Raw genomic sequence first — 224,709 nt, forward strand, 5'->3', positions numbered from 1 at the left:
GAATCCACCATGACTCTTGGTAAACTGTTATAGGGGTTAATTTACATAGCATTGGTGAATTGGTTCTGAACCAGCCTGCTCACAGATGTCGAAAAACCTTCCAAGAAATAAGGTCCAAATCTGGCTTGGCACAACCACCATATATGGCTCTATGAACAATTAAGAAGTCACCAGAGAGCCATCCAGAGATTAAAGGAGAGAGCACTCCGTGATGCACACTGGAATTTCTTGCTGTTCAGAATCATTTCCCACCACTATGCCACAAGTATCTATAAATAGCTAAACCAAAGGCTAGCACCACAGCTGTAGCTCAAGAGAAAATCCAGGAGGCCAAGCTGCAAAAAGTTTATTCAGCAGTGGGAAAGGTCTGTCAGCTGCCAGAATAGTTCACAATTTCTGATGGATGAGCTCCAGGTCCAACCAATTGCTGTTCTTCCCCCCCCCCCCCCCATAGTATATAGTGGACGTCAACCCATTTAGATCACCAGAAATATTGTCCTTCTGACACCTGCTGGAAATGCTCTTCTGAAAAAGGGACCTGGATACAGATACACTGGGAGTACCCCAACTTTAGGACCTGTTAATTAAATATTGTGCAGAGACTAAACCTTATAGGCATACTGTTTCCACCAAAAAACGGATGGACTAGAAAATTATTGAGCAAAAGTAAATGCAGCCTGCCAGGCACAGTTAAAACCATAGGAAAATGCCAGACTAATTAAATTCCAAAACTACTGCAGTGCAATGATCAAACATGGTAAGTGCTCAGCTACATAAACATGGTGGGAGAACTCAGGACATGGGGGTAGGACAGGGGCATGAGGAAGGCTGTCTGGCTGTGCAACCAATCTAGATGCAGAGTGGCTGTTAACCCTGGTATCCTGGTCAAATTTTAGCTTAGATCATTACATTCTGCTTACTAACACTATCCCCGCAATTTCAAATGAAAAGTATTCTTTCCTTCCTTTCAAACTGTTGTATAGCATTACTACTCCATGCTGTTAGATAAGTGCTGTGTTTTACTCTAGAGCAGGGGCGGGCAAACTTTTTGGCCCTAGGGCCACATCTGGGTATGGAAATTGTATGGTGGACCATGAATGCTCTCAAAATTGGGGGTTGGGGTGTGGGAGGGGTTGAGGGCTCCAGCTGGGGGTGCAGGCTCTGGGGTGGGGCCAGAAATGAGGCATTTGGGGTGCAGGAGGGAACTCTGGGCTGGGGCAGCAGGTTGGGTTGTGGGGGAAGCTCCAGCTGGGCATGCAGACTCTGGGATGGGGTTGGGGATACAGGAGGGTACTCTGGGCTGGGACAGAGGGGTTCAGAGCGTGGGAGGGGAATCAGGGCTGGGAGTTAGGGCACAGGACGGGGTCAGGGATGCAGGCTCCGGGTCACGCTTACCTCAAGCAGCTCCCGGGAGCAGTGGCATGTTCCCCCTCTGGCTCCTACGCAGAGGTGTGGCCAGACAGCGCTGCATGCTGCCCCATCCACAGGCGCTGCTCCTGCAGCTACCATTGGCTGCGGTTCCTTGCCAATGGGAGCTGCAGGGGCGGCACTTGGGGCAGAGGCAACATGCGGAGCTCCCTGGCTGTCCCTACACATAGGAGCTGGAGCAGGGACATGCCTCTGCTTCCGGGAGCCATGCAGAACCACGGCACACATGGAGTGGGGCAAGCCCCAGACCCCGCTCCCCAGCGGGAGTTCAAGAGCTGGATTAAAACATCTGAAGGGTTGGATGTGGCCCCCGGGCCATAGTTTGTGCAACCCTGCTCTAGAGGTAGCTACAGTGGATGCAATAATCCAGGCATGTAACATATGGTTGTAAAAAAAAATTTGAGGTTGTCTCGGACTATAGACATTTGGGGCTCAAACTTATTATTGATAATAAAATATTCAAGAGGGACCATAAAAAAACACTGAGGTGGTAAGTACATAGAGAGGGGCGTTGTAGCAATTGTTTAGGGGTTGATTAAACCTTATTGGCTGGGCATAACCACTGCCTTTCATTCAGGATAAATGTAAACAAGCATCATTTTAGCCCCTAAAGAAAATAACCATAGCACCCAAAACACATACACGTGGAAAAGCTCAAGCAGAAAATGAATCATGCAGTCTAGGGGGTTTCCCAGAGTTCTGATAGCAAATACAGGGGGTAGGGCTTTGGCTGATGGAACTGTGTGTGTGGCTGGAGGGCAGAGAAAGACAGAAGTGGTGGTAATGTGGCCTGAGAAAAAGCTAAGAGACATTGCTTTTTGGGCAGTGTGCTGGCCAGAAAGGCAGGCTCTGAACTTTGAGCAAAGGAATTGTCCCCTGCTGTTGGATTCCTATGATGTTCAGGGACACAGGACTTAGTGTATAATCTTTGTAAATAAACACAATTGCATCAAACATCTGGCTCTATCATCAGTGTCTCCTCCTAACTGCATAATCCACAACACCCTGAATTTGGCTAACCACTCGGGTCAAGAGGGGTAACACAATGTATCTGGCTAGGTTCAATCCTCATCAGTTTGCACTGTTTCTCTTATTAGGGGTGAATTAAAAGTTCATTTAGATTTAAATTTTTATTAGAGAATATTTAAAAATAAACGGTACAAACGATTTGAAAAGTCAGTTGTTGATCATTGGGGGGAACATACAGAGTATGGGGGGGGATGTTATGATGTTGGGGCTGGCAGCACACATAATACATACAGACTGTAATGTCTCCAATGGGGGGGTAAGCGGTGGGTGAGATCAAGACACAGTTGAAAAGCGGTGAGGGTCAATCATCCACACAGGGGGTACAAATAGCCATAGGTACAAGTAGGTGGGTTGGGTAATGGTGATGGGGCGACCCTCACGAGGTGGCATTCAGTTAGGTTGGGTAGGTTCGGGATTCAGGGGAAAAAAGCCCAGCGGTGGGGGGGAGGGGTTTAATGGGTCCCTTCCCCCTTGCGGGTGGGCGAGGTCTCCCCGGCTCACTCTTTGGCTTTGGCATTGGCAGTGGCCAGTGAGGTTGGGTGGGTTCAGGGCTCTACACCTGCTCCAAAGTCCCCTGTCAATTTTTGTGATTTAATAATAGTATTTTCTGGATTTTGCAAATGATCTGTCTCTGGTCATGTGAAAGACTCTCTCAAACAAAAAGGGAAACTGGCTATTCAGGTGCAAACAATGAAAGATAATACACAAAGTGTGCTCAAATGCCCAGAGTAAAGAAACTAAGAACAAAACCAATTCTCTCTATTCTTTCAGTCACAGTGATCTTAGAGGTTACTTGTAACAATATCAGCTTAAAAAAAAAAAGTGAGGCAGCAGTGTGTGGTTTTTTTTTTTTTAATTGATGGTGCCTTTTACGAAGTTCTCATAGCTGTCTTCTCAAGAGCTATTAGACAAGCATCAGTGTTGATTTTTGTATCTGCCCTCATACATAATTTCTGTTTCCCGTGGCTTCTGCTTAAATGGGTCAATTGCCTGTATGTGGCAATTTTGACCTATGTGAAGACAATGAACAGATTAGTGAAACTAGGGTATGGTACTTACAGGTGCTGTGGCTGCTCATAAACATGTTAATTTTTGAATCCTCAATAGCTCCAAAGTTACTTCACCTTTGTGGGGTTGTCCTTAAATGATAGCATGTACTGTGCCTGAGACTGAAAGAGAAACAGGTATTAAGGTTGGAAAGGCCTTACTAATTCTGACTTTCCCATATAGATACCTAAAGTATTTACAAATAATAATATCTAGCTCTTCTATAGTGCTTTTCATCTTTAGATCTCAAAGCACTTTTCAATACTATGTCTTATACTACCAGGCTAAGGTATTGTAGCGCAGTAATGGATAAGAGAGAGAACTTCACTCTCCACTGAAATTAGCCACACTTGGGATGAAACATTGTAACTGTTTAGCAGCATACAACAATTCTGTGTTAAACTTCAAACAGGGAAAAAAATAATATGTTGAAGCTGCAGATGGAATTTAGGGAGGCAGAATGCAACCACCTAAGCTGGAACTTGCCTGGAACAGCTTGCCAAATATCCCTTCTACCATGAAATATGCCATGGGCTCTTAACCTGAAAGGCATAATCTCCACCACTAGTGCTTCCTACTATTATGCTAGATCCCCTCATTCAGCAGCGATTCAGAAGGAAGAATGCCCCAAACCTCATTTCCTGAAGCACATAGGATTTTCATGGCGGTCTCTCATCCAAGCACTAGTCACTCCAACCCAGCTTAGTTTGTGAAATGTAAGAGGACCTCAGCCCAAGGTGATCACTACTACAAGACAAAATATACCCGGTGACTGCAGACTTCATAATGTGTCAGCTAGTCTTATGAGGTCACAAGTGTTGCCATCAGATGAGTTCTATTAGTACCTTAGGATACCAGGCGTACCAGGACACGCGCACACTCCCCCAACTCTCTTTTGCTGTCTCTTCTGTTTATTATATTGGGTGGGTGATGGCGGGGGAGGGGAAACAATGTGCTTGATAATCATATTAGAAGGCAAGCCAATTTTCTTGTCTAGAATATGTTTTATAAACTTCTTTGTTCAATTTTAAAAAAAAGGAGGATGCAGGGGGACCTGAATTTCCAGAAGTCTGATCTGATGCAAAGCAAATGAGTGCCTGCTATTGGGCTATGCACATGGGCACCACCAAGTCTGTACTAGCAAGTGCAATGAGGCATTTTCCATAGGCCTTGTCCTTCTGGGAATCTTCATATTTTGGCACACCTCCTTTCAGTCATGTGTAATGGGCTCCTCATATAGTGGTTCGCTCATTGTACTGAACAATTGTGTGAAGTAAATAATAGTATTGCCTATTAGAAATATCAACCAGCATTGATAGATGGTAACCAGAGATGTACCTGCCCACCATGTTTGTATCCATATCCAAATTTTCCTCCGATCTAGAGATGTTTCAAGTCTAAGATTCCAGCTAGAACTCTCTCTATGGGTAATGCAAGGTATATGTGTGACGTTGCATTCCATATGCTTTATGAAAATATGCTTATGAATGTGAATATGATGTAACTGGAATATGCTTTATGCAAAAGGTCTCTTGTAAGGTATCATTACAAAGCTTATAATCTACTGAGTGTTCATCCTCTTTGTATGCATGTATCATTCTTGTATCTGAAGCTAGAAATATGAAGTATAATTCTGAGGTCCTGTTGTAATTATGCAAAGTGTGGGCAATTAATGATGGTTTAGAATCTTGATGGCTCCCATTGACTAGGACAATTGGTTGTAAATGGTTTATTTATCTGCAAACCTTCCTGTGTACTGTGTGGGCCAGCCTCTAGGTAATGAAGAATGAGGTCTCACAGGGACATGTGACCATGTCACCTGATAATGAAATCCATCTTAAATCTGGTACTTTTCCATTTAGAAGGAGGGGCGGGGACCCAGAGAAACAAGATTCCCATCTTGTGCCAAAGCTATAAAAGGAGGTGGAGCAGGACAGAGAAGGCTGCCAGTCATGAGAGCCCCTGCTTTCCACCTAAGATGTCTTGAACTAACAAGGACTGTACTGGGGAAAGGATTGGGTCCAGAGTAGGAAGGAGTGTAGTCTGTAAAAGAAGCTTATTGGAACATCTCTGAGGGTGAAAGATTACCTGTAATCAGTTTCTTAATGTATTAGGCTTAGACATGAATGTTTTTGTTTTATTTTGCTTGGTGACTTACTTTGTTCTGTCTGTGATTACTTGGAACCACTTAAATCCTACTTAATAAAATCACTTTTGGTTATTAGTAAACCCAGAGTAAGTGATTAATAGCTGGGGAAGCAAACAGCTGTGCATATCTCTATCAGTGAGTGTTATAGAGGGCGGACAATTTATGAGTTTACCTGCATAAGCTTTATACAGAGTAAAATGGATTTTATTTGGGGTTTGGATCCCATTGGGAGCTGGGTGTCTGGCTGCTGGAGTTGGATAACCTGCAGAGCTATTTCCATTTAAAGCCTGCAGCTCTGGGGGCATAGCCTGGACCCTGGGTCTGTGTTGCAGCAGGTTAGTGTGTCTGGTTCAACAAGGCAGGGTTCTGGAAGTCCCAAGCTGGCAGGGAAGATGGGCTCAGTGATAATTTCAGCACGTCAGGTGACAGTCCCAAGGGGATCTCTGTCACCAAACCCGTCACAATATGTTTTGGGGAAAGCTCAAATATCTGGCATATATAAATGCTTGCTTTCAGTTTACTGGCTTTCAAATTGCTCCCAGGACAGAGAGTACACACCCTATGAATACATATCGGGTCCAGTGTGAACATGCTGGATATTGTTTAGACACCCAAATTGTGACATTTGAATTCACATCTTCCTTGTATTCCTACAGGATAGAATGATGGCTAAATCCTGACATTTTGTCTCTATGGGCTCACTCTATAGATCCTAGAATGCAGAGAAAATGATCTCTTTATATGAAATGCATGGAGAGTTTACAATAGAAACTATATACCAAAAAGCCAATAGCTGAAATGTCTGGTTCTCTTAGACAGAGAAGGCAATATGCATCTGTATGACTGAACACCTATAACTGGATGCAAAAGAGATCTGAAAGACCCTTGCTTCATCTTTGTCGTCTTGACCTCAGGATCCTGACTTGGGAGTTTTGCTTGTGTGCTATGCCTGGGATTCAGAAGGAATTTCTTAGAGTTCTGTCTTATGGCCAGTCAGATTTTTAGTAAATTAACATAGCTTCTGTAAAGGAACCTAGGGAATACACATTTGCTCTGGATAGGAGGAACAAATGCCACATCAGTATAGTTTTACATTGAATATAATCCTACTATTTGATTTTTGTCTGTTTATAATACACTGAAATCTCTGCATTCCAAATTGTGTTAAGTGCCTTCAAATGTATTCACTTTAACTTATGTTCTGTCCTCTAACATTATAAGCTTTTGTAATGTGCCCATTCTTGTAGCATCTGGGCACATTTTTTCTTTTACTAATATTTACATGATTTGTTGAGTGTTTCCATGTGGTATTTTGGACGTCACTTTTCGTGAATTATATTTGCAAGGCAAAATTCAGTTCTGATAACCAGGTTTGACTCTTGGCTGTAGTCTGGATCTATTTATTGCTATATGCTGGTTAAATACTGTAAAATACAACCAGTTATTTATAAAACAAATGTTTCTATTATTGACCCTTCCATAAAAAGAACTAGTATTTTAGACTACTGACTTCTGGATCTTACCACTGCGTGAAGGGGCTAATGTGCTCCCTTGTGATGGTAGGAGTCTCTCTCGTTGTTTCATATGACTTTTCTCTGCTTCAATCCCCTGTGTCTGGCAAAGATCCACCCTCATCGGAAGTACCACTGTTATCATCACTGAGCCCCCATTGTGATGTCACAAGATGGGACATGATTTTTCCCTATATTTTTTTTTCTTTAACATTCATGTGTTGTTGTTGTTGTTGTTGTTTGCTTTTAATACGAGAATTTAACAGTGAATTTTCATGCAATCTGGGAGCAAAAGCCTGTGTCTTTGTCTAACTGCTGTAGACGAGGTTAAACAGGTGAGGTGGGGGAGGAATGAAGTTTCTGTATGACTCATGGGCTCTTTGGACTCATGTTTGCAGAGCAAGGGTGGCCAACCTGAGCCTGAGAAGGAGCCAGAATTTAACAATGTATATTGCCAAAGAGCCACAGTAATACGTCAGCAGTCCCCCATCAGCTCACCCACCCACTGGCAGCCCCACTGATCAGCACTTCCCCCTCCCGATCAGCTGTTTCATGGCATACAGGAGGCTGGGGGGGTAGAGGGTAGGGCAGGGAGCGAGGGCATGGCAGGCTCAGGGGCAGGGCCGGCTCCAGGCACCAGCCTTCCAAGCAGGTGCTTGGGGAGGCAATCTGCAAGGGGCGGCAGTCTGTGTTTTTCCCCCCCTCCCCCCCCAAGCAGCGTGCCGAATTGCCACTGTGGATGGTGGGGGCAGTCTGTGCACAGTTAGGGCAGCACACGCGTTTCCGCGGCGGTGGCAATTCGGCAGCAGCTTCTATGTTCAGCTTCTGAACGGAAACGCGCGTGCCGCCCTAATGGTGCACGGACTGCTCCCGCCGTCTGCGGCGGCAATTCAGCACGCTGCTTGGGGCAGCAAAAACAGTAGAGCCGGCCCTGCTCAGGGGAAGAGGCAGGAAGGGGTGGAGTGGGGCAGGGCCTGTGGCAGAGCCAGGGGTTGAGCAGTGAGCACTCCCCGGCACACTGGAAAGTTGGCACCTGTAGCTCCAGGCCCAGAGTCGCTGTTTATACAAGGAGCTGCATATTAACTTCTGAAGACCCGCACGTGGCTCTGGAGCCACAGGTTGGCCACCCCTGTTGTAGAGGATTTAGCAATCTGGCTGCTACAAAGGCCATGACCCAGGGAGGGAAGTGGGGGAGGCACATCCTCATCCTTGGCTATTTCTATGCTCTTCGCAGACGATGCTGCTACTGGCAATGCTTCCATGATACACATATTCAGATCACGGTGCATCTAATAGGAAATGGGGTTTATTTTGGCTTGTCTTTGGATTTTAGGGGTGAAAGCCTGATCTCACTGAAGTCATTGGGAGTTTACAATTGACTTCAGTAGAGCCAGGGTTTGTCCCCTGGACTCTTGAAATTGACTGCCACTTATCAGTTAATGCCATGTCGGCCTCTAACAATTTTCTGATCTGGATCTATTCCCAGCCAATCTCTCAGCAGACTTGCACTTCCCTTCCCGGCTGACAAATTCACACCATTTTATCTTGGTATCCACTCTACTGCTGTCTAGTGTTAACTTACACCTCGTATTTTCCCCTAATACCACATGAAATCCCCCCCAAGTCGTGTGGGTTGCGGGCAGCAGCCAAAGGATGAGCTTAGCGGAAAAGAGTTCCAGCAGGGGCTGCTGCAAAGAAATGTGTCCTGGATAATATGGTTCACAAAAGAAACTTATAAGTTACAAATCAGATCTGGCTACAACCAATACAAGATAGTATTTGTATTACTGCAGCACGTAAAGGTCCCAACTGAAATCAGGGCCCCATTGTACCTGGTACTGTACACACCTAGTTATACAGCCTCTGCCCCAAAAATCTTGCATTCTAAATGGATATAGCCTGAGGTAGGGAAACTGGCACCAAGAGGTGATGTGACTTTCCCGAGGTCACACAACAAGTCAGTGGTAGAGTTAGAATTAGAACCCAAGTCTCCTGAGTACTAGTCTAGTACCCTACCCACTAGGAACAAATCACAGCTCAAATGGTAGAAGGCTGCTGAAATTTAGGCCCATGTCCTCAAACATATCTGAAATCAATGGAAGTTAGGAGCCTAAACACCTTTGAGGATCTGGGCCTTAGCTTTCCTGATCTCAGCATACAAGATAATAGTAATTCAAATCATACTATATTGCTGCCAGAAAAGATGTCAGTCTTATATATCAGTATCTATACAAAATTATTCTGACTACCTAACTCCAAACAGTTTATATGCTGCTATTTTGTGCATCTACTGCCTCAACATATCTATTCTACAGTGAGCAATTGTGCATACTCCTCTACATCTTTGTTGCATCAGCTGTGTATATATAATAAACTGTATATACTAACACTGGATCCAAAGGGTGTATTTACTCATGTATTTTCCTGCATGTTTTCGTCTGTATATATTTGTATACTGGCTTCCATGCTCCATTGTAAATTCACCTGTGTAACTACCGCTAAATGCTTTTCAAAATACATATAGATAATTGTACATAAACTAAACAAGCCACTGTATCCTTCAGTTCCAGTTCTTTCCAGCTGTCTCAACTAGTTTCCCCCTTGCCTGGAAGTAATTAGCAAATCTGTTCCAGTCGCTTACTGTTAGCGTCACTCACATTAAAGAAGAAAAACTTTGCAAAAAGGGGAAAGGGATGATGGTGCTTCAAGTTCAGCATGTACAAAGTGAGGATCATAAGACAATATACCGCCGGTGTATTGTAGAGACTCAATATTATCCTCTGCTCTTAGCTTTGCCTCTGAAGATTTTTGCCAACTACTGTACTGCTGACCTTCCCCTGCTTTCTCATTAGACTCCTGTGTAATTAGCCAATCATTAAGAGCTTTGATAGTTTGGACAAAAGAATGATCATTATTGGTTAAACTCATTTTGCTTTTCCCAGCAAAGCAGATATATTCAGACAAGTAAGCATTCTCTGTTCACTCATGTGTCATTAGCATTTTGTAAAGCTGATTTTTCAATTTAAATAACCTAAATTCACACTTGAACCTTGATGGACTGGATGTTATCAGGGAATGGAAACATAATGATGAGTTATTGCCTTTTGCTTGCTGTTTGGTGTCTCTGCCATGTGAAATGAGTTGGAGAAGTAGTACCTACATCACAGAAACCACCTTGACAATCAGCACTAATTGATCTCCTTGTTTTCAGTCTCAGGAGAGTGGGCAAGAAATGGAACAGCCAAGGAGAATAAAGTACCTTCCCATTCCCAGAAATGGTTTGACCAAGTCAGAGCTGAACCACATTAGGTCTGATTCTCCAATGCCTTGCTATTTATACCTGTGCAAAGGGTCTAAAACACTACCAGCCTCTTTAAATTAAGCAATTCTTCAGTCCTTGCTGAAGAAACCGTCTTTGGACATTGATAATCTTGCCAATTATTACCCAGCTTTTTGCCTTACCAAAGATGCTTTGGAAGTAAATCCGTCAATTCCTCAGAGTTCTTTGATCCCGGCCTTGAGCTGGGTATTGTATGGAAACAGCATTGGTTTTGCTGGTTAATGATCTCCTAATGGTGATGGATAAAAATTAGATACTGTATTCATACAGATTTTAGATCATAGAATCATAGGACTGGAAGGGACCTTGAGAGGTCATCTAGTCCAGTCCCCTGCCCTCATGGCAGGACTAAGTATTATCTAGACCAGTGGTCTCCAACCTTTTAAGCCCACAATCACCTTTTGAATTTAGGGGCACCCAAGATCTACTCCGTCTCTTCCCCAAAGCCCCGCCCTGTCGCTCGCTCTCCTCCACCCTCACTCACTTTCACTAGGGAGTTGGGAGGGGGTGTGGGCTCTGGGCTGGGGATAAGGGGTTCACAGTGTGAGGGGGGGTGCAGGATGGGGCTTTGGGCTGAGGTGAGTTTTGGGGTGCAGGAGGAGGTGTAGGCTCTGGGAGGGAGTTTGGGTGCAGGAGGGGGCTCTGGGTTGGAGCAGCGTGTTAGGGTGCAGGAGGGGGTATAGGGTACTGGCTCTGGGAGGGGGTCAGAGCTGGGGCAGGGGTTTGGGGTTCAGGAGAGGGTTTGGGGTGTAGGAGGGGGTATGGGGTGCTGGCTCCAGGAGGGGACTTAGGCTGGGGGTTGGGGTGCGGCCTCCTGCCGAGCAGCACTTACCTTGGACAGCTCTTGATCAGCAGCACAGAAAGGCTAAGACAGACTCCCTGCCTGCCCCTGTCTCACGCAGCTCCCAGAGGGGGCCAACACAGACAGGTGTCTGTCTAATCTGCTTTTAAAAATCTCCAATGATGGAGATTCCACAACTTCCCTAGGTAATTTATTCTAGTGCTTAACCACCCTGATAGTTAGGAAGTTTTTCGTGATGTCAAACCTAAACCTCCCTTGCTGCAATTAAAGCCTATTGCTTCTTGTCCTATCCTCAGAAGTTAAGAAGAACAATTTTTCTCCCTCCTCCTTGTAACAACCTTTTATGTACTTGAAAACTGTTATCATGTCCCCTCTCAGTCTTCTCTTTTCCAGACTAAACAAACCCAGTTTTTTCAATCTTCCCTCATAGGTCATGTTTTCTAGACTTTTAATCATTTTTGTTGGTCTTCTCTGGACTTTCTCCAATTTGTCCACATCTTTCCTGAAATATGACACCCAGAACTGGACATAATACTCCAAGTGAGGCCTAATCAGCTCGGTGTAGAGCGGAAGGATTACTTCTCGTGTCTTGCTTACAACACTCCTGCTAATACATCCCAGAATGATGTTCACTTTTTTTGCAACAGTGTTACAGTTTCTATTGTTGGCATCCTTTCATCTGCGAGAGATGGTGGGAATTGCAGCCTATGATGTAGATGGTTTACAATGTCTCATGTGACTGAATAGTCCAATCCGAGATTTGCATGATCTTTAGCAGTTATTGCAAATGTATGTATCTTTGTTGGGAGCAGGGCTGGTGCAACCCATTAGGCAACCTAGGCGGTCGCCTACGGCGCTAGCATTTGGAGGGGCGGCATTTCGGGTCCTTCGGGTCCCCTGTTCCCCCCCCCCCCCCCAAAAAGTAAACCAACCAAAAATCTGAAAAAAATTCAGATTGAGCCAGTCAAAATGCTTCATTTTTATAATTTCAAAAATCTTTGTTTCGATTTCAACTTTTTTCTTTTTTAATTTTTAAATTATAAGTTAACTTTCATTTAGAAACAAAATCATTTTGAACCAAAAAAACTTCATTTTGAAAACATTAAAACAGGATATTTCAACAGCTTTGAAACTTTTTTCTAATCAGATAATTCATTGAAACTGACCCTTTCCTACAAACAGTTTTGGTTTTGATGAATTGGCATTTTCCAACAAATATTTCTTCAAAAAGCCACTACCAGCTCTATCCTCCTCAGCACTGGCCTAGCTTTGCTCCCTTTGGAGCAAATGGGCAATGGGCAAAAGTGTTCAGCACTGGCTTAACTCTGTTCTCTCTGAAAATCCTGCCCTAAATGTCTAATCACATTCTATGCTCTTAGTAAAGAAGCTATGACATGATTTCTCCAAGAAAGGTTCATGGATTCTTAGTATTTGTGCATTTCCTTCTGCACACTCAATTGACTACCATTCCATAGCCTCAAGCTGAGCGAACGGGAATGATGTGACTGTTTCATTCTTGAATTCCAGTTTCATTAGTATCTGAATAGTTTACAACAGTTGGTTTGTAGGGTTGACTATATCAATAATATCATGTTTAGGGTCCTGTTTACACTGCCAAAACTGCCATGTTTGACACCATTTCAACCGCAGCTCAGATCAGCAGCAAAGGGGGGGTTTCATGTTTGACACCTGGTGCCTATTACAGTCAATGGCAAAGCTCCCATTGACCTTCACTGATTTTAGTGGTGCAGGACTAGGGCCCTGATGTCAGTAGTACTCAGTTTCTGTAATATAACCAACACCCACACTGTGAGGTAAATCATGAAAGTTTTAAAAAAAGAATCTAAAACCTGACTATACTTTCCTTAGGAAACAGCTGATGCAGTGAGTGCCTACAAACTAAAAGGTGCTGTAAAAGTAGATTTGCGGTGAAGGTGTGTTCAGGTCTAGTTGTTCTTAGGAATCCCCAATGAATGTGAAACTTAAACATGAATGTGAAAATATCGTGAATGCTGCAAATGAGACTCAAAATCCCTAATGTGAATGTGACAGTGACAGTTTGATTAAGAATGAAGAAAAGCTAAACTTGCTCATGGCATCTCAATACCTACCATGGGCACTGAATGACTTCAAAAAGTAGTCAGTGATGTTTCAACTTAAAATACACTGCTAATGGGACAAATTTCCTATTACTTTCATGAACAGACCATTTGCAGCATTGATGCAGCCCTGTTGGTCCCAGGATATTAGAGAGACAAGGTAGATGAGGTAAAATCTTTTCTTGGACCAACTTCTGTTGGTGAATAAGACAAGCTTGTGTGCTTACATAGAGCTCTTCCTCAGGGCTGGGAGTGGTACCTGAGAAAAGTACCTTTTCCAGACCTGAAGACTACAAGCTTGGTGTATGTAGCTCGAAAGCTTGTCTCTTATTGGACCAACTTCTGTTGGTGAAAAAGCTTTTACCGCACCCACCTTGTCTCAGGGAAAAAACTGTCATTTGTGCAAACCTAGAGGGCCTTTCCCATAAGGCAAAGGTTAGACTGGGCTACAGTAAGTCTGGGTTCAATTTACAGCTCTACTACAGGCTTCTTAGGTGACCTTGGGTGTGTCAATCAATCTCCCTCAATTCCATGTCTGGATCACCCTTGTCCACATGTTTGTTGACCACCTCAAAGAATTCTTATAGATGGTGTTGAGACATGGTTTCCCTTTACCAAAGCTGTGTTGACTCTTCCCCAACAAATCATGTTAATCTGTGTCTGGTAATCCTGTTCATTCCTATAGTTTCAACCAATTTGCCTGGTACTAAAGCTGGGCTTACCAGCCTGTAATTGTCAGGATTGCCTCTGGAGCCCTTTTTAAAAATCAGAGGCTTGTTTCAGCGATAGGTTACATACCACACTTAAAAACAATGAGATAAATGTAGCGCAAGTAGACTAGGGGTGCTAGGGGATGCCATAATGTGCCAGCAGTGCCCCTCTGCCATGTACATTGGCCAAACTGTACAGTCTCTATGAAAAAGAATTAATGGACACAAATCAGACATCAAGAATTGTAACATTCAAAAACCAGTAGGAGAGCACTTCAATCTCTCTGGACACTCAATAACAGACTTAAAAGTTGCCATTCTTCAACAAAAAAACTTCAAAAACAGATTTCAATGAGAAACTGCAGAATTAATTTGCAAACTTGACACCATCAAATTAGGCCTGAATAAAAACTGAGTGCTGGGTTACTATAAAAAATAATTTCCCCTCTGTTGATATTCACCCCTTCTTGTCAACTGTTGGGAATTGGCCACTTCCACCCTAATTGAATTGGCCTTGTTAGCACTGACGCCTCACCTGGTAAGGCAACTCCCATCTTTTCAGAGCTGTATATTTATACCTGCTTACTGTATTTTCCACTCCATGCATCTGATGAAGTGGATTATATCCCACGAGGACTCCTCATTCTTTTTACTGATACAGATTAACATGGCTACCCCTCTGAAACCTGTCACCATACCACTCTTAGTAGTTCTGCAGTTTCATCTTTAAATTCCTTCAGAATTCTTGGGAGAACACCATCTGGGCCAGGTGAGTTGTTATAGTTTAATTTATCAACTTGTTTGAAAACCTTGTCTGTTGTCTCATCAGTGTGGGACAGTACTTCAGATTTGTCATCCACATCAGAGCTATCCATTTTGGCCATCTCCCTCACATTCTCTGCAGTGATGACTAATGCAAAGAATTCATTTAGCTTCTCTGCAATGGCCTTGTCTTCCTGGAGTGCTCCTTTAACTCCTTTGTCTAGTGGCCTCACTGACTGGCAGACTTCTTGCTTCTGATCTACATACAAAATTTTTTACTATTGTTTTTTTGTCTTTAGCAAGTTGCTCCTCAAAGTCATGTTTAGTCTGCCTTATTATACTTTTTACACTTAACCTGCCAGAGTTCTTACACCTTCTTATTATCCTCATTAGGATATGACTTCCAAATTTTAAAGGATGCCTTTTTGCCTCTAATGACCTCCATAACTCTGCTGTGTAGCCATGGTAGAGAGACAAGGTGGGTGTGGTAATATGTCTTATGTCTTATTGGATCAACATCTGGTGGTGAAAGAGAATAGCTTTCAAGCTACAGAGCTTTTTCTTCAGGTCACAGTGGCATTTTTTTGGTCCTCTTCTTGTCTGTTCTGATTTGGGGGTATATATTTAGTCTGAGCCTCTAGTGTGCTGTTTTTAAATAGTCCCCATACTGCTTTCAGGCATTTAACCCTTGTGACAGCTCCTTTTAATTTCCATCTAACAAGTGACCTTATTCTTGTGTAGTTCTTTTAAAAATTAAATGTTAACGTAGTGCAGTTTTTTGGTATTATCCCCCCTACAAAGATGTTCAATATAATTATGTTATGGTCACTATTACCAAGTGGTTCAGCTATAGTTACATCTTGGACCAGATCCTGGGTTCCATTTAGGACTAAATCAAGAATTACCTCTCCCCTTATCTGACTCATTGTTTCTAATCCCATGTGACTGCAGTCTCTGTCATTTTGTGCCCTGTTCTTTCATCTTTCCTGTTTTCCTTTAATTTCCCTTCATACTTTGCATAATTCTTGTTGCTATGCAACGTTTCCAAGCTGAGCCATCTGTAACAATCCCCCATGATGGGTGTTTGCTGCTTGGCTGCATAGTGGACCCTTTGCTTAATTTACTTTCTCTTTTTGTATAAGGATTTTGAGGGCTTAGAAAGCAATTCAGAGCAAAATTACAACCCCCCCCCCCACACACACACTCCAGTGAACCAAAATTAGCCTCAGTAAATTAAACCATTGATAAACTGTCTCTAATGTGGCCTGGAATAGTGTGCACATGGCAAAGCAACCCAAAAATTAAAACGTAGAGCCTGACTCATCTTTCACTCCTGTTATCACTGGTGTGAACTGTATGAGCAGGGCCGTCTTCAGGCACCAGCCGAGCAAGCTCATGCTTGGGGCAGCAGATTCTACGGGGCGGCACGGCCGCTTTTTTTTTGTTTTTTGTTTTGTTCGCCAATCCGGCCGCCCTGTAGGGGGTGACGGTGCGGAGGAGGGCTGCACCCTGCTGGGAGTGGGCTGCACGCTCTGTCTGCCCCAGCGGGTGCCAGGTCTGTAGCAAGTCCAGCAGGGTAGCCTGCGTCCGTCCTTCCTTCCCCAGCGACCGGAGTGGTGCGGAGCCCACCCTGGCTTCGGCCGCCCCGCAGGTTGTGGTTTTTTTTTTTTTTTTTTTTTGCTTGGGGCAGCAAAAAAGCCAGAACTGGCCCTGTGTATGAGTCAATGCAGAGGGGGGAATGGGAAGAAACAAAGGGGAGAAACTGGATGTTGAAGAGACTGCACTTGAAGGTTTTAAACTTGAGCACAGTAGCCATTCATCCCACAGAGGGAGGGAGTGATGGAGGGGTATCTCTGAACCTGCCTTAAGCAGAGAGGAGCAGGAGAAGCTGCGTGGGGAGGGCAGAGGAGCCCCTAGCCCTCTCTCCCAGCCAGGAGGCTGATGTCTCATAGTGCAGGAGCTTCCCTATATTGCCAGCTATTTGGGTGCATGGCCTGGCAGCACAGGGAAACCTTACCATGGAAGGTAAGGTCTCTAGGAAGTATGCGGGTGGCACTGGATGGGGTGTCTGGAGAAAGGGGTGTTTTGGTGCCAAGTGTAGCAGCGGGGGTGGATGTTGTAACCGTTCGGGGGATATGTCAGTGCCAGCTTCGGAATTCCATTTTGTTTTGGAAATGCTCTTGTCTACTGTAACTCTTACTGTGGATTAGAGCATCCATTTTGAAGCAGGAACCTGACACAGTTAAGGCTCATCAACAATGAATTGCTCTACCCTGGTGGGACAATGAGGTTTCTGCCAGTAGGGCCTTTGACTCTGAATGGTCTCTTGAAACAGAGCCCTGTCTGTGGGGAGGGGGTTGGATCTCTCCCCCATGCCCAGATCTAAACAGGCTGGGAGATCTGCTAGTCTCACCACCAGACTAAAGGGGGTCAGAGGCTGATTTAAAAGAGCTGTGCTCCCTAAGCAAAAAAAGTCATCTCATCACCAGAATCTGAAGACTCCGTTCAGGAGGCAGTTTAACCTCTGCTCAGGACGCTGACCAAACCCAAGTCTCCCGGGGTGGTGAGGACACCAATGGGGACAGAGTGTATGAGTGTGGTATTTTTCACAGATCTGTAACTCTCCTGAGCTCTCTAAGAGTAAAGTGTGTGTGTTCAGGAAATTCCTTTGCTAAGCCTGTGTTTCCTTGCTTTACTGCCACATTATCCCTGAAGGGGTTAATTGAGAAAAATAGAGCTTGCACAGCCAGATGGACACTGCGGGGAAAATATCTAAGCAACTGGGGTGCTCAGAAGGGCTGAGACACCGGTTCCAGGGTGTCACATTAGCGTTCCTCCAGTCATCTGGTACAGAAGATGATTTAAATGATAGGTTATATGCCATAGTTAGTAGTTCTGCAACTTCATATCTGAGGTCCTTCAGAACTCTTGGGTGAATACCATCTGGTCCTGGTGACTTATTACTGTTTAATTTATCAATTGGTTCCAAAACGTCTCTTATTGACACTTCAATCTGGGACAGTTCCTCAGATTTGTCACCTAAAAAGAGAGGCTCAGGTGTGGGAATCTCCCTCAAATCCTCTGCAGTGAAGGTTGATGCAAAATATTCATTTAGCTTCTTTCCAATGGCCATGTCTTGCTTGAGTGCTCCTTCAGCACCTTGCTCATCCAGTCGCCTCACTGATTGTTTGGCAGGCTTCCTGCTTCTGATGTATTTTTAAAAAAATTGCTGTTAGTTTTTGAGTCTATCTAGTTGCGCTTCAGATTCTTTTTTTGACCTGCCTAATTATATTGACTTGCCAGAGTTTATGCTCCCTTCTACTTTCCTCAGTAGGATTTAACTTCCAATTTTTAAAGAATGCCTTTTTGCCTCTAACTACTTCTACTTTCCTAACTGGTCTTTCCATGGGACCTTGCCTACTATTTCTCTGAGTTGGCTGAAATCTGTCTTTCTGAAGTTGTGTCCTTGTTTTGTTCTTCTTCTTCCTCCTTTCCTTAGGATCTTAAATTCTATCAGATCATGATCACTTCCTTCCAAATTCCCAACCACCTTTGCATTTGCAACTAATTCATCCCTGTTGGACAACACCTGATCCAAAACAGACGATCCCTTAGTTATTTCCTCAACTTTCAGAATCAGAAAGTGATCCCCTACATATGCTAAAAAACTAACTAATAACTAACAAATCCTTCTCCACTTAGATCTAACCTGGGGAGCAGTGAACAGCGAGGGAGATGGGCTGCCTGTTCAACAAGTCTCTATAGACATAGCAGCCTGAGGCAGGAGGAAAAAATGCAAGTAACTGCCTGAACTTCCCTGCAGCCAAACCAGCAGTGTGACAGAATAGCACAACTGCAGGAAAGCATAGTGGGGGCTGCTGGCATGGGTGTCACATAAGATGCCTGATAGCCCAGCTAGGAGTGGGGGCTATACACACAGGTGCACACCAAAATCCTCCCCTCTGTTGTGCAGTATGTTGGCTTCAGTGTGGCAGCCAGCTGGTGCATGGGGGTGTCTGCATTTCAGTGATGCTGTGTGTATACTTAAAGGCTTTTGAGATGAAAGGATCTATGTAAGTAATTAATATCACCTGCACTGGTGGGCCCATCAATAATAGCACCTACATGGAGGGCTATTATAATTCAAAGTTAACACCCATCCCCCCCCATAATACTGTTATGGCAGGAGTTAACAGATAGTGCCATAATGATAGTCTTACAATTTTCTTTAGGGCATGAGCAAGTTTTTAGGCTTGGAAGAAAATGCTGTGGCAATAGTAGTTTTGTGATACAAGGTATTTTGGGGGGAACTTTGGCAAGCCTCAAAGGAGTTGCTCTCTCCCTCAATCTAACTAGTCAATTCTTGAATCAGAGATGCTTCTTGGGAACTGGGTATCTGCTACTGCTTGGGAGAGGAGCGATACTTTTCACCAGCTATAAGTCCTAGACACAGAGGAGGGGGACGGCTTTAATGCTGATGCCTTGAATACTAAAAATTGAATTAGAGAACTTTTATCCTGTAAAAGGTTTACCTACCTCAAGAAGTCTAAAGAAACTACATGTTCACTTACTTAGCAATAATAGAGAACAAAGAGAATAGATTTAGATTCTACATTGTGCTCAAAGAACTTGGACAAGAACATTAAAAGTGCTTTCCCATTTGATCACCACAAATGAAATGTTTGCTGAGATAGCAGGAGCTAAATTCTTCAGTCATTTAGATTAATGGGCAGGTTCCCATGGACACAGACAACTCCAATATTTGCTCTTTTAATGCAACAGTAGGAAGATACTGCTTCTTGTGACTGCCTTTCGGAGTATGCCGAGCCCCAGAAGTATTTAATCAAACAACAAACGTCTTGCAGGAGTGAAAATGTACCTTAAGAACATAATAGCCTACAGCAGCACCCTACTGAACATCAGGAATGATTATGGAGAACACTGGAAATTGCAGAAAAAACCAACCTTATACCAACCAAAACCAAATGTCAGTTTCAAACAACTGAAATTGCTTACTTTGGAGCACACATAGGAATAGAGTCAAGTTGTTCCAAAAGTCAAATGACAGTGACTGTGGTGGGACTCAGAGATTTGCAAAGAACGTTGAATTATGGCAGTAAGTTCATACCTACTTTGAAAAATTTACCTGTGAAAACTCCTTTAGAAAGACAGTATCCCAGGATGTCAGAAGATGAGAGAGAGGTCAAGGATTTGAAGAGAATACTGACTTCTACATGAGAATTGAAGATCTTTGGTACTGCTGAAAGAAATCCATCTCTGCACAGATGATTCAGAAGGAGGGCTTGGAGTTGTTGTGCTACAGAGACGAGGGACTTTATTCATTACAAGTAGACATTATGGGAGTGAGAGCTTTGAGAGTGGCAGAGAAAATATAAGTGCAAATCACAGAAGGGATGCTAGGTCACAGAATCATAGACTCTCAGGACCAATCCCCAACTAAATCATCCCAGCCAGGGCTTTGTCAAGCCTGACCTTAAAAACCTCCAAGGAAGGAGATTCCACCACCTCCCTAGGTAACCCATCCCAGTGCTTCACCACCCTCCTAGTGAAAAAGTTTTCCCTAATATCCAACCTAAACCTCCCCCACTACAACTTGAGACCATTACTCCTTGTTCTGTCATCTGGTACCACTGAACTGTCTAGATCCATCCTCTTTGGAACCCCCTTTCAGGTAGTTGAAAGCAGCTATCAAATCCCCCCTCATTCTTCTCTTCTGCAGACTAAACAATCCCAGTTCCCTTAGCCTCTCCTCATAAGTTATGTGCTCCAGCCCCCTAATCATTTTTGTTGCCCTCCGCTGGACTCTTTCCAAGTTTTCCACATCCTTCTTGTAGTGTGGGGCCCAAAACTGGACACAGTACTCCAGATGAGGCCTCACCAATGCTGAATAGAGGGGAATGATCATGTCCCTCGATCTGCTGGCAATGCTCCTGCTTATACAGCCCAAAATGCTGTTAGCCTTCTTGGCAACAAGGGCATACTATTGACTCATATCCATCTTCTTGTCCACTGTAACCCCTGCTGCCTAGCCACTCGGTCCCTAGTCTGTAGCAGTGCATGGGATTCTTCCATCCTAAGTGCAGGACTCTGCACTTGTCCTTGTTGAACCTCATCAGATTTCTTTTGGCTCAATCCTCTAACTTGTCTAGGTCCCTTTGTATCCTATCCCTACCACTCCTCCCAGTTTAGTGTCATCTGCAAACTTGCTGAGGGTGCAATCCATGTCATCCTCCAGATTATTAATGAAGTATTGAACAAAACCGACCCAAGGGCCGACTCTTGGGGCACTCTGCTTGATACCGGCTGTCAACTAGACATGGAGCCATTTTGAGCCCGATGATCTAGCCAGCTTTCTATCCACCTTATAGTCCATTCATCCAGCCCATACTTCTTTAACTTGCTGGCAAGAATGCTGTGGGAGACTGTATCAAAAGCTTTGCTAAAGTCAAGGAATAACGCTTCCACTGCTTTCCCCTCATCCACAGAGACCGTTATCTCATTAGAGAAGGCAATTAGGTTAGTCAGGCATGACTTGCCCTTGGTGAATCCATGCTAACTGTTCCTGATCACGTTCCTCTCCTCTAAGTGCTTCAGAATTGATTCCTTGAGGACCTGCTCCATGACTTTTCCAGGGACTGAGGTGAGGCTGTGGTTCCCCGGATCCTCCTCCTTCCCTTTTTTAAAGATATGCACTACATTAGCCTTTTTCGAGTCATCTGGGACCTCCCCCAATCGCCATGAGTTTTCAAAGATAATGGCCAATGGCTCTGCAATCACATCTGCCAACTCCTTTAGCACCCTCGGATGCAGAGCATCTGCCCCCATGGACTTGTGCTTGTCCAGCTTTTTTAAATAGTCCTGAACCACTTCTTTCACCACAGAGGGCTGGTCACCTCCTCCTCATACTGTGCTTCCCAGTGCAGTAGTCTGGGAGCTGACCTTGTTCATGAAGACAGAGGCAAAAAAAGCATTGAGTACATTAGCTTTTTCCACATCCTCTGTCACTAGGTTGCCTCCTCGTTCAGTAAGGGGCCCACACTTTCCTTGACTTTTTTCTTGTTGCTAACATACTTGAAGAAACCCTTCTTGTTACTCTTAACATCCCTTGCTAGCTGCAACTCCAAGTGTGATTTGGCCTTCCTGAGTTCAAGACCTTTTGGAAAGGTCTTGCATGTGGCTGTACAGTCATAGCTTAAAAGCTGAAACAGATCATAAATCACTGATTGCAATATACAAAGAACTTAGAAATGCCACCAAGGGTACAGCATTTACTTCTGAAGGTTTAAAAAAAAGTATGACACAACTGCAGCATGCCAACCAGAATGTTACCTAAGTGATTACAGAGGTGCTGTCAATAAAGTATGGTATGATATGATATGATACCGTGTTGTCCATTCCACAAAAATCTGCAAACATTTCACCGTTTTTTCATTTCACCGAGGGCTTGTTTCCTCATAATTACTTCCCTACCAATGTTGTTGCTCCCTACTTTAGCATTCATACCTTTAGGCATCCTCACTAGTATAATTTAGTATAGTCTAAATTAAAACTAAGGTACAGGTCTCCAAATGAACAAAGTAATTCAGTGCCACAGTTCTGGCTGAGTTCCCAACGTGGATGGTCACCAGTCTGTTTATAATTGGATCCAACCATTGAATCCCATGTTTGTCTAAGCCCAAGGGGTCTAGGCAGAGTCCATCACTGTTTCCAACTGCAGGGCTCCAAAAGCATTATTACTTCTATTTTGTGTGACCCTCTTCCTAGGATGCAGGACTCTGTAGTTGAACTGCTGTAGGCCCCAAAGCTCCCAAATCTTTCCAGTTCTGTGCACATTCTCCCAGAGTCCCATCTAGCTGTGGTCACCTAATCCATTGAGGACCATGTGGCAGTTAAAGCAAGGAATGCAAACTTTGTAAAGGAACTTCTTAAACATATATATTTAATTCTTAGACAGCACAGGAGAGTTACGGATCTAGGCAAAACAATAAATACCATCCCCCTTTGGAGTTCTCACCACTGCCGAGAGTCTTCGGGTTTGGTCATGTCTTTGGGAAAGGCAAAAGTCCTTTCTGCTCTCCCTCCTCCAGCTGTATCTTCTGTTTGTAGTGATGGAATAGCACCCTTTGTTTAGACAGCTTGCTTGACTCTTCTGAACATAGTCTGACATTTTCTCTTTCTGTTCTTCCACTGGGGATTTTCCATGCTCACCACTGGAGGGAGGCAAGGAGGTAGACTTGTGTTGCTTTCTGTTTCCTTAACTTGAAGGTACAGGAAGAACCCAGCATGGGAGAAGAATGGCATGTTGCCAACACCACCGCTAGCTCTTCCTCTGCCTCCCCCTGTCAGACAGGCAAACTGCCCTTGGAGGCCAGCAAAAGCCAGGCAGGGGGAACCACTAGGTGTGAGAGGTGTCTGTTGGTGGAGTCTCTCAGGAAGCTGGTAAGAGAGCTGCAAGAGGTGGTGGCTTATTTGTGTAGCAAACAGAAGTGTGAGGACTTCGACAGGATGCACACAGAGACATCAGAAAGGGCCACAGTACTTGTAACGACAGAAGAGATAGCAACTGCCAAACAGAGCTTCTTTGCCTTGCTGGAGCTGCTGACCTCCACAATCCCCAACCTTGCATGACAGAACATTGTCTCCACTCAGAAGCAGCAGCAACTATGATCTCCCTTCTGCTTCCTGTAGTCACATGGATAAGGTAGCTAACTCATTATCCTATTCATCTCATGCTGCAACAGTGCCCTGGCCTAGAGATGACACTCCCAGAATGCTCTCTGGGATGGAGCGAGAGCTGCTTTAAGGGATATTGCTGCTACTACTAGAGAGGGAAGTTTTGCAAGTGCATTGTACAGTTTCAGTTCCCAACATATGGAACAATGTATCTCTGTATGGATCCACTGCACAACAGTGAGTAGTTGGAACATGAGACTGCCAGAGAAGAATCTACTGCTACACAAATCTTTTGGACCTCTCCTCTCATATGTGCATGGGCTGCGTGTGCTAGGGCCACAGAGTCTACTTCAGCACTTAGGCTGGAGTAGCAGCTGCATGGTAGTTCTACAGCCTTACAAAGGGGAATTTCTCCACACCTTTCCTACTTGCAGTTCCCCAGTAGCCAGCTAAGTCATTGCCTACAATTTAGGTGACTGATTAGCTCAGTGCAAAGTAAAGCCAGCTGCACATGCATATGTAGTGCATCCTTCCCAAGGTGAAGGTCATGAGCAAGCAAAAACAGGAGCTTAGAATGGAAAATGGTACATAACCTTATAGTAGTCACTGCCAGGTCCCTGCTATAATACAGGTCCAGGTTTTGTTCCTTATATTTTTGCCTGTAAAGGCTGAATAACAACTAGCAAATAAGCAGTGATTCCTTCTCTTAAACCCACACTTTGTTTCTGGAAGATCTTTCCCAACTATTGCTGTCATCAGACTATGATGAAGCACTCTGAAAGATATTGCTTCGGCAGCTGTGAGTAGGGAGAAAGCCTGATGGGGCAGTTGCTTTCCACCTTTTTGTATTTTGAGAGAGTAATGAATGATATAGCCTTGCACTGTTGCCTGCAGTCTCTAGGTGGCTTTATATAGAAATCAGTGTCTGTATCTCTGTATGCTTTACAAGAATAGCCCCCTGAAAAAGCCAACCCTCCACTGGGCCATACTTCATAATACAGTAATCTGCCAATGTAGGAACAAATGTATAAAATGTGATATTGTTTTTCCCCTGTGAATGTAATAGCTCCTCACCATCCTTTCTGTTTGGGGCTTTCCTGTCTCATTTAACTTATTTGCTCCACTCTGCATCTCATTGTGCAGGGGGGGAGGGGCCATTATTCTTCTTTGTGTTGGGTTTATCTTATTTCTGTAAAATGGGAGATAAATCCTTTACAGGTCTGTTTCTGATTTGTGTATGTTTAGTGGGGAAGAGAGTAAAGCCTCTTTGTAATGCTTCTCATTTATTCTTTTGAAGAACCTCCTGGGACACACCATTTACGTTATGAGGCACTCTTGTGTCTGCCCTTCTGTGGTCTGAGGCTCTTTGTTCTCAGGCTGCTTTTCCTCCTTCCTTGGCTCCTCCATCTCTGGAATGTATCTGACCTCTGTAAAGGAAGAAGAGGTTGAGCTACCTTGATATTGGAGAGGCCGCCAACTTGATTTCCAGAACAAGCAGTTCATTTTGTCATTTTTTTCCCTTTTAGTGGAAGCCTAGCTTAGTACTGTACAAGATACAAACTAGACAGTCCCATGGCATAGTTTATACAATATGGCCCATAGTAAACCTAGTGGGCTTACTCTTGCTTACTTGGTCTTCCAGCTTGGGCCCAGTTTATATGTTACAGGGACAAGCACATAGGTGTTCATTAAATAATAGCAGTACCTAGCTGTTTGCTACAATAGTATCAGGGGGTAGCCGTGTTAGTCTGTGTCTACAAAAACAACAAAGAGTCTGGTGGCACCTTAAAGACTAACAGATTTATTTGGGCATAAGCTTTCGTGAGTAAAAACCTCACTTCCAAGGTGCCACCAGACTCTTTGTTGTTTTTGTTTGCTACAATCACACTCCAAAGCAGCACAATAAAGTCTTATCAATGGTTCAATGCAAATGCAATACTTACTTCCTAGAGAACATCATTTGGATGACAATTCTGGGATGCACCATCAACTGGACTCTGTACTTCAGCGAAGTGAAGACACCTAAGCCACAGTAGTTCACGGGAGCCATGTAAGGCAACATTGGTAATGCTAGAAATAAGCAGTCTGCCATTACCAGATCCAGCCCCTAGGTGGAATTAAAGTGTTGTAATTCACAGTTTCCTGCTCTCAGTCCTGCACTTAATGGACATTGGTTCTGAATAGTGGCAGCACGTTTCCTTTCTGTCTTGCCTCTCAGCAATTGTAGGGGTTGACTTGACCCCACCACTCAGCTATCATTAGGCATCAAGTGCATCTTTGGGGCTGTGGAGCCAGAGCTAATGTGAGGGGGTGAATTGTTTTTACAGAGCAGGGATATTCAAAATGCAATGCTCCCAGGGCCCATGAGGTCTGTTGAATTGTCACATGCAGCCAGTTGCTGTCTCAGAACCTGCAGTGTGAGGCCAGATCTGAGCAATAGGCACTTGCAGTCCAACGTGAACTCAAGCAGCCAGCACTTCCTAATAAACAACCAGGAGAGATTTAAGTGTTTGGCCTGTGTGGGTCCAAGATAAGGGACGGATGTTTATCTGCATGGTAGGTGATGCCTTCTGGTTCCAGGCCTGATTGCCACCCAGCCCTTAGAATCATAGAATATCAGGGTGGGAAGGGACCTCAGGAGGTCATCTAGTCCAACCCCCTGCTCAAAGCAGGACCAATCCCCAGACAGATTTTTGCTCCAGATCCTTAAATGGCCCCCTCAAGGATTGAATTTATAACCCTGGGTTTAGCAGGCCAATGCTCAAACTACTGAGCTAAGTCTCCCCCTTCTGTGGCAAAGTTTGGGTGTGGCCACGTGGAGGGCTGTGGAGGGGGGGCAGGAGTCTCAGCCGGCTCCCGCTGGGACACTAGGCCCAGCAGGAATTCTTCCCTCAGAACACCAGGCGCCTCCCTCCAGGGGGCTCCTGCTGCCTCCCGCGGCCCTGTTGCTCTCCCGCCCCCTGGGAGGTGGGAACCTTTCTCCTCCCCGCGGAACCTTTGCTGCGGAGGCGCCTGTTGCCGCCCGGGGATCCTCTCGCTGCGCTGGCCGGGGGGACACTTACTGAGGCGGACCCCGAGCAGAGCCTGAGCGCGGAGCCGAGGCAGGAGCGAGGAGGCGCGGGCGGAGCCGAGCCGCTCCGGGGGCCGGCACGCTACCTGCAGCGGGAGGAGTCGCCGAGCCCCGCGGCCTGGCCCGCAGCCCCGCCGGGGAGGTGAGCGCTGCGCTGCCACTGAAGGCACGGGGCGGGGGACGTGCCACAATGGAGGCGCCGGGGCTGGCGGCAGGGGAACAGGGCCCTCGGGGAGAGGCCCCCGGAGAGGCCCAGGCCGCGCCCACCCTGGGGAAGAGGGGGCCAAGCCTTATGCGGTACATCAGTAATGGGGCAGGCTGGGGACTAACAAATACCTGGAGACACTGGATCCCGTTGTGTGTCACTGTCCGAGGAGGAGGGGGGCGGGGCACGGCACAAGTATGGGCAGTCTGGTCCTGGACAACGTGAATTATGCCCCGTGGGATTATACTGGAGGAGGGGAGAAACCGGCTTCCCGGGGAGTGAAGAGCCGTGCGCCGGGCTGGAACCTCCGCAGGAAAAGGGTCTGGTAGCCCAGCAGTGGGTTGAAGCCCCGCTGAGTTAGGCAGAAGCTGCGGACGATCAGAATGAAGTGGAAGCAGAGGAAATAGAACTCTTAATTTGGACCTGTAGTCTGGACACGGGGCGAGGTGCGTACTGGAGGCAGGGAAAGTAACAGCTTGGAAATCAGGCTCCTGCTCCTAAATGAACAGGGACAGCCCCAAGGAGATTATATAAGGGTGAACAGATAGTAATGTAACAGAATACACTTTCTTACTCTTCAGACAGAAAACCGATCTGCATGTAAGAAATTAATTGTGCTTCCTTGTTCTCCTTGCCTCATAACACAGGAACAAGGGGCATTCAATGAAATTAAAAGGTGGCAAATTCAAAACTGAAAAAAGGAAATACTCTTACACAGAACATGTAATTAGACTGTGGAACTCATTGCCACAAGGAGTTAAGACCAAAAACTCACTAAGATTAAAAAAGTGCTAGGATGGATAACAAGGCTATCCAGAGTTATAATTAATAATAATTATGGAAGGGATTTTAAACCTCATGCTTCAAGGTTTATGCTAATCTCTAACTATTAGTGATCAAAATGAAATCGAAGGTGTGTGTGTGTGGGGAGCAGTGTATCCCATATTTGCCTATTGTTTGGTTCTTACATTTTCCTTTGAAGCATCTGGTACTGATTGCTGTCAGAGTTTGGATACCTGTCTAGATGGATCTTGGGTCTGATCCAGTCTATCAATTTCTATATGTAAAACATTTTTATAATTTAAATATTGTTGTTTTAGTCACATTCAGTGGTATTAGTAAACAGATATTTAAAACAACAGCTTGGGTTTCCAGTATTTTGGTGTGATATTGTTGGATGGACTGTGAGGACCTTTTGTGATATTTGTGAATGGGTTTTGGAGGCTGTTCATTATTAAATATATGGAGGTATGCCTATCTCATAGAACTGGAAGGGACCCCAAAAGGTCATCGAGTCCAGCCCCCTGCCTTCACTAGCAGGACCAAGTACTGATTTTGCCCCAGATCCCTAAGTGGCCCCCTTAAGAATTGAACTCACAACCCTGGGTTTAGCAGGCCACTGCTCAAACCACTGAGCTATCCCCCCCCCCCCCCCCCTTCTGTGGTGCTGAAACTTTTTCATTTGATTTTTCCTCTTCACCAAGGCATAATTTTGTATTTATGTTGAGTAATGTACAGTTGATTTTCACTGATGCCTCTTATTTGTGACGTAAGACAATAGAAGCTCACATCGGTGAGACACTTACACATTTCATTAATATGTCTTCCCATAGATTTATAAAGCATTTATTAGAATAGAAGTTTTTGTTTTAAAAAAAGTTTACATCTCCCTTGGTGCTGTTGTATTTTAACAATCTTGACTGCAGACTCACCAAGCCAGCAGGGGTTTACGTTGTCAAGACTCTTCAGTGAAGAGGGCGAGAATGTCACTTCCCCCCCCTTCATCTTAAGTGGTTAATAGTTATTTCACAGGTGTAAAGCTATAATTTTTGAAAACAGTAGAATCATAGAATATCAGGGTTGGAAGGGACCTCAGGAGGTCATCTAGTCCACCCCCCTGCTCAAAGCAGGACCAATTCCCAACTAAATCATCCCAGCCAGGGATTTGTCAAGCCTGACCTTAAAAACCTCTAAGGAAGGAGATTCTACCACCTCCCTAGGTAACCCATTCCAGTGCTTCACCACCCTCCTAGTGAAAAAGTTTTTCCTAATATCCAACCTAAACCTCCCCAACTGCAACTTGAGACCATTACTCCTTATTCTTTCATCGGGTACCACTGAGAACAGTCTAGATCCATCCTCTTTGGAACCCCCTTTCAGGTAGTTGAAAGCAGCTATCAAATCCGCCCTCGTTCTTCTCTTCTGCAGACTAAACAATCCCAGTTCCCTCAGCCGCTCCTCAGAAGTCATGTGCTCCAGCCCCCTAATCATTTTTGTTGCTCTCTGCTGGACTCTTTCCAATTTTTCCACATCCTTTTTGTAGTGTGGGGCCCAAAACTGGACACAGTACTCCAGATGAGGCCTCACCAATGTCTAATAGAGGGGAATTATCACGTCCCTCGATCTGCTGGCAATGCCCCTACTTATACAGCCCAAAATGCTGTTAGCCTTCTTGGCAACAAGGGCACACTGTTGACTCATATCCAGCTTCTCGTCCACTGTAACTCCTAAGTCCTTTTCTGCAGGACTGCTTCCTAGCCATTCGGTCCCTAGTCTGTAACAGTTCGTGGGATTCTTCCGCCCTAAGTGCAGGACTCTGCACTTGTCCTTGTTGAACCTCATCAGGTTTCTTTTGGCCCGATCCTCTAATTTGTCTAGGTCCCTCTGTATCCTATCCCTACCCTCCAGCGTATCTACCACTCCTCCCAGTTTAGTGTCATCTGCAAACTTGCTGAGAGTGCAGTCCACGCCATCCTCCAGATCATTAATGAGTATATTGAACAACAAGTAGGATGAAGAGCTACAGTACTGACCCTATTGGCCCCTGCGATTTGAATGGGAGGTCTCCAGGAAGAACCCGGGTGCTCCTATAAGAAGAGGTGTTGGTGATTCAGTATGTGGTGTGAGTCAGTACTGAACCAATATCCCAGTCCTGTTGGTTGGGGTGCCACCAGTAATCACTGAGCCACATTCCTGAGCCACTTATCTTTAAAGATCCAACAGCCTTTTTAATGAAGAATATGAGTATTTAGCTATTGTGTATTGGCCAGACTCCAGCCTGAGTTACTGTGTAACTTCTGCCTCCCTAAATTCCCCTTGAAATTTCACTTGGATGTAATATGCTACTACATTTTATACTGAACTATAGCATAATGTAGGTGGTATGCTTTTAAAAAAATGGCTCTGTTCCATCCCAGATGTGGCTGCATTTTTGTGGTGAGATTGAAAGCACTGTAAGGTCCTTTGGGATTCTATATACATATAAAATATATAATTTATTATGGTGAGTGGGTGAGTGTATTGTGTTTCATCAATATTTCCTACAAATGACTGTCTGCCCCTTCCCCATTGCTATGCCATAATTTCACCTTTATTCTCATTGCTTAGGTGCCGTATCCTGCAAGTCTGTCTTTCTTGCTCTATCTTGTTTTGAGTGCCCCAAAATACTCTTTGTTTCCAATACCTACTATTCTAAATATGGCCGGGTCATTAGGGTAAGGGGGGAGTGGTGTTGAAATAAGTATTCCTTCAGGATTTGAGCTGAAATTTAAAAACAGAAAGTTTGTTGACCACAGATGTTGTGTTGCCAGGAACCAAATTTAGCAAAACTTTATAAATCCAGAAGTTAAACATATAAATATTTTTAAATAACATTTATAGGTGGCAGATCAACGACATTATAAGGCAGTTCTTTCTAATCATACAGTTAAGTTATGCTGTAGTTTTAACTTTGCTACTTTCAGGAGTTTATAACTTTTTGGGAAATAATTCTGCAGGGAAACTTTCTATGCTCATTCTAAACGTGAATTCTGTGTAGAAAACTTAGTGAAACTACTTTTTTTTTTTTGAGTTAAGAAATGTTTCAGATTCTCTATTTTGTACTCAACAAAAAAGGGTTTAATTTTTAAAAACTTGAAGCTTGCCATGGATTTAATACTCAAAGAGGGGAAACACCTTCAATATCTTGAAACTTGGTTTAGAAATAAGTTTGCATATTTTGTGCATGTAACATATTTTCTAAAAAATACTTAATAAGGTACTGAGGTAGGGAGTATATTGAAATAATTCCATCTTTTTCTCATCCTAACTAGTGAGTACAAAAGCTGTTGATCAGTACTGTGTACAGGCAGTTAGCATTTACTGATTACTAAACATTGTTGAATGAATCTATTTGATTCAGTAAGTTGAAGGAAGTGTCAGGAAATACGCAGTTGAATGCACTGAAATAATGAAAACCGAGACATTTTCTAAAGTGAAATGTAAACATTTTCAAGGATTATTAGGCAGAAAATTAGAACGGATTTGTGCTCATCTCAAAAAGTGCAGAAATTGGTTTCTTTAAACTTTTCCAGATCAAATGTGCCATTGAATGCAATTTTGTCTATTGAAGTGGAAGAGCAGAACATTGAGTTTAAAACTGCAAGTGAGACATATTCAGTGCCTTTGGTGTCATTGCAATGTTGCTGTGATAATTCAAATCCTGTTTAGGATCTTCTAGCAACTACAGCGTATCAACTTCAGGATAGTCTTTGTGTGACTCTGATGCCTCAAAATGTCAAAGATTAGTTGGCAGTAATGCCATTAAAATAACTTGAACTTGACAAGAAAGTTTCATCTTTTTATATTAATAATGTCACCTTCATTGTTTTCCAAAATGAGCAATACATAGAAGTGATTGAAGTATTTTGTCTTGGATATGTATTTTTGTCCTAGACGTAAACCTGCACATCCACCACTATGTGCTGCAATTGAAGAAATAGAGGAAAAGGTAAAGGAAGAACCAGAAGAATCAACATTGACATTAATGGAAGATGGTTGGTCAAACATGAGAGAGGATTCTTTAATGGTGGCAAGCATCCATGGATGGAATGTGTGTTCTACTTAAACTGCTGAATAATTGTATGCAAATGGTAGAAGATTCCCTCAAGAATGTAGAGAAAATTGTAACAAAAAGGTCTTTGCCAGTTGCTCAGATATGAAGCTAAGGGAGTATTTCTTAGGAGTAGTCATTCAAAATTTTGTGTGTTCAGTACAGTATTTAAAATTTGAGGGGGAAAAAAAGGGAACATCTACTGCAGCCCTAAAACATGTGATGGAAGTTCAAAATTTCTTCGACAGTTAGCATCAACCTCTTGATTGGTTGAAAATAGGAGAAGATGCCCATAGTTCACAACAACGGTTAATGGAACTAACAGGAAGATTGTGGCCTGGTCTACATGTAAAAAGTTTTAATGGCATAACTGTCAGTAAGGGATGTGATTCTTTTTTTTGCTCACATGACTTTGCTGGTAAAAGCCCTAGTGTAGACACAATTATGGCTTATTTCATTTCCTAAATGGAAATAAGATACAATGACCAGTATAATTGCATCTACTCTGTGATTTTGTTGTTGTTGTTGCTTTAATTATACAGAGTTAAAGCAGTAAAGTGTAGAAAAACCCCAAATCTCTACAACTGCATCCAAATACCATAAGTATATTGAAACTTGCACTGAATATGAGGAGAACTTTGATCAGGACATAAGACACAAAACATAATACACGCTTTACATAACAAAGGAATCTAAAAGGAGGTACTAAACTTATAAAAAAAATTGAACGAGGTTTTGTAATAATTTGACAGATTACAGGCAAATATTGCTACAGTTGCAATCTCCGTGGAAATCTTGCTTGATCTCATAAAGAACTGGAACTACACAAGAAGAGAATAAATTCATATAATCTACAGAACCCTTCCATTTCTTAGTCAGTATGACTGATTCCAAATACATAGAAAGGTCAAGTTTAAGTCCAGTACAGAAGAGGTGAAATGTGGCTGATGTAACATTATCCTGAGTTTGTTCCTTTTTCTTCTGGTATTTAAAATCAAAGATCCAGGTTTCTACCCAAAATCTCAGTTTGTGAAGATTGGCACAGTCCATCAAAATAGTGAGAAATGGTGGAAGTGATGTGACAGAAGATAGGACAGTTAAATTCAAAATATCCATTTTTTTTTTAGAAAGACCTGTAATCCAGACCAGCATTTTGGCCTCAAGTAAGCATGTTGCTAGTGCATTTGCACTGGTTTAGTATACACTGAAATAGACTACCTCTTGAAAATGTGATTAAGTTGGTAAAAATGGGTTGGTATATCAGGGTCTTATCCAGCTTTCCACAGCCATGAGTTGGAGCTGGATCAGCCCATATGGGCTATCTAACAAGGGCCAGGAGTGATGACTAGTGTCGGTCTGTTACAAATATATAGAAAGGTCATAGTTTTAAAAAAAAGTTTTAAAAAAATTATAGATTTTCTGACGCACAAGGTATTGCACCCAACATACAGTAACTCTATTTTGGACCGCTTTCTGATGAATAAAAATGAATTAATCACTGGACTGGATGTTGGTGGTTACCTAGGGACCAGTGATCATGACCTGATTACATTCAGTATGCGCAAACATAAGATAGTTCCAACAAGTAATGTGTGTATATACAGTATCCTCCTGATTATCTGAATAGCATGGGGGACACAGATTTTATTCTGATAACCAGGAGTTCATTTAATTGAGAGGCTCAGAGCTATTCACCAGCTGGGTGGGGACTCGTTCTCCTCCTCCTCCTCAGTCATGGCCAGGAGTCTTTTCTTTGCCCCACTCACAGCCATGACAGGGGCTGCAGAGGGGACCCTGTGCTGCTGCAGGGCCAGTGACACCCAGTCCCTGCAGGCGCAAGGTGCGGCAGGAGGAGGCTGCAGTCAGAGCAGACACACCTGGCCAGGATTCTGTTCTACCCTGCCAGGACTGCAGCCTTCCATCCATCTTCCACCTGCAGGGATCGTGTGTCTGTGACCCTGTGGCAATGCAGGAGCCCTCTGTATCTCCCTCCCTGCCTCCTGTGACAACAGAGCTGCAGAGGACTCCCTGTGCTGCCACAGGAGACATTCAGCAGCAGGGTGGCCTCCCCCATGGCCAGGGGCTTGTCCTCCTCCTCACAGTCCTGGCTGGGAGGGTCTCTGCTCTACTTGCTGTACCTCCTTATTATCCAAATCCCTTCCTTGCCCTCTGCAACATGTATCTCATGTTGGGGGACAAGGAAGGAATTCAGATATTGTGTTGGCGTTTCGATAATAGGGTTTCAGATAAATGGGAGTATTCTATACTTGGTGCTTCAAAAGGCTAATTTACCAAAGCAGAGGAAAACTATGAGTGAAATGATTGGCGGGAGGGGAGGAAATTAGGCAGAAAAATTAGCTAGCCACAATTACACAATCAAGAAAGGATACTTTTGGCAAAAAACCCATTCTGGTTCAGAGGTGAAGTGAAGGCAGCAATTAGAAATAAAAAGCAGTGTCTATCAAGTGGGAAAAAATGAGGCAGTAGATAGCAATCAATATCAATTAGAAGTTATGAAGTGTAGAAAATTTATAAGGGAAGCTAAAGACATCAGGAAAAAATCCATGACAGGCAGGGCGAAGGGCAATAAGGAGGAGTTTCAGTATATTAGAAACCAGAGCAGTCCTAGCATTGGTAATACTAGATGGAAATAATCTAATTGTTATAATGCTGCATAAAAATTGTGTTGAATACATATTTCTCTTCTGTATTTGAAAAGAAGCAGGATATGTCATCAGCCGCATGTGATATGGCACATTTTCCAGTCCATTAATAACTACGGAGGGTTTTAAACAACATCTACTAGACAAAAACATTTTAAAATCAGGAGGCCCAGATAACTTGCACCTAAGAGTCCTAAAATAGTTGGCTGAAGAGCTCTGTAGCCACTGATGTTAATTTTTAATATATCTTGGAATATTGTGGAAATTTCAGAAAACTGGGAGAGTAATATTGTGAAAATATTCCAAAAGGGTAAGCCAGGTGACCCAGCTATCTGAAGGCTGGTTAGCCTGACATCAGTCTCAGGCAAAATAATGGAATGGTTGATATGAGATTCAATTGTTAAAGAATTAAAGGATAGAAATATAATTAATGCCAGTCAACATGGTTTATGGAAAGTAAGTTTTGTCAAACTTGACTTCATTCAATGAGATTATAGATTTGGTTGCTAAAGGTAACTGTGTAAATCTAATAGACTTTGTACTGCACAACATTTTGATTAAAAAAATTAGCACTATACAGTATCAATAAAGCACTCATTAAATGGATTAAGAGCTGATTAACTGACAGGTCTCAAAAAGTAGTTGTCAATGAGGAATTGTCAATGAATGGGGATGTGTCTTATGGGGTTCCACAAGGATTGATACTAGGTCTGATGCTATTCAACATTTTGATCAATGATCTGGAAATAAATGTAAAATCACTGCTGATAAAATTTGTGGATGACACAAATGTTAGTGGAGTGATGAACAGTGAAGGTAGGGCAGTCATCTGGGTTGCTTGGTAAATGAGGAACATTCAAACAAAATATGTTTTAATACAGCCAAATGCAAAGTTATACATCTGGGAACAAGGAGTGCAGGCCATACCTACAGACTGGGGGACTGGATCCTGGAAAGCAGCATCTTTGAAAAGGATTTAGGAATCTTGGTGGACAAGCAACTGAACGTGAGCTCCTAGTGCTGATATTGTGGCAAAAAGAGCTAATGTAATCCTTGAATGTAGAAACGGGAGTGGTGAATAGAAATGGGGAAATGTAATTGGTGAGACAGTTCTGGTGCTGACATTTTTAAAAGGGTGTTGAAAAACTGGAAAGGGTATAGAAGAGAGACAGAAAAATGATTAAAGGGCTGAAGAAAAATGCCTTACAGTGAGAGACTAAAAGAGCTCAATTTGTTTAACTTATCAAAAAGAAAATTGAGAGGTTACTTGATTATAGTTTATAAGTACTTTCGTGGGGAGAATATACTGGGTACATATGTGCTCTTTATTCTAACAGAGAAAGACATGACATAAGAACCAAAGACTGGAAGTTAAAGCCAGACAATTTCAAATTGGAAATTAGGCACAATTTTTAACAGTGAGGGTGATTAATCACTGGAACAAATTACTAAGTGAAGTAAGTGGTGGATTCTTCATCTCTTAATGTCTTCAGATCAAGACTTAATGCATTTCTGGAACACATGATTTAGGCAAACCCTAGTTGTTGGGCTCAATACATGGGTAACTAAGTAAAATTTAGTGGCTGTGGTATACAAGAGTTCAGACTAAATAATCTAATGGTCTCTTCTGTCCTTAAACTCTAGTTAGTAGACTGGGGACTTGATTATTGTGGTGGTGTTTTACTTACAGTATTGGAAACTTTTCTTCAAATGCATGTACCTTTTTCTACCCGAGGAATACTTATGCTTATGAAGTGAACTGTTTAGTTTGGGTTTCATAAACCTTTGTGACTCCCCTTCTCTTCTCCCCCCCCCCCCCCCGGTGTGGTTTGTGGGGTTGGGCTTTTGGGAAGAAATGGGAGAAAATCACAACCACCTTGACTCACTTCTTTAACAAGCTGCAATGCCCACCCTCCCTCTCTTCCTCAGGAATCGTGTGTACGTTGACAAAGGCCACTCACCGGTAGTCGGTGGGAAGGCTTATGTTGAAAGTGTGGGGGCCTAAGCCAATTCATTTCTGCAGAATTTAATCTTTCACTGAAAAATTGTTGCAAGCCCCTATGCTGTTGAGTAGTCTTGTGAATGTGAATCAAATGTAGAACGAGGCAATGTTGTCTTTGTGTCAGCTCATAGCTTTATTAAGCAGCATCAGAGTGAAATTAACAGATTTCTGGGCAACTGCAAGAAATTAGCTGAGGTCTGTTGCCATTGTGTCCTGTCTACGACATTGAGGGCAAGGTTAAAAGCCTCTCCCTCTGTAAGGAACCAGCTAAAGGTTGCTTCCATCAATACTCTATCCACCTGAGGTCTGGAGCTACCCTTTTGCCCTTTGTCTCTTAGATATTATTTCATGGGGGATAGGTCCATCAATAGCTATTAGCCCCAATGGGCAGGGATGTCCCTAGCCTCTGGGAATGGGCAACGGGGATGGAACACTTGATGATTATCTGTTCTGTTCATTCCCTCTGGGGCACCTGAAGACAGGATACTGGGCTAGATGGACCTTTGGTCTGACCCTTTATGGACGTTCTTATGTTCATAAAGTGGAGGAAAATATTTTATTTTCTCTATACCCAGGTATTTTCTACAGGTTTCCCCTGCCGACAGGCTCACCAAAGAGAGATTTGCAGGAAGATATTTATCATTTCACCTCCTAATTTTCTTTTTTAAAGGGACCCTCTCTTTTGTTTTTATCTCCCTCTCTACCATTTTGCCACCAAAGAAGAGGCCACAAGGGAAAGAAGGGAGGGAGGTATTGTAAACACATTTTTCACCGTGTCCTTACTGTCACTGCAAGTCGGGCAAATAATGGAGGAAGTAAATGTGTTCTTTCCCTCAGCCCCCTCTGTGATCACCTTTAGCTGAATCTGTTTTAAGAGTACTTAAATTAGAAGAACACAAATTTGGGGATGGATTTGCTCCTTCTCTGTGACCCTAGTATGCTGCATTGGCATCAGAAAAGGACTGGCAGAGCCCAGGATCAGGGTCTGGAGAGAATTCACCCTGACACAATCTTTGTGAAAGGCAGCAAAAGGTCCTGCAGTAGGGGTTGGCTTAATTGTTGGAGGAGGTGGGTCTGCAAGGACAGATTGCCATAATTTAGGCAGCCCTTTAAGGCTGTCTGTTATGCCAGGGGCATCGCTGGCCTCTGCATTAGTCAAGAATTGGGAGGGCATGAGGTGACTTATAGCCAGATCAAGCCCTTTCCTCTTCCCTTGGGCTTTGAGTTTTTTGTTGTGCTTAACTGTGATGTAGAACACATGAAACTCTATTAAATCTGCAAATAATTCATATTTTCTGTATTCCTAAATCTGCTATTGTGGATTTTTCTGTTAGAGTTTAAATTTTTTAGTCTTATTGGCTGCAGTCCTCCTTTAAATATATTGAAAGTGCACCACATTCCATTAAATAAATCCTGCCTGGAATAACATAAGCAAAGTCAGGCACTAGAGTTATTTATGAATGGAAAGAACACAAAAAAAGAGGATGGGAGAGGGATAGAGTAGGCCTCTTCTCCCTTCCTTCATGGTGCTAAGCATAAGTCCCTAGTTTCAGGGGATGGTAACTAAAGCAAGTTCCTCTTGACCACGTTAAAAGGAAATGCCTTGCCACTCTGACCGTTGGCTTCATGTCAGTGTGGATTAAGGTTTTTCTTCACCACTGGAATCAGCCCAGTTTAAACTTATCTTCTCCTTTATGTCTGCTGTTTAATGAGGTCCGATTGAAGAGCCCTCTCTCTAGACCTGGCACATATTGGTTTCTCCAGGGCTGGGCAGATTTTCTTCTCTCCTGCCTGAAGCAGATTTTTAAATCCCTTCTTTGCCCTTCCGAGTGTGAGGACCAGCATCACAAGGACTTTTCTCCAGCAGCTGTAATTAAAATATTAGAGAGGTCAAATGTTCTGTCTTCTGTTGTCAAGACCGTGTTTGGGGAAATCTCTCAGGTTTCTTTGCTACATTAAGCCCTGGGCAGTTTAAAAATATTACTTGTGCTCATGTAGGTGGTACTACTATATTGTGTCACCTACATTGTACACAGAGAGAATATTATGTAACAAAATATCAGTTTCAGGGTGGGAATTGAGTTGATCTTCAATAAAATACTGAAGGATTCTAGAATATCATTCTTCTTTCTAACAGAAGGAAAACACTAGCTACAGATTTAATTCATATTCCTTCCCCCTTAGCCTCAAGAACTGATCCTATTTATGCTTAATTTGTTTTTTCTTCATATAAGCTTTTGGCTATCTGGAAGTGCATAGAAATATACTAACATCAGGAGGGTGTTGGCTCTCCCCAAATCTGAAACCGCAAACTAAGATTCTCCAGGCAAGACTCACTAGGAGGCCATAAGATGATGTCTTATCTTTCTTTAAAGTAAAAATAGCTAGTTTAATTGTGAGATTTTCCTTGTCTTTCCTCAGTAACAAATACAATCCATACTGTGCTCCTGAAGAAGATATGTAACCTTTGGGTCAGGACAGCCATCTCATTTTCTTGAAAAATAAATAAAGGGTGACTCTCTAAATCTCTGAAAATGTAGCACTGTTCTCTTTCCTAAGATAGCTCAGGTCAATTTAATGAAAATGATCAACCTTTGAATCAAAGCCAAACGTCTGTTGCACTTTTGATATCTATACATCTGAAAGCTGTCTGTCTTTGTTAGTATCAAGCCATATTACTGTTTTTGTTTCTTTAATTGATGGAATTAGCATCACTTTATTGGTTGTGGTTTTCCGTTTAGTATTTCTTCTGTCCCATCAGTTTGAGAAATAGTCATCGTATCTTCTATTTAGATGACTGGCTGGTAAATGGAAAATGTCAAAGTAGAAGCATCTGTTCATCTACTAACGAAAACCGTCCACAGACATAGATTGCTTTTCAAACTCTCCACTCCATCACAACGTTATGTGTAATACCTAGAATGCTTCTTGGCCTCCTCAGGACCAACATGAAAGTGGTATGCTTCACACAAGTATACATTGGTACCTCTGTAAACAACACCTTCCAAGGAGCTGTCAACCATGTAGAGCAGGGGTGTCAAACATATGGCCTGCGGGCTGGATCTGGCCCACGGAACAGTTTCATCTGGATCATGGACTTCTCGGGAATCTTCTGGCTTGCCTACATGACCCCTGAGATTACACTATGAGGGCATGATTTGTAGAACTCCGCACTGTAGAGCCTTCTAATGTGCACTGATGTAGTCCTTTAGTGCATGCGGGGGAGTTAGAAGGCAACACACTGGTGCGTTCTACAGATTACACCCTGGTAATCCAGACTCTGGGGCTGTGTAGACAAGCCCTTCATTTCTTTATTAGGATGACTGCGGTTGACTCATTATGGTCCCCTCCTGTCTGCATGAGGGTGGGTTTGAATCACAATGAAAATTAGTTTGTACTCAAAGACCAACCAGGACTGCTGAGCAGCAATCCAGAAAAACAGGTATAGAAACTCTTGGTCACAATTAAGTGCTTCCAGAGAAGCATAAGTCTGGTGGAAGCTGGTATGTGTCTGGGAGAGGGGAAATGACACTGAAGAGCACTTACCTGCTGACTGGAGAATAGATACCCCAACCTGGAAAGTCAAAGAAAAGGAAACTGCAAACAACTCAAAGGGTAAATGCCTTTTGCAGCTGAAAGACCAGCAGACTCCCTTTCTTTCTTCTCTTCCTTCCTTCCTTTCTTTCTTTAGCTTGTGACAAGTGGCGATCCTGTCTTTATTGAAGGGCTTGTCTACACTGGCACTTTACAACACTGCAACTTTCTCGCTCAGGAGTATGAAAAAACACCCTCCTGAGCACTGCAAGTTTCAGCGCTGTAATGTGCCAATGTAGATAGTGCCCCAGTGCTGGGAGCCACACCACTCATGGAGGTGGTTTTTTAAGAGCGCTGGGAAAGCGGTGCCACAACTACACAAGCCACATTGCCAGTGTAGACAAGCAATAAGAAGAGAAAGGTAGATCAAGAGTGTTGTGAATTTCAAGAGAAATGCAGAATTTTCTATTTATTGTGGACTTTTATGGAAAGTCCATGTACTGATTTGTAAACAACAGTTAGCTGTGGTAAAATAATACAACATTCAAAGATACTATCAAGCAAACCATGGCGAGAAATATGATAACACAGGAAAGTTACACAAAGATAAATACTCTGAATTAGCACAATTATTGAAAAGGCAGCAATCAATGTTTACTAATGTTAATCATATAAATTATGCTGCGGTTAAAGTGAGTGATTTCTATTTTAATAACTTTTGCTGAATGTGCCCCATGCCAAGTGGCAGGGTATCAGATCAGGCCTCTTATATGAAATGAGTTTGATGCCCCTGCTGTAGAGGATTGTGAGTGCTTATGTATTCTGTATTATGTGATGGAATACACCTCACCACAGGAGGCAAGCTTCCTGCAATACAAAACGTGGGTCCAAATATATCTTTCTCCTCCCATCCCTTCCCCTCTGCAAAACCAGCTTCCTTGGTGCTGGGGAAAAGGAACAATGACGACCACATCTGTCTTCGACAGGAAGCCTATTATAACTTTTATATGGTCCTGCCAGATAAGCTTTAGGTTTCTTCCTTAGGGATATTGAGAATTCCAGGCAACAGGACTGAAAATGACACTATGGACTCATTCAGTTTGAAGGTTTTTAGACTTCAGTATGCTTCAGATACTATTAACAGAGGAAAATAATTTAAAGGAAGATCTGATGACAAGATGGCAGTAGCCTACAATAAAGATTGATTGGGCCCCCTTACACCATGTATTCATAGGGCAATTCAACATACCAGAGGAGAATCTGGTCTGTATTGTGAAATTCCAAATACCTCATGTGGGCCTGTTATGCTTGCAGAAGAATTCCCCGGAGAAATTGACCTTCAGTTTGGAAGTCTTCAGTTACATTCCGGCGCTCATGGGACAATAGTCAATACAATTTTCCTTTGCCAGCAACTGTAAGCTTCCGTGTTACTGAAACAGTACATTCTGTTCTTCAAGGAAAGCAGTGGCAATTGAGGCCCTTTATATATTGTGGTTTGTTTTATGCATTTCACTACCATAATCTAGATAGTAAAATTGTCTGTCTGTTTCCCCTATTAACTCTTCTAACACCACAACAGGAAGAAGCTCTCTTTGGCATTGCCCCTTTTTGTCATGCTTAGTGATTTGCCTGGAGCAACATCACGTATGACTCATTTTGATTAGTGAGGTCAAGTCACTATTAATCAAATTTCTTCCCCCACTAATTGTACTACTTGGGCATATAGACTTAGCACTGATAACATCTCCCAAAGGTTTCCCATCAGAGTTATTTAGTGAGCCACAGGCTGTGAACTAGTATCTGAGTTCTTGGTCCCAGTAAATGTTCATTTTATTTCCAAATGTCTGAGAAGTGATTTGACTTAACTATTTTTTGGATAGAAGAGGCAAACTGGCACTGTATATTAACAAAATAAAATAAAAATTATTTACCAAAACAAAAAAAGCCACTGGCAGCTTTTCATACCTTGTAATACTAACTCAGGCCTTCCACTCTGTTGGACCATGATGTGTAACCCAAAGGGTTCTAGCAAAGTAAATATCTACTTTAGAAGAAATGGGACCTAGATAACTGTTGCATCAAATTGTTCACATTCTTAGCCCTGGTCTATGCTATAGTTTAGATCGAATTTAGCTGTGTTAGATCGATTTAACCCTGGACCTGTCCATACGACGAAGCCATTTTTGTCGACTTAAAGGGCTCTTAAAATCGATTTCTGTACTCCTCCTCGAGGGGATTAGCGCTGAAATCGATATCGCCGGGTCGAATTTGGGGTAGTATGGACGCAATTCGACAGTATTGGCCTCTGGGAGCTATCCCAGAGTGCTCCATTGTGACCGCTCTGGACAGCACTCTCAACTCAGATGCACTGGCCAGGCAGACAGGAAAAAGCCTTGGGAACTTTTGAATTTCATTTCCTGTTTGACCAACATGGCGAGCTGATCAGCACGGATGACCATGCAGTCCCTGAATTGCAAAAGAGCTCCAGCGTGGACAGAACAGAAGGTACTGGATCTGATCGCTGTTTGGGGAAGACGAATCCATGCTATCAGAACTCTGTTCCAAAAGATGAAATGCCAAAATATTTGAAAAAATCTCTAAGGGCATAATGGACAGAAGCTACAACAGGGACCTGCAGGAGTGCCGCATGAAAATTAAGGAGCTCAGGCAAGCCTGCCAAAGAGGCAAACGGCCGCTCCGGATCAGAGCCCCGACATCCCGCTTCTACGATGAGCTGCATGCAGTTCTGGGGGGGGCCCACCACTACCCCACCACTGTCCGAGGACACCTGCAAGGGGGAGTCTCACGCAACAGGTATGAGGATTTAGGGGATGAGGAAGATGAGGAGATGGAGGAGGATAGCACACAGCACGCAAGCGGAGAAACCATACTCTGTGACAGCCAGAGACTGTTTATCACCCTGGAGCCAATACCCTCCCAATCTGGGCTCACGGACCATGAAGCCAGAGAAGGCACCTCTGGTGAATGTACCTTTGTAAATATAATGCATGGTTTAAAAGCAAGCGTGTTTAATGATTAATTTGCCCTGAAGACTTGGGATGCATTCGCAGCCAGTACAGCCCCTCCTTTTAAATTGCCAACCCAACGGGTGCTTAGTATGGGAAAGGAGGGCGCTGCTGTTTGAAACCATTCCCACATTGTATGAAAGTTGAAGAAGCCGAAAGACTGTGGCTTACCATCGCTGCCTGCAAGCCGAACTTTGTTGCCCGGCCCTGTGTGTGTGATCTCTCACACCGAACCGGCAGGCTCTCAATATAAGAGGCAAAATGCGATCTTGTACCGAAAGCATATGTGCTATATAATGTTAACAGCTTGGTTCGCTATGGAAGAGTCTACCCATTGTTCTCTAAAATGTGTCTTTTTAAATACTACTCTTTTTTTCCTCCCGCAGCTGCAAATGTTTCAACGCTCCCCCATCATCTCTGTCCCAGAAGCTAGTGCAGATAAGAAGGCAAAAAAAATGCACTTGCGATGAAATGTTCTCTGAGCTCATGAAGTCCTCCCGCACTGAAAGAGCTCAGCAGAATGCGTGGAGGCAAACAATGTCAGAGTCCAGGAAAGCAGAAAATGAACGTGAGGACAGAAGGGACGAGCGAGCTGAGAGGTGGTGTCAGCGTGATGAGAGGAGACAGGATGCAATGCTGAGGCTGGGGGATCAAACCAATGTGCTCCGGGGTCTGGTGGAGCTGCAGGAAATGCAGCAGGAGCACAGACCGCCGCTGCAGCCCCTGTGTAACTGCCTGCCCTCCTCACCCAGGTGCCCAAGAACGTTGGGGAGGGGGGTGAGGGCTCCGGGCACCCAATCACTCCACCCCAGAAGACTGCCCAAGCAACAGAAGGCTGGCATTCAATAAGTTTTGAAGTGCAGTGTGGCCTTGTCCTTTCCTCCTCACCTCCTCCACCACCTCACCCGGTGCTTCCCTCCTCCCCCACCCCTCCCAGGCTACCTTGGCAATTATCCCCTATTTTGTGTGATGAATTAATAAAGAATGCATGATTTTGAAACAATAATGACTTTATTGGTTTTGCAAGAGGTGATTGAAGGGGGGAGGGCAGTTGGCTTACAGGGAAGTAGAGTGAACCAAGGAGGCGGGTTTTCATCAAGGAGAAACAAACAGAACGGTCACAACGTAGCCTGGCCAGTCATGAAACTGGTTTTCAAAGCTTCTCTGATGCTCAGCGCACCCCTGCTGCACTCTTCTAATCGCCCTGGTGTCTCGCTACGCGTAATCAACGGCCAGGCGATTTGCCTCAACCTCCCACCCCACCATCAAACGTCTCCCCCTTACTCTCACAGATATTGTGGAGCACACAGCAAGCGGCAATAACAGTTGGAATATTGCTTTCGCTGAGGTCTAACCAAGTCAGTAAACTGTGCCAGCATGCTTTTAAACGTCCAAATGCACATTCTACCACCATTCGGCACTTCCTAAACCTATAGTTGAACAGCTCCTGACTACTGTTCAGGGTGCCTGTGTATGGCTTCTTGAGCCATGGCATTAAGGGGTAGGCTGGGTCCCCAAGGATAACTATAGGCATTTCAATGTCCCCAACAGTTATTTTGTGGTCTGGGAAGTAAGTCCTTTCCTGCAGCTGTTCAAACAGACCAGAGTTCCTGAAGATGCAAGTGTCATGTACCTTTTTCGGCCATCCCATGTTGATGTCGGTGAAACGTCCCTTGTGATCCACCACTGCTTGCAGCACCATTGAAAAGTACCCCTTGCAGGTTATGTACTGACTGCCAAGGTGGTCCGATCCCAAGATAGGGATATGCATTCAGTCTATCGCCCCACTACAGTTAGGAAATCCCATTGCAGCAAAGCCATCCACTATGAGCTGCACATTTCCCAGAGTCACTACCTTTGATAGCAGCAGCTCAGTGACTGCATTGGCTACTTGGATCACAGCAGCCCTCACAATTGAGAAGCGAGTGGTGATAGCCCTCTGGAAATTTGCAACGGCAGACAGCTACCAGTCACTAATCAATTTGGAGTGGGTAAATCTACTGTGGGGGCTGCTCTCATCTTGGTATTCTTGCGCTTCAGGGCAGGGGAAAGCAAGTCACAAAGTTCTATGAAAGTGCTCTTATGCATGCAAAAGTTTCACAGCCACTGGGAATCATCCCAGACCCGCAACACTATGCGGTCCCATAGTCTGTGCTTGTTTCCCGGGCCCGGAATTGGCGTTCCACGGCATGAACCTGCCCCATTACCACCATGATGTCCAAATTGCCAGGGCCCGTGCTTTGAGAGAAGTCTGTGTCCATGTCCTCATCACTATCATGATCGCGCTGTCATCACCTCCTTGCCTGCTTTTGCAGGTTCTGGTCCTGCACATAGTGCAGGATAACGCATGAGGTGTTTACAATGCTCACAACAGCAGCAGTGAGCTGAGCGGGCTCCATGTTCGCCGCTGAATGGTGTCTGAAGGAGAGCAGGAAAGCAGAGTTGCAGCGGAATTGGTGGATGACGACGGATGTCACGAGACTAGATATTTACACCGAACAACGAGAGTACCTGTGAGGTGGATTTATGGCACCAGGAGAGCAGAGTTGCAGTGGAAGTGGTGGAGGATGATGGTTAGCACCGTGCATATTTCCTGAGGACCTGGGAGCCCATGATAGACAACATGGAGAAATTCGCTGTCGAGGCAATATCAGCAGAGCAGAGTTGCAGCAGAAGCGGTGTATGACGATGGTTTGCAGTCCTACTGCACCATCTGCTGCAAACAGCACCCAGGACACAACAGCGGTGGTGTCGGTGAGCTGAGCGGGCTGCACGCTTGCTGTGGTATGGCGTCTGAAGGAGAGCAGGAAAGCAGAGTTGCAGCGGAAGCGATGTATGACGATGACGATAGTTTGCTGTCCTATTGCACCGTCTGCTGCCAGCAGCACCCAGGAAGCACCCAGGACACAACAGCAGTGGTGTCGGTGAGCTGAGCTGTACGCTTGCCGTGGTATGGCGTCTGCGCGGGGAAAAAAGGCGCAAAACGATTGTCTGCCGTTGCTTTCATGGAGGGAGGGGCGACTGACGACATGTACCCAAAACCACCTGCAACAATGTTTTTGCCCCATCAGGCACTGGGAGCTTAACCCAGAATTGCAGTGGGCGGTGGAGACTGCGGAAACTGTGGGATAGCTACCCACAGTGTACCGCTCCGTAAGTCGATGCTAGCCCTGGTAGTGAGGACGCACTCCGCCAACTTATTGCGCTTAGTGTGGACATACGCAGTCAACTGTATAAAATAGATTTCTAAAGATCGACTTCTATAAAATCAACCTAATTTCGTAGACTATATAGAATAGTGCTGTGGTTTTTTTTTTTTTTTTTTCTTTAAATATTTGGCCCTTCTCCTTATCCCAGAACTAACCCCTCCTCTTCCTTTCAGTAGCCACAGTGACCATCTTTTCAAGTGTGGATAAGGACTTTCTTTGTAAGCCATCAGTTTCACTCCTTAACTATCCAAGGAAGCACTTGTAGAACAGCATGAGAAACCCCCTCTTCTCCCAACGCCTGAGCAAGCTACCTTTGCTGGCGAAGGTAAGGAGAGACCAGAACTAGAGTTCCAAACTGGGTTCCCTGCATGGCAAGGCACAACACTATTGTGACTGGTTGGATCACAGAAACCCCCTTGGGAGCTGCCACCCGATGTGCAAAGACTACCCCCGCTTCTGTTTTCCCTGCCAGCTCAGGACTCCAGCACCCTGTCTTGCTGAGCCAGACACTCCCGTCTGCTCCAGCACAGACCCATGGTCTGAATCACTTGCCCCAAAGCTGCAAGTTTACCTGAAAACAGCTCACAGAAGTGTGCTTGTCTTTAGCACTCAGATGCCCAACTCCCAATGGGGTCTAAACCCAAATAAATCCGTTTTACCCTGCATAAAGCTTATGCAGGGCAAACTCATAAATTGTTCACCCTCTATAACACTGATAGAGAGATATGCACAGTTGTTTGCTCCCCCAGGTATTAATACATATTCTGAGTAAATTACTAAATAAAAAGTGATTTTTATTAAATACAGAAAATAGGATTTAAGTGGTAACAGACAGACCAAAGTAAGTCACCAAGCAAAATAAAATAAAATGTGCAAATCTATGTCTAATCAAACTAAATACAGATAAGTTCCTCACTAGTTCCAGAATGGTCCCTTTTACAGGCTAATCTCCTTTTAGCCTGGGTTCAGCAATCAGTCACACCCCCTGTAGTTACTGTCCTTTTTTCCAGTTTCTTTCAAGTATCCTGGGGGGAGGGTGGAGAGGCTCCTTCTTTAGCCAGCTGAAGACAAAATTGAGGGGTCTCCCACGGGTTTAAATAGACTTTCTCTTGTGGAGACCCCCCTCCTCACTCCTATGCAAAGTCCAGCTCCAAGATGGAGTTCTGGAGTCACCTGGGCAAGTCACATGTCCCTGCATGATTCAGTCTTTACAGTCGAAGCCATTGTCCACATGGTATCTTGTATGTCTCCAGGAAGACTTCTTATGTGGATTGGAGCATTCCAAGATGCATTGTTCCCCAAGTGCTTCCTGATCAGGTACTTAACCTTGCAAATTCCTTCCTAAAGAAACTGATCAAATGCCTCCCAAAGCTTACTTAGAAACCAAGCCCTATTCTTAACCTCAAGTCGAAAATGATGTATGTGTACAGATAGGATGAATAGATATAGTAGACCACAACCTTTACGGAGATGTATTACATGGCACAGGCAGCACAAAACATATTCCAGTTATGTCGTACATACATTTATAAGCACCCCCCATAAAGCCTTATGGGGTACTTTGTCATAACTATAACTTGGCAAGTGGCTGCTGTAGAACCATTCTGGCTCATTGTTAGAATAATTTTATTACTACTAAAATATTAGCGGACTATTTAGGTAGGAAACTCTTTGTGGTAGAGGCTATCTCTTACTCCTGTGTGTGGACAACATCAAGCACAATAGAAACTCCCTCTCAGTTGGGGTTTTTAGGTGTGACTGTAAATAATAGCATAAATCCTAATCATATCTATTTTGTGAAACTTATACAGGATATATTCTCTGCCTTTTAGATTTCTATTTCCTGTTGATATTTTAGCCCTACTTGTTGTGCTGTTTTGTTTATTACTTACTTAGATTATTTCTTCTTAAAAGCAATACAAGTGGTATGAGTTTTATTTCTGTATAGTAACCAGATTTAATAAGTCTGTGAAGAATGCTTAGTTTGAAAATTATGCCCAAGAAAGGGTGGGCAGGGAACTGCTCATTTTAGTAGAATGAGATATGGAGACATTTGTCTCTGCTATTTGTATGAAATATTATTTTTAAATCTGCTTTTATGATGTGAGAAAGACACAGAAAATATCGATTAGGAAATCTTGATATATTTTTTTCTTCAGAAAACTGTGGATGAAATAGAATGTGGTGTTACTTATAGAGAAGAGTGCTGTTAAGCATACCTGAGCTCCCATGAAAAGAAAAGCTATGGTTATTATTAAAATCTCTGAATTCAGTCCAGGTGAACAATGACCAAAAATTCTTAGTTAGATGAATGTTAGGTGGACTGGGTGAATAACGTGGCAACTTCAATCCAGTTATTAATAATTTATGGAAGAGGAAAGAAGAGGGGGATAGGCCCAGGAAATTCCACCCCGACCTTTGTTTTAGCAGATGTCAGAGGCTGAGTGTTGGGATACTACTCTTGCTATTTGTGATCTCTCTAATTTAGGATTATGGCACATAGATGAGGTATTGTGGGAACGTTTGCATAGCTACTGCTCATTTTATACTTTGTGGATAAAGAGAACTCTCTAAGGCTGTCAGCACCTTTCAAAAATACTAAATGGACTTAAAAAAAAGTTGTCCCTTGAAAGCTGTTGAATGAAGATCACTTATAACCTACTCTTCCACACTACTGCATAGTTCTTCTTCCATCTGTCCTTCCTGTACCCAGGGTAGTGGCTTGGGAAGAGCATAGTCCGGTGGTCTTCTAAGGCCTTGGCTACACTTGCGAGTTGCAGCGCTGTAACTCACTCCCCGTCCACACTGGCAAGGCATTTGCAGCGCTGTATCTCCTTGGTTGCAGCGCTGCATGTACTCCACCTCTCCGAGAGGAATAGTGAGTGCAGCGCTGCGGCGCCAGTGTGGCCGCCCAATGCGCTGTGAATGGCCTCCAGAATTATTCGGCAGTATCCCACAATACCTGTTCTAGCCACTCTGGTCATCAGTTCAAACTCTACTGCCCTGGCCTCAGGTAACCAACCATGTGACCGACACTTTACATTCCCCGGGAATTTTAAAAATCCCCTTCCTGTTTGCTCAGCCGGGCGTGGTGTGGGGTGCTATCAGCGAATCTTTCCAGGTGACCATGCCTCCACGTGCCAAGCGAGCCCCAGCATGGAGCAATGGCGAGTTGCTGGACCTCATCAGTATTTGCGGGGGAGGAAGCTGTCCAGTCCCAGCTGCGCTCCAGCCATAGGAATTACGATACCTTCGGGAAGGTATCAAAGGACATGATGGAAAGGGGCCATGACCGGGACGCCCTGCAGTGCAGGATTAAAGTCAAGGAGCTGCGGAGTGCCTACCGCAAAGCCCGCGACGCCAACGGCCGCTCGGGTGCTCCCCCCGCGACCTGCAGATTCTACAAGGAGCTGGATGCGATACTTTGGGTTAACCCCACTTCCACTCTGAGCTCCACCACGGACACTTCAGAGCCGGTGTGGGGGAGGGAGCAGGAGGAGGAGGAAAACGGGAGTGATGGTGGTGGGCCGGATGGAGACACCCCGGAATCCCTGGAGCCATGCAGCCAGGAGCTCTTCTCGAGCCAGGAGGAAGGTAGCCAGACGCAGCGGCTGGTACTTGGTGGAGGACAACAGAAGAGCAGGTTCCCGGTAAGCGTTTTTTTTTTCCGGAAGGAATTTTTTCGGTGCTGGCTCTTTGGGAGAGGAGGGTTAGGCATGCATGCCTAGATGCGGAATAGTGCATTGATGTGGTTTATCACATCATGGTAATCGGCCTCGGAAAACTCCTCGAATGTCTCATCCAGAACGTGTGCAGTGCGCTTGCGCAGGTTTATAGGAAGAGCCACCGTGGTCCTTGTCCCAGCCAGGCTAACGTGTCCACGCCACTGTGCCGCAAGGGGCGGGGGGACCATTGCTGCACACAGGCAAGCTGCATATGGGCCAGGGCGGAAGCCGCATTGCAGTAGAAGACCCTCCCTTGCTTCCCAGGTCACCCTCAGTAGCGAGATATCGTCCAGGATGAACTCCTGTGGAAAATGTTGGGACAGTGTTCAGTGTAGGTGCCCCCTGAAGCTGTTGGCTCTCCTCAAAGCACAGAAACCCAGAGGACAGTGCAGCCCTGAAACAATCAGCCCCCATTACTCACCATTTTGAGGCTCCCGTGGGATATGTGTGCTCCATTTCGGACGGGAAAATTATGCTATTGTGTAGACCCTGTGTGTTTTCTACTCCTTAAGTGCGGGGGGAATCATTACTCTGGTATAAACAATGCTGCCTCTGTTAAATGTTGAATTTTGCCTATACAGCTGCATCAACCTTGAGACCTCAGCAGTCCCTCTTATCACCTGCTCAGAGACTGCAAAGACTCAGGAAGAGACCGCGAAAAAGCAAAGAAGACATGCTGCAAGAAGTGATGCGGCAATCTATTAAAGAGAACGAGAAGGCACAGGACTGGAGGGAGAGAGAAAGCAGGATCCGCCAGGAAAACGCAGTGCACCGGTGGCAAAGCACCGCGCAGCGGCAGCAAGGCACCGATAGGCTCATCAGCATCCTGGAGCGCCAAGCAGATGCTATCCAGGAGCTGGTAGCCATGCAGAAAGAGGAGCAGTAACGCAAACGCCACCCCTCCCCACAGCCCTTGTCCCAAAACTCTTTCCGTTGTGCCCCACTGTCACTTCCAACCCACTTTCCCCAACTTCCATGTTCTTCACGCCACCTGCTGCCTCCAACACCAGTATCTTCACCACCTAACCCTGAAAACCACGACCCTTACCCTCCGCACTCAACCCCCATCACCATGCAGTATAGCTGCCCTGAAGTGCAGCACTCACTGCACAGCACACCAGACAGGATATACACAAATCTGTGATTGCATTGTTCCTCACTCCACCCCCTTGTTTCTTTTCAATAAATATTTTTTTTTTCTTTTCAATAAATGGATTTTGACTTTGAAAACATTATTATTGCATAAAGTAAAAGACTCCTTAGCCCAGGAAATAAACAGGTACTGCAAGTCTGCTTGTCTGCTAAGCAGACACTGATTCCTAAAGATTGGAACTACTGCACTTCACTCCCGTGCAGGGCACCAGATATCACTGCTGGTTTTCAGCCTCAAATTGCTCCCTCAAGGCATCCCTAATCCTTGCAGTCCCACGCTGGGCCCCTGTAATAGCCCTGCTCTCTTGCTGTGCAAATTCAGCCTCCAGGTGTTGAACCTTGGAGGTCCATGCCTGAGTGAAGCTTTCACCCCTCCCTTCACAAATATTATGGAGGGCACAGCATGCGGATATAACCGCAGGGATGCTGCTTTCGGCCAAGTCCAGCTTCCCATACAGAGATCGCCCGCGGACCTTTAAATGGCCAAAGGCACACTCCACAGTCATTCGGCACCGGCTCAGCCTGTAGTTGAACCACTCCTTGCTGCTGTCAAGGCTCCCTGTGTAGGGTTTCATGAGCCACGGCATTATCGGGTAAGCGGGATCTCCAAGGATCACAATGGGCATTTCAACTTCCTCTACTGTGATCTTCCGCTCTGGGGAAAATGTCCCGGCCTGCATCTTCCTGAACAGCCAGGTGTTCCGAAAGATGCGTGCGTCATGCACCTTTCTGGGCCAGCCTGTGTTAATGTAAATGAAATGCCCACGGTGATCCACAAGCGCCTGGAGAACCATAGAGAAATAACCCTTCCGATTAACGTACTCGGATCCTAGGTGAGGTGGTGCCAGGATAGGAATGTGCGTCCCATCTATCGCCCCTCCACAGTTAGGGAACCCCATTTGTGCAAAGCCATCCACTATTTCCTGCACGTTACCCAGAGTCACGGTTCTTCTAAGTAGGATGCGATTAGTGGCCTTGCAAACTTGCATGAACACGATTCCAACGGTCAACTTTCCCACTCTAAACTGGTTTGCGACCGACCGGTAGCAGTCTGGAGTTGCCAGCTTCCAGATTGCAATAGCCACCCGCTTCTCCACTGGCAGGGTGGGGGCGAGCTCCTCACACAGTCCCACGAAAGTGGCTTTTCTCATCCGAAAGTTCTGCAGCCACTGCTCGTCATCCCAGACTTCCATGACGATGTGATCACACCACTCGGTGCTTGTTTCCCAAGCCCAAAACCGGCGTTCCACAGTGCTGAGCATGTTCGTGAATGCCACAAGCAATTTCGTGTCGTACGCGTTATGCGGCTCGATAGCATCGTCGGACTCCACACCCTCACTCTCACTGTCACTTTGGATCTTAAGGAATAGTTTGATAGCCAAACGTGACGTGCTGGCGAGACTCATCAGCATACGCCTCAGCAGTTCGGACTCCATTTCCCGCAGACAGATCGCGCTGCACAGAAACCGTTGAAAGATGGCGCCAAAGGTGGACGGAAACAAAGGGATTTCTGGGATGCGAAGCGATGCATCACGGGGCATTGGGACAGCACCCAGAATCCCCCGAACCCACGCCCCCTTCCCACAACCCACGGCGCCAGAATGGGAAAAGGTGCTCTGTGGGATAGCTGCCCATAATGCACCGCTCCCAATAGCGCTGCAATTGCCACAAATGTGGCCACGACAGTGCGCTGGCAGCTGTCAGTGTGGACAGACTGCAGCGCTTTCCCTACTCATCTGCACGAAGTCAGGTTTAACTCACAGTGCTGTACATCTGCAAGTGTAGCCAAGGCCTCTGATGAGATTTTCTGCTTCTGAATTTTAGGAGTTAAAATTTTGATTGTCTTATATTAACTCATTATGATCTGGTGCAATAACATATAAAATCCTTAAAGCAGGGTGGATAAAAAATCAATGATTTAAAAAAAAATTATTAAAAATTGGATTTTTTTATTTAAATCGGATTTTTTTGATAAAATGCTTTTTGAGGAAAAAACCTATCTAAAGACAGTTTTAATTAAGATACATTATAGGTCAAACATCTCTCATCATGGAATAGGGATTATACATTCTAATTCTATAGTATGAGACAATATATTTATGTAATGTTTAAAAAAGTTTTGTAAATGAGTTCCAATAGTTCATGGATTAGGGATCCAATTTTATGGGGTTCCACAGGCTTCTGTATAGATTATTTGGGTTAATCTTTCTATCTACCCCATGGGATTCAGTGCTCAGTCTAGAAGATACCATCAGAGATGCTTAGTTTTGCAGTTTTCAAACTGTAGACTTGTGTCTCCAGAGGTAACATGCTTGTTAACAGCAAAAACGTTTTTAAATAAATAATATATAGAGGTGAGAAATAGCAGACATCAGCTCTATTGTCCCTCTGCAAATTTGTGTACACAGAGTCCCATTGGGTAGATAGAAAGTCCATAGTTTCAAAAAGTTCAATGAATAGAAGATTGTTTGGGGTGGAATAGATCTGGACAAGTAGAAGTCTGGAGATAAATGTGAGAAGCGAGGGACATATGCTTGTTTTGTTAAAATATTATGTTTGCTGTTGAAGAATAAAATCCAGAATACTTAACGTTGTTGTTTTCGTTAAATAAAACTATTTAAATGTCTGTCTGGTGATGGTCTCCTCCTAATACAGCATGGCAAGAAATTCCTCCAAATATTAATAATTAACCTGTTGAATTGGAGATGGTTCACCTCCCAATGACTTCATAAATATCTGCTTCAGTTACCTTTGGTAAATGAAATAGCCAAACAATCATTCATTTTCTGATATAGCTGTAACACTAATCTGAAAAGTTTTCAAAATAAATATCTGTTTAAAAATGTATAGTGTGTACCTTCTAAAAATGAAACCTACATCTGTCTCTGAATTGTGAAGAATATGTATAAGGTTATAACAACCAACAAGAATGCACTTTTATGTCGAAAACCATGATTAAATCGAGTCTTCCTAACTAGCGATTTAAATAATGATTTAAATCCACCCTGCCCTAAAGTGTATGGAAGTCAGCATATACTGATATTTTCTCTGTTAAAGATTTTAACCAGCTATCTGCAGATGGACCTGATGATGCTCCTATAGATAATGGCCCCAGATATGCTCTAGGAATTATTTTGGGGGAAGTTCTATGGCCTTTATTATATAGGAATTGAGACTAATTGATCATAGTGGTCCCTTTTGGCCATGGAATCGATGAAAATTCTGTGGTGCCCCCTAAAATAGTTTCATTATATTAATATATGTCAGTGTACTGATCAACTTGCATTGTACTGTTTTTAAAACTCTGCCTGAAAGTAGAACTCAAGTGTGCAGAGCCAATATTGACATTTTTAAAGGGACATTGTGAAAGGTACTATAACTTAGCTTCTGTTATGTATTTTCTCTGATTAGAGCATTTCTGTGGTATGCATGTGATTCTCTAAAGAAATGTTTTTGATCTGGTACATAGTGTAGGATAAGCAGAAGTGAGCTGGATCTTTCATTTGTAAGCTTGACAAAAAAAATGTAAGTGTGTTTCTTGAGTCAGGAAGATTTGGCGGTTGGGAAAAGGAAGCCTCACCTTGGTATATGGCACTTCCATTTTTAAGGATCGAAAAATGTTGTAAGCTACGTCAGTCCCATCGCTTTACATGTGAGCAAAGGTTCAGCAAAGACATGGATGTTAACAGAACAGATGTGTGTTTAGTCTTTGTGTGTATGCTTGGTTGTGGAGAATCCATATTTTCTCTTACTTCATCTTTTAAAGGTGGGGAAAAAAGTCAGGGACCGGCCATCAGGCTTTAACTACATGTGTTGGGAGCCAGCTGAACTAACCTGCCTGAGAGGCATGTGCTATCATGGAAAGGTCACAGGAAGCAGAATTCCTTAGGGAGTGAATGATTCTGCATGAAGTCCATGTTTTTAAAGGTTTTAAATCCTTAAATGGCTTTTTAACTTAGTGTGAAACTTAGTCAAAATCATTTTTAATCATTGGGGAATTCTTGTGTGTCTGATCATTGGGCACAACTGAACCAGTTTGGAGGTGCCATACAGTAAATGAAAGCTCATAATATGAAGATGACAGATTTTTTTTTTCTTTCAAAACTGGTCAGATGGTGACCAACTACCCAAGGTTGTGTGTTTCTTATCAAGAAGTCTATTTCTTGCCTGTGCAGAAGTTTCTTTTGCCAAGTCATAGGTAGTGGCAGGGGGAGTTTTTTGTTAATTCCCTCATTTCATTATTTCCTTTAGCCAGAAACTGATGGAATTTTGATTTTTTTTCAAAATTTCAGAGCCAAGAAGAACTAGTTTTCAGTCAATGCTGAGGAGGTGGAACGGTGCAGTATCAAAAACAAAACCCCCCTTAACATTCTGGATAGTGAAATGCATAAATATGACCCAAAGGACAGAATAACCACAACTTGGTCATGATTTATCGATAACTCTGTGCCATATGCCTGGCCCTTGTTAGGCACAAAAATGGGTGAAAGGAAGTGACAGTCAGTCACCACTAATCAGGTCTGTCTAGCTGAGTGGTAAAAAGAGAGGGGTGTGTGAATGGTGAATGCTCTGGACGAATTAACCAGGTATTCCAAGGTTAAGAAAAAATGCATTTTCCCCATTACAAATGGGGAAAACGTTGGCTATGGGCAGCACTTGTCTCTTTGTGAGACACTTGTGCCGAAGAGATGAGCAACAGTGCCAGCAAATCCCAACTGTTGGTGCCACAGATTAATTTTGTAGTTCTTTACTGATCAACGGTGACTTTCTCCTGAGACTACCTCATGCCTTTAGGGCTCATGGGGAGTGTGCTTCTACCACTGGCTCTGTTTTACATAGCTTGCAATTAATCAATTCCAAGCCATCCTTCCATGCATACAACCTAAACTCCCAGGAGAATCTTTTAAAATTCTGTAGTCCTCCACTATTGGTTAGAATTAGGCCACCTATTGCCAGTGGTGGGTGAGGTTGGTACTCACAAAGAAAAGGGTTAACACATGTTTCCTATGAACTGTATTTAAAAGGACAAAATTTCAAGAGTCAAAAATATACATGGCAATTCTAAAAAGTAAATAAGGCAAGGGATCAGATTTTGTTGAGTTGCAGTGATGTCAGTGCAGAAAAACGTCAGTGGAATTACTCTGGATTGATAGTGTGGCCCCATGGTTTCTGGTCCAAAGAGTTCAGTCTGATGCACTACAAAATGACACACTAGCCACAGTTTAGGTTCGGGAGCATGTAGAGATGGCCCTGGTGAGAATAGCAGGGTAGGAAAGACTTTCAGAAGAATTTCATACAAATAAGTTCATACATTGTAAATGATCCTAGTGTCCAATTTAACATGCCTAAAAATCAAATCATATTTAAAAATACACAATGTTGTTTAGAGCAAAAATATATCAGCACCTTTCGGTTGGTTCCACTCACAAATAAACATCATTTCAGTACTTATAATACTGTATGAAGAAGAGGATTTTCTCTTTAAATGTTACAAAATATCAACATTGCTTGTAGTAGTGTGCCTCTGTCCCTTATGAAATGGGGGGCCATAGGGGGAAAGTACACACCCTGCCACCAGAAGTTTCTGTGTGGCATGCAGCAGTTGATTGATTAGCAGGCTGTGCTGCTGCCTCTGTTGTGTAATGATCTGCAGATGCTGCCGTTGACTTGCCTTAGCTCTTTTTGTTCAGAATCACAGTGGGAACTGGGCCTTATGTAATGCTGGTTATCAAACTCTCCGTTCCAGCACTGTCACATTAGCACGGAAGGGTTAGCTGTCCTTTTCTTTCCCCCACCCCCTCTTACACATTCTTATTGTTTTCACCAGTCCAGGCAAGAGCCTGTTTTAGGCTGCTTTGATGTCATGCTGTCTTTTTGAATGGTCCATGTACCTAAAGATAATAAGGGCTGGGTCCTGAATTTCTTCAAAAAATGGCATGTGGAAGTGGGTTTCTGAAGCACCCCTTTGTTGTTTTTTCTCTAGCCTTTGATCCGTACAAATCATGTTGGCCAACAGCAATGAGAACCCTTGCAATTTATAACTGATTGGGGATGAGACCAGATTCTTTTCAACAGTGTCTGGTGGGAGTTTGCCTTCCTTCCTCAGAATAGTGGGTGAGTGTGAGCACAGGTTCCATTCCCAATCTCAAATGCAGTTTACTATATAAAGCCTCAAATCATTACATCCCTGTGGCTTCCTTTTCTATAGTCAGAACTTTACAATAAAGCCAACATAAGGTTCAACTCAAAACTTCTCCCTTGGCTTAGCTGCTCCAATGGCACCTATCTCAGGACTGCTCAACAACACCCTGGATTCTTGTAGCAAGCCATTCCCACTTTGCATGGGATAGTGAGCCACCTGCCTTTGTGAGTAACATAAACCACGTAACCATTTCCCAGAAGAATAAACACCTGCTTCCGGAGTGGGGTGTTCCACATACACACAGTCAGCCTATTACAGTCAGTTTCTTCAACCAGCAATGTACCATTTTGGTGTGGACTGTACAGATGCCCTTTTAACATAGAGCTTGTTTCCGATTGTGAATGTGGTGGCAGATGGGTCTCACCTAAGGACTGTCAATGCCAATGCTAAAGATAGGGGCTGTCCAACTTCTTCATAGTATGGACCACATTTTCAGAGAGACTGTTGTGGAAACCTCCCCTCCCATTTGTTATTATGCAGACCACTTCTTTTCTCATTCTGCTGTATTAGTAAGTATATCAGTTACTTCCAGAGAAAGTTAATAGTGATTAATATGATGGGTTAGGTTTTAATGTATACTTAGCTGCTTCTGATGTGATTAAACAGGTGGAAATAAGAAGAGCCAGCATCATATGAGCAGCCATCTCTTCACAGATCACCAGCATGTGCTCTGTGCACTACCAGTTATCCATAAGGCACAGGTGAAGAAGTGCTGCTTTAGGTTCATAGTAGTCTGCTACAGCAAATTGAGTCAATCCCATTTGTGAGTACAGCAGAAGGATCTGATTTAAATCAGGATTTTTGTATATAATTTTACAACTTTAATTTTCCTAAAGAAAAGTTTCATCTCATTGATTTGTGAAAGAGCCAAAGCATTTTGACTCATGTATTTGCTTTATTTAGAAATACAGACTACCTGTTAGGTGAATGCTGTTTGAAAACATTCTTGTGCCTTTTTTGAACAAATTATTTTACACAACAGCATATGATGACTGACTAAATATAATTTGTGGCGATGTTAATATATTGTGTAAGGTAAAATGTTAGAATTAAATTAAACAAAACCATTAGTCCTGACATTTTGTACTTTCTTTCATATTGCATTTTTAAATTCAACAGCAAAATATTCATTCATTGCATTGTCGCTTTGAAATTACACAAACATTACCAATATATTTTTTTCCCCATGAGCAACTTTAATGAATGATTTCTTCTCTCATAATGATCTATTTGTATGTTTTGCACTTGCGCATGCCATTAGGTACTGGATGTTATTTATTCATATAGTGCCAAATGTAAGTCTTTTTACCGCCTGAAGGCCAAAAGTGGAATATTCGTTCCCCAAATAATCCCCTCACACCCCACCTCAACCGATTACAATAACTGACTAGTGATATAGTAAAGATGAAACTTAACAATTTCTGCAGAATTGGCATGGAATTAGAGCTGAGTGAAATTTTTTTGCTCACCCAAAAATTCAGTTTCAGGATGCCTGAAACTATTCATGAATTTGGATTGAATTTGGAAAATAGTTTTAAATGAATAAAAAAGAAGATAATTTTTTTTTTAAATGAACTGTTTCATTTAGAAAACATAAACTCAGATTGACCTGAATTCAAAAAAAAATTTTTTTAACAAGAAATTGAAAAAATAAATCAGTTTGGGTTAAAAATGAAACACTTTTTCCAGATTTTTTGGTTCAGCCATTGAACCAAAAAAATATTTGTTCAGTTTTAATTGGAATTATCTGTTTCACCCTAATTTCTGTTTACACAAATGTCTTTGCTCCAAAATTGCATCATACCAGTCTATAATTTGCTCTCCCAGTATGCACTGGTAGTCTGGAATATTTTGGGTTCTAGGATTCCCTAGGGTTCTTGACACTTTATTTATAGCCAGACATTACAACAACCAAGGTAAAATCTCTTACGAAAGAGACATTAAGGGACAAGTCTTCCATAAATTCAAATAATGGGCTTGGCTCAAGCGAGATCAGGGAATGGAATCTTCTTCCCCCATTGTACATCGCAACTGCTAGTGCTGCCTCAGGGCTGCAGGGTTGAACCTACATCCTCTGCAAGTATTTAGATGGTAGATGTACGCAGTTGTGGATCCACAGGCTCCACACTCAAATCCCGCCTGCATGATGGGGTAGGGAGAGTCCCGGTGAAGCACAGATGCTTAAGTATTCTGGCTATCCCTTGTGGCGTAAAGTTCTTCCCACCTCTGAATGGGTGCATGGGATTTGATCCTGCCCTAAAAAGAGTGAGTTTTAGAGAAAACCAGGGTTCCTTCTACAATCCAGGCTGTAACCTTTCTTTATCCATGTTTCATTAAATAAGTTGTTTGGACATGGACCACATGTGGGTGGGTCCTGTGATGGAAATTGCAGAGATGGTGTGTACAGCATACAGTTTCAGCGACTGTCACAGTATTTGTTGCTTCACTTAAAGGCCCAGCTCCTGAGGACAAGTGATGAGTTAAGAATCCCTACTCTCATTTAAAAAAAGAAAAAAGTGAGTTTCTCACTCTTAGGAGTGTGGAGGAAAGCTTGGAAAAGACAGTGAATTATGGATCTTAACTCTTTGTACACTGAGATTTAAAAAAAAAAAATCTAATCTTTAAACCCGTATTCATGCTGTGGAAGCACCTAAATCCCTAATCCAGGATTGGGCCTCTCTTGTGCTAACACACAGTAAGAGACACTCATTACCTTAAGAAGATTACATTTTAAAATATTCTACTTTAAAAAACAACAGCAACCCCACAACAGATCACCTCTACCACAAAACTACTTTTATCTTCCTTGAAGGGCGGGTATAGTGCCTGATAGGGGCAGTCTTGGATATTATTTTGATGTTCAGCTGATGCAGGCTTTGACTCCCTGAACAGTGGTAAACACGAAAGCATCTCTCTCTTTATTGTGTAAGCAAATGGAATGCTTTAGGGTTTCCTCACTTAATAGCTCCTCCTGCCCCCTTTACTCGGCAGCCTCCCAATTTCTTGAAATTTGTCAAGGATCACAGGCTTTTTATATAATCCTGTGATGTAGAGGACTTTGTTTATATATCTTGGTGCTGTCTGCCCTCTTCCGGTTCTCCCTGCCTATAGCCCAGGATGCCGTCTCTCCTTGTTTTTTCTTTCCATTCTAGGGCTAGGAGGTTCGCAGATTGATTGATTTAATGTGGGAGAGCTGGAAAGTCCAGATGAATAGTAACTTTGGTCAGTTGAAGATAATCTGTTTATCTCTTGCAAAGTGCCCTGCCAGCAGTGATTAAATGTGTGTGAGAGGTTGGAATAACCCTGCTGTAAAACAATAGAGGCAGATGCAATCTGGATATGTTATGTAATTCCCCTTCGAGAAGGCTCTGAACTGGGTCATATCTGTGTGAGAAATAAGGGCAGGCTGGTGTCTGTGTAGTTCGTACCTGCCTGTTCAATGTTCAGGTTGTGTATCCCAGTTTTATCAGTCAAGCTGGGAGCTCTCCAGAGAAGCAGAGCTTATGCAATTGAAAATTGTTAGGGGAGCTGCCAGGATCTTGGGTGGAGGTGGGGCAAGAGGGATATCTACATGACAACATGAACAGAAGAGTTTATCATCTTTATTACACTGGAATCCTTTAGAAAGCTTCTGTTTTACCCCTGCATATCACGCAGACTGCGGAATAGTTTAGATTGTTAAGATGCACTTGCTACTGATTTCCAAGTACCTTAATAAGTTGTGCATCAAAAAAAAGCTTGGAATCTACTCTTTTTAAAAGGTACTTTTTGTGATTAACTGATGGCTTCTGAGCTTTGTATTTTATTCATAGAAATACAGGCACTATGAAGACCCATTCCCTATCTCTTAACCACTTCCAAATATATTTTTTGGAAAATTGTTACAAACATTGAGATGTGAAAGATGAATCAGGAAAATACCAGTGTTGAGACTAGATGATTTACTCTCTTGTACTTTGAAAGTCTTGTAGATCTCAGTTAGTATAATCAGAACACTTCAGATTCCTCCCCCCCCCCCTTGTTTATGTAAGAATAAGATCATAATTAGCACACTAGGAACACTCAGCAATTATCACATTCTCCCTTTTTTTTGGTCAGTGTGCTGTCTTTTTAGATAGCAGGGTGGGGTGGGGCGGGGGGGTTTGCTTTTGTGTTTCTGGCAGAAGTCTGTGCTTTGACTGTAAAGTGCCTAGCACTTTTGGTAATATATAAATGAAATACACCCTTGGATTTCAGTAGGGTTTATCTACTCATGGAGGGTTGGTAAATTCCCAAAGGACTGTTGAAAGGCAAATATGATACCTCTTTTTAAAAAGGGGAGCAACAAGAACCCAGGGAATTATAGTCCAGTCAGCCTAATTTTGATACCTGGAATGATACTGGAACAAATTGATTAATAATTCGTAAGCACCAAAGAAAAATAAAGTTTTTAGTAACAGCCAACGTGGATTACTCAAGAACAAAACCTGTCAAACCAATTTAATTTCCTTATTTGACCTGGTTACTGGCCTAGTGGATACAGGGGAAACAGTAGATGTGCTATATCTTTATTTTAGTAAGGCTTTGGACACCGGCCCACATGACATTCTCATAAGCGAACTAGGGAATATGGTCTAAATGAAATTACTATAAGGTAGGTGCCCATTTTTTGAAAGATTCTATTCAGAGTGGTTATCAATGGTTTGCTGTCAAACTGGGAGGCTATATCCAGTGGGAGTCACAGGAATCTGTCCAGGGTCAGATACTATTCAATATTTTTATTAATATCTTGAATAACAGAGTGGAGTGTTTCAGAGTAGCAGCCGTGTTAGTCTGTATCCGCAAAAAGAAGAACAGGAGTACTTGTGGCACCTTAGAGACTAACAAATTTATTAGAGCATAAGCTTTAGTCCACGAAAGCTTATGCTCTAATAAATTTGTTAGTCTCTAGAGTGGAGTGTATGCTTATAAAATTTGCAGGACACCAAACTTGGTGGGGTTGAAAGCACTTGAGAGGACAGGATTACAATTCAAAATGACCATCACAAATTGGAGAATTGGGCTGAAATCAACAAGATGAAATTCAATCAAGAAAGTGCAAAGCCCTACACTTAAGGAAAAATCAAATGCACAATTTCAAAATAGTGACTAACTGCTAGCCTGTAGGGAGTAGTACTGCAGAAAAGGTTGTGGGGGCTTTAGTGGATCACAAATTGAACGTGAGTCAACAATGTGATGCAGTTGTGAAAAAGACTAATATTTTGGGGTGTATTAACAGGAGTCTTTATGTAAGATGAAGGAGGTAATTGTCCTGCTCAGTTCGGGGATGGTGAGGTCTCAGCTGGAGTACTGTATCCAATTCTGGGCACCACACTTTAGGGAAGATGTGGACAAATTAGAGCAAGTCCAGAGGAGAGCAACAAAAATGATAAAAGGTTTGGAAAACCTGACTTATGAGAAAAGGTTTAAAAAAAATGGGCATATTTAATCTTGACAAAAGAAGACTGGGTGGGAACCTGATAAGTCTTTACATATGTAAAGCGCCTTTATAAAGAGGATGTGATCAATTGTTCTGCATGTTTACTAAAGGTAGGACAGAGATCTAATAGGCTTAATCTGCAGGAAGGGAAATCTAGGTTATATATTAGGAAAATCTTTCTAGCTATAAGGGTGGTTAAGCTCTGGAATAGGCTTCCAAGGGAGATTGTGGAATCTGCAGCATTAGAGGTTTTCAAGAACAGGTTGGACAAAGATGTCAGGGATGGTCTAGGTTTACTTGACCCTGCCTCAGCACACGTGGATGGACTAGGTGACCTCTTGAGATCCCTTTCTTCCCAGCATTTCTATGATGCACTGCAAATGAAGGTGTGACCATAGCATGGGTAGGCATACCCATGCTAGGTATAATCTAGCTAGCATGAGTAACAATAGCAGTGTAGATGTGGCGGCACGCACTTTAACATAGGCTAGCAAAGTACAAGTCCAGTACGCAAACTCTGGTTGATAGCCTGTTCTGAAATCCATGCCATCATGTCTACACTGCTGCTGTGACCCAGGCAAGCTAGATTAAAGTTATTACAGGTATGCGTACCCATGATACAATTACATCTTCGCTTGCAATGTAGACATACACTAAGTGATCAAAAAAAAAAAAAATCCAGTGAGGCTGCAGCACTAATCTTTCTCGGAATTATACAGGAATCACCAGCAGCTTCACAATTACAGGTCTGAAAGCAACCTGACTATTTAAGCTAAAACAAAATAGAAACATTTTTAGATCTGTGCATCATTGGAAGGTATGTTTTTTGCTGCTTACGGGTGCACATAAATTGCTGCTTTGAAATAAACATCAGAATTTAGCACAGCACTTATTGTCAAGAAAAACTTTTTATAGTAGAGTGGCTTATGCTTCCTCCCTTGCTCCCTCCTTTTTTCTCAGTAGCTGCTGTGATCATTTATGGGTGATCTAGGGCAATGTTTCTCAACGTTTTTGATACCAGGGACTGGCTAGATGCCTTCCTAGACTGTGCTAGGGAGATTTCAAGGACCAGCGTCGGTCTACGGACTGGTCGTAGAGAAGCATGGAGCAAATGGCAGTGAGTCTGGGGATCTGTGGACAGATCCTTAGCTGGAGTGAATTGCCCTGGGTCCATTTAAGTCAGTTGAGATTTGTGTTGTATCTGCCTTCTGCTGGACTCCAACAACCAACCTATCCTGTTTAGTCCACTAAGCAGCTGTTGAACTGTAAGAACTTTTGGTTGCTTCCATCAAAGACTAGAATTGAACCTAGTGGTGAAAGGCTCTGTATCACAAGAGCTGAGCCATCCTCTTACCTTGATTTCATTTTCTTTTGTTCTCTTGCTTTCCCTTCATGTCTTGCCGACACATTCTCACTGTTACTCTTGCCTCTGTCAGCTTCCCAGTGTCTGGTTACTGTAACTGGAGTAATTTTAACAGACTTAGCTGTTAGATTTGTAATTTTTCAGGCCTTATTTTACAGGGTTGTGTGGTGTTTCTTAACTTCCAGGATGTCCAGCCTATAGTGCTTAGCAAGTCCATGACTAGGACACTGTGTTAATACAAATAATTAATAATATATCAGAAAATGAAAGTTCTGCATATTTTATGAAAAGTTTACGTAGATGTTGAAAGCTTGCATACAGGCTTATTTTAACTGCTTGGAAAAGAGTTTGAGACTCATGTCTTTTTAAAATGTATATTTCAATTCCCAAATACATTGCTGCTTAAATCTTAAGTGGCATCGGTGCTAGGGGCAAAAGCAGATGATTGACAATCCATGAAGAACACGGAAAATGTTTGATAAGGCACATGTAGGGCCATGCTGGTTATGTTGAATAGTGACCTTTCAGAGGGTCAAGTTTGAACACCTCTTTAGCTTTTTTCCAAGGATGGATTGGTTATCTGCCATTATCTTCATTTTCTCTCCTTTGACACTTTGCTTTCCACCCACCCTATCCAATACTAAGATTCCCTAACCCTATACAGCTGTCATATGACACTGTTCTCCCTGAAACACACCTGAGGCACTTCCAAACAGAAAGATCTGTAATGAAATCCACGCTGGGGCAATAGGTGGTCTCAGCTGACAAACCTGTGCCTTCGTAATCACCTTGGCCTTTTCTTCCAGTTTACTTTGTCATTCTATACAGAGACTCCGACTGTGACAAACTGAGATGGGACTAGGTGAGAGTTTCTCCACAGCCTAGCATTCCTGTCCCATTCCCTACAGGAAGTAGCTGTAACCTGTCTTTTTTGGGTTAATGTATTGTTATCCTCTCCCAAGGTTTTATTCGTCTCTTTTCCTTCCTTTAAAAGGGATGGTGCAACCAATGGATCCTGGACCCTTGTCACAGTGTTTCTTCATGTTGTACTAAGGGAAGGTTGTCTTTGCTTATAAGATACACAGACCACTGTGAAAAGTAAAGGTACTCAGATACTAGAGTAATAGGCTGCAGTATAAAATCCTGAGGTACATAAAGTCTGTATGTGAAACTGAATTGCTGGACCATGAAGAGGTGTCAAATGATCTACTCAATCCGCTTTCTGTTCTCTGGAAGTAGGGTGACCAGACAGCAAGTAGGAAAAATTGGGATGAGGGTGGTGGGTAATAGTCACCTATATAACACACAGTCCCAAATATCGGGACTGTCCTTATAAAATTGAGACATCTGGTCACCCTACCTGGAAGTGAATTTTCAGCTAGCATTTTGACCCTATGCTTTAGAGAGACAGCAACATCTGAAATCAAATTGAAAGGTCACCTTTGTCTCTAATAGTTGTATATTTGGATAGTAATATCTTGGAATTTTTTTAGGTGTTTGCATCATTTTTTATATAAAATATGAATATTTTAGCAGCAGTTTGTTATGCCAGTATTCACAAGAGGCTTCTCCTGGCCTGCGTGTACTAAGAATAACAATCAAGATGTTCTGGCTTGAGTGATTAGTTGTTGCGTGTCACTTGAGCCTCTGATACTGTTCCAGAGCTCTGAGCCTCAATCATTTTGGTACATTGCTGTTGAGCATAGTGACTCTGCTATCTACAGATGACTTTGCCTGTGTTGTGAGGACTTTCCTTTTAGAAGTTGAGAGCTAATTTTGTTTCATATTTATTCACTTTGGGTCATGGGAGCAAGCACATGTGAAAAGTTCATTGGGGGTAGATCAGGGGCACAGTGTGGAGGTAGCCCATCTTTCATATCATACTTTGGCTAATACGTTTAATTCCCTGGGCATTTAGTTAGGTTTCCAAACCTTATGTGTAAGTGGATGGGTATAATTTGGGTGTGTGGCAGGGAGAGGGTGAAATTGATTATATAAATTAGAAAAGAGACGTATGGTATAGAGGAGGTAGCAAACATTGTAGGAAGAGAAAAAAGGATGGGGAAAAGGAAACCTACTCAGAAGAGGAATCCACAGAGAAAGTGACAGCATTACCACTGCTGTAGGAAAGAATAGGTGGAGTGAAGCCAGCAAGGGGAAGAAAGCTTACTAAAGTAAGGGAGATTATTATTACACAATAAACAGTGTACGCATGTTTTCTTTGCATTCTGCAGGTTTTAGCCTTGGTGCGTGGGTTCTGTCATGGAAGCACAGACATCTTTCACCATGGCTTCTTTGCTTAATTTTTGAATATTGGCTAAATTTTTAAAGCCCTGGCAATAACTCAAGCAAGATCTGTGAATAGATTGGGTGTGGGTTACTGCCTTCCTCTTTAACGATTGTGTCCATGATTCTCTCTTCTGTGAGGATTCTGATGTCCAGGATAAATATTAACTGCAGTTATGGAACCACACAAACTTGTCATGAGCTGCACTTGGGTGGCTTTTGTATCTGAAATTCTGCATCACTGAGTTTTTCTTGAATGGATTTTTTCTTCCTACTCCTGCAGGGCTGCCTTGCAATAGGCCATGAGCAGGTAATGCACAAGGAGCACCACTGGGAATCATGTCAGACGAGTCAATCTCAGGGAGTGATCCAGACCTGGACCCGGACTTGGAGCAGGAGGATATGGAAGAGGAGGAGGAGGAAGATGATGAGGCAATGGAGGAGGACAATGACGGGGATGACGAGGAAGACTTACTTGATGAGAATGGTGAGTGATTGTGGTTGTGAACACACACACACGCGCACACACACACACACTTTACCATGCATAATCACTGGAACTGCTAATTCTCAATGTATGGCTTGGGGGAGCCCCATGGAAATAAAATCTAAATAGAGAGGGAAGAAAACAAACCTCTGTTATGGGTTTTGCTGAGCGTTTCAAGTGTAGAGATTGCTCATGCATCAAACGTTTCCCGAGGAAAAATGTTGGCTGTTTGAACTATTGCATGAATCCCTCTGTGGTGTTCTGTCTTCACTCTTTCTGGATGTCTGGGATTATTTCTGATTGCTGTGGCTGGAATTCAGATTCATTTGTTTGTGGGTGGTACTGTCCTATTATTAATATTGACAGAGAGTCACTTGTTTTCTGCCTCTGAGAAATGATATGGATTAATCACATTTCAAAAATTTGCTGTTCAGGGTGAATGACTGATACACTACTCTAGATTTCATTTTTTAACAGATGCAGTTGTGAGTATTGGCATTCAGATGCCATTCTCCAAGGCTTCTGGTTATGTTTGTATTTAAACCTGGATTTGGAAAACCTTCATTTAGTACTGGTGGAATGAGATAATGGAACAGCCATGCTGTCCATCTAGTGGTTCTGGCTGTGATCTAATTTAGTTCTGTATTTTTAAGTCTCTAACAGAAACTGTCATAGGACTCCTGCTTTAGTTTCGAAGAAGTCTAACTTACAGCAGTGGGGCCTGTGGTTAGAGCAGGGGACTGAAAATAACAACTTCAGAAGTATATTCCTGGATGTGTCACTATGGCTGATTCTGTATGATCTTGAGCTGTCTTTAATCTTTCCAGGTCTCAGTTTTCTAATCTGTAAAATTATGATACTTTGCTGCACAGATTTGTAGTCTTAATTCAGGTTTGTAAAGAACTTTGATATTCTTGAATCCTTATTAAAGAAATGCCTAACACTATTAAAAGGACACAGTTAGGTCAACTTTGCCCCATAACTTAAGTTTTTTAAAAATAAACCTCAGACCAATATATTTTAAAATGTATTTATTAAAATTCCAATGGAAAGTGTTTTTTTCTTTAAATAAAAATTCCTCTGCATCTATTTTGCAACCCATAAATTGCAGCATTGTGAAGATGGTGCATGAAATTGAAAGTGAAATTGACTTGAAACTGACTAGCCTATTTTCATTGTCTAGTTTGATGGAAATGGAAGAAGTATATAACATAAATAGTGAAAAACTAAGTAGACTTCCAAAATAATTTGTTTTGCTAACCTCATGTACAATCTGTAAAGCAAATAAGGAGACCAAAAATGTGAACTTGTGTTCCTCTCTGCTTCTGTGATCATAGGGGTGCTTGTGCCAAAACCCACAGAACCCAGCTTTTGGCAAGTGGGGAGGGGGCAGCGCAGTATTATCTTGAGAGAGTTCCCTCTCTTTGTTGTGAATGCACTGTGTTCTTACTTGAAGCAGGCTCCATCAACAGTGGCCTGCTAGGGGACAGCTCCTTCAGTGGGGATCAGTGGGTTCTGTAAGCTGAACACCCTGTTACATATGTGGGGTTGGGAGATGAAGATGAGTGAAAATTTGCTGAGTCTAGTTCTCTATGTGACAGTTACTCAGGTTGGTGGGCATGGGGCCCTGACTTAATCTGATAGCATCCTATAAATTGGGCCTGTTACTGTCTGTGTACAATCCTAAATGAGGGATAGAGAAGGAATGCAATAGCCTCTGTGATTGTTATATGAAGTGTAGGTGTAGCCATGTCAATCCCAGGATATTAGAGAGACCCGGTAGGTGAGTTAATATCTTTATTGGACCAACTTCTGCTGGTGAGAGAGACAAGCTTTCAATCTTACACAGAAGAGCTCTGTGTAAGATCAAAAGCTTGTCTCTGTCACCAACAAAAATTCGTCCAATAAAAGATATTACCTCACCCACCTTGTGTCTGTAATTGTTAGCCCATCAAATGTTATCCCATTTAATCAGGGAGTATTTGTGTCTAAGGCAAGGAAGGGCCTTATTGTGGGAAAAAAGGTGCTGTAGGTGAGGGGAAAAATATAATTTTACTTACACTTTTTCTGCAATGTTGGAAGATAGATGTTAGTCTGTTGCCTTCTACTTTTGACCCATGCTGAACTCCTTTCAGTTCTGGAAGGACTGTCTTTAAAATGCCACTGTGATTCCAAGGAGGGAAGATGGGTGACTTCCAATCTCTTCAACTGCTGATAGAGAACCCCTGTTCTAGTGGGGATGGTTGTTTCAAGAGGAAAGGGGGTAAACGTATCATTTTTGCTGCTTCCCAGAAGATTTAAGAATAATGATTTAACAGCATTTCATGTGTGTGGGTGAATGTTGAGGGGAAAAGAGATCCCAAAGTCAATGAATTTTTTTCTTCTTCCTCTTTCTGGGCAGCATAAGACACTGCAGCTGCTCCTTGGGGAACACTATATTTTTATTAGATGATTCCATCTGCTATGGTACAGGAGCATAACAAACTTTATTGCTCTTTGCATTCTGCCTCAGATCTGTGATACAAGCAGTCTGAATAGTTCGGCACTTCTTGGTGTGTGACTGGAAACTGGGGGAGGAGGCAGGGAAAAAGTGGAGCCTGCCATAATAAAACTGGCATGGAAAGGAGGCTCTTCTGTTTTTGGAGGTGGGGATGAAACAAAAGGAAGGACTTGCCTCTAGCCCAGGCGGGTTTTGAAATTAATCAGGAGGATTTGTATTTTTAAGTCCTGCTCTGTCTCTGTGCAAATGTCATAATGATCCATGCTAGTAAATAATAAAGTTATAAATAAATATAAAAGCATTATCAATAGCCTATAACTCACCCAGCAAAATACTATTTGTAGAGCAGGAGGATTTATTTTGGTGGGAGGCTAGGTATGTAATCTCCCCCTTTTCTCCTTATTTTCTCTGCCAAAGGACTCTGCATTGCTCCTTTTTATTTTGGCTGATTAGAACTGGATGCAGCTCCCTTTGGAGCCGATCAGCATTACTTCTAAGTCAGCTGGTGGGGAACTCTGAGTGAGGCAAGGTGTATATCCAGCTTGGGCATACAGGTAATCTCCTCTCCATGCCAGATGATTTACTTGCTAGTTAACATCCTGTGTATTGGCATGTATTTAAAAAAGAGATAACGGACAAGGTAGCCCGGGTGGGGTGGGGGAGGAGGGAAGGACAAGGCCACATTGCTTATTGTAGCCACGCTAAAAATCAAACTGTTTGAATGAAAGCCTTCTGTTGCTTGGGCCATCCTCTGCAGTGGAGTGACAGGGTGCCCGGAGGGCGCCTCTCCCCCCCCGGTGTTCTTGGGCGTCTGGGTGAGAAGGCTATGGAACATGGGGAGAAGGGTAGGCGGTTATACAGTGGATGTAGCGGGGGTCTGTGCTCTTGTTGGCTTTCCTGCAGCTCCAACAGATGCTTCATCATGTCCGTTTGTTCCCCCATTAACCTCAGCATCGTGTCCTGCCTCCACTCTTCGCGCTCACTTAATTCTTTCCTGGCCTCTGCCACTGAATGCCTCAATGCATAAGCTGTGCCCTATCAGTGTGGGAGGACTGCATGAGCTCGGAAAATGTGTCATCGCGAGTGCGTTTTTTTCGCCTTCTAATCTGCAATAACCTCAGGGACAGAGATGATAGGGGGAGCATAGAAACATTCTGTGCTCTACGATTCTAGGGGGAATGCCTGGTCACCTGTGCTGCTGAGTTCGCCATGCTGACCAAATAGGAAATGAAATTCAAAAGTTCCCGGGGCTTTTCCTGTGTACCTGGCTAGTGCATCAGAGTTCAAAGTGCTGTCCAGAGCAGTCACAATGGAGCACTCTGGTCTAGCTCCCGGAGGCCAATACCATTGATTTGCGTCCGCACTACCCCAAATTCAACCCAGCAAAGTTGATTTTAGCGCTACTCCCCTTGGATTACAGAAGTCGATTTTAAGAGCCCTTTAGGTCGACGGAACGGGGTTGGTTGTGTGAACGCATTCATTTTTAAATCGACCTAACACGGCTAATTTCAACCTAACCCTGTAGTGTAGACTTGGCCTCAGCAAAATGTCTGTGTACAGGACATGTCCTGTAGAACCTTACCAGCTCCTGTAAGAATAAGTCCTGTATATAGACATTTTGCTAAGTCTGCAGTGGTGCCACTGAAAATCCCTTCTATGTTTTGAGAAGAACACTCTGTACTTCATTTTGATTTCTGTTTTTCTTTTCTAGTAAATCTGGCATGGGCCAGTTGACTATATTACTAGTTTTCTCTGTGAACTTGTGTCTTGTGTTCTATTTGTGTAGAGCATATTCTGCCAGGGGTGTAAAGGAGGGAGGGAGGTGGCGTTTTAGTATATACAGGATATACCTTAGTAAGGCTTGGAGGAACATGAGAAGATACTATGGGTTTAAGTAAAGACAAGGGGGTGCCTTTCTGGCTGACTCCAGTATTTTAACTAACCCCATGAACTGGGTTATCTAGTATTACCTAAAAGATTTCCACTGGAGTGGGCGTGGCCTGAATGGTGATGTGGGAAGGAAGGACAAGGCCCTCCCTAACCCCCCCCCCATCCCCTTTTCAGGGTATTACAGACTAACAATGCTTCAGGCCAGTCTGTCCGTCTCTCTCACTGTGTTAAGCCTTTCGAAATGCACAAATTCTGGTTCCTAGTCTTCAGTGACTTTTATAAAGGAAAGTTCCAAACAAAAGTGATGTTCTTGCCTCCCACACTGCATCTCTCCCCCTATCTGCCCCAGCTTTCTGACAACAGCTTACTTTCTGAGAGAGTGGCACAAAGTCTGGTGTAGTCAAAATGTTATTAATCTGGAGTAATGACTTGCTTTACTTCTTTAAAAGGAGGTGATGTCACCAGAGTTCTCCTTCCCTTGAACCCACTGATTGGGGTGTTGGGTCTCGCTGATCTAGTAAAACAAGGTGGAATTATTACTACTACTTGGCCAAGGTCACCTAGTCAGTCAGCGGTGGAGCCGGGAACAGAATTCATGAATCTTAACTCTCAGTCCTCTGCTCTGTCTTTTAGACAACACCCCCAACAGTGTTACCTGAAGCGTATAATGAACATAGTTAAACGCTTCCTTTTGGGGGGTGGGCTTAAACTAAATATCAGCTCCTGGTTTAATTTTTCTTTAATTTCAGCAGGCATTTTACTAGCATATGCTGGTTTCACCAAAACATGGTAGCTCAGGATAAATCAAAGATGTACTTATTTTACTATATATTACATGTTGCAGGGGTGCAAGAGCAGGTTTGGAGGAAGATATTTTTAGTTAAATGCCAAGGTATCCTTCATTATTCTAAAAATAAGTTGTTTTTCTCAATATAGTTTAAAAATCCTCCTTCAGAAGCATGAGGCTGAAATCTGAAACTGTATGTAGTTTGTAGTTGTGATAGTGCTTTCTGGCTTGCAAATGGCATTGTAGGTATGGATAAATGTGTTCCATTACTGCATTTTTGCTTCCTATTATGTACTCTCTGGTTTATAATTGTTGGATTGCTCATGGATACTGTAATTGAGTGTCTAAGTGAATTAATGTGGGAAAGAAAACACACCAAAATTACATGAACAAAGATATAAAGGGGAAAAAGTTGATCAAATTTGTACCTATGGCCTGATCCAAAGACCATTAAAGTCGGTAGAAAGACTCCCAGAGGGCTTTGGATGAAATTCTGTTTAAAAACAAAACCAAAAAAAAACAACCCCAAACCAAAGTACATATAATTGCTGCTGAAGCATATTTTGTAGGTAGAATTTGATGTAGTTCAGTGGTTATAGATTGATTAGCAGCATCTAAACCATCCCTCCCCCCCATCTTGTCCATGTGGGAGCATGGGACACTCCCATGTTCTCGTGGTTTTTTTCCATGATGGTGATGAAGTTACGGAGAGGATGTGATGTCGTGCGGACCACCCAGACCAGTAAGGGGTTCTGTCACTAACTGCTCTGTGACCTTGGGGCCCTTCATGGTGGTTCAGATCCCTGACACCAGTAGCCAGCCCACAAGCATAAGGTCTCACCCTGGCTTTTATCAGGCCAGTTACTCCTTGCAAAGCGACACCAGGAAACCGCCCCCCCCTCGCCCAGTCCTGAATCTGTCCAAATTCATCCTCCCTGAGTTCTAATTACCAGTACTTTTGACTGTTCCCCACTGGTTTGTCACCCCCAAAGACATGAAACCAATCCCCCAGTTACCAACTTTCTTTGGGATACACACTCCACACACACACACACACCAGAGACCTGCTTGGGGTAAAAATAAACCAAAAGGTTCTTTAATTGAAAAACCACCGATTCAAAGATGAAATAGAAAGAGAAAGGAAACATATACAAGTAACACGAAAATAGACATAAAAGTGCAACTTCAGGCTTTGTACTTCCATATTAGATAAAATCCCTTTTTTAATACAAGTTACTTAGTGCCTTTGAACAGGGGAATGCAAGGAGGACATACCAATTATCATATAGTACTAGCACATAGAATATTGTTTGTGCTAGTACTAGATGCTAATAGGTATGTCCTCCTTCCATTCTTTTCAGTAACTTACAAGCAGTCCAGATTTGTAGACCGCCTCAACTTGTTGATAAGCAATGGGGTGTGTAGAGAGCTGCTGTTAGAAATTTAGCACATGCGAGACAGCTGTAGTACAGATGGCACGGAGTAGTTAAGATGGGAAAGAGAAGGAATGGTCTGGCTTGTAGAGAGTAGCTGTTGTTCTTCTGTAGCTCTTGTGGTCTGTCAGAAGACAGGATACTGGGCTAGATGGATCATTAGCCTTACCCAGTATGACCGTTTGTATGTTCTTATTGGAAGGTGAACAGCATGTAAGAAGTGGTAGGAAAGAAAAGGAGGGAACCATCACAGTTGGCAGAGACTATGTAACATGGCCATTGTCCAGCTGTGGAGATCTTTCTTACTGTGTGTCTGCGTAATACAGTTGGGATATAACAAAAACATTGGATCCAAAGAAATTAGTGGAGGAGAGATCCCACGAAGAGATCATTTTACGAACTCACAGTTTCTGGCACAAGAACTCTACTTGAGTGTGGTGCATATTTGTCATGGTAAATGGTGATGACAACACTGGTTCTTTGCCTTGTATGGAAAAGTTCACTTCCACTCTCCATTGTAAGACACAGAAGGGAATGTGCTGTTTATTCAACCATGGAAAAGGAAAGACCTAGGTCATCCTATTTCTTTGATGCATTAGTCTTTCATTTTCCTGATGTTGCATCCTTATAACAAACGTGTTGCGGAAACCGCCCTCTTGTCATTCAGATGTCTGCCTTTAAATCTTACTTCCTAGTTTCATAAATGTGTTTGCTCAGACTTTCTGCTCATGCTTGGATCACTTGTACCAATCCCATTCATGTATTGTAAGGCCTGCTGCAGAGGCCTCGGCCTCATGTTTAAATTTTCCTAATATATTTGTCCCTGTTGGCCATTGCAAGCTTTTCCTGGAGGAAGTACAAGACTGGGCTGGATTTGAATCAGTTACATGGAGATGAAAGGCTCTGCATCCCATTCCCTAGCCTTTGAACCATCCAATTCCTTCTTTTACCGAGTTGATAACTTCTTCTCAATAAGATGTATACAGGCAAGCCCTAATTACTGTGCAGTCCTAATATGTTTCAAAGTCGTGATATACTCCAGAGGTAAAAATATTTTGATGCTTCTAAGTCTTCACTGAATTCGAATGCCATTGAAAATAAGATGCCTAATACCAATGACTGTAATTGCACATAGTGCCAGTAGGTACTGCCCACGTTTCTGAAACAGACCTCTGAGTGAGCTTCAGTCCTTAAATAAATGGATCTTATTATACTATTCCACTCCTGGAGCCCCCCACATATCTATGCTGGTATTTCTCAGTCACAGTCTGCTCTTGCTGATCCTCTCCTAGTATTGTCTACCAGTTGTTTCATGTTGCGGACTGTTGTTCACGAAGAGATAGTTGACGTTTTGTCAAACTGATTTCACATGCCACCTTTCTAGAGGTCGTATTGTTGCATTATACTGCTGTAGTGTTTGGTTTCTTATGCTCCCCACTCTCAGTTGACAGAGTGAAAGACTTAAAATTATGTCCCCACAGTATTTTTCTTCACTGTAGCTAGGGCCCTCCATTTTCAGTTTTTAATTTATTTTATTTTTCCCGGGAATTTATCAGTGTTTATTACTACGACAACAAAAACAGGTGATAATTGGTGGAAAAAAACCTTTTTTTTTTTTTTTTTCTGGGTAAATATCAGGGTTTATTTTGGTTGACGGAAGGACAGGAGGAAAAAGTATTCAGTAGAGTAATGCTTTGATGAATGGAATTCAGTGTGGTTTGCTGCAGAACTAAAACATGGAGCCACACTATTTGCACTGCTTACATGCAACTTCATCCTTTTCTCCAGTGTTTGTTTTTTGAAAACTTTCAAAAGTTCTGAAAAGTTCCTTGTTCTGAAATGTATTCTGATTCAGATTTTCCTTTTCTTCCCATTTTAGTGTGTCACATCTTTAAACTGTTATCTACTAACAACTTGAAATGTGTATGTGATGGGCATGAGATTCAGATGCACACACGTGCGTGCCTGTTTGTTTATTGTGTGTATCTTCTAGACCAGGGATCGGCAACCTTTCAGAAGTGCTGTGCTGAGTCTTCATTTATTCACTCTAATTTAAGATTTCGCGTGCTGGTAATACATTTTAAAGTTTTTAGAAGGTCTCTTTCTAGAAGTCTATATTATATAACTAAACTATTGTATGTAAAGTAAACAAGGTTTTCAAAATGTTTAAGAAGCGTCATTTAAAATTAAACTAAAATGCTGATCTTACGCCACCAGCTTGCTCAGCTCGCTGCCAACCTGGAGTTCTGTTCACCTAGACCGGCAGCGGGCTGAGTAGGGCCTGCGGCCAGGACCCCAGACTTGGGGGTGGGTATTTCATGGGTCAGGGCAGAGGGCTGGGTAGGGGGTGCAGGGCAGAAGGCTAGGGTGTGTGTTGGGGTGTGGGGGGTTCAGGGCAGAGGGCTGGGTGTGTGTGGGGGTGCTCCCAGCCCCCTGCCCTGAGCGGCTCATGGCAGGGGGCTGGAAGGGATATGCCCTGTTCCACCCCCTTCCCCCAGGCTCCGTCCCTACCTCTCTCTGCCTCCTCTACGGAGCAGTGTGCATGCTTCCACTCTTCCCCCTCCCCCTCGCTAGGGCCATCAGCTGATTGGCCAGGGACGGAGAGGAGGCGGGGCAGGAAAGCACCACGCTGGAGGAAGAAGCGGGGGAGGGGGGAAGCTTGGCTGCCGCAGAACCAAGCTTCTGCCTCCTGCCCCCACACGGGGGCTGAATGGGGCTGGGGGCCGGGACCGTGTATGGGGAGCTGCGTGCCATGTTTGGCACGCGTGCCGTAGGTTGCCGACCCCTGTTCTAGACTAATACATATCCTTACTTCAACAGACAGCTTTGCATATACACAGAGACTAATGTATTATTGTAATACACCTCTACCCCGATATAACGCGACCCGATATAACACAAATTCTGATATAACGCGGTAAAGCAGTGCTCGGGGGGGGGGGGGGCCTGCGCACTTCGGTGGATCAAAGCAAGTTCAATATAACACGGTTTCACCTATTACGCAGTAAGATTTTTTGGCACCTGAGGACAGCGTTATATCGAGGTAGAGGTGTACATATATATCATGCAATGTATTGTATTTTCCTAATAAAACAATTTTTTAAAATATATTTGAATGATACAAAAGTAGGGTAAAAATCAGCAAAAACTGAATAATACTTTTTGTAAAACCTGGGATTTTTTTCGGTAAAAATCTGTTCAAACTGAAAACCAAGGGGCTTAACTGTAGCTGAGTAACAAGAGAAGAAATACATATGCTTTCTACTCCCACCTTTTTTGAGAAAAGGGCTTTTCCGTCTCCTGTGATAACATCACGTCTGAGATGATCAGATGTTCAGTGAATGAGGTTTTTGTTTGTATTATAGTAATTTAAGAGTTCCCTAGTCAGTGGATGCTTCATTCCAGTCTATCACCCACAGGCACATTGCTTTCTACAATGATTGAGTTTTTCTGTGAATGGAATCTGACATGGAGAAGGTCTCTGTAGCAAGATTAGTCATGCATGATCATTAGCTGCGTAGGGTGTCAAACATAGCCGTGAAAGCACTTGTTCCCTCCTGTTACCAGTGTTGTGGTGTGACAGCCCTGCTAGTACAGAGGAGTGACTTTCCTGTGTGAGAAAAGAAGAGGTGAGTGGGATTTCCCCAGGCCCCCCCAGAGGGGATGTACACCCCCCTGAATTTCCCCAGCACCCCCCCAGTTACATGCAGTGTTGCCAGTTAGTCTTTGGTTGGACATTTGAATTGAAATTGAAACATTAATATACACTTTAAAAGCATGTACAGTATATGAGAAAATACTTGTGCCTGAGAAAGCATAATGGGTTTGAAAAGTTTGAACAAAGACTAGCTTCCTCATACAGCTGTTATTTATGACAATGTCGGTGCATTTGTGTCAGCTATATTGGCCTACCTTATAATTTCAAATTATGATTTCTATGCACGGTCTGAATGAGCTTACATAAACACACCTACTCTGCCTAAGTATCCATCAGACAGAGCTGTGCTGCCCAAGTGATCAATTTTGGCTGGTGTTGGGTTACAATGGGCCTCCACTTCAACCCCAAAAAGTGTGCCTCACTCCACGTCGACGGTGGCACCAGGGCGCTGGTCCGGCCGTCACGGTTCCTGATCCAGGGCGAGTCCATGACTTCCCTCGAAGAGGGAGAGGTGTACCAACACCTCGGCACACCCATAGGAGTCCGCGTCCAACAGACCCCCAAAGACACCATCGCGGAGATCCTGTGAGACACGGCCCAAATCGACTCCTCCCTGCTCGTCCCCTGGCAAAAGATCAACGTCCTCAATACCTTCCTGATCCCCTGCATCTCCTTTGTCCTCAGGGGATCGGCCGTAGCCAAGGTACCCCTGAACAAGGCTGACAGCACTATCAGACAGCTGGTGAAGAAGTGGCTCCACCTTCCCCAGAGGGCCAGCACGGACATCATCTACATTTCCCACAGGCAGGGCGGCGCCAACGTACCTCGGATGGGTGACCTGTGCGACATGGCGGTGATGACCCACACCTTCCGCCTCCTGACATGCCCGGACCCGACGGTGAGGAGCATTGCGCAGGAGGCCGTACAGGGCGTGGTCAGGAAACGCATCGCCAGGGCCCCCTCCGAGCAGGACGTTGCCACTTAGCCTCAGCAGCTCCCTGGAGGCTGAGTTTGGGAAGGGGGGGGGAGACCTGTCCTCTCTCTGGTCCCGCACCTGCAACGCCTCGAGACGCCTGGGTAAGAAGATCAGCTGCTGCTGGAAGTGGTGCGAGGCGCGCCGGGAGCTGGGAATACTGGTGCCACGCGTAAAGAACCCGGACCACACCATCGTCACCCCAACCGCTAGAGCTATGTTGGAAAGCTCCCTGAAAGACGCCATCCGCTGCCACTATGCTGAGAACCTCAAGCGGAAGCTGGACCAGGGCAAGGTGTTCGAGGTGTCCAGCAAGTGGGACACCAGCAACCACTTCTTTCCCGGGGGCAGCTTCACCAGGTTTGCCGACTGGCGGTTCGTCCACAGGGCCCGACTCAACTGCGTTCCCCTCAACGGAGCCATCCGCCACGGCAACCGGGACAAGTTTGCAGCTATGCAAACGAGACCCTGCCCCACATCCTGTGTGGATGCAAACAGCACTCCCCTGGTGGCACCGCCACAACACCATCCAAAACCAGCTGGTGAAAGCCATCCTGCCGTCCCTGGGGAAGATCACCCTCGACTCCGCCATCCCCAGGACAGACAACAGACTGCGACCCGACATCGTTGTGACTGACGCAGAAAAGAAGAAGGTCCTAATTGTAGATGTCACGGTGCCTTTTGAAAACCGGTCACCGGCCCTCCACGAAGCCCGAGCACAGAAGGCGTCAAAGTACACCCCGCTGGCCGAGACCCTGAGAGCCCAGGGCTACAAGGTCCAGATACACGCTCTGATTGTGGGAGCCCTGGTCTCGTGGGACCCCCACAACGAGCCAGTTCTGAGAGCATGCGGAGTCGGTGGACGCTACGCCCAGCTCATGAGACAGCTCATGGTGTCCGTCACCATCAGGTGGTCCAGAGACATTTATACGGAACACATCACAGGACACCGCCAATACCACTCTGGGTAACTGAGACCGCCGACCAGGGAAATAACCCACTTCCTTCTCTGACGGACCAAGGGACGCACCCCACCCATGTACTTGTCTGCTACACCAATACTGACTTGGACTCCTTATTCATTCTATGGGTGGCGTACCTGAGCCCACTTATCCACTGACACTTTAAAAACTCTTGCACCCCAATCTGGGTCTATGCCAGTTATGTGATATGTATGTATCTCTCCACCCTTGCAGCCGATACCTGTAATCCCTCACAACCCAAGCCTGACCCCAGATGTACAGTACCTTCCCTCTTAACTTGTGTATATTTAATTTTAAACATTCACTTTAAATGTGGGGGTCATGAAATGTTGTTATCCTTATTGTATGAGTAAAAGGCAGCAGAACTGTACTTAGCCTGAATGAGGGAGTCTTCCTCAGTGCTTAATTTGTGTGAGGGCTTGCCAGGGCTGAGCCCAGCACCTCTAGGCTAGCAGTTCATAGCCCAGGGATCTTTGGGTTTGCCACATCAGTTATGAAAGTAACAAACTTGCTTAAGCCCCGGCACCTCTTTCATTACAAATTAAGCACTGGTCACCCACAACTGAACTGCACTCCCTAAGCAGGAGGTTTGGATGCTGTATCCTAGTTAAGAGAGAGAGAGAGAGAGAGGGTGGGGCACAGGTGTTTTTTTTGGTGGTGTGGGCTTTACCTAAGAGTCACAGGCACTATTTGCCTGCCCCTCTCTCCTGTTTAGAGAGAGAGATGGTGTTGCATCCCTGTCCATCCTTGTTAATAACCACTGATGGACTTAACCTCCATGAACTTATCTAGTTCTTTTTTTAAACCCTGTTATAATTTTGGCCTTCACAACATCCCTGGCAAAAAGTTCCATGGGTGACTGTGTGTTGTGCGAAGAAATACTTAGTTTTGTTTGTTTTAAACTTGCTGCCTATTAATTTCATTGGGTTGAACCCTGGTTCTTGTGTTAAGTGAAGGGGTAAATAATACTTCCTTATTCATTTTCTCCACACCAGTCAAGATTTTATAAGCCTTTGTCATATCTCCCTTAGTTGTCTCTTTCCCAAGCTGAACAGTTCCAGTCTTTTTAATCTCTCCTCATATGGAAGCTGTTCCATGCCCCTACTCATTTTTATTGCTCTTCTCTGCACCTTTTCCAATTTCAATATATCTTTTTTGAGAAGGGTGACCAGAACTGCACATTCAAGATGTGGGCATATCATGGATTTATATAGTAAAATTGGAGGAGCTTGGTTTGCCAGACTGATCAGCTAAGCCAATACTGACAACCTATATGAAAAGGCTGGAAAACACCATGCATCTGGACTGCATCAACATGCAGAAAGCCTTATAAGCCAGTCACTGCCAAAGCCAATTTTATAAGAACTTAATGAGACTGTTAAGAATGCTGAAGACACAACTCAGTTTATGTGAACCAACATGGCTGTTGCATCATACTTTCTTTTTAAGCAAGAGATACCACACACTGCAAACTGGAGGTCAGTGTTAAGTGCATTGTCACTTGTTAATCCTGAAGTTGGACACTGGTTTCAAACAAGACTGGCAAATGCTCACTACCTTTCTGGAAAAAACAACTCAGCTGACTCTCTAGAAGCATGCGGTACAACAATGAAAGTCTCGGCAACTGAAAAAGTGAAGAACTCCCTCACCATATTCAAAAAATGTGCATACATGGCTGATGAATGCACCAATGCAAATACGCATCGAGTATTACGTCATTGTGTATGTTATCTTGATGTCCGTGATAGGCTAGTAGATACAGTTTAGATGTTCACGTTATAGAAGACACCATCATCTGCATCTGTGACATCTTAGAAGAGTTAAATGCTTATAAATTGAACCCCAAACAGATGGCTGCTTATGCATTTGATGGAGCTGCAAACTTCTCTGGAAGACATGGTGGATCACAAGCTTTGCTGAGAGAAAAGTTTAACCCTAATCTCTCTATACACATAGCAGAGGCCATCTACTCCAGCTAGCGCTAGTACAAGCTGCAGAATCTTCATTAAAAGATATAAATGTAATGGCTTTTTTTATACTCTTTTTTTTTTTTTTTTTTCTTTTCCCCCCAGCAAGATTCCAAAAGGACTGAACGTCTTGGAAACAAATAGAAGATACACTGGGACTGAAGTTCTAATTAGACAAACCTGGGAAAACCTGCTGGCTTTCTCATGAACGATTTTTGGCTGTTGTCTTAAAATTACTGCAACTGTTATTACTGGCTTTGGAAAGTATCCAACAAGATAGGACAGATCTAAGTAGTGAGGTTGGTGGGCTACTTTTGTTACTAAGTTCAGAGAAGACTATTGCCATTTTCTCTCTTGTAAGTCTACTGTTGAAACCACTTGGGTCATTAAACAATGCCATCCAGGCATCTGCTACAACAGTAATAGATCTCTGTCCATCAATAGAAGCTACCCTTGGATCAATCAGAAATATCCATTGAAAATGTACTGGAAAAAACAAAGACTTCAGTCCAGAAGTTGACTAATAAAGGTACTTATATTGACTCCATAAGTGACGATGACAAGAAGTGTTTGTTAAGCCAGCTGAAAAAGTACAGCAGACTTGATTCTTACAAATCTACAATAGCGATTTCTGGATTCTACTCCGCCTCCATGTAGCTTTTATAGATACCTGTCTTATAAAACACCTACAATTGAGTGGAGTGAGGCACTACCAGAATGGGGCTGCCATATGATCATGACAGAATAGAAAATTTTGAACACAGAGGAATATCATACAACGAACTAATGAAGATTTAACTTCAACTTCTTCTTTATCATCACTAGTGGTTCGACCCAATCTTTGTGCTATGTTTCCTGGGATGAAAGAAGTAGGAATTCATCTCTTGCTACTCCCAGTCACAACAGCTACAATTGAGCATTCTTTTTCCTCATTGAATAGAATTTTGTGTTCTGAAAGAAGTCGCCTTCTGCCTGATCATGAGCATATCATGAAGAACTGGAAGTAACGGACACGCAAGAAGACACCAAAGAGTTGTAAAAAAAATTACAACAAGAAACAAAGAAGGATGTAGATGTTGTGCTTCATAGTAGGCTTGATTAGCCAACTTTAATTTCTGGGATGATTTTAAAACATGAGTTAAATCTAATAAAATGGTTGTGAAACATTTTTCAGTTTTTATTATGATGCCATACAGCCCACCTTCACCCTTGCAGTCTCAACCCTCATCGGTCCTCACTCTCCCTCCCCCCACCCCATATATTCGAACACCCTCTGTAATTTCAATTCCTGGGGAAAACACTAAAGGTCTGTCTCTTACAATCCCCCAAATCTTATTAGTGGCATTTTCATTGTGTTCAGATCCTTTGGGGGTATGGTATAAAACATGTTAATGTAAGGAAAAAATAAACAGGTTACTCTGTTGTCTGTTATTGTGTAAGAAGGTTACAGGTTCCTGAGTGATTTTTTTTCCAGTCTTCCAGTTTCACTTGCGTGGTCTGTTTTAGGTTAGCAAACATCATGTGAGCAGTTAGCAAAATCACAGATAACAAAACTCTTCCCAAAGCCAAAGACTACTTATTTTCTAATTTCCCCTTTTCCCTTTGCCCTGATCATCTCTGGTGTATAGTTGAGATTCTGTGCATCTCTGGCTGTAGATTTCCTGTTGCCTGTTGGAATTCCCCCTCTGTGGGGCCCCAGTTGAGTTTGAATGGTTATGTAAGGAGTTTTGTTTTATTCTGGTCTGCGCCTCTGCTGCTGTTAGTTGAAATGGATTTCAGGCAGAGTGAATGGGATCAGATCTGAGCAGCGTGCAACTTTGCTGCTCAAGCCACCAGAGAGAGAAGAGACGCCTGCCCACATACACACACACACCTCACTTACATGCTCTTCTTCTGCCTTTTAAAACCTTCCCCTTTCTCAAGAGTGGCTGGAGTTACTGCCTCTGATTTAGCACATGTGCTGATCCCAAGCTAACAGGACAGAACAGTTCTGGTGATTGGTTCCTAGCTATCCAGTGCCTACCTTACGCTGGGCTGTGCAGTTTGAGTATCTGAGCAAGGGAGGGAGATAGTGACACTTCTACTGAGGCTAGAAACCAGTCATATTTAACCAGTATTAGAACAGTGACCCCACTCAGCCACAGCTGAGTTCTGGAGGATATATGCTCACAGATTCCCACACACCGGGCTTGTGGAACAGAGCACTAAGTGCTATTTACCAAAGTTATTTTCAGGAATATGAAGCACCAGGATTTTACTTAGCCTGTGTTCCACCCTGGACTACTTTGTCACAGGGCATTTTCCCAGTTACACATTCACAAAGCTAGCAGAGCTTCTTTAGTGCTTACTGTGCTCCTGGCAGAGATAACAAACTGTTGGGAGTGACTAAAAACTTTTGGCCTGAGGACCCTGAGACTAGAATAGCTGAGGAGGCTGATAACTTCTTGCCATATTGACCTGCCTCTGAAACGCTGAACCAGCTACTCGGTCACTGACAGAGATCTTGCCTCAGTCAGCAGAGTACAGTGAGCAGCATGTTACTCTTGGATGAGTCTCAGCAGTTTCCAGGTAAGATGCAGGGGTTTTTGTTTTTTTGTCTTTCTTTTACTGCTTTATGGTGACACTATTCATTTTAATACCTCCATGTTGGGATATGGCATTTGATACTTGGAGAGCGCCCCCTAGAATCGCTCACTTGGGATCCAAGGGAGTTTTGCGAGGCACGGTTTTTGATTTGGCATTTGTCTGACAGTGATGAATTTGGCTCAGTTTTCAGGGCCTTTCAATGTACATATAATTCTGACTGAGCAAATTTAAGAAAAATGTTCCTTGCATAGTGTTGTTTGTTTATTTATTTGCATTACTGGTTTTGTTTGTAAAATTGATGTTTTTAATAAAGGAAGTAATAAAACCTCCTGTATCTGTCTGACGGGATCACAGCTCTAGTTTCTGCGGCTCTTTGAGTTGTAGGAGTAGTTATTTAGTGAACAAGGATGTCGTATTTTCAGTATCCTCTGTCCTTTTCACTTTTTTGATGCATTTCTTGCTTTTTCCTCTGTTCCTGATGGAGTTCTAAGAACACATGTTAGTGAAATACTTGCTGAGAGTGGATGGTGATAACATATTGAAGCCACTTGCTAAACCCTTGCTGACAACTGAAATACCTCAGGGCACTGGTCAAGCAATATATGATCTCTCTAGCACCATTCCCTATTTCCTAGCAGTCTCTAATTTATGTCTGGTTGCCGAGAACTGCTCAGCGCTTTTTTTTCTTTGTTTTCCCACTCTCATTAAGGGGGATGTGCTAGGGAATATCGACGTATAGTTTGCCTCATTGAGATGGAGCCTCTAAAACTGGTCTCTAATGTGAAGAAGTAACGTTTGAGAGAAACTTCTCTTTTAGCCGTTCACACTTACTAAAACCAAAATGTAGTACAGTATCAGGTGGGCCCTGTATCAAAGATAGAGCTCTTTTCTTCTTACCCCACCGGAAGGATATAGGTTATGGGATCTATTGCTGTATCTCATGAACCTCATTTAAAGGAGACAATGGACTCTTCAGGGTCCACCTTTAAGTTCCCTATCATTCATAGGGCCCCATGTGTGTGGTCCTCGTTTGGAGTAAAAGCAAGCAGTTCAGTATGTGTCTGACCAGTAAACAGCCTCATGAAGTCTTATTAGAATCCATTTTGTTCACTTTATATGCGTTTTATCTGGAACAGTGACTGTGCAGGCAGGATGAGTTAACCAAATCTGGAAGGGAGGGCATGGATAGAAAAGGGAAGGGGATTAAGTTCAGAATGACTTGGATATGCCAGGAATATGGAACATATAAATGATTTATGCAACCCAATGTAGGGTAACAGAGCTTAAGATCGGGGAAAAAATAAGAAGGGAAGGTGGTTTCAATGGTGATACACTTGAGGTTACAGACTAGAGATGAGGAGAGCTCCGGGTTAGAGTAAAACCAAGAATTATAAATGGAAAGATCTAGTTGGTGAAAGTTATGAAAGATGGGGCAAGACCACAGATTAGTCCTGCACAGCATCGTATAACACAGGGATTGGAGTTTGAGGCTTGAGCTCTGTCCTAGATTCCAGGCTGTCAGAGCACAGACAGCTCTGAGGGTTGAGGGAGCATTTTGCTTGTGTTCTGCAGCAGTCCCTATCTGGCTGGTGTGTTCTGGAGCAGTCCCTCTCCAATGGCAAGGATGTTTGCAATGGTACAAGTTTTTGGGAAGGATTCATTTAGAGGATCTTCAGGACTTGGGTTTCCTGCGTCGTGTGTGTGTGTGGGGGGGGGTTGGATGGGGGGGGAATAAAATTCTAGGATGCTTCACGAAGTTAAGTTAGAATAGTTTCCCATTCTTATTTATTTGTATTGGCATAAAGCCCTGATCAGAGATCGAACACTGTGTGTGTACTAAATTTTAATAATCCTCATCAGTGATACTTTACGTTTTGTAGCCACTTTCCATCTCAGGATCTCAAAGTGCCTTGAAAACAGTTCAGCCTTACAGTTACCCCTGTGAGGTAGGGAATCACCCTTACCCCCATTTAATAGTCGGGAAAAGCTCAGGCACAGAGAGGTTAGGTAATTTGCACAAGATCACACAATGTGTCAGTGGCAGAGCTAGGAATAGAACTCGGATATCCTAACTCCTGTCTGGTTCTACACAAATTGGTGCGTCCTCTCCTCCCTCTCTCTCTCTCACATGGCTCTTGATTGGTCTAATTCAATATACTGCTCTTTAGGGGTAGATCAACCAGTATGTGCTGGACACACAGCATATGTGTTTCCAGTTGTCAGCGCTGCATTTTGTAATATGTTTTTGGATCTGGAAATTTTACAAATTTGTGTGGTACCACCATGTGGTGAAATTTTGTGGTGTTACTGTACACTGTCTGCACCCTATTTCAGCTGAGTATATCATGTAGGGTAAATGACTGACTGCTAACGAAAAAACCAAACCACAAGACCCCTTCTCTGTGATGGCAGCGCTGATTGTAATATCTCCCTTCAGTGAGCCCAGTGCTTGTCATGGGAACACCGTTTTCCTTCTGGAACCTATTGAGCCAATTGTTCCTATCTTAAATGTTATGGGTCTGGGGTAGATCGTGGTGCCTCCTCTTGATATCATGGCTGCTTCTTCAGGCTTTGACTGATGTGATTCTTCTGATCACTAAACACTTTTGCAGCCCTTTTGTGTTCTGTGTCAGCTTGGTTCAATGCTCCTGTCTCAGAGTATGCTGAACACCACCAATATTTTAGGAATGAACCCAGAAACAAATAGTTCTCCAAGCTCTGATGTTTCATCCCAATCTTATTCAGCTTTTCAAGGTGCTTTCTGTTGTTCTTCTGGCCGCGGAGAACAGGAGAAATGCTAAGGCACAGCAATGACACAGTGACTCAGACTCTTGAATTTGCATCTTTCTTCAAGTGAAGTCTTTCTAATTAAACAAAGTCCATAAGAATTCGCCTGAAATTATTTTATGGACTGAAGCAGAAAGTGGCAATTGAGTTGGAGGTCTGTGTTTTTTTTTTTTATTCTAAATACCATATCCATTTTTCCAGTAAAAATTGTGTTTAAGGAAGGAAGCCTAGTCTAGTGGTCTGAGTGTAGGACCAGGGCTAGGAATTCAGGAGTTCTCATCTCAGCTCTGATACTGAGTCTGGCTTCAGGGAAGCTACCTAATTTCATTGCCTCATTTTCCCTGTCTGTAAAATAGGCATGATATTTACCTGCTTCACATAGCTATCCTGAGGATCGATTAATGCTTGTTAAAGCCCTTTGACATAAAATGCTATGTAAGTGCCAGGTATTGTTGTTTCACCACTCTTCCATTGCACCATTGCCACCATAAACAATACCAGTGATGGCAAAGGGGCACTCAGACACTGAAGGATACTTTGTGAAGGGATTGTCTTTCATGCAGCTCTTTAAACACTGATCAAGATTAAATATCCTTTTTTCTAAACAAGCCCTGAATGAGGCTGTGGTGAGGGCTGGGAGCAAAGATTAGCATAAAGTTCTATTTGCTGTAGTTGCTTTTTTTTGCTGTTTTGGTGGCCTTGGAAGCGTGTGGCAGCAATAATCCCCTCTTTATTATCTCTCATTACCCTGAGGCTATCCTAGTATAAAACTAATACCATGACTCCCAACCTCCTACAGTAAACTAATCCTTATGTAATCATTGCATAAGGCAAAATGCCTGCTCCCTCACCTTCTCTGCTCATCCTGTTTTCCAAGCCCCTGAATATTACATGGATCTACAAAAATAATGGTAGTTTCAAGACTGACCCACCTTTCAGGATACATGATAAGCCGAGGAATTATTTCTGTTTACTGGGGCTGAAATTTTCAACTTGGGTGCCTAAATCCATATTTAAGCATTTAAATGAAAATGGCCTTATTTTTAGAGGTTCTGCACTTCCATTGAAGTCAGTAGGTGCTCTGAGATATCTAATTTTTGGCAGCCTAGTTTAAAAAAATATATCCTGAGTTACTAGGATGCTGGTTAACTGGGCTAACAAGAAGGCGAGGTTTCAGTGCCTTCCTACATACAGTTACTGAAGTAGCAGCTTGCTGAAAACTTCTCGGCTCTGGAGACTGAAACATTTCCTGGCTTTATAGCATTGGAGTCATGCAGACGTTAGTTTTGTCTAACTAAATTGGGTGTGGAGGAGGATGATTGGAAGGACAAATGTGAGTGAATCACAGATGGGTTAATACTAGATGATGGAGGACAGTTCCAGGTTTTTGGGGTGTATTGGCTAGTGCCTGAATTGTGTGTGTATGAGAGGGTGGTTGCATTTAATATTTTGAGGCTAGTGGTTATAAAAGTCGATACATTCTAGATTTTATAATAGGGATGCTGGATAATAATACCCTGCATTTCTCTGGGTCCTTCCATCTGAGAATCACAAAGCACTATGTGAATATTTAATTGAGCTTTACAACATCCCTGTTGGGGTGACAGTACATCTGTGTCAAAGCTAGAAATAGAAAGTAGGTTCCCTAGCTCTCAGTCCTGGGCTCTAGCCATTAGACCATGGTTCTTGGCATAGATTAGGAAGAGGATGTTATTTGAACAGCGGCATGCATTTCAAATTTTGTGTGTTGGGAGTACTGTTGTCTAGCACCTAGACTAAGAAGGGAGCTGTTATGGGTTGGATGTAGTTATACATAGCTGTTTCAGCCAAGACCAAGCTACCTGCTTTCTTCCTTCAGCTCAGGGTGTTGATGTTTGTAAGTGTGTTTCCTACAAAAGCTTATATAAGTGCTCTTTAGTGTTTATGTAACTCGGGTCTCTTTAGTGTATGCAGCAGTGAGGCCTGGCCTGAACAAGAGCTTTTGGATATCTGGGATCTGGTTCTGCTTGCATAATCCCAGGGTTAGAAGATGCATTGTCTGTCACCAAAGTTGGCCTTTTGATGTTCCAGTTTGCCTCTAAGCACTCTTGGCCCTTTTCATTCCTTCTCCATTTTTGTATTGCTTCTTTGTCTCCTTTTTTTCTCTGTTTGATTGGTGGTTCTTACTTGTGAATGATTCTTTTGGGCCAGGAAATAAGTTTTCTTGTGTAGCATCATCTGCAACTGATGCACTATGAAAAACTCAGAAAAAGAGAGGGAATTTTTTTAAAAAAAATTTAAACTTCCAGTGTTGTGGGTTCCTTCACACCCAGAAGGAATTTGGAGATCACTCTCCTCCTCTCCCTTTAAGATTTCCCCTTTGCTTACTTCCACCCCTATAACTGTGTCCTGAAGAGTCTTCAGAGCCTGTTAACATATTATCCCTCCATCCCTAAGCCAGATGGGAGTCCTATTATACAAAGCGCTCTACCTTGTTCCCTCTCTCTGCAGGCCCCAAAGATGCTGCATTTATACTACAGTGAGTGATCACTTTATAAATATCTAGATAAATGAAAAATGTGTTACTAGAACTGCAAGTGAAGTTGTTTGTTATACTCATCCGACCTACTTTGCCTCTAGTTTTTGAGTCCGGTACAAAAGAGAGACCTAACTCCTAGATAAGTCAGCAGTGCTAATGAGGACAGCAGAGTTGATATGTGTGCTGTGTGACAGGCCAGAAGAAGCATCAGTCATCAGAAGGAAAGCTCCAGGGCTTGAGCATGTGCAGACTGGAAGATTCACTTTTGTGCCTCGGAGTATAGCCATGATCGTGACTCATAGCAAGGTACAAGCTATAGCAGCCTACACTGTGTGCAAATCTGAGGAGTGAGAGTGAGTGGGAATTAAGTTATGTACCCTCTAATAATTGCTTTTCATACAATCTTCATTTCTTTCGTCAATGAGGGCAAGGTGTAGGCTATGCTAAGAGAGGCTGCTGTGCTGCCTGCTTTGCAAGGGATCAGAGTTTAGGGTCCCTAAGCAGTGGTGACCGACTTCTTTGCCCAGCTGAGGCCAAGATGAAGCATTGCCTGCTGGGAGCAGTAGCCTCTGCGAGTTGCATCTCTGTAACAAAGACTTTGCTATGCACTGCAGACTTCTGAGCTACATTGGGCTACTCCTGCAGGGTGAGGAGATGCCTCACTTGGCTCTTTAGCAAACTTCTCCAGTGGAGTGACATTGAAAGTTGTTTTCTGCAGTCCTCTGTTCAGTCCCCACAAGGCAGGGGTGCCAGAACAGGGAGGGCTAGGGGGCCAGGGCCCTCCAACTTTCTGAAAGTGGAGAGGCCTGGCCTCCCCCCAGACCCCGACCAGCTGGGGAGCTTGAGCAGCTGTGGGGAGCTGCAGACCAGGGCCGGCTTTAGGAAGTGTGGGGCCCAATTCGAACATTTTCGGCGGGGCCCCGGCAGGGATGACTTAAAAAAAAAAATGTAAAAAAAAGCCTTTCATTTCTTAGCAACCGGTTCCCTATAAAAAGTTCTGATTTAAGGGATGTGCCACAGTATGTATTTTTTGTACCAATAGAGTTACTATACATCCATATTTTCCCGGGAGGAATTTTTAAATTTTAAATTTTAAAAATTCCTCCCGGGCGGAGATTTAAGAACCAAAAAGCCTGACATGTCCAGGAAAATACGGATGTATGTGAACCCTACCTAAAGTCCTTTTTTAAAAAGATGGGCCTGAACTAGAAATGAGCTCTGTTTCACATGTGTGGGTCCCCACCACTCCCTGAGGGTGTGCTAGGGTGACCAGATGTCCCGATTTTATAGGGACAGTCCCGATTTTGGGGTCTTTTTCTTATATAGGCTCCTATTACCCCTACCCCCTGTCCCAATTTTTCACACTTGCTGTCTGGTCACCCTAAGATGTGCACATGTGTGGGTCCCAGCTGCTCCCTGCCCCCCTCATTGAAGCAGGTGTGCAGGGTTACTGCCCTGGGAACTGCAGGGCACCAGTGGACATGGGGTTGGCTGGAGGCAGGGCAGGGGCTGACTGGAGGTAGGGTCTGGCTGCAGGCAGGGTAAGGGATGCGGGGCTGGCTGGAGACAGGAGTGTGTGGGGTGGGCTGGCTGGCTTCAGGCAGGGCCACAGGGGGGTGCGGCATGAGTTGGCAGGACTGGAGACAGAGGAGTGTGGGACTGGCTGGCTTCAGGCAGGGGGGTGCGGCAGGGAAACAGGGCAGGGGGTGTGGGGCTGGTGTGGGCAGGGGGTGCAGGGCTGATGCGGGAAGGGGTGTGTGTGGGGCTGGCTTTGGGCAGGGCCACAGGGGAGTGCAGCAGGGGTTGGCTGGAGACAGGGCTGGAGGTGCGGCAGGGGCTGGCTGTGGGCAGGGGGTGCGGGGCTGGCTGCCAGCAGCGGCAGGGCAGGGAGTGCGGGGCTGATGCGGGCAGGACGGGGGTGTAGGGCTGGTGCAGGCAGGGCAGGGGGTGCGTCAGGGGCTGGCTGCAGGCAGGGGGTGCAGGGCTGCCTGGACACGGGCTGGCTGCGGGCAAGGCAGGGGGTGCGGGGCCGGCTGGGGCTGGGCGGGCTGAGGGGCCGGCCAGGGGGGGCATGGCTGGAGACAGGGCAGGGGGTGCGGGGCTGACTGGAGACAGGGGCTGGCTGCGGGCGGGGCAGGGAGTGAGGGGCTGGTGCGGGCAGAGGGTGCGGTTCAGCCCACCCTGTACAGTAAGTGCCCCCTCTTCCTCCCTCCCCCATCGGATAGCAGCAGCAGCCCGGGGCTCGGGGGCTATTTAAAGGGCCTGGGGCTCCCCTGCTTCCACCGCACAGGCCCTTTCAATAGCTGCAGGAGCCCTGGGGAAGTGTCGGGGCTCCAGCGGCTATTTAAAGGGCCGGGGCGGTAGAAGCAACTGGAGCCCTGGACTTTTTAAATAGCCCCCAGAGCCCTGCAGCCCTACCCCAGGGCTCCAGCATTGGGGCTCTGGTGGCAATTTAAAGGGCCTGGGGCTCCAGCCCCTGCTGGGAGCCCCAGGCCCTTTAAATTGCCCCCTGGGGAAGCCGGGCCACCCAGGTACAGCGCACCGGCTCTTGCCAGTACGCCGTACTGGGGCTTGGGCATGGGGCCCTCTTAGGGGCGGGGACCGATTCAGGGGAATTGGTTGAATTGGCCTAAAGCTGGCCCTGCTGCAGACCCTCCATTTGCCCGGGGGAGGGGAGGCAGAACAGCCCCGTGTCCTGGCCTCCTGGACCTCCCACCCAGGGCAGGTGAGGGTTCATGGCTCCTCACAGCTGCCCAGGTGGCTCTTACCATGGCTTCGAGGCCTGGACCCCAAGCCAGAGCTGGGTCGGGGTAAGAGTAGCATGGGCAGCTGTGGAGAGCGAGGGTCCCTCCACCTGCCCTGGGCGGGAGATCCCGGGGGGTGGGGACACGGGCTGGGGAGGGCAGGCTCCCCGGCTTCTGGCTTGGCCAGGAGTGGGGCCTTGGGGGGAAGAAGGGGATGGGGCACCCCCCCCTCACACTTTTGGGAAGGTGCCGCCGCCCCTGCCAGAAGGTAAGCTTGAGTGGGGAAAATAGGAAAAGGGAAGTAGAGTGACTAGAAAAGAGCTGAGTACCTGGAGAAGCAAAAAATGCAGGACAGAGAAGAGAATGTGAGTGAGAGAAAAGAGGAAGATAGCAAAAGCTAAGATTGAAATGTAGCGGATCACAGACGAAGGTGAAAGGGCTAACTGATGGATACTGGTTGTAGAGCTGGCTGTCTATACAGCATGATGATCTATTCAAGGGGAGGGGCGGGGGAGATTTCTTGTGTATTCCCCTTGGCCCTGCTAGCTTTCGGGGGACCAGGAAAGAGTGGTTGTATATGTGTGCTGGGGTGGGTGGGTGTGTCAGTTTATGTAATGGTTACATAATTAGTTCTTTGTTAGGCTGCTCTGGGTGGGAGGGGCCTAAAGCTGCTTTGTTGCTTGAAGGGCTGAGCCTGATTATTTTAAAACGAGAACAAAGTCTTTTTGCTCTCTAATTAGCTGGCCTGATAGAAACTGCAGAGGTTTTCAAAGACTCTGGACCCTGTGAGCTGGTGAGGACTGTTTTCTTTTCCTTCCCTAAGAGAGGTGGATTAATTTGTTTGGGCACATATTGCCAGGGATTATCATAGAATAATGGAAATGCAAGGCTGGAAGGGACTTCTAGAAGTCATCAAGTCCAGCCCCTTGTGCTGAGTGAGGCAAGACCAAGTAAACCTAGACCATCGCTCTCTGGTGTTTGTTCAATCTATTCTCAAAAACCTCCAGTGATGGGGATTCCGCAGCCTCCCTTGGAAGCCCATTCCAGTGCTTTATATCTTTATAGTTATATAGTTTTTCCTAGTATCTAACCAAAATCTTTCCTCCTGCAGATTAACCCCATTACTACCTGTTCTTCCTTCAGTGGACATGGAGAACAATTGATCACCGTCCCCTTTATAATGCTGCTTAATGTATTTGAAGACTGTTATCAGGTTCTCCTCAGTCTTCTTTTGTCAAAACTAAGCATGCCCAGGAAAAGAATAAAATGGAGTTCCTGACCACATTGAGCACCAACACCTAAAGTGGCCTCGAGGCCTACCTGCAGTCTGGCAGTGGTTGCAGCATGGGCAGTGGGTGAACCACGGGCTTGGGGGGGCTAGCACCCGGTCTGGCCCCCCTTCTGCCTCAGGCTTCCCCCTTCTGCCCCTCCTAAGCCCAGCACCCCCCAGCCCTGGGTCCCCTGAGTCCCTCCAGCCGAAGAGCACCTGGCAGGCGGCACAGACCCCCCCCCAACCTCAAAGCGCCGGGCAGGCGGCACACGCACCCCCAGCCCTGGAGCACTGGGTGGGGCAGCAGCACGTGGCCTCCCTCGCCCCCCCAGCCCTGGAGCACCTGGCGGGTGGCGTGCAGACCCTCCTTCCCCCCCAGCTGGAGATGCAGCACAGGGGGCTCCCCCAGTGCTGGGTGGCCCCATCCCAGCCGCCCTTGCCCCAACCCCAACAGGCTTCACTTCCCAGAAGAGAAGCAGCCTGCCTGGGCTGGGGCCAACTAGCAGCAGGAGGGGGCCTTGGGGCGGAGTGTGAGCGGGGACACATGGGGCTGTTTGGGGAGGCACAGCCTTCCTCAGCCTATTATACACGCCGCCCATGGATTGGAGAGGAAGCAGTTGACTCTCCACCATGGAGTCTGCAAATATAAAGTGTAGTCCATGCTCCTCTGTGCACTTATAGCTGCTGTGCAGGACAGAACTGTGTGAAATGTATACTGTACACCACAGATAGGCTTGGAAAAATTAGATTTTTATTGGTAAATATCGGTAAACGCTGGTGTCACTGTACACACACAAACCCATGAAAAATATATCCAGCAATAATGATAGAAATTTACTGATTGGGAAAGTAAGAAAAATGCTGCTTGAGAACTTATTAGAGTTTGATTTAAGGATATTTACTTTGTATATTTTGACATGATATTGACAGTTTGTGTTTTAACAGTTACAAAGCTTTAACTTTTTGAATATCAACATCTACTCACATTAAATAATTGTCTGATCCCCCCCCTCCTTAGTTTTCCACAACTGTGAACATTTAAATACATGAAAATAAAAAATGCTTAAAACCTATAATTTTGCACAACTGCCTAACCACAGAGAATATGAACCTGCTCCTGGTAGTTGTGCTGCGCATTGTGGGATATTTGCAACAATCCCCGGGGCTTTCAATAGTGGCTCCAGGGGCTGTGTATGGTTGTGGTACACTTTGTGCACCTATCAGAAGATGCCTGCTGTGCATGCTGTACACCACTGCAGCTTCCACCTGTTCATTTGCAGCAGTAAAACTTGCATCAGTGCAATTTTATAGTGCAGACAGAGCATATATGGGCAGGTTACACATCTGAGTTAGGAGACCTAATTACAATGCAGCTGTCTGATTTGTTAGAAATTGTTAGAAAACCATTCTAATCTCTCGTGCAGATGGGGTGTGTCCAAGGTCCAGGTACAGAACACTGTCATGATCCTGTCTGCCTTACAAACTAGAGCCATGTTGTAACCAGGTCTCTTGACTTAATTGTTAGTGTAGAAGGGCCGTTGTGCCTCCATCTAAGCTAGCCTTTAGCTGAATGAGTAAACAATTGGTGACATAACTATTATTTACTTGTGTTAATACAAGTGATAGCACTTAGGATCCCCAGTCACGGACTGGGACCTGGTTGTGCCCAGATGCTGTACAAATACGCAACAAAAAGATGGTCCTTGTCCGAAAGTTTACAGTCTAGTTGGTTCTAAATGTGGTTTGTGTTGACACGCAGCACATTGGATACATGGTTAGTAACCACAGAAGCTAAACCAGATTCATCCTTGCCAGCTGCCCGAGCTGGCACATGACTATTGTCGTGTATCCAGGTTGTAACTCTGTTGTTTAGCTAAGACCCCCAAACTATGCCAGTGCAGCCAGTTTGGCTGGTGGGCCTTCCTCCAGAACCCTGCGTGGGTAGGATTATCCAGTGTGCAGTGCTGCACATATTGCTGGTGGCACTCCCTTGGTTGAGGCAGTATGGAATAACTGCCCAGACTTTCCCAGAGGGTACTGATGGTGTAAACGTGGTTAGGCAGCTGGGGATGTGCAAACATGGTTGACAAATTGTTACATTGTGAAAAAAGCTGCTTATTGAAGCTGTGTCAGGTTAGGAGTTCAATTGAATGTGTAGCGGGAGCAGTCCTGCTGTAACATTCCTTCACTCCCTCTGTCACAAAGAGAAAAAGTGTTACTAGTGCAAGACTGATGGGAGATCAGTGTTTAGCACAAGATTTAAACTGTGTCTACAGTAGGGAATGTAAAAAAAATAAACCCTACTGGTTCTAATGTCAGCTCAGCTGCACAGGTGTTAGAGCCACTGGGAGTTGTAGCCTAGACAAGATTCCAGTATCTTCTGGTGGTTTAAGTGTGTGTTAAGCCTACTGAAAAGGAGCTTTATTTAACATAGTGGTAAAAATGCACCCAGCTATGGGAACCTTGCTACACGATGGCTCCCACTGGTTCTAATACCACTTCAGCTGAACCAATGAGATTTTTTTGATCAGTCCCTAAGTGGACAAGATGTTATTGTCCAGATGGGTATATACGATATGTGTTGTCAGACTGCAGTCCTCATCTTAGGAATTGTATATACAGGGCAAACAATTGTGTTTAACTATTAAATGAAATATGGTTATGGTTGAACAAGGTTCTAGCTTGACAAGTTATGTTTTGTTTGAACAGGGACAAACCATTTTATCAGAGTTGAATTTCATATTCTTGCTCAGGTAAGAATGGTTTTGTTTTTTTTTAATTCTGGGCACAACTGTATGTCACCTAATGTGTTAAATATGGTTTGTCGCAAATATAGAAGAGAGGAAGGAAAATACATGCAGAAAAGTAAGTATGCAGAGAGACTGAAAGACAGATAGGGAAACGTGTATTGGAGACAGCTCCACCCATCTCTGTGTAGATTCTGAATGGTGTTTGCCCTGCAGTACCCTCTACTGGTATTCTGCTGGAGAATAGTCAGTGCAAAGGGAAGAACCAGTGCTGCATCAGTAATTGCCAGGGGACAGAAAGAGAGATGGTTCCCTCTCCAAAATGAACACGACTTTGTGTCCAGGTCTCAAGGGCTCAGGGTAGGATGGCAGCAGGGAAACCAATGGCTTTGTTTGGCTCTGGGAAAGTTGCTGGTTTAATGACTCATCCTGTAGAATGTGGTCACGTTGCTGCTGTTGCTGTTTCTCTTTGCCCTATTTTATCCAGTCTTTTGATCTAGTTATATAATTGTGAATCAAGACCAAGCAATGTTAAAGACCTGTGGGTAATGTGACCAAGCTGCATCTTTACTCAAATGGCAGAGCTCTTATCTGGGAAGCCCAGGAAACTGGATTCTTTTCTGAGCGCCGATTTCTCCCTGTAAATGAATATAATGCATGGTCTGTGAGCCTGTTTTGTTTAGGGAGGCATGTTGTAGTATTAGGCCTGGTCCACACTAACCCCCCACTTCGGACTAAGGTACGCAAATTCAGCTACGTTAATAACGAAGCTGAATTCCAAGTACCTTAGTCCGAACTTACCGCGGGTCCATACGCGGCAGGCAGGCTCCCCCGTCGATGCCACGTACTCCTCTCGCTGAGCTGGAGTACCGGCGTCAACGGCAAGCACTTCCGGGATCGATCCCAGAAGATCTATCGCTTACATCCGGACCAGGAAGTAAGTATAGACGTACCCTTAGACTCTAAAGCCTTGTCTATGCTAGAAAACCCACCAGGTTCATAACACTGAAATCAGTTTGTCTATGTCTACATTTGCAGCAAAACAGTGTTCCTCGTTCAGCACAAGGTAAACTGTACCTGTTGCTGGCATCTGTTGCTGATAACCATTCTTCTAACGTAGACAAGGCTTAATGGTATGGATGTGCATAGAAAATGCCCCATTCTGTGGCTTAGGATCTGCTGTGTTCAGAAGTCCTGCATTAATTCTGATTTAGATTGGGGGCAAATGCAAATAGTTCTGGGAGATGTCTAACGGAATCTCTGCTGGACTGAGCTTGCAGTACTGTTCACTTTGCTCAACTAGCAAAATACTGTTCTTGGGACCCCAGCTTTGAGGGGAAGAAATTGATGGCAAGACTAATGTAATTGGTGTGTTAATGTGGCAGCCTCTAGTGGCATCTGTGTGCATGACGTGTTACAGTGTGGTACTCTTCGTTACCGCAGCCATCTCTCCTTCTGCATAGAATCATAGAATATCAGGGTTGGAAGGGACCTCAGGAGGTCATCTAGTCCAACCCCCTGCTCAAAGCAGGACCAATCCCCAGACAGATTTTTTGACCCAGATGCCTACATAGCCCCCTCAAGGATTGAACTCACAACCCTGGGTTTAGCAGGCCAGTGCTCTCCTTTCAGAGGGGACTCCATTAGTTTCCAGAGATGCTGGTATCACTGACGTATTGCCTGTTTTCTTCTTTCTTGTCACAATCTCCCTCCGCCCCCCGCTTATCTATTTCAAAGGCAGACCCTTTCCCAGTCATTGTAGTTCTCTGATTTAACTCTTTGTATAGGAGGAGCAGAGTTGATCCTGAGATGGGGTGCAGGTTATCCCTCTGCTGTTAAAATTGGACAGCAGTTTTCGTGGAATGCTGGACCATTTTCTTTTTACAAAGCTTGTTGGAACTTCCCTCCACAGCATCCCCTGGCAACGAGTTCCTCTTGGAAGGCCAAACGTATAACGGGTTTTCAAAAAAGGATTAGATAAGTTAATGGAGGATAGGTCCATCAATGGCTATAAGTCAAGGTGGTCAGGGATGCAGCCTCCATGCTCCGAGTGTCCCAAAATCTCTGCCTGATGCTGGGGCTGGACAACGGAATGAATTACTCGATAATTGCCCTGTTCTGTTCATTCCCTCTGAAGCATCTGGCACTGGCCACTGTCAGAAGACAGGATACTAGGTTAGATGGACCATGGGTCTAACCTAATATGGCCATTCTTATGTTCTTATAGCCTTAGTAGCACGCATCTAACGCACATTGACTTTTAGCGGCATCTAGACTTGTAGGTTGCCCAAATGCAGTATAAATGGTTATGGGCTACTTTTCGCTCCCTCTCCTAATCAGTACTAATTCTGGCTGCTAGAAGGAAGTGAAGTCTCAGGCCAGAAAACATTGTGCCTGAGTTAGAATCTGTTCACTTTGTTTTCATGTTAGGGCCCTAGAGTTTTTTTTTCTCTCTGGCTCTGTTTTTAGTGGTGCGGCCTTTTCTTTCACAGGAGACAGACACTGACCTGAGAACTTTAACACTGTATTCAGTAGCATCTTCAGTGCAGAAAGGTCAGTTCACAATTTTTGCCTTCAAAGAAACATACAACCAAATGAACCAGAAGAGGGATGAATGATTCCAGTTGGTCTTTGAGCTCGGACTGGGGTTAGCAGGTGTGTAAAAACTGACTGACAACATGGGATGGTTGTTTTCAATTTGTTCTTGCTCTGTCTTTTCAGACCAGCCCCAGGAAGATGTATTCAGCAGTGACCATGTTCAGCATGGGGAGGATGGGGAATGGCAACGCTCTACTTCAACTACCTCATCTCAGAGCGAGCGGGCGGAGCGACTCTTGCAGAACCAGCACAAGAGCCTGGCCTCTGAGGACACCAAAAAGAAGAGGGCTCAGAAACCTTCTCACATGAGGAGGAACATAAGGTGGGCAGCAATAGAATTGGGAAAGGCAGAGGGTCCCACAGTCTTAATGGGGGAAAGTGGAGTCTATTCAGTTGAATTTGTATTGCTTCTAGGCTTTTGCCAGCAGCTTCTGTAGCAAACCAGACAATCTCTTAAAACTAAAGCATTTTACCTGTGGCGGGGTGCAAGTAAACTGTTTGAGATCTCAGAAAATTAACATGTTCAGCTCCACAGCAGCAAATATATGAAATTAGCAAAATAATTCACATATAGGTTTTAAAACCAAATACATGAAAATCAGTTCCACCATTACATTCTAATCAATGCCTGAGTTCAGGGTGTCTCTCTCTTCTGCTAGAGCTGATGATATTGTAAGTAGCCTAAAATAAATCCTTTCCCTGCACTACTTTAGGTGTTTATTTGCAAGAAAGCTCAGGGCACAGCCAGTGACTAAAAAGTTGAAAATCAGTTTCTCCTTCATTTTACATTGTAGTAATTTGAGATTTTTTAGATCCCCTCCTATATTCTGTGACAGGATGTAGGGCTGTAAGAAGTTTGCAATAACATTTATTTATAGGGAACTAGATGTCTCAGAGAAGTCATAATGGAATGTGGAGCCTTACAACAGCTGATGGTGGTTTGATGCCCCTTGTGTGAAAAGAATTAGTGGTCTTGATCTGGTTCACATGGCAATTAGTACTAATTAGCCCTCTTGTTGGCAGCTTCAACCCAAGGAACAATAGTTTAGTGGGCCCTGGATACCAAGATATCTCCTTACTCATAGAGGAGGAGGTTCCTACATTTGAGGGCTAGAGTGAATTGGCAGGGCAGGGTGGGGAAGTCTTGGACTGCCACTGTTCAGACTGTACCTATATTCTGGATAGAGGAATTCAGTCTTCAGAGCTGCAAATCTCACACCTTTCACATTAATCTGAAAGGGAAAAAAATGGAACTTTCCAAAACTCATGGGATTACCTGTAAAGTGGTGTATTTAAATTAACCCCTAAGCATATTTGGAATGCATGTGGGGTCATGGTTCCTGGAAAGAACCAGGAGAATAGGAAAGTGACTTGAAAGTACTTATTTCCTCTTTTGCTGTTGAAGGCTTTTAGACAGGTGCTTTGTCTCCTAACAAATTTCCCTGATGTTGTGCCATTGCTGCTGTATGTGGACTCTAATACCATAGAAATAAATAACATATATATATCCTCTGCTGTTTACAGAAAGATCCTTTCAAGTTTACTGCTACTAGGCATCTCAGCATAGACACACACTTGTCCACTCACCTTTTCCATCCATCCGACATTTTGCTCCTGTCAAACACGAGCCTTTTCCTCATAAAACAATAGCAGTTACAGGCAGTTAAAAAAGTGAGCAGCCTTCCCTAAAATTGTAGTTGTCATGCTATGGCTTTTGGCTATGATGTCCTTTGTCTGTGTAGCTTACGTTCTTTTTGGAGTTTGACATTCCTCTTGTGGGTCAGCTGTGAAACCATCCAAGTTATTTAGGATAGACTGTTTTTGGGTGTAATGAAATAACATTTTCTGTGTTTGCCAATGTGCTCAGAAAGCTGCTGCGGGAGGATCAGCTTGAGGCTGTGACAAAAGCAGCCCAGCTGGAAGAGTTGGAGAGAAGGAAAAGGCTGGAGCAGCAGCGAAAGGATTATCCGGCAGCCATCCCCACTGTACCGCTAGAGTTTCTTCCAGGTAAATAGAGAGGGCGTTCACTAAAGCAAGTTTTAAGGGTAGCAGCTGAAGATGAGCAGAAAGTGGTACTCTCCCTAGCCCAGGCGTGGGCAAACTATGGGCATCTGGCCCATCAGACCTTTCCAGCCCTTAAGCTCCTGCTGGGGAGCGGGGTTGGGGGCTTGCCCCGCTCCTGCACTACAGACAGGGAGCAAGGTCGGGGGGCTTGCCCCTCTCCGTGAATGCTGTGGCTCCATGCAGCTTCTGGGAAGCATTGGCATGTCCCCCCTCTGGCTCCTGCACATAGGGGCAGCCTGGGGGCTCCGCACGCTGCCCCCACCCCAACTGCTGGCTCTGTAGCGCCCATTGGCCGGAAACAATGGCCAATGGGAGCTGCAGGGATGGCGCGTGCAGACGGGGCAGCTCGCAGAGCCACCTGGCCACATCTCCATGTAGGAGCCGGAAGGGGGACATGCCGCTTAAGCGCTGCCCGGAGCCTACACCTCTGACCTCCTCCCACACCCCAACTCCCTGTCCCAGCCGTGATCCCCCTCCCGCACTCCGAACCCCTTAGCCCCAGCCCCCTCCCAAACCCATCTTGAACCCCTCATTTCTGGCCCCATCCTGGAACCTGCACCCCCAGTCCAGAGCCCATACCCCCTCCAACACCCCAACCCCTTACCTCAGCCTGGAGTCCCTTCCCATACTCCGAACCCCTTTGCTCCACCCCCAGCCCAGAGCCCCCTCCCTCACCTGAACTCCTCATTTCTGGCCGCACTCCCAGGCAGAGCCCTCACCCCAACCCTCAATTTTGTGAACATTCATGGCCTGGCATACAATTTCCATACCCAGATGTGGCCCTTACGCCAAAAAGTTTGCCCACCCCTGCCCCAGTCCCACACTCAAACCAAAGTCTGTGTTTTGACATGTCAAAACAGAACATCACTCTGAGTAGTTGGTGCAAACGCTCACACTTCTTTCTTTCATGTTTTGACCAGCAGTGAAATACTGGACAATGTAGATATTTAAATTAGAACAGCTAGGCTTCAGAGTCAACACCCATTGAAATGAATAAGGCAGTTCACACCTCTCAGAGCTATTTTTCCAGGCTGTCTGCAGACCCATGGAGACAACATTGTATTAGTTATGCTCTCTTCACATTTTAAAAATGTTTTTCACAAACAAAGACTTAAGAGTAACCACAAGATTGCAATGCGGGGAAAAGGTGACCACAGCTGGCCCCATTTAGCCCCCAAGCCTAAGCACTTGTGCTTTCTCTACAGGATGTAGTGCAAAGTAAGGAAAAGGGAACTTTATTCCCCTTGTTGTATGGTACTGGATGGTTAAAAGATGATCCTGTTTTTCTCAGCTTTTGGAACGAAATGGGCTTTGGAGTCTCAGGGCTTGACTACACTTGCGAGTTACAGCGCAATAAAGGAGCCCCGGGCACCCTAGCTCACTCCCCGTCCACACTGGCAAGGCACGTAGAGCGCTCTGATTCCGCGGCTACAGCGCTGCTGGTACTCCACCTCAGGAATAACGTTTGCTGCGCCTTGGCTACAACGCCCGGGCATCAATGTGAACGAGGTGTTGAGTTACTGCGCTCTGATCGGCCTCCGAAAACGTCTCATAATCCCCTTAAGTCAAGTGGCCACTCTTGTCATTGTTTTGAACTTCTGTAGGAATGTGGAAATGCCCTTTCAAAGCTCCGTTTCTGACAGCTGGCATGCAAGCCATTAGTGTGGAATGCTGTGAGTGAGAGGGGCAGGGGGGCAGGAAAGGGGGTCTGCTGCTGTCTGAACTTACAAGACAACATGCTCTCAGCCCCCCAAAACCACACTCTCTCTCCCCCCACATACACACAACACACGCCCTGTCACACTCCACCTCACCCCCCGTTTGAAAAGCACGTTGCAGTCACTTGCATGCTGGCATAGCTGCCCATAATGCATTGTTCCCAGTGCCTCTGCAAGTGCCGCAAATGTGGCCATGCCAGTGCACAAGCAGTTGTCAGTGTGGACAGACTGCAGCGCTTTCCCTACTGCACTCTCTGAAGGCGGGTTTAACTCACTGCGCTCTACATCTGCAAGTGTAGCCATGCCCTCAGTGAGGAATATACTCCATACATGGCTTATAATAGGGAGCTTCCCAACAATGGGAATTTTGTTTAGACAGAAGCATTGAGCACATTGAGGTGTGGAAAAGGAGATGAAATGACCCGCTAAGCTGAGACATAGCAGTAGGTTAAACAGCAAGAGTTGATTATGGAAAATCCCAGGACTGATTGACTGGAGCAAGTGTAGAAGGGAATGTTGACTTAACTCCGAACAGTTTTGTATCTTTCCTGATTATTATTAGTATTGCTAACTATTGTTTACTATTTTTGTGTAGAAGAAATAGTTTTAAGAACAGCAGAGGCCACTCAGCTTCCACCTCAAGTCCTAGCTGAGGAAGTGATCTGCTTGGATAGCACCAGCAGTGGCAGTGAAGATGACACGAAAGGCATACTACATAGCATTAAAGATGGTAAGGCTCACAACCAACCTATCACACATCCCTGTATCTCCCAGATGGTCCCATTTACCTAGTTGCATCCAGCCAGATCTCCCACAAAGCTGTCTGTCTTCAGATTTTATGTATCTAAAGGTTTTTTTATGAATTTAGTGCTGATTCTGGTAGTCCCACTCCCAAATTGTCCTTAATTAACCTTTCCAAAATGAGCCGAAGCACCTTGGGCCAAGCATTGGCTACAAACTGTATTTGAATATTCAAATTTGCATTTGAAATTGGTATTTTTGAGTCCTTTGCTGAAAATTAACAGAATTTGACTCCTGTCTACAAGTCAGTGAAAAGTTAATGCCCCCTCCCGCCTCTGGCTCTTTCACAGAAGTAATCGAATTGAGTTCAGGAGAGGATGAGGCCCTCCAGATTGTGGACAGCAGCGACTCTGCCAACGAGGGGGAAGATGGGGATGGTACTGAAGAGAGCAGTGGCTCTCATGTGAATGACGCCTTAAATCAGTCGGATTCTCTGGGGCAGGTCATTGTCAACATCAACCATCCACCCAATGAAGAGGACATTTTCCTGGCTCCGCAGCTTGCACGGGCAGTAAAGCCTCACCAGGTACAGGAAGTCGAGGCCCAGAACACACAAGGACTTCAGCAAAACCTCCTTCTTATCCCAGGAGCTGAAATCCATGCTGTTGGTGTCATGTGGGTTGATGGTTTGCTATAGTGATGTTATTGGCAGAGCTGCTGCCCTGAAGCTTGTGGCCAGGATTTGTGGCAGTGCCCAGTGCAGACAGTTAAACGATGGAGAAATTAGAGGCGATCCTGAGCCCCATATTTCTTTGACTATTATTATCTGATAAGCAGGTTCTTGACATCTTAATCCTAGAGCCTGTGCTGTTACGTTGTCAGAATATGTAGAAATACGAATATTTTCACGTTTATAACGTCATTGTTTGTAAATCAAATTACTTCAAGTGTCAAATGCAAAGTATTTAGAATTATTAGAGTAGCGTGATGCCCGGAAAAGTTTCAAAACCAGATATTATCATAGAATATTAGGGTTGGAAGGGACCTCAGGAGGTCATCTAGTCCAACCCCCGACTCAAAGCAGGACCAATCCCCAGACAGATTTTTGCCCCAAATGGCCCCCTCAAGGATTGAACTTACAACCCTGGGGTTAGCAGGCCAATGCTCAAACCACTGAGCTATGCCTCCCCCCTTGTATTGATAGAGATTTTTCCCCTCTACCTCATGCTTGGATGAGCATTATTTTATCAAATTATTTAAGAACAAAAAACCAACCCAAAGACTGTAGGTTCTGCACAAGCATAAGAATGATCAGGATCATCTTTTCAGAAAGTTTTTTTATAAGGAATTCTATTGAGTCCTTGTAGCTGAAAATACTGCAATGAATCTTTAATTTCCCCTTGTGTATATGCCATATAAACTCATACAGTGTATATGTCAATCTGTAGCAACATCTCCATTTTGTTGTTTTCCATCGCTTCTTTGGCAACTCTTCCATTATTTTCTCTAGATTGGTGGGATCCGGTTCCTGTATGATAATCTGGTGGAATCCCTGGAGAGATTTAAAAGCAGCAGTGGGTTTGGGTGTATCTTGGCCCATAGCATGGGGCTCGGCAAGACCATCCAGGTCATCTCTTTCTTGGATGTACTTTTCCGGCACACGGAGGCAAAGACTGTCCTTGCCATTGTACCTGTAAGTAACCTGTGTGAAGCAGTGTCAGGACTTGCTTTTTTTATTGTTGTGGGAAGATGGATGGATTGGTCCTTTATACCTTAGAGAGAGCCCTCAGGTACCCTCACTCCCATTTTTACTGCTTTCATTCCTCCCATCCTTGAGATTTTGTATCATGGCCCATTCTTTCTAGCTGAGGACAGCTGGATGTGATTCCCAGGCCCCAGTTAACTTTGAGTTCTAAGTGCTAGGTGACTGAATTTTGTGGTCTGAGAACTACTTTCTCAGTCCTTTGGGTGCATTTTTTTCCTCCCTAGGTAAACACTCTCCAGAACTGGCTGGCAGAATTCAACATGTGGCTCCCCGCACCTGAAACCCTCCCTGCTGATTATAACCCAAAAGAAATTCAGCCACGCTTCTTCAAAGTCCATATCCTGAATGATGAACACAAGTAGGTGCCATGAATGCCCCTCCTGAGCAATTAATGTGCTTCTCATGGAGTTGTATTATCAGTGTCTCTGTAGCACTGCTGCAGTCTGTTCATTTGATCTGATTCCATGCTCTGTCCTTTTAGTTTCTCTCCATCTGTACATCTGCAGTATATGCACTTGTGTGAAGATTTCAGTACATCGAAAAGTTGCATCTTTTAATGAGGGGTTAGATTTCTCTCATTCCTTATTTATACTCTCCTCCATCATGGTTGTCAACTCAGCTCCACGTTTCCCCTCGTGCATTGCGATGAGAAAATTCAAATGCCAGACCTTGTGCTATGTATGGATTGGCCAGTAGAGAGTGCATTGTTTTGTCTGTGGTGGGTACTTTCCTCCAGCCTCTTGGCCCATATGTATGATTGCTATTGAATCTTCTATTTGGCTTTTCCAGGAATTTTCACTTTCCTCTCTGATTCCTTCTTGCAGACATTTTAACTGTTACTCAGTTTTGCTGTGCCTGAGGGCTTCTAAATGAGGTAGCATTCCTACACAGAAGGGAGAGATCATGTAAGGCAGAGTATTGTCCTTTTCATCTTACACAGTGTGTATTTTTGGCTGCTGCAGCTCTGCTTGACTTTTGGTCATTTTGTCTCATGCAATCTGGTGAGATTTATATTAATCTCAGGGCACTCATAGTTCACCTGGCATTTACACATACTTGGCCGCTGAGGTCCTCACCTCATGAGAGGAATATACTTCCTATTCAATTGTTATTATTTCGAGCCTCTTATGTGCATCTCATATTGGATTGGGGATTACCATGCTCTGGTGTATGGGAAAGATGGAGTGGACAGCCTCGTATCTGAGCCTGTCCTTAATATTGGTGGGAGGGAAAGGAAATAATTCACCTAACTCTCAGATTGCTGGATAGGTGTGTGATAAGTAGTAGAGTAAGACAGCCGCATACATCAGTACCTCATGCAAACGCGTGCTTTGGAGAGGTCTCTTTCCTAACACTTCCCATAAGAGGATTCCATTGCTCTGAAATCTGATTTAGGTTCATATACAGCAAACTTCTTCATGAGGCCACTAACATCCTATAATGGTTCACCTTTCTCTACCATGTTACCCTCAGTGTGCTGGAAGCTTCTACAAGATCTTCATGTAAAAGGGCTTCATTGCACTTGTCTGCTGGTTTGGTCTGATCCCAGCATATGTTTTAAGTCATTTGAAAAGGTCCTTTCCTTTAGCAGGCATCCGTTTCAGAGAGTTCAGATGTATCCAAGGAAGAGGTCTCATTTTTTGTGCGTTTGTTTTTCTAGGACGACTGCTGCCCGTGCAAAGGTGGTGACTGACTGGGTGACGGATGGCGGGGTGCTGCTGATGGGCTATGAGATGTACCGTCTCCTCTCACTGAAGAAGTCCTTTGCCACTGGCAGGAAGAAGAAAACAAAGAAACAAACTGGCCCTGTCATTATCGACTTAGATGAGGAGGACCGGCAGCAGGAGCTTCTGAAAGGTGGGAGGCGAGTCGTGCTGGGAAATAACCTCCTCTCTACAGAATTGCAGCTGGGAGATTCTGCTAAAGCCAACTGGCTCCATGAGCAAATGGTCACTTGGCAGCAGAAAATAGTTAGTTTATTGTACATAACCACCTTTGACGTTGGTGCCTATCTTTAACACAGTCAATATATTTGCTAACAGCTTATTCGTGTGTAGGTTCTGAATGAATTCAGTGCTAGCAAAAGATGCAGGAGCGACTCAGCTAGAAACTGAAGTCCCCCAATTTTTATGCAGAGCAGGTGCAGAATAGGTAGCTGCCTATCAGCATCACTGATCTGAACCAACCCTATTCTAGAAGGATCATTCTTGGAATTAGAAAGGTGTTCATACCCATTCAGTCTTTGATTTCTCCTCTGAGGATGCAAATAAAGGAGCCAATGAGTACGTTTTGCTAGTGAAAGACGTGTACAAGAAGGACCACTAGGAACTAGACTGAGACTCCCAACTTGCTTCGCCTAGGCCACTGAATAAACATCACGTGACAGTGACTTGGGTCACTACCAACCTAGGTCAGATTGGAGCTGATGGCCCTGTAGACCTTTCCCAATTCCCAGAGCCATCCTGGCTCCCTGCAAAAAATTAGTTTTAGAGAGCCAAGGTGGGTGAACTAATATCTTTTATTGGACCAGCTTCTGTTGGTGAGAGAGACAAGCTTTTGAGCTTACACAGAGCTCTTCCTCAGTCTCAATCCTGCTCTCTAATATCCTTCAGGTCTGAAGAAGAGATCTGTGTAAGCTTGCAAGGTTGTCTCTCTCCCCAACAGGAGCTGGGCTAGTAAAAGGTATTACCTCACCCACCTTGTCTCTCTCATATCCTGGGACCAGGCCAGCTGCAATAACACTACAAACAAGTAGTAGTTTTTTCAACTTTCATAATTACTCATTTTTCCTCCTGGAGAGCTACGTGAAGCAGGAACATCAGCTGACCAAGTAACTCTCAATGTTCCTTTCCCTTAGGGATCGAGAAGGCTTTATCCCGCCCTGGCCCAGATGTAGTTATCTGTGATGAGGGACACCGGATAAAGAATTGCCATGCCAGCACCTCCCAGGCCCTGAAGAACATCCGCTCCAGGCGGCGGGTGGTACTGACAGGCTACCCGCTCCAGAACAACCTGATTGAGTACTGGTGCATGGTAGACTTTGTCCGTCCTGACTTCTTGGGTACGCGGCAGGAGTTCAGCAACATGTTTGAGCGCCCCATCCTGAACGGGCAGTGTATTGACAGTACGCCTCAGGATGTCCGTCTCATGAGGTACCGCAGTCATGTCCTGCATAGTCTGCTGGAGGGGTTTGTGCAGAGGTGAGTCCACATCAAGTGTTCAGTAATGTAGTCTGTTCAGTCAGCTCCTTGATCATAGTTTAGCCACACTGATTGAGGAGTGTATTCATTACAGCAATTCCTGTTGTCTTCCTGAGCTTGATTTTTACCTTGGATTCCCTGTTGTCCTTTAAGGAGATTGTAGACATACAGGAGAAATCTTAGAGAGGACCCCAGAGTTAGCACCTGCATGTTTCTCTCAAAAGCACTTTGTCTGGTTTAGTCTGTCAGTTAAGAAGTGATCTTTGGGGGCTTCTCCCTGACTTAGTGGCAGGTGTAAAGTTGTCAGTACTGTCCTGTGGGACTGGTAGAGGGAGCACGTGCAGATGGAGGGCAGCACAGTGTTCCCTAACTTCCTTTAGACGTATTAGTAGGTGATTGGTAGGTGCATTTCTGTATCATCTTCCATCCAAGGATTTGAAAGCATTTTACAAACCCCAAACAATGTAAGCATCACAGTTCTCTTACGGGGGAGAAGAAAGGGGGGACTAGAAATCCTCCCCGTTTTACAGATGAGGACCCAGAGGCACAGAGGAGTAAGTGACGTGGCCTGAGCAAGTCATTGGCGAATACAGAAATAGACATCAGGTCTCTTAATTTCCAGTGCAGCGTTTCAGTCACAAGCGCATCCTTCCTGATTTAGCACCATGGTTAGCAAGACCTTCATCCCCTTTCTTAACACTATCCTGGGGTATTATAATGCTTGCTGTTTTGGTAATAGAGCTTACTGTACTTTTTTATTTGGCGTCAGTTGTAATGTCTTTTGAGTGTCCTGCATTAGAAACACTCACAACTAGAGTTCCTTCTCTTTGCAGTCATCAGAAATCTTACCCTGAAGGCAGCCCCTGAGACGCTAGCCCTGAACATTCTTTCTCTCTTCTGATCTTCCTTTCTTGATTGCTTCTGTAGGAGAGGCCATAACGTACTAAAGGCTCAGCTTCCCTATAAAGAAGAACATGTCATTCTGGTACGTCTGTCAAAAATCCAACGGGCTCTCTACACAGAGTTCATGAACCGGTTCCGGGATGCAGGCAACAGTGGCTGGCTGGGATTGAACCCACTCAAGGCTTTCTGCGTCTGTTGTAAGGTGGGTATTGGCAAGAGAGTAGCTTCTCCTGCAGTATACAGGGAAAGGGTAGGAGGCTGTGTCAAAGTATTGGCAAGAAGAGTGATGTAGATATAGTACAAGTGCAGTATCTTGGTGCATCTTAAGCAATAGTGTGCAAGTCCCTGTGCATGATGTAATATAGTCTCCTGATACTATCATTATCACAGGGGGAGGGATAGCTCAGTGGTTTGAACATTGGCCTGCTAAACCCAGGGTTGTGAGTTCAGTCCTTGAGGAGGCCATTTAGGGCTCTGGGGCAAAAATCTCAGGGGATTGGTCCTGCTTTGAGCAGGGGGTCGGACTAGATGACCTCCTGAGGTCCCTTCCAACCCTGATATTCTATGATTCTATGATTATTCCCATGTTAAAGATGGGGAACTGAGTCACAGTGTTTAATTGACCTGCCCAAATTCATGCAAAGTCTGTGGCAGAGCCAGGAACTGAACCCAGATGATCCAAGTCCCAGCCTTTAATAGCAAGACAATCCTTCGTTTCCCAGAGTGCAAACAACATGCTGCATACTTTGTGTTTGCATACGCATGTGTGTGCCTTGTGTATGTTCATTCATCAGTCACCAAACAGAGGAGCTTTAAGATAATTAAAATTAGTAACATGTCTTGGTTGAAACAGCATATACTTTGTGCTGTGACAAAATCGCACTTTCCTTTTTACTTGTTGACTGGAATCTGCCTAGCTTCTATAGCAGGCAAAGTTTCAGTCCACGCTAGTCAACTACAGAGGACTTCAGATGACACAGGCAGAGTCCCTGGTATTAAATATTCTAATGCGGTGAGACCTGCTTAATTTGTGGTGCCTTACAAACTCCCTTTCAGCTGAATTGGAGGGGAATAATTAGATTAACAAATCGCTGGTGCATTCCTGCAGGGGAATTAGCATTTGACTGCATGTGAGGTGCTGTAAATCCACAGGTGCCTTGGTTGGGTTTGTGCTAGTGCAGTGTTACCTTTTTACCTTTACTTCATCTCTCAGATCTGGAATCACCCAGATGTGCTGTATGAGGCGCTGCAAAAAGAGAATCTGGCAAATGAGCAGGACCTGGATGTGGATGACCTTAGCACAGCTGGAACTAATTCTCGCTGTCAGCCACAGGGAATAAAAGTCAAAACAGAGGCCAATGCTTTGGCATCACCAGTTGGAGAAGCTACCAACAGCAAGTTCCTTCAGGGCATTGGCTTCAACCCCTTTCAGGAGAGAGCAAATCAAGTAGTTACTTACGAGTGGGTGAGTACCAACCTCAGAGCTAGGAGTCTCATGGCTTTTTTTCAATAAACAGGGGCTGAATGCTTAATTGGTCAAAGGCCCATGACCTTTTTGTCGGGGGCAGTGCACTGATTATAAATTGGAAAAAAGCAGTGGAAAAAAACCTTGCTTTTAGTTCTTGGACTTTCTCACCTGCCACAGCGTGCTTTGGAGGATAGGATTATAATTCAAAATGATCTGTACAAACTGGAGAAGTGGTCTGAAGTAAGTAGGATGAAATTCAATAAGGACAAATGCAAAGTACTCCACTTAGGAAGGAACAATCAATTGCACACATACAAAATGGGAGATGACTGCTGAGGAAGGAGTACTGCGGAAAGGGATCTGGGAGTCATAGTGGAGCACAAGCTAAATATGAGTCAACAGTGTAACACTGTTGCAAAAAAAGCAAATATCACTCTGGGATGTATTTAGCAGGAGTGTTGTAAGCAAGACACGAGAAGTAATTCTTCAGCTCTACTCCACATTGATTAGGCCTCAACTGGAGTATTGGGTTCAGTTCCGGGCACCACATTTCAGGAAAGATGTGGACAAATTGGAGAAAGTCCAGAGAAGACCAACAAAAATGATTAAAAGTCTAGAAAACATGACCTATGAGGGAAGATTGAAAAAATTGGGTTTGTTTAGTCTGGAAAAGAGAAGACTGAGAGGGGACATAAGTTTTCAAGTACATAACAGGTTGTTACAAGGAGGAGGGAGAAAAATTATTATTTTTAACCTCTGAGGACAGGCCAAGAAGCAATGGGCTTAAATTGCAGCAAGGGAGATTTAGGTTGGACATCAGGAAAAACTTCCTAACTGTCAGGATGGTTAAGCACTGTAATAAATTGCCCAGAGAGGCTGTGGAATCTCCATCATTGGAGATTTTTAAGAGCAGGTTAGATAAACACCTGTCAGGGATGGTCTAGATAATACTTAGTCCTGCCTTGAGTGCAGGGGACTGGACTAGATGACCTCTCGAGGTCCCTTCTAGTCCTATGAGTCTATGATCTCTCCTACGAAGCTCTGTCTTGCTCTCTGTCTTGATTAGTGTGTATAAAAGGCTACTAATGGGAATTATGAGACCACTGTACAGCTGGCACTGTGCTTTACACCTTGTTTTCATCAGACCTGGATGGTGCAGTGTCTGTGTTTTCTCACCAGCATAGCTGAGATCAGGACTTGGATGAGAGTGAGATGGCTGAGACTTAAGCAGAATAAGGCAATGGTGGTGCTAGTGGGCATCTTGAGGATATGGAGGAAGTGATTCCTGTTCTTGTACTCAAGAGTTTTTGTCTACCTATTGCCCAAGAAATCTGCAGTTTGAAACTCCTGGATCCTCTGTGGCTTTGGGAGTCAGCAGTGGCCAAAACCACCCCTTTCATCTGGACCTACCTGGATGCTTGTGGCCTCTCTTCTGGATCCAGACTGTGCCACAGTAATTTATTCCTCTGTCACCTTGAGACAGAGTTGTTTTAATGTGCTCCACAAGGGGCTACCTTTGAAGATCACTTGGAAGCTACAGCTGTCAGAATGCCTCAGCTAGATTCCACTGGCTGTCTTCACCTTTTATACTAGTTCTCCAGGAATTGCACTGGTTTCCTGTTCACTTCCAGATGCAATTCAGGGCATTGACTTTGTAGACTGAAGTCCTATAAGGGCACTTGGAGACTGCTGTTTCCTGTGAATTGCCACAGCAGTTTTCACGCTCAAGCTAACATCCCCAGACTTAAATGACAGGGGTGATGGCCAGTTATTCTCAACATGGGGATGTGTGCGTCTGGAACTTGGGAGGGCTATGTGGAGATTTGGGTCTTTGTATAGGGTACATGAGCCTGGAGCCTCTTATGGAAAGTGTGTTTTATAGAACTAACCAGTGACTGAGTACCTCCCCATGTAACCGAGTCTCTTGTTTCTGGGTAGGCCAAGGACATCTTGTGTGATTACCAAACAGGAGTTTTGGAGAACTCGCCCAAGATGGTGTTACTGTTCCACCTGATTGAGGAAAGCGTGAAGCATGGAGACAAGATCTTGGTCTTCAGGTAAGAGGAAGTATCAATGGCTGCTCCTCTGAGCCCTGAGCAATGGTGTGTTTGGAGATTAGATAGTGGTAGAATGAGACTGATGGTGTTTCCCCCATGACAGCTGCCCACTGCTATGCAATGTTTTTTGGTCTTTCCCCATTGTTTGGTTTAATCTTTTTTGTTGTCCATTGATTTTGTAGTCTCTTCATCCGTATAGCTGTCAGTGGTAAGGGGGTGTCCCGTGCTAGCAGGGGAAAGATGGAGTTCTGCTGTTCTAGTTACACTGTTAGGGGCTTTCCTGAGCAGAGACCTTGATTTTTGCAGCCAGAGTCTGTCCACATTGTCTGTCATTGAGGAGTTCTTGGCCAAGAGACCAATGCCCAATCCTTCAGGCTCAGATGTGCAAGGCGTTCATAACTGGGTCCGAAATCTCAACTATTACAGTGAGTACAGACTCCTCCTTCCTTCACCTGGGACCCTATTTGATCCTCTACGGCTGGGCTAACCTCTTGATGTTGCAGCGATTTCCTCCGGGTTCTCTCCACACTTTCGATTTGTTTGAGTTATCTTGGGTGCATCTTTTTAGTTTTGATCAGGACTGACTGATAATTTCACAGTTTCCCCTTTTCTTTTTAATGGCTCTCTGAATAGCTTAACTATCACTTCTTAAAACTTTTTAAAAAATCTTCATTCTTCCCTTGCACCACTTGGACACTTTCTAATTCTAGAATCTTTACTGCTTGTTTTGGTGATTGTGAGTTTTCCCTCCTGTTCTAGTCTTTGTCCCCTTCAGTAGCTGACTTTTGTCCCAGGGCAACAGGAGTGTTTAGGGTAGCTGGATGGACATGGTGTCCCTGAGAGCTCCTGGCAAGCATGCTAGGTGTGTATAAACTGCTCTAACTCCTCTTTTAACTCAAAGTCTGGGTGGCAGCATCTCTTCATCATGAGTGAGTTCTGCCCATGACCACAAGTATGCACTGTCCTTCTGAACTCTTCTTCTCTGATTCCTCTGCATATGCTCATGTTTGGTCCAGTGGGGTTTTGCCAGTGGCTTGCGTTGTTTTTGTGCTATCCCAGCTCAATGGGTCTATTATATATGGTACCTATTACCAATACTGGTATTTCAGGCTTTTCTGACTGGTACTGCAGACTTCTTACCTAAATGATGAGCCTCTGTGTAGGATCCCAGTGCATTACAACTGCTCGTCTTTGGTTTAGCTGTATGCATTGTAGCCAATTGTGGAACTTGGGCTATGCAAGACTCCTGTTTTGCACTCATGCGATATTGCAGCTAGACACAGCCCGAGCTCCCTGGCTCACTACACTGTGTATGTTTGACTGGGGGGATGTGGGCATTGGCTTGGACAGGTGAGGGCTTGTTGTGATAAGCTGGTTCAATTGCCTGAAATGGCTGGAAGCTCTGCCCTAGTTGGATCTCTGTGGAGTCTGCAGGGAAATGGCATTCTTCACAGTGCAGGCACTCTAAGAACCAGATGGGAACTGTTTTGTTTTGATGGATCCCACACTTCAAAGGGTTTTTAAATACCCCTCTAATTTTCTTACCAGGACTGGATGGCAGCACTTCTGCCTCAGAAAGGGAACGATTGATTAACCAGTTCAATGACCCCAGCAACAGCTCTGTTTGGCTCTTCCTTTTGTCCACACGGTGAGTTGGCCACCTGCCTGGAACGGAGGGGTGAAAGAGTGGGTTTCATTGATGTGGTGGAGGCTATTCAGACCAGAGAATTTTTTGCACTTGCTCTGTTTGAAAGATTTGGCTTAAGACCATACAGGATGGTAACTCCTTAAAGTATAAAAGTATTGAAGATTGGGAAGAAAAATTTATTTTGAAACTTAATTTTTGTTTCGTTTAAGAGCTGGGTGTTTGGGTGTCAACCTGATTGGAGCAAACAGAGTGGTGGTGTTTGATGCTTCTTGGAACCCGTGCCATGACGCACAAGCAGTGTGCCGGGTGTACCGCTACGGACAAAGGAAGCCATGCCACATTTACCGACTGGTTTCGGATTACACCCTGGAGAAGAAAATCTATGATCGCCAGGTCTCCAAGCAGGGGATGTCAGGTAGGCTTGAACACTTTTGCCAATACGTCATCTTGCTTACTTTCCTTATACTCTGTAGTCCATGAATGGAGTATGTATGATTTTGGTAATGCTTCCTTTTGTCTGACACACACCCACACCCATCTTGACACATACACAAAAATCAAGTCCAGGGAAATAGTACAGCCTCTTTTGCTTTATGGAGGTGAGAATGGGGATCTCAGCTGTTATCCAGAACTTTAAAATAATTTAACAGAATCTGGTGGTTGTAGTCCCTGGAAACCTGAGTCCCTGGTTAGTCACTATAAACTTTTGAGCCTTTTTCAGTGGTTCTGGCTCGTCAGTTACTCATCTTCGCCTTTGCAGCTGCCTTTTTATCACAATGTCCACATAATATTTTCAGCCTTCTGATGTGCAAGGGTGAGATGGGGAACTTCATCAACCATATTGTATGTACAGTATCTTCAGCTTCTAGGTTTGTGTATGCCAGGATATTAATGGCCCTCATCATCTTGCTGTAATATATGGAAAACAAAGCATTCCCTAGCCTGATTTGTGTCAATATTCAAACACCTGCATGGTCATGTCTCAAAATGCAGGGGAATGATTCCTGTCCATCCTCAGATATTCACAGCAGGGTGCTGTGGAAAGCACAGATTAAGAGCTGGGAAATTGAGTACAGCAGAGAGCAGTAAACTGTTTCCTCCTTACTCTGAATGATGCATTCCATCCATTCTCCAGATCGTGTTGTGGATGATCTGAATCCAGTGCTGAACTTCACCCGGAGGGAGGTGGAGAACCTGCTGCACTTCGTAGAAGAGGAGTCGGATCCTGCCCAGCTGGCATTGGACCCAAACAAGATGAAGGAGTCTGTCTTACAGCTAGCCTGTCACAAATACCCTCACCTTATCACCAAGGTAAGAACAAAGATACACAATGCTGCTTCCAGATATCATTGCCAGTTAGGGATGACACTGAGCTCAATGAGTAACTGTCAGCCCCAGGAGAAAATGGAGCTGCCTGTGTTGTGATACCTTGGTTAAGATAAGAGTATTCCAAAACAATATTAGTTATAAGGGACTGTGCATTTCTCGAGACGAGTCCATGATCAGTGTCAGGTATCAGGAAAACTGTTGTTCCAACCAAGACCTGAGGTTCATGTGCAGATTTCCTTAGGCCTTTGGTAGATACTCCTGGGGGAATTACGCACCGAATTTATGTCCCCCGCAGATTTCTTTGCTTCCCTGCAGAAAAACGACTTTCTGATGAGGAAGCAAAGAGAAGTCACAAGAGCGGTCATGTGACCTTTCCCAGCAGTATGTTTTGGGTGCCCAGGGCAGCTGGCAGAGAGGTAAATCACTGTGGGGCAAGGGGCAGGACGGGGGAAGACCCGGCTGGTGGCTCAGCTGTTAGTCCCGGCTGGGCTGGGGAGGACAGGACTTCCTCTTCCCTTGCACAGCATCCGGGGCTGAGTCAGACCCACCCCTAGATTTCTCCCCCAGCTGCAGGAATCTCTGCAAACTCCCTCCCTCCCCCCACCACTTCCTGCCCCCATTGCTCCTCAGCTGCAGGGGGAGGGATCACTGTACAGGGAGCTGTTCCCCCATCCGCCCAACTGCCGTGTATCCAGACCCCCTCATACCCAGACCCTCCTGCTGAGCCTCACCACCCGCACTCAGAATCCCCCTGAGGAGCCCCCTGCCTCTGGACCACCCCGATGAGCCACCTGCACCCAGATCCCCACCCCACCGAGCCCCAACCAGCTGCACCTGGATCGCCACCCCACTGTGTCCCACTCCCCCAGCATCTGCCTACCCCATTGAGACCCCTACACCCTCTGCCAAGCTCTCTCTCTCCCACACCCAGACCTTCCCAGGCCCCACCCACTGAGCCCCAACCACCTTAACCTGGACCCCACTGCATCATTCCATTACCATTGCATCCAGAACCCCCCAACAAGCCTCTGTACATCCAGATCCCCTGCACACCTGGATCCCCCACTGAACCTCCCACACCCAGATGGCCCCACACAGAACCCTCTCAATCCACACCTGGATCCTCCCACACTAAGCCCCTCCACACTTGGATTCTGCCAGGCTGAGCCTGCCTGCCCACACCTAGGTGCACCTCGCACAGAGGGGCAGGGCACTGGGGTGTTTCTGGGGCAGGCCCAGTCTTTGCTCTATGTCAGGGTTGGGTGCAGCCTCACCGCTGAGTCTGTCCCCCGGGGGGAGCTGCAGAGTGATCTACCACTTCTGTGCAGCCAGTGGCCTGTGCTCTCCAGTGCCATGCTGGAGCCTCCACATTTCTTTGACAAATAAAATCTGCAGAATTTTGCAGAATTTTAAAATATTGTGCACAGAATTTTTAATTTTTTGGTGCAGAATGCCCTCAGGAGTAGGTAGAGCATCTAGGAAGAACACAGTTTGGGGTAGTTTGGTTAGGGCTGTTTGAGGAGAGGAGAAATGAAGGACTGTGTCTGCCTGTCTGTCTCTCTATACAGAGATTCATGGTTAAAAGGAAAGCCTGCTATGGGGCATTTAGTGCAGTAATGGAATTGCTCCATTTATATGCTATCGTATTGCACGTGTTGTGGGTATTGTGAATAAGCATGTTCCTGTGAGTGTTCTGTGGTGAGATCATTGTGGAGTTCGTGCATAGGTTCTTTACAAGAAGTAACCATATGTGCCTATTGCACTAGTTTCGAACTCTTCTTCAAGAGCCCACCCAGAATACTGCCAAGAGCCTGCCAATTGCCATTTTATCCTGCCTGGGATACAGGGAGGGACTGCTGTCATTTGTGTTCGTCTACTGCCCTCTTGTGGTATGTTGGTGTCTAAGTATGTTTATGTGCTGTGACCATAGGAGCCTTTCCAGCATGAGTCGCTGCTGATTGACCGGAAGGAGCACAAGTTGACCAAGGCAGAGAAGAAGGCAGCAAAGAAGAGCTATGAGGAAGAGAAGCGAGCATCCGTCCCCTACACCCGTCCATCCTATGCACAGTATTATCCAGCCAGTGACCAGAGCCTGACAAACATCCCTGCCTTCAGTCAAAGGAATTGGTGGGTGCTTATTTCTTTCCATGTTCTGCTGAGGCCTTCAATTGAGGGGACAGGCAGGGGCAGGAAAAACAGCTGGGGTAGATGAAAACTAACCTGTTATCCTGGGCATTCTCACTTGGCTCCTAGGAAACAGGAATACTGAGGCTTGGTGATGCCCCCTCTCCTTCCCCTGCCAGCTCTAAATACACATCCATGAAGAAGGGGAATGAAGCAAGGAAGTTGGGGAAAACAGCTGATTAGGGAGGAAGGCTCCCTTTGCAGCCTTGGGGGCACAGGCAGCCTTTCTCAGTGGGGTGGGAGGAGGGTGTCACTGATTGCAATGGCTGTGGCTGAGAGAATGGATTCTGCATCTCTCAGTATGGTACTATGCCCAGACATATAGTGAAAGTGTCAAGACCTGCCCCCACACACAACCTTTCTGGCTAATATCCAGAGTCACTGTCCATCATCTGCCTTCACTCCACATGTCTCTGCCGTCGGTAAGAAAGCACCCCCAGTTTACAGATGGGGACACTGAGGTGAAGTGACTTGCCCAAGATCAGTGACCGTCAGGAATAGAGGCTGGGAGTCCTGACTGCCAGTTCTGTGCTTTAACTCAGAGATCAAACTCCCTGCCATATAGCGATTCACTCTCTCTCAGTGATCCTGGAGCAGTGAGATTCCTACTGCCTCTCTCCAAAACCAGGAGCAGAGCCAAAGAGTTTCAGGGCTTTGCATTTTGGGTTTTTCTGCCTCCACAAGCAATTTCCTCTGTGCAGAGCCTCACAATTGCCCATGTGAATGGCTGAGAATGGTGGAACCAAATACAATTGGGACTCTTCCTCCAAAAGAACATAACTCAGTTTGATACTTTCCTTTTCCCTCTTTCCACTAGGCGACCAGTCTTCAAGGGCGAGGACAAGCCAGTGGCAAGCGTCCGCCCTGTTCAGTCCACTCCCATTCCTATGATGCCTCGGCATGTCCCGTTGGGTGGCGTGGGATCGGCATCTGGTTCCAACCCTGCTGTCAGCTTCCCCATCAACTATCTGCAGCGAGCTGGTGTCCTTGTTCAGAAGATTGTCACCACAACAGGTCAGTCGTTTCTTTGGAACCAAGTCCCCCTGAGAACACAGCTGGTTGAGACAGAGTCCTGGGATCCAGAGATGGAAGACAAGCAGTCCATCCCTTGGGGATAGAACAGTGTCCCAGACAGCCATGGCGTCTCATCTGTGGCCTAAGAAGCCGGCTGAGCCCCTTGAGGGGGATTGTGTCAAGAAGAAAAGTGTCTGATTATGAATTGAAATGTGTCCCTTGAAGCATGTGCTGTGGTTTTTAAACTGAAGTGCTGGAATAAGATCCATTAGTGCAGACCGGAGGCAAGAGGAGTGCTGCTTCCCCTGCAGCAGTTTGGCTGGGAGCTGTCTGTTCTCTACTGCAGCTGCTCAACACCTCCCCTGCCGCATGACAAGGGACGGAGGAGAGAGTAACTCTGGCTGTTCTAGTGCCTGACTCTGATTCTCTGTCCTGGCCCCAGCATAGGTTAGAGCAGTGCTATAACAGTGGCTAGGGACCTTACACCAGCTGAGGACAGCCAGAGTGCGGTGGGCTCCAGCCACTCCCTTTCCCTACCCCTCTCTAACCTTTGCCTACCAGGGAGAGAGGCATAGGAGCCAGCTATGCCAGCTCTGCCTGTTATGGATTCTCCCATACCTGGAGAATCCCCAGCAGCAGGTTTTGCACCACAGGTGTGAAAAGGGAGTAAAACAGGGCAGTGAATCTGCCCCAAAATACTGATTGGGGCTCCCTGATCTCTTTGCAGTTTGCAGGCCAAACATATTTCAAAAGCCAGGCGTGCTGCACTGTGGTACCCCTTCCAGTGCTCTGCCCAATCCTATTTCTATGTTCTAAGATGGGGCTTGTGTACTGGGACAACATGCCTTTCATTTCTCCTGATCCCCACTCCTTTCTGGGCTCTCGGTCCCAAGGGATTCCACTTCTGCTTCCTATGCCTTCTGTGTTTCTCATAATAAAACCCTGATCTCATTTGTAGCAGAATTTATTGAGGAAGCTAGCTGGGTGGTGAGGGAATTTAGCCCTGGATTTCTCCCACTCTTTTTGAGCCCATAATGTAACTTCTCAAATGCTGGCTTTCTCCACCAGATATTGTGATTCCAGGCACAAACACATCCACCGATGTGCAGGCGAGAATCAGTGCTGGTGAGAGCATCCACATAATTCGGGGGACTAAAGGTAAATCCCTGTTTTGGGGAAGAAGTAACTGCTAATCTCCTGGCCCTGATACACTAGAATCCCCCCAAATTCCTGTTTCCAGTGCTCTGCTGGCAAGATGCATTTACTAAACAGGCTTCTTCAAAGCTTGAAGAGTCAGAAAAACCAGAGGCTTTACTTGTGGGTTTAACCATGATGGGGAGATGAAGGGGACCAGGCCACTGATATTGTAATTTCCTGCCAGTGCCCCAAAGGGGGAATGGTCTGCCATCCTTCCCTTCTGAAGAGGATGGAAGCAATTTCAAGCTCCAGGGTTGCCCATCTCATTATGTTGACACACAATCTTCTATCATGTTTTGGGGATGAATAGTTCTTGACCTACTAGACTGTTGCAACCAATGGAGAAGTTGCAACTAACAGCGTCCCAGGTCAGGCTGTAAGGAGATGTGGCGGCGCATTCTCCCTTCCAGTGGAGTCCGTCTTGTCACCTTTCAAGAGTATTGCAAGCTCTAGCTCTTTCCACAAGCCTTCTCCCAACAACGGTGGAGCAGCTGGCCAGGCATCGTTTCTCAGAGATGGGGCAGGGCTTGGCCTGTTTGCAGTGCTGTAACGCTGGAGAGGTGATCGGTTGGGGCCCTGGGGACAGGGACCGTATGTTTGTTATTTGAACAGAGCCTAGTTGAGTGCCATTGAAATACACTGACAGCACTGCATAAGGGAAAATGGAACCAGAGTCATTGCCACTGGCAGAGATGATGACCTGAAAATGCGTTTGACTCTCCTGGGGGAGGAAAGGGAGCATAGGAAGGGGATTCGGGTCCTGCAGTGATTCAGCGGAGAGCTGTGTGTGTGTGTAACCCTTGGGCAGAGGGAAGCAGAGGGAGGGATTTTTCAGGGACAGACTGGAGACAGGCTCTAAAGGAGAGAACCAGTGTGCACCTGAGTGCAGGGGCACTCCAGCACTGAGAGTGTTCAAGAACACAGTCCCTGGCTGCCCTTGTCGCTAGCCAAGGTGCAACCCTAGGAGCTGCTGCATCCTGGTTTTACAATCTGCTCTGTTTTAGGTAAATGGCATGTGGGCTGCAGACTCCTGGCATGTTGCCAGCACAGCCCTCAGTTGGGCACAGTTTGGGTGCCTCTGGCCTGTCTGAAATGGACCTGTAGGCCTCTGACACTGGCACAGCACTGTGACACCAGCATTGCCCCATGGCAATGCTCACCGACGTGGAGAGAGAGATCAAATGTTCGGGGATTAGGGGCTGGTGTGTCTTCTCTGCTGCCCTTTTCTCTCCCTGCCTGCCCGTTCTGCAGCCTTTCCCTGGGGCAGGCAGCCAGCAGCTGGGCATGGAGCTGTTCGTGTGTCTGACCCGTTGCTTCCTCCCTGTCTGTTTCAGGGACATACATCCGCACCAGCGATGGGCGGATTTTTGCTATCCGGACCACTGGGAAGCCAAAGGGCGGTGAAGACCGTCGAACAGCTGCCTCAGGTAGGGGCTGAAGATTCTTACACGGGATACACGCCCTGAGTGCTCTCCTCCGTTGGGTTTCTGTGGGGGGTGTTTCACCGCACTGTCTTCCCCAGGGCTGTATCTAGGGGACTTTGCTTTACATCCCTGCCCAAGAGCTTCCTCTCTTCTCACTTCTTTAAATTCCACATTTTTTCTCCTCCCTGACTGATTCTATGGCAGCCCCCTCCCCGCCCCCCGCATCCCATGCCGAGTCTATTCAGTCCCCCCCCTCTCTTTTCCCAGCGCCCTCTGTCTCACCCACTCCATCTCCTTGTCACCTCCAGGCTCTCAGGGTCCGTCTCTGGAATCCACAAGCAATGGCAGACACAGTGCCTCGTCGCCCAAGCTCCCTAACACAGAGGAGCTCACTTGGCCCATTTCCCCTGACAGCCCGGAGATCATCAGCGAACTGCAGCAGTATGCCGAGGCAGCCGCTGCCCGGGAGTCTCGCCACAACTCCCCCAGCACTAACACTGTGCACGGACACCCTGCCCGGACAGACAATGCGGCCACCTTAGCAGCCCGGGGAGCTGAGCAGCGATTGGGCCTCCATTGCTTGGCTCCGTCGGTTTCTTCAGCCCTGCCAGCCACCAGCCAACATGTCGATGGTCACTCAGTGCTGGACTTACGGGGCAACAAGCGCAAGTCGACCTCGCCTTCTGTCCCGGAGGAACCAGCCCGTCGGCAGCAGAAAAAGCGCCACCTGCCAACGTCTGTTCAGTCGTACGAACACGGGTACCCAGTCTCTGGTGGGTTCACCATGCCCCCTGTTTCTTTAAACCACAACCTAACCCATCCATTTGCCCCCCAAGCAGGAAACTCCGTGTACATGGGCTCATCCTATTACCAGCTGCCCAATTTACTACCAGACCCTCAGCTGGTGTTCCCTGTGACTACTGACCCTCTGCTAACAGCCGGCACCGCCAGCTCCTCTGCTGCTACCTCAGCCACCGCCAGCATCCCCTCGTTCATGCTAAACCCCTCTGTGACGGGGATGCTGCCCAGCTACTCACTTCCCTTCACGCAGTCACTCCTGCCTGAGCCCAGGATGTTTGCTCCTTTCCCATCCCCAGTTTTGCCTAGCAGCCTTCCCAGGAGCATGGCGTCTGCCTACCCTGGCTACATGTCCCCTCATTCGGGCTACCCGGCCGGGGGCCTCCTGCGGTCCCAGGTGCCTCAGTTTGAATCCCAGGAGGCCTCAGAGGTGGGATGCAGCTCCAATGATGATGAGGACAAAGACGACGATGTAATAGAGATCACAGGGAAATAATGGGTCCGGTTCCTGTTAGATCTCAGCTTAGCCAGGAGGCAAAAGTTTCAGGACCTCTCTGGAGTCAGGATTTCACCTCTGAGCTATGGCAGCAGGGCTGGAGGAGGAGACGTTTTTAGATGTCAAGGATCTGCATTGTATTGGGGAGGGAGGGTGGGGAGAACAAAACCTGAATGGACTTGCAAGGGTGGGGGGCAGCAATGCAAACCATAGGAGTGCCTCCCTTGCTTCCTCTCCTGCATTGTCCGTGTGTCTGTCTGTGTTATCCGAAAGGGAGCCTTGATGTTGCGATTCAGTGCCCCTTCTCAGGCCTGGAGACACTGAGTTGATCTCTGTGTTTTTGAAGAGCTCCCTCTCGCGCAAACTGCCTTATCTGTGAACTTTTCTCGCTCAAGGAGGCACGGGCTGGGGGTGTGCCCCAGGAGAGGGTCTCGATGAAGAGCATTTTTAATTGGGGTTGGGGAGGAGCAGGCTATATGTCGTTTGTGTAGGAGGGGAGGGCAAAGGGTGTGTGGGGGGGTCAATGTGAAAACCGATTTGTCTTTTCATCCTCTTAAAAATTCAAAACACAATAATCTGACAGCTCTTGCCAGGCCCCTGCTGGAGGATGAGGTGTGGAGTGGGGAGAATGCTGAGCTGTGACATGACTCTCCAGTCTGCTCCCCCAGGGGGCCTTCTCTATGAAGTCCTCTGAAGGCAGTGACCCTAGTAGTTCTGGTGTTGGCTTCTCGAGCCTGGGTTGAGTTAGGAATCCTTTAAATCTTGTAGTGGTTTGAGGGGAATTCTGGGGACTTTCCCAGTTCCTCCGTCTCTTCCAGTGATGGCTGCCTCACCAGGCTATTGAGGGGTATGCCCTCAGGCTCCAGGAGGAGGCCTCGGGGGGAGCAGGTGGACCAGTTTGATTCCTATCAACCCCAGCCAGCAGGACAGTTTGAAAAGGGATACCATTGCGGACTCAGCACCCGTCTCCATTGACTCTGTGACTGGAGCGACTGCCCCCTCCGCAGAATCTCTACATTAATTTATTTCATGAAGGCAAATATTTATTTGTTTGGGGAGTTTCTTTCTATGTTTTATTAATTGTGTTGTTTAAAAGAAAAACAAACCTGCTGGCCTCCATAATGCAGTAGTTGATTGTTGGATTGTCCATATGGGGGAGATGAGCCCTAATGACCATTTGACCAAAGCATAATCTGAAAGCAGGACCAACTGTGAACGTTCCCCAGTAGCCAGCTCCCTTGTTTGGTTCTGTTACAATGATGTGGCATTGCCTGTGCCATATACACCTCTTTGGGGGAGCATGTGACAGTAGCATGGGATAGTTGTTACAGTGTCTGTCCATGCAGTACAAGGGATAATGAGACACCTCTGGTCTTGGGGTTGGGATCACTCTGGCAGCTGAGAAATTAAAGTGATTCCTTATCTCTCTGAGAGATTGGTTATCTCGGCTCATGATAGGTGGGCTTGGGGATCTCGTGGCACAAGACCCCCTGGCTGACATGTGGAGCGCTGTTGCTGGGCTTCAGCCCTTCCCAACTGGATGTGTCACATGAGAGTAAAAGGCGAGAGAATGCCTCTAACACAGAGAGTAAATTGCACTGACAGTTCACCTCTCGGCGTCTGCATTCAAATCATGCTCTTGGCATTGAAATGCCACATTTACATGAGTTTGGGCACCTGAGCTAGATGGCCTGCCATCCTGTCCGCTGTGTGCGTGCACATGCACTGATAACTGCTGAGTAATCTTGGAAACTCAATGCCTGCTCAAAGGCCCAGATCCTTGAAGGGATGTAGGCTCCTAAATCCCATTGACTTCAATGGAAGTTTAGAATCTTAAATACCTTTGAGGATCTGGACCTAAATGTCACCACCTCAGGGAAAGAGAGAGACTATGAATGTCTTTGGAAAGTGGTCCATGCTGATGCTTCAGCATGGTTATTGAGATCTACTGAGACCAGCTCAGGAGGGAGGGACAAGGCATTCTGGCATATTGTGTAAGGTAGCTGTGAAGAAAGGGGAACTGCTTTATCAAGGGAAGGTGGTGCAGTGCGTGTATTTGTGTGTACCATGACAAAAGTAGGACGTTATGGGGCTTTCTCTCTGTCATTCTCTGTTTTAATGGAACTTGTCTGTCAGACATAACCACACCATTCATAGAAGCCTTAGATCTACAGTTTAGCTATGCAAATTATTTTAAAAAACAAACATTGAAATAGTGCTTTCTTCTTTAACATATCCTAGGAGTTGAAAACCGAGGGGTTCTGAGCAAACTTCTGAACAGCTTGTCTTTGGATGCACCATGGAAATAAACAAACAAACTCCCCCTTCCACTCCACCCCTCAATAACAAAGTAACTAACTGATGGTGTCCATGCAAATTTCTCCAAAGACTTGACAGTGCTGCATCTCTGAGTCATGCCCTTTGCAATTTGTGTGTCCATCTTGTGCAAAATACTGTGACGCTGATTGTATTACAGCTGTCTGTTGTATCTCTGTAAGGCTCTCAAAAACTCCAGTGGATTTGGGAAGTGGACCTAGGCAAGGGGGTTTCTTGTCATGAGTAGCGAGGATTCAGACCTGCAGGAAATCTAAACAATACTTGTGGAAGGCAACAGTTGATTTAGGGTTAGAGCAGACCTTTTAATCAGAGTCCTTTGGCATGGATTATGGTTCCTTCATTGTTTGTGCCAGGGTAGCACGTTTAATCTGAATGATCCTGCTAGTTCTTTGTAACGGGGGCATGTTGTGTGTCTTTTTCTCTGCTCAGATGAGGCATGAAGATTTGACTCTGAACAGTAGGTTAACGTATGGTTCTGGATGCTGTACCTGTAATTGCAGTAGCTTTCACGGGGACTTTGCTCATTGCCTCACAAGGAAAGCACCAGAGGCCTCTGGAGGGCACTTTGGAAGGCACTGAATTGGGCAGGCCTCTGGCACACCCTCACTTTGGTGGGTGGAATATGGGAATTTTTCTGTTCACAGGAATAGGTGCACCTGGGATTAATTTAACCAAGCCCTGTAGCCATAGGAACTGGAGACTGATGGATCCTTTGATAGCCATAGGAAATGGACCCCTGTAATTTACTTCCCCAGCCACTGGATGACAGTGTTGTTTCACATGGAATATTTACTTCCTGCAAGCAAGTAGGTTTAAAAATGTGCTTGTTTTGAACACTGGTTTTTGTATTCAGTCAAGAAAGCTAGGAAAACTAATGCTCTTTGCATTGTGCAGATTCCCGCATTAAATTGACTCTTGTAAACAGGGACCTTTTTCTGTCCCTGGCAAACTTCTGTCTCCTCCCATCTGTTCGTAGTACATTCAGTGCTTAGAGTACACATCCTCCATAAACTACTGGAGACTAATTAGCCCCACAAGTGCCTGGGTCGAACCCCCATCCTGTACCCCAGCCAGCACTTGGTGGGTGGGTCCCTCTCTCCCTCCCGCTCCATCCTGACAAATGCTCAATCCAGACTACCTCCTCCCCCACAAACCCTCCCAGTTTCCATGCGTCATCTCCCAAAAGCTAGCTAGTGGTTTAAAGATGAAACCCCATTGATTTGGGGCATCACAACCTTTGGGAGAGATGATCTCGTCACCTGGAGTGAAGGAAGGGTTGTGAAGGTGATTTCCTCTGCCTTAGTTTTCTGTTAGTGCTGATAAAGCCCCCATCTCCCAGATGCTGACCACTGAGATCCACTGGGTGTGCAACATCTTCCAGGAAGGTGCAGCTTCTCGTGCCAGAGGGCTGGCAGTGCTTCTGAGTACATGAAGTGCAGGGAATGCAGACTGAGACCATGGATCAGAACTGTTTAATGACGGAGACCAGGAATCAGAATTGTTTAATGACTTTTGCATAGAAGGTCAGAAAGTCCTTTATCTGATGCTGTATAATCTTCAAGAATATCTTGGACATTCAGAGGTGGTATTGACAATGGAGACCTCTCTGAATCCTGTTCCACAACACTTCCTTACCTAGGGTATGTCTACATTACAGCCACTACAGTGGCACAGTTGTGGCGCTGCAGCTGCGCTGCTGTAACGCCCTAGTATAGGCTCTTCATGGATGGAAGAGTTTTTCCATCGCCGTAGGTATTGCACTTCTCCGAGAGGGGGAAACTAGATGGATGAAAGAATCCTTCCATGGACCTACCTGTGTCTTGACTGGGGGTTAGGTCGACCTAACTACGGTGTGAAATTTTTCACAGTCCTGAGCGACATAGCTAGGTGGACCTAAGTTTTAGGTATAGACTAGGCCCTAGTCTCCTCGCTCCTCCTCCACAACCCTCAGTCTTCTCTCTTTCCCTGATCTCTCCTTTCCAGACTCCTCTTTTCTCTAGCTGACACATACGTCCTCTCTTTGCTTTCCTGACCCCTGTGATGGGGCTGTCTCTGCTAATTTTCTGACTCCAAATGGACTGACCAAAGTAGCTTATAGTTCATATTTGTGCTGCAGATAACACTGAGAGTAGGAACAGGGGCTCTCTGATAAGCACTTGGACACTAAGGAAGATTCCTGGGCAGAGCACAGAAGCCCTGGGGACTTGTGGAATACTTGGGTTGCACTTTGGCTGCCCCTTTCAGTCACTATCTAGCTATAATGAGTAGATTTTACTTACTTAGGCCGAACTGTTTAGATGGCAGTTTCTGGAGCAGCAGGGATATCAGGGCAAATTCCACACTGTACTGCTACAAGACACTAAGACAGAATTAGGGGAAGAGGTGACCTCATAACTGTGATGTTTCTGTGAGTTTTCTAGGATGTACCTAATCTCAGTCCAGTCTTGGGCAATGTATGTTCACGCAGTTCTGCAGGATGGAGCATCTCACATTCAGTTCCAAAAACTGCCAAACGAGCTTCTCTCAAGCTTTGCTGGGAATGAAAGAATTCACTTTGCGTTTTGCTCTCCGGGAACAATCATGCGATTGAATTTCACTAGTACAAATACTGATGTGCAAGGTGAAAGGGCGCTCTCCCATTTGAATACTTCTGGCAAGCAAATTCAGGTTGGTTTTTCATGGACATTTGCACCAGTAAGCAGATAAATGTTGGCTAATAACTTCAAATAATTGTTAAATTAGAGAAAATCATGGTCTGTGGACATTCTGCGAACAGAAAGGGGCAAAATACAGCAACTCCATTCACAATGAATGTGCTTCTCTGCTCTCTCAAGTGAGATCAGGTAGTCCAAATTTGAGCAGGAAGGAGGGTGGGGGGAATTTAGACCAACTAAGATACACTGGGAATGGCTCCTTGCAAGCTGAATAGGAAAAGAAACCCATCTGCAAAGGGAGAGGATGTTGTAAGTGGGGGGTGATCAACTGTGTAGGGTGGAGGGAATAGAGAAAAGAAATCCCCATATGCTCCACCCTATTCCCCCTGTACTGAAACAATACCACTAACAGCTGCCCAAAGCTGCACTGTGTCTTGGGTCCTGTATTGTTAGCCATCCAGCTTGCATTCAGAAACTCTCTGGTAGATTTGCTTGTATAGGGGAGCGTGAGCGAATCCATTGATAATGTTTGTTTTTTATTTTGTTTTTTCTGTTTTTAATACCGCCTTAGTTTGTGGCCTGTCTTTTGTGATCAGAAAGAGGAGTTACTGTAGCAGGGTGGGTCGGTTGGCCGGCTGCACACATGATCATGTGCTTCCCTCTTCTCTCTGTCTAACGGGGCGTGCTCACTGATCTCCCAGAACAGAGACTTTGAACAATTTGTTGTTTATATGATGTATTTATTTTTACTTGTGTTTCATGTCATTTTTTAAAAAATCAATAAATTGTAAGTTGGTATAACTGCCGCTTGGCTCTCTCTCTCTCTCTCTCTCTCTCTCTCTCTCTTTTGATAAAATAAACTTCAAAATTAAAAAAAACCCACAGCGACTATTGTCTGAAATGACTTTGGTTTGGATTTGTGTGTTCACAAATTGTTGACGGAGCCAGGGAGCTGGGAAGAGGTTCAGTGAGTTCGATTGCACTGGAGTTAGAGAAACAAAGCCTGGTGCATTTAGGATGTCAGGCCTCTGATTCAGCAACGCACATAGGCATGTGCTTAACTCCCATTGAATTCAACGGGACTTAATTTTAAGCGTGTGCTTTGCTGAATTGGGGCTGTGGTAAATTTCACTTTGATCGGTGATATGTGAAAATGATTGTGCATACTTTATTTGAGAACTATCCCAACAGAATCATGCCTCTTTTCAGCAAATGTTTAATATCCTCGGGCTGCAGTGAGGACTTTTGGTATTAAGACTCCATTATTTTGTACAAGTAAGAGGGCAGAATATTTACTGCAAGGGATTTATTCCCTTTGTTGCTGTGAATCAGTTGTGCTCTTATGTACTTGCTCCCAGCATGAGAGGGAAGCTGCAAGGAGGGGACTCCCAGCATAGACCTGTTCTGCCACCCCTGTCCCAACTACCTTGATTTTCCTCTTTTCAGGATTCAAGAATGGGCTGGGCCTAAATTAGTTGTTCTGGCGCGGGCCCTCAGAGCCCTTTCCCCATAAGGCAGACATGTCACAAGGTCCTCCACCTTCGTATCACCAAGTTCCTGTCCTTCCCCCGCCCAGTTAGCAAACTCTGGGCCTTTTCCATTAAGGAACATTTCTCCACTTTTCCTTGAGGGTTGAGACTCAAATCTCATTCTGACAGTCAACTCAGCTCTGCCTTTCACACCAACCAGTGTAATTCCCTACGTGCCTTCCGTCCCAAGCCTCAGCTATGCCAACTCCATGTGGTGGATATTCACAAGGTCCTAAAATTCTGCCTCAGAAGAAAGGAGTGGAAGGGGGTAACTGTTGTCTGTCCTGTCCTTGAGGGGCTCCGAAAGGTCTTAAGGTACAGATTAGTTCAGATAGGCTCCAAGCCTGGCCAACAAAGCTGCGTATATTAATGTCCCAGCCCACGATACCAGAAAACTGTCGTCCTCCTGGGATGGGGCCAGTTACAGCCTGTTCCCACTTTTATACCATGCTGAAGGTTTAATATCCTTTTGCCAGCAAGAGACAGCCTTGAGCCTGCCTGCAGAGTATAATGGCCTTTCTTGTCATGGCCTCACAACATCTGTCGCTGCCTCCATCACAGTAAATGGCCTGTCGGACACAAGGGGATGAATGTCCCCACATGTATGTCATTTGGTTTTCTCCAGGGTTGGAGGATCCCTGCGCAGGAACCCTCCCTGATTAATGCTTTGCCTCTCTGGTGCCCAAGACTGACTTTTGAGTTCCCAGCACTGGTACCATTCTGCAGGGAGACTCATTCCAGCTGCCTCGGTCTCACAAGAACAGTGCAGCACTGCAGAGGGTTTCTCCGACAAGACCAGATGGCTGGTAAAGGGGAAAATATAACTAGTTAAACATTGCAGTGAGGGAGGTAATTATGGTTGTTCTCATTTTGCCCCGCACCAAACACTGAGTCCGTAGCACTTCTGGGACCGAACTCCAAACTCCTCCCTCCTCAAGCCTGTGCCCTATCCACTAGCTCATGTGGATCATCCTCCCTAACTGACTTGCAATGCTTACCTGAAGGGACTGGGGGCTCTGTACTCCACCAGAGCCGAGGGAGAAGTGTATTACTGAGGCTGGGTATCAATTCCCCATAACGAGGGAGGCTGGTAAGAAGCATGGGTTTCCATTCTATTTAATTTCCAGTATTTATCATTAATAAAAAGAGGTGTAATAAGAAAATGACAGAAGAAAAATGCAGAGAATAAATATTTCACGGTATGTAAATAGTTTAAAGTCCTCGCGTCACGTCAGTCTGTGTCAGCCGGCCTAGTAACCAGACTGTTTGCTCCAGGCCGTGGCTGCAAAGTCCCTGTTCTAGCACCTCCTGGACTTAGCAGCCCCATTGGTCTGGGGGTGTCTGAGTGCATCTGCACTGTCCGCTGGCCCTCCCCAGGCTCCAGGAGATGGCAAAGGGCAGTGTCATGGCTGAGGTAGTACATGGCGAGTCCTTGGGCCTCTCAGCAGGCAGAGTTTGGCAGCAGCTGAGCTGGCACCTGTGTCCAGGGCTGTGCATTCAGAAGACGTGGGTGGCTAATGGAGACTGGTTCAGTGACGCCCCCCAGGGGGCACTGTGCAGAGATCAGACTAGTTTCAGCCCAGCTCTGGCTGGCTTCAGGGGGTCGGGATGCCTCCGCACTCGGCCTTTCTTGCTCTCCAAGGAATGCTGCTGCCACTTCGGGTTCCAGGGCTTTTGCCGCTGCCTCTCCTGGTGCCGGAGCGCATTGCAGTACTCGTCTAGGCTGGTGCCCGGTGCCCCCAGGGTCCCTGGGTAGCCCTTGTACTGGAGCTGCACGGGCATGGCGCTCAGGTGGCTGCCTCCCTCCTCGGCACCCTTGCTCTGTTTGGCCCCCATGGCCTTGTGGCCAATGACACGAAGGCTATAGTGCATGAGGGGGCGGGAGAAGGAACGCTCCACTCCCTGACACTGATAGACCCCAGCATCCTCTCTCGCCAGCTGGCGGATCAGGAGTCCTTGCTCCAGGATAGAGAAGCGGTCACCGGTCCTCACCTGGGGCAGACACAGGGAGGGGACAAAAGCAGAGCGCCCTGAGATGCTACCCATGGGCTGCTGCCATGGCACCAGGGCTGCAGCTTGTGACATGCTCTGCTCGTCAATCGGGGATGGTGGCGTTGACTGTGCCGGCTGAGCTGCTTGTGCAATGGGCCAGGCTCCAGCCTGGGCAGTGTCCCCCCGTCCTACCCCCTCTGAGGGACTGGGGAGGAGCGTGGGAGTCTGGTCATACCACTCCCCATGATTTAGCTTTTCCCTTCCCCAAGTACCTCATCCAGGGCTGCCTCCCTGCTGCGCTGCACGAGCCACCGAATGGCCGTCTGGGGAGAGCGCGCCAGGCACTCGAGGAAAGTAGTGTTGTTCTCCACCCCAAATACCAGTTTCTCCTCAGTTGCAGTGACCCCTGCAAGGGGGAGAGCAGATCATGTGCATATGGGGGGAGCAGAGTCCTGCTGCATCAAGTCTCTCCACACCCTGAACCAGCACCCCCTCCTTCCCCAGCCTCTCTAAACCAGCCCCACAACTTTTGCTGCTCTAATCCCCTGGAGCAGCCCTGCCCCATCTGCTCCAGTAGCCCTGCACACTGGGTGAAAGAGTTCCACATTCCGGCTGGGCCATCTCTAGCTAGAGCGCCATGTGTGTGCAAAGTACTCTAGCCAGTGGGGCAGGAGGGCAGAATTGTAATTGGCAATGATACAACCACCTTTTGCTGCATGAAAAGGGGCCTGGGTGTGTGTGAAGTGAGTTGCTGTACCTCGTCTTTGCACACATGCAGCTGGCAGTGCCCAGAGCACAGGCGGAGGGCATGCTGTTTGCAGAGCAGCGTAAATCCCGGCTTTCCCGGCCTGGCACGCTAACAGAGTGTCAGGCTGATGGCGCACCGGGGAGTGACTGGAAGGGGGACAGCATTTATGGAAATGGAGCTGGCCATCCCAAGGTACTCTGCTCTGCTCACTGTTTGCTGGTTAATTACCCAGCCCCATGTCAATGGCCACCTGGCACTAGATCTGCTCACACCCTGTGCCCTGGAACTGAGCTGGGTTCAGTTTTGCAAGCAACACTTCCTGGAGGAAGCGTGTTGTCCGAGTCTGGGGGTGGTGCTGCTGTGTGTCTGCTGGGGATAGCTGCTCCTGTTCGTTGCTGCCAGCATTGGGGAGGTGGGGGGCCCTTCCTGGGGCTATCAGCACCCCAGTGCTCAGCCCACTGCATGGTGCAGTGGTACAGTGTGCAAATGCACCATGATGTGGCTTTGGTGCAATGTCTCCATCACGGGATGGGATTGCCCTGCCCATGGCCAGTCCTGCTAGAGGCACCCGAGGCATGCTCGAGTTTCACCTGCTCCCTCCTCCATGGCTGAAGAGAACAGCCCATGCTAGGCAGCATGCAGCCGCTGGGAGAGGGGTGCCGCAGTGCCTGATTCTCACCCGCTGTGGTGTCCTGGCACTGACTGACCGGGTCGGCCTTCAGCGCATCCTGGCAGCGTGCTCGCCTGTGGGGAGGGGAACGAGACAACGCACTCAGTGAGCCAGGCGCCTGCTGCAGGGCATGCATCAAATAGAGATTTATTGATGGGTCTGTGGGGGGCTCAGGCTGGACTAGCAGGAGGCTGCAGGGCTGGATGGAGGGGCACTGGCAGGGCAGTGGGGGCTCAGGCTGGAATAGCAGGAGGCTGCAGGGCTGGATGGAGGGGCACTGGCAGGTGGGTGTCTGGAAGGCCCCAGACAAGAACAGACAGGGGCTGCTGCGGTTCTGTATTGTTGACTTGGGTTGATTGGGAGAAGCCAGTGCAATGTCTGGTCCAGTGGGTAGTGTCCATGGCCCCTGGGGAGAGGCTCCGGACTGCAGGGTGTGTAACCAGCCCTGAATTCCCTCTTCCCACCTCCATGCAAACAGCCAGGAATGGCGGACACTGTGTGAAGGAAGCAGGGCTAGGCTCACCTCTTCTCAGTCAGCCGGTAGGGGCTGCAGCCCTTGCCGTCCCAGGTGCAGTAGGGGTCTCTGGCCAGGCAGCAGTCTGTGCAGTCTTTGCCGTAGAGCTCGCAGCGGTACAGGGAGAGCTGGACCAGCCCATGGGTGCTGCTCACAAACAGCTCCTGCTGCTCATGGAACCAGAATGGCTGTCAGCACCCCCGGCTCCCTTTCAGTGGAAGAGTGGCATGCAGGAGCCTGGGTGCAGGGCTGGACCCACACCTCAGTTCCTAGCTAGTAAAGGAACCAGCTATTCTAGCTCTTCAGAGACTAGTGCAGGGAGTGGGCACCTGACTCAAATTGGGGCATTTGACACATGTGGACTTGGGCAATGCCACTCCTGGCACCATGCAATGGGGGGCCTGACCCAGCTGGAACTGGGCTGCACCACACCTGGCCCCTGGTGCCCTGGAGTGGGGGATCCTGTCCCATGTGAATGTCTGCATTAGCATGTGGCTCCTGGCCGGAGAGCCTGGGAGTCGAATCCTTGTCTTGCAGGGTGTGACTGGGCCCTGTACAGGACTTGGTGAATGGTCATTAATGAGGCCTTACCCGCTTTGGTGAGAACTGCATGTCCAGGATAGGAGACGGCACCTAGAGGAGAAAGGACCGCACTGGAGCTTGGGTAGATCTTTGCCCAACTTCCCAGCTGCGTTCAGCCATGGCAGCCCCAGCTGGTCCACTGCTGGATCTCCCACACTCGCCCTGCTTTGCCAGTGCACCTCCAGCCTGACGTACCCTAGCCCCTGCTCTTCTAGGATTGGCCCTGTGCTTGAATGGGTTAAATTCCAGCAGGAAATGGACAAGAGGTCAGGATCCAGCGCCAGGCTCTGAAACAGGCTCTGTGTGACCTTGGGCAACTCACTGAAGCTACTCTGTGCCTCAGTTTCCTGTCTGTGCAATGGGGCTAACAGCACTGCCCCTGCCTCTGACTGAGGGTGAGGCCCTCTGAGACTATAGCAGTGAGGCTCTGAGCCTCCAGGTGGAGGAGCTGGGCTGCAGCCTGCAGGACGCGGTCACCCCACACCCTGGGCTGGCTGTGGCATGCCACTGCATGAGCTCAGGGACGGCGAGTTGTATGGGCCTGTAGTGTCCAGGCTCCAGCAAATTCAGAGCCCACACCCACCACCCAAAAACCCTCCTGCACCCCATCCCATCCCATCCCAGAGCCCGCACCCAGCACCCAAACTCCCTCCCAGAGCCTGCACTCATCCTGTACCCAAATTCTCTCCGACAGCCTGCACCCCAAACCCCCTCCTGCACCCCAACCCCCTGCCCCAGCCCAGAGCCTGCACCCAGCACCCAAACTCCCTCCTGGAGCCTGCACCCCTCCTGCACCCAAACTCTCTCCAAGAGCCTGCCCCCCAACCTGCTGCCCCAGTCCAGAGCCTGCACTCAGCACCCAAACTCCATTCCAGAGCCCACACCTCGCCTGCACTCCAGCCCTCCTCCCCCCCACCCACACTCAAACTCCCTCCCAGAGCCATAGGCAGGTGTGTGTGGGAGAATGGGGGGGGACAGGACTTGGTTCTGGGCACCACCAAAAATTATACAAACCTACCACCCCTGCATAAGCTCTGTCCATGGCTGCTGCAGCTGAGGGCTGGGACAGGAAAGAGCAAGGGCCTGGCTGGCCCTGAGGGAGGAGCAGCCCTAGGCCACAGCAGCCAGGCTGGGAGAGGCTGCAGGCCCCGCCTGACACTCCCACAGAGCAGACCCCAGCGGGAGAGGAAGCTACACTGTTGCAGCCACTTTCAATGGCCACTCACAAGCATCCCATGTCCTGCAGCTGAGGCCTCTAGCAGAATCAGTTCCCCCAGGAGCCAGCCTAGCCCCTCCGGGGAATCAGAGAACCCAAAGGGGGTGGGATAGGTACCTTAGAAACATTGATTTCCTCCAGGCTGATCTCCTCGCTGTCCTGGCCTCTCCCGCCGGTGAGCCCCACCTTCAGCACTTTGCCTTCATCTGGGGAAGCAACAGGGAGCCATCACAATCGCACTAGACCCAGCGAGAGCCTCCTCGGGAAGTGCTTGAGGGGGAGGCGCTGTGGCTATCAGTTATGGAGGGCAGCTGCTACAGAGCTTCTTACCTTACCTCCCCACCGGAGATGATTACTAGCTCAGGGAAGGATAATTATTCAGTGTCCTCCCCAGGCAGGGGGGACTTGTTCCAAGCCAGCACTTGTACTTTGTCTTCTCCTCTGGGATTCAGCAGGGGGAGAGATCAGACTTGACTTCTGAGCAAGCCAAAGCTGATCTGCTGAGACCAGCCCTGGGTTCTGCTAGCCGCCTGCCCTTCCATCCCTCCTCCTCATTGTCCCGTCTCCTCAGAACCATCAGTCCCAGGAGACCGAGTCCGAGACCTGCTAAGTGTAGCAAGGGGGACAGAATCCAGACTGCACCAAGGACTGGCCTTTACCCGGTTCTCTTCTTGGCAAGAGGCTGAATCGTGACTATGTGCAGCTTGCTGGCAGATCCCACTCCTGGGGGCAGCTGACGGTGCATGGAGCAAATGCCTACAGTATTTGCTAGCCCTGAACATCTGCAAAGTGAAAACTTTCCCTTAGCCCCCTAGGGAGCTCAAGGTCAGGCCCCAGTGAGGATGGAGGGGGCAGTGAGTGATGCCCTCTAGTGGCTGCTCTAGATATGATAGTTGCTCTGGGGTGGTCCTTGTGCTTTTGAAGCTGAAGGGTCTGGCTTTTGGTTACCTGTGTGATTGACCTGCTACCTGCTCCTGCTGGCTGCAGTGCACGGCTAGCTCTCTGGGGCAGGGACAGTCATGTTCATCTGTACAGCCCCTGGCACCACAGGACAGGGAGTCGTAGTCTCCAGGGCAGGAGTGGTGCCAGGGTTTTTGCCGCCCTAGGCGGCAGCGCTCCTCCTCAGAGCATTCAGCGGCGGGCGTCCTTCCGCTCCGTGTCTTCGGGGTGCTTCGGTGGCGGGTCCCAGAGCGAGTGAAGGACCCGCTGCTGAAGCGCCCCGAAGACACAGAGCGGAAGGACCCCCGCCACCGAATTGCTGCTGAGGATGGCAAAATGCCACCCCCCAAATCCTGCCGCCCTAGGCGACCGCCTAGGGTTGCCTAGTGGAAGCGCCGGCCCTGCCCCAGGGCATGGCTGAGGTATGCTGGCTGCTCGCTCCGAGAGTCCCACAGACCGGCGCAGCAAGAGGACAGGACCTTGCTAGGGTGGGACTGAGGTGCTAATACAGCTCAGTGGGGCAGGCTGTTGTATGGGCAGAGTGGGGGGCTTTTGCTGGTGCCAGGAGGGGGGGACATGCTCTCACCAGTGGCAGTCCAGCAGGAGGGGGCAAAGGTACATGCGGAGCTGGTGGTAAAGATCTCAGAGCCTCTACCTGTTCCAAGGAAGAGAACATCGTAGTGCCCAGACTCTGTCTCCACTCGGTCCACCAGCAGCTGCCGGAGCCGATAGGGCACATTGACCCTCACCAGGATGGGCTTCCAGCCAAGGGGGTACACGGGGCCCCACATCAGCTGGTGGTTGCGCATGAAGCTTATCAGGTCATCAGGGAAGTCCTTGGTGGAGTGGAGAAGAGGGTCGTACGTTTCGCTGGGGCACTGGGGGAAGAGACGGAAACAGAAGTGGGAGTTTAAAGCACAGAGTGACCCAACCCCTTCCCCTTCAGTAACTGGCCTCTCAGTCCCGTCCCTCACCCCTCCCTGTGTCCAGGGCCGGCTTTAGGCCAATTCCACCAATTCCCCCGAATCGGGCCCCGCGCCCAGTGGCAGGGCTGCCGGGGTGGGGGCAAGTGGCCAAGAATCCCTTCCCTGGCTAGAGGCTCCTTTTTAATTTTTACTCACCCAGCAGCGCTCCGGGTCTTCGGCGACACTTCAGCGGCGGGTCCTTCACTCGCTCTGGGTCTTTGGCAGCAGGTCCTTCAGTGCCACCAAAGACCCGGAGCGAGTGAAGGACAAACTGCCGAAGACTACTAGTGCCGCCCGGTGAGTACAAGCCCCAGATGTTTTTTTACGTGTTTTTTCTTTTTTCAGTCATCCTTGCCGGGGCCCCGTCAAAACTGTTCGAATCGGGCCCCGCACTTCCTAAAGTCGGCTCTGCCTGTGTCCCACACTCACCGTCCCTGGGCGGGGATAGGGGATCCGGCCCTTGTACTCCACCCAGCGGTAGTCAGCTCCTTCCTTGTGTGCAAAGGGCCCGCTGAAAGCAGCTCGCACGGCAGCCATGGAGTAGACACACACGGCAGAGCCGCTGAAGATCCCACTGCCGGAGAGGAGACAGACCGGCCTGAGCATCGGACTCTGACGTGGCCGCCATGGGAGCCAGCGCGAAAGGCCTGGTCTGTGTACAACGCTGCTGTGGTTTAACTAACTCAGGGCTCAGACCGGGCAGTCCCTTTCTGTGGCTTCAGTGGGGCCCATTGCCTGAGCTTCCCTCCGTTCCCTGCCAGCTTCCGCCAGCAGCACTCTGAAGCCACTGAGAGAGCATCCACCAGCACTAATTGGTACAGCTGGTGCTGAGCCACCCAGCCTAGGGCTAGAGAGCTGCTGCTTGCATGGGAGAGGCTAGCGTCCATTTACCACTGACCCAAGAGTCCCCACCCTGCGACCCTTGGAAGATCAGCATTAGCTAATGGGTGCAGGTGGGGAGGGCCTGGCACAGTCCCAGGGGAGCGGGATTGCCTTGGAGGCTCTGCAATGGGATATGTTTTTGCCGTGGGCTTCATGCATCCTCCCACAGGGACCTTGTGTCCCTCTTCTCTCCTGCCCCGCCCTGGCACTTGACTAGTAACAGCCTCCATGCTGTCCAGCCACCAGTCTCACCGCCATTTGTGCGAGAGCCTCCTCCCCTGCTGTTCCCTCTGCTCTGCTCTTCCCCTCGACCCACCCGCTCACACTGACCTGGAGACCGTGAAGAGGCCAAAGACGAGAGGGCTCTGTGGGTCCCGGGTGCGGAGGAGGAAGACGTCCTCTGCAATGACAGCGGGTGAGAAGTCCTGAGCACACACCCTCAGGGACCCAGCTCTGGGCCCAGGGAGCGGGGTGAGGGGCTTTTATCGGGTGACTTTTGCCCCCTCCCCTCTCCCACTGCAGTGACTGTGCCCCACTCGCTCTGGCGAAGGAGCGGGCAGCAGCCGGCACCCTTCAGTCGGCAGCCAGGGCTGCTGTGGTGATGCAAGGTGCTCAGAGTCCCTGTTATGGCTCAGTGGGTCACCTCTGGGACGAGCCCAGCCCAGGCGACCCAGCCGTGGGCCCTGAAGAATGGCAGCCCTAGGAGGGCCCGTGTGCCCCACTCACCGAGCTGGTCGAAGTGCGTCTCGCTGGCCTGGGAGCCTGGGATGGAGCAGACCAGCCGGGCCTTGAGGAACGTGCTCCAGCGATTGATCAGGCCGCGTTTCCCGCCGACGTCATTCTGCCAGCCATAAATCCACTGCTCAGAGGATGCTTGCAATGCCCCCCCCTGCTCCCTCCAGTGTTAACCCTCCATGCCCCCTCCCTGCCCCAAGCCACTGCCCCCTCCAGGATTGTTAACCTCGACATGCCCACAGCTCAGGGAGGGCGGGATGGGCGATTACCCCACTCTCTCTAGCCCAGCGTCTCAGCTTCACAAAGCAAGGCAGGGGACAGGACTTGCCCAATCAGTGGCAGAGCGAGCAACAAAACCCAGGTCTCCTTACTCCTAATCCCTACTCTAACAGCTCCATCACACTGCCTCCCATCCCTCTCCCCAAAGGCCAGCACTGAGCCCAAGTGGCCCTGCCATGACAGAGGGAAAGGAGAAAGAAACAAGCCCTTGTTTCTCAGTAGGACAGAGCCATATCATAGTGTCAGCCCCTTCCCCGGCCAGTTGGTGGCTCTCCGCAGCCATGCCCTGACCCCGGGGTAGCTGACCTTGCACACGCGTGCCACCCGGGCATGGATGCGCCGCCTCTCCCACTGGCCGGCTTCCAGGGCCGTCTCTCGGAGGAAAACATACACCTTGTCGTCGTGGGCATTGTGGGTGTCGGGAATCAAGTAGGCACCAATGAATACAGGCTCTGCGAGAAGGGAAAGTCAGGCAGCCAATGGCACCGTGCTGGCAGGTTGACCGATACCCTTTGGCCATGTCCCCTTTTCCTCTGACAGACTTGGCTCTGTTCCGGCTTTAAATGATACCTGCAGCCAGGGGCTGCAGTCAGGATTGGGACCCAGGAATAGTCGCTGTCCCACGGAGCTCACACTTTGCCCGTGTCGTGAAATGAGGCTCTGATTCCGTGCTTTCAAATACAGAGCCTCCATTACGATCATGGAGCCATGACCGGTGAGCTCTACCCCTTGGTTCCTGCATCATCTCCATCGCTTCCGCAAAGCGAGTTTTGAGTCCAAACTTCATCGAGGCACAGGGCTGTTGGGCTCTGCAAGTGAATCATGGCGTGACAAGCCAGCTGCAAAGTTTGGTCTCAACAGCACCTGGCTCTGAAATTCCCTGCTGGGCTTTGGAGCTGGGGTTCTGATCCAGACCCATCTAAGCTTTACTAAAGAGAAAGGAGATGCTGGAATCGAGGAGCACCCCAGCAAACAAAGAGGGGAGTGGGAATACCGTTAGCTTCCCGCCGCATTCAGTTTTGCTGCCTTGTGATAAGATCCTTACGAATGTGGAGTCATTGCTTACTCTGAGCGGAGTGCCCTGGATTGCAGCAAGACGCCATGCAGAGCAAGGGTATTGCTCAAACCAAGCAATGCTGGCAGGATCTCACCAGTGGGACTGGCATTTAGCACTGCCCACTCAGACCATCTCAGTTTTCTACCTGACAAGATCATTGTGGCCTGAGGTTTGATGCAAAGTGCTCTGTGGGTTTTTGATAGTCTTGCAAAACTTCCCCTGAACAATTCAGGTGTGATGGCTGAGAAACTGGGCCTCTAGCGCCAACAGTCTGAGCTGCTTCCACTTGAGCTAACGCTCCCTAGCTGGGCCTGCAGCTGACTTGTCCCCTCCATGGACAGGGCATAGAGGGGCCCTGTCACACACCCGCAGAGCAGTGGGTTACACAAGCCGATCTCACCCAGGGCTGGGTTTCAGCAGCACCTTCCATCTTCGGGGGCTGGAGATCTGAAGAACATCAGAGTGAATCTGGGCACTAAAGGAAGCTTGTGCCCTGCAGTGAGTCTGGCACTTTGCCCCAAAGGCAGCTGGAGCTCCTGGGCCTAGGCATGGAGTTGTCCGGTTCTACCCAGGTCTTTCCTCTGTCATTGGGGGAGGGATAGCTCAGTGGTTTGAGCATTGGCCTGCTAAACCCAGGGTTGTGAGTTCAGTCCTTGAGGGGGCCATTTAGGGATTTGGGGCAAAAATCTGTCTGGGGATTGGTCCTGCTTTGAGCAGGGGGTTGGACTAGATGACCTCCTGAGGTCCCTTCCAACCCTGATATTCTCTGATTTGGGGGCATCTCCTGTCCCTTCTCCCTGCAGCTCCTGAGGGCTGAGCCTGGTGGGGGCACGGGAGGGGACAGCAGCAGAGGGGGTAGTTTGAAGTGTTCAAACAGAGGCCTGTGCCCTAGTGACACTAGGAGGTCTGGGCCTTTTAAAGGAGCAGGGAGAGAAAATCAAGCCCCTGCTCCCCAGCAGCAGCACAGGAAACGTGGCGCCTGCATCTCTTCCTGCTGCTCACCCTCTTCCCCAGCAGTGCTAAGTCGGTTACTGTCATAACTATAAAGGGAAGGGTAACAGCTGTCCTGTGTACAGTACTATAAAATCCCTCCTGGCCAGAGACTCCAAAATCCTTTTCCCTGTAAAGGGTTAAGAAGCTCAGGTAACCTGGCTGGCATCTGACCTAAAGGACCAATAAGGGGACAAGATACTTTCAAATCTTGGGGGGGCAAGGCTTTTGTTTGTGTTCTTTGTTTGGGAGTGTGTTCCTTCTGGGGACTGAGAGGGACCAGACATCAATCCAGGTTCTCCACATCTTTTTAAACAAGTCTCTCCTATTTCAAACTTGTAAGTAAATAGCCAGGCAAGGCGTGTTAGTTTTCCTTTGTTTTCTCAACTTGTAAATGTACCTTTTACTAGAGTGTTTATCTTTGTTTGCTGTACTTTGAACCTGAGACTAGAGGGGAGTCCTCTGAGCTCTTTAAGTTTGATTACCCTGTAAGGTTAATTTCCATACTGATTTTACAGAAATGATTTTTACCTTTTTTTCTTTAATTAAAAGCTTTCTTTTTAAAACCTGATTGATTTTTCCTTGTTTTAAGATCCAAGGGGTTTGGATCTTGATTCACCAGGAGTTGGTGGGAGGAAGGAGGGGGGATGGTTAATTTCTCCCTGTTGTAGATCCCAGGGGTTTGGATCTGTATTCACCAGGGAATTGGTGAAGGTTTTTCAAGGCTTCCCAGGGAGGGAAAATTGATGGTGGCAGCGGAACCAAAGCTAAGCTGGTAGTTAAGCTTAGAAGTTTTCATGCAGGCCCCTACATTTGTACCCTAAAGTTCAAAGTGGGGATCCAGCCTTAACAGTTACATTGCCGGGTAGGACTGCCCCCCCAAGGCTATATCCCAGCCCCCCATTGTACCGTTTAGCCAGTGATCTTGGTTCTGTTCTGTCCGGATGTAGTTCTGGGCAGCCTTGTGAACTCGGGTCCGGAAGAAGGCGGCGCTGCTGCCCATGAAGTCGCTGGAGGTGCCCGAATACAGCTCCCCGTCTGAGCTCAGAGAGGCAAGCATGTGTTAGCAGAGCCGGCGGGTGCTTTGACTTACACTAGTGTAGACCAGGTCTACACTAACCCCCTAATTCGAACTAAGGTACGCAACTTCAGCTACGTGAATAGCGTAGCTGAAGTTCGAAGTACCTTAGTTCGAACTTACCTCAGTCTACACGTGGCAGGCAGGGTCCCCCGTCGACTCCGCGGTACTCCTCTCGTCCAGCTGGAGTACCGCAGTCGACGGCGAGCACTTCCGGGTTCGACTTATCGCCTCCAGACAAGACGCGATAAGTCGAACCCAGAAGTTCGATCGCTCGCCGCCGAACTACCGGGTAAGTGTAGACCTACTCTTAGCCAGCCAGCTCCTCCCTGTCCCACCCCTGGGGAAGGAGGCACAGACAGGGTTAGGGGGCACTGTGCCATGGGTCAGCCTCGCCCGAGGAGCCATGAGCTGACCGTGACAAAGGAATGGCAGATTTTCTTGTGGAGCCTTGAATACAAACTAGAATCACAGCCCCCGTTCTGTATAACTAGCTCCAGGCAGAGTGTGCGTACCCTGCTCAGGTGTGGGTCTCAGAGGTGGCCAAGTTTGCCACCTTTCCCTGCGAACACTTTGCGAATTGAAGGCAGGCTGTGCCAGGCAGTTGCTGGGAGGGAGATTGAGGAGCTCTGAGGGTATAACTACACTGCGGCTGAAGGTGTAATTCCCAACGTGGGGAGATGTACATGTGCCAGCTCTGAGCGTGCTAGTGTGGGTGGCCATGGCGCCAGGGGCAGCATCTTGGGCTGACTGGCAGAGTACAGTCCCACCCAAAACCCCAGGTAAATACTCTACTCCACACAATGAGGGTTAGAAATTCTCCAGCATTAAAACAAGAACAAACACCTAACAAGAACCAACAGCTTAGCAATAACTAAATACAGGGCAGATGAAACCAATTCCCTTCATCACTCGGCAAGAAATGCCAATTTCCTTACCTACCACCCTGGGCCAGGAGAGGGTCTTATTACAATCTCCTCCTGCACAATCTAGTGCCTGTATCACCCTCCCGAAGCGAGATTGGCAGCCTTCAACTGCTGTTAGACAGATGGGCCTTCCTCTCTTAGATCCAGCTAGTCACAAGCTTGGGCAGCTCTGTAGTTCCAGCCCCAGATCAGCCGTGCAGGGTAAGAAGCCCAGGCCAAAGCTCGGCTGTGATGATGCTGTGCAGCCAGTCGCTCCTTGCCTAGTCCCTGTCAGAGCTAACCTCCTACCTTGGCCTTTCACACCTGCCTGGGCGTCTGGCTGAGCTCCCCCGTGAAAGAGAACTTGTGGGTTCCACTCTGGCAGAAACCACAGCTGAATGAGGGACGTGGGTTAGGAATCATTGGCAGGGGATGGAGCTGATTGTCTAACTCTACTTCATTTCTAATGCGCCCATCATCACAGTATCTAGGTCCCTCTTCCTACCCCTCCCCTCCATTCCTCTTACCTATGAGTAGCCCAGTGAAAGGTTCATGGGGGCTGAATGGACACTTGCCTCTCCCAGATTCCACGGAGTTGGCCACCAGCTGTATAGGGGAGCCCCCCGGCTCCTGCAAGGGTTAAAGGGGAGATTTTTGGCACAGGGAGAGACTGGGAATGAACTGATCTGAGTGACTTTGGGGCAGCCCCGCCAGACTTCAAAGTCCACATTGTGTCAGACACACATGCCCATATGTCGGGGTCTGAGCCGCGTTGGGGTCTGCTCTGCCGGCCACTGCCAAGTTAGCAGCACTTAGTATGTATCGGATGGATGTGCTCATAGTGCTGGAGGCAGAAGCAGACACAGTCCCTGGTCCCTAAGAGCTCACAATACAGGGAAGGTCTTGGAGGTGCGACCAGGCAGGGACGCTGCTGGGCACCAACCCAAGCTGGCCAGGTTCAGCTCGTCTGGTGAGAGACTAAGGACCGGGCCTGGGTCGCTCAGTTGCTGTTTTCCTGGGAGCAGCTGATCTCTGGAGAGGACTGACCCTTGCGAGGGGTGCATGTGCCCCAGGGTCCTGCTGCAGGAATGGGCATGCCCCCCTCCTGCTGCTGGGGGAGAAAGGGGAGTGAGCACCCTCTCTTAGGCCCCCTCATGCTGCCCCCCTCCTGAGGTCCTTCATGCTACCTGCGCAAGACATGCTACCAGGTTCCTTGCACTAGGTGCAGAGCTTGGCACGTGCAGGCTCTGGTGTCCCTCTTGCACCACCTAGGAGATTGTGCGCCTCTCCCCTGTGAGTCCTCATGCCCCACCAGAGAGGAGAGAATGGGTACCCTGGGATTCATCATGGAGCCCAGTGGGGGTGAGGGCACGTCTGGGGGTTTTCTCACTGCCCTTGGCACAGGCAAATTCACCCTCCAGGGTCTCTCACCTGTGTCCTGGCTCCGAGCTGGACAAAGGCGCAGATGGGCTGGTAGGAGCCAGTCCCGCAGGCAAACACGTGGCTCCTGTTGAATGGCTGGAGAAGCCGGATGAAATTGGCACATTCTGTCTGCTCGGGGAAAAAAGGGTTCCTTCAAATGCCAGCACCATTACCCTGGGCCTTTGTGCTTCAGATCCTGCCCCTGGAGCCCCCTCACCTCTTCTAACACTGATCTCCAGCATGTCCCCTCCCCAGGGTACGGGAATGCCCTGCCTCCATTTGCTGTGCACTTCCCCATAGGTTTGCTGATCCCCAGAAGAGTGGGCGATGTCTGGCTAACACTAGCCATGGGGACAAGGCCAGCGGCCTGGTGGCCCCTGACCAAAGCTGTATGCTTACTGTCCCATCGTTAAAGGTTACATGGGGCCAAAGGGAGCCATGCCGGCAGCCTGAGCGCCCACTGGCTACAGATCAATGAGGCTGCTGCTCTCGGCAGGCTGGACTCATGTGGGTCAGGCAGATTCCTGCCTGGGCCATGGCTCGCTGAGCTTCTAACAAGGATGTTGGGATCCTGCTTTACCTCTGCGTTCTTCCCAGCAAGCCGGCAGCGCTCCACCTGCTCCTTGCGGGCTGGCCAGAAAACCTGCAAGAGAAAGCACCGGCCTCGGCCTGTTACTCCAGCCTCCTCTCTCCTCCTCAGTGGTCCTGCACCAGTCGGGCAGCACAAAGGGGGCTGGAGCTGCTCCCCAAGAGCGCTCCATGCTCCATCCTGCTTCCCTGACAGGGGTGCTAAGCATGGGCAGGTGCGTGTCAGTACATACAATCACAGCCCAACCAGTCAGTGGTGCCACTTTCTTGGGTGTAATGCCCCCCACCCCCATGGCAGTGTATAACAGGCCTTTGGTTGCTGGCTTTGCAGTACCGGTGCCCCCTCTGGCACGCAGAGCTGTGCTCCCGGCTCCCCAGGCTGCTGGGAAGGGGAAAGCCGGGCTGCCTCGGGACTGCATTTCCATGCCCACCCCGGCACTGACCTTCTGAGGCTCCTCATTTGGCCTGTCCAGATGCAGCAGGAAGATGTGGTTTTTGGCTCCCACCATCAGCCACGCCCTGGTCTCATCCACCAGGAAGGACTGGAAGGCCAGCCCATCTCCTGAACCCAGCAACAGGCGGGAGCTGTTGGATCTCAGCAGGTCTGCAGAGCAGAGTGGGGGATCTGTCACCCCCATACACAGGAGGGAGCCCTGACCACATCCCCCACCCCTAGAGATAGCGAGCAGTATCTCACCTGGTCCTGCATGCTCCCCGGGAAAGTCCTCTTTACCCTGACCCTGGAAGAGTCCTTGCTACCGTGAACGCTATCCCCGTGCGCCCTGGGGAAGGACTGCACTACCCCAGAGGATAGCGAGCATTACCCCCGCCTACAGGAGATAGCAAGCACTGCTAATAGCTGCTCTTTCCCTGACACTAGGGCAAGATGGCCCACCCCACCTCTGGCCAGTAACTGGTGTGGCCTCTGGTGGTCCTGGCCTGGTGTTCCCTCCCAGAGAGCGGAGTGTCCCATGGGTCAGGACAGCCGGCTGGCCCCACAGGAGACAAGCAGCTGCTATAGGGTCAGGGCAACTCAGCTTCGAGTGTCACTGACCTTGCAGTTCAATGGCGCCATGGGGCCTGGAAGAATTTTAACCATTGCAGCAAATCCCCGATTCTCCACAGTCCCGTTGCCCGGGCAGTGCAGGCTGAGAATGCAGGACGGGTGCAGCTTGCATTTCTAGCAGAGGGATCCCTAAGCCTGGGCTCAGTGGAGTTTCTATATAAAGGCTCTCAGTCATTCCCCTGGTGAACGTAGCCTTGAAATTAAAGTCTGTGTTAAACTGGTGACTGCTGCTTGATTTATGGGGCAATTGTTTGTGGTGTTGCAGGACTCATTTCCCTAGCTGAGCTGGGCCTCACCTCCTGGGTTGAGCAGAATCTCGACAGCTTCTAAATCCATATCCCTCTCTCTCCTGAGGAACCGCAGCATTTCTCAGCCCTGGCCCAGGCCAGCTCGTGGGAGATGCCAGAGGGACCCCTGGCCCAAGCGGGTGAGAGCAGCACAGAAACTGGAGGTGGCAAGGTCCCAGAAGGTGATTTCCTGGCGCCTTTGCACCATGGAGTCCGTCTGCAGGGGCATGTTCCAATGCTTTGTCGGTTCTGCTCTACTGCTAATGTCCCAATGGATGGGGCTGTCACCGTTTCTCTAGGGAGAGTATCCCCATTCCCCAGCCTCTCTGTGCACTGGCAGGACTTTGCCCCTGCCTGTCTTCTCCTTTATTTGCTAAGCGCTGACCACATGCTCAGCTCTGCACAGAGCCAGCCAGTCCCTGCCCCAAGGAGCTTACAGTCTAAACCTCCCCCTGCTGCTCCCTGGTCCATCCTGCACCATTCCTCAGCCTCAGCATCCCTCAGCAGATGTGCCTTCACACTGCTGAGCCAATGGGGATCTGTCAGCTCTTCCCCTCCCCCTTAAAACAGTAGTGGAGTTTAAGTCCTGGATTAGCCCAGCTCAGAAAGTAGCTTTTAGAGCAGTCATTTGCTGACCAAGCCCCGGATGGCAAGATTCCCGGGAGCAACGTCGGCCGAACGAAGCAAAGGAGCCAGCGCAAAGCCCTTGGTATGAGCACTCCTCCACCTCCCACTCCTCCTGCCGCCCCACCCCTCGCTCAGGGAGCGGACAAAGGAGCACGGACTTGGTGCTGCACTGGAGAAAGTGCCAGCAAGGTGAGTGCCCTCGGGTGAGGGGGCAGGACTGGGCAGCCACTGCCAGGTGCCCAATCCTCCTCTTCCCCCAGTTCTGTCTGCACGTGACAGCCAAGGCGCTGGACCGCAGCAGCGATTGAGTGCCCTAGGCATGAGCTGGACTGGACCCAGCTTGCTCTCCCATCGCTGTAACAGCCCTATTGGCTAACAGCAGGAATCGAGGCCGTCTGGCCATACTCTCTCTCTTGCCATACCACCTCATCTTCACCTGCGGGGACACCTCTGAGCCTCAGGTGTCTGGCTCCCCTTCCTGGCTGAGTTCCAGGGGTGCTTGGGGGGGAATCTTTCACCTTGGCTAATCGTCCCTGAAACATTGCCCAATCTAGCCTGAGCCCGGACAGCGGGCTGTGTGGGAATTAATGAGACATGTATCAGTCTGGGGGGGACAGCCAAATCCACCCCCCTGTCACTCCACAGACATGCATGGAGTTTTGCTCTGATTAAGTGCTGACCACATGCTGTACAAAACCCAAACCTCAAAGCAGCCACTGCCCTGGAGAGGTTACTCAGTAGAAGACTGATGCAACTGGACAAGAAGTGATGGGAGGCCCAGAGGGAAGAGTCACCTTAGAGCATTTAAAACCCTTAACCAATCACTTTCCTGTGTCTCTTGGAGGGATCTGACTGAGGCGAGAGTGCTGGCCAGCTGCACTGGGAGGTCATGCCAGGCTGAGGGGGCTTGGAGGAAGGTCGGAAAACAGGAGTGGAAGAAGGAAACAAGAGAGGAGATCAGGCAGGCGTTACTGGCTGAATGACGGGGCTGGGGATGTGTAGGAGGTGAGATGTGAGTCCTAGGTCTGGGAGAATCTGTGCAGGACCTTGAAATCCACGAAGATGGGATGAACTTGGCTCTCTGTGGCTGAGCAGACTGCACCAGAAATGCAACTGGGGAGCAAGCAAGCCAGCATATGTCTGTGCAGGTGTGGGTCTGTGTATGTGGGGACATGGATGCCTGAGATGGGATGCATGGAGGCGCATGCTAAAACAGGCCATGGGATTGCAGACTTTCTCTTTCCCTGTCACCTCATTTCCAGGGGACAGAGGAAGCCAGGACCTCTTTTTCTTCAGGGAAGCTGCAGCCAGCTGGAAATTCCACTGACATCTGCTCAGCCCAGCAGGGCAAGGAGCAACTGCAGCATTTGCAGCGGGCAGGTGCTGCTTCTCAGTCTCTGTATGAAGAAAGCGCTTCAGTCAAGGCAGCAGCTCAATGGCAAATCAGTTCCCCGGCTCAGCCCAGTCCAGCCTGGCTAATGACCGGGCCTGGCATTTCATATACAGCGAGCCAGGGAATTTACTTGCCACTAAGCATTCCTGCTGCAAGTGTCCTATAACTAGCCATGGGAGGCGTTCTTACGGCTGGCATCATTGCTTGCTAGCTGTATCTCCAGTGCCGTTTCCCCGGCTGCAGCCTGACGACCTCTGTGTGCTTTCCCCCCGACCAAGGGCAAAGCTTTTTAAATCTGCCTAGGGAATCTGGACTCGTGTTCGTTGGAACGGGGCAGGTGAGTACAGTCCGAATGAGCCAGAGTGGGGAACTCACCCTCCCACAAGCTGATGATCGCTGCCCTGTGAGTGACCCCAGGCGGGAACTGGGCAGGACCCAGATCTACAATGCATTCACCGGCCTCTGAAAAGGCTGGGTGTCTCCCTGGAGGCAGGGCTGCTCCTCTGACCCTGCTCACCCGGAGTGAAATGTAGGCCAGGCCCACTGAGGATACAGATCAGAGTGAGGGGTGGGGGCAGGTCAAAGGTTTATCCAATACACACCCCCACCCTGCTTTATTAACCAGAGTAATGCAATGAGGTCCCTAGAGCAATAGAGCCCAGGACACTCCCATTAGCACTGCTTCACTTTCTGACCTCCCTCGGGCCGTGGGCAGGGGAGAGGTCAGCCAGGGTTGATGGTGGGTTTCACTCAGGTCCACTATGTTCTTTGGGGCTAAGATTCAATCTGGCTCCCAGGCAAGATGAATTATTCCGCACTTGCAGCATTAAGTCCATCGCCATGATCTCTAGTTTCAGATCCTCCATCCTGTGGCTTGGCTTGTCCCATTCCCTTCGTGAAGAAGTAGGTGGGAATCTGACCCAGTTCATCCCACTCATGAAACAAACTTGGGCAAGGTACTGATCAGTTAAACAGGAAGTCTGGGGGGGCTGGGAAAGGGGTGGAGCAGGGAGATCCCCACTGTGTGGTGGCTGGGAGAGCCCAGGTACCTGCTCCTTATCTGCAGATGAGGCATCATATCCCTCCAAGCATATTTACATTCCTGGCCAGGTCCCCCATAACCATTGCATCCTGCTGAGCATCTCTGCCCAACCTTCCCCTGAACTGTGCTCACCAGGAGAGCATCCGAGTGCCTCCCAGGCCTGAAGTGTTGCTCTTCTTGGAGAGCGTTCTCTCTCCTCCCCATCACAGGCGGGCCTGCACTGAAACCCTGAGCTGAACACCCCAAAAGCCTGGGGAAAATCTGGATTTGAATCAAGCTTTTTGCTGCGATGGCCAGCGTGAAAGGAGTGCATTGGGGCCACTTAGCTAGTGGTGTGTGATACGATAACGGCCTGCTGGGAACAGGAATGAGCCCATGAACACACTGTGCGCCTACACCACCTATCAACCATCCAATGGTAACAACGTCCAGCCCCTAATAATCTGTGAACCAGTGACCTGCAGGCAAAGGGCTCTGTAGCCAGCATCCAGTCGCCTGGAATGTTCAGCCCTCTACGTTAACAGCAGATCACGCAGCGTTAAGGTGTAATCGCTGATATGTAAGCCCAGAGTAACGACATCATCCCAGATAGAAAGACACAGCCCAGTTCAGGATTTCAGCTGGCTTCAACGCTGGCCTGTCTGAAACAGATTGAAGTAGCATTCACATTGTGAATGCCGATCAGCGCAGGCCACACACCAAGAGGCTGGTAGTGCTTCCTGTCCAGTAATGTAACTTACTGATGTGCATGTGTTACAGGTCCCCCTCTGTGACGATCAATGGGATACAAAGTGTTACATGCAGCCCCAGAGATCAGGCAGCTCATACTTTCAGCTCTGGAGGTCCCTAGTTCAGGCCCTCCCACGTCTGTCACAGGAGCAGTTGCATGGATTGTCTCAGAGAGGCCGGAGTTCTATTATAAGCCATCCAAATGCGTTATTATGGTGTAAGGGGTCATACTGCTGCTTAGTCTTATTGTTCTGGGCCGTGTTCCCCTGTGCACTATCCTTCCTTTGCTCTCCCTGCCTTAGGTCTGTCATTTCCTTTCCGAAAGCCTGTCTGTGTTTCTCCCCACCCCCATTCAGTCCACGCCCCTCCCCCATGCAGGGTTCTGACGATAGCCCGGCTCCCAAGAGGCTCTGGGGTGGAGGGAGTCTGGGAGGTTTCTTTCCTCTGGGGTTTTTGAAACCTAAACTTGTCAGGCCGTTGTGGCCTTGACTCTGCTACGTGTGGTCTGTGAGTCACACCTCCTGCCATTGTCTGCATTATCCCCAAGCCAGCCTGAGGCTGGGAGCTTCCTCTCCCAGCTTTGCCCACAGCACGAGGGCTGCTCTAGCTTTGAAGAAGGAAGCCCTCCTCAGTCCTCTCCTCCAAACAATCTCTGCTCCCGCCTGACCAAGGAAAGGAAGATCCAGCCATTGTGTTTCTGAGATGTGTTATCGACGCTGGCAATCGCCCAGCAGTGACCTGCTCTGGATCACTGTGCTTCCTCACCGGATGCTGCGTAGCAGACAGTGTGTGCAGGCAGCCCTGACCAGGGCCGACTCCTCCCCTCACTCCCTTGTGGTCCTTGGTTTCAAGCCTGAGTTCTGATGGCTCCCCACAACCCCCCAGGACATCTCCCGGCTTGAGTGCCAGTCTCTGCCCAGAACTCAGTTCTGTACTGAGAGTGCCTCAGGCTTGGCATCCAGGAGACAGAGTTTTGCAGAGCTCTGTGTTCGATGAGCATCCAGTCTAAGTCCCCCTTGCACCTAAGTTAGACTGCCAAGCAACTGGCTCTCTTCTCTGGGAGGGAGAGGAGACATATGGTCACAGGTGTCATCCCTGCCCTGCCCTGACGTGCCACCCGTGGTCCTCACCTCCACCCTGATGCCACCACCATCATCCAAGTTCTTCCTGCAGCAGAACCACTATCCTCAGCTAGTGTAAACTAAGCAGGCTTGTGCCTGGCTGGAGTTTGGATGGGAGGTCTCCAAGGAAGCCCACTAGGGTAGGCATTGCTGGTGGGTCAGTTCGGTATGTGGTGCTCATCTGTGTCTGCGCTGATCCAATGGCCCAGCATGGAGCTAGGGTGTGCTGTGCTTCTGCTAGGTGAAAATCAGAAAGCGTCCCGACCACTTTGTCATTAAAGAGCCCCGTCTCAGGCTGAGCTGGCCCTTAAGGGGGTGGGGGCTCAGCCTACCTTCCCAGCTGAAGGGGGTCACATGGGAGAAGATTGTGACTCGGTGTGTGGGAGTATAAAGGGCGGCCTGAGTTCATAAAACTATCTCCCGCAGAAAGGAGTAGAGCAGCTTGCCTTAATTCCCAGGCAAAAGGCCTGGGGCGTGGGATCTCTGGCAGAGCCACCAGCAGGAGACTCTGGGTTGCGGGAAGGGGCCTGATTTACATGGGGAGCTAAGGTTAAACTGTTTTACTTGGAAAAAACAGAAGCCAAGTCCGGAAGAAAAGGGACTGAGACTGTGTTGGCTGCGAGGTCTCGCAGGCACTGGCTGGTGAGTTGGGCCTCTGCCTTACAAGCCCATGCTGGTTTTCCCGAGAGCAGGAATGCTGAATTCCAGCAGCCTGGCTGGATCCCAACTCATGAGTAAGCTATGCAGATTAGTCTTCACTTCCCCTGTCCTATAAGCTGTTGTATAGTTTTGCTATGTGCTGTTAACAAGGTAGTGCATTATGTACCAGAGGTGGCTGGATTTCATTGTTGGGCCTTAGAGCCATCCACATAGACTGTAAAATGCTTCAGGATCCTTTTGGCTGAAAGGGACTGTGTGGTACATGAACGTAAGACTGTTGTCAGTAGCCGTGGCATCGAAATATCGTGCCATTAGGATGGGTGCTTGCATACCCCGGTGATGAGTGCAGTATAAATGACTAGACAAATCATCATCTTTATGTCACTAGCTGAAATAAGGTCCAGGGCAGATGTGGCCCAATTGCAGAATTAGCGGGGGCTCAGAGAGGGGCCTGGAACAGCTCTCCTCAGAAGAGACTGAAAAGATTGGGATTGTTCCCTTGGAAAGGATGAATAAGAGGGGATATGATAAAGGTTTGCTTGGTCCTGCCACTGCGCAGGACTTCTCAAGGTCCCTTCCAGCCCTACGTGTCTATGAAAGGCTATAAAACCATGAATGGGATAGAGAAGGGAGACTGGGAACTTCTGTTCTGCCTCATGACACATGAACAAGGGGACAGTCAATGAAACGGAAAGGTGGGGAATCCAAAACTGACCCAAGCTTTCCCCCAATGCGCGATCAGTTTGTCTTGCAAGCCCATTAACATAACTGACAACAGCAAAACTTCTGGAAGTGATATTAGCCCCCATGGTTTGAGCCAAGCTCTCACCACCAGGGACAAGGAGGTTTCTTGCCCCTTTCTCTGAAGCATCTGGTGCTGGCCTCCAGTTTGCTGGGCTAGATGGACCTCGGGTGTGAGCCAGTCTGGCAATCCCTGTGTCCCTAAAAGGAACTCAGTGTGATGCCTGTCTGGTGGCCCCTTTGTGAGATAAGCTGAGGGTCTCAGTCCAGTTCCTTGTGGATTTGTGCCCATTTCACAAACCCGCTGCTAGCTGGTCCCCGCGCTGGCAGCCTCAGCAGAGAGGCCGAGGGCTGACGCTGTGGTGTTAACTCCCTTCTCACCCCTACACAAAAGATTTGGGGGAGGTGACGAGAGCTAAAACTCCGGCACCACGAAGGGTGAATCATCGCTCGCCCCCACACAGCTGGAGTAAACGGGCTGGGCACTGAGTAGGAATCCTTGCCCCAGGCCGTAGTGCAGCAACGGCTCCGCTCCATGGCTGCTGCCACCTCTCTGGGCTGCCATCGCCCCCTTCTTGCAGGGTGCTGGGCAGTGGATCTGTGTAGCTTGTAGATCCCCCAGTTCCTCCCCGGCCCACCATAATAGTCGTGTGTGTGTGTGTGTGTGTGTGTGTGTGTGTGTGTGTGTGTGTGTGTGTGTGTGTGTGCGCGCAGGGAGCCCTCACAGAGCTCTGTACCACAGAGGGTAGGGAATACAGCCTCCCTGCATCCATGTATTGGGTCTTGGTTGACTGAACCTCACAAAGCTGAGTTAAGTGACTTGCGTGAGGCTACGCACTGAGTCAGTGGCAGAAGCCGGCTCTCCAGATTCCCAATGCCCTGCTCTAACCACTAGACATGCTTCCTCCCAGGTGACCACAGGCTGACTCTGCTCCCACCCTCACACTGAAATCTGTATGCTTCCCCCATGCAACTGAACAATTGTTTTGTGGCGTGGCCTATGTAGCTAGAGGCTGGCCAAGGCCTCCTGTAGTGCGTGACGTTTCCCCATGGTGAGGGCTGGCCCCGTCCCTGTGCATTACATAGTACATGGAACATTATAAAGCACTGTACGCTGAGTCTCAGGGTGAAATGAGGCATTTTTAGACACTCTCCTGTGCCCCAGGGGCAGCCTGAGACTTCCCCTCTGGGCCATTCCCTTTCCAATCCCCATCCCTGACAGCAGCAGGTAGATGAGCATTGCCTGAGCCCCCTGGGGTGGTGGCATTCTCTGAGCTCTCTGGCTGTGCTGCAGTCAGCTGAGCTCAGCCTCTGTCAGGTTCTGGTGCCTCACCGGCCACAACTACTGCAGGGCAAGAAGCTCCATTGTAGGGCTGATATTGACCCCACCCAAACCCAGTAGTCCAGATCTCACCCTCCCCCCATCCCTGGCTTCACTAGCTGCCAGTCAGCTTGGCTGCCTGATGCTGTTTCTAGATCATTCTGAACAGGGCATGAACCCCAAGGAAATCCTGGCTCTGACTGCCGGGCTGATCAGCCACAAGCTCCCCTACCTTTGTATGAGAGGCGAAGGCGAGGGACACCTCGCTTCCAGGCATTGCCATTCCCAATGTTCAGCAGGAGAATCCAAGTCAGCAGGGCAGGGGCAGTGGAGAGGTGCCACCTGCTAAAGACCAGGGCTGGCATGCTGAGGGATTCTCTGGCCGGGGGCTCCTCTGTCAGCAGGGAAAGCTGCTCCTCCCTCCTGGGAGCATGTTCTGCTGGGGGAGATTCTGGTGCCGCTTCCAGCTGAAAACAGAAAGGGAGGAATTCTGCATCTCTCTCTGCCATGCATTTAGCAGGGCTGAATACTTAGGCTCTTGGCCTGCATGTGCTGAGCCCCTGCAGTTCTCACTGCTGCCTGGGAGATTGATTTAAATCAAAGCGATTGAAGTCAGTGATTTAAATCTAGGGTGACCAGATGTCCCGATTTTATAGGGACAGTCCTGATTTTTGGGTCTTTTTCTTTTATGGGCTCCTATTACCCCCAACCCCCGTCCCGATTTTTCACATTTGCTGTCTGGTCACCCTATTTAAATCATGATTTCAATCATCAGGTGGAAAGCCTTGATTTAACTCATTGGTTATAATCAACTTTTCCATTTGCACTTCAGTTACTTCCTAAAGAAACGTGAATTCTCAATGGTTGATGTGATCATTTAAAACATGTTGATTTACAACTAAATAGAGTTTTTGCACTAGATATGGTACAACTTTTTGCTACGTAGGAGGGTACACAATAACTCTAAACATTTATTTAAGCAATTCTATAGCTTACTATTTTCAGATTCTTGTTACTTGTACACTTTTAGTATGTTAGGAAATGGTGAATGATATATTGCTTATTTACAACATAATTAGCTTTTGGCTCATGATTTGGGCCGAGCTGCATTAGGATGGTAATTGGAATTGAATTAAACACACAACAGCAAATACAATTTATTTTTATTAAACAAAACAACTTTAAATGTTTTGGCCACATAAACGTCTCTTATCAGAGCATGTTTCACATTTATAACTAAACTCCAATAAGTTTTGGCCTTCACATATTTTGGGTTAAAATCAGATTTCCTTTTAAACAGGTTTATTTTTAAAAAGAAAAGCGTTATAATGTAAGTTACAAAATCAAAAACATCTGATTTTAAATAAAAAAATCCAATTTAAATTTTTTTCAAAAAAATCTTTTTTTTTTTTTTTTTAAATTCACTCTGCTTTGCTGGCTTGGGCCCTATCTGAGAATTAATTGCATCAGTGGCAATAGAAACTCAGGCCTGGGCTCTGTTAGGGTTCTGGCACCAGTAGAGGAGTCCTGGGACAACCCCAGTGCAGGCATGCTGTACCTCTGTAAAAACCACTTGCACGTGTGGTGTTGCATTGGTGTGGGAAGAGCAGTCCAAATCCCCGCCTGTGGGCAAGCCATTAGGTGATATCTAAGGGGAATCAATTCTCCAGCTCCATCAATTCGCCAAGAGCTTATCCCTGTGGGGCTGAAATTCCACCCTCCCCTTCCTGTTCACAGCCCCACCCAATCAGCCAGGAGCATTCTGAACTACGGAACTCCTTGTCAATTGCAGAGCTCAGAGGGCTTTAAACCTGAGGGTCAGGCTCATTGGACTGATGGGGATACAATCAGTATGGAAAAGTACAAAGTATCCCAAGGCCACACAGCAAGTCAGTGGCAGAACCATTGCTTACTAATCATTATTCATTTGCTATTGAAATAGCACCTTGAGGGCCCCAGCCCAGATCAGTTCCCTGTTGTGCTATGCACTGTGCAGAGACAATCCCTGTTCTGTAAAGCTCACACTGGCTAAGCAGACCCAGGTGCAAGGGGAAGGGACTTGCCCACAGTGCTGCACTGTGGCATCGTTAATGATGTTTTTATGATGGCCCATATGTTTAGGTGCCCATCCCTGTAGGATTTCAGTCATTTTACAGCACAGCCAAACAGCTTCCAAGGGATGGGGAGCAGGTGTCCCCCTTCCTTCAGCATAGTCACCTCTGCTTCCTTGAGGAATTCCAAGATCACAGAGTGCACTAGCCGGGGAATCTAATGCCTGCAGGCTGCAGCTGTTGAAAAGCCTGCTCAAAGAGGTGCCTCTTGCATCTTGCCCAGATGGCAAGGCAGCCAGACCCTGTGCATGGGAGTGCCCTGCAGAGATAGGCTTGTATTGCAGCAGCACTGGCATGTGTGCAAGCAATGTGACAACGTTTGCACTACTGGGGCCTGGTCTACACTAGGATTTTACCTCGGTATAGCTTCGTCTCACAGGAGGGTGAAAAATCCACACCCCTGAGAGACTGAGCTATGGTGACCTAACCCCTGCTGTAGACCACGCTTCCCCCACCCTAGCTGCCGCCTCTTGGGGGAGGTGGGTTACCTGTGCCAACAGGAGAATCCCCTCCCATGGGCATAGGTAGTGGCTACAGCGGTGCAGACGGGCCCGTCACACACAAACCCTTAACTCCAGTGCAGTAGTGCTTTTCACTTGGTTTGGCTGGCCTGGGGAGGGGGGTGGGGATTGGCACAGCCTGAGAGAACACCCCCGCCCCCACTGCCCCAGCTGCTAACACACCCACCGTGTCATGTGGATGCAGGCTAATGCTGCTTGAGTGCCACTAGTCCTCCAATCCCTTCCCACAATTTCCCCGCCACACACCCGAAAGGCCAGAGGACTTCTCCCACAATTCACGGGTGGATGATGTAGACGTGCAGGCTCTAGGACCACACTGTAGTTAAACAGCCCCTTAGCTGGAGCCCCTGGAGTCTGTGTCAGCTGGCCTGCACCAGCTGTGGGGTTTTAATTGCAGTGTAGCCAGACCCTTACTGTTCTTTCTCCTTTGATTTGCCACTTCAGTACCGGGGCTTTGAGAGGCTGGCATCAAAGAGCCATTTTCCACCCTCATGACCACATTTCTTCCTGCCATCCCCCCAGAGTGGCTGCTGCTTGGGCCACCTGTCCCCTCTGCAAGGGGGAAGAGGAGAGGCTCAGGGGCAACAAATAAAATGAGCAACAGTAGTGAAGAGAGGGAGTGTGTGGGGGGATGGGTGCTGTTCCAGCACCATGCAGGAGCAGCAACAGGTGTATCCCCACCATAGTGGCCCTTCTGGGCCAGGGCAATGCCTGGAGCACAGCTAGGCAGGGAGGTTGCCCTGGGTAACAGCATAGAGGGTGGCAGCTAGAGGCACATACTGCATTCTGTCCTGATGGGTCTCCCTGCCCCCCTGAGTAAATTGTACTGATCTTCTCTCTCATGTGCATATATTATATCCACCTCTACACACAGCAATGCTTGCATTCCCCCTTCTGGGCCGGGAGCTGTCTCGCCTGTGAGCTGGGAGTGTGTGTGCACCCTGCCCTTTCCTGATGGACTAAAACCTGCATGTGTTCCAGCATCCTGGCCAGGAAGCTGAGAAAGCGGAGCTCAGCCCCAGGGGTTTGGGCAGAGCAAACCCAGTGCTCATCACAAGGCCAGGGCTGGGGCTGGCTTGAGACTCCTGCCAGTGTTCACTGGTTGCTGGAAGCCTTGGGAAAACGCTAGCTGGTAATTGCAGGCTGCTATAAATGGAATGTCCCTGTCTGGGGAGAGTTGCTGAGCGGTGGGAGGGAGCCCTGTGTGACCTGATTTCCCAAGATGGTCCTTGGTGGCTGCAGGATTGTGTGAGGGGCAGGTGGAGCAGAGCCCTGACCCTCCACAGCCTAGGACTGTGCCTGAACCACAGCCCTGTGGTTGAGGGAGAACTGGTGTGTTTCACACGCCACCTCCAGGGGATGAAATAAAGGGGCTGGTGGATACCCTGTGCCAAGGTTCAATCCTGTGTCTCCCGAAGTCAAGGGGAAACTCCCGCTGGGATCAGGATCAGGCCTCAAAATGAAATCCAAATAATAAAGGACAACTGCCCTCCCCTGCAAGAGGGACAGTTCACTATTGGTATAAGGGATACGAGTCCAGGAGACTTTCACCTACCAGTGCTAGCCGTGAATGTGGCCCAATGTCTGCAAAAATGCAAAGGATGCAGCCAGTGATATTTAACCCAAAGCAGGCAGGCAGTCGTTGCTAAAAGGGACAGGGCAAAGGAAGCACAGTTACAAAAATGGATCCCCTGTTCCCTCTATACCAGTGGCTCTCACCCTTTCCAGACTACTGGTCCCCTTTCCAGAGTCTGATTTGTCTGGTGTACCCCCAAGTTTCACCTCACTTGAAAACTACTTGCTTACAAAATCGGACATAAAAATATAAAAGTGTCACAGGACACTACTACTGAAAAATGGCTGACTTTCTCATTTTTACCATATAATTATAAAATAAATCAATTGGAGTATAAATATTGTGCTTACATTTCAGTGTATATAGAGAGCAGTATAAACAAGCCATTGTTTGTATGAAATTGTAGTTTGTACTGATTTCGCTAGTGCTTTTTAAGTAGCCTGTTCGTAAAACCAGGCAAATATGTAGATGAGTTGATGTACCCCCTGGAAGACCTCTGTGTACCCCCAGGGGGTACATGTACTCCTGTTGAGAAGCACTGCTTTATACTATCCCAGGACTTAATTCAAAGGCAGTTTCAAGCCAATGCTTCTTTGCCTTGGTATTGTTGGATATAAATCCTTCTTACAGTGCACAAGGCTTAGGAAAGCCATTTTTCTCTCTACTGCCCTTGTTCTGTCTTTTTTTGCCCCCAGTGTCTACTGTACCAGTCTTTTAATGCAACTTGTGGAAGTTCCTGCTGCAGGATGTTATTGAGGCAAACAGTATACCCAGGATCAAAGAGGGACTAGGCACTTAGGGGAATAAAAGGAGCACCCATCGTTACACTAGCTAGGGGGGAAATTACAAGGCTTCAGAAGCATCAGAGGCAGGATGCCAGGCTTCACTGTTCCTTCTGGAGAAATAATGCCTATGGCCGTGGCACTGTGTTAGTGCAGCAGGTCAGGACTGAGAAGCATGGGCAGGGCATTGTGGCAGCTCAGGGTTTTGAGGTTAAGGGGTGCAGTGAAGTTAACTTCCATGGTGTCTGTGCGGGGTTGTCTGCCCTCAGCTTGGCATTTGCTTTGTTAGGGGCTCCTTCAGTTCTGGAAACAGAATGTCAAAGATCGCTTTCAACTAAAGTTGGCTCACCAATGAATCCCCTCTCCTCACAGTCCTTATGCTGGAAGCACTTCTCCCTGGTGGGCTTCCCCACATAGCAATGTCCCTCCATGCCAACGAGGCACTCTGAGCTTCTCCACACAGCCAACTGGGCATGCAGCAGTGAGTGCTTCTGCACCCTTCTCCCCAGGACGTGTCAACTAGGGGCCCCACAGCAGACACTGCCTCCCACAGCAGTGCCCTGCCCATATCAACGAGGACTCCAGCAGAGGCATCCTTCTCCCAGCAGTATCCTGTCAACGCAGGCCTAGCAGGTTCTCCTCCACTCCACCCTAGGATAGAAACCAAGGAAGGGCTCCCCCGTATGAGGGATAATGGCCCCAAGCTATAAACCTCTGCCCAAATATACTCTTGGAGGGAACTTGTCCCAGGCAGAGTTTATACAGACTGAGGGGGGGAGCGGGTGACCGGTGGATGGAAACAAGCTGCAGATGATGAATCCAAGGTTAAATTAAACACTCCCGACAGCTTTATGTAATCAACTGTCCAGAACGACAAGTGTGTTCTCACTCTGTTTGGAGCAGGGCGCGCTGGGCAAGGGCACTTCTGCGTGTCTGGCTTCAGAGCCAGGACTGTGACAGGGAAGACGCATCCAGATAGTGTCAGTGGGAGCCAGGCCAGTCTTTATGGGTTCTGGATTTGGGGGGATGGGGCAAGGTTTTGGTGAATTTTCTCTCTCATAAAAAAGGACCAGTGTCCCTGGGCAGAGCTGGTCATGATCCCAGGATGAGCCATAGACGCCCTCTGCCTGACCTGCAGCTCCTCCACCTCTGTGCCAATGCTCCCCTGCCTGACCAGCAGCACTTCTGCCCCCCCGCCCCACAACTCTCCAGATGCACCTCAGTCACCACCTGCAGCACCCCCCACCCCCTGCTGTGTTTACAGGCCTGGCTATCCACCCCCCAGCCATGCCATGGCCCTTCGAACCTGAAAACTAGAGTCCTCTGCAGAACAGCACCAGCTTCCCAGCTCTGCTGCTGCGCCTGACCCTGATGTGGGCTGCTGGTAGATACCAATCCACCACGAACTGGACTGAAACAAGACAGGCTTTTCACATAGGCAACCGAGCAGTCTTCCGATGGTGACAACTTAGTCACTATTGACCTGGGCTGGCTTTGAGCCATTGACCGGAGTTGTGCATTCCCGATCCCACTGACCACCCAGGTTACCAGGAGCAGTGCCTCTCTCGTTGTGCCAAGTGCTCGTTGTGACAGTGCTCTGGGAGCAATGGATCACAGGGAGACCCGGTGACTTCGTCTGTGCATCCTGTGGCATTGCTCAATGCGCCTCTATTAGAGCTGATCCCTGATTGAGGGATTTGTACCCATCTACAGGTGGAAGATGACCACTATAGGGGAGGATGTAAACACCACAAAGGGGTTACCCCACAGAATTCCTGCCAAGTGCTGTAATTAGGAGTTATGGGAGGAAACTGAGCTAAGGAGTTGTCGACTGAATTTCAGGGAACGTATCCTGGCAGTGAGATCTAGGTTGTGGATTACCTCCCAGAATGGATGTGTATGTTGTGCTTGAGCCTTCTGAGCTATATGACGGCACCAATAGCAATTACAACATGCTCCCTGATCCATCCCCCTGGCCCAATGGGGCCTGCCATGTGCGCTGCACAGCTCAGCAGGTTCTTGATGGTTTCCAAAATGATCCAGAAACAACATTGCAGGAGATTGCTGGCTTGTGTTTCTCTTTGGAGCTAGATGGGTCATGCCCAGGAGGACGGGGTCAACCACTGGGTGCAGCTCAGGGGAGCAGCCAGCAGAGATAGCCAGATGGGGGTTGCACGTAGTCTGTGAGCGTTACAGGGTGGTAAAGAGCCCTGCAGGGGAAGAGAAGCTTCCTGCTAGATCAGGCTGTGGGTGACTCTTAGGTTGCCTGAGATAGGAGAGCTCAGTGCCTTTAACTCCCCCTCCCCAGATACCCGCTGCATTGGGCTGGCATTACGCTGCAGCGTGGGAGAGCAAGGCGCGAGTGGATTAGCCCCAGATCCCGTTCTTAAATCCAGGCTTCACGCTCCTGGGGGGCCTGATGCTGCAGTCCTGCTTTCACCTGCAGATGCTCTCCTGAGTCAGCAGGAGTTGGAGCCGGGGGTGCTAATGAAGCATTAGGATGTGCTGCCATGCCCCCTCTGGCCATTTTGGATGTGCTGAGGATGGACTCCAGGCACTGCAGCGTCTGGATGGGGCAAAAATGGAGAAGCTCATCAGGGCTGCAAGAGGGACTTGGATGGTATGTCTATGCTGCTATTAGACACCTGCGGCTGGCCTGTGCCGGCTGAGTGGGGCTCAGGCTCACGGGGCTGTTTAATTGAGGTGGCTTGGGCTGCAACATGAACTCTGAGACCCTCCCACTTTGCAGGGTCCCAGAGCCCAGGCTCCAGCCTGAGCCCGAACAGCTACACTGCAATTAAACGGCCCCTGAGCCTAAGTCAGCTGGCATGGGCCAGCCGTGGGTGTCTAATTGCAGTGTAGGCACACCCAGAGAGTCCCCGCAATTCCCTGAGCAAAACTGAATCATGCACCGAGTCAGGCCTCGCCTGAGTGACAGGGCCATGAATGACCACTGTCCCACACCTGCTCAGGGCATAAGCAGGAGGCATTCCCAGGCCACCCTTCCCCCTACTGTATAGCGCGTCGCTCTGGGGTTGTGCTTACTGTATCTGAATCTGGAGAGGGGCCTCTCTCTGTGTATTCGTTTGAGTGGTGTATTAGTGTGCTGCTACTTGCATCTCCATGTACATGTTATGTGTAAGGGGTGGTAGCAGTATGCATGGGCACATACTCCTCTGTATACATCTGTGTGCAGAGACACATACCTATATCTGTGGGCCCAGCCTGTGCCTCTGTAAAAACAGATGTGTGTGCACTTGTCTGCATGTACACGTGTGTCGAAATCTCTCTATGCTCCATGAATTCCACGGAGGTTTTAGTTCCTATGGTGAAGTGTGATGGATTCCCCAGCAGCTGTGGCTGCTCCCTGCTTAATGCAGGGGCTCAGGGCAAGGCAGCTGTCATCTTTCTCTAAATGAGATGACAAAGACAAAAATAAACGAGTTCCTTTCCTCCCTGCCCCACTTCCCTCCCCTGCTGTGTTTCCCGGCAAGGGGAACAGCCCTCTGTGCTGTGAGTGTGCACAGGTCGCTGGATGGCACGTATTGTTCGTGTGAGCCTTACGTATACTTAACATCTCATCCCTTGTGCAAGTGACCTTAAGAGGCAGAAGTGTGATGAACATGTGACAGCAGGGTAGCCAATACATGTACTGTAAAAAAGTGGCCTGTAACCTTCAGTCGTTTGGGGTGATACATATGAGTCAGGAAACTGCCTGTGCAGAGTCCTGAAGGCGGAGAGAGGGAGGGAGCAGGAAGAAGGGATGAATTCTGCAGCCAGCACTCAAATTGGGGAAATGCTAACCGGGTATAACAGGCACATTCTGTGCAAGCTTCCCTCACACCCACTCTCTGCCAGGGCCCCTCCATCCTGACTGGTAACCCCCTGGTTACTCCAGCACTGTGACCCTCACACAGTCCTGCCGATGCCCCTCAGTCCTGATTGGCAAGATTCAATGCGGTTATTGCAATTATCACCCCGTGCGGATTTCTCCCAAAAGCGGCAACACAGAAGCGTGCTAAGTTCCAGGAATGTGAAGGAACAAGCTCTGTCTGCTCTCAGCGCGCGCACACACACACACACACCCCTCCCTCCTTTGGTTGAGCTGCTTTAGCTTTTCACCATCTGCCTTTCATACCTGCCTGGTAGAAGAACCCACCGCTCCCAGGTGTGGTAATAACAACTGTAGCAGACACAGCTCCGTCCCCCTGATAACTCAGCGCCGGAGAGCCTGGCAGCAGGTCTTGTCCAGGTCAGGGGAACTTTATGGCTTGTTTTGACATTTGGGGCTGTGAGCTCTTCTTTCAATTTTTATTCTTTCTATGTTGTGATGTAAAGAGTTCCCAGCCCTTCCAGGGTTCAGCTGTTTTGTCAATTTCACTCCATCTGCTGGGCGGTTGCCTCTGCTTTCTCCTCCTGCCCTATTCCGTGTATGGAGCTGTGTCCATCAGAACTATGCCAAGTTCTCTGAGGACCCGGCAAATCCCAGCTGCCGCCACTCTCTCTTGCGCTGAAAAGAATTTTCCATCTGTTCCATGGACAGGATCAGTGGGATCAGGGTTTGGCAGGCTGCTCTCCAGGGAGCAGATCTTTGTCTGTCCAGAAGGGACACATACGTCTCTGGGAGTTCTGCTCCCTGAGGTTCCATTCTGCTGGCACCATGCCTCTTACGGCTTGTAATGCAAATGGGGAATGACTGTGCCCATTGATGGCCAAGGTGGTTAATACCACTTTAGGAGGGGTTAGGGAACTGGCTTTCCTCTAACAAGTGGCTGTTAATCCCATAATTTGGAAGCTATTGTCTGTGGCCGAGGCACTTACCAGCTCTCACTCTCTATCTCTAACCTTCCATTCTTGAGCAAGGCAGTTATAGTGTTGGCTGGTGGCCTCAGGGTTCCTTGATCCCTCCTCCGTCTGGTTTCAGGCCTGAGTAATGCCCAGAGCCTGCACTTGTCTCGCTGGCTGGCAGTGGGCCAAGGGCAGGTGTTAATGCTGATGATTTCAGATCACTCGTCTGCCTTTGACATTGTTGACCGTGGGGTTTTGTTGACTTGCCCACATGGAGCGAATCCCCACCTTCTAGGACCGGTCCACTCTTTCTCCGGCAGATGAATCCTGCTAGGAGGCAGTGGGCCAAACTGGCATAGGGAAGTACCACCTGCACCTCCCCTCTACCAGCAAGTGTGGGTCTGGTCTGGCCCAAGAGCTGCAGGGAGCCCCCAGGTGCTGAGGAGGCGACAGTCGCTGCAATGGGAAGAGGTGTTCCAACTGACCAGTGATTACATAAAGTAATCAACCAGTGAATATGATGCCTCAGAGTAAAGTCTAAGCCAGACAAAATATTGTCACATGAGCCCCAGTAGAGTGGAGAGCCTCTAGGACTGTGAGCTCACTTCCTGCCTGGCTCGGGATTCACCCATCCCTAGCTATCAATGCCACCAGTTCAGATCCTATCTGGTGGCTCACACCGCTGCCATCTCCACACTGTCCACCCTTCATCTCTCGCCATTGAGAGCCCACTGTTTGGAAGAGTAGTTGTATGAAGTGGCCTGGCTCCTGCTTCCTTGACCATCCTGGCAGGTCTTCTCTGTGGGGGGTAAGCCACAAGGCAAATGAAGCCAGATGGCAGCTGTGACAAGTTTGGACAGATTGAGAGGAAGAGGGCTGGGCTTCTCTCCAGACAAAGCCCAGGGTCAGAAAGGCGAGACAAGTGCATGGCAGCCACATCTCAAGCTGAACCAGCAATGTGGCCTGCTTTCCTGGCTGTTTGCCTGAATCCCCACTCTGATGAACCACTGAAAAGGCAAGAAAATGTGTGCAGCTGGTACCCTGCTCCTTACACTAGGATCAGGCCTCTGCCCAGAGTATGCCTTCCAGACTCCCTTATTAATTATAGCAACAGCAAGCAGTGCAGCATCTTGGAACCTCCTTTACCTTCTGCCTTTGGGACTGAAGTTCTCTCCTTGCAGAGGAACGGAGCTCTTGCTGGTTAGAGTTTGAGCAGAGCCAATTCAGTCATTCTGGAGGACCAGGAGAAGGAATAAATCATGTTTCATCCCATGATTTAAAAAAAACCCATCCTGCAACCTTTTGAGAACTCCACAGATGAAACGACTGGTGGGAAGAAGTTGGCATTTGGCCTGGAAATAGCCCTGACAGAGGCGACGTATCTTTGAGTTTTCTGGTGAGAAATGGGTTTAGAATGACTAAGTTGGGAGCCATTGCATAGCGAATTCTGCATGCTTGGGACATTTGGCACAGGACTTTTCAGCCAGCTCTTAGAATGTGCAGCTGGGGAAGCATTCACTGCACAAAGCATGCATGGCCAGCTCAGAGGAAAAAGGTAAGTGAGGGATTGAGATAAGGACATCAGAGGAACCTTTGGCTTAGTCCATCTGGAGGACATAAGGTGCAAAAGAATGAGGCAGGGCTGCTGTCTACTCTTTAAGGCTCACAAGAGGCAGTTCTGCTGTGATGGACCATAGGAGCTCCACACCACACAGAGGGCAGAGGAGGGGGATTCCTTCCTGTGAGCCTCCTACCACGTTCAGGGCAGCATTCTGGTGGTGTTCAGATTAGGGCACTTGTGCGTTATTGCCAATGTTCTGCAAGCCAACACAGCTTTCAAGGCGTGGATAGCCGTAACTCTGTTCCCTCTTGTGTGTGCATAACATGGCCATGTAGAAACTTCATCAGTGTCTTTATGCTGCACACTGTGATCAATCAGAACTTCTTGCAACCTCTGGCTCCAAGAACCCATGGCACTCACTGCAGAGAAAGGAGAGTTGCTGATGGCCGTATCGTTTTGCCATGGAGTTGAGCCATCCATCAGAAGGCAGTGTTGCACCTAGTTACTTAATTCATAATGGTGTCAAGAGGTTTAAATGTCCTAATGTCTGAAGTGTGCTGATACCCTCTGATGGAGGGTGTGGAGGCAAAGTGCCCACGTAGTGTATCAAAGAGCCTCTATCCCACCCACATCACGGAGTGTGACTGATCCCTAATGCACTGCAGATTCCAGGAGACACACACATTCCTGAGAGCTCTTTACACTGAAATTCCCTTTGCTGGGAAGAAACTGACACTTGTCACCTGTCTAATAACACATGGTCTCACACTCAGTACAACAAGTCAGAGACCCATGGAGTTTGTCCCTCTTTACCACTCACTTCATCAGACTTTCTGAGCTGAATCTGTAGGTTAATGCAGCAAAATCAGATGGGGGCTCCAGACCTCGGTGTGCTGAGTTTGAGAGATGGCCATTGCCAGGCATGATGCGCTGTTGCTAGTGCTTTTTACATCAGCCCGGCTCAAGATCATTGGATGCCCTAGGGGATAGGAATTTAAATATATTCCATATCTAGAGGAGTGGGGGTTGCTGCAGTGCCCTAACCTCTCAGACCTGGAAACATGGGTTCAAATCAAAACAGAAAATAAATGTGATGGTCTCAATGTCACATTTTTACTTTTGGGCAGGAAAGGGGTGGGTTTGTGAGGGGATGCCAGGTCAGGATTGAGGGGCAGTTGCAGAGCTGTGAGGGGATCCCAGGGCTGGCATAGCAGGGGGTGCCAGGTCAGGACTGAGGGGCAGAGGCAGATGGGGGGGGGGAGCTCAGGGCTGGCATAGTAGGGGATAGCAGCTCAGGACTGGGATCATCAGCAGAGCTGTGTGTGGTAACTTGTAAAGCACTTGCCTGAATCTAGCAAGTGTTACCCACCCATCTTTTTCATGATCCTTCACTTCATGCAGAACAACCTTGTTAAGAGAAAATTGCTGGCTCACAGGATTTGGATACAGAGACTTTCACCTCTAGGTCACCGGAGCAAATCTGGACACGGTCAGTGGAGACAAGTAACTGGCACTGCTGGCTGTTCGGTGGCCTCTGTGAAACGTGTGTGGTCTGTCAGGTTCCTAGTGGTCGTGGCCTGACCTCACAAAGGGCCCTTTGCTCACAGTCTCAGCAGTGAGGCCAAGAACTGAAGGCACTTTCCCTAGAGCTGCTCAGCCTTGACACAAATGGGGTGGGGGGAAGCTTGCCCTGCAGCACGGATACATCACTATCCAGGGCTATCAAGAAGCCAGTTTCTAGCGCTTGCATTCAACTCACTGAAAACTCTCCTACAAATATATTTCAAAGGGATTTCTCCTGCTGAAAGTTAATCTGCAGTAAACTAAGACCTCCTTGGCCCCAGAGCGAGTTGGTTGCTTTGCTCAGTGACCCAGTTAGATGGATTCACTGATGCCAGCCAGTGCCCTGGGCGAAGGTTACTGGGTCTTACCTTCCTGAAGCTGCTCCCTGCCTCAGCCGAGGGAGCCTGCCTCCCCCACCTGACACATCAAAGCTTTGCCAGTATTTTCTTTTAATCCAGAGGAAGCCCACTCCCTGCCCTCCCCTGGTCTCCTGCTCTAATTGGAATAAAATAGAACAAACAGGCATGGGGGACTCTGGCAGAGAAAATGTTTTAATGAGCAGTAGGAGGTTCCTGCACCATCTCTGCTTCTTCTCAGAGGCTGTCAGCTGCAATGGCTCTGTAACTGCAGCCTGGATTTGATGTGAGGCTCTCTGGATGAGTCCCCAGGACCCCTGTACAGTGCCATGCTCCCACAGCCTCTTAGAAGAACTGCTCTTTCCTCTGGCACATCCAGGCCTGCCTCTCTCACTCCCTGAGTGGCCTCACTCCAGGGGATAAAATGTACCATTCAGCCAGCCACCTCTGGAACGAACCTCAGTAGCATCCCCTGTGGTTTGAGCCAGGGAAGGAGAGGCTCTGTAGTTTAATAAAAAGTTAAGAAAGAGATCTTGCTTGGTTTTTGCCTTAGGTGGTTCCTCTGCAGCCCTGCAATAAAAGGCCATGGGAATTTTCCTGAGCCAGGAGCACTGGATTTGGCCTGTCTAATCTCCTGGGGATTAGTGAATGGCTGAGAGGCAGATGCACACCATGCCTTTGGCCCCAGCTGGCCATTCATTCAGCCCCATGTAGGGGCCCTGCACCCTGGTGATCCTGGTGATGAGCTGAAACCCAAGGAAAATTTGTCAGGGGGGAGGGCAAATTGAGCTGATGAGAGGAAAATAAACCTGGAGCCCCCAGTGTCCTTTGCAGGGTCACATTTCTGACTGCGGCCACATTTTAAGGCAAAGAAGGCTCCCGTGTCCCCAGCCATTTAACACCATATCAGTCAAACCTGAATGAATCTAGCAAAGATGGGGTTAATCAAAGAGTGCTGAGAGTCCAGGAGGCGTGTCTGTATAAAAGCTCCCAACACAAATGATACATCATCTCACTTGCACTGGAGTGAGCAATAGTGTAGCCAGGGCCGGGGTGTGTGGGGCCAACCTGATGTGTGTATGTGGTATCTATCTAAGGGGCTTTTGTCTCCCTGTCACTGTAGTATCAGGGTGCCTCAGTATCTAATTATCCCCACGACACTCCTGTGCAGTAGAGAAGTGCTAGTAAAGATGGGAACTGAGATCAAGACTAGGAGTATGTCTACCGTGGAGCTAGAGGTGTAATTTCCAGCTAGGGTCGCCACACCAGTGCTAACTCTGGGCGAGTTAGCCCCGGGATTTCAGATGAGATTGGCCTTGGGGCAGCTAGCCAGTGCTGCTGCTCACTTCGCTGTGACTACACTGCTGTTTTTAGTTCACTAACTCCATCCAAATGTCTGCACCAGCTGGGAATGACCTCTTCAGAACCAATGTAGACATACCTTAGGTGATATGCTCAAGAACACACGGGCGTCTGTGGCGGAGCAGGGATTCAAGATCAGGTCTCCCACAGCCCAGGCTGGCTCTCTAGCCACTGACCCATCCTTGTTTTCTGCAGTGCAGGCTAGGCCAGCCTTTTTGAAAGAGCTCAGCGTGCCAGGGATGCTCTGGCCCTTTATGTCTGAGTGAGTGTGCATGTGTGAATGAGAGCGGATAGGCACAGGCTGGGGTGTGGGTGTGGTTACAGCATTCAGGTAGTGGTACACTACGCAGGTGCATCGCATGTGGTACAGTTCTGTTCTCAACATGACTCAGGAGAGACTGAAACCGAAAGCCATTGTCTACCCGGCTGTTCACCGCATTAAAAGCTCTGGGAAAGAGACTTCCTCACGTTATCTGACATCAGAAATCTCCCCCTGGAAAGTGAGGAAATAAACTTGAGCCTGATGCCGGGAGACGTGAAGGAGGTGGCGAAGCAACCACACAATACATGGCAGCCTGCCAGTGAGTTAGACATGAAGAATCACAGCTGATGGCCAGGTGTTTTTGAAGCGCATTGTTTCTGTGAAGTCATATCCTGGGCAGGCACACGATTAGACTTTATTCGCCATGAGCAATAATTGTGTCCCATGTCATGCAAATAAAATAGTGTCGGCCCAGTGCACGGGTATGAGTGAGTGGCACAGTGGGTGTGAGTGGGCTGTCAGCTGGGTCTGGGTATACAGGGAATGACTGAGGATGGATACAGCACAGTCACATGAGCATGTGTCCATGCAACCCATTGGTCAATGTGTTCATCTCTGTCTCCTCTACAGAGGATACGGATCAGTCACAATCCCTAGCTACAGAGCCAGGCTCTTTAACTCTATCTGTAGAGACTCCTGCTTTTAGTTCTCGAGGTTCTCAGTTGAGTTCCCAGTGTGGCAGCCATCGCATCTATGGTACTGATACACCACCCTAACACCTTGCTAGCCAGGTACCAGTGGGTCCAGGGGTCTGTTTGTTTGTGCTCATGATTGTTATGATCTGTGGGGATATTTAGAGAGGCAGCATGACCCAATGGAAAGGGCTCTGGAGTGAGAACCAGCCCTCCCCCCCCCAATGAGTTAAAGAGTGTTCTGTTCCCAGCTCTGCAACCTCAGGCAAGTCACTTTGTCTCAGTTTCCCTAGCTGTGGAAGAGGGGTAATGATACTATCAAGTCCTGTGAACTCTGTTGATGAAAGGCACTCAGAACAAAGGCATTTGGGAGAGCAAATGTGGGTCATTTAGGAAACTGAAGAGGAGAAAGGGCTCAAAGCTAGGCCTGGGAATTCCTGGAACAGAATAAACTCTTTTTCCCCCTCTCTGGTCTGGGGTTCTGTCCTGCCCCTCTCAGGAGCTATGTCACAGCAGGTCATTACCCCAGTTAAGAATGTTGCCTAAATACATGCATGTGGGGAAGGACTGGCTGCATCTTTCCCAAAGCTTCTCTTCTCCCTCCCCCACCCTAGTTTAAAAGCCTTCCCAGCTCCAGCTGGGATGTGTGGAGCTACTCAGCTGATTCCTCAGCTGTCTGTCTTTGCCTCGCTCACTTTTTCAGCACCAGGTCTGTGCCTGGGATCCCAGGTTTTGTAAAAGCACCGGTCATTCTGCGCTCCCCGGAGAGGTCCTCGCTGTAATTCCAGCAAGAGTGTGGGCTGGGCTGTTTCTAGAGGAAGAGGCAGCTCCCATGGGGCAGTAGCCAAGATTGGCAATAAATCTTCCTTCTTGCTGTAAACAATCCTGGAGAGGGTGTCACAGGAGCACGGATGGAAGCAAGGAGGCCAGGAGCACTCGCCTGCTTTAGTATCCGTCAGTAAGTGCGTCCCGTTGGCTCTCGTCCCTGCTTTCTGTGCAGAGACGACCATTCCTAGGGAGCTCTGTTGTGGCTCCTGCTCTAATGAGCTCAGCTGTTATTCTTTATGTGTGAGCTTGGTGCTGGCGAAAGGAGTACAATGGACAGCCCTGTAGCGTGAAGTCCTCTCATGTACAGAACAGGTATGGTTCAGCCACCTCCATGAACAGGACAGGCTGTGGCATTTTGGAGAAGGCTTGCAGGCCAGTTTTATATCTTTACAGGTTCCCTGCTCAACTCAACTCTCTCTCATCTCCACTGGCTGCAATGAAATTAGAGCAGGGTATTTGGCCTAGTGTTTCTAATGAAACTGATAACTCCTGGTCCGCCACATTCCCCCATCTCGAGCTAATGAATAATAACTGTGTTTGTATCTCTGCGATGCTTGCACTAAAGTTAGATCAATAAGGAATAGCTACAGACAATAAGCAAGGCTCTACAACCTGTATAGATTCATAGCTTCATAGATTCTAGGACTGGAAGGGACTTCGAGAGGTCATCGAGTCCAGTCCCCTGCCCGCATGGCAGGACTAAATACTGTCTAGACCATCCCTGATAGACATTTATCTAACCTACTCTTAAATATCTCCAGAGATGGAGATTCCACAACCTCCCTAGGTAATTTATTCCAGTGTTTAAACACCCTGACAGTTAGGAACTTTTTCCTAATGTCCAACCTAGACCTCCCTTGCTGCAGTTTAAGCCCATTGCTTCTTGCTCTATCCTTAGAGGCTAAGGTGAACAAGTTTTCTCCCTCCTTCTTATGACACTCTTTTACATACCTGAAAACTGCTATCATGTCCCCTCTCAGTCTTCTCTTTTCCAAACTAAACAAACCCAATTCCTTCAGCCTTCCTTCATAGGTCATGTTTTCAAGACCTTTAATCATTCTTGTTGCTCTTCTCTGGACCCTTTTCAATTTCTCCACATCTTTTTTGAAATGCGGTGCCCAGAACTGGACACAATACTCCAGCTGAGGCCTAAACAGAGCAGAGTAGAGCGGAAGAATGACTTCTCGTGTCTTGCTCACAACACACCTGTTAATACATCCCAGAATCATGTTTGCTTTTTTTGCAACAGCATCACACTGTTGACTCATATTTAGCTTGTGGTCCACTATAACCCCTAGATCCCTTTCTGCCGTACTCCTTCCTAGACAGTCTCTTCCCATTCTGTATGTGTGAAACTGATTTTTTCTTCCTAAGTGGAGCACTTTGCATTTGTCTTTGTTAAACTTCATCCTGTTTAACTCAGACCATTTCTCCAATTTGTCCAGATCATTTTGAATTATGACCCTGTCCTCCAAAGCAGTTGCAATCCCTCCCAGTTTGGTATCATCCGCAAACTTAATAAGCGTACTTTCTATGCCAATATCTCAGTCGTTGATGAAGATATTGAACAGAGCCTGTCCCAAAACAGACCCCTGCGGTACCCCACTCGTTATGCCTTTCCAGCAGGATTGGGAACCATTAATAACAACTCTCTGAGTACGGTTATCCAGCCAGTTATGCACCCACCTTATAGTAGCCCCATCTAAATTGTATTTGCCTAGTTTATCGATAAGAATATCATGCAAGACCGTATCAAATGCCTTACTAAAGTCTAGGTATACCACATCCACGCTTCTCCCTTATCCACAAGACTCGTTATCCTATCGAAGAAAGCTATCAGATTGGTTTGACATGATTTGTTCTTTACAAATCCATGCTGGCTCTTCCCTATCACCTTACCACCTTCCAAGTGTTTGCAGATGATTTCCTTAATTACTTGCTCCATTATCTTCCCTGGCACAGAAGTTAAACTAACTGGTCTGTAGTTTCCTGGGTTGTTTTTATTTCCCTTTTTATAGATGGGCACTATATTTGCCCTTTTCCAGTCTTCTGGAATCTCTCCCGTCTCCCATGATTTTCCAAAGATAATAGCTAGAGGCTCAGATACCTCCTCTATTAGCTCCTTGAGTATTCTAGGATGCATTTCATCAGGCCCTGATGACTTGCAGGCATATAACTTTTCTAAGTGATTTTTAACTTGTTCTTTTTTTATTTTATCTGCTAAACCTACCCCCTTCCCATTAGTATTCACTATATTAGGCATTCCTTCAGACTTCTCGGTGAAGACCGAAACAAAGAAGTCATTAAGCATCTCTGCCATTTCCAAGTTTCCTGTTACTGTTTCTCCCTCTTCACTAAGCAGTGGGCCTACCCTGTCTTTGGTCTTCCTCTTGCTTCTAATGTATTGATAAAAAGTCTTCTTGTTTCCCTTTATTCCTGTAGCCAGTTTGAGCTCATTTTGTGCCTTTGCCTTTCTAATCTTGCCCCTGCATTCCTGTGTTGTTTGCCTATATTCATCCTTTGTAATCTGTCTTAGTTTCCATTTTTTATGAGACTCCTTTTTATTTTTTAGATCATGCAAGATCTCATGGTTAAGCCAAGGTGGTCTTGATTCCCATGGGACCTTACCTATCAGCTCTCTGAGCTTACCAAAATCTGCCTTCCTGAAATCCATTGTCTCTATTTTGCTGTTCTCCCTTCTACCCTTCCTTAGAATTGCAAACTCTATGATTTCATGATCACTTTCACCCAGGCTGCCTTCTACTTTCAAATTCTCAACGAGTTCCTCCCTATTTGTTAAAATCAAGTCTAGAACAGCTTCCCCCCAGTAGCTTTTTCAACCTTCTGAAATAAAAAGTTATCTGCAATGCAGTCCAAGAATTTGTTGGATAGTCTGTGCCACGCTGTGTTATTTTCCCAACATATATCCGGATAGTTGAAGTCCCCCATCACCACCAAATCTTGGGCTTTGGATGATTTTGTTAGTTGCTTAAAAAAAGCCTCATCCACCTCTTCCACCTGGTATACACACTCTCATTTATTTCTTTAATGGATTGGATAAACCTGGCCTGTAGGAAAATCTGACAAAGTCTGATCTCTGCTCTAAAGTCCTGTGGGTGGAACTTCAAGGGGCCTAAGGGAGTTAGTTAATGGGATTTGGGCCCCTTTGAATGTCCCAGCCTATATTTCTGTGTCTCAAATGTGTGTGTGTATGTATATACACACACATTATATATATATATATAAAAACTCCTGCTATCCTTTCTGGGCCATGATAACATGACCTCTCTGGACACTAAGCTAGCAACAAGGCTATGCTGGCCCCTAGCTCAACAAAGATTCCATGCTGCTCACCAGCAGCCAGCTAGATTCCAGCCACACACCCATGCAGTGATACAACACCGAGAGATCGCAAACTAAGCTGAGTCCTGGCAACAGCCTGAGATTTCTGGCCAGCTATATTCTGCCGACTGACAATCCCCCTACAAAAAGAACAGGAGTACTTGTGGCACCGTGGAGACTAACAAATTTATTAGAGCATAAGCTTTCGTGGACTACAGCCCACTTCTTCGGATGCATATAGTCCACGAAAGCTTATGCTCTAATAAATTTGTTAGTCTCTAAGGTGCCACAAGTACTCCTGTTCTTTTTGCGGATACAGACTAACACGGCTGCTACTCTGAATCCCCCTACAGTTTCCATTGGACTTGGTATCTTTTAAGCAATATCCCAGACGGCTGGGTAGCATTTCTGAATACAGTATCATCAGACTACTGCTGTGCTCCACCCCAGCAGGAGGTGTCATATCAGGGGTGGGTAAATAATCTCTGGGTACACAGTTTTCGTTTAAATTTGCAAAGTGCTTTGGGATCCTTTTCTATCTATAAACATATAAGTGCAAGTAATTATTATATTGGTCCATTGTTCAAATGAAATCTTACAAAAAGACAATGTTGAAACATCCCTCCCTTTCGAAAGGCAGTATTGGTTTTGTCTGCCCAGGCTCCCCAGTCATCAATAACACAAGTACTGAAATATTTAGAAACCTAAAGAGCGTGAGTTAAATGATTCTTTCAGAGAGCACTTTACATTTCTCAGGGTCTGTTTCTTTTCTGCCTGCTACATTGCATGTCCTGAGTTTCTGGGAGTAGAGAAGTTGCAGAGAGGGAGGTGCGACAGCTGGTTTAAAGGAGCAGAACTTTGCCCTGGAGAGGGTTTAACTCATTCAGTGGACTTAGTGGTAATTTTTTTGTTTAAACATTAGTGCTGTCAGACAAAGTCAAATGGAAAACAAAGATTTATTTAGTCATTTTTACTTTTTTGGGGGGAGGGGGACCCAGCAGAGTAGCCTGTGGTCAGTGGAACAGTCCTCTGAATGGAACAGTCCTTCAGTGAAAATGTGATCCATAAACTAATTTCAGATTGTTAAGATTTATTGGTGGAAAATTAAATGGTCAGAGTAAAGAAGCCATAGAAATTACCAGCATGGAATATACAAAGCCTTATCCTGGTAATAAAATCTGCTGAATCCAAAGTAAGGCATTTATAATGATGACAAATAGGCTTACCAGAGACTTCCCCATCACATAATATGGAACAGGAGTGAGAGAGTAATCTCTATTTGCTCTTTGAGTTAGGAAAGGATAAGTCACAGTCAGAAGCCGTTTTGCAGATGTAGAGGCCAGCTGTGTGCTCCGTTACAGTGGGTTAACCCTGACATAACTCCACTGACTTTGATGGAGTTACACTGGATCTGTCCCAATGTAAATGGAAACACAATTTTGGTTCCACAGGGAGAAAAAAATACAAAGATTTTCCAGCCACTAACAGTAGCACTTTAATAACTCTTTGCTACTCACCACCCCAAGGCTCTGCTGACTCTTACAGATGATGAGCTGCTGTCCCTTTACCAGTGTGCTGTCTGCTTATGCTGCTTTCCTGTTTCAAGCTCAACAGCCTCCAGTGCATTAGCCCCTTGCAAAGCAGAAGCACCTGAAATGTACAAGAAAGCTGTAGAGTAAGGGTGGAGTCAAGAGTGATGTCATCCAAAGATGGCCTCCATTCATAAAAACAGTAGGAGCTGTTACCAGACCATCTGTTCCACTTATTTGTTTCATTCTCAATCCTTAATCCAGTTCCTTGGCCCAGACAAAATTTGCTGGGAAGAGGTGACATCTAGTGGTAAATGTCTGTATTCATCGAGCTAGATGTTTGGATCCAAATACTTTCCAAGCACCTATTGTAAAATTGCAAACTGGGCACTGATCATGGTTGTGAAGTGGGTGCAGATTTTTGTATTAAATTATGTGTTCTCTGCTTTTCTAGAGCTCATTTCATTTGAGGAGCTCAGTACACCTGACAGAGATTGATTAATTAACTCTCAAAATATCCCAATAGGTAAACACTTTGTGATTATCCCTCCTTTATAGATGGGGAAACTGAGACACAAAGAGGCCAAGGCCCAGATTTTCAGTGGTATTTAGGCATTTCTCTGCTCAGCACTGAGGCCTACGTGATTTAGGTGGCTACGTCCCATTTTTAAAAGTCACTTAGGCACCTAAGGGGTGTGATCCACAAAGGCACTTTCTGGGTCAGGGTTTCGTGCGTAGCAGAGCAGCTACCTCGCTGCGATCTATTGAAAGTCAGCCTTTGACACAAGACTTTGTCTCTTCTCCCAACCCCTCCGGCAGGAAGGGAAAGCCACCAGCCCTGGCTGCGGGGTGCGGGGTGGTGCTTCCCTCCCCGGGGGGGAAGGCGGGCAGGGCGACCCTCGCCAGAGGAGGGTCCGGCCGCCGGAGGAGGTGGGCAGGGCGACCCTCGCCAGAGGAGGGTCCGGCCACCTCCTTTCCTCTCCCCTCTCCGGAGCCCTGGGTTGACCTGGTGGCCGGACGGGACTTTGAGCCCGGGGCAGGGCGACCCTCGGCGGAGGAGGCTCCGGCCACCCCCTTTCCCCTCGGGGAACATCAGGTCAACCCGTCGGATTCCTGGGGTTGACCCGGTGGCCGGTTTGCTGTGCGGCCCGGCCACCTCCTTTCCTCCCCCCTCTCCGGGGCCCTGGCGGCCGGACGGGACTTGAGCCGGGGGCACTGGTCCTGAGGACCACGGGGGCCTTAATAGCCGAGACGGAGCAGGTCCGTGGGAGGCTTAATAGTCGTCCCCCGAGCGCTCCAGGGGGCAGGCTTAATAGTCGTGCTTTACGGCCACCAGGTCAACCCGTCGAAGACAAAGGCACTTAGGCATTGCAACGTTGAGGGTCATGGCACCTAGAAAATCCAGGAACAACATTGTGATCCAAAAAGCCAAGTTAGGCAGCTAGGCTCCCTGTTCAATGAATGGGAAGAGAGAGGCACATATGAATGGGGTCCACAAAAAACAGCACTTTTAGCAGGGAGCTGCTGAAGCCAGCTAATAGGAGATGCCAATCAGAGGTGTATGCTAAGCCCTGCCCCTCTCTTGAAGATGGGTGCCTAATCCAGGGAGCAGGGTGGCACCTAGCTCTGCTTGGCGATCTGTGAACGGGCACCCACCGCCTGGAGTTAGATGGCTTAGGCCCCAGAGCACCCAGGGAGTTGGCCCTTATGCCGGACCACGAGTGTTGCCAGACCAGGGAGTGCCGGATTAGAGTGGTTCAACCTCTAATATTTAACCAGCTATTGGATCAAGGCATGAAGTGATTTACAGTATTAAGTTAAATTCTTACAAAATGTTGCATGCATTTAGATCTTGCTATGAAACAGGAAAGAGAATTATTCCCTTTTGTGGTGTAATTTGTTAGCTCTCCTAGACTAAGGTGAGTTAGGCATAGTCAGTATCTGAATGGGAGACCGTTCAAGTACATGTTACTTTGGGTAATTGCATTCTGCCTTCCAAAATTGCCCCTATAGTTTCAGATTACTAGATCATGCATCTTCATTTCCTATCCTAAATGTGTGTGTAGAATGAGTGTGTGCTATTAAACAGCTACCAACATTTTCTCCCCGAGGTGGCTGCATGTTGCTGGTGGGTCAAGAGGCTTCCATCTGTTTATAAAGCACTCTGGGGTTCTTTGGGATGAAAGGAACTATTTATATTTGTGATATTATCACTATTACTTTGTAAATATTGCTGTGTAAAGTTTGTGCTCATATTTTTTTACTCTTTTGGTGACTCCGTTGAGCTAATGGAATTGAGCAGCTGTGGTCTAGTGCACTGAGCAGCCTACAGAGGAGTCAGGAGATGTGGGGTCTAGTCCTGGCTTTGACGCTGACTTGGTGTGACCTTGGGTAAGTCATTTACCAGCTCACTGTCTCAGTTTTCCTGTAAATAGGAATAATAATGTTTAGCTGTTTTTGTAAAGCACTTTAATATCTATGAAAGAAATATGCATAAGAGAAAATTATTATTATATCTAGAACACCACCGGGAAAAATCAGTTGCAAATAAAAAAAACTGGTGGTAACGGAGTATTCTAGTGAGTGAAGTTATAACAGATAAACCTGTCTTCACTTTTCCTTGTAATCCTCTTCTTCTCCATGGCTTCTGATGCAGATCCAAATATTATCTCTTTTGTACCCATCCAGCCATACAACATTCATGCCTGACTTCAGTCCAGTCCTTGCTGTAGCTCAGTCTGTCAATACAGCTTCAGCCACAAGGGGTCAGAACTTTCCCATGTACAAATTTCAGAGTTGCAGCCGTGTTAGTCTGTATCCGCAAAAAGAACAGGAGTACTTGTGGCACTTTAGAGACTAACAAATTTATTAGAGCATAAGCTTTCGTGGGCTACTGCCCACTTCTTCGGATGCATATAGAGTGGAACATATATTGAGAAGATATATATACACACATACAGAGAGCATGAACAGGTGGGAGGTGTCTTACCAACTCTGAGAGGCCAATTAAGTAAGAGAAAATTTTTTTGAAGTCCTCACCCACAACTATTTCACATTTGGGGACAATATATACCTTCAAGTCAGCGGCACTGCTATGGGTATCCGCATGGCCCCACAGTATGCCAACATTTTTATGGCTGACTTAGAACAACGCTTCCTTAGCTCTCGTCCCCTAACGCCCCTACTCTACTTGCGCTACATTGATGACATCTTCATCATCTGGACCCATGGAAAAGAAGCCCTTGAGGAATTCCACCATGATTTCAATAATTTCCATCCCACCATCAACCTCAGCCTAGATCAATCCACACAAGCGGTCCATTTCCTGGACACTACTGTGCTAATAAGCGATGGTCACATAAATACCACCCTATACCGGAAACCTACTGACCGCTGCACTTACCTACATGCCTCCAGCTTCCTTCAAGGACACACCACATGATCCATTGTCTACAGCCAAGCTCTAAGATATAACCGCATTTGCTCCAATCCCTTAGATAGAGACAAGCACCTACAAGATCTCTATCAAGCATTCTTAAAACTACAATACTCACCTGCTGAAGTGAAAAAACAGATTGACAGAGCCAGACGAGTACCCAGAAGTCACCTCCTACAAGACAGGCCCAACAAAGAAAATAACAGAACACCACTAGCTGTCACCTTCAGCCCCCAACTAAAACCTCTCCAGCGCATCATCAGAGATCTACAACCTATCCTGAAAGATGATCCTTTACTCTCACAGATCTTGGGAGACAGACCTGTCCTTGCTTACAGACAACCCCCCAACCTAAAGCAAATACTCACCAGCAACCACACATCACTGAATAAAAACACTGACCCAGGAACCTATCCTTGTAACAAAGCCCGATGCCAACTCTGTCCACATATCTATTCAAGTGACATCATCATAGGACCTAATCACATCAGCCATACCATCAGGGGCTCGTTCACCTGCACATCTACCAATGTGATATATGCCATCATGTGCCAGCAATGCCCCTCTGCCATGTACATTGGCCAAACCGGACAGTCTCTACGCAAAAGAATTAATGGACACAAATCTGACATCAGGAATCATAATACTCAAAAACCAGTGGGAGAACACTTTAACCTGTCTGGCCATTCAATGACAGACCTGCGGGTGGCTATCTTACAACAGAAAAACTTCAAAAACAGACTCCAACAAGAGACTGCTGAGCTGGAATTGATATGCAAACTAGATACAATCAACTCAGGATTGAATAAGGACTGGGAATGGCTGAGCCATTACAAACATTGAATCTATCTCCCCTTGTAAGTATTCTCACATTTCTTATCAAACTGTCTGTACTGGGCTAGCTGGATTATCACTTCAAAAAAAATTTTTCTCTTACTTAATTGGCCTCTCAGAGTTGGTAAGACAACTCCCACCTGTTCATGCTGTCTGTAGGTGTGTATATATATCTCCTCAATATATGTTCCACTCTATATGCATCCGAAGAAGTGGGCAGTAGCCCACGAAAGCTTATGCTCTAATAAATTTGTTAGTCTCTAAGGTGCCACAAGTACTCCTGTTCCATGTACAAATGGCTCTCAAACCTTTTACTTCTGTGGCCCATCTGTCCTCCTATCCATCCTTGTGTTAACTACAGCACTTAGTTACAGTAACTTGTCTGTGTAACAACTGCAAGGCGAGGAAGGATTTCAGGATTTGCTCCCAGTACTGTAGCAGTGATGGAATATATGGAATTTCTCTCCAGCCATGGTCTCTTCTTATTGTCTTCTTCTGCTGAATGGTATTTCCAACATTTAGGTTTGTCAAGGCAGTATTATTTTGCAATGTTCCAACTAAAATGTTCCAAATGCAGTGAATGTCCTCCCCATGGACACTTGCTTATGTCGGCCCTTTGAGTCTAAAGTGATTTTTTACAAAGCACATTCTCTCCTCCCTCCTAGATCAAATACATACAGTGTAACTGAATTTGGGGAAAGGGAGATAGTGACAGGTGATGGCATGTCTGACATCTTGTTCAGGTCACTCACAACTATGAGCCCTCCCCAATACACCAGCTCAACTGCTCTGCCAGCAAACTCTCTTGAGGACTCTGCCAGTCCAAACCTTGCCTTGCAGATACCCATCAGTGCTCCCTAACTCCCGAGTTCCCCAGACTCGTCTCCCTGCCATGTCCCTCTCGCTGGACACTCATAAGTTTGCTGCATCTAGAGAGACAGAGACCCACCCTGTAGTTTATTACACAACCCTGAGATGGTTTTGTAATGAAACAAGAATGTTTATTAACAAAGAATATTTGTTAAGTGCCTTCAAGAAAGAGTGAAAGAGCTAGGAAAGATCAGTGACTAAATCTTAATTTCAGCAAGTTACACTATCTTTGCCTGAGCAGGTTTCTCACCAACAGTCAATTCCCAGAGACTTCAACCCCCTTGGCTGAAGGATCCACCTTTCTCCAATTCCAAGCGCTCTGGCCCCTTTTGTCTCCCCAGTGAGAGATACCAAAACGGCTTTCTGTGTCTGCTTAAATCTCCCGGCTCACTGACCCTGTTACAAGAGGCAGGAATGCTTCTTGGGGTGCAACTTCCATTCCCTGTTGTGACTGCTAAGTAGCCATCTCCTCCACCTGCTCGCCTGATGGCCCTTGTTTACCTTCCATGTAAATGTGTTTTCATTGTCTTTGGTGTCACTTTGCTTAATTTACATTTGGAGACACAGTCAAGCAGGCAAAACAACATTCATTTGTCTAAGGCATACTCATTGCCTGCCAAAGACATTTTAGGAACATATTTCCAGTACACATCTATAATATTTTGTACATCACCTGTACATGCATCGCACAATAATATTAATGACTAGTGTGTCACCAGTTTGCATATGGTACCTTACATGACACCTTTTATATACAAATTCTGGCAACAGTGAGTTGGGGCAATGAGTATGTCAGGCCTCAAGTGAGTTATGGTAGGGCGTGCCCTCTGCTAGTTGGCATTGGGGTCACAGCATGTCCAGCAGATGGGGACAGAGTGAAGAGCCAGGGTGCTGTGCTGAGGAGAGGGACTGGAATCTGATGCTGAGTAGAGGGCTATTAGGGACATGGAGCTCACTGAAGCCTGTGTGTTGATTGCATAACTGTGAGGCTGACTAACCGGTCCAACTAGCAGCACTCAGGCCCCTGCACTGGACCTTGTACCACTGTCCAGATAAAGCTGGAGTCTATAGACATAGATGGATGAAGGAGACAGACAGATATTGCAGAGAACAGGCCGGGAGCCAGTGTGACAGATGAATCAATACTTTTCCAACAATCAACATCCATTGTTTGCCTCCTAATGTGAAAGAATTTAAATAACAATGGGCTGAAAGGCCAGGTGAGTCATAATCATAAGCCTCTCCAAGATGATCAATATACCAGTTGAGAGACACAGCACTCCTCTGAGAGCCTCTCCTAAGGTAGAGCATGCCGCAAACACTCCAAGGCCAAATGTATTCAAAACCTCAGTTGCTGCTTCTTAATCCTACCAGCCAAAAACCCAGGCTTGGGGATAGCTGCTCCTACTGGGGGCACTGACCTTTTCTGAAAACAATTCTTTGTATTTTTGTAGCAAATGCAACCATGCCCCTAATGAAGGCAGTCAAAACTAACCAAACCCCTCAGGATTTGCTAGATTAGTTAGATAAATTGTGTGTGTGTTCTGGTTTTTAGGCTAAAGCATATCCAGAGCTAAATAAACTTCAGGGCTGGATGGCAGGAGTGCTCTCACTCACTGGGTACATTCAGGCAAAGCACTTAATTTCCATATAACATTCCCCCTCTCCTCCCAGTAAAGAAGGTATAATACCTAATTCTAAGAGGGCCTTTGAGATGTAATTCAAATTTGTAAAATGCGTTGAGCTCCTTGGAAGAAAGGGGCTAGATCATGGTAAAGTATTATTCTAAGTTGTTATACTGAAATAGGCTTTCCTGCCTCTTGCCCTCCTCACACTCTCCCACCCATGCTCCTAGAACCAACACCTTGAACTGCCCCTGGAAGCAGATGCGATGCTAGCACAGGTGCAGTGTGCTTACACTAATTCACTCCACTAAACTGGCAGGATCCCATGTTCTGCACTAGCTAAAGCTCCTGAATGGTCTTCGAGCATATTAAAGTTGTAGTCCAGCCTTTGGGGATAAGGGCCATGCTAGCTGGGTGAAGTCTATGGCAGCAAGGAACACTGCAGCCTCTTAGTAATCGGCAGCAAAATGAGCCATCAGTGCTACCTGGGAATCCAAGGCCACTTGGGAGCTCAAAATTACCCACAGAGCATGAACCTGGACAGTCCTGCAGCAGATAGAGCAGACCCAACCGCCAGTCACTGTGCGTGTTACTTCCCCTGTCAACAAGCATCAGGTCTGTCTTTTCCACCCTAATGAGCCCTTTTCACTTTTATCCAGGCCGTGGCAAAGCACTGCCCAGATCTGGCAAAAAGAAGGTATTGAACTGAGTATTACTGACATGTGGATTGCTCTGCAGTCTCATATGCCTCTCACATACACATTGGAAAAGAGGTGGGATGGAGTGCAGTTCTGTGGCATATAAACAGGCACCACACTCTGAAAACTCTCAGACAGAAGGACTGTAGCCATTAAAGAACAACTCTGCCCATCCTTGCCAGAGCCCATGAGTCAACCACATCTTGTCAAAGGCTGCTGATAGAGCTAACAACATCAGCATGACCGCTGACTTTTATCCAGTGATTGGAGGAGGAAGAGCATTAACTAAGGATACCTCCCTACCCTAGCCAGGTCTGAAACCATAGTGGCTGAGCCAAGGAACAGAGGAATCCAGGTGAACCCTGAGCTGCCATAGAATCATAGAAACGTAGTGCTGGAAGGAACCCCAACAGGTCATCGCCCATCTCCCCATGCTAAGGCAGGACTATGTATACCTAGACCATCTCTGACAGGAGTTTGTCCAACTTGTTCTTAAAAACCTCCAATAATGGGGATTCCGCAACCTCCCTTGGAAGAAGCCTATTCATACGTATCCTTTAATTTAGTAAGTTTTTCCTAATATCTAATCGAAATCCCCTTTGCTGCAGATTAAGCTGATTACTTCTTGTCCTACCTTTGGTAGGCATGGAGAACAATTGATCACCTCTTTATGACTGCCCGTAATATATTTGAAGACAATCACCAGGTTTGACTGTCATCAAGCCATTCTTTGACCTGTCTAATAAAGGGAAGGTTTGAGGCAGAGTGGTAATGGCTGAAGTCATTAACAATAAATGTCTTGAGCAAAGTCCTGATCATCCCTTCAGGGTATTTAGCATCTTGCTCTCCAGAAGGGAGGTATTAACATTCCCCATCAATAATGTGCCCCCAAACCTCCCTTCTGGGTTTCACCAGCCATGCGCACATTTCACAGGACATAATCTTCAGCCCTCCTAGCACTTTCTGGATCTCTGTATATGAATTCTGGTGAGACTCCGTTGGCCCAGGCCCATGGTGTCCTCCTGATAAACAGTGCCCTCAAGAGGGTAGCCAAACCAGTTTCAATACAACACATGTGAAGTGGGTGAAAAACGTTTCCTGACAGGAAATGCCCAAATCTGTTATTGGGTGGAGGCCATTTGGATTCACTAGACTGATCACCACATAGCTCAGTCTTGCTGGTCTGGACATCATGAAGCAGGGAATGAGAAGAATTTAACAGCCCCTACCATAGTCCTGGCACAGAAACATAACATTTCCTTACCCTGAAGACCTCTGGTGAGGAAACTAGATCACGTGTGAGCCTTTATACTCTGATATTGATTATTTTGTTAGGTCCCCTGCTGTTCCAGTGATGAACACTGTCTGGTAGACAATCAGTAGGTTTTGGATTACATTTTCAGAATATTTATTTATAGGCATTTCTATGATGCTTATCGCTGACTGACATCCACGTGTGAGTTAGTCGTGCTGCCACTTCCTGCTTCACTGTGACAGAGCTATGGGGACTTTCACATCCTTTTCTAGTCAACTTTTAAATAATATTCCAATATAAAAATGACTGTTGGTGCAGGCTAGGTTGTTGGGGGATAACAGTGGGGTGCTTTCTCCTGATGTCACCTTTCCAGAGGGACACTTTTCCCATTCTTCTGTGTTAGGCTGGGGTTATTCTTCTGAGAATACCACCCTCGCCTGGTGGGGGAGGGAGAACTCCACAGATGCTTCTGCACCCATCTCTTGATTGCACCAGGCCCAGCTGGAGCCCTCTTCTGGCAACACAGTCTGCCCTGAGTCACTCAGCCAATACTACAGAACTAGGGTACTCTCCTAGGATGCTAACGTGTCAGCCTGGCGTGCATCTGTGATAGCCCAACACAAGGCTAGAGATCTCCTCCTATAGCACCACAGTAAAAGGCCGCTCTGTAAATTGCACGGTCCCAGCCTTGGATGCTCCTCCAACAGCACGATTTTGCCCCATGGCCCTGCTCCAGGCTGCCACCGTGTGGGGTGTCACTCCCGTCCCTTTTGCCCCCCAGTGTCTGGCTCTCATTTGGGCTGGCTGGGGAGCAGAGCTGGGAGGTAGCCCAGGGACGGACGAGGCCCCTCAGATTGCAACGTTGCCTTGAGAACCTACCCTTCCCCGTAGACGGGCGGTGCCACCTTAGGCTCACCCACAGACGGGGATGGGTCCAAGGAGGGGCCAGCCCAGCGACCCCTCCAGACCAAGGCAGTGGCACCTCAGAGACCCCGTCCCCTGCTGCTTAGGGCAGGGCCACCCCAGATACGCCCTCCCCCCCAGCCGCTGAGATGGCACCACCCCAGAGACCCCCCTGTGGCTGGGATGTTACAACCCCAGAGACCTCCGCTCCCAGCTGGCTAGGGTGGGGCCACCCCAGAGACGCTCTCTACCCCCCCCCCCCCCCCGTGGCTGTGGCGGGGCCACCAAGGAGCCCCCCTGTGCCGCCTACCCAGGCACCCCCCGGGGATGGGCAGCGCCACGCCCAGCGCGGAGCCCGCCCGCAGGCAGGCCGTGCCCGCGCACGCTCTGTCCCGCCGGGCCGCACGCTCCTGTGCGGGGGCGGTGGTGAAGCGGGGGATCGCCCTCCCCGCCTGCCCGGGCGCGCCCCCGAGCGCCGCCTCAGCAGCGCCCGAGACTGAGCCAGGAGCGGACAGCGCCGAGCCGGCCCTGCTGCCACCGCCGCGGGGTGAGTTGAGCGCGGGACGCGGCCGGGGAGCGGAACTGACCCCACGGGGAGACGGGCCCGGCAAATCCCGGGGGGGAGAGACGGGCACTCGGGGGATCCCGGGGAGGGAGACGGGTACTCGGGGGATCCCTGCTGGCTTCGGGAGGAGACTGACACTCAGAGCTTGTAAGCCCTTGTAGACCAGCCTGCAGTGGATCACAGTGTGGTGTGGGTCATTGTGGGAACTGACATGCGCTGGGCAATCCCAGGGTTTCACCAGTGTTTCCCAAGGAGGAGGATTGACATGCAGAGTTCGATTCCAAGGGGCCAGCAGAGTGTCTGGCGGAGTGGCATCCGGTGTGTCAGGAAGGGGACTCGCTGTGGGGCCAGTCTTGCTGGGCCAGGTGTTTGACTAGCCCCAAAGATTTCTACATCTCTTTTGTTTGAGGAAGAGAAAATCTTTGAGGAACAGCCAAACACTCAGCATGCCAAAGTTCTCCTGAGGGTTCCCAGTGTCCCCTCCTGCATTGATCATCTCCCCCCCCCCCCAAATCTCCTGACCCACCAATGCCCTGGGCTCTTCTCTGTGTTTTTTCTCTAGCACCCATCACCATGGTATCTGGGTGTGTGAGACTCCTTACAGTGCAACTTTCAGGAAAATCCAAACAGTATTTAAAATAAACCCCCCTAATTTTTCTCTAGCTGTGAACACAGGTGTTTCTTTGTCAGTCTTTGAATGGAAGCAAAAATTGACAATAACCAACATTTACCAATTTAAGGGAAGCCCCAAGAGTCTGTAGTGAGCCTGGATCTCATTTGAATAAAAAATCCCAGTCCGTGCTGGTCAGGAAAACCAGGCTATCAACAAACATGATTTGCCCTGATTTGTAACCAGTATTGTTGAATCCCAGTGGCGTCAAAGCCCAAGGGCTCATTCCATTCCAATTGTTTAGTCCTTACCTGAAGCCATAATCCTTTGTTTGTGTCATTACAATTAGCTGAACAGTTGTCACAGGAGATTACTACTCAGGTACGGAATAAGAAGCTGGAGTGGACAAACTCTGAAAGGAGCAGAGAATCTGTTTTGATCCCTGGAATCCTAGAAACAGCCCCCTACTGCCTTCCCCTTTCCCTCTGGATAAAACATTGACACCCAGGCAGAATTGCTGCCAAAGTGAATGTGTTCCAAAGTTTTCCATAGAGCATCAGTGGCTCTTTAAGGAATGGAAGGAAAAATGCATGTTGGCTTCCCAGACTGTGCACGAGCTGTGACCTCATCAGGCTGGTGCACGTGAACCAGGAAGCAGAACACAACTGAAATAAACAAGACAGGTTGAGAACTTGGGAGAAACTGAACAGCTGTATGAGTAGAGAAGCGGGTAAATGGGATTTGATAACAGATTCCAGTTTCTGTGCTTGTCAATAACCTCTGTGCAGTGGATTAGCTGATTAACAACTTGGGGGCTCAGTTTGCTTGCCTCTTCCTAATTTTTGACCAGCATAGATTGTAGCCCTGTCTCAGTTGTTCTGTGTGGCAAGCTTCCTTTCTTCTTTTTCTTTTGTGTGAGGCTTATGTGTGTGGGTGTGGTATAATTGGTGTGATTTGATTACTAACATTTGTACTGAGTAAACTTTAGAAACAATTAAAAACATAGGGCCAAATTCTGCACCCTGTTACCTGAGTATAAATCCAGAATAACTATTGATTTCAATGGAGTTCCTGCAGATTTGCCCCAGATTTAATTAATAGCAGAATTTGGCTGAAGTTCTGCCCCTTTGCTAGCTGCCCAAGTATGTACCCAGGAGGTCTGGGCAGGCTTGTAGTCAGGTGGCTAGCTTGAGCCGCTGCCTATGCTACCTAGCCATGTTGCTATTTTTAGCTGGAGCACAGTTAGCTGAATCTGTCCCCTGCACTGGGAGGCATGCTCCCAGCTGCAGAGTGGACATATCTTGAGATGCATTGGGAAGGTTTGCAGAGTGCCCCTTTGCGCTATTGCTAGCTCAAGCCATGCCATCTGGCCTTTCCTGTCATGAAATGTTTGGTCGAAGAGAAATTTCTTTCCAAAATCTGAATCTTTCTTTTTAAATTCCTGTCCAATCCTGCAGGGAGATCTGCAGCTTTCCAAAGTGATCTCTTTTTGAATGGAGTTCCTCAGCCACCTCTGATGTGGCTAAACAATCCCAAACTAAGGGGACATGCCATTCATCTCAAGGGGGCAGGGGGAACAGATCCTGATTTCTTTCAAAAAGGGAGCACAACAACAGACGTGTAAAGTGGTTGGGGTGGCTGTTTATTTCTAAAGTAAGTGTATGTGTGTGTGAGGGGGACAAGGGTGGTTTTCATGCTGCAGTTTTTAATAAAGGAAATAATGATACTATCTCCCTCCTGTTTTAGGAACGTGGATCCTTGGTCAGGAGTCTAGCAGAGACCATGAGCTGTTGCTTGGCTCTAACCTTCTGACTTTCAGGTGAATTGGAACATAAGACACGGTGGGTCAAATTCACCCCAGTCTAATCCCCCTGCAGTGAGTGGAGTTAGACCAGGGGTGGATCTGGCTGACTTTGAAGTGTTTGGTCCTGGCTGTGCTTGCATTGATGAGGATGGCAGCAGGATTTGTGGTCAATGTGAGGCTGAATAAACAAACAGCCACGGTGGAACTGTTTTTTCAGAAATAATTTTTTCCAATGTTTTCACCTGTGGTGCTGTTGAATTTAACTTGGGTCCCAAATTTAGTTTCTGTTCAAAACCCCATGAGCATAGATATGGGGTTATGGGGAAAATAAAATCAAAACTTTTCTTTATTGTATTCGATTGAAACTTCCTCCCTGGCTTATTGGAAAGCTAAACACAACAGCAACCTGCTTGTGTGTGAAAACCAGCCAGTGAGAAATTCACCACGCTAGTTTCATTGCCTGAAGTGAAGAGAAGACAGCAAGCAAACAGCACAAATGGTGGAAAGTCAGTTGCCATTTTAAAAGCTCTTTCAGATTTAAAAATCAGGTGAAGAAATAAAGCAGTTCTACCTTGACAGTGCCTCTTTAACGTACGAGGATGTTACCTTTTACATTGTGCCTTTCACTTCTTTTGGCTGTGGTATGGTTAGAGTGATCTGGTCTTGGGAGGGGTGTGAAGCACAGTTTAAAGTCACGTTGATCATACTCCAGCCCTCTTTAAGAAGTGGGCCTCTTCCCACAAAGCTCTTTGCCAGTAGGCGAGATGAGAAACAAATGACCTCTTACATTGTAGTCCTTAACCTTCTGCCTAGTCCATTGTACCATAAATAAATCCTCCAGTATCGTGGATTCCCAACCTGGTTAGTTGTTGGTCTCGCCTGGTTACATCTTGGGAAAGGGGGTGGAGCACCAGTGCTCTTCTGGTAACTGGGTGATAACAAACAGTGCCTCCCAATCCCCTGGCCATTTAACCTCTTAATTCCCAAGAGGCATTCAGGTTGCACAGTTTGCACGTGGTTACAAAAACTGAATGGTTACTAGGGAGTGGGGTTAATTTGTTGAGTGCTTCTGAGCTGGCTTTAGCTGCTGTTTCACTTATTCATCAGCTGTGTGGAAAGCAGAGGAATTGGAAGAGGAGGGTGGCTGGAAAGTAGCTTTGAGGCAGACTGCTGTCTCCTAAGATTGGCTTAACTCTCCTCTTTCTCCTCTCTAGTTTGTGAGGGGAGTTTGCGGCACCAGGGGCCATGGCGGACTGGGTTCTCCTTGGACTGATTGGGGCATTGCTTGTGCTCCTGCTGCTGACTCTCTTTGGCTTTGCCATNGCCCTGGGCCTGGAATGGAGCTGCAGCCAGTGGCTGAGTCTGGGAGCGGGACTGGAGCAGAGCTGGGGGCGGGAAGGGGCTGGGTGGTGCTCCCTCCCAAGGCCCTGTGGTGGCTTGCCTGGTCCCTGCTGCACCTTCTTCCCCAAAGGTTCCTCTGTGCCCCCTTAGTGGGGTATGCCCCACAGTTTGGAGACCTCTGCCCTGGAGTGTCCAGCCCCTGCTCCACTGGACATTCGCAGTGTTCATTGCTTAGGATCATAGAATATTAGGATTGGAAGAGACCTCAGGAGGTCATCTAGTCCAATCCCCTGCTCAAAGCAGGACCAACACCAACTAAATCATCCCAGCCAAGGCTTGGTCAATCCAGGCCTTAAAAACCTCTAAGGATGGAGATTCCACCACCTCCCTAGGTAACCCATTCCAGCACTTCACCACCTTCCTAGTGAAATAGTGTTTCCTAGTATCCAACCTAGACCTCCCCCACTGCAACTTGAGACCATTGTTTCTTGTTCTGTCATCTACCACCACTGAGAACAGCCGAGCTCTACCCTCTTTGGAACTCCCTTCAGGTAGTTGAAGGCTGTTATCAAATTCCCCCTCACTCTTCTCTTCTGCAGACTAAATAACCCCAGTTCCCTCAGCCTCTCCTTGTAAGAAGTGGTACAGCCCAGCGTACCAGTTCCTCCTCAGATTGCCCCTCTGAGGAACACCCAGCACTGAGATGTGCTTATAGTGAAATCAAGTGTTAGTTCATTTATCAAAGCAGAGAGGTTCATGTTGGAGCAATTAGAAGTGGTGGCAACAGTTACATATAACATCACAACATGCATTCTACAGCCTAGCTATTCCCATGTCTTGTAGAGTAGTGTTCACCCCAAATCCTTGCAGCACATTAGTCAGGCTAGCTGTGACCCAATGATTCAGTTTATTCCTTTGCACTCCAAGACAGACCCAAATAATCCTTGTTCCTAAACAGGACACACCCAGCTGCTGTTTGTTTCATCCTGTTGATTTCCTCTCCCGTAGATTTTGCAGTGTATTAATTTGCACCTGCTTCAGTATGCAGCTAGATCTGCAATACATAAATGGCCTGACAGGGAGATAGGTGTCTGTTACCTACTGCCTGAATGGAACATCTCCGAGGTGTGTCACCTTCTGGTGACATGCCTCAACTCCTAGGGCTTAAGAATATAATTATCAGGATAGATACAAAACGTCTTCAGTATGACCTGTATGTCCATTTCCCAGTGATTATGACAACCAGTGGGCTACTGGCTCTTGCTAGAGTCCTCACCTGCCACCTTCAACCCAAGGGAGCCCTGTGCACCTCTTGTTCCAGGGGACCCTGGGTCATGGTGAGGCAGCATGCAGGAGCAGAGGTGGTGACGCTGGTGAGAAAACTCGAGGGGGTGAGGAGTGTGAGAGGATACAAAGGGGTGGGGATGAGTCCACGCTCCCACGGTGAAGCCGTATCCAGGGATGAAAGAAGGACTAAGGCAGAGATTGTGAAGTGGAACTTGTGAGAGCAGGGAGGGAGCCCAGGCAGCAAGGGGAAGAGAGACTGAGAGGAGCACTCATAGCCTCCCTGTAAGAGAAGTCCAGACTCACCCCTGCAGCGCCTCCTGCTGGTCATCCAGGGAATTAGCTCACCAGCCTCTGGAGCGCCCTCTGCAGGCCAGTGATCCACCTTGTCCTCTGCACTGGCCCCCATGTCCCTCCCAGGACCCCAGTGCCCCTTGCTCTCGGTGCTGCCCCCTGGCAATACCCACACGCTAGGTCTCCCTTCCCAGGGGAACCCCCACCCACTATCCCCACCTTGCCTTAGCACTAGGCCACTGCCAGTCACTAACTAGCTCCCCGCGGCAGATTGCAGTATAGGCCACTCATCACTGGCAAAGAGGGTTTGGACCTGCTGCCTTGGACTAGCCCTGGGCTTTCCTCTGCAACCCCCAGTACCCCTTGGCCTTCTGCTAGGCTGCAGCCTAGGGCTATCCAGGCTAGAGCTCCCCAGCCCTGCTCTACTATAGGTATCCTGTCTAGCTCCCTGCAGCCAGGCCCTTCTCTCTCTGAAGGCAGAGAGAGACTCTTGAGCTCCTGGCTCCCAGCCTTCTTATACAGGCCAGCTGGGGCCTGATTGGGGCGTGGCCCAGCTGTGGCTACTTCCCCAATCAGCCCAGTAGCTTTTCCCTTTGCCCCAGCCCTCTGCCAGGGCTGTTTTAAACCCCTCTGCAGGAGCGGGGTAACCACTCTGTTACGCTCCCCTTCCCTGGCGAGGCCACATCCAATGCAGCTGGGAGGCCATGTTGAGTTGGTCAGTGCTCGGATTTGCCTGGGAATCGTCAGAAAGCTTGCAAATACCCAATAACGTGGCATCTGTAGTCCTCTTGCAGATATGATGGCTTAGAGCTGTCAGTGCAGTCCTGGGTATGATCACAGCAGCCCCCATTCCCATCACTCCAGTGGGAGCTGCCTCCAAGGAGGGGTGTGTGCTTTTTATCAGTCACGATGCCTGGCTCGGTCCCTGGGCACCCCATGAAGCACGGCCACCTCTAGGGTGGGGTGTAGCTGCTGTGTGGCTACACTGCACCTTGCAACAGTTTCCGTTAGTCTAGCCTCATTAATATAATTGCTGTGTCTGGAGGGAGGGTGTGCAGAAAACTCCTCAGAAGGTCGGCAGAGACCCAGCAGGACCCATTTCCTGTAGGCAGGAATCCATCCGCAAAGAGATGGGCAGAGACCAAGCAGGACTTGCTTCAGATAAAGCTGCGAGGAATCAAACCAAGGTTCCATGGTGAGGGCGAGCGTTTGAACCCCGGCACCATCTCTCCTCCTGGCAGTTCTCTCTCGGCACCCTGTACCCAGGGGTGGCACATCCCCCATGCATTCAGCATTTTGACTGTAATGGCACGTGACAGCCATGGAGATCGGGAGGAAAGGGACAAAGACCACTTAGGGCCAGTCTCGGGAGAAGCAGGGATGTGAGGAAATCCTTTCCACTGGACTGCAGCATCCAGTTGGCGTGCCATATCCCTGGCCTGAATCATCTTTAAGGTAGCCCGTGAGCCATGTTTCCCTGAGAACAGCTGCAGCCACTTGCTTGAGTATTTTGCCACCTGCATCTTCAATAGCACCATCACTTAGCATCTCTTAGTGCTGTCCATCCAAAGAGCATCTTACAGAAGTGGATGGGTTACACCTCACAACACCTCTCCCTCCTGCAAGGTGGGTATTACCTTCATTTTACAGATGAGAAAACTGAGGGGCAGAGATGTGAAATGCCATGCCCATGGCCGCACAGTGATGCAGTGGCAGAGCTATGAACAGACCCCCCAGGAGTCCTGACTCCCATCCCTCTGCTCTAACTATTAGCAGCACTGCCTCATCTATAGTTCTCTTGGTCTTCAGAAACGGACTCCCAAGTGCACACAGGCTCATCAAATGGGATCCTCCCTGTATGCTGTCACTGCTGCACTATACTCCATGTAGCCATTGATGCAGAGTGCAGGGCTGGGCCTAGCAGAGCGAGGGTTAATGCAGCACGAGATGCACAGATGCTGTGACAACGTCTAGGTGGCCCGGGGGATGCGAGAGTCGGAGAGTGGGATGTGCTGATCCTGGCAGCTCTGGCACGCTTGTGCTCTCTTCTCTTCCCAGCTGCCAAGTCCCCACAGTAACAGGTCACAGAATGCAAATGAGAGCTCCTCTGAAGACACTCTCCCAGGGCGAGCATTTCTAATGGCACTCCGAGCAGGTTATTAAACTGTAACCTCCTGCCATTTCAGGGAGCGTTGATTCCTGGCATGGGTTTAATGAGCCCTCTGTGGCAGTCTGCGCGGGCCTGTGGGCTGGGCACACAAGTGTCTCCCCAAATTCAAACTTGCCATTTGAAGGTATGGAGGACCCGCAGCTTCTGCCCCTGCGGCTCCTCAGGCAGCCTGTGAGGTGTTTAATTGCATCCTTGCAGGGAAGTCCATCTGGTTTGGACAGCTCTCAGCTGGGAATGCCCTAGTTTCCAGCCACTTTTGCGTGGACAGGTGTCCCCGTTACAGCAGTTGGCTCGAGCTGGCCCCATTTGTTGCAAGTCTCACCAGAGAATCTAGGCCGGTATGGGCCATAAAACTTGTGCTCCTTCCAGGTCAGGAGTGAGTCATAGAGTTTAAGGCCAGAAGAGACCACCAGATCATCTAGTATTGCAGGCCATCAACCCCACCCATCTCCGGCACTCCAAGCCCAACAAACACAATTAGACCCAAGTACTACAGTCCTCGGGAGACTGAACTGTTGTGTGCCATAGGCACAGACCAAGAGAGACCAAGGTGCACCTGTGGGCCAGGCCCATGTGATAGCAGGGAATTGATTAAGTGAGGCACATTGGTGAATTGGGGTAGGAGATGCTCATGCTGTGGGTACATAAGGCTTTAGTTTCCCAGAGCTGCTGATCTTCCACCTTTCCACATAGCCCTGGTCTGGGACTCAGAGCACCACCTCCCGAGCCTGTCTCTGCCACTGGTATAACGCTTTGGGATAAAAATCCCAAAAGCACCGAAGTCCCATTTTCATAAGTGACTCAGAACCCTTAGTCCTATTGACTGTCCGTGAGACTGAGGCTTCTAAGTGAGACTTTTGAAATTGGCTTTTGGGCTCTTAAATTATTTAGGCCTTTTTGAAAACGTTACCCTTGAATTCCAGTGAAATCCACTGCAGATTCCCCTTCACTCCCATTGTAACACATTCGCTGCCCAGGTAAGTGGAGTGAGAATGCACTGTACCCAACAGGCACCCCGCGTACAATGAATCCATGCTAGAATACCACATTTGGGTCCATGCGTTTCTTAGTAGCAAGGTGGATTGATTTAAATCAAGACGATTTAAATCACCGAGCAAAAAGCCTTGATTTAAATCATTGATTTGAATCCACTTTTCCATTTGTGCTTCAGTTAGTTTGTAAAGAAAGGTGCATTCTCATTGGTTAATATAACCATTGAACCATGTTGATTTATAACTAAATAGAACCTCTGCACTAGATTTGGTACATCTTTTTCCTACCTAGAAGGGTACACTATATCTATATACAGTTATTTATGAAATTATATAGCTTAATATTTTCAGAGTCTTGTATATTTTTAGTATGTTAAAATGATGACTGATATATTGCTTCTTTACTAGATAATTAACATTTTGCTGATGATTTGTTTAAGGCTGTATTAGGGTAGTAAACTGGAATTTAATTAAACATACAAAACAGCATATATTTCTATTAAACAAAACAAACCTTTAATATAGTACCTGGCCTCTTGTGCCATATTTATAAAGCTTGACCTCAAAAGCTAGATTTCCCCCCATTCCCCCAATTCTTTCTTTATATAGAAAAGCAGCCTTTAACTCAAAGTTTTTGCTAGAGGCTCATGAATTCAGCATATTTTAAATAAAAATGTTTTAAGAGATTCTGATAAATTTAATCCTGAACATATTTTGTGTTCACTTCAGATTTCATTTTAAACAGATTTATTTGTAAAAAGAAAAATAATTTAAATAACAACATCAAAACAATCTAATTTAAATAAAAAATCATTGATTTTTGTCCACCTTGCTATTAAGCAGGGTGATGTGGCTGACATAACAAATCCACCTCCATCTGAATCCAAGGGCTTGGTATTGTTTGAGAGGCTATTCTGAGACTCTTTTAAAGGTTGTTTGAGGGTCACCTGGGATTTTCTGGGGTTCACAGTGAATAGCGAACATGCTGGTTGTGTCGTCTTGGTGACGGTGACCGTCATGTGGCGGAACATGAGAAATGCAGAGAGAAATTCTCTTGTCTAGGAAGCTGATTCAGGAATTTGGTGGCATGGAGTCAAATTTTGCCCTGGTGTAAGCGGGTGGAGTGCCTATTGATTTCATTCATAGTGCTGGATCCTAGCAGGGCTGAACTTGAACTTTAGCCAAATTGGACCACCCCTTTTGGGTTTGTAAGATTGAGCTGTGATTCTGGTGCGAGCAGGGTGTCAGCTCTTCTGCTGCAGGCATTGGATGCGGCTGGAAAGCACACAGGTCACACAAAAATGGCTGATAACTAAACCGGCCTGGTCTGAATCCCTACGATAGTTAAGGAATAGGCTTGTTCCAGATGCTAGAGCTGAGGTGGGCAAACTTTTGGCCTGAGGGCCACATTTGGGTATGGAAATTGTATGATGGGCCATGAATGCTCACGAAATTGGGGGTTGGGGTGTGGGAGGGGATGAGAGCTCCAGCTGAGGGTGCGGGCTCTGGGATGGGGCCAGAAATGAGGAGTTCAGGCTGCAGGAGGGGGCTCTGGGCTGGGGCAGCAGGTTGGGGAGGGTGGGGGCTCCAGCTGGGGGTGCAAGCTCTGGGGTGGGGATGAGAAGTTGGGAGTGCAGGAGGGTACTTTGGGCTGGGACCGAGGGGTTCAGAGGGTGGGCGGGGGATCAGGGCTGGGGGTCAGGGGTGCAAGCTCTGGATGGCGCGTATCTCAAGCAGCTCCCGGAAGCAGTAGCGTGTCTCTCCTCTGGCTCCTATGCAGAGGAGCGGCCAGGTGGCTCTGCAGGCTGCCCCGTCCACAGGCGCTGCCCCTGTAGCTCCCATTGGCTGCAGTTCCTGGCCAATGGGAGCTGTGGGGGCAAAACTGGGGGGGGGGGCAACATGCAGAGCCCCCTGGCTGCCCCTACGCATAGGAGCTGGAGAGGGGACATGTCTCTGCTTCCAGGAGCCGTGTGGAGCAAGTCCTAGACCCCGCTCCCCAGCGGGAGCTCGAGGGCTGGATTAAAACATTTGGAGGGCTGGATGTAGCCCCTGGGCCATAGTTTGCCCACCCCTGTGCTAGAGCATCAGTCTCTAGTTTTGTTTACACTCGCTTCACCAATGGTCTCTAGGGTCTCTCCCCTAAACTAAACAAGCTGCACTCTCTTGGGGCTGTGCAGAAATCCGTGTCTCTTTAGCAGAAGAGAATGATGGGCTTGTGGCTACAGTGCCTTACCCAGAGATCTGGATCTCCCAGAGACCTTGGGTAGATCATTTAACTTCTCAGGGCTCTAATTGCCCTATCTGCAGACTGGGACTAATATTTCCCTGCCCCAGAGGAGAGGCAGTCGGGATTTTCTGCTGAAAAGTTTTTTCTTTGGAAAATGCCAGCTCATCGAAACCAGTGAGTACCGAAAACAAATGTTGAAACCTCAGCATTGTTCATGAAGCAGATTGCTAGCTTCGCAACCAGCCCAAGTTGTGCAGCTCCGTTCCTTACTGGTTTGAAAGCACTTGGAGGTCCTTGGCTGTAGGGTGCTAGAAAAGCACAAAGCTTTGCAAACATGTAAAGTTCCTTGCTAACCAAGTGACCCTTGTTTTAGGCCCAAATGTATTTCTCTGCAGTTCTTCCAAAGCCAGTTCTGTTACCAAAGTGTAGTGTAGGATGTCTAGGAAGGACTGGGGTACTTGTCCCCCCCAGTGCCTGTGATTAAATCCCCTATAGTCAATAAAGAATCTTCACGCATCAATACAGGCTGGGAAAAAAGCCCTTGAGAGTAGAAGAGGATTTGACTTGTCTGACGAGGCATCAATAGCAGAGACGAGACCAGTACTGACAGCATCGTGGGCTGTCAGACCCAGGGTTGGGAATTAGCATAGAGATGTGGACCCCAGGGACCAGGCTTGCAGAAGTCTCTGCATGCATTTGCACGTGCCATTACCATGATTGCACATGCTGTTATGGTAATGCACGTGCAAATCACCAGTTACATGTCTAGCTAGCCCTTTTGTACATGCACACTGTAAATGCATCCAAAAGTTAGGCAAGTGAAAGCTGCAATGACATGCACAGGCGTTTGCAAAGCCAGCCCTGATTGTCTAGAAGTGCAGACAATTGTATCATCTCCCACCTTCCAGGGAAAACATCCTGCATAGAAACAGCCATATGGTGTTAATAACTGCAGCTATATTGTTCTTTTCATAGAAGGACATCAAAGCACTTTGTAAATAAGGAAATATAATTACCCTCATTTTATAGATAGGGAAACTGAGGCACAGGGGGTGTAGTGACTTTTCCTAGGTCTACATTATAAACAGCAGAGACAGAAATAGAATCCAGGTCCAGTTCAGGGCCCACCTCATTGCCTCTCGGCTTTAGTCATTTTGGCCCCTGGTAAGTATTTCAGAAAACTGTCTCATTTGTATCGTCTATTTTAGTGCAGACATCGCCAGTCTCACACCATAAATTGAAATAGATCAGATGTTTCCCCCTTCCCCCAGATTTAGGGTTTTTGGCACCTTCACAATTTGTCATTTGTCTTCTACAAATAGACTCATAGTTTGGAATGAAAAAACAGTCATTTAAATAGTTTTGTCTCAAACTTGTAAATTTTTGCCCCAGAAATTAAAATCATGTACAGTGATGGGGTTTGGAAATTAATACGGTGGAGCGACAGATGGGAGGGGCCCTTGTTTTTCCTTACAAAATGGCTCAGATATTGTTATCAGGAAACAGTCCAGCTAGTCCTGTTGGTGAGGGGCCACAGGAGCAGATTGCTGGGGATGGTATGTGTCTCAAAGACCTGGCACACAGGTCACTGAAGGGGAAACCATTTCAACATGGCATTTTCTGTGACACGTATTAGACATCAGTTCTGCGTCGTCTGCCTCCATTGGCATTGCATTGCACTGGGCTGGCTGTAGTGTTGCTGACTGCTGGTGTGCCGTGTGCACTGGAGCATTGACAGAGCTGCTATGTTGTGGGATAGAGATCAGAGGGGTCCCTGGATTGGAGCTCAGAAGAAATTGTGCTCCTCTGAACTCCAGACTTCAAAGATGGCTCTTAGTTAAAAAAAAAAAAAATAAAGTCCAGGAGGTAAAATCATTTCACCCTTCTGATACCCCAAGGTCGTAAGCTACAATGTGGACTGAGATTTTTTTATTTTTTTTAAAGCCAGTCAGAATAAATACCTGGCACTTTCCATCTGAAACACCTTATAAACCGTCACAAAGGCTCCCAATACCCTGGCGAAGCATTATGACGTCTACTCTGTGCCTCAGTTTACCCAGGTGTTGATGAACTAAGTGACTCACCCAAGATCACATGTTGATTAGCAGCAGAACAGAGAATAGAGACCAGGAGTCCTGGCTCCTGGTGCTGTGCTCTAACCACTGGGACACACTGGTGCCTTGCATGTCACAGAGGCCAATTCTCCTATCCTCCACAATGTTCAGATTATTATTACTGATCATTTTAAACATAGCAAATTCTGATGAGGTGAAAAAGAACTGGAAGAGCATGGAAACTTCCAGGAGCAATTGATGCAGTGTTTGTTCCTTTTCATCCATGTATGTTTTCCCAGGCTCCACCATGTCTACAGTTAAGTCCAGCCCAGGTTGCCTGTTAAGAGGCTGTTTCTTCTCTCTCACCCTGGTGTGACTCTGCTGAGGGCAGTAGAGTTGCACCTGATTTACACCAGTGCATGTGGAGGAGAGTCAGGCTAGGACGCGACTATAGGCTTTGGGCGCTGGCAGCCTGAGCGGCGGTCCCTCTCCCAATGTACAATAGCGATGGCTGGCATCAGCTAGGACGCTGTTGCTCACAGTTGTTAGATTTGAGTGTATGGAGGTGGGTGAGTGTTCTTCAGGGAGGGACCATCACCCTGGAACTCACTTCGCACATTGGTCTGCTGAACTTCTGGCCCTGGCGTAGGGCTGGTCTAGCGTGGCCTGAAGTGGGAATTGGCAGAGTGGTGGCACTCTGAGCTTCAAGTCTGTTAAGGCTCACTTGAGCCCATTGCTGTAGATTTCGGTGTGTCTGCTCAGGGATTGCATAATGGCCCCATTGTATCAATCTCCCAGGAAAGCTAAGACCTACGCAGGCCGGGAAGCATTTCCTCTGGTGTGGGCCAGTCAGGTCTGTTGGAGAAGTCAGTTTCCTAGGCATTCTGTGTTTAGCCTGTTTTTGAAGAGAAATCTGCTCCTTTCATCTCTCTAATGGACCAGATTGGGATCCGAGGCTCTCTGTGCTGCTGGTCTTCTGCCATTCATAGCAGGTTTCCTAACTTTCCCTTTGCTTCTCATCTTCTCCTGGAGATGTTTGGTAGCCCTGAGCTATTCGTCTTCAGCTGTCAATTCATCCGTGATTCTCGCAGACAGGCAGGTGACCTGTGCCTTGCCACCGAATGCCCCTTGCACCGGAGGCTGGAAGCTCTGCTGAGGGGGTTGGGGGTGAATGACTCATGCCGGATGGTGTGTGACTGGCAGAGCAGTGTACCAGCTGCCAGTGTCTTAGGCTCAGTGAGCCCAAATGAACGTTGTACCTGCTGCCACCATGCCACCTCGTGCTGCGATTGCCTCAGATCCCGCCAGTTAAACTGGGCTGAGTATTGGATGGGAGACCTCAGATCGTACCTTGGGGTTAGAGGAGGCTGTGCTGCTGGCTTGGATGAGACATAAAACCAGGGCCCTGATTATAGCTCAGGGCATTACATGTGCCTTCCTGAATTCCCCCTGCACTTTCAGTGTGTCCTAGTACAACATCAGTGTACAGTGTTCCCTGTGAAATCACAGTGGTGGCACTTTACACTCCCATGCCACTGGTGTAAATAGTTGTCTAAGGCACCGGGCAACAGGGGACCTGGCCCAATGCAGTACTATCAGAGTCTTACTTAATGGTTGGAATAACAGCTGCCCCTTCTGCAGGGGCTGTGCGGGGCTGTATCCATCTCCACCCCTAGTGGCCCCACTCCATGCCAGCCTATTTGGCTCCAGCGTGAATACCTGCTGTGTGTTGTCTAGGGGATGTTGATGCCCTCTCCCTGGCCAATCTATCTACTCTCCACTCTTCCTCATATCTGCTTGTGGGGCCTAGTAGGCGCTGAGAGCCTTGACTGGGTCTTCTCCAGCGGGGTGAATTTCCCTCCAGAGCAGCAGTTGCTCTGAGCAAGACTCTTAGCATGAGGTGTGAGGATGAGAGAGTGTGTTACCTGCTATCATTTTTATGGGAATTGAGGCCAGGCTAATGAATGTCGGATCCCTTTATAGCAGCACATAGATCAGGAAGAATGGGGCCAGTTTGGAACCCCACCGTGTTCCTTTCCTCTGGATTCTTTGGCAAGCCTTGTAGGGACATGCGGTCAAAGCAGTAGGGGATTGGAGGGGGCTCATTTGTACATGTGTCGGTGCAAGTGAAACCCACCCATGATTTCATTCGGCACAGACTTAGGAGCCATCAGGGCCTTGGACACAGAGGGATACAGCTTCCCCATTCTGCAGGGCCTCCCCAGTGCAAAGCACTTTGGAATAGCTGGGGGGGGGGGGGGGTGACTCTGGTGAGGATGTCAGGGCTGAACCCCTGCTATTGTATTCGTACTCCCTTAGGATCCCTCAGGAGTTGGTGCCAGATGGATGGGCCTAGAGATTGGTGCCTTCTCATTATCCTGCCAGCAGCAGTGCACGTTTCCCTCACGCCCCACCCAGGAGCCCCAACCTTTGACCTTGGAGGGACACACACTTTGCACAGAGAGGGGAGTCCAAGACCCATTGGCCATTCAATTCTTGGCCTCTCTGCTGAAGCCTCCGGAAAGGGGAGAGGTCTAAGTCTGATGACTAGCACTGAACTCACTTTTTTCCAGCTGTGCCCCAGGCAGTGACTACAGCTAGGTACCCATCGGCATGAAGCAGAGCAGCATTTCAGGACAAGCGCTTCCTTGCAGGAGTGATTCTGGAGGCAACTTTGGACAGAATTGCTGGTCGGCCCCCTTCAGTGGCCCAGAGGCAGGATTCCCACCAGGTGTTGACAATTAGCAGTGACCTTGCAGCCAAAGCCTGTCATCACCATGACTATTAACTGCAGCTCCCATTTCTATGCATTTGAATCAGTAATACCCTTCCTGGAAAGCAAGCTCGCTCTTAAAAGAGGTGCTTTTTAAACTTAGCCACTATTCAGCCTGGCAAAATTGTCATGAAAATGTATCTGCTCAGGCACGAAATCCACTCCCCCCACTTTCCAGGGAAGATTAATAAGCTTGGAGAAAAGCAATGATATTTTACTTGGCCATCAAAAAAAAAAAAAAAAAATGGCTTGCCCTGGGCCAAGAGGGAAGGAAAATGCTGCAACACCTGCCAGTCTAAGCTCTTTATCTACTCAAGCTGTACACTTGGGGAGATGTATTTATTGAGAGGACTTGATGATGTGGGCTGGTCAAAAAGTTTCACTGGCATGAGTTTGGGAAGGGTGCATCAATCACAAATGAAGGCGCTAGCCCAAATGTAGGCTGATAAACCCTTTAGGCCTTACCACTCTGTCATATGATTTATATGTTCACACATGTTACAAGATTTCCCCACAGCTGTGTTTTAGGTGTGTTTGTAAAGAGTTGTATTGAGACAGTTCTTTTATCCCTTCTCTGGTAAAGCCAAGCACCGACTGTGCAGTGCTCAGAGGGAGAGCAAAATTAAAATGAACATGTGATACAACATCTAAAATCACCGTTCTGTACCTTGAAGTGCTGGCTGCTCTGCTTCCCAGTCTTCTAAAGCTCCCATTTTGAGTCCTGCCGGGCTCTGAGATGACCAACTTGAAAGCGGTGACTTTTTTAGATATAGAAAAGCTATCACTGAACCACAGCAGACTTATACCTTCTGGGTTGTAGACAGGTGTCATATTTTGGGAAATTCCATGTTTTTTGGAAATGGAAATGTTTCTCTGGCAGGTTGAGTATGGCAATAAAATAAATAAAATTCCAGCTGCTTGCAGCTGCTCAGCTGTTTGGAACGTTAGACTAACTCCTGGAACATGGGCTAGTGGGAGGGTGATTGGATCACATGTATGTGATAAATGTCAGCTCTTATTTAGTACTTGGCTATCACCTCCGTATGGGGTGAGCTTATAATAGAGGCAATAAGTTGCATTTTTAAGTTGGGGCCTTTCAGTCCCATGCTTGGATGCTCATATTGATGCTCAAGTACATAAATGCGCAGTTTGTGTGATTTGGTGCCAATCTAAGCATCCAGATTTGGGATTTAGACTCGGCTGTCCCACGTTTGACAAGTAGGTGCAGTGTGCATGTGTAATCTCTGATTATTAATGATCAGCATTTGTGAGACATGCATCACCATAGCAGCTGGGCAGCCTTTATGATGAGCAGGGCTGGTAATACTGCCTATTGTTAAGACTGCCCAACACTTCCTAGTTGCTTTTTACTTTGCCCAACTTTAACCATTTGGGCTGTGTGTGATCCAAGGACCTCCTGATGTCAACTGCCAGGGGATACAGGGATCCCTGGGGTTCACCAAAAGGGATCTTATGGGGTCTCTACTGAAAGCCTGTGTCACACTGCTCCTCATAAGCATTGTGGAACGTATGTACAGTAAATATGAGGAATTACATGTATGTATACTAAAAATTATGTTCCCTGGGTCTGTAGTTAAAAGCATGTCACCCAAAGGTAATGTATCTTGAGACAGACTTTTCCAGACAGGGGGTGGGAGACACTTGTCTCCCTGTTGGACCATTGTGTATTGTGTGTCGTACAATAAAAGTCTGTTAGCATACTAAGTGAAATGTTAAAGAAGACCTGGCAGAGACTCAAGAATGAAATTAACCAGCAGAGGTAAACGGTGGGGTTGGGAGAACCCTGTTTTCAGGTGAACATCAAAGATCTGTTCTGGTACATTTGGGGGTGCAGAGAGACATCTTGGCTTCCTTCTGTCTGTGAAGGCAAGCTGCCACAGGGCTTGATCTTATGCAAAGGGGATCGGCCAACTTGGCTGAAAATGCTGGGAAAAGGACTTGGGGTAAGCTATCTTGTAGGAGACAGGAAAATGTCTTGTGAATTAAGCTCAGCCTCTAGAAAGTGTGTTATGATTTTGTTTTATGTGTAACCATTTCTTTCCAATATTCTTTTTTCCATCACTTGACTCTCTGCTCTTTGATGATAAATGTATTCTTGTTTTCACTATCTATTTATCTCTAAGTGCTGTGTGTTAAATGGAGGGTGATCCTGGGTTGACACATGAAAGCTGGTGTTTACTGTTCCTGTGGGAGCAGTGAGTCTGAGAGTTCTGGGACAGGGACTGAACGCTCCCCGGGATGCTGGGAGGTCTCGGGGGTTGGCATGTGCCTATCGCTAACGTGTACAGCAAGCACGAGGCCTGTGGAGGCCTGGAAGGCAGGGCTTGTGCCGCCAGACGCTGGTGGAGTCAGGGATCTGATCCACAGTAGGCACAGACAAGACTCCTTCACGCTAAGGACAGGTGGTAGCGAGGTGCCTGGGTACTGCTGGGAAGCGACAGACCATGTATCTTGCTCAGTCTGAATTTTTTTTTTCTTTTTGTTTTTGTTTTGGTGGAAAAATTCACCCAAAGTAGTTCAGCTGTTTTTGAAAAAGAGGCTAGGGAAAAATACATACTCCTAACTTTCAACTGCTTGACTCTCCAGCCTTAATAATGGTCTTTCAACACAGTTTTGTTGTGTGTAATATCATTTAGACCAACAGAAACCGATTCCTCCAAGAATAAGATGCATGAACTCCATCTTCCCCATAAGTATTGCGCCAATTACCTGAATTGGGGAAATATGGGCTTTGAGGTTACCTGCCAAGGGGAGGTGGAAGGATTTAATGGAGAGAAACATTTCAGAGCTTTTTCCAAACATGGCCAAATTCAGGCTCTGACGTTTTTGTGGTGGGATGGAGTCCTGGAGGTGCAGTCTCATCATCAAAAATGCTTAGCTTCCTTGAATTCTTCCTTTGGGACAGAACAGCAAAGGCAGCCTGCTGAGTGCACAACCAGCAGGGTGCAAAGGGAGAGATGTCTTTGAGATAACAATAACTTAGACCAGTCAGGGCTTTATAGAGCATAATTAGTACCTTGAAGTTTACCTGGAGGTAAGTTGACTGACCGTGCAGAATGCAGAACACAGGTGAGGTGAGCTCTTGTTGATCTGCTTCCCCACTGGGGTGGTGCATAGCTGAAACATCTGAGTGGCCTTCAGGAGGAGGTCCAGATAGTGTGTTACAGTAAATTAGCCTTGAGATAACAAAGATGTGACTGTGGTGAGGTCAGCATTGGAGAAGAAAAGGTAGAGTCTCTTGGTCAAGAAAACTTTGCCAACTGCTGCCATCACTGAACCCAGAAGAACTGAAGTCTATGCAGACCCCAAGATTGCAACTGCTTTGGTGGTGGTCAGGCAGCCTCCATAGAATTGTGGTCACTGACCCTGCCATCACCCATCTCCTCAGTCTTGTTGATTGGCTAGATTTTATCCGGATCCCTGTTTGTGCTAGGCACAAGGTAAGCAGTGAAATGGTTCTGTTGGGGACCCAATGAGAAGGAAATATAGAGTGAGGTATATCATCTCTCTGGTCAATATACACCAGAAGGGCATATTCTACAGTATGCATTAACAGGCAGCAAAAAATCATATTAAAAGGTGGGCCATTGTCCAATGTCCTAGACCTTACTTATACCTTAAATGCCTGTGCTGCTGATACAACATGCAGTCCAGTCCTCCACTGACTGTGGTCACTCACCAGTTGTGATACTTCATCTGAAGTGATGCCAAGGCATTCAGTATTCTGTGTTACTGTCTTCTGCCAGTTCTTCCCTGTCCTTCTCGCTTTCTCTTTCCTCCCTCAAGTACCCTGTTCAGTGCTTGCGTAGCATGTCTCCTACCTTCCGTACAGTGTACATGTCCCAGCCAGCTGAGCCTCTTGCTCTGGTGATCTTTTCTAACCTGTTCTGCTCTGCCAGCTCTCTTACTCTCTCATTTGTTATTCTGGTTTTCCATTAAATGTGTGGTACCTTCTACAGCCATCTGTAATGGGTAGCTTCCAAGCTCTTCTTAATGTGCAAGTTCCTTGGGGCAGGGGCTCTATCTTCTTATGTGTTTGTACGTTGCCTAGCACAGTGGGACTTTGATCCTGAATGAGGCCTTTCAGTCCGACTGTAATCTACATATTCAATGGCTCTGTTCCCTTCTTGGCCCCTCACTTGGTGTCAGTGGGGGCTGACAATGAGTCTTTTAGGAGCCTCCCTCAGGCTCCATCAGATGGCATCCCTCTGCACCTCATTTGAGTTCAAAACGTCACTTTGCATTCTCATTACAGAGTTCCTGAGCTCTAGGATCTTTTGTTGTAGGCAGTGGGTGCTATGCTGAGGGAAACCTGTCTCCCGACAACAAAGGACAAAGGCCTTGTAATTCCTTATTCTGCTAAGCTCTCAAATGCCAATTTCCCCACCTGAGTGGAACCCCTGTAAAATCAGAGCATCTACTAGACATGCTGAGAGCCTCTTAACTCCAGCAGCTGTGGCAGGAGCTGCTTAGAATCCCGGCAGGTGAGAGCTGCCCCCTGAGGTACGGAAGGATGAGAGGCAGCCTGAGGCTATTGTATTATGCAATTGATGGATGTTTCCAGCCTGGGTCCTCTGGCAGAGTGGTGATTTCTGGGCTTCCCATGCTATGTGGCGCCACTCGGTCAAAGAGAGCGAACTGACAGGTGACGAAGGAGCAGAGAACCGCATCTGGCTCCTTTTCTTCCCCCCCAGACGTGCAAGACATGCTCATCTTTGGTTTCACTTTCCCTCTCCTACTTGAAACGAGGCAAGTGGTGCGTTCTCCTTTTGATATCTGGGAATCAAACTGCTTTGAAATGGGGAAATAATCATGAGAGAATGCTTGGGACAATGGCAGGATAAAGACCCCAGAGCATCTGTTCAGAGAGAGACTAGAGCTTAGAAGCATTTCCTGCCCACCATTGTCTCTGTTTCTGCCAATGCAGCAGTGTCTCCCTCTGCCTCTACCACACCAATACATTCATGTTCTCCCTGCCTCATGATCCTACAGCAGCTGGGGGGATCTGGAGGCTTGGACCAAGTTCAAAGCCGGTTTTAGTGGGTGCAATTTCATTGAGTTTGTTGGAGTCGTACTTAATTTCACCAGACCTGTACATGTCTCTTTCCCTTGCCCTGGGATCTCCTGCCCTAAACCGGGACATAGCTGCACTGTCCCTGCATAGCTGGGACAAGCAACAATGGAAGGGTCAGATTTGTACAGCCTGAGAGAGAGGCACCTGCAATGTGGAGGGTAGTGAAGATCATGCCTAGAAAAAGAGTTGATGTATGCGGTGTTCCCTTCCTGCCTCTGCACAGCCAATAAGGCTAAATGACAGGTGGCCAGCAGCATTTGAATTACCATAAGCCTGTGTACACTAGTGCTTCCCCTATTGCTGTTCCTGTGGTAGCAACCATAGGAAACCTTAGAGAGAAAAGAGATGTGTAGACAAAGGGTTGGTTCTACCAGAGACTTCGTCCTCTTTGCTGTGGAGGGTGTTGAACTTAGCTGACCTTGCCCATGCCACCAGGACAGCTGTTTTGAACACCAGATTATGTTAGAATCATAAGGATGCCATAGAATCATAGAAGTGTTGGATTGGAAGGGACTTCGAGAAGTCATCTAGTCCAGGCCCCTGCACTCATGAGAGGATATATATGGATATAGTATATATCTCTCTCTCTATCTATATCGGGCATTATATCCTATATAGATATAATCTATAAAAAGGGAAACAAGGACAACCCAGGGAATTGCAGACCAGCGGCTTAATTTCTGTACTCAGAAAGATAATGGGGCAAATAATTAAGCAATCAATTTGCAAACACCTAGAAGATAACAAATTGATAAATAACAGCATGGATTTGTCAAGAACAAATCGTGTCAAACCAACCTGATAGCTTTTTTTGACAGGGTAACAAGCCTTGTGGATGGGGGGAAGTGGTAGATGTGTTATATCTTGACTTTAGTAAGGCTTTGATAGTATCTCACATGACGTTCTCATAAACTAGGGAAATACAACCTAGATGGAGCTACTATAAGGTGGGTGCATAACTGGTTGGAAAATCATTCCCAGAGAGTAGTTATCAGTGGTTCACAGTCATGTTGGAAGGGCATAACGAGTGGGGTCCCACAGGGATCGGTTCTGGGTCCGGTTCTGTTCAATATCTTCATCAATTATTTAGATAATGGCATAGAGAGTACACTTATAAAGTTTGCGGACAATACCAAGCTGGGAGGGGTTGCAAGTGTTTTGGAGGCTAGGATTAAAATTTAAAATGATCTGGACAAACTGGAGAAATGGTCTGAAGTAAACAGGGTGAAATTCAATAAGGACAAATGCAAAGTACTCCACTTAGAAAGGAACAATCAGTTGCACACATACAAAATGGGAAATGACTGTTTAGGAAGGAGTACTGCGGAAAGGGATCTGGAGGTCATAGTGGATCACCAGCTAAATATGAGTCAACTGTGTAACACTGTTGCAAAAAAAGCAAACATCATTCTGGGATGTATTAGCAGGAGTATTGTAAGCAAGACATGAGAAGTAATTCTTCTGTTCTACTCTGCGCTGATTAGGACTCAGCTGGAGTATTGTGTCCAGTTCTGGGCACCACATTTCAGGAAATATGTGGAGAAATTGGAGAAAGTACAGAGGAGAGCAACAAAAAATATTAAAAATATTAAAGTTCTAGAAAGCATGACCTCTGAGGGAAAATTGAAAAAATTGGTTTGTTTAGTCTGGAGAAGAGAAGACTGAGAGGGGACATGATAACAGTTTTCAAGTACATAAAAGGTTGTTATGAGGAGGAGGGAGAAAAATTGTTCTTCTTAACCTCTGAGGACAGGACAAGAAGCAATGGGCCTAAATTGCAGCAAGGACGGTTTAGGTTGGACATTAAGAAAAACTTCCCGACTGTCAGAGTGGTTAAGCACTGGAATAAATTGCCTATGGAGGTTGTGGAATCTCCATCATTGGGGATTTTTAAGAGCAGGTTAGACAAACACCTGTCAGGGATGGTTTAGATCAGGGGTGGGCAAACTTTTTGGCCCGAGGGCCACATCGGGGTTGCGAAACTATATGGAGGGCCAGGTAGGGAAGGCTGTGCCTCCCCAAACAGCCTGGCCCCCGCCCCCTATCTGTCCCCTCCCACTTCCCGCCCCCTGACTGCCCTCCTCAGAACCCCCAACCCATCCAACCCCCCCACTCCTTGTCCCTTGACTGTCCCCTCCAGGGACCCCCGCCCCAACCACCCCCTGGACTCCCCCATCCAACCCAGCCATTCCCCGTCCCCTGACTGCCCTGACCGCTATCTACACCCCTGCCCCCTGACAGGACTCCCACGCCTATCCAACTGCTCCGTCCCCTGACCCATTGCCAGAACCTCCGCCCCATCCAACCGTCTCCTGCTCCCTGTCCCCTGACTGCCTCCTGGGACTCCCTGCCCCTTATCCAACCCCCCACTCCCTTACCATGCTGCTCAGAGCAGCAGGAGCTTGCAGCCCTGCCACTCGGCCTGAGCCAGCCACGCCGCCCTCGCTGCCTGGCACAAGCGGCAGGCCAGAGTGCTGGCAGCGCGGCGCGCTGAGGCTGCAGGGGTGGGGGCACAGCAGGGGAGGGGCCGAGGGCTAGCCTCCCCAGCCGGGAGCTCAGGGGTCAGGCAGGACGGTCCCGCGGGCCGGATATGGCCTGTGGGCTGTATTGCCCACCTCTGATCTAGATAATACTTAGTCCTGCCTTGAGTGCAGGGGACTGGACTAGATGACCTCTCAAGGTCCTTTCCAGTTCTATCTAGACCAGTGTCACTAACCGGTTGATTGCGGTTTACTGGTCAATCCTGAAGACTCTCCTAGTCAATAACAATCTCTGGCCACTAAAAGTCCAGTGGTGTGGCGGGGCTGCCGTTAAGGCAGGCTCCCTGCTGGCTCCAGCCGCACGCCGCTCCTGGAAGTGGCCAGCACGACCTCGCAGCCCCAGGGGAGTGGGGGAGCAGGGATCTCTGCGCGCTGCTCCTGCCTGCAAGCACAGCCCTGCAGCTCCCATTGGCCAGGAATGGGGAACTGCGGTCAATGGGGCTTGTTCTGAAACACAGCATAAAAACATAGCTGTTACATACCATTGGCATAGCACATGGGGGTTGTATTATTACATGAGAGGTGTATGCAGTTTCTTCTTGTGGATTTAGGTTCACTCAATGGCAGTGTGGCCTACTGGGTAGAGCACTGGACTGAGACTAAGGAAACCTGGGTTCTATTCCCAGCTGTGCCAGTGGCCTGCTTGATGATTGTGGGCAAGTCACTTCCCTGCTCTGTGGCTCAGTTTTCCCATTTGTAAATGATGCATAAAGCACTTTGAGATCTACGGATGAAAAATGCTGTAGAAGAGGTAAGGATGATGATGATTGTCCTGGAAGGATCTAGCTAGGTAGGATCTTAAGCCTTGATAGTTACCTGGGGACTGCTGTCTGGCTCCTGAGCAGGTTTTCATCTGCCATACTGCATGCTGACATGAGGCACTCCCTGAGCTGTTGGTTCAGTTCTGCTCCCTGAATCTTCATTATAAAATGTCCAACTTCCATGAGCCCCAAAAGTCTGGGGTGAAAGCTCAAGTGCATTCCTGTCCCTAAATCCCCAGCACAGCACAGCGTGTCAGTGCCGCTACCATACTGCCCTGGATTTCCTTCCACTCAGCGAGTTTCCTTCTTGCTTTCCCACCACTTTGGATGACTGTGGCTTTCTCTTTAAAGGGGAGGGTCACAGGGGAGAGGAAGAGGTAGGTCAGAGTTCAGCTTCTCGGCTTGTGTTGCTGATTGGCTCCTTGAGGCTTTGTGTATTGTCTGTAAGCTGCACCCCACAAAACCTGCCCTGACAGTAGCAGGAAGCATCCTGCTCTCCACAAACAATGGGTTGGGGTGGGGAAGGCTGGATCTTGAAACACCTGAAATCCTGCTCAGCCATATTCACAACCAGACATCTCACCATATACGCTGTCTTCCTTTTATGGGCGATTCTCCTAATGGCCGGGCAGGTGGCATTGAACTGCTATAAATTAGGGGAAAGTGCTGGACAATGTTGAAAAATCTTATTGCTGTTTTGCCCAGTAGGTGGCGTTTTGAGCATGGTCTCAGCTCCATGAAGGGCACATGCCTGGCCCACTGCTCTGGGGCTCAGAGCTCATTGATGGGCCATGATGTTGGTCCGAGTGTCTCAGCCCCAGGGTGATTCTGTGTGTGCAGCCGCCTCACGGGGTGGGGGGGTGAGGGGGGGGGGGGTTGAACATCTGACACAAAGGGAGCTGACTGCTTATTCTGGAAGAGAAAAAAACAGAACTGGATTTCCATGCCAATCTGGAGTGGAGTCCAGGTGCAACTCCTGGAGGCAGAGAAGAATTTGAACTGGATACTTTTGGCCACAAGGATCAGACAGGGTGTGCAGCTCCTGCGAGGAGGAGAAACTGAGCGGGATTGATGTGCACACCTGAAATGGACTCTGGGGGACAGGTCTTGAGAGGGAGGGAAGAATCTGAAGCTGGGTCCATTTCGAACGGACTCAGTGCTCTGTGGGAAGAGAGGAACCTGATCTGGATTTTTCAGACCTCCTGGAAGAGACTCTGGGTGCAGCCTTGGGAGTGAGCGAGAGCCTGAACTACATTGCTTGGTTTAGAGAAGAACCTGAAAGGGGTGATGTCCTACCTACCCCACTCTGAAGGGCAGTCCTCTGTCCCCTGCAGGGGAAAGCAAGAGGTCCCTGGCAGGCAATGGAATGCAGACAGATAAGGACAAAATTGCAACCAGCCCTCCCTGATTTTGTAAAGGAGAAACAGAAACACTAATGAGGCTCGGGGTGCGTTTGAATCTTCCAAACCACTGAAGTTTGACTGCCGTTAGCTCTCTGTGTTTTTGTGTGTTTTCCCTCCCCTCACCCAAAGCTTGGTGAGGCCTTTGCTGATCTAAGGCAGAGGCTGCTGATGAGCTTCAAATTAAATTACGCCAGACGGCACAGCTTTACATTTCAAAGGGTTTGAGGGAGAGTTGGAACTCTTGGAGTTTCTGGGTTTTTTTTTGGAGTAACTGAGGTGATATTTTGACAGATTGGACAATTCCTGTCAGATGCTAAATCCACAGCTGGTTTTGTGCTGCTTGTTTATCTCCAATTAATATGAGGAATTCATAATGACCAGTTAGAGAAGTATCAGAGGATGACATTTTTAGCAGAATGTCATGAAAAAAAATGGCAACACCCCTATGTCTGACTCCCCTATAATATTAGCCACAGTAGTCAGCACATATGGTCTCTTGTCAAGTGGTAAGAGGCATAATCTTTTGTGACTCTGACTCCCAGCTCTCCTGCGTGTCACTCGTTTGTTACTCCCTCTCCTTCTCCTCATCCCTGCCCCAAATCCTTCTATCAAGAAAAATGTTCTCCAGTGTCTTTGAGGGCAGTTCCAGTTTCCATTCTGTGTCATCCTCCATGGTTCCTTTGAGTATGTCCCAAGGCAAAAGCGTTGTGTGGATCTGGTCACTACTTGGATGGATATATTCAAGGACAAGTATCAGAAGGGGCTGGTGACCTCTGAATCAATCCTGGTGTTAGGAGGCTGCTGGAGGTGCTGCCTATCAGAAGAGACATAAAACAAAGGTCTTGGCCCCTTGCAGCTATTGATGATCCCCTACCACTATATACAAAAGAAGCAGGGTAGCTGGCTCTGGCATCCTAACCAGACTCATCTTGGATAATTATATTCTGGATCCCTGAATTCCCCAGTTAAATATTCTTCACTTCCTGTTCTGTACTATTGTGCAGCATTGCTTGATGCTAATAAACCGCTGTCACGTTCCACTTATGGATGTTGGCAATATCTCTGTACATATAGATGGTCAGTTGCTTGCAACGTCCCCTCCTATTTATCCGTCGGGGTTGATTGTGCATGGAGGTGATGTCAGTTCCTTGACATCTAAGAGTAGGATATTTATCATACATTGTAGCCAGCTGTTGCTCTGTTAGTGGCATGCGAATTCAGAGTTTGTGATAACATCTGTCCAGCATTAAAGTGAATCTGAGTTTGACCTGAGGAATGATTTTCTGATACTTCATTGTGGCGAATTAAAACCAGTTTAGGAAACTGGCCATTTAATATGTTGTCTAGATTAGGGATCTCAAACAAGCGGGCCGCATGCAGCCCTCCTGCAGCCTGCCATAGGCACCGACTCCACTGGCAGCCACCCTCCCTTCCCAACCTCCCCACTCCTCCTCCCTCCCCCCAGCGCACTGCATCCCTGCTCCTCGCCTACCTCCCAGTGTTTCCCGCCACCAAATAGCTGTTTGACGGCGCTTAGGACTTTCCAAGAGGGAGGGGGAGGAGCGGGGACGCAGCACGCTCAGGGGAGGAGGCGAGGAAGACTGGGTTGGGGTTGGGGCAGGGATTTGTGGAAGGGGTTGTAATAGGGGCAGGGCAGGGGTGGGAAGAGGCGGGGCAGAGAAGACGTTAGCTGTATCGGCAAAACATAACCCACCTCTGGCCCTGCTGCTGCCAGCTCTCCCACCCATGCTCTGGGGAGGAGGGCAGGCAGGTGGGCTCTCAGAGCTGCTGTTTAAGGCAGTGTTTACAGTCACTCTCGCTCTGGGGGTAGGGGTGTCTGCTGCGAACATTTCAACGAGCCATTTCCACAGTTCTCTGAAGTTTACCCAAGTCAAACTGCCCAAGCTTGACAAACAGCCTTGCAGCTCCTCGCTCCCAACCAAGCCATTGAGCCTGCTCTTCCTGCATCGCCAGTCTTCCTCTCCAGTTATACCCCAACTCACACCAAACCTTGGCCAGCCCCTTCGCCACTCTTCAAATCTCCCCTCCTTCACGGGACGGGCAAACACACCCGCCATTGAAATCTGTCCCCATTGATCCCATGCGCAGTGTGAAACACTGGGGGAGAACGGAGCCAGGAAAGCAGCAGCAGCCAGTCACTGGGAAAAGCCCTTTTTCTTTAACACTGGGAGGGAGGGAAAGGGAAGGCGAATCAGAGAGAAATATCATGGGGGGGAGGAGAGGGAAGGAACAGGGATCTTGGATTTTCTAGTTTACAAAAGCCAAGCCTGTTCCGCGCACCTCTCACACTCAACAACAACTGTGTGGGAAAGAAATCCCCAATCCTCCTAGGGGATGCGGACGCTTCAACACAGGTGCTGAGTAAATTCGCTCAATAGAGGCCTACAACTCCCAGCATGCTGTACTCCACCTTGCACTGAGCTGCCACCTTAGAGATGGAGCAAGGCATGCTGTGAGTAATTGGGAAGAATGTTTGTTAAAAGTGGCAACGTATTTTGTATGAATAGTTACTTTAAAAAGTTCCTGCCATTACAGCTATGTTGATAGACTGTTTGTGTAAATCATCATCCGTGTTACTGACCACATAAGGAATAGTTACAGGTGTTTATATTTTATTAAAACCCCTCTTCGCATTACAGTTTTAAAAAAGTTAATACATTGACATTTAATAGCGTACTATATTATCTTCATTTTTTTCATTTTTGACTATACTTTTGTGTCGTTGTATGAAAAGATTTCAGTGATGCGGCCCTTGGGCCAATTTACTAGTCCTCATGTGGCCCTCGTGGTGATTTCAATTTGAGATCCCTGGTCTAGATGATCAAAGTATAAGTTATAAATTATGCTGCATGAGCATCCAAGCAATATGGATCTGGGCGCTTATTGGAGAATTATACTCTTCCCTGCCCACCCCCCCGGCAGATGTCCCACTCTGTCACTTCCTGTTGTGCCTCTCACCTAGCACTCATTTCTGAGTCATGAGATTTCCCTTCAGCCATTTCCCCCTGGTTATCTTCTGAAAAGTTCTCCATGGGGGCAGAAGCTCCTTGGGTCAGTCAGAACTGTTTGCTACAGAGTATTGTGATTTTGTTCCCTCGGCGGTCCCCACCCTAGAGCTGAGCATCCCACCTCCAGTATGCTCCCACTCTTTGTCAGTGAAACCTTGTGCTGCCGCTGGATCGGCTCATCCCACGCTGCTCTCCGCTCCCTGGCCACCAATCCCAATCCCCTCTGCTTTACACTGGCATCTTGTGACCCCACATTTGATTGCACCGATTGCTTTTTGCTCACCTATCCAAACTCCTCGTTGGCACATCCACCCAGGTCTGCCCTCATACCATGTTATGTTGTATGTTGCTGGATCTGAATGCCTAAGGTTTGAATACTGGAAGATGGACAAAGCTATGACTCTACACGCTTGGGCTTAGGATGCGAGGAACCCTGCTGTGGGCTGGCTTTGGGGTTAGAATGATGGGCTGTGTGGATAAATATTTACTAGGGGCTGTAATAGGAATGGTGCCGGAAGTTCGGGGTATAACTGGGATCTTGGGGGTGCTGCTGGCCATTTGGGGTGTAGTTGAGATCTGAGAGTGGGGGGTGTTGGTGGATTGTGCTTGGCATTCAGGATCTAAGTGAGTTTTCTTGAGCAGTTAGTGTTGTGGGAACGGTGCTGGCGGTTACCAATCTGGTTTGGGGCTCTTGCATGGTGGGTATTGTGGGGAGGGTGCTGAACATGTAGGATATCACTGGCAGCTCAAAGTGTAGTCATGGCCACGGAGTTGCAGGTCATTGGAAGGATGTTGGAATTGATGGTTTAGCCAGGAACGTGGAAGGTTGGGATTGCTGGAAGTGCAGAGTATACGCTGCATTCTTGCGGGGCCAGGGGAAACTGGCTGGCTGAGAGGGAGGAATTCTGGGCCCTGGAGCTGAAAGGAGTATTTACATCTCAAGCTTTTCTTGTTTGTTCCACATCTGCCAAAGCATTCAGGAATTGCAGGATAGACAAGGGCTGTTGAGTGGGGAGGTGAGCCCAGCTCCTTGCATCATTCTTTTCTATTTGATTTTCTCACTGATCCACGTGGTTGAAAGTGTGGTTCTGAGCTTGTTAAGGGAAAGCAGCCAGGCTGCAAAGGTCGCAGAAAGCAGCTGCTTACCTTCCCTCAGTCTCTGCCTGGGTTTAGCTTTCTAATAATAATAATAAAAAAAATGTTCCTATAGGAGAAGCTTGTTCTGTGTGTCTGCTTCTCTCCTCCCTGACAGCACAGGCTGGTAATTGGCTTGCCTTCCATTCTGGCGCCATGGCAGAGAGCTCTCGGGGTTGAGGTAATGAGACCCCCGGGAGAGTGCACAGGAGCCCACAGCTGTGTTGATTTGGTGTCAGGGGGAGGGCGATTACAAAGGGAGAGTGTGACCACCGAATGGCTTCCTTTTCCCACGGCCTCTGACGCCCCACCCCCTTCCCATTCCCTTTGACATATTCCAGCTGGCCTTGAAATTCCACATTGAAATGTATGAGTTTATTTTTACAGTCTCCTAATGCTTTCCCAGGGCACTGGGCACTGAGATGTCCTCCACAGTGAGCCAACACGAATAAGGAGTGAAGTTCCTACTAATATGGGAAGCTGAGAGATCCCTGCAGTCCCCTATAGGGGGAAGAGAACCTCTGCCGGGTTTTAGGCCCATCTGTCAGCCTCCGTTAGTTTTTCTTCCGTGTGTCATTACCTTTGAAAGCTGCAGTGACAGTAAGAACTGGTTCTCCGATTCCTTTTGCTTCTAACCACTGTCTTTATCTCTGAGGACCAAAAAAGGCGTAGGGTTTTGTCCATGCTGGGAAGGGACATCTTGTCCTAGAGTGAGTGAAGGAAAAACAAGGCTAGAGCGTTTCCTTTTGTTGCATTGTTCATATGAGTCCAGGTGATTGTGTGGGAGTCTCTGACCTAGGTGCCAGGCAGCAGCCCAGTAACATATTCCCTCTGGCTCCCTTTGAAGTGGAGTCATATGCGTGGCTGTGTAGAGAGGACGTTGGGTTCGAGGTTGTCTTTTTTTTTTTTCTCTTTTTTTCTGTGAATCATGATCAAATTTGCTCCATTTACACGTCAAAAGGTGGCTTTCTTCTGTTTGGCATTTCTGCCAACTCAATCTGGGACCTGGCTTATAAAACATCCTCCCAGCTCTTCCTTCAGACTAAAATATTCCACCGAGGCTCTATGGAGACCCAAACCCTTGCCCGTTCACTTAGTTGAAAACACAGCTTGTGTCTATGCTCCTCATGGAAGGAATGACTCTCTCAATTCAAAGTAACTTGGACTTGTTCTCCCATTCTTGGGAATACCTGAAAAACATTACATTGTGTAGGAACAAATCCTGGAGCCTTGAAATCAGTGAGGTCTCCGTGAGCCCTTTTCTCATTTCCCCTCCCAACCTCTCTTTCCACCTGCTTTTAGAACATTCTCTCCCATCTGCTTCCCTCCCTTTTGTTTTCACTTCCTGTGTTTGTTTTCATAGTAACTTGTCCTGCCTTTTGATAAGTTGCATTGTAATATGATGCTGTTCTTTCAGCTCCCTTAATTTTCACTCAACTTTGATTCCAACTGTAGTTTTTTTTGTCGCTCAGTCTCGTAAGTTCTAGGCTATCTCCTAGCTGGACTCCTACCTTCATCTTGTTGCCACTCTGCCCTGGGTTGCAGTTTGCAGTTGAGATTTCCTAATGGTCATGGTTAACACAGTTGACATATAGTATCTGGGAAGCTGTAGACTCCAGTGACTTCATTTGCTGTGCTCCCAATGTGTTCTCTTCACGTGGGAGCTTGCCAGGATCTCTGGCCTCTTTGCTATTATGTGCCTCTTTCTTTCCTCTCAAGATCCAGTGTTTTACTGGAAGGGTCGTCAGTTCTTGAGCCCAGGACTCAAAATGTTGCTTTGCTGGAGGCCTGCAGGGAAATGCATCTTTACTGTTTGTTTTTATGGGTTGATAAGAATACAGAAAGGTGCTTCTCCTCGGCTCAAGATGCCCTTGACATTTCTTTGAAAAACACAAAAGCCTAACAGAAAAGGCAAATCAAGCACCATCTATGTCTGAAGCAAATAGCAAAACAGTAAAAAAAATAAATAGCCCAGTCTCCTCGGGTCTTTCTCCTCTGGCAACACTCTTCCCCTCCTGAATGGGAGAGAAAAATCCTCATCAACAGGATCTTGTATCTAAATCGGTACGAGGGCATAAGGGATTGTCTTGTGGCTAAATCACTTGCCTAGGAATCAGGGGATCTGGATTCTGCACCTGACTCTGCTCTAGACTTGCTGTGTGACCTTGAGCAAGCCATTCTGGGCCCAATCCTGTTGCTCTTTTCAGGCAAAACTCCTGTTTGAGTTATTAGGAGTTTTGCCTGAGCAAGGTCAGCAGGTTTGGGTCTTTCATTTCTCTGTGTCCTCACCTGTAAAGTAGGGCTCATGATAGCTACTTCACAGGGCTGTTGTGAGGATTAATTCAAATCTGTTTGGAAAATACGATGAGAATGTTGGATCAAAGGCACTGTAGAAGGACAGAGTTTTATTATAATTAGGTAGCATTGGACCAATGGTGTATAGTTCCTTGTTTTTCATACACCATTGCATGACTTTTCTTCCAAGATGTCTCATCCAGGCACATGTTCTGAAGCTGTCCTGGTACCATAGAGGTCACAAATTGGGGCTAGAGAGTCACACTTTCCAGAAAGTAAGGCCTATGTAGTTATTCAAAGATTGATAAGTAAAGTTCTATGAAAGTAGGGTGACCAGACAGCAAGTGTGAAAAATCGGGACAGGGGGTGGGGGTAATAGGATCCTATATAAGAAAAAGACCCCAAAATCGGGACTGTCCCTATAAAATCGGGACATCTGGTCACCCTATATGAAAGGGCTGACATTCTGCAGGCAAGGATGGAAAGAACAGTGAAGGACACGAGGCCAGTACAACAGTTTAGGTGTTTCCCAAAGTCTCTTGTCATTGGTTGAGGAAACAAGGCACATTCTACAGCACATGCAGTAGGAGTGAGTTTGTTTCTGTATGCGTACTGCTCAGGTTGAGTTGCATGAAGATGACAGCACAGGCTGTTGTCAATAAGGCAATAAAATGGAAAGCTTGAAACAAGAAATCTAGATCAAATGTTCCTGTTTTGGAATGGCAAATATATAGGTGAGTGGAAATTTAAAGGGACAACATCAAGAATTGGGGTGAATAAATTGGTAGGAACAGCCAGATTACAAGATTCACAAGCCCTCATGACTATCATCTTTGAAACGGGCTCTGACGAAAAGCCTCATATGTGATCATTTTTACCCTCAAACTCCATGTGCTGGTTTGTAGTGTGGGCATCCCGAGGCTGGTGTTTTGCTCACTGGACTGTGCTGACAGAAGTTTGTAGAAGGGAAACCAGCTGCTGCTTCACAGAGGTTCCCCTCCCTGGGCTGGCTTTCCCAGTAATGCAGGACTCTGGAGTCATCAATATTGTGAGCCACCTGGCACCAGCAGGAAGCACCTAAAGCATCTTTCCTCTATTCCTCTCCACTCTCTGCTGCCTTGTATGTGAAATGGAAGGACTCTTCTTGGCAAGAGGCTGAGAGATTGCCACAGCTGCAGTGCTGGCCAACCTCATCAAGGCAACAAGAGCAGGCGAAGCAATTTTGCATTGCTCCATTCATCCGTGATGCCAGGGATCATTTCCCTGACCTCTTCCCCAGCTTCCTGATTAATTCTGGGTAGCAGAATGCTGCTGGAAAACTGTCCTCTGCGGTCTGAAAGGAAAGGAATTGGTCTCTTGGGACCTGTACTCTGAAATAGATGCAGCCCTCTGCAGCTGAGGTACTGATCTCCCACAGTCAAAAGTGTGTCTTGTCTCAAGGCTACAGTACCTTTGATGTATGGCTGTTGTACTACAAATTCCAGCTGCAGAGAAGTTGCAGAGGATAGCAACAAAAATAATTTGAGACGTAGTAGGTCTGCAATTTTTTAAAAAAAGACTAAAAACAATAAATAAGAATAGAATCTGCAAGTACTTTACTGATCCTTAGGGTGACCATATTTCCCTATGCTGAATACGGGACACCTGGTAAAATAACTTGTATTCAAACGAGTTCAATGGCAATCAATCAGAACTATGCAGTACAAACATTCAAATTAACATGAAGTTGATTGAGCCCCTGTTAAAAAGAAATACTGCGTAGCTGGATTCTTTTTATTTACCTTCTTATCTTTAAGGCTTTAGGGTTCACATGGGGAGAGGTAACACACACACACTCGCATACACCTCTCTCACACTGCGGTGTGTGAGTGTGACTGACTGACCTGACCCTCCCTGCCTGTCGCTCTCTCCCGTCCATGCCTGGCTGGGCCCCTGGCATGGACCCGCTTCTCCTGGTACCTGGTGCTGCGGCTTCCCGAGGCAATACGTGGGGGGGCATGCTGGGTCACATGCTCCCCCCCTCAGATTTCTACCAGGGTTCATGCCAGAATGTGGCCAACAGCAGCCAGGGACAGGAGCTCCTTCCAGCTGCAGAGGAGGAGGGGGAAGGGAAGGGATGACCTGGCCAGTGTCTTTGCAGAGCTCATCTCTTCACCTCCCCACCCCATTCCACCCCAAGGCGGGAAGCAGCTTGTCCCTTCCTGGACACACAGTGTGCAAAGGCAGCTCACATCTCCAGGCTGCTGCTGGCCATGGACATAACCCAGCTGCCTCCTGTCTCCTGATTATAGCGCGGGTAGGAAGGGATTAAGCCCTAAGGATGCATTGTGCACCAGGGCCCAGGGAACCTAACTGCAGGAGATTCAGTGAACCTGGCCAGAGAGGTGGCTCAGCAGGGAAGGGTCCCTAGGGGACGGCGCAGCCCTGAACTCCCTGGGGGCAGGACCCAGGACAGGGGGACAGGGAGAGGTGAAGAGGGTGTTAAGCCCCTGCCCAGGGGGGCTGCTGTGGAGCCTGCAAGGGTGGGGTAGCCAGCAGAGGTGACACGTAACTGGTCGCTGCCTGGCGCCTGCCCGCACTCACTGGCCGCTGCAGTTCGCAGCCAGTGCGGCCGGAAATGGGGAGGGACCTTGCTGGCCAAGAGCCATCATGACTCGGGCTGCGCTGACAGATCGGCAGGGGGAATGGCCGGCCCTGCGCACTGCAGCTTTGCCCCACCACCAGCCTTGCACACCCACCCCCATCGTCAGCCACTGGACCCCACCACTCACCGCTAGTGAGCAGGCAGCTGGCAAGTGGGTATCCAGCCAGCAGCAGGACCCGCAAGTACTGCTGGAAGACAGAAAATATGGGACAATTTGCCCATTTTTAAGAAAAAGTCAGGATACCTGCAGGAGGGTGTAAATATGGGACTGTCCCTTTAAAAACAGGATGTCTGGTCACCCTACTGATCCTCATGCTTCAAGGTGCAAGTGATCAACTGAAGTCAGGAAGAAATTTCCCCAATGGTATATAGTATAGCATATTTGGGTTCATTGCGGTGGCTTTACAGCCTCCTCTGATGCATCCATAATTGACCACTGTTGGAGGTAGGATACTGGGCTATTAGAGCAGGGCTGCTCCTATATCACTGTGTCTATTTTGATTGCTTACCTGGTTCCCAGCCTGTATAAAATCCATTTTTCAATAATTCACTGTTCTTAGGCTGTCCTGGGGGGCTTTTTAGGTGGGGTCCTTCTTTGAGAAACGTCTGCTTGTAGGTATGGATCATGGGCAGAGTAGTGGCCAAACAATAATCTGTCAGAGCAGGGGTGACCTACGTTGACTAGTCCAATGGCCAGAGGTCTACTTTGTAGGGTCACTGAGGGACACAGCCATAGCAAGTGGGGGCTTGTGTGTGTGTGTGTGAGAGAGAGTGAGAGAGAGAGATTTTTGATCAAAGATGGGGGCGGGTTGTTGGGGGACTTGTTATGCAAGGGAAAGAAAGATTTGTTAGCAGTGGGTTGGGGCTGTGAGAGGGTTTTGGAAGTAGCTGTATTGAGTTGTCTGCTTTCTGTATCTTGTCGCTATATCACTAGCAAGCAGCTAGTTTCCAGTCTTGCTCCCGCAGCCTCTGGACATGACAACCTCTCTCTCAGCTCTTCCCCTTGGAACTCCAGCTGTCCCAAGGCTACTTTCAGAAATGAACATGTGGCGTCTGTTCTGATGGCTAGCGTGGTGCCTTCCCATTGAATTATTGCCTAATCCCAGGTAGTCTTCTTGGGATTGGGTGGAGAAGGGAAGGTTGTTAAGGTTGGGCTGGAGAAAAGGAATCCCTGGTGATATGTACTTGTTTCCTAGGAGACAGGACAGAGGAGAAGTGATATTTTAGTGACTTTTATGGCAGCCTCCGTCAGGCAATCCACGCGCTTAAAAAAGAAGCCACTTCTTCCGGTCTCGTTGGCGTGCAGGATAATTGAGTAGAGGGACTAGGCGGAGGAGGAGAAGGGGTTTGTGAGCCCCAGTAACCTTCTCTCCCAGTGGTCCCCAAACTAGAGTGGGGAGGAAGCTCCTGTGCTGAGGAATTCACACCTGTCCATTCTTGCACTTACTGATTTCGCTGTGTCTGACAGCTGTCACTTTCCAGCTCCTCTGGCTCCGCTGTGCATGTGCATATGTGTGCGCCTGGGAGGGAACGGCCAAGTGTTTCAGCAATGGGAAGTGTGAGGAAGACAGACGAGGTGTAAATTGCATGGTGGCTGCCTCAGCCAAGGTGAAAATGAAAAACTCTCCCGTCTTTTGTGCCAGGGATTCTCAGATTCCAGATTAAAAATGTTCTTCCTCTCTCTCTCCCGCTCTCTACTCCAGAGGGCGTTTTGTGCACTGATTTCCCCCTGCCTATCCCGCAGCCTGGGCTGTTATTGATTCATGAGATGGTGCACTCCTTTCATGCTCCCAAGCAGAACGATTACTTCTTAAATATAAATTAAAGTCCCTACCTACACAGAGGGGCAATGAAATGTGTCGTCCTTCTAGCGCAGAGTCCCAGGCAGAGGTGTTTGGTCATGGGAGGTGTGTTAATTGCCAAGTGATGCACTTTGCTACCCTGGAGGGTTTTACCATCCTGCCTCAATTTTTAATTTTAGTCTTACCTGTATCTTCTAACCCGCATGGCATTTAATTACTTGATGCTGTTTATATTTTGCACTTTGCCTGCCGACTGGCATCCAGGCGAAGGAGAAATAGGCTTATGGATTCTCTCGAGTGAAATAATATCATCGTACATTTATATAGCATCTTTCACCCCAAAGGATCTGCAAGCTTGTTACAATGTATGTGGATATGGGAATTGCTTCACTGAAATGCGTCCGTCTCTTGGGAGGACTGCAGCAGGTGTTTAACAGTGCACAGCAACACTACCCAATGAGGACAGTGCTTATGTGTTTACCTCTTAAGAACACAAATTGTTGTTTGAGCGAATCTTAGGTCTACAGTTTAGGAGCTTCCTTGGCAAGTGTGACTCTTGATGACCACAAATGGTGAGAGCTGCAGTTTTACGGCTCATCCAAAAGGCAGCACTTCCAGCACCCTTGGTGCTACGCTAAGGCCAGCTTGGTTCAGTACTGACGCAAAGGGATGAGTGCTGCTTCCTGGACCACTGCTCCTGAACTACCTGAGATTCCTTGAAGGATTTGACCCCAGCTGACCCTGATTGGCTGCTGAGCTGTTGAAATCCAAGGGGTGGCTTCTAGTTCCATGGCTGCTGGGTGATTGCGTGCCATGGATTGTGTGACAGTCCTTGCATCGGCATCCTCCTCAAACGGTGCAGCACCCCTATGCTCAGCCAACTCAGAAAATATCCAGAGCTGCCCCTTCCAAGACAGAGTCTGTTTATTACCACGGAGGATATGTGTCCATCCTCTATCCACCAGCATCAGCCCATTCTCATAAGGTCAAGATGTTGCCCTGGCTCATTGTGTGCCAAAGGAGCTGGCCAGGGGCAGCCAGTGCAGGTTTGTGAGGGAGAGAGTGTCAGCCACCCTGTGTCCTCCCTCTGACCTCACCTCAGGGCTCACCATCCCAGGACTCCTGTCCTCAGTGGCTCTGCTCAAATGTTCTTTCTTGGCCTTATTGCCACTGCTGATGCACCAGACAGGAGCTGGGCTCTGTGAGTGTCTGGATCGGGGTGAACAATGTTCTAACATCCTCTGTGATACAATAAAGCCCAAGGACTCCTGTTGTGTTTTAATTAAGGGACAGACAAAGGTTTTTCTGGCTTGAATGAAGACCAGGTGAAGTCAGAAAGTTCCTTTTCCAAATATTCCTTCTGGGTATTCCAGTCCTCTTGTCTGACTCATGGTGCCTGCTGCTGAGACTCTTATCCCTGCTATAAACCAGGAGAACACACCTTCTTTTTCAGCATTTATTCTGGTTAGTTTGCTGCGCTTTAAGGGGCAGATGTTCTGAATTGTGTTTGCAGAAATGTGCATGCTTAACTTGTGCCCACAGTGACTGTGTTAGCAAAAAACTAGCTAGTTTGTCTGACTGGTCGTCTCTGTGCAACTTTGTCATGACTGTACACAAATTACTTGTGAACTTACCTTGTGTGTCCATGTCTCAAAATTGAGACCTAAAGATTGAGCAACCATCTTGCAGAGGTGGGATGGTGCAGACCTGTTGCTATTGGTTATCGTTAGAAGGAATGGACAGTAGCACTTCTGTTCTCCCACTATGGTTCTATGTTCCTTATCTGTAGCTGTCTTTTTATACCTTGTTTATTGCCATTTTGTCTATGTCCTTCCAGTGAAGGACACCCCCACCCTCAGTTATGGCAACCCTCTTTGACCAAGGAAAGAAGTATGGCTGGGAAGCCCTTTGTAGCTTCAATATCTATTTAAACTCAACCACAGGGATGCTGCAGAGAGATGCAAGATGCTCCTTTCATACCCCGGGGACCAAGCTCACTGTCTCTGCAGCATTCTGATCCCTGGCAGAGTAAGGCCAAACCTAGAAAAAGAACGGGAATCTTTTGTAGTTTGAATTGCTAAGCACAATGCCGTTATGCTGGCCCAATTAATTGTAATGAGGTCTTGTTTAGCTTAGCAGGTGTTTTATCGGTGAGTTAAGGCTGCTTAATGCTCTGGTCCAGATGCAGCATCACAGCTGCCTGCCTGCCATCAGGGTACAAATATATTATCGAGTGATGGATTGGAGCCGATTTGCAGAGTACCAACGTGGCAGTCTGGCTCGACTACACCTCTGCAGAGTCGCAATAACTCGCTGTGTGAGTGTGAGAGACAGAGAGAGAGAGAGTAATCCATAAGCCTTGTTTACTATTAGTGGTTATTTTCATGGCTTTGTTTTTAACATGAGTTAAAGGAGAATGGTCTCTAGACAGAGAGTTAATATTCACACTATTATTTTGATGTCGTTAAAAGGACAGAAGATGGAGAAGTGCCAGGCAATGGAGAAGTCTGAGGTCACAGCATGGTGGGGATGGGGGCTAGAGAGCCCTGAGGCAGACTCCCCTTTGCCCCTCACTATCAGGAGTGGGAAGCGGTGCTTTGTGGTTAGACGGGATGGATAATTGGGCTGCACGTCTGCTGGATGACAGGCCAGGACCAGGAGCTCAGCTACTATGGTGATGGGTGCAGCGTACCTGCCTGGGATCCAAGGGACTAGTCAGCAGAAAGGAAGGAGACCCTCAGGATTATTATTCATTATTTGTATCACTGAAGCGCTTAGGAGCCCTGGGCATGGACAGGACCCCACTGCACTAGGCGCTGTACAAAACAATGCTACTCCTTTTAACAAGAGGAGCCAAACTTTCAGCACCTTGGTTACATGGGGATGTGGAAGAAACAGGAGGGAAGGATGGAGGCCCACATTCCCCACCAACTGCAGGGGTTGAGCATGTTGAGTATATCCACCTGATTGAGTGGTGCATGGACAGGAAAGCAGAGAAGTGGAAGGTGAGTGGCAGGCCAGTGCAGGCCAGCCCCTACTCTCTAAAGAGGAGCATGCTGTAGAGACGAGGCAGGGAAGGGGAAATAAAGGTACTGCAAGGGCAGCTAAGTAGCCAGTCCTGGTTGTGGTCTGTTGGTAGAGTAGCATTTGTGTCTGTGCGTCTGTGAAGCCTATTGTCCTTCTATCTGCGGATGTCTGGTCATCAGTCTGTCTCCTTCTGTCAGTGTGTCATCCATTCAACTGCGAGTGTATCGGCATGTCCTTCCGGCCCTGTCCATCCATTCACGTGTCTATCTGCATGTCCTTTAGTCTGTGTCCAGGCATTTGTCCATTCATTCTATATCCTCCTGTCACTGTGTCCTCAGAATGAATCTAGTTTAAGTGCCAGATCTCTTTGTTTAAAGGTTAAATAATAAAATGAAATCTCGCTGCATGCTACTCCCCCCATCCCCCATCGACTCCCCCATCCTTGCTTGCTCCCTTTAATTCCTTTTTATTACTTCCATTCCGAGAGCTGTCAATCAGGCGCAAGGCACTTGACTGCAGGGAGGGGGTGCTGTGATCTCTCCCTCTGCTCCCCCTGGTGTTTATTTCCAGACCGAAAAATCAGATGGATAAAGGCAAAGCAGTTTGTCAGAGAGTGGGGTGGGTGGGGAAGT

At 47.3% G+C, this 224,709-nt stretch overlaps 2 protein-coding genes and 2 long non-coding RNA genes across 9 annotated transcripts; 2 read left to right on the forward strand and 2 right to left on the reverse strand.

Moving 5' to 3' along the window:
- Positions 1 to 22,720: 22,720 nt before the first annotated feature.
- On the reverse strand, positions 22,721 to 27,325 carry LOC117880904. The gene is made up of 3 exons (XR_004646633.1): positions 26,978 to 27,325; positions 25,515 to 25,678; positions 22,721 to 24,998 (listed from the first exon to the last, which is right to left on the reverse strand). It is a non-coding gene; the product is annotated as an uncharacterized LOC117880904 (long non-coding RNA).
- On the forward strand, positions 26,517 to 122,412 carry RAD54L2 (RAD54 like 2). Of its 3 annotated transcripts, none has more exons than XM_034777489.1 (22): positions 26,517 to 26,783; positions 66,620 to 66,823; positions 98,388 to 98,586; positions 100,132 to 100,271; positions 102,642 to 102,776; positions 103,141 to 103,373; positions 104,298 to 104,480; positions 104,777 to 104,910; positions 106,213 to 106,409; positions 107,410 to 107,752; positions 108,680 to 108,857; positions 109,869 to 110,120; positions 112,062 to 112,180; positions 112,487 to 112,605; positions 113,729 to 113,828; positions 114,038 to 114,243; positions 114,964 to 115,139; positions 117,088 to 117,284; positions 118,159 to 118,355; positions 119,424 to 119,513; positions 120,887 to 120,979; positions 121,285 to 122,412. In XM_034777489.1, the coding sequence occupies exons 2-22, from the start codon at positions 66,676 to 66,678 to the stop codon at positions 122,268 to 122,270; spliced, it is 4,425 nt and encodes a 1,474-aa protein (XP_034633380.1). In that variant the 5' UTR covers positions 26,517 to 26,783; positions 66,620 to 66,675; the 3' UTR covers positions 122,271 to 122,412. The 3 variants fall into 3 exon arrangements, with proteins under 3 accessions (XP_034633380.1, XP_034633379.1, XP_034633381.1); XM_034777488.1 differs by having other exon boundaries at positions 26,518 to 26,783; positions 103,138 to 103,373; XM_034777490.1 differs by lacking the exons at positions 26,517 to 26,783; positions 66,620 to 66,823 and adding an exon at positions 82,275 to 83,582 and having other exon boundaries at positions 103,138 to 103,373.
- A 7,466-nt stretch (positions 122,413 to 129,878) lies between these two features.
- LOC117880906 (semaphorin-3D-like) lies at positions 129,879 to 174,777 on the reverse strand. Of its 3 annotated transcripts, none has more exons than XM_034777492.1 (18): positions 174,601 to 174,777; positions 153,572 to 153,806; positions 144,796 to 144,956; positions 144,345 to 144,407; positions 143,774 to 143,893; positions 142,918 to 142,972; positions 141,269 to 141,397; positions 138,619 to 138,764; positions 138,025 to 138,139; positions 137,629 to 137,698; positions 136,846 to 136,990; positions 136,107 to 136,329; positions 134,630 to 134,718; positions 133,306 to 133,347; positions 132,724 to 132,881; positions 132,210 to 132,274; positions 131,055 to 131,188; positions 129,879 to 130,782 (listed from the first exon to the last, which is right to left on the reverse strand). In XM_034777492.1, the coding sequence occupies exons 2-18, from the start codon at positions 153,702 to 153,704 to the stop codon at positions 130,354 to 130,356; spliced, it is 2,277 nt and encodes a 758-aa protein (XP_034633383.1). In that variant the 5' UTR covers positions 153,705 to 153,806; positions 174,601 to 174,777; the 3' UTR covers positions 129,879 to 130,353. The 3 variants fall into 3 exon arrangements, with proteins under 3 accessions (XP_034633383.1, XP_034633382.1, XP_034633384.1); XM_034777491.1 differs by having other exon boundaries at positions 142,870 to 142,972; XM_034777493.1 differs by lacking the exon at positions 153,572 to 153,806 and having other exon boundaries at positions 142,870 to 142,972.
- Positions 174,778 to 184,622: 9,845 nt separating this feature from the next.
- On the forward strand, positions 184,623 to 188,534 carry LOC117880623. 2 transcript variants are annotated; one of them, XR_004646556.1, is made up of 3 exons: positions 184,623 to 184,780; positions 187,155 to 187,227; positions 188,427 to 188,534. It is a non-coding gene; the product is annotated as an uncharacterized LOC117880623 (long non-coding RNA). The 2 variants fall into 2 exon arrangements; XR_004646557.1 differs by lacking the exon at positions 184,623 to 184,780 and adding an exon at positions 185,774 to 186,138.
- The last annotated feature ends 36,175 nt before the right edge of the window (positions 188,535 to 224,709 follow it).

Source organism: Trachemys scripta, chromosome 7, assembly GCF_013100865.1.
Source record: "Trachemys scripta elegans isolate TJP31775 chromosome 7, CAS_Tse_1.0, whole genome shotgun sequence".
Taxonomy (NCBI): domain Eukaryota; kingdom Metazoa; phylum Chordata; order Testudines; family Emydidae; genus Trachemys; species Trachemys scripta.

What these genes read in the sequence shown, in the direction of transcription:
- RAD54L2 (XM_034777488.1), top strand. Translation starts at nt 66,676, where the DNA reads ATGTCAGACGAGTCAATCTCAGGGAGTGATCCAGACCTGGACCCGGAC. An exon ending in ACCGCTAGAGTTTCTTCCAG is followed by an intron (nt 100,272 to 102,641) that starts GTAAATAGAGAG and finishes ATTTTTGTGTAG; the next exon opens with AAGAAATAGTTTTAAGAACA. An exon ending in ATCCTGAATGATGAACACAA is followed by an intron (nt 104,911 to 106,212) that starts GTAGGTGCCATG and finishes TTGTTTTTCTAG; the next exon opens with GACGACTGCTGCCCGTGCAA.
- LOC117880906 (XM_034777491.1), bottom strand. Translation starts at nt 153,704, where the DNA reads ATGCCAGCCCTGGTCTTTAGCAGGTGGCACCTCTCCACTGCCCCTGCC. An exon ending in GGCCTCTTCACGGTCTCCAG is followed by an intron (nt 136,991 to 137,628) that starts GTCAGTGTGAGC and finishes CCTCTCCGGCAG; the next exon opens with TGGGATCTTCAGCGGCTCTG. An exon ending in GTGCCAGGACACCACAGCGG is followed by an intron (nt 131,189 to 132,209) that starts GTGAGAATCAGG and finishes TCCCCCTTGCAG; the next exon opens with GGGTCACTGCAACTGAGGAG.